Raw genomic sequence first — 288,358 nt, forward strand, 5'->3', positions numbered from 1 at the left:
TTTTTTTGGGGGGGGCGGGGGAGGAGCAGAAGTGTCTCTTATGGAGTTCTCGGCATGAGGTCCTGGCCCTCCATAGCCACGTCCCCTCCTCACACTGTGAATTTTCTGTTAAGTTGGTAGGTCTAAAACGTGATAATGCCCTTACCGATCCACCAAATGTTGATAAGGAAGAATTACATCCTCTCTTTCTCAACACAAAACAACAATAAGAGAATCATATTTCCTGAATTCAACTATTCTCCTTGAGAACAATCTTACAGGTCTTAGCACCTTTCAACCTATATCCAGCCAGCCGAGAAAACTTTATTTCGGCAATTATTGCCATAAAAGCACAATAAAATAGATTTTAAAATACAGCATCATAATATAGCTAGACTATTAAAAATTAAAAAGAAAACCTATATCACCCAAAATCATACTCCAACCACTGTTCTGGACACAGCCCTGACAATTATCTCCAAATGTATAGGAAATGCTGGGATTATTTTTGGAACATCATTAGAACCAAACCTCAGAACCACCATGTCATCAACGACCATTAAACAGGAAGTATTATACAGTAAAGTTCTTAATGATAAAAACTTTCCTGACGGAGTATCCAATGGCTCAAAATGATATGTCTGCAAAACAGCTAATACCACCTTAAAATTCCATGGTGGTCACATATTTTTGACTCAGTTTTCAAAAAATCTTCAAATCCCTTGAAGAGTATTGCCGCCCAATCCTTAACAATGGCTAGGAAACCCAAAGGAATCCTGAAGCTGCAGTGTATTGTAGTCTTTAGAGCTGAAACAAAGCAACAATTGTCAAAACTCTCCTAATCAAGTTGTAGATTATTCTTTCAGGAACAATGAAAAGTAGATAGAAGATTTCTTTGCTACCAATTTCTAAGAAAAAGAACCAATGATTGATTAAACGATCTCTGAAAAAATCTGAACTGACTTGGATACCGATTGGAGACCCCTTGGATTCTAACCGCATATATCGCAACTCTTTACCTACAATATTAAACTTTGAATCCATTCAAGGGATAAAATAAGCCACACCAGAGGACATGAATCTAGAGAAATAATCAATATAGTGGTTATTAAATTCTCATTCAGCCCTGGAAATTACTCTCTCTTCGGTCAAAAACCAAAGGACTAATCAGAATTAGCTCCACCTCTTTCTGTCTGGAGACTAGACAAGAATGGGGATGGGGTATGCAACAGTCTGGCCAGAGACTGGTTAGAGCATCCAGGGCATATAATAATAGATCATAGAAGTAAGAGAAGAACTGAGAAGAATTGGGACGGTTCATAACCAGATCCTCATCTGCGATGCCAAACTTCCTGCAAATCTCTGAATGACTGTTTTTGACTGATCTTAGGAAGAAGATGCATTAGCTGACCGACCAAGAATGTTTGAATTTAATTTTTGTTTCATGCATTATTGCTAATATAGGAGCCAGTACTTTAATGAGCTCTCTGGATTGAACTCGGGAAAAAATCATTTAAATAGAAATTACCAAATAAATTCTTCCACTACAAACCTTAGTAATTTCCGATCCTATTTCTGTATTGAAACGTATAAATAGACATTCAACAACTCTATTGGTGTGAGATAACTCCCTCGAAAACAATAATTTGGTGCAAATTGTTCATTCTGAAATGCACTGGTATGAGATATATAGTCAGATGCTTTAAGTCTGTATCTATCGTAGAAGACCAATTATGTTGGAACTGGAACAATTGCATTTTTGTTTTTCAAGATCAAAATATTTTCCTAATCACTCGTTTTCAGGAACTTGTATCGTAGGATTAGGTAAAAACCCTGAGGAGGCAATTGAAGTCTATTAAGTATCTTTGGGATACAACTTGAATTAGCCATTCCTTTTAAGTGACCTACCACCTCTTCCAGAGGGCGTTGTCTATCAATATAGACAAGATCATTGGCTTTGACTCACTTACATACCGTGTTCCTTCTGCATCACATCTTAACCTTTTTGGATTGCCCCAGAAAGAGACTGAAAATCCTTGGCCAATGATTGGGAAATTGAATTTTCATTCTCGTAGGCAAATTCAAACCTAAAACAATTCTCTTTCCACCTTTTCTGTCAGAGTAGCTGCCTGACCAGGCATGATCGCCAATAACAGGTCCCTACAAACTATTCTGATGATGGTAATAAATCGTTTGTTGCTTAAAAGGTACCTTTTTACTGGCCATTTCAAACCCTTTGAGTGTCATTCTTCACCCTCAGGTACCTGAAGACTCATCCAAAACTAAGATATCAATCCAAGTAAACGGTTTGAATATATTTCCCCCTTAACAACGAGAATCCTTCATAATCAGTCTCATTTGTTTGAATATCTTTATTAGTGTTTTTTCATTCTCTGCTGATACATTTATTATCAAACATCAACAGGCATCACTTACAGTATTACAACTTTTGTTCTATGACATTGTGCAGTAGAAGGGGCGTATGTCTTTCTCATGATGTTGATGTCACCGTTTTCTACAGTGCGTGGATGCCTATCCAGTTGCCAATTGTCTTGAGCCCTAACGGCCCACATATCCTGACACTTCCGATTCTATCACCAGGATTAATGTGTTCAGTATACCTATCCCCGGTAACAATCCATAGTGCGACAGAAGCAAGAGATTTACAATATAAATAAATAGGGTAATCAACACTTATGCGAGAATGGTATTCACTGTAGAGCTCAACTCTTTAGTGTTACCCTAGAACGTGCCTAAAGTATACAGATCCATATGTATGAATAAATGTCGCATCTGCGCATTAGATATCTTTTTTTTTTGTTGTAACATTTCAACCAAATTCGTGTGTTAACCAATATTAAACCTAAACAAACAAGAGATGTCTATGTGCGGGGAGAACATGTGTCCAGTACCTTAGTATGTCGTATTTGATGTTGCCATGTATAGAATAGTGACTCATTATTGTTCCATTACCCACTCAGGCGTGTGGTCACCAGGGTGCTTCTGCTTCCGTTCAACATCTTCTGGGAATAGAATGCGGGGCCTTGTCCAATCCAACCACTATGGTTGTGACAGGAGACAGGCGCGGCACATCGTCTGCTCTCTGGCAACGGCTCAGGCGCTAGGCCCCCATCTACTCTGCAGGTGGTGGCTGCGATGGGGCATCACATTGCATGAGCGTTCTGAGCATATCGTCCCAGGTCTGCGCAATGGGATGTTTCCGCAACCCTGCCGTTTCTTCCCTATGTAGGGTAGTGCTTTCTGCCTGCGCCCACACCTCCTTCATAATCAGTCTCATTATCATAATTTGGAGCCAAGTAGTGTGAGGTCATGAGGGATGTTAGAAAAGAGAATTTCTAAACCGATTTTAGACCTAATGGGAGAAACCCCTTCTCATGACAAATTTGTTAGAGACTTCAGAAAGGCGACCAACAAAACATTGCAACCATCTTGTAAGAACGGGTAAGAGGGAGATGCCCGTACTTCTGAAAATGCTTCCTTTTTTGACCAGAGTGAAACACCACTCTCTTCCCCCCTTATATAAGGACCGTCTGCTTCCTCAAATATCTTCAAACCGGTTACCTTCAATACATCCATTAGACATTACTTTACAAATATGTATCCAGGAAAGTACTCTGCAAAAATAAATAACCTTTCATACAGTATAGGCATATAAACAGAGTGGGGCTTTGTTCATTATCCATACATGTGGACTAGATCACTGCTTATGGAACCTGCCCTCTTAAATAGTAAACACAGGTCACAGCTGTGTTGCTTGGCACTCCAAAATAATAGAAAATACCGCACTCCCACACAGAGGCACACCCATGGCGAAGCAAAGAAAACACCTGGAAAGGGGTTTCACTCTCATAAAATGAGGCACATCAAAAAACAGTTTTCAGAATAAAGCGTGGGGTTTTATTTGTGCAACACTCTCTAACAGGAAGGCTTTCCCAGATGACAAATGAAACACTATGCAAATATATATATATGTATCTATATATATATATATATATATACACACACACACACACACACACAGATATATATGTGTGTGTGTGTGTGTGCAAGCACTAATAACACACTTACAAGTAAGCAAATGCAATCATTGCATTTCATAGCATAAAGGAAAGATAATAATGATAATAATACTGGACGTCGACTGCAAGAAATAAACACTGTTAAATACTAATTAAAGTAATCAGACACAAGTAATCAAAGGAAAGCATGAAAAGATATAAAGATATATACACAAAATACAGCAGATCATTATGGCCGCTGGAGACTTGAATGTGCACACAGACACACTCACACATCACAATGCCAATAATCAGAGAAAGTACATCGCCGGCAGCAATAACTTCATCTTCGCCCACATCGGACTGAGGGATTCACAGTCAAGAGACTCAGCAAGCCGGGAACAGCTACACTGACTAAGACGCGTCAGTCCCTTCAGGTCAAAACATAAATCTTGCTTTCCAAGTCAACAAACCCCAGTTTTCTAATCTCAATGCACTAAAACATTTCTGAGAAAACCTCCTCTTCGCCAAGGAAACTTATTGAAGTTGGCTAATCTCCCACAAACATTCCAAAGGAGTTCTCACATATTCTTATGCGCTCCCTCATGTCCCAGCCCCTTATCTTAGTGAACCTTGAAAACGCAGAAAACATCCCCAAAAGTACAGAAAACAATTTTGAACGTGGATAGCCTAAACACCGTGAGTGATATGGGGGCCTGCTTGTTTGTGCAAAGCTCAAGCTAGACAGAGTCAGAATTCAAGCTGGCATGAGGGCATGTCAAAGCCAATAGTAAAAACTTCATAAAACTTCCCAATGTACAACACAGTTCACATTTGTGCACCACTGCCTATAGCACTACACACTTCATTTCCTAAAGTACAACATAATGCACATTTGGGCACCCCGCCTATAAAAGTACTCTCCACTACAGAGAAGTACATTCAACACCTTTCTCTCTCTCTAATGCTTTCAAATGCGCATCCCACAAATTCTGATCTGGCAAGGCTGTTCTACACTGTGAAAACACTCCCACTCTGCCGCTTTAAGGAGACATGAAATGCAAGTGCAAAATGGAAATAAAACACATAAAATCAATTAAAACAATGGTAGGCAAAAGTCATCACGTGGTCCCAATTCTTGGGAGCGCCTCTGGCACTACAACAGCACTGCTCACTTAACCTTCATCCTTAAATAGTAAATGTGGGCCACAGAACCCCTCCTGTAACCCACCTTTTTAAATAGTTTATGCAGCCACAGCACCACTCATGTAATCAGCTTTGTCAGAGCACCATATGCTAACTCGTCTACATGAGCCAAATGCTGATTGCATACTCTCAGAAACGTGGAACCAAGCGCCGCTTGTGCAGCTAGAACACGGCCCTAGTACTGTGTCAATATATAACAAATGCAGGCCAATAAAAAATAGTAGTAGTTGAAACCTAGATGGGCACAAATAAAAAAGAGGAAGCATATACTTTCCCTTACACAGTAAGGCAGTGGATCCCAGGAAGGATTATTGAAACAGAAGAAAGATGCTTGAAGAGGGAAGACTGTTGGAAGGCAGGCCTTCTTTCTGCACAAACTAAGGAATGGGACGAAGAATGTTAGATGAACAGGTAATATTATTTTTGTTGCTGAAGCCCTTCATGGTAATGTTGGCCATGGCATCAGTGTCAGCCTTCTGTGCTGACAGCTTATTGGATGATGGCAGTGTGGATTTCGATGACCTCTGGTACTGTATCTAGCATATTTCTAGGTATGCAGTTTTTCGTTTATCCCTTGATTCATTGATTTATGGTGCTTCATCAACCTCTTTGTTTTCAGCATTGTTGTCAGAAAAGCAACATGCAAATATGTGTGTTTATTGGAGCTGGAATGAATGCCTCAGTGCACCCTTGGCCCCTTTCAGAAGTATGGTAAGCAAACTATTTGTCATTCTGTAATTTCCCATCATCCTTCTGCACAGGCAGTGACAACACTGGACTTCCCATCATCCATCTGCACATGAAGTGAAATCACTAGTTTCCTGCCTAAACCTTTTTTTAAGAAGCTGAGCAAAAGGACTCATTTCTCATCATTCATCTGCACAGTGATGTGCACAGGAAGTTACATCACTAAATTTCCCATCATCCATATGCACAGGAATTGATATCACTGGTTTCCAACCAAAACTGTCTTCGCTAAATGGTGGCCGCTGCACAGATAATCAGTGGACACATGCAGAGGCCACCCTGTCCCTAGAGTGTCGAAGGCAAGCCTATCTGCACCCTCAGCGTCAGGACCTTGTTCCTCTTTCCACCCATCTCCCCCATCACTACTTCACTGTGACTCTGCACCCTGAACCTCGGTCATATCTTCAAGCTTTGCCACTGCCTCTAGTCAGCCAACACTGCCATTTCACATGCACCCTCTAGCACCCATCTCCCTCCCCCTTGCAACTCACACACCCAACACACATACAAGACCGCCAAATTACGTACAAGACCACACAAACCTGACCCCACTACTCACAACCCTCACTATCCTACATACTCCTCGACATTCACTCTTGTACTAAACACGCCACTGAAATTTGCCAGACTTGCTCTTCCTGAATGAAACTTGGCTGACTTCCTTTTTGGTCCTCCACATCACCTCAGTAGTCCCCCCTGGATACAAGATTGTAAGACAGGATAGGACAAACAACCCTGGTGGAATCGCTATCATCTTCAAAGAATCCATTCAATGCTCCACCATCTCGGAAAGCACTACCAGCAACATTGAACACTTTTTTTTTGTAAACAGAGTTTTATTAACATTTAAGATGCAATAAACATTTCTCAGTTACATATTATATAACTTGTTCAGATACAAAGATGCATCTCCATAGATAACCAATAACACCCTCCCCTCCAACTTCCCATAAGTCCAACCCCCACCACACCATACATTTCAGTTTTACACACTTTTCATATTTCAAGATCTCCACAGATTCAGATTTTACTACTACCTATTTTCCATTATGTTTTATGCTACATACTTTCCTCTACAGATACATCCACCATATCAGGCTCTCTAAGACAATCCACTTCATGATCCGATGCACAAGCCATGTCAATTGACCCCCTTCCTTTCCTCCCTTCTCTATGTAAGAAAACACTGCCCACTGAATCAACTACTCCTTCCATCTTACAACCCTGGGAGCCCTAGCAGCTTTGCAGTGCATAGTAATCTTGCGCTTAACAGGTACCAGGCCCAAGTCAATAAATCTTGTAGTATTTTTGTATTTGGCTGGTCTAGGAAATCCCCAAAGAGACAACTCAAGGGAGTACAATCAATTGTTCTCTGCTTAGCCTCCTTTACACAGCTTACCACATTTCTACAGAAATCCACCAATTCTGGACATGATCATAACATGTGAAGCATTTACCCTCCGTGTTCACCACAGTGAGAACATGCCACATTATCGTTTGAAAAATCAGAGTTAATTTTAACGTAATTAGATATGTTCTACGTAATATAATAGAAATTAATTACCTTAAATCCATCATTCCTAGACACTGCGTATGAGCATGCAACTGTTTCCGCCTAATTCATTTCTGAAATAGAATGTCTAACATCCTCTTCCCATGTCTCACGCAGACCTGTCACAATGTCATTCTGTAATGCCTGGTAGAAGCATGTCACTGCCTTAAAAAGGTCATTTATAGTACATAATACCTGACAAGTACTATGCTGTTGTAGCTCCTCTACACCCATGCCCCAATGCAGATGCACTATAACTACTACCGTCCGATTTAATAAGAATTGCCCTCTCGGGTCTCAAAAGAGGCTGATAAATCCTCAAACAATAAAAGCTCCCCATCCCTATAAAGATCCCCAATTTTATGCACACCATGATTAAACCATTCCACCAGACATCTCAATATTTCATCCTGTAAAATTTGCTCCTTGCTTCTCAACAGGATGTCCTGGGCATAGGGCAATGGAGGATGAGTTCGCTAGAGAACACAACACCAACAATGCCGCACGACCCATAATGCAGTTTTTTTTTAAGTTCAATAAGATTTTATTAAGGAATGAAAAGAGAAGAATCAATACAAAATGTCAGCAATAAAGGAGGGGAGGGGAGGGAAGGGAGAGGGAGAGGGGGGGGTAAGGAATAACAAATGCAAAATGTAAGAGGCAAGAAAAATACAATGGAACAGTAATCATGGGCATTAGAAAAGGAATCATAAAAGGCATAACCGTTATAAGTTAAACAGCAAATCATTAAAGGAATAAAAACAAAACAATATGCTAGTGAATCTTGAATGTGAAAAGGGTATCACGGAGGTTTAGGAACTTCTTGTTGAACAGGTAATGGACGGAAAGAACGAGCAGTACAATTATTTAAATACAACGTAATGGGAAACCATAGGTCTGCGCGTTTAGCTGCTAATTGAACAGGAAAAACAAAGGCGGTATCAAGTCTGTGGTTGTGGCAAACATTGTACCACCATGCTTTGAGGGAAACATTAGATGTGTTTTTCCAATTAACAGTAATTTGTTGGAAAGCTACAGCTAATAATAAGTCAACAATGCGGACATTCATATCTACATTATCCCAGCTAGAAGATAAGCTTCCTAAGAAGAGGTGAGAGAGAGAAAACGGAATACAAGTGTGGAAAATAACATTAATTTGAGCCCACACCTGTAACCAAAAGTCATGCACATGTTTACAAAGGAATAGCATATGGAGTAAGGTAGCATTAGGGGTATCACATGACCAACATAAATCTGGGGTGTTTGGAAAACGCTTATTTAGTGTAGAAGGCGTGAGGAGTAATCTGTTATAAATAAAAAATAAGGATTGTGTCAGGGAGGCTGCTCTGGAGGTTTTACGGAGTTTTGCCCAAACCTTATCCCATGTAGATATCGGCCAATCTATTCCGAGATCTGATTCCCATTGATGTTCTATCTTGGATTTGGGTCTGGGCAGCTCATGCGTGTGAAGGTATTTATAAATAAGAGATGCCTTGGGGGTGGTACGAAGGAGAGAGTGAAGCTGAGAGCTAGGGGCGCGTGAAACAAGGGGAGGCGGGGAGTTCAATATCCGCTCATAGGTCTCGAGAATAGCAGCTTTAAGTAAAAGGTATTTGGGGAAAAAGGATGAGGGTAGACCCAAAAAAGAACAAATATCGGAAAAAGAGAGAAAGGTGAGACCGGAAAAGAGTTGCGAGATCCAAATCAAACCCCGGGCTCTCCAGGATTTCCAGTAAAAGGGCTTATTACGAATTAAAAGATATTTATTATGCCAGATGGTGGAGGAGAGGAAATCGTCAATGGTCAGAGGTGGATTAGGGGTAGCAGACAGTAAGAGCTTAAGAGTGTGCTTGTGAATAGGAGTGGGAAGCGAAGAGGGTTTGCGGGAGAAAGCAAGATATTCTGCAAAAGAAAACGGAGACAGGAGATTACGCTCAACCTTAACCCACAGAGGACAGGGAGAGATGGGATCTTGCAGCCAGAGGGAGGCTTGACGTAACAAAAAGGCCTTCTGATAAGCAGGAAAATCAGGGAAGTTGACACCTCCTTCAGAGGCAGGGCGAATAAGTCTGGCAAGAGACATTCTGGATTTTTTTGAGTTCCATAAAAATGAGGATAATAGTGAGTTAAATTTTTTAAAGAATCTCGATGGGATTGATACTGGAATGTTGGATAATGTATAAAGAATAATGGGGGAAATCATCATTTTAATAGTCTCCAGGCGACCCCACCAGGACAGGTATAAAGGATGCCACCTTGCAGTGAGGTCCGCAATCTTTTGTGCACATTTGGACATGCATAAAGAGACAGTGCCTGGAATGGAGGAAGTGATGTATAATCCCAGATATTTAATATGGGAGGGACACCAAGTAAATTGGGAGACAGTAAAATCTTGTTTGAAAGTAAATTTAGTCAAGGGTAGGATCTCACATTTATCATGATTGAGCTTATATCCAGAGATGGAGGAATAATTTCGAACTACATCCAGGAAAGCGGGGAGGGATTCTGCAGGATTAGAAAGAAAGAGTAAAATATCATCTGCGTAAGCAGCGAGTTTAATTTGAGAATCTGCAATCTGGAAGCCATGTATAGCGGGGTTCTGACGTAGTTTGGACAAAAAAGGTTCTAAAGCAAGGTTAAAAAGAAAGGGGGAAAGAGGGCAACCCTGACGGACGCCCCTACCTAAATCAAAATAAGAAGAGATTTGACCGTTTGCAAATACTGCAGCTCTAGGGTGTGAGTACAGCAGGGAGACCAAAGAAATGAATCTGGGTCCAAAACCAAACCAAGTGAGAGTGTGAAAAAGATAGCGCCACTCAACACGATCAAACGCTTTTTCAGCGTCAAGGGCAACTGCTGCAAGGGAGTGTTGACAGCGGGAGGATTTTGACAATATATTAAATAAGAGTCTTGTGTTGTCCGTGATGTGTCGGCCTTTGACAAATCCGGACTGCTCTTCACCCAGAAGATCAGGGAGAAGGTGATCTAGTAGAATCGCCAATGCCTTAGCAAAGAGCTTGTAGTCAATATTAACTAAGGATATAGGCCTGTAATTTTTGCAATACTTAGCATCCTTCCCAGGTTTGGGTATCAAGCAAATATGGGCATCTGAAAATGTCCCTGAGGAAGCACCTTGGGCAATAAAAGTATGAAGAAGGGAATGCAATCGTGGAATCAATAACTTAGAAAAATGAAGGTAAAATTCAACGGTAAAACCGTCTGGACCAGGGGCCTTGTTGAGTTTGAGAAATTGCAAAGCAGTGAGCAATTCTTTTTGTGTGACGTCAGATTCTAAGGAGGAGAGGTCAAGAGGGAAATTGGCGGGTATGCGGATAGAAGAAAAAAAGTGGACAAGGGAGCTGGGAGAGGGTTGAGTCCCCGGTGTGTACAAAGTCTCATAGAAACGTGAAAACTCAGCAAGAATGTCAGCATCCACATGTTTCAAATTATCATCAGGGTCATAAATAGATTCAATATTTAACTTGTTATGTTTAATCTTCAAGTAGTTAGCTAGGAGTTTCCCCGCTTTGTTCCTACCCCCATAAAATTTAGCAGTCGACTTCAGCAAATACAGGGAAGCATCTTCTGTAGATTTCTCATTAAATTTCATTTTTGCTGCAACAAGGGCCGTCAAGCTATCAGCAGAGTGGGATGTGAAATAAGTATGTTCCAATCTCTTAATATCTGAAAGGAGGTTTTTGGTGTGCCATCGAGCAGTTTTACGTTTGTTTGCGACATAATTAATGATAAAGTCACGTGCCGCTGCTTTAAAGGCGTCCCAAATAGTATGCTCTGGAAGGGTGGCGTCGTCATTAGTCAAAAAAAAATCTACAGAAAAGGAGGTGAATGCAGCTGTAAACTTGGAATCGGCAAGGAGGGAGTTATTGAAGCGCCACCTTCTGGGACCAGCAATCTTAGGGAATACATCAACACTTGTGAGAACAGGGGCATGATCTGAAAGCAAAATCGGACCAATCTCGGAATGTAAGAGCGATTGAGTGAGATTGTGGGAAACAAAAATGTAATCCAAGCGTGATTGGGAGCGATGACAAGGAGAATAGAAAGTGTATTCCCTCAATTTTGGATTACATAGGCGCCAAGAATCTACTAACTTATGTTGTGAAATAGCATGACTAAATAGCTTGTGGGGTTTGTTAGGAGTATAGGGGGTCTTGGATGATCTATCAATAAAGGGATCCAACGGTTGGTTACAGTCTCCCGCCAAAATAAAATTGTGGTCCATAAATTTAGTTAGGAGTAGGGAGAAATTGGACCAGAAAGAAGGTTCACCCGTGGTTGGGCCATACACGTTAAGGAGAGAGATTGGAACACCTCTGAGTGATAGCTTGGCATAAACCCACCTGCCTAAAGCGTCAGATTCTTGAGTAAGAACCTGAAAGGGGAGGGATTTACGACAAAGGACTGCCACACCATTCCGCATACCGTCACCCTGCGAGTAAAAGAGTTCACCCACCCAACCACGTTTAAGTTTGACAGATTCAATATCCGTTAAATGCGTTTCTTGGAGAAATGCGATATCAACGTTCAGTTTGGCTAGGTGTGACAAAATCCTTTGGCGCTTAATCGGAGAATTGATACCCTTCACATTCCATGACAATATATTTAATGACATAAAAGTAATATTTTAACAAAAAATGTGAAAAATATGAGTAATGAATAAAAAACCCATGAAAAGAAAAAAAGATATAAAGAGAGAAGAGAAAGTAGCGTGAAAGTATTGAAGAGAGGAAGGAAAAAAGGGCAAATAAGAGCATTTGTGTTGTCGAGAAAGGACAAGTGTGAGGAAGGAGTACAAAAATTTGAGCAGAAAGCCAGAAGTAAGAAGACAATTGAGAAACAAATGTATGTAAAGAGACAGAGGATGCATTGCTTACACATACTAAAAGTTCCAATCAGAAGCAGGAGAACAAAATGAATACAAATGAACAAAAATGGGAACAAGGGAAGAAAGAATAGGAAGGAATATAGGGGAAGAATAGCGGATGCACGGGGAAAACAATTAAGGGAGTAATGAAAAAACATACCTACAGAGGAAGGGAGCGAGAAAGGGTGGGGGAGGGAAGGAACCACATGGGTAAGGCAGCACATCCACGAGCAACGAAGCAGGGACCGGGAGACACCATTGAACACGAAAAGAATTCCTGTGAGACGAAAAAGAAGAGCAAAAAATTAAAGCATATTAGGGGATTATGACAAACTAAAACTAACAAATAGAACAAGAGACATCATCATGTATAAACAATAGAACAATAGAACAATAGAACATCGGCTTAGCAAATATTTAGATAATCAGAAAAACTAGGAGCAACTGCAACCCAATAAGGTCATGAAACAAGAATGAGATAGAGAGCGCCTTCAAATAATCATATAGGCACTAGTCAACCAGGAGCAGAGGATGATGGTCCGGAGACATCCATGGTAGATGATTTGTGCGCATTGATGAAGCTTTGTAAACGGACAGGGTCTTCATAGGTTGTAGTCTTATTATTGTATGTAACTTTGAATAAACATGGGTGATAAAGGCCATAACGTGCCCCCATTGCGCGCAGATCTTCTCTCAGGCTCAAAAAAACCTTGCGACGGTTGGCGGTGGCTTTGGCATAGTCCTGTGCAAAGAATAGGGATGAGCCAGACCAGGACAGATTCGGAGAGGATTTGGCCGCCGTCAAAACCATCAAGAGATCTAAATATTCCAAAAAGTAGATGATGACCCCTCTAGGTCTCTGTGAGGAGGAGGCAGAAGAAGGTGGCCGACCCAATCTGTGAGCGCGCTGAATATTGAGAACTTTGTCCTGTGGCAGATGGAGGAGCTTGGGAAGAAACGTCTTGAAGAAAGCAATTGGATCAGACCCTTCAAGTCCTTCAACTAGGCCATAGATACGAAGATTGATGCGTCTGTTTCTGTTTTCCAACTGCTCTACTTGTTGTTGAAGATCCGAGACTTGGGATTTCAGGTTTGAGACAACAGAGGAAGTTTCTTGGAATGACTGAACGGATTTCTCGATTGATGTGACCCTCGTCTCCATTTGCGACCAATTGTCCGTGAGGACTTGGAGCTTACTGTTTGTCTCTTCCATGAAAGGACGTAAGGATCTTATTTCTTCTAACAACAATTCCATGGACACTGAACCAGAGTGCTTTGGAGGTGAAAGGGAGTCCGATTTAAGCCTCTTCGTGTTAGATTTAGAGTTATCCGGTGAGTGCCTGGAAGGATGCATTGGCGTAGCAGAGTCAGACGAGTTAAGAGAATCTTCCAATTGTGAAAAAGCAGAAAAAACCTTGGAGTTCTTCAGAATCTGAGGTTTGGGCGGGCGAGATGAATGCGACATTGATTTGAGTCTGCCCATATGACAAAGCCGTATAAACGTTGACTTGTTATAGGTCACAAAGAGCTGGAACAAAGAGAGCTCAGGAGAAGGCGCATCAGGAGTACGCAGGTGCCAAGTACGTCAAGCAGAGAAAGCAACCAACTCCGCAATATTCAAACAGAAGAACCAACTGTGGTGATGCCTGGATGCTGCTAGTGAGGCACTGTATTACAGAATGTCGATAACATCACTTGCGCAGAATATTCTTAGGCAGATTGGCAGGATATGAAGCGAAATGACTTCTCACGCACATCAAAGAAGCCTGCAACAGCTAATAGTATTGGTGATATAAAAACAGCCAGGTGCGCACTCGTGGTGAAGGCATGAGGGGATCCTAATGGAGCGTTGAAAATATCATGCCTGGAAAATAAGCTCAGCGATAACCATGGGAGAGAAGGGCGCTTCATGAATGAACATTACTGAGATACAGTATGTGTGACTGGCGCTCCAAATTGAAGGTAGGCATTGCAGAAATCAATGTGAAGAGGAAAAATAATCAGGAAAGTGAAAAACGGGTCCCAAATAGTGTATAATATCGAGCGCTCGCAGCCCCGAGTTGACGAAGCAGTTACCTCAGGAAGGCACACATTGATCTGCAGAGCTAAGATGGCCGCCGCATCAGGAGAAGTCTGAGGGAGCTGTCAATCGGCAAATTCAGCGTCGCGGAGACGCGAAGAGGCTTCAGCCGACGTCCAGTTTGATCAGGGCATGTTCCGACGCTTTTTCATCCGCTCGTCCCCAGGGATGGAAAGCAGGAACCGGTTAGTCTCCCGGTGCCGCTCCGGAGCTTACACGGACGCCGCCATCACTCGCGGGCGCCAAGCCACGCCCCCCCATAATGCAGTTTGGCATTCTCGAATGGGCCTCCTTAGTGCCAAGAGGATTCTAAACAGACTACCTTTTTCCCATAACCCCACCCTTATATCGCCTCTGGAAATCTATGGGAAAGGATACATTGTGCAAAGCACTGCAACTGCACTGCTAAATAAAAAACTCAAAATTCTGTGCCGCTAATCCACACATAGTTGTTGGTCGTTGCAGCTTGGATAACACCACTCTGCACCACCCCGAACCCCATATTAGACTAGTTAACAACGAATCCAGGTCAGGTGGAAAACTTGACCTTCAAACTCCTCATCACTGCCAACTGTGCTCTAAGTTGCAACCTTGTCTACCTCCTCACTCCTGAACCATGGGCCAACTTCAGCAAAACTATTTCGCACTTCATCACCCTGATCCTCAACTCCAGCAACTTCATCCTCCTCGCTGACCTAAAATACTACCTGGAGGACCTATCTAATTTCAGACTCACACAGAGAGTAGAAGGCCTCACAAATAGAAAACCTACTAAACCACAGCTTCTCCAGTTTCAGCGACATCACAGTAGAGAAGCCCACACTAATCACATGGTCCGACCACGCCCTCATCAACTTCAGCATACTTGTCCCACACCACTGCAGAAACACTGTTGCCAAATCTTCAACAAGATCTCAAGCATCCTAGTCTTCCAAACTCCGACACCACAGTCCTCGACACATCAATCTCCCTGAATCCATCTCCAATTTCAACACCTGGATCAACGTCTGCGCACTCTGGCTCTGCTCAAAGTCAACTATTTCAAGAGAACCAGACCACAAGCAAGCTGGTACATGGAAAAGTTCAGGCTCACCAAACACCACTGCAAGCAACTTGAATGCAGATGGAGACAAGGTACCTACAAATCTGCCCTCATGCGCTACCATCAGCAAAACGAGCCACCTAACTTGATGCCTGTAAACATTCCACAATACTTTGCTCTTCAAGAAACCCTCAGCAGACCTGAAGACACTAACCAACTACTGGCCTATCCCCCTGCTAACCTACCCTGCAAAAGTCATGGAAAAGGTGTTAAACAAATACCTAATCATCCACCTCAATGACAATCACATCCTCAATACAACTCAATCCAAATTTAGGCCCAGTCACATTACAGAGACCTCCCTCATCACTGCCATGGATGACATCTAGATGATCATGGACAGAGGTGATATCGTGGCCAGTCTGTCATACCATCCTTATCTGACTGCACAAAGTTGTGCATCCAAGGATGCACACTTTGCTGGATTTGCTCCTTCCTGACAGGCTGCACCCAGTCGTTCATCCTGCTCCCCCTTGTGGAACCTCATCTGCAGAGTTCCATAAAGATCATCACTCAGCCCCACTCTATTCAAAGCCTACATGACCCCACTCGTCAGCTTCATCCGCGCACACGGGAACCAACATCATATCCTACAATGATGAGACCCACCCTCCTTCTATGACAAGACGCCAAACACCCGGACCAATTTCTCCTCCTGCATGACCGAAATCACCAGCTGGATGAAAAACAACTACCTCAAGCTCAACACCAACAAGACACAACTAGTAATCTTCTGCAAAGCTACCTTTAAGGGCTCTGGTACGCTACTTGGTGACCTGCTGAACTCGGACCCACACCCCTCCCGGCAAACCACACAAACAACCTCAGAATAGTAATCGACAACCAACTCATCATGACTGGCCATCTCGTGCTTCCACACACTCAAGATGCTCAAGACAATCTTCAAATGGCTCCCCACCAACACTCACAGATCCGTCACAAAGCCCTCATCACCAGCAAGCTGGACTATGCCAAAGCACTCTACGCCAGAGTCAATGCTCAATGGATCAGAAGACTTCAGACCATACAAAACTCAGCAGCCAGGCTCCAACCCTGCATTCACATCACCCACCACCTCAAAGAGCTCCACTGGCTTCCAATCCACAAACAACCATTCTTCAAACTCTTCACACACACATAAAAAGCCTTACACAACATTGGCGGCATGTACCTCAACAACCATATAAACTTCTACAAACTAACCAGACACCTCCGCTCAGCTGGGCTCCTACTCGCAACCCATTGCCCCCTGCATACGCAGAACAAGATGTAGTGGTCGTACCTTCTACCTCACACCTCAGCCTGAAATGACCTGCCCCTGAACATCTGAGCCTCCTCCTCATTTCTTGAATTTTGCAAGAAACTGAAGACCTGGTTCGTCATTTATCACCCTCCCTGGCTCAGCCCTGTAGTGATATGGGCCCTGGTCCCACATGCTACTAAAATAGGTCAGACACACAGTGATATGGATAGTTCACTCTGCACAAGCATGTGTGCCCGGACACTTTTTATTAGCAGGGTCACCTGACCGGTGATACCTGTGATGGGTGGGAGCGAAGTGGAGTATATCACACTCAGGAACACTAGAACGTGTCCAGAAGAACAATACATCCCTCCCAAACTTTATTGAAAAGTACCAAACAAACGTCCAACCTATGGGGAAAAAAACAAGAAAACACAGCACCACTGAGTCTCTTCAGGTCATCTGCCGGGCAGTGCTGAACATCTGGACCGTACGGCCAAGAGGTTTTTGGTCCACCTCAGAAATGTAGTTCGAACCCGTCTGGTCTCACGGTGTTGGAGACTATTTACATAGTTCAACGTGGGTGCATCCGGAGCAGTGGTAGAGTCTTCTTGACGGCACACAGGTTCCGGTGGACAGCAAACCTGTAAAGTCTGGGGATGACCTTGGGGGATGAGGTCCTTCTTTGAAGCCGAAGATGCTTCCCAGTGCCCACTAGCAGAGCGGCTTCAGACTTTCTTCTCCTGCCTAGATTCCCCTCTCTGTAACCACTATGTGGTAGTGGAGAGTACCCCACTATCCACATTAAGGGGTAAGAGAGGTAAAGGGTGAGGATACCTCCTCCCAAGTTCAAGCTATACTCACAATATGTGTATCCAAACTCTGAAACCAAATAGGTATACCTATTTGGTAACTCTGGTCCCCGGTGCTCGAGCACAGGCAAGCCGCTCCTGCAGCTGCAAAGGGTGGTGTCTCAGGGTCTGCATGCTCGGGCCGTCAGGCCTGAGGTGCACATGCCTTCATCAGAAGGTCTTTGAGTGACCAGTCTCAGTTCACGACCTCTGTGTTTCCTGGTGCCTGTCGTGGAGCTGCTGCAGACACAGCTCTCTTGTCAGGATTCCCCTTTCACTGGAATTCCCTTGAGGCCCTTTCCCCTGGATTGCCTTGTGCAACCCCAAGGATGGTGAGTCCAATGGTCGAGTATGCTCTCGTCCGCAGGCCTCAGGTTCACCAGGGAACACAGAAGGTTTCTGGGTGGCACTCTCCCACGGTGCCAAGAATGTCTTGTTGGTCTTCAGATGTTTCAGGCGTTTGGATCCACTATGGTGGTGTGATGCTCCTAGGTGTTTCTAATGATGCACCTGGGTAATGAGTACGATTACCTTCTTACACTTGGGCGATAGATGGCGATATCTTGCTTGAGGTGATATCTTGGAGAGAGGAGCAGTTATCTTTTGGTAGGTGCACTTGCTAGCCGTGATGCCATCGATGCCAAGCAGCCGGGGACAGGTGACTGGACGGTCGCACTGTGAAGTGTGGGGCCTGGATGCAGATCGCGCTTGCTGGCGACTTACAGTTGGTCCTCCCTGTGAAGCTGTCTCCAGTGATGTCTCTTCACCCCGGTGGCTAGCTTCTGCTGATGAACACCTTCGCTGCTGGCAAGAGTCCTCGGTCTTATCGATCTTCTCCCTTTTCCCTTGCACAACTGTGGTGGTGGTTCTCTGTGTGGCATCATGCCAATCTCTTCCCCACCTTCGCGATGTGGTGTCCAGACACTCTCTTCTCTTCATTCGCAATGTGGCGTCCTGCCACGCTCTTCCTTACTTCCGACCGGGTTCCTTACTCTGATGTGGCGTCATGCCACATGTCTCATGTTCACTCTACGTGGACATCTCGCTGGTCGTGTCAGGTTCTTAGGAAGGTGTCTTTCTTTTTGTCTTGATGCAGACTTATCAAAGGTCTGTACTGTCAGTAGGACAAGCTTCTACTCCTTGTGGACCTTTCGCATGCCATCCCCTCCTTAGGGATTTTCGCGGTGCTCCTCTAACTGGATGGAGGTCACCGTCATCCATCTTCTTTGCTCAAGGGCGTAGTGCTTGTGCCTCGGGCCTGAGCCATTGTGACGTTTGCTCCTGTCTCCGTCCAGGCATGCTTGTCAGGGTCAGTCACTTTGTGTGATGTGCTTGATGCTGGGCTGATAGTGGCTATTCTGTGTCGCAGGTGGCCGGCTGGCACAGCTTCTTTGTGTTCAGCATTGCTTTCTTCCTGCAGAGAGGTTTCTCTCTCCTGGACGCCTGCCCATGCTGACAAGATTCCACGTGCATGCTTTGGTGCACCTTTGACTTTGCGCTCTCAGTTCTCCATCATGTGCGCCCTCAGGAGGCGCTTTACGTGCCCATACTCCTGGCTGGTGGTAGTGGTGGCGTGCCACTTGGGATGTGCAACTCTCCTTCTGCCAGTAATGGGCTGATGTACGACGTAGTCTTAAGGCAGTGTTAGGGCACTCCCTTGACTGGCTCTGGCCCACTGCGGTGCTTCGCTGGTGCAGTGGAGATGTAGAGGCTCTCACTACTGCATTCGGACCACGCTAGGCCTCCCCCCTCTTTTCATCGGGAGTGCTGAGCATATGCTGTGTCTCTTTTGCGGGCAGCTAGCAAGCAACCAGGCACTAAGTGTAACTTGCTTTTTCTCTGTGAGGGTGTTCTTAGCTGGTTCCCTGTATGCTTGCTCTGCCCTCCTGGCGGAGGCAGCAGACAGCTTCTAGGGGGCATGCACGACACTCTTCTCACCCTTCTTACACCTTTTGCATGCTGCTGGGAAACTGCTTTCGACGCAGCAGGTATTAGGGTCTGGTGGAGGTTGGTGCAGCCTTTTGTGGGGGGAGAGGGGACTTCTCTTCTGCCTTGCTGGAGACAGTGCTCCTGTAGTGCAGCAGATAATCAATCAATCAGGGGGTTTTAAGTGCGGTACTCACCCAAGAGGGTCTCAAGGCGCTGGGGGAGGTACGGGGGTAGCAGTGCTGTTCAGCCAAAGAGCCAGGTCTTGAGAGTCTTCCTGAAGGTGTTTAGGGAAGGGGAGCGTCTGATGTCTGTTGGGAGCTCGTTTCAGGTCTTGGCTGCGATGTAGGAGATGGATCTTCCTCCTGCTTTGGCTCTGTGGATTTGGTGGGTTTCTGCGAGGACAAGATATGTGGATCTGATCACCTTTGTTGATGACCTGGCAGCATGTGGAGGACCACCAGGGTGTGGGCAGCCTGCCTTTTCTAGTGTTTTCCTTCCTCAGTGTTGCACTCTATGCACTGCCCGCATGTCACCTCTCTTGTACTGAGGAACTTTATCTATTCTGGACTCTGAGCAGCATTCTTAGGGCCCTTTACAGGGCATTGGAGATGGTGTTGCAGGGTAGGCATCATGCAATATCAACTTGTGCCTGGGATGAGTCTCTGCATACCTGGGAGCAGTCTTTGTTCAGGTGCAGTACTACTAATGATCGCTAGGTGGCATTGCAGTCTCTGCAATTCTCTGCTCTTCTCAGGTCTTCGACCTTTGCATACCGGCTGTTCCGTCACTTCTTGGAGAGGCCAATGCAAACCTCGCAGGAAGGGCAGACTGATGGAGACATACTACGCCTCATGGCTCTGGACACGGCCGTTCTAATGCAGGCAATTGCTGCGGCATTAGCTGTTTCCATTCTGCATTCAGCAGGTGAGTGGAAATGTGTCACGGGACATTGCACCTATTTTCTTTGGGGCGGCAGTGCTGGCTTCCAATTTCCAATGTGTTAATGCATGCCACGGCAGCTTGCTTGATTGACGCTGGGGTCTTGTAAATACAAGTGCCGGGCAAACACTGTATGTACTATGCAATTAACTGTGCTGAGGTGTGGTGTCATGTGTGTCCTCAAGGTGGCGCTGTGACCATTACTAGTTTCAAACTGATGCGGTCTCTCCGTTCCTGTGGGCGGGCTGCATGGAGCTAAGATGCTGATGCAAAGTTTCCTTTGGTGCTGGTGCGGCGGAACCGTCAGAACCCTGCAGCTATAATTTCTTGCAGGTCAAGAGCAGCTTCACTGACGCCGCTCACCTTCCAGCACATGGGGGCGGCCATGCAGAAAATTACTGGGTCAGGTGTGGAGGTTTGCAGACTGTAGGGGCAGTGTTGTAGCGGCGTGTGTGCATAGTTCAGGTTGCTTCCTCAGTCAAGGTGCACCAGACAATCGGTTGGAGGCACTGCAGCCACGTGTATGGGCCAGGAGAGCTTCAAGTAGGAGCACCTCTGGGAACGGTGCGGTTACGCGTCTCGGACTACCGACAGGAGTCTCACACACTAGGATGCCTCTTTCCGAGCGAAACACTTTTTGCTGATAGCTAGGCCCTTCTTCGGGACCAGGCGAGGGTCGACTGAGCAGAGAACTATTCACAGTGGCGGCACCGCTTAGCATTGTGTATGCCCTCCTGCTCAAACCAGCAGCATGGGTTGCAGGCGGACTCATCTGCTGGATCCGCGGCCTGGCTGTGGAGTGGACGCGTGGCTTATGGCCTTCCGTCGGGGCCCTCTGGCTTTGTCTCCTCACAAAACACGACTTGCAGGCACACTGGCCCCCACCTCTCACCTACCGCTCGCACAATAACTCACGAACCACAAATTCTTTGTATAGCAAAAAAGGCCACTTTATTAAGACTGGTGCCAAATAAAATTCTCTACAAACATTTGTCCATATATAATTAAATTAATTCCTCCAATTTATTTTCACCTATCTACAAAAAACATAAACCCCCAATGTTGACCCCAATCGGATCCCGAATGCTTGACCCCTGTATAGCATCCCCTCATTCTCATTTCCTGTCTCCTTAACTTCGTCCCCCCCACCTCCCCGATTGGAGGATGGGCAATCCCGCTCAAGGCTGCCCAACCCCCCAACACAAAAAACCCACCTACCAAAACAAACTACCCATCTACTGGACAAAACCTGTCTTAGCGTGGCAAAAAGAGAGAAAAAAACTACTCTGATGACAGCAAAACTAAAAATTAATCACCCAGTATAGGTGACGAACGGATAGAAAATTGAGAGGGAAGGGTGGATGGGACAAAAAGTTCAGGAAACCCCTCCTCCCAGCTACCGAGGGCACAGTGATTTTCCCGCCCCTCCTACCCTCTATATCAAACCTCCCCTCGCGCGCCTCCCGCCTCCCTGATCACCTCTCCCTCCCACCTGTGTGGCCGTTCCATTGCCCGAACAACCCAGGGGGTGACAGGCTCGCGCCACGCACCCCCTGGGTCCCCCCTCGCACAATAACTCACGAACCACAAATTCTTTGTATAGCAAAAAAGGCCACTTTATTAAGACAGGTGCCAAATAAAATTCTCTTCAAACATTTGTCCATATATAATTAAATTAATTCCTCCAATTTATTTCCACCTATCTACAAAAAACAAAAAACCCCAATGTTGACCCCAATCGGATCCCGAATGCCTGAACCCTGTATAGCATCCCCTCATTCTCATTTCCTGTCCCCTTAACTTCGTCCCCCCCACCTCCCCGATTGGAGGATGGACAATCCCGCTCAAGGCTGCCCACCCCCCCAACACAAAAAACCCGCCAACCAGGAAAACCCAAAGAGTTTTCCTGCCCCACCCTTGATCAATGTTTGCAAAAATAACCCTTCTCAGGCGCACCAAATACTTTCCTTCCAAATTTGCGCAATCAAGTCCCTTAATTCCAGTAAATAGTATGCTTACCCCATTTTGGACAAATGAACCCCATCGTCCCTAAAAAGATAACCTTCCGTGCTCCGTATGTTAGAATGCGCCAGAACCTTCACGCCATTGCCCTCACAAAACAGTCTCATGGCTCGTTTAACCTTCCGTCTCGCTTTCGCCATAGCCGCATGGTTATTTGCTCCTCTCCAATGCAGCCTCGTGATGAATTCTGTCCATACCACCTGGGTGCCCACTCAAGAAGCCGTGAGGACCTCCAGATCACGTTTCATCAATTTTATGAGAGTCAGACCAGATAAGCTAACGAGATCATTCTCCTCCAAATGGAGAATAAGCAGATTCGGTGGGCCCCCTCTTGAACACATCCTGTCCAACAGGGGGAACAATCCCCCCCATCGCATTCCCCCTTTTCCCTGCCATACCACCTCATGACTAGCACTGTGAAGTCCAAGCGATCTCCCACAAATCTGTTGCTCGGCATATACCGCGGCCCATTTTACGAAGGAATGTCCTATTACCCATGTTGTCTTTTTCCAACTTACACTCCCCGGAAGCTTACCTAGGTAGAAAAACAAACCATTAACCAGAAAACAGAAGAAAACGTGCATTATTTCCTAACATACTTTTCGCAACATTTGGACTTCCATCTCCCAATCCGCCTTATGTCTGCCCAGGACCACCCCAAACGAGCCGCCTCCGTGGCTGCCCCAATGCGGAAAGAATGCGTGCCAAAACATAACGGATTCTCCCCCAAACAAAGGAGCACCCTTCTCAGAACGGCCAACAACTGTGAAACTGTAATCGGGTGCCCCTGTGCATGGCAAAAAATCAGTCCCTGAGAAAAGAAACTAGAAGCTGTGAAAACCTCCCATTCCTTGACAGGACAGCACTGACCCACCCCACTTCTGTTTAAGAAAACCATTTTCCCCTCCCTAATTGATCGGTTTTGGAAATCCGCAGCCAAATGCGCAACCGTTGATCCTCAAGAAAAACCTATGTACTAAGAATCCCAGCCCTGTTAGTCAAACCCAGGAGCTCGGACGCCCTGAATGCCCCAAAAAACAACCAAAGAAAACATAACCTAAACAAACCACATTCGGCCTCAGTGTAACAGCACAGAGGGAGCTCCAAAAGCATCTTTTGCAACAGTTCAAACGTCACCGCCCGCCGCAACTGCCTTGCCCCAGCCTGAAACCTACCTAGACCTCTAAGGACCCTCGTTACCAAAACCCCCTGCACCGGATCCCTCCCCCACCTCAACTGTCCGTAAAAAGAAATCCCTGCCAATTTACCAGAAATGGTAGTGTGGGAAAAACCTTTGTCTATCAGGTGTAAAACAAAACCCAATAACATTTGTTCATCAGTCAAGCTCCTCCTATGCTCAGCACACAGTTTACCATAGCATAAGAACTCGCTCCAGGCTTGCTGATAGCTCCGTCTCGTAGAGGCCGCTACTGAATTTTCTACCAAGGCGACAATTCTCAGTCCTCCCACTCCCACACACACTGTGGGATTTGGGTCTTGTTGGGTGCTGCCCCAGGAGCCAGCCTGCGAAACTTTGCCCACTGTAAACGAGACAGAGAGTCTGCTATACCGTTATGTACTCCTGGAATGTGCCTTGCCTTAAAAACAATGTTAAACTGTAAACATTTGAGCATGAAGGCACGCAACAAACGCAAAACTCTCAAATCTCTGGCCTTCTGGTGATTAATCAATTCCACTACAGCTAAGTTGTCAACATTAAACAGCACTGAACGATTTTGAAACTCCTCCCCCAAAACATACAAAGCAACCAGGAGAGGGAATAACTCAAAAAAGGCGATGCTGCGCCCCTGCAACAGCCAATGACTGGGCCAACTTTCAGCACACCAACGCCCCTCCCAGAATATGCCAAAACCGTGTGCACCAGACGCATCCGAGTAAATCTGAACTTGCCAAATCATGTCTTCCTCCGCAAAAAACAAAGATACTCCATTAAAGTCTGCCAGAAAAGTCAACCATATGGACAAATCCGCCCTAGTCGCTGCAGAAATACGCACTCTATGGTGCGGGAGAGTTGCCCCAGACATAGACATCCCGAGCCTCCTACAGAATGTTCTCCCAGCCCGGACCACCCTGCACGCAAAGTTGAGGTATCCTAACAGCTTTTGCACCTGCCGTAGCTCCAATTTGCGCTCCTCCAACACAGAGGACAAGAATGCTGAAATCTCCTGTACCTTTGCCGCCGGCAGCCGAGCCACCATCTCCACCGTGTCAATCTCGACGCCCAAAAACACCAGCGACGTGCTAGGACCCTCCGTCTTATCCGCCAGCGGCACCCCCAACTCTTGAGTCATTAGCTGGAAAGAACGCAATGCCCCTTGACATTGACCAGTGCCCTTCGCACTAATGAACCAAAAATCATCCAAATAATGGCAAATGAGGTCTTGACCAGTAACATAAGTAAATCTCCACTGCAAAAACGTGCTGAAGGTTTCAAAAAGGGCACATGATATAGAGCACCCCATCGGAAGCATTTTGTCCACGTAAAAAGCCCCTTGCACATGCATTCCCAAGAGCTCAAAGTCAGACGGGTGAATTGGTAGCAATCGAAACGCCGATTGGATATCGCTTTTTGCCAATTGCGCGTCCTTCCCTGCCGATCGCACTAAACACAGAGCATCGTCTACAGAAGAGTATGATACGCAAGAGTCAACAGGCGATATAAAGTCATTAATGGAGGAACCCTCAGGCCATGACAAATGGTGTATCAAACGGAACTCCCCTGCTTTCTTTTAAGTGACTACCCCCAGTGGGGAGACAATCAAATTGGGCAGAGGACAGTGCATGAAAGGACCCGCAACTCTACCTGCCTCCAGCTCAGCCCTCAACTTCTGCTGAACCACCTGCGGGAACTCCTTCGCTGACTTCAAATTATCGGCCCATCTACACCGACGAGGACCCTGGTACCCAATCTTAAAGCCATCCCGGAAACCCTAAAAAAGTCTGTTGGCAGCCTCCTCATCCGGATAGACCTCCAGCCAGCGCCCCAAAACCGCTAACCTAACTGGGGGAGGAGCCCTTTGCCGCAAACTGCAAAAACTGCCCTCTTCCCCGCTGCCCTCTACCTTGGACCCCAAAACTCTGGCCTGCAAAGCATTGTGTGAGGGGATGCTTGCCTCCACATTGAGAGCAATCATGCTTGTATCAGCAAAACTGCCTACTGCAGATGCCCCTGTTAAAGTTCCAACAGGCCCCCAAATTGGACGGCTGACCCCTTCCTCCAAACCCCGCCCCAGGCTGGGCGGGATGAGCTTGAAAGGGCCGATAAGATACCGGCAACCCACTGGCAGTATGAGTAACAGCAGGTGGCTGAGAAGACGCCATCCATTGCAGCCACAGCTCGGAATCCACATCACCCCAAGGTCTGTCTGGTGCAACACTCAGCCGAGCTCTGAATTCCTCATCATATGACAACCAAGCATATCCCCCAAAATAACTCTGAGCCTTCCTTATAATATCCATATACTTAAACAAGGCGACTGCCCGATCCGGATACTTTTCACAATAAATGGAAGCGTATATAAGAAAGGCAGAAGACCAGTTCTCAATCGTTTTGGGGACCCTAGGACGCCTGGCCAACTCCCATTCCTCCTCCTTGGAGCCCTCTTTGGCCTCTATATCCCGATGTAATAACCTAAAAACGTCAACAAACTCATGACGCCAAATTCTACTTTTAGTCCTATCGGATAAATGGGAGCCCAATGGCATAGCAATCCCCATATCCGGCAATTTTTTGTGAATATTCTTGTCAACCTCCCCAGAGACCGAGACCTCCTGACATGTGTTTGTAAGGGCTGTACTACCACTAGCTGTGGTACCCCCCCTTGCCCTTCCACAACGCATAAACCTGGTTGTACTGCCCCAGCAGACGCCCTTTCCCCCAATGCCTCCCCCCTAACACCAATGGACCTGGTTAATTTCTGAGGGTGACCCCCTTGTTGCCACACCGACCACCAACCCGCCGTACCTGCAGGCAACAGAGCTGCACCTTGATGGCCGACTTGACGGACCTCCTGAGGGCGAATGACAGCTGCAGGCTGGCGCGCTTTTGCTGGTCCGCACTAGATGTCTGCAAAAGACTAAAAACACTGTGTTGCCCCAACAAACCCCTCTTACCCCTTCCAGATGTCATACAATGCTCCCTCCCAACCCCATCCCCATCCCGTAATTCACCTTCTTCCAAATCATCACTGTCAATGCCCAATAGCATAGCATCACCGCCTCCACCATGAGGCGCCCCACTGACCCCCAACATCTCCAAAGCGCCCCGTCCCCCAGAAGCCAACTGCAAATTCAACTGCGTCATAGCTGAGGGGTGGCTCGAGTGTGAAAGGAAATCCGCTCCAGATCGCCCTTCCTCTAATGGCCCCCCAAATGGAGCCGCAGCGCGCTCCATCCGCAATGGTTGATTACCGGCCGCACTCCGTGTGGAGAAAACCGGCAGAGTATCCCGCAAGCCGCTCAAACTGTCTTGATCCTCCCCCCCTGTTGTGCCCCCAGGGCCCCTGAAAATACCACCCTGGGGCCGGAAAGCTGCACCCTCAGTACCCACCCACACCCAGTGACCCACCTGTGACTCCTGCAATGCCAACGTGGCCGACTCACCCAAGGGCGCTCCTTGTCGTTCCAGCACTCCCGAGGGGCTGTTGCACTGCCTAGCCGCCTCCCCACTGCCTGTTGTGTGCACTAACAAAGGGGCCGCAGCGTGGACTGGCTGTAACCCAGGAGACAATATCACTGTCCCCACACCATCCTGCGCACTCGCATAAGACAAGCAATCCCCAACCACAGGGGCTGTACCGGGCATAAATAGACTGGGAGCCAAACTACCTCTCCCATGTGGCAAACCCCTTAACTGCTCCCCCAAAGGGGACTCCCTGGTCAAAGGATGGTGAACCAGCCCTGAGGGTGCCTGCGCTGGACTCAAAACATATTGCTGCCCATTGAAATTCACCAGCTGAGCACACGCCTGGGGCATTAATGCCGCCGGCTCCTGTGCAGGGAAATTAACGAGCTCCTAGACTTTGCCATAAAGAGCCTTGTCACCCACACTCACTGCCCTCCTCCCCCTCCTTGCCCCCACCTTCACAGACTTCGACCGGATACCAGCGCTCCTCCCCCGCAGTCCAGCCGAGCCTATGGACCTCCCCCTCCTGCCACCCACCATAGCGCGTCGCCCCCCCGCAGCCAAGCTAGTGGACGCACGTACCTGTTCCCCTCCTGGGGCCACCACGTGAGAGCCGGCCTGCCCCTCGCTGCCTGCAGCCTCGTCTAGCTGCAGCCTCACCGGGACATCCGCTACGACATCCCCACTGGCCCCAGGCTCCGGGGAAAGACAGGCCGCCACCGCTTTCAACACTCCACTCGCAGACTTGCGAGGAGCTCGGGCAAGGCCCACCCATGCCTGGCTTGGAACTCCGGGCTGCATAAGTCGCTCCGGCCGGCAGCACAGATCACCCGGACGGCCTCCCGCACCTCCGCTGCTGACGTCATCCCGCCGACAGAAACTACGGAAAACTGCCACGGACAAAAAGTTCAGGAAACCCCTCCTCCCAGCTCCCGAGGGCACAGTGATTTTCCCGCCCCTCCTACCCTCTATATCAAACCTCCCCTCCAGCGCCTCCCGCCTCCCTGATCACCTCTCCCTCCCACCTGTGTGGCCGTTCCATTGCGCGAACAACCCAGGGGGTGACAGGCTCGCGCCACGCACCCCCTGGGTCCCCCCTTATGCACAGGTTGTTATGTTGTGGGACCACCCATGATAAACCACTATTGAAGGGGTGTCCTCCACGCCCACCTCTACATGTGACTGTTTTGGTACAGCGCTGAGCGGAAGCCGGGGGTAGGAAATAAAGATAGGTGACGAAAGGACATCCGGGTCAGACCACGTTACCGACTAAGAAAGTGTGATTGTGTGATTCATTCTCCCCAGCCAATATATAGAACTCTCAGGAGGCTTTGCCGAACCAGGGTGCCCTCCCTGGGCACGCAACACAGGTCTTCGGGCAGCTCTGCTGTTTCCACCGCACGCCAGGCGGGCACCTCGTCACCAGCCGCGCTTCTATGCTTGCACTGCTCTCCCACCTTGCGGGGCCATGAGCAGCCGCGGTCGGTAGTAGGAGTACCTGCAAGGCGGTGACGTGGGGGGGGGGAGGGGCAGGGTGGGGGGTGGTAAACCATGGATTACGGAGGTTTACAGGTAAGTAAACATATAAATTAATAAAACGAATTTCGTTGCGCACACTGTATCGCATTTGGGGATGCAGTGCACGCAACAAAATTCGTTTTATTAATTTATATGTTTACTTACCTGTAAACCTCCGTAATCCATAGTTTACTACCCCCCACCCTGCCCCTCCCCCTCCCCACGTCACCGCCCTGCAGGTACTCCTACTACCGACCGCGGCTGGCCATGAGATGTGACTTACTTGCACTTCTCCTTCACAGCAGGCAGACGGTCGGTGTTACGGGGGGGTGTGAAGCATACGGTCTGTCTCTGTTTGTCCACCAGTGAAGAAAGGTTAGTAACTTGCGCCAGCACTGGCGTCGTCTTTCAAGGGCAGGCAGTGGCAGCGCAAAGTGGTACCATGTGGGGGTACCTTAAACGAGGGATTTACTCCCTTATGAGCCACAGCTGAGTGGCGACTGGCAAACACAAGGGGTTACACCCCAGGCCCGGTTCTAACGGGTGGGCTGGGTGGGCCAGGCCCACCCAAATATGAGCTTGGCCCACCTAAACATGAGCCTTGGCCCTCACAGTGAATCTCCCAATGATGCACAATGATAATAAAAAATTTACTGATAACTCAGGTTATTTATGATCCTGCTGGAGAGCACGACTAGAGATGAGTGACGGTCGCACACCATCCATTATGAGAATCAATGCATGATTTCTCTTCAACGTTTTTTGGTGCTGGGGGTATCACCTTCTGATCATAAGGTTTGGGTAAATCATTGTTTGTCAGGCGTTCTCCTACAAGGAAGGAACAAACCCACCCAGCACTCCTTTATAAAATGAATACAAGGTAATCTTGTTTGATGCAGTCAGTTCAAATAGATTTTATTCTTCTTTGTGTTAATTTTTCTTTTTTGAAACTTCATCAGTAACCGGTTGTATTCACATGATTAAACAATTGCATTCCTGTCTGGAGCAATTAAACATTCTTGCACACAGGTACCCCAATGCATTTCGGGCCCATGCCCTTCATCAGGGGGGTGTTTCCTAAAGGAAAAAGATACCTCCAATCAATCCAAAAGCTGGAAAGACTCCTGTGCGCATAACTGCTATGTACCACAAAGATTCGACGATATTGAAAGTGAGAGAAAAAAAACAAAAGAATAGCGATAAGCCAAGGTGTGTAAAGAAAATACACCCCCTGCGGAAAGTGAGAGAGAACCATGAATGACGATAAACCAAGGTCTGTAAAGGAAATATACTCTGTGACATTAAATTAAATAAAGACTGTAAAAAAAGAGCAATAGATGGCTAGTAACAAATCTGTGTAATTATGTTCAAAATAAAAGCATCCCGTCAGTAGAACCCAGTACTAATAGTGCACACAGTGAACCGCGGACGATAAAATGAAAGAAAGGTTTAGGTGATTAACGTCGTACTAGGTTGATGACGAATGTCGAAGGTGAAGCATGAATGTTCGTATAATTGTGCGCGTGTATTTAAACCCATGTCCCACCCTCCTTATCTCCTATTCGTACTAGTGTACCTGTGAAATCAAGTAGAACCGGGAATCCTGCTGTGATCTCCGTTCAAAGCGGTATCCATGTGTTTGGTGGAAAGTTAAGACCGGGAAATAAATACCCGGGACAACCGGAAGTGAACCATCAGTGGACAAATTAAACGAAGACAGACTACAGTGCAGAGATGGAAAGAAAGAAGAGTTTGACCCAGTATTCTGAATTACACGAAATTAAAAAATTATAAAAGTGGTCAAAGTAAACCCATATGTAAACAAACAGACCAGAAACGAGCTGTAATGTAATGTTAGGGAAAGACCAACATTACGAGTGCTTCGTGGTTAATAAACAAACGTAATAAATGTCTCATGTCTACAGTGAAACATTCGAATTGAAAACAACAGTGGCACAGAAAGCTGGATCTTAAATCACTGGAAAACTGTATACGTATGTGTATCACACTGCTCGGTAAACAACATATAAAGTCATGCATTATTTTCAACTTTGATGCTTAAGAGCCCCTAAAGTGAAACATAAATGACATAGAAAATCGTACGGTACGTCTATGACATGAACTATCTGTGTGTGCATTTGGAAACCCAATTGAAAACAAATATATAAAAAATTACAAAAAACAGCTAAGTTCAAGGCGTTCATTCAGTCCCTTCGGATGAATCAAATTCAAACGATTAATCCAAAAAATTGCATGCTGTAATAAGTACTTATTGTTATCTCTTCCATCTTTGGCTTGTATTTCTTCAAGTACCAAAAAGAGTAATTGGCTGATATTGTGGTTCATACTGGTAAAATGTACAGCCACAGTGGATTTGGCATTTTTGGTTCTTATGTTGCTTTTCTGCTCAATCAGCCGAGTCTTTATTTTACGCTCAGTCTTTCTGACATAAGGTAGGCCCCATGGGCACTTCAATAAGTAGATCACGTTATTGGTGCCACACGTTGCTGTGACTCTCAGTTTAATTAGAGTTCCTTGGGAGGGGCGCCTGATGATAGTACCTTTTATGATGTTATTACAGCTCTCATAATTATGGCACGGTAGAGTTCCTTTGTATATAGTCTCAGTTTCACTCGTTTGTTCATTGAGTAGTTGTTTCAGGTTGTGGGTATGTTGGTATGCAAAGATCGGCTGTGCTTGAAAAATACCCTTAAATTAGCTTTCAGTTTGAAGTAATGGCTAATATTTTTTGATAACTTGTTTGACCTTTGTGCTTTTTGTGTAAAATTTAGACACAAATACAATTCTTTCTCTTGAGTGTTGTTCTTATCTTTAGGTATTAAAAGCTCAAAGCGATCTTTCTGTTTAGCTCTGTCTGTAGCTTCTTGTAAGATGGAGGTTGGGTATGATCTTTGTTTGAATTTCCGCAACACTTTTTCACTCTGTTCATTATATATTTCTTCAGTGGAAGAAATTTTCTTTATCCTTAAAAGCTGTGAGTACGGAAGATGTTTTTTCAAGTCCATTTGGTGTAAACTAGAAAAATGTAAAAAGTTGTTCTGGTCAGTCATTTGGTAAATACTGATGTATTGAGTTTGTTGTTGATCATTATGATGTCTACATCCAAAAACGCTATACTTTCAGTACTTGTTTGGAAAGTAAATTCAATCCGTTCATCCACTGTATGGAGTTGGATTATAGTGTAAATTCAGATTGTGCCCTTTCCAAATAAGAAAAATATCGTCATTGTACCTATAAAAGGTCATCAAGTTGTCAATCCAAATTTGTTTGGTTAGAATATGATCCAATGCAAACCGGTGCATGAACAGGTTGGCATACGCTGGGGCAGCACAGTTTCCCATGGAAGTTCCTGAGAGTTGTGTATAGTATTCTGTGTTCCATGTAAAGTAGCTGTGGTAAAGGGTGAAATGGATTAATTCCAGTAAAAAGACTTTTAGCCCATCATTCATGTCAATGTTAATCAAGAAAGACTCAATAGCCTGTAGTCTCAGGTCATGAGGGCTAGAGGTTACAACGATTTTACGTTGATGGTACAGAGTATTGGTTGGATATGGTCTTCAATCACAATATCCTCGATTTTTGGTGGTGTCTCTTAAGTAGACATACTTTGGATGTAAGGTTATAGGTGTCTATCGATGTTTTTTCCAATAGGCTCGTGGATAGAATTCCTAGTGGAGACGATAGGTCTGAATGGTGGTCTTTCAATACATTTGTGGATTTTTGGAATCATATATAGATATGGTGTACTAGGGTTGTCCTTAATCAGAAATCTTTTGTCTTGGTCATTGATGATTCCTAGGCTTAGTGTGTTGTTGATGATCTCAGATAATACTCGGCTGAATTCTCTGGTAGGGTTGAAATCTAATTTCATGTAGGTCGTGGTGTCCATAACATGTGACTCCACACTTTGTTGGTAATCATCTTTATCCAGAATAACTAAAGCACCTTCTTTGTCTGCCTTACAGCAGATGATCTTGTTGTTGCAAGCAATTTGACGAATGGTGTTTTGATCTTTTCTGGTAAGGTTTGGTCTTTTCTGTTCCTTATCTTTGAATAGTTCGTGTAGTTCCCTTTGGGCCACAGCTTCAAAAGAGTCTAATACCTTATGACTAATAGGTGCTACAAAAGTGCTTTTGGGTTTCAATCCTAGTAAGGTTCCTTTGTCACTATTTTGATTGGGTTCCACAATGTTTTTGAAAAAATACTTCAATCGCAGTGTCCTCATAAATTTGTAAAAACAAATTTGAATCTCTAGTGCATTTGAGTGGTATGTGGGAACGAATGACATTCCTTTCTGTAAAGTTTTAACTTGAAATGGAGATAGTTTGCATTTTGAGATGTTCACCACTAGACTTTCTGGCTCCTGGTGGATTTTGCAATTGGTAAATCCCTTTCCCTTATGTTTCCCCCTCCTGGTTGGGCGAGTATCTCTTCGCCTCTCCCTAAAAAAGAAGTAGATGTTTCAATGTTAGAAGTGGATGGTTCACTCTCTTTGTCAAATTGGACATTGATATTCCTATGTGGTGGACCTCTTTGTTGCAAATCATCTGATGACGATGTTTCTCCGTCGGTAGATTTGTTTGTAAATGTTCTTTGTTGTCTACGAGTAGCATAAACCTCTGCCCAACTGTAGACCTCTCCTAATCTATAATCTGTGGTGTCTCTCTTAAATTTACCTATCTTTCTATTGTTGATTTCTTTGGTGTATCTATCTAATTGGTTGTTAATGTCTTCAAGGGTTTTTGTCCATTCGTTGAGTCACCTCTTTATTCAGGTCTTCCAATAGTTTTGACAGTTCCTCCACTATGAACAAGATCAAGTCTAAGGAACATTTGTTTAAAATCGCATACCAACGTTCGGTGAATCTTGTGTTATTTTTACACAATGTGGATTTCAAAGGTATTCAAAGTCCTCTTGGGATTCTTTGAACTTTGTGGTAGCGTATAAGGGTACTTGCGTGTAATCGTTGGTTTATTTCTCGCTTAGCTGTAAATAATAACTGATATATGATTGAGTTGATCCATTACTTGCAGTGGTGCATTCTGACTCTAGGATTAGTGAATAGACTCTTAGTGTTTCCTCAGGTGAAAAGCCGAAAACTTCAGCTCTATTTCCTGTAGAGTTTGCGATCTCTTCATATGACATTGTAAAACAATTGGGTGCAGGCCGATATTGATCAGTGAAGATAGACGACTAGTGGTTGAGATGAGTGACGGTCGCACACCATTGATTATAATCTGTGGTGTCTCTCTTAAATTTACCTATCTTTCTACTGTTGATTTCTTTGGTGTATCTATCTAATTGGTTGTTAATGTCTTCAAGGGTTTTTGTCCATTCGTTGAGTCACCTCTTTATTCAGGTCTTCCAATAGTTTTGACAGTTCCTCCACTATGAACAAGATCAAGTCTAAGGAACATTTGTTTAAAATCGCATACCAACGTTCGGTGAATCTTGTGTTATTTTTACACAATGTGGATTTCAAAGGTATTCAAAGTCCTCTTGGGATTCTTTGAACTTTGTGGTAGCGTACAAGGGTACTTGCGTGTAATCGTTGGTTTATTTCTCGCTTAGCTGTAAATAATAACTGATATATGATTGAGTTGATCCATTACTTGCAGTGGTGCATTCTGACTCCAGGATTAGTGAATAGACTCTTAGTGTTTCCTCAGGTGAAAAGCCGAAAACTTCAGCTCTATTTCCTGTAGAGTTTGCGATCTCTTCATATGACATTGTAAAACAATTGGGTGCAGGCCGATATTGATCAGTGAAGATAGACGACTAGTGGTTGAGATGAGTGACGGTCGCACACCATTGATTATGAGAGTCAATGAATGATTCCTCTTTTCTTCAATGTTTTTGGATGCTAGGGGGTATCACTTTCTGATCATAAGGTGTGGGTAAATCAATGTTTGTCAGGCGTTCTCATACAAGGAAGGAACGAACCCACCCATCACTCCTTTATAAAATGAATACAAGGTAATCTTGTTTGATGCAGTGCGCCTCGGACTACCGACAGCAGTTTCACACAGCGGGATGCCTCTTGCCAGAAACAACACTTTTATCTGGTAGACCCCGCTTCAGGACCAGGTGAGTGTTGACTGGGCAAGGAACTATTCACAGCAGCGGCCCGCTTAGCATTGTGTATGTCCTCCTGCTCAAACCGGCAGCATAGGTTGCAGGCGGAGGACTCATCTGCTGGATCCGTGGCCTGGCCGTGGGTTGGCCGGGTGGCTTATGGCCTTCCGTCGGGGCCCTCTGGCTTTGTCGCCTCACAAAACATGACTTGCAGGCACACTGGCCCCCACCTCTCACCTACCGCTTAGGCACAGGTTTTCAGGCAGCTCTGCTGTTTCCACCGCAGGCCAGGCGGGCTCCTCGTCACCAGCTGTGCTGCTATGCTTGCGCTGCTCTCCCATCTTGCGGGGCCATGAGAAGTGACTTGCTTGCACTTCTTCCTCACAGCAGGAAGACGGTAGGTGTTACAGGGGTGTGTGTGAAGCTTACGGTCTGTCTCTGTTTGTCTCCCAGTGAAGAAAGGTTCATTACTTGCGCCGGCACTGGCGTCGTCTTTCATGGGCAGGCAGTGGCAGCAGCAAAGCGGTACCATGTGAGGGTACCCTAAATTAGGGATTCACTCCCTCACGAGCCACAGCTGAGTGGCGGCCGGCGCAAACACAAGAAGTTAGACCCCAGGCTCGGTTCTAGCAGGTGGGCCAGGCCCCCCCAAACATGAGCCTGACCCACCCAAACATGAGCCTGGCTCACCCAAACATGAGCCTTGGCCCAACCAAACATGAGCCTTGGCCCACCCAAACATGAGCCTTGGCCCTCAAAGTGAATCTGCCAATGATGCACAACGATAATAAAAAATGTACTGTTAATTCTGGTGATTTCTGATCCTGCTGGAGATCAATCATTTTGTTTGTTGGTTGTTTTTAAATGCAGATAAACTCCATTTTATGTGGATAGCTCAGTGGGTTACTGCCTTTGTCACAGAGACTCTGCATGTTCCCCCTTCTTCCTACCTCCTTAACAATCAACACGAAGAGGCCGTTTACGTCGTAAATTGTGTTAAAAGTGGGGAGATTTGCATATCTAAAGAATGTCGAGGCTTGTGTGAAACCATACAACGCAGTGTACTTTAATAGGATACAAAGTGAGGCAGTATAGCCCATTGTGTCAATGCGCCTGCTGCTGCTATGTGCAACATTAAGCTTAGACGGACATTCTTACTGGACCAGCTTTGCCTTTGATGGAGCAGGGTTTCGCAGAAAACTAAACCTGCTCGAATTAAGTACCCCAATAATACGTACTAACAGTAAGTAGATATAGTAAAACTAACGTACACCCAACATAAACATGGGGGAACTGCTTTGTGCATGCCAGAACTAACACGTAAATAAATAATAATGTAATAACTTTGTGGTTTAAAAGAAGTTGCATGAATAGGCCGCATGTGCTCCAGTATTTTGCCTATCGCATCTTGCTTTAAAGTAATAATTAATGCCGCTTTTTGTACTACGCTCAAGCTAGATTACGTTAATAGGGAATAGTGCGAGGTGGGTTGTAAACAGTGAAGGTTTCATTTTCATATAATTAATAAATGTTCGTTTTCATCTAATATAGTGTGCTGAATGGAGCATCCATCTTCCTAACTTGTACAAAGTGGGTGGGGGGGGGGGAAGAGTCAATGAGGGAATCTGTTCTAACATGAGGCAAGCAAAATGTGCTGTGCACCGAAGATATGAAGGAGTGAAGACCAGAGTGTCAGACGACTGGCAACTACTCTACCCGAGCGTGGGCCCGGAGATGTACTCTGCAAAAACGTTAAACATATGAAAGAAAATTTTATAAAATTGTATCTTGTATGGGGAACGTGTGAATAAACTAAGATTCAGACCATGGGAATTCATTTTACAATGAAGTTTTTGAATAGAAGTTGAAATCATGGTGGCGCCACCACCCAAGCCCACCAATCACTGTATGAGTTCAATGTTAATTTGCAACATTAGTGGGATGGACATGTCAATTTTAGGGTATATCCAGGGTGCCTTTAGGGGTGTGGTTTAGAGCTTAGGCTGACAGGAAGAAAGAGTGGAGATGGCGTCGCTGTCCGTCGGTTTGAAGAGAGATCTAGCTGTTCCTGTCCTGTTCCTGTCCCTCTATACTTTGTTCCCTGATTCTGTTTCAGGGAACCCCCACCATTTCCTAGGCCGAGGTGGTGGTTTTCCTACAGACCAATAGGTTTGTATTTAGCCTAACTCATTCTCAGAATCTAAATATAAATGTATTTTGTCTCTGAAACTTTTGTCTCTCCACCTATCCACTTCGTCAACGATATAATGATATGTATTATTTAGATGAATCTATTGTCTCTTCATCTATCCCTCCGTTAGGTATATTATGTTAGCATAAATATTTTGCTAACACTTTTTTCTCTGAATCTATCCACTCCTTCATTGCATAAAGTCATTGTTTAATGAGTTTGAACAATTTTATATTATTGATTCTTTCGTGAGATTAAGTGTTTTTAATCTGTGACCAAATGCAACTGAGCATTAACCCTTTAATGTTGAGATAAAAAAATCTTTATTAACTCTATTGAGAGTCCGTGCTCAATTTATTGACTAATTGGTTGATAAAGTTAGTAGTTATCATTGCCATCAACTATTCAACTAATTGGTCCATCGACCAAATAGAAGGAAAGTTGATAATAAAAGGATTAGTTATTAAAATGTCTCATTTGAATCTATAAAGAAAAAGAACTGTTGGACCGTATAAATTGACCCCAGCGCATCAGGGATTTGGGTGATGTGTATGGGCTATTGTAGTGTAAATTTGTTGAGTATTGATCCCTGATCAATTATTGGTATTGGCGCTGGATCGCCTTTCATCCCTCTGAGTTTGAAATGGGCACCATGAATTCGGGGTGATATGCACCCAAGGATGACCTAGTCCTGTATGGTCGTCCCCTGAGAATGAGTTACAATAAAGAACCAACACTGAGTAGGTCCTGGGACAAAGTCAATTTAGCCACTTTTTCTCTTGATTTTATCACCCCTTCCATAGCCGAAACTGATAATCCCAACTCGGCAGCTGAGTCCTTCAAGGCAGCAATCAGCCGGACCTTAGATAGAATTGCACCCGAAAAAAAGTTAAACGCCACCACAAACTATCACCCTGGTTTACCTCCGACTTAAAATTTGTCAAACAAGCCACCAGGAAGGCAGAACGCAAGTGGAGGCACTCCAAAAGCTTTGCCGATAGACATAGCTACAAAGCCACCTACAGGCTCTATCTCGATCATATAGCTAAGGCCAAAAAAATCTACGTTGGGGACAGAATTAATCAGGCCTCCAACTACATAACGAATTGTATAAAATATTAGAAGAATTTACCAGCCCAAGTTCATGCCAGCCAACACAGCTCACATCGCAAGAGTGTATGGACACTTTGTCTGCTTTTTTTGTGGACAAAATCAACAACATCCATAGTCTTTTCCCCCACTCAGGCGATGATAAACAATACCAGCCTATCAGCAACAACCCCCCGATCTCAATCTCCCTCAATGAATTCACAGAATTCACACATGAGGATGTCAGAAACGCTCTTGTTAAGGTCAAATCCGGATCCTCTACTGACCCAGTTTCCTCCCATATTCTGTCAAAAATTGGGCCAGCTCTTCTTCCTGGCCTAACCAAGCTCCTCAACTTATCATTATTACACTCAACTGTTCCAACCAGATGGAAGGAGGCCATGGTTAGACCCATACTAAAGAAGCCCACGTTAGACCGCAAGCAGCCTAACAACTACCGGCCCATCTCCCTTCTCCCTCTTTTTGGGAAGGTCCTAGAATAATTAGTTAACCAACAACTCACCACCTACATCGAGAGTAATCACCTGCTGGACCCCCATCAATCTGGGTTCCGGGCTTCACATAGAACCGAAACCGCCCTGCTGGAAATAGTCTATAATATCCGATTTTCCCTCGACGCCAAACAATCTGCCATCTTGATCCTTCTTGACCTATCGGCTGCCTTCGACACCATCTCCCACAGCACTCTTTTGAATCGTCTGCGGGAGATGGGTTTCTGGGGGACCGCTCTGACCTGGCTCAGGAGCTATCTGACAGATCGAACTTCCAAAGTTCTAATGGGCTCATTTGCCTCCAGCAGCCAACCGATAAATAAGGGTGTCCCCCAGGGCTCCATTTTGAGCCCTACACTCTTCAACCTGTACGTGGCTCCCTTAGCCAGCGCGATAAAAACTCACAGCTTTGACACAGTATTTTATGCCGACGATACTCCCTTACTAATCACACTCAGTCCTGACCCCACTGACACTAAACTCCGTTTAAGGCAGTGTATGTCTGACATACACTGCTGGATGCTAAACAATCACTTACAACTCAATGCCAGTAAAACCGAAATTATCCTTTTCGGTAAAGCACAAACCCTGTGGGCAAGTGACTGGTGGCCTCCCAATTTGGCATCTGTCCCCCTCCCAAGTCGGCTGTTCATAACTTAGGAATGCTGATTGACAACCAACTCTCCATGTCCGACCACGTCAACCATGTGGCCAGCATTTGTTACGGACTAATGCGCAGCCTCCGTAAGATCTTGAAATGGGTTCCGCTGTCATCCCGTATGCCTCTCGCGCAAGGACTAATTATCAGCCGGCTGGATTATGGCGATGCCCTTCTGGCCTCCATCAACGAAAGAGCACCTAACAAAACTCCAGGTCCTTCAAAACACGGCGGCCAGACTATTACTAAATTTACCACCTCGATCTTCTTCGACTCCCAGTTTGAGAGCTCTCCACTGGCTACCTGTCAGAAAACATATAACAACCAAGATCAATTGTCTAGTTCACAAAACCCTCAATGGCCACAGCCCTCACTTCCTTGCAAATAAACGGAAAAGGTATCACCCTTCCAGAACTCTCTGATCCACCAATAAACATCTTCCCATCCCTCCCAAGATCCGCACCGGCAGGAACGGTGGAAGATCTTTCTCTTGTGTCGCCCCTACTCTGTGGAACGCTCTCCCTCTTCATCTCCGTACCGAGACCGACCATAGAAAGTTTCGCAAGTCTCTCAAAACCTGGCTGTTCTGAAGCGGTTTCCTCCTCAGACAGTCTCCCCTTTCCACGTTTCCTGTGACAGGCTAGCGCTATAAGACCTTTGGGTGAAATATGCGCTCAATAAAAACCCATACATACCATAACAATGTGAAACAATACCGTGGCGCTCGCCTAAATCATTCTAGACAGCACTCCCCATTCAAACCAACATCCTTCAAAAGGGGCATTTACATTTAAAATAAACACAAGATGTACTGCACCACTATCCCCTACAGGTACAAACAAATATACAAAAATATACATAAAACCAATAACTTTTGACTTTTTACAAAGTCATGTAATTGATAACACATATTAAAAACATCGATTTGTGTTTTTTACACAGGTACTTTCAGTCCAAGTCTATCTACTCGGTGCTTTTCATTGGCATGCTGCACCTATTACTTTACACCCAACAAGCCCTTCACAACCAATGGCAGGTCGGAACACTGATGTGGACATGTGGGGAAGACATACGTATGGGGCAGTCATGTTCTTTCATTGCATGGCCTATGTGCTGGAAGCCTGCACAGCGGGCGTGTCTTTTTAAGTGCTTGCTTGGAACGGGTGACGGACAGGGTCTGTCTGAAGGACAGCCAGAGGGTTCACACTGCAGAAATGCTTATTTTCTTTTATATGGTGCACATGTAGTCCAAGTTGACGTCGGAGCCCTTTAATAAAAGGCACAATAGACACTGTACATTATGTACATTCAGAGCCGAAACAACTAAATCATGATGCCTCATCAGAAGTAGTAAGTGCTATATAAATAAATTGCCATTCACATGTGTCCTCATTACAGAAGTGCTCTCTTGATGAAATAAGGAAGTGAATGAAGAATCTGAAGACCTGCAGGACGAGGGAGTGTCATGCTCAGAAGAGGCACGAGATTTAAAACAAGCATTTGCAATGCAATAGGTCCTGCATTTGCTAGAGTTTGAGCTATTGGAATTGTAAGTGACAGTGCCTTTTATTTATGTGTTGGTTTTTAAAATATAAATGTTAGAACTGGGGGTCTCTAGTTGTCTGAGGTAGGTACCTTAGTCCAAATAGAGACCCTTGCTTCCACGTCAAGGAAAGGAAGGACACCTCTCAGATAGACCCTGCTCACCCCCTCGGTAGCTTGGCACGAGCAGCCAGGCTTATCTTCAAGGCAAGTGTGTAAAGTATTTGCAACCACACTCTCAGTAACCCAATGCTGACACCACAAAGGGACTCCACACGAGTTTCATAAAAACAAGTATATGTTTATATAAAAAGATATACAATGAGACCACACAATATAAATCCAACATATGCGTATTTGTAATATTCCTCCTGACTGGTTATTAGGCCAGCCAGCCCTTGTAGGGTCTGGCGATATTAATGACCAATTCTAGATTATCCAATGCAGTCCTAATGCAATGCTATGCAGTTCGTAATGCAAGAATCAGGTAATTTGCAATGTAAAAATAATGCACTGCGTTATGCAACAGTCAAGCAGTTCGTAATGCTAAAATAATGGAATGCGTAACACAACAATCAGGCTGCTCGTAATGCAGAAATAATGCAATGCGTAATGCAACAATCAGGTAGTTCATAATGCAGAAATAATGCAATGCGTAATGCAACAATCAGGTAGTTCGTAATGCAGAAATAATGCACTGCGTAATACACTAATCAGGCAGTTCGTAATGCAGAAATAATGCAATGCATAATGCAACAATCAGGTAGTTCGTAATGCAGAAATAATGCAATGCATAATACACTCCAGCACCGTTCACGGTGCTCTAGACGGTCTCTCCGTCACTCGTACTGACTCGTGGTCAGCTTCCGCCAACATATGCCCCCAACACGGGTATGGTGTAAACCAAAATGCAGCTCTGCACTCTGGTACCGGTACTACTCCTCGGCAAGTACGGGCCGCGATACGAGCTGAAGCAGTGCTCGCGCTGCAAGAATGGGAGAGGCCGAGAGCGTCTCTCTCTGAGCCCGCACCCCGCCCCAGGCGGTGACACACGTTACCTAGGGGGTGCGACCTCGCTCTCCTCTCCTATTCTCGCGACTTGGGCCATCCGATGCGACTTGTGGATTCCAGGCAGTGGCCATAACGAAGATCTCAGGCTGCAACAGGGCACACGCACACAGCGTCGCTGAGACTCCCTTGAGCTTCGGGTGTGCACGTTCACAGGGCAATCCTCACGAAGGTCTCAGGCTGCACTGTTAAATGGTAGCGGCAGGTTCAGTCGATAACCTTTCAAGCATTGCCCGGCGGTAACCGCCTCTTGTACCATTCGATGATTAACCAATAAAAGAGGCAGGCGCCGGAGACTGGAAGGCAGGAAACAAAGTTTTATTCCGTCGGAGCAGAACACGTCAGACCGGACAGCAGGGTATCGTCTCGAGGTGCTCTAACCACATCTCTGAGGCCTGGCCTCTTATACACAGGTTTATTGCTTTATTACATGTGATACATTCTTGTTGAGACTTTGATGTATGGAAAGACATCCTTGGAATCCCCACTTCAAGCTTGTTCCCACACATATCTACAGTAGAAGTCCCCACCCCACTCATAGTAGGAGATGGCTATCACACAGCTGGACATTCCGCCAATTCCTGGGGGTGTGTGCGACTGGTCGGGTCTCAGGGAGTGGGGTGTTGATCTACTGTAATCCCTTTGATGTGGGGTGTTTCCCTTACAGTAGGGGCAATAAACTGCATCTGCAGGGCTAGGTGATGGCCTGGGATCGGTTCGGACAATCGGGCGCAGAGGAAGGGGGTTATCAAAAGGATGTATGGCCATGTATCGGATGAAAGGAGGTGTTGGTCAGGCGCGGGATGTGGTTCCATGGCAGGGTCACGCAGAAGGAGAGGGTTTATGGCCCATGTATGAGAGAGCGGGGGTGGCCGGGGCGCGGGGGGATGTTCGCAGCGCCAGAGGGACGCGCTGGCGATCGGCAATGAGCGGGGAGAGGGGCCATGGTGTCTAAGATGGCCGCCGTGTGTTTCTGCGTGCGGCGCTGGAGAGAGACAAGATGGCGCAGATAATGTTCAGTTACGAACTAAATTTCCACAGTCCTCCCTTTTAACATATCTCGCCAGCTTGTTTAGTTCGGATCTATCCCCATAATACCACGTACTTCTACCTCGTACAGAGCTTTCATATGTTCTGCTTCAAAGTTCAGAGCCTTAGGGCAGATGCATTTCGTGAAAAGTGAACATAGAGGTGGCAAGCATTGAATTCCCAGGCAACATCCACACAGTACCACAATCGGTATTAGGATGAACGTAAACAACCTCCACCCCCAACTTTTAATAGTGTCCCAAAACCAACTCCCAAGCGACCATCCTTCTTGCTCCTGATGAACCTCTGCGGAAAGTCTGTGGAGGTGTTCAATCGCCTTGTAGACTGAGGGTGAGTTATCCGGTACGTAGGTGCAACAGCTGGACCCAATGATGCGGCATGCTCCTCCACGATCAGCCAGAACCACGTCTAGGACGAGGCGGTTCTGAAGAGCTACCAGGCGGACGGCCTGAAGCTCAGCGGTGTTGTTGGTGAGGATGCCGGCTGTAATGTTCATTGTGGTTTCGACTGCCTGGGTTAGGTGCCGGATGGCACGGCTGTTTGCCATTGGACCCCATAGTGGAACAAGTCCCTTTACTGCATCCATGAACTGTGCTCCAGTGGAGTCGGCTTGTACAATGTCCTTTGCACGTTTCTGCCGGTGATGGTTTGCTGGAGCCACATATGTTGGAGGAAGGATAAAAGCGATGTAGCAGGTGCCTCCCCAACCCTTCGGAAGCCAGGTGTAGGCCTTAGTACCACAGACGAAGTACATATTTGGGGATGCAACAAAGGAGGGTGGGTCAACTGAGTTCAATGTTCGGGTGATGAGACAGGAACTGTGGCCTACCGGCTGTGTCCCTAGGCCTTCGAGGCAAACCAGACCTGTGATGTTGACGACGGATAGGGCCACTGTTAGGGTGGCGGCCGTTCGTTTCCGGAGGTAAGAGAAGGTGGGTCTGGCTGGGTTGTTGAACACCTCCATTTCAACTCGCTCCTTGGCAGGGATGTCCATATGGAAAGAGGTGTTTGATCTCAGCGGACAAAAGGGGGCAAAGGTTTTTCCAGTTTGGTTCAGCCAGAACCCATGATAGAAGTGCGACACAGTTTTGCCGGAAATGGCATTGTCCTTGTAACTTTCTTGCAGGAGGATTAGCCAAGCGAGGCAGGAGCCATGGACAGAGAAAGGCGAAGGGATGAAAGGGATAGAATGTCCAGTGGCATGTGGTAGCAATCCACAGATCCAGCAGTTAGTGGCATTGGCGGCAAGATTGTGTTGGTGGAGCAGTTGCACAAAAGAGTTATTCCAGAACTCCTTACGTCTTTCTCGGAGTTGGGGTGAGAGTGAAATCAGATGGTGTTCGTTCGTGGTGGTGGGTTGAGCAGTGGTCAGCAATGTCTTATGAGCGGGTGCGTTTTCTTCCATGATCCAGAAAGTGACCATGAGAAGGAGGCAAAGGAGAAGGGTAATAAAAAGTGCAATAGTCTTTGAGCTGTGCATTTTGTCAGTCTTTGGGTTTTTGTAGTGGATCTTCGGACGTCCGGTTGCTTCCATCATCTTCATGTCGGGCGCTTCCATCATCTTCAAGGGACTCGGTAGCGGGCAGGACCACAGACTTTGTTTAGTTTCTCTCCTGGAGGCCTTTGAGGTGACTAGGCTACCGCTCTGAGATTTCAACCTAGTTCGTGGTCTGCTTAGCCGAAGTTCCCTCCTTTCGTCGTAGGTTATACCCTTCTTTGGATGGCACAGTGGGATCGGGATATTCAGTCAATTCAAGTGTCTCTGTATTCGGGTAGCAGCTCAGGGATGGTCGGTCTTTGTCCGGAAGTTCCTCTTGGGCGGTGATGTTGTCGGTGGTCGATGATACCTTCTTGCAGTGGTGTGCATGCAGCAAATTACGTTTCCCCTCCACTCAAAGAGCTGTTCGGGTGGTGATCAGGACGTGCAGGGGGCCCGTCCACCGGGGCTCCAGACTCTTGGTGCGCTGGAAGTTGCGCACTAGGACAAAGTCACCGGGTTGGATGTCGTGTCCGGGGCCCCTGGAAGCATCGGGAATGGCTTGCAGCACCTGCTGATGGATAACAGACAACGTTTTAGTTAGATTGTACAGATAGTCAGACATGAGGACGTCAGGGACGTCATGAATGGATGCTGGTTTTGGCGCAGTCCAAAGGTTCATGGGTCGCCCGAAGACGACATCGTAGGGGGTTAAGTGGTGTTTGGTAGGAGTGGAACGCATTGATAGCAATGCTAGTGGGAGGGCGTCTGGCCATTTCAGTCCTGTGGTGGCAACTATTTTGGCTAGTTTGAGTTTCAATGTGGCATTATGTCGCTCAACCAAGCCTGCAGATTGGGGGTGGAAGACCGCATGAAACTTCTGTTTTACACCTAACCCTTTTAAGATGAGTTGGATAACTTCGGCTACGAAGTGGGGGCCGTTGTCGCTCCACAAAATTTCGACAAAGGCTGTAGCGGGGGAAGAATTCTTTCAGTAGTACTTTTGCGGTAGTCATAGCAGTGTTGTCGCGGGTTGGGTAGGCTTCCACCCATTTGCTGAAGGCGCACACAACGACAAGCACGTACTTCAGGGTTTGGCACCTTTCTAACTGAATGTAGTCCATCTGTAGGACTTCAAAGGGGTGACTAGGAACCCCAAACCCTCCCCGGGGTACAGCAGTTCCTTTACCAGGGTTGTGTTGGAGGCATATCAGACATTGTTGGACTAGGCGTTTAGCTGAGTCTGGGATTTTGTCAGTGTGCCAGACTTTGGAGATGAGTTCAATCATGGGGGCAGACCCTATGTGTGCGGGGGAGTGTGTCATGGTCAGCATGGGAATCAGGTATGAGTCAGGTAGCAACCATTTGTTCGTGTCTCTAGTTCGCCAGCAGCCTTCATCATATTTCAATCCCACCTGTGCCCATTCAGTCAATTCGTGTGGTGAGCTGGCCAATTGTATGTCTCTAATGGTTTCCCTAGCATCCTTCCATTTTTCAGTTTGTGACCTGGTCACGTACATGCGTGTTGTTGACCTATTCTCGGCTGTGGTTCGGGCAGTGATGTCAGCCAGCGCATTTCCCTGTCCTATAATGTCCGTCCCCTTTTTGTGTGCTTGGCATTTGATCACAGCTAGCCGAGTGGGGAGGAGGACTGCTTCGGTCAGAGCGGAGACTAGATCTCCATGTAGGATGGGTGTGCCATGGGAAGTCAGGAATCCCCTCTCCTTCCATAGGAGTCCAAAGTGGTGAACCACCCCGAAGGCGTACTGGCTGTCGGTGTAAATGTTTGCGGTTGTCCCCGCTGCTAGGATGCATGCTCGTGTGAGAGCAATCAGTTCAGCCGCCTGTGCGGATCGCTGTGTGATGTGGGCTGTCTCAACAACTGTTCGGGCCGTGGTGACTGCATAGGCGGCTGAAGTGGTGCCGTCGGGGAGCTTGATGCATGAGCCATCTACCCACAGCTCTCCGTCAGGATCTGGGAAGGCAGTATCTCGGAGGTCAACCCTACTCTTGGTCTGTTCGTCGGTGAGGGTCACACAGTCATGTATAGGGGACGCATTGGGGTCATTGTCAGGGAGAGGTACCAGAGTGGCTGGGTTCAGAGTGGTGCATCGTTTCAACGTGATGTGAGGTGCAAGCAGAGTCAGTTCATAACCAGTCAGTCGTGCGCTAGTCAGGTGTTGAGTCTTAGTCTGGTTCAGGAGGGTGTCAACTGCATGGGGTACTAGCACGGTGAGGGGGTTCGAAAGCACGATCCCCTCACTTTGTCGGATAGAGACAGCAGTGGCGGCTACCGCTCGAAGGCATGCGGGCAAAGCTCTGGCTACAGGGTCAAGAGTGGCAGAGAAGTAGGCACAAGGGCGTTGCTTGGGACCTATGGACTGGGTTAGAACAGACAACGCGCATCCCTCTCTTTCGTGGGTGAAGAGGGAGAAAGGTTTAGTGTAGTCTGGGGTTCCTAGGACTGGTGCTGAGCAAAGGGCATCTCGTAATTCTTTGAAGGAGGATTGGCATTCGGGTGTCCAGGGGAGGGGGAAGGGGACATCTTTAGCCAACAGGGAAAGCAGAGGTTTTATAATAAGACTGAAGTTTGGCAACCACTGTCGACAGAAGGAGGTGAGGCCTACCAGAGACCGCACTTGCTTCTGAGTTTTGGGAACAGGGGTTTCTAGGATGGTCTGAATTCGGTCAGGTGTAAGCTTCCTCCCATCTTTGGATAGGAGGTCGCCTAGGTATGTCACTTGGGGTTGGCAGAATTGCAACTTCTTCCTGGAGACCTTGTGACCGTTCTCCGCGAGGAAGTGGAGGAGGTGGATGGTGGCTGTGACTGCAAGTGGAGTGGTGTCGGCCGCCAAAAGAATATCATCGACGTACTGTATTAACACCACTCCGTCCGGTAGTTGAACTGCATCCAGCTGTCTTTTGAGGGCTTGGCTATATATGCTGGGACTCTCGGTGTAGCCTTGTGGTGCCCTACAAAATCTGTACGAACGGGCTTTTAAGGTGAAGCCGAAAAGGTAGCAGCTGTCTGGGTGGATGGGGATGGAAAAGAATGCGTTCTTGAGATCAATAACGGTAAAGGTAGTGGCAGTGGACGGAATCAGGGTGAGGATGGTGGTGATATCTGAGACTACGGGGTACTGAGGTATGACTACTTTGTTAACCTCTCGTAAGTCGATAATGAAGCGGTATGCTTTCTCATCTCCCTCGCCTTGCTTCTTAACAATGGGTAGGCTAGGGCTGTTGCAAACATTACTAAATACTTCTTCTACCACTCCTGCATCGACTAGGGACTGGATGATTTCCACCAATGCCTTCTCGCCTTCGGGTGATATCCGATACTGTGGAAGCTTTGGGAGCACTGCGTCCGGTCGGACAGTTATGTGTACAGGGTTGATCACCATGCGTCCTACGTCTGAGTCGGTTTTAGCCCATAGATGTGTGGGTAACGTGTCAAGTAGGGACAGGTCAGCATCGGTTATGGAGAACATACGTAGTGCGGGACAAGGCCTGAACAGATCTGGGTTATCGTGCAGTATGACTCGAACTCCGTCTGGGGAACATCTGATGGTAGCCCGGAAATGTTTTAGTAAATCAAGACCCATAATGGCGTCGGGGGTGTTGGAGGAGAGCAGAAATGTCGTGTCAGTGGTGTTATTTTCCAAGTCAAAGGAGATTGGTGCTGACAAGGGATTAGTGGAGGGCGTTCCATCAAAGCCTATTGAGGTTACATGTGAGCCAGACAAGGGTGCCCTTGGGATCAGCCGTTTAGATAGCGCACTACGTGTTGCCCCAGTATCTACCAAAAATGGAGACTTTGTGCCCAGGACCTTAGCAGTGACGTAAGGACCTTGCTGGTCAACACGGAGTTCGACTGGATCCCTCCCTTGCCCCTGGCGGCCCTATGCAAAGTCATGGGTGTTTTCGTAGTCGGACTGCTGGCACTGGTTCTGTCGGGGCGGTCGAAGGTGTTTGGTCTGTCTGGCTTGTCGTTGGTGGTGTCGTTCGTGTACCCTCGCCCCTGTCCTCTATTTCTGGGGCTGTTTGCTATGTCTCTTGTGTCCCTATTCTTGTTCATATCCAGAAGGACCGGGCACTGGGATTTCCAATGTCCGAACCTTTTACAGAACGCACACTGATTCTCGTCTAAGTCCCTGCGTCCAGCGTAGGGTGTGGGTGCATGGTCTCTAGGGGGTAGTCTTCTAGGAGCAGTCAGTTGGTAGTTTCCCTTGGGAGGTTCCCTTCCTATGGTCGCCCCTTGCAACTGTGCGATCATTACCCTTTTCATTCAGCTCCTTTTTCTTTCTCTCGGACGCCCTATCGTTCTCATTCTTTTGGTGTTCGTAGTACTGGGCCATCTGGAGGATAGCCGCGGGTTTGGAGGCTGCCCAACTACTCTCGCTGGTCTGTAACTTCTGGGAGACTTCCTGTGACAGACCCTTCACATAATTCTGGACAAAGAGGTGATGTCCGGTTGCAGTGGTCATGTCCTGGCCACTATAATCGGAAAACACTGTCTCGAATCGAGAGAAGTATTCGGATACGTCCTCCTGGGGTTTCTGGCGGCAAGCCGTCACTATCGACCAGTCTACCTTCCTTTCTGGGATTAGGGTCTTTAATTTCTGAACAATCTTGTCTGGGAGTTCCAATATGGCCTTTAGAGGTTTCTGTCCAGGTTCTCGCTGCTTGTCTATGGTATCGAGTTGTACCTAGGTATATCCGAACGGCTCAGCGTGGTCGACTTTCCGGATTTGCTTCCACACATCAGCCGACAGACATAACCCGAAGAACAAATCGATGTCCGCCAAGGTCATTATAGTTGAACCTAAGGCCGTACCTAGTTCTGTGTAAAAGGCAGTCGGGTTCTTTCTTAAGTCGGTTAGGGTTTTTCTAAAGGTCAGGATGTCTTGTCGGTCCCATGGCTGATAGACCCAGTTATATACAACCCTTCCCTTCGCGTCTTGGTGGTTGATGTCATCGTGTGTTCCCTGACCTCGTGGGGGGACCCAGTAAGGAGCGGCTTCCTTGATGGGCATCATGGTATCAGCTTTTCCTGCCTGGGGTTCAGTCGCTATGGGGGTTCCTGTCTTGGTCGTCTGCCTGTGTTCTTTAAGATGTCGGAAGACTTCGAGTGTACGTGTGAAGAGGTCCGTCACATCGCTCTCTCCCCCTTCCCCAATATCAACCTTTCTATACAAGGTTGCTAAGCCTTCGGGACCTTTATCCCGGTACCTATCCTCATAGGCATTCAGAGTGTGATAACAGAGTCGTACGACAAAGTGTCGTCTGTGGTTGTCGGCATACGAGTTATACGTATCTGTCACATATTCCTCACTTTCCTTCCGTTCTACTAGTGTTCGCGCTACCTTATCGATTTCGGCTCGTTCATCCTTTGTTAGCCGATTCATTCTGGCGGAATCTTTCTTTCTCGTCTCGGGGTCATCTAACGTTATTGCTAACGTTGTGTTTAGTACAAGAGGCTCGGCCGGCGCGGAGGCCGCGAGGACCGAGGCCCTGGTACTGCTTTTGTTTGCGTTCGGGAGTTGTGGGTGCTGCACTATAGGCTGGGAGGGAGCGTATGGAGGGGGCATGTAGATGATCGGAGGACCTAATAGCAATTCATCGTTCGCCCGTTGCTTGGAAGGCAACTCAGGGTAGAGCGTAGAGGGGGTCCTAACAGGGCACTGGCCTGACGTTTCAGATTCTTGTTTTTGTTTAGCTTCCTTTCTCTCCTTTATTTCTTCCTCTAACTTTCTGGCGGCAAGGTGAGCTGCCTTTCGTAGTTCTTTTTCTGCCTTTACTTCTTCTCTCTTTTTCCGTTGCGTTGTTTCTTTGCGCCAAATGCCGATACTGTCGAGCATAGTGGGCGTCGTTTTATTGCTACGTAGAGCTATTTCTACCGTTTCTATTTTATGGTCATCAAAGGATCCCATCAGTGGCCACTGACTTTCGGAGTCCTTCTTTGTATATTTATGCCATAGTTTGCTATAAGCTACAGCGACTAGTCCATATTTAGTAAACATGTCCTTATTAGTGGTGCCTTCCAGTGGAGCCGGATGGTTCATCTCTAATAAGCGGTCCGGGCAGAACCAACTACCAATCAGTGGGGAGAAGATAGGCATGACGGGTTACAACGGGGACAAAAGTCTGCACTACCTATCTTTTCACTGCTTGCAAAGACTAGACAGAATATCTCTATTCCACGTTATTTGTAAGCAGAGAATACCTCAAAAGAACCAATATCGAACAACCAATGTTCAGACAATCAATCAATGGGGAGAAAAATAGGCACGACAGATTACAAAGGGGGACAAAAGTCCGCGTTACCTACCCTTCACTATCTGCAAAGACTAGACAGAATATTTCTATTCTACGTTATTTGCAAACAGAGAATATCTCAAAGAGCACTATTCTTCAAAAACAATCAATGTTCGGACAATCAATCAGTGGGGAGAAAAATAGGCACGACAGATTACAAAGGGGGACAAAAGTCCGCGTTACCTACCCTTCACTATCTGCAAAGGGAGAGAGAGTATTTCTACTCTTCCCCGTTTGTAGGCAGTGAATATCTCAAAAAGAACAATCAAATAAGCAATACTAGTATTTTCAATCAATCAATCAATCGTTTCGCAATTTGTCGTGTTACACGACCTTACCCGGACCGCATGGACAGTTTCTCGTCTTCCGTCTCCAGCGCCCGATCGTCCTCTACTCTCCGTATTTGCCGCGGCACTCCTGATGGTTCCCAGTCAGGACCGTAGATCACTCGAGAGAGGTCTGCTCGGAACCAGTGAAGTTCGGATGATCGGCTGCCACACGAGGGTCTATCGGGCAGGAGCTCTTCCCGATCGTTGCAGTCGCTCACTCTGTCGTTGGGACCTCTCCCGTTGGATCCACGTGTCACTGATGGGCCCCACGCTTGGGACGCCAATTGTTAAATGGTAGCGGCAGGTTCAGTCGATAACCTTTCAAGCATTGCCCGGCGGTAACCGCCTCTTTTACCATTCGATGATTAACCAATAAAAGAGGCAGGCGCCGGAGACTGGAAGGCAGGAAACAAAGTTTTATTCCGTCGGAGCAGAACACGTCAGATCGGACAGCAGGGTATCGTCTCGAGGTGCTCTAACCACATCTCTGAGGCCTGGCCTCTTATACACAGGTTTATTGCTTTATTACATGTGATACATTCTTGTTGAGACTTTGATGTATGGAAAGACATCCTTGGAATCCCCACTTCAAGCTTGTTCCCACACATATCTACAGTAGAAGTCCCCACCCCACCCATAGTAGGAGATGGCTATCACACAGCTGGACATTCCGCCAATTCCTGGGGGTGTGTGCGACTGGTCGGGTCTCAGGGGGTGGGGTGTTGATCTACTGTAATCCCTTTGATGTGGGTTGTTTCCCTTACAGTAGGGGCAATAAACTGCATCCGCAGGGCTAGGTGATGGCCTGGGATCGGTTCGGACAATCGGGCGCAGAGGAAGGGGGTTATCAAAATGATGTATGGCCATGTATGGGATGAAAGGAGGTGTTGGTCAGGCGCGGGATGTGGTTCCATGGCAGGGTCACGCAGAAGGAGAGGGTTTATGGCCCATGTATGAGAGAGCGGGGGTGGCCAGCGCGCGGGGGGATGTTCGCAGCGCCAGAGGGACGCGCTGGCGATCGGCAATGAGCGGGGAGAGGGGCCATGGTGTCTAAGATGGCCGCCATGTGTTTCTGCGTGCGGCGCTGGAGAGAGACAAGATGGCGCAGATAATGTTCAGTTACGAACTAAATTTCCACAGCACAAAGCACACGCACACAGCGTTGCTGAGACTCACTTGGTCTCCAGGTACACACGATCATAGGACAATCCTCACGAAGGGCTCAGGCTGCACGAAGCACACACACACAACGTCGCTGAGACTCGCTTGGACTCCTGGTGGCCACGATCACTGGGAAATTCTTACGAGGGTCTCAGGCTGCAAAAGGCACACGCACAAAGTGTTGCTGAGACACACCTGGAAACTTTTGTGTTCCTGAGTTTCCAGAACTGGGAGCCATCTCTCCTCAGGCCCTGGGGACAAGTTACTTCAGGACACAGCACACAGCATAGTCCTTTCAAGCAGGGGGACACAGCAAAGTCCCTTAGCCTCTGCTTGGTTAAATCAGCAAACTGCAGGCCAGACCCAGAACACACAGCAAGGGTCAGTCCTTTCCGTCAGTCTCTTCAGCTGTTTCTTCCTTGGCAGATGTTCCTCTTGACCACAAAGTAGTTTCAATCCTTTTCAGTCTTTATCAATCCAACAATCCAATCCAACGTTCAGGGGTTTCAGCTCTCATAGTTATACCCCTCAAAGTCTTTGAAGTCTTTGTGTTCAGGAGGGCACTGACCCCTGTCCAAACCAATTTTGGGTGTCTCCCTGCCAGTGACACCTTCTTCCTTTGATAGTGGGGGTCTGGATCCTTAATCACTCAGCAGGAGATGGAGTAATTGTTTTATGGCAGCAACCCAGGCCTCTTCATCTCCAGGGGCTACTCCTCCCCCCTACACTCCAGATGCAGGTCAGCCTGTTGCTGTCTCACCTCCTCCCATGGGTCAAGACATTCCAGATCCTATCACTTACAGATCCAGACAGGCAATCCACAACCAGGCAGAGACACACAGAAATGTTAGAGCACAAAAACCCAGCCACTTCTAAAAGAGTGTTTTTTAAACACACAATGCAAAAACCTCCTTCACAAAAAGGTGTATTAAATTGTGAGTTCAGGCACACTAAACTTCACCCCTCCATCTTAAGCCTTTGGGAAGATAGGCTGGAAACATATTACACAGCCTCCCCATTCTGTCCTATGGGCAAGATGGCCTTTCAACAGTGAAAAACTAAATGGAGAGTATTTCACTGTCATGACATGGTACACACCTCAGTACATATCCTACCTTTCACATACACTGCACCCTGCCCAGGGGGGTACCTTGGACCTACCATAGGGTTGTCTGATGTGCATAGAAATGGAAGGGTAAGGCCTGGCAAGTGGGTGCACTTGTCAGGACAACATGGAAGTTTAACAAACTGCGCGCAGGCACTGCAGTGGCAGGCCTGAGTTCTCTCTTTAAGGCTACTTGTGTGGGTGGCACAATTAGTACTGCAGGCCCACTAGTAGCATGTGCATTACCAGCCCTGGCACACATAGTGCACTTTACTAGGGACTTTACTAGGAAGGCAAACATACCAATCATGGACAACCAATTACCATTACACTTAACACATGGAGCAATTGCACTTTGACACTGATCAGCAGTGGCAAAGTGCCCAAAGCATCGAAGTTGGCAACACCATGTGAGAAAAAAGGTCTAGGGGAAAGCAACAAATGTAGGGAACTTTAGCCAAAAAGGGCCAAGTCCAACAATAAATAAAAGGCATTGTCATTTACAATGCCATTAGCTTAAACTCTTGCAAATGTGAAACCTATTGCATTACAAATGAGTGTTTATTTAGTTAGCAGTCGTGTCATTAGGGCAATTGTGGAACATACTTTAAAGTGCGTGCTACTTACATTTACTGCTTTATTCAATCTTTCAATTTTGGAGGTGATTTTACTAATGTTTTTTACCAGGAATAATGAAAATGGAACCGGATAGTGGCTGGTATGGGGCTGGTGCCCAAGGTCAGCTGTGAGATAAGATGGACTGGAAAGGGGTGGTAGAAAAGTGGATAATCAAGCCTGGAAGGGAGTGCGTTGCAGATTCAGGGGTCTGGTGGAGGTAGTGATGAAGAGGGATTCTCCCTGAAGGCCCGCACAGAGGAAGCCCGAGTAGTGGCACTTGCATGATGCTCCCACCTCAGAAACCTCCTCTTCCCATCAAAGGGACATAACATGCAAAAAAAACACTTTTTGAGAATGATAACATTTAGAAAGAGACTTGGAAAAGAATGCGTTTTACTGGACCTTGTAAGACTAAGAAGAGATAAAGGACTGCCCAGAAGCAGGTCTTGCTAGACATATAAGCGACAAATCGGGCCTGCAGTGGCCCACCCGAATGCACCCTTGGCACACCCAAATAAAAATTCCTGGAGCCAGGCCTGTTAGACCCCCTCATCGCCATTGTAGTGATGTGGACCCTGGACCCACATGCTACTAAAACAGGTCACACTGACAGTGATATGGATGGTTAACTGGGCAGGAGCACGTGGCCCGAACCCTTTTTATTGGCAGGGTCAACTGACAAGTGACGCCTGTGATGGGTGGGTGTAAAGTGGAGTACATCACACTCAGGAACACTATAGGTGTCCAGCAAGACATTACAAGCCCATACAGCTCTTGCATCAGCTTCAGGATACCCTCCTGGGTGAGTCGTGCGTTACACAAATACAAAACATCACATAACACCACATGTAAATATCATTGTGTTGCTACAATTGTTTAAATGCAATATAAACATGTTAATTCAAAGGAGAGTTGGCAGAGATGTGGGCAGAGGGGTTGCATGTGTGCCCCCTGTCTTGGTGGACTGATCTAAAGTGGCGGGGGGAGCAGAGAGTGCGAAAGGATTTAAGGACAGACAAACCACACTTTCCCTCTGGCTCTTTCTCAGCGATGAATGGGGAAAAGGGCGGGTGCTGAAAAAGGGGCAGGGTACTGCAAAAACGCAACACTCTTCCTGACTGCACGGAGAGATGAAATGGAACAAATGCCCCGAGAGAGGGTGATTTTCTTTGTTGCATAGCAGGTCAGGGGTACATAATACTTCCCACCTCAGCTGGACGGTGCACCGTGACATTGACATCCGGGCATCTTTAAAAGAAAAACTAGATAAGGAGCGTTTTCTCCAGAAAAGTACGCCCTGTTGAGGCGGACATGGTGCTTCAGGCTGATGCCGCATTGTCAACAAATCATTAAAGCTCATAAACAAACAATTAGAGCTCTTTTCCTGTGAACCATATAAAATCTAGTGCAACTATGAAGTCCAGCCGGACCGACAAGCCTCAGTGAAGCCCCGGCACTCCTGCCCCTTTAAGAAGGGCCCGTGCACGGTCACGTGACACTGAGTGCGCGACAGCTGATTCTTGGACTTCTGCACAAACGTTCGCGATAAAAGTAGCAGTACCCCTCGTGTACCGTTGATTGAATAAAGTAAGTTTTACAGGACGGATGAGAAATTATTCGTCTTTTTTTAGTGCGCTGTAAAGTGATTGGGTTGTCTACGTATATTTTCTGCTGAGCGTATTGTTGCTTTGGCTGTTTTTCCGGTGCTTTTTCTTGCTTTCGGATTGAAACTGTAGTTGGACTTTGAGAAAGCCGAGGCTGCAGGGCACTTCAGATAAGAGTGAGAAGCGAGAATACTAACGGAGTGGCGCCTTTTCCATGGAGCTTTTGTAGAACAGAGCCGGCACTGTCTGCAAGAGACTTCTGACGTTTTCCGAGGAGGACAGTGCATCAGCATGAACTGAAACCATAGTACCCCCAGGGGCACCCCGCTTTCCCCCCTCCCCCAAATTAGGTTACCCAATGAAAACACAAGAAACAGTTGTAAGTGGGTAACAAATGCTGCAGGTTTATTACATAATTCCAGTATATGTAATAGGTGGGTTATCTTACGGGCGATCCAAGGGCAGGTGGCCATCTACTTCACCTGCACGCCTGATGAGCCGGGCAGCACGGGAACGACCCGCAAGTGCTGCCCCCCAAGTGATTCTTTTTTACGATCACGTGCCGTTGAAATTCTACTCACACCCCCCCTCTCGGGGCGGAGCGTCGCATAGCAAGCCCCCGGTTGTTCAGGCCCACAACCGCCCGCAGGCCTAGCGGGGCGCCGACCGGCTTCCGGGACCTCTCTGGAGGCTCCTCGTTTTGGCTCAGGCACCACGTGGTGCCGCGCAGAGGTACCCTTTGTACCGGCCTGCTTCCAGATCGCCCTGTAACTCCGCCTGCAACGAAAAGGAAAACATTACAACGCTCAGAAAAACCCCCCCAACCACGCCTACGCCGGGTAAGCGGTAGGGAGGGAAAAGGCGAGGTGGGCGACAAAAGAGGTCGCCAGTGAGGGTGGGGGAAGGCTAAATAGCCTCCCCCTCACACCTGGGCCCGGAAGTGACGCGCATTGCGCGTCACTTCCGGCCCTGACACGGAGGGGGGCACCAGTCTGTGTCCCTGCCCCCCCCCCCCGAAGGAGGGAGTGGGGAGGGGTGACCGGGGCCCCGGGGCCACTAAGGCGCCGACCGCCGAGTGGCCCCCTGCGGGGGCCGCGGTCAGCGGCATAGTACCCCCAGGAGCACCCCGCTTTCCCCCCTCCCCCAAATTAGGTTACCCAATGAAAACACAAGAAACAGTTGTAAGTGGGTAACAAATGCTGCAGGTTTATTACATAATTCCAGTATATGTAATAGGTGGGTTATCTTACGGGCGATCCAAGGGCAGGTGGCCATCTACTTCACCTGCCCGCCTGATGAGCCGGGCAGCACGGGAACCACCCGCAAGTGCTGCCCCCCAAGTGATTCTTTTTTACGATCACGTGCCGTTGAAATTCTACTCACACCCCCCCTCTCGGGGCGGAGCGTCGCATAGCAAGCCCCCGGTTGTTCAGGCCCACAACCGCCCGCAGGCCTAGCGGGGCGCCGACCGGCTTCCGGGACCTCTCTGGAGGCTCCTCGTTTTGGCTCAGGCACCACGTGGTGCCACGCAGAGGTACCCTTTGTACCGGCCTGCTTCCAGATCGCCCTGTAACTCCGCCACAGCCCTGGAGGCGGCTAACCGTCGCAGCCAGGGCCCCCCACCAACCCGCTATAGTCTTACCTGCACCTCTCCCATCTAGGGCTTCCTGCAACTAGCTGCAAGGGAACCATCCCTGCAGACAGAAGAGTTTGACATTCTGCCACCTCATGACAGTTTGACAGTGCTCGCGGGACTCGAACCCTTGTCCTGTGAGACCATTACAACCGTAGCACAAGACTTATTGAGCTATGGCTCCTGGTTAAAGAAGAGTTGGAAATTTTGCCAACACCTGACACTTTGACAGCGTTTGCGGGACTCGAACCCAAGACTTACCATTGAGTTATAGCTCCTGGTGTTGTAGATGGCCCCATCTAAGCCCCCAAGGCCCGAGACGCTATCCTAATCGGAATAGGGTCTGCTGAAATAAAGGACCCGTTGGGTCTGGGGAGATGTGCCAAGAACTATTCGCCCCCCATGCGGGCAGGTTACCCTCTTCACAATTCTGGGCCTGCCCTCTTAGGCTATGAAGGCGAGAGGGGGTTCACTTAACCTTTGGCCAGCCCCCTCTGATTGCTAAACCTGGAGCACAGGAGTGCTCCTAGCTGCCAGCGCGTGACCGTGGGCAAGGGGCGACTCCTGCCCCTGCCCACCATCCCCTATTCCTTATGGGAATTATGCCCCTACAGATCCCTCAGTGATGTAACCCCCTAGGTATACCAGCTTCGGGAATCTGTCTGGCTTAACATTGCGCGCCGTCAGTAAAGTTCAAGCATTGAGGATTGACTAAGTCCTACTACGCCCCTCCCATCATGCTCCTCAGAAGGACCCAGAGCATCCCCAGCAGTGCCAAATTCCTGCTCCGTTGAAGTGGAGATTTAGTGCACCCTGGGTGTGTCAAATGTACTATTGACATACTGTCCCCTTGCGATTGCCCCGCTGACACCCCAGTTACTGTGCCAGCAGCACCCTATGTTTGCTGGCAGCGCCCCTAGCGCGGTAACATGTCCGTACCCGGATCCCAGTCTCCCGCATCTGCGGTACGCAACCAGTGAAACCGGTGGGGGGTACCCCCAACCGCAATGCTCCTCTAGACATTAAGAAAAGCCCTATTTTCCCTGGGCCCAGCTGTGAGGCCCGAGGCCCGCCTATGGAGCCTAATTACTTGTTTTGCTACTCGGCCCCTTTATGGGTAGGCCTCAGAATTAGGGCAACGCGCGTGCTCCCAGGGCACGGTGCTCCCAGAAAGCAGATGTCCGATACCCACACGCTGATACTTTCATCTGTTGCTAACTGCCCACGGCTGGAAGCTTCCCAGGAACCGTAGACTTCGTGGGCCCACCTAAAATTATCCCATCGACTGGAGGGAACCCAGTGGTGGCAGGACCTGCATGGTACTCCATCCCCGCGTAGCTAACGCTTATTTGTGACGCCCGAGCAGGAGATGCCCCCTTAGTCTCAGGTTCTACCCCTAAAGGGTAACCTCGGGGGCGGACAAGCCGGTGGGAACCAACCGGAAACTTTGGTGCAAATACCGGCCCTATTCTGAATGTTGCGAATGCTGCATGGTCCATAATGCCCTGACGCCATGAGGCTCTACGTGGTGTTTACAAAACTTTTTGAACGACCGCACCCTTGCTATATAACAACTATATCACCCACAAGCCGCCCTGGCTAAAGCGCGGGTGGAAGGTCTTCACTGAAGCAACCCGAAATCTGTCTTTGGTTGCAGTGGAATGCCCCCCAAAGTACACCTGGACCTATTCCTATACGGTTCTTTCCGCTACTTCTCCTGCAGGCCTAACTCTTGGTTATGGTGCCCAGCTCAGTGTGCTGCAGGCTAATCGGCTTAACAATGAACTATCGGTGGATTTGAGACAGAGGTACACTCCAAGACACCGAATAACCACGGGTTAAAATCTGCTCGCGAGCGGCGCACCCGCAACCACCTGGTCATTCACGCCGGTAACCTATGTGGTGCTAAGTCAGTGCGTCCCCGTATTCAATGCGAATGGGGCACTGAGCTACACCCATATCTACACCCATCTAGTGGCTCAATCCAGACTTCCTTTAGCATTAGATAATAACTATCATTCCATCTCGGTTGCTTTGCCCTGCCCGACTAGGCACCTACCTGGGTGTCTAGGTTACAGTTAGTTATGTGAAGTTTCCCCCATGTCAGTGCCACTATGAGTGACAGTTGAAGGCGGCCCACATAAGCATGTTGGCGGGGCAGAGTTGCGGGCATAAGCATACCTCTTATAGACTGTCGGCAGCGACCCGTGTTTAACTGTTACTAATATGGCAATGGCCGTTCTACGTTAGGACTATCCCGACTCTGGTCCGACCTACCCAAGGACTGATGCACTTGGGAGCGCGAGGCCGTAGGCAATGGGGGTGGGTGTCGAGACAACAACAACAATGACAAACGACCCAAGCCCCCCTTCAGCAAAAGGTTGGAGACGAGCTACACGTGGACACGTGTGGTCAGGATCGTACTGCGCGACCCTCGCTGTAATTAGCACTCTCATATTGCGCGAACTCGACCCGAATGGTATGGCAGCGCTGTGCATGATCAACATATTTACACACATATTCGGGCACGGGAGTGAGATCATGAGCCGCCAGGTCCTCAACCCTCGGGAACCCAGGCATACCAGGTCCAGCAGCTCGCATACATAATCGGGCACGGCAATATTCATTGATTTACCCAGCGTCGCAAACCAGCGTGAACTCGATCCGAAGGTAATGGCGCGCCGTTCATGAGCACTGTATATACATGCATCATCGGGCACGTGGATATTAAATTATCTGCCCAGAGTCCCGGCGTGACCCGCCCGAAGGTATTAGAGTGCAGTACATGAGCCATAGGTATTAACATACCTATTCGGGCACGGTTGATTGGTGATTAGCTCAAACCGTAATGAGCGCGAAATTATTCGAGCGCCGGACACAAGCACCGACCGAATAACCCATTCGGGTGCATGGGGAGTCGTAATGCCCGTAATCCTCTAATGCGCGCGAATGTGGGCACAAGCAATTCTTGTGAATAATATGTGCACTTGTATCATGTGTCTGCCTTATAGCAAGCCAGCACATACATGTTGCATATTGTATAGCGCGAACTCGACGCCAAAGGTATTGCACCGCTTCACATGAGCACTGTATTTACGTTACACATACCGGCACGGGGAGCATGAGAGATTCGTACCATAGAACACGAACCCCATTCCAGGTCACGCGAGCACCGCACCATATTAACCCTTGAGGTGCGTGGGGGGATTAGTAATACCCGTAATCGCCTGATGTGAACAGTGCATGTACTGGTATCATGTATCTGCCTTATCGGAAGCCAAAAGCAGACGCCCGACCAGAGACATGAAACCCTGGACCCTCAGATTAAAAGTCTGATGCTCTACCGACTGAGCTATCCGGGCCCTTAGGAATTACATGATGCATATTTATATAGTGCGAACTCGACCGGAAGGCATTTGGAGCACCTTACATGAGCACCGTATTTACATTACATCTTCACGCAGGGGGTGCTTCAGAAATTCGTACCATATTACCCGCTCCCCAAACCGGATCACGCGAGCACCGCACCAGATTTTCCATTGAGGTGCGGGGGGTTTATTAATGCCCATAATCGCGTATGTGAACAATGCACGCACTTGTGTCATTTATCTGCCATATAGGAAGTCAGCAATACATGTTGCAGAATTATATAGCGCGAACTCGACCTGAAGGTGTTGGAGCGCTTTACCTGAGCACCCTATTTACATTACACATTCCAGCACGGGGAGCTTACAAGATTCGTACCATACTAAACGATCCCCGTGCCAGGTCCATTGCGCCTGCCGCACGCAGCCCACTGCATGCCCCCCCCTCCCTCAATGGCAGCATCGCCGACGGGAGGGGGGCGATACCCTTTACCAAGGAGCGCCACAGGTGTTGCACCGCCCGCGATCAGCGGGGACCCAGGCAGCTCCAAGCCTTGCAGTGCTGGTGCATTGGGGCTGTGAACCCACGCTAGTCTCCTACCGGCTCCCACGGCACAGGGTATGCGGCTTCAAGCCGGCCGCACCCCCCTCGGAAGGGAGGTGACTTAATGTCATGGGAACCTAATACGCCTAGCGCAACAATGCCTACATCAGAGAAGAGTTTGAAATTTGTCAGCGTATGACACTTTGGCAGCATACAAGTTTCGAGCCAAGCCTCCACCAGAAACCCCCAACTTGCAAGGAAGTGGCGACAATTTCATGGGCCCATACGATGAATGCAACGCGCATTCGTGGGCCCCGTTGTTTCCTTCACGCATCGCGCCAACGACTGGGGGAATTGGAGGGCTATTATGCATTCAACGAAGAATCTGTGTGTCGCATAGCATGCCGCCTGTTTTATTTATATAGCGCGAACTCGACCCGAAGTTATTGGAGCGCTTTACCCCGTATTTACATTACGCATTCAGGAACGGTGACGTTAAAACAGATACTTGCTTTATATTCTAATGCTCTGCCGGCTGAGCTACATCAAGCAGAAACTAAGCACCGTATTTACATACACATCCGGGCACGGGGGTTAGAAGATTTGCCCCGAGTCACAGCGCGAACCCCAGCCTAAAAGTCTTAGCCCCGGGTCATTGCTGCGTGGTGCGACCCGAAGGTAATCGGACCGCTGTGCGTGCCCCTGTTTTTAATACAACTCAAGCCGCAGGGAGATCCAATGCTTTACCCCAGGATCCCAGCGCGATCTCGTCCGAAAAGTGCCTGGGCACGGTTAGAGGGAGATTATTGCCTCGCCCAGCGGACCGTTTCCGGGCGCGGGGAAACTAAGTGCTTTGCACGGAAACCCAGTGCGAGCTCACCCGAACGTATTAGGCCGCTGTGCATGAGCCCCGTTTTTACCTATATGCTCAGGCACTGAGAGGAAATCGGGTATCATAGCGCTTTACGCAGCCCAGTTGCGGACGCCATTTCTTTTTGTTCGGCACAGGGAGATTAAGTGGTTTGCCCAGGATCACTGGGTTGTTCAGCGTTATTGCCGAGACTTGAAACCAGGTCCCCACATTCAATGATGACCGCCCGAGCCCTTAGGCCAACCCTCTCACTACATGAATCACCCAGTCACTGCGCGGGCTAGACCCAAAGGTCCTCGGAGCGCTGAGCCTGAGTACCATATTTAAAATACCTTTCGGGGCAAGGAAAGATTAATTGGTTTGCCCAGGATACTATAGCGCGCAACCGAACGAAGCTATTTTTAGAAAGAGTTTGAAGTCTGTAAAGCAAGACCTAGCTTTCCATTTTCGTTAATAAGTCAGCTAGTGCGCGTGAAGTGTGCTTCAAGTCAACATGGGTAGCGCTACCTAGAGGCACGCGGCAAACGTTTTTCATTTTCTGCAGCTTGTCCACTTTTCTGAGAGCAGCCAAGAAGTTGAACACACAGGAAAATACTTAGCGAGCAGAAGTACCATTAAGTTCAAAATTCGTTTGGAGGCTTAAAAGCTCTGCCGCCACAATTTTCAAACAATGTGGCTTACTGGGTAGCAAGTCTGAGAGCTGCTCAGATGCCACGCGCGGACACGGAGACCTCTGCAACGCCGATCAACCCATCGGCGTAAGCAAATATGGCCAACAACAAGCCATCCCCCATGGTTAGCGCGACCCCTGGCAATGCATCCTATGTGTCTTTCGTGACGATGGAACGTAACGCCCCCCGCACCTCACTCACAACCCGGTGGTGGCCTAAAGCCGCGTAACTCGGCAGAAGTCCGAGGAATCAAAAGCGGATCGACGGGCGGAAGGCAGCACGAACGCACTGCAATCACACCGCCCCCTAAGCCCAACACACCAGACTGAGCCAACATGCTAGCCATGGAAAGCTTCCCGTGCCGTTGCGCTCCCACCCTGGGTGCCGCAACATCAGGAGGTCGGACCACAGCACCCCACATGGGGACAAATAGGACCACAGCACCCCATATGCGGACAAATAGGAGGAGGCTGATTAAAACCGACAATGGCCCCTCCTGGAACGCACTCATGGCAGTCTACTTAAGCTGAAACCGGACGACGTCGATACCAGCGGTGCAGGACAGCGTGTCCCGCGAAGCACCCAGATAACCCCTACTTCTTTACCGCCAGCCGCATGGGCCGGGGCTGGTGTAGACCGCGAATTATTTCCGAGGCGAACATGAAGGTCCCTTCCGGGCATGCCACGGAAAAGAGGTATAATTAAAACCCGCGAATGCTCTTCTGCCCACGCCCGACTATTAAACTACCCATGCCCCTGTCTTGCGCCCCCTCCGCCCGTGGCCATCCTCGCCACCGGGCCCCGTCGACCTGGTACTGCCCAGGGACAGGGCCGGGGCGGAGCGGGTGCTGCAAGACTCACCGTAATCTAGTAGCGCAGTGCGAAGACAACAAACGTCGTGGGGGCCGGAACCGCAGCGAGGAAGGCGCAGACGACAGACCGATGTGCGAGGTGAGGCGAGGTGGGCGACAAAAGAGGTCGCCAGTGAGGGTGGGGGAAGGCTAAATAGCCTCCCCCTCACACCTGGGCCCGGAAGTGACGCGCATTGCGCCTCACTTCCGGCCCTGACACGGAGGGGGGCACCAGTCTGTGTCCCTTCCCCCCCCCCGAAGGAGGGAGTGGGGAGGGGTGACCGGGGCCCCGGGGCCACTAAGGCGCCGACCGCCGAGTGGCCCCCTGCGGGGGCCGCGGTCAGCGGCAAATGCAGGAGTTAACAATTTTTTTTAACTACATTGGAAACAATTATTGGGAAATCCTATAGACCTGGCCTTAATGTGCCATACGTTGTAAAGAATGCAAAAATAATGAATGCCCGGTATTGGCATATATATATATACCCCTACCCTAAGTGTGCCACCTGTATAGATATCTGGAACCCTGGTACTGATTTTTGGTCATGGGCGAACATGGGTCATGCGTGTGCCTGTCAGGTCAGTGCACATGAACAGACTCTGTCTGACTACCTACAGGGTCTGGACTCGGCTCAGGCTGCAGCAGCATGATTTGTTTTTGTTTCAATTTCCTGCCAATGGACCTGGGCGCCCAGGAATTACTGCAGATGGCCGGAGTTTGTCTTCCCTGACCTCAAAAGATGGACACTTCAGGTCAGCCTGAGGCAGCAGGACGCTGCAGCACAGAGTTGTGAGATTATGGGCCTGGCTTTCTGTGAAGGTTGCTGCCGGCGTTCCTCGAAGTGCAGGGTGTCTCATTTTCCTAATAGTTCTTATTTTGGTTTGACTTCTAAGTCAGGAATCGTTTTTAATTAATAATAGAGTATTGTTTGTTTTAGCTGTTGTGGTGCAGGGGCCCGCATGTTCCGTACACCAGGTTTCCCTCTCCTGACGGCGTTTTCAATTTGCGTTTACTTTACTTCATGCAGTGCAGAGGCACATGCATTCTGTGTACTTGTAAGCAGTTGCAGCCAGTGCTGACCCGCTTACTTTTGTTTTACTGGTTCCGCCTGCGAGTGAGAAGATATTGGAAATCGCTAGGGGTGGGCGGAATTTGCGAAATTCACTTTCGCAAATTATCGTGAAAATGTTAAAAATCTCCGCAAACACGCGTAAATATCGCGAAGATGCAGAATTTTTTTTCCCGCCCATACGCGGTATGTTCTGCGTGGTCGCGGCTCACCAACTTTTACCATGCGGTTGCTCGCGAGCGCGGCCATCTTGTTTTCACTTGTCTCGCTATGCATGATCGCGAGAAGAAAGACGTGATCGCGCGACGAATGATGTTACTGCGGGCGCGAACAGTCGCGAGACAGCGCAATTGGCTACCAACAATCCAACATCTCGTGGAGAACGCGACCGGATCGGGAAAACTTGTCGGCGAACGCGGGGATTTAGGTAAGGCGATCGCGCGCACGCAAGAATGTATTATGTTACAGCGCGAGCAAGCAAAACATTTCCGGTAAAATGCGGATTGCGGAAATTTTGACATTCTCGCGCTCTCTCCGCGGAACGCGAAAATGTCAAATTATCGCAATTTCCGCGAGCGGAACGGATTTTTAGCCCAAGCCTAGAAATCGCCCCTCTTTAACTACAGCGATGTGGGGACCGCCTCTCCCTTCAGGTGCTGTGACTTCACAAACAAAACCTCCTTCTGCCGAATTCCTTGTGTGTCCAGGAGTTTTCTGGCAACAATTAATATCATGCTAAGATAACTCTCATGAATTAAGTTCCTATTGGAGCAAGATCAGCATTTTGTCTAGTGGCAGTTTTCACCCAGCCTGAAGTAGCACAGAGGGTTAATATGCCTGCTGCAAAGAGCGTGTACATACAGATCCTTAAGTGTATTTTATGTGGATAGCTCAGTGGGTTACTGCTTTTGTCATAGATTCCGGTTTATAAGTTGCAATCCTAATATAACACAATTACTTATGAACTGCAATGAAGGGCCTGTATTTAACTACATGGTGTAAGGTTAGAACGTTATTTTTTCCCCAGACCTTCATTATCCTAATGTTGCTAAAAGATTTAGCTTGGGTAGAAATACATTGTTTTTGGTAACAACAATCACTGTGGTACGTTTTAAATCCTGAGTTTCTGCTTCTCCAGACCAAACACTCTTAAAATATACTGCTTACTAACTAATATGGCTGACGTGATTCTACAATTTGCAAGCCTCACTTGTTTTATGTAACATTTATGATTTACACACGTATGATTCATTGTCTCTCTATAATGTGTGTATGATGTAAAGTGCTCTGATACCCCACACTAGTGTGAGTAGACCTATAAAAGAATTTAAACACATGAAAGAGAGAGATTAGTGTCCTTCCATTTCAGCAGTTTCAAGATCCTTTTACAGTTTCTCTTCTGGTTTTTATCTGTTTCCATGGACTTTATTGCTTGATTAGGTCTCGCGAGCCAAAGGCTCGAAGAGACATTTTATATGTGGGATTTTCAAAGTGCTACCCACACTTTTGGCTGGCCTAAACCTTGAGTGCACGAGAACACATGCACGTGCACAGCTGCTCCTCTGCTAATTGCATTCCCCCCTCCCTTCTCACCCAGTCCTTTGATGCTCTGCTCAATTACTTTCACTTTCGCGCTTTGACCTTTGCATTTCCCCCTCCCTTCTCACCCAGCCCTTGAAACAAGCAGCAGGCACTTAAATGACCTATGGGGCCCCAATAATGCTAAACACTACGAAAATCAGATAGAAATCTGTACAAACCGAAAATCAGATAGAAATCTGTACAAACCAACACGAGTCACATGCCATGTGTGTAACATAATTCCACTCCTCCCTACATGACTCCACTCCACACAATGGCATTCCACATCACACAATTGCACTCCAAGTTACACATCTGCCCTTCATGCCACACAATTGCTCTCCCTGCTGCACAATTCCATGTCTCACAATTCGACTCCACATCACAGAATCCCACGCAACCAAGTTCCACGCTACGTAGTTCAACTCCACACCACATAATTTCATGCCATATATTACCCCTCCAAGTCACATAATTCCACTCCACCTCTTTTCAATCCACTCCATACCACATCATTTCACCCCATGCAACATAATTTCCATGCAACACAATTCCACATCTCAGAATACCGCTCAGGCCACAAATTTCCACTCACACAATTCCATGCCACATAATTCTACTCCATAACACATAATTCCACTTCAATGCACAACATATAAATCCACATCATGACACATACTATGCCACATAATTTCACTCCCTACAACATAATTCCACTCTGTGTCACTTAATGCATCTTCCCTTTCGTGCCACATGATTCAGATCAACATATTTCCCCTCAACTCAATTCCTTGCCATGCGACACAATTGCACGTCACGTACAGCCATGCCACATTATTCTACTATATGCCACACACTTTCAGTCCAAACCACATAATTCCACACCACGTCACATAATTCCACTCCACATCAGTTAATCCCACTCCACACAATTGCACACCATGTCACTCTGTGGCACTCATCACAATTCCATGTCTCAAAATTACACTCCATGGCACACAATTGCACGCCATACAATTTCAGACCACACAATTCCATGCCAAAGAAAACAGCACCACTTAAAGCCAATCCATGGCATGTAATGCCATGCCACACAATTCAAATCAACATAATTCGGCTCCATGCAACATAATTCCACGGCACGTAATTCCACTCAACACCACACAATTCATTACCATGTCACAGAATTCCACTCCATGCTATGATTACAACTCCACTCAGTGAAACTCGATGTCACCCAATTGCACTCCACATCACACAATTGCATTTCACGCCACACAATTCCACGTTGCACAATTCCACTCCATGCAACACAATTCTGCACCACACAATTCAACTCCATGCCACCTAAGTGCACTACACCCTCATATTTCCTATCCAAGCCACATAATTCCACTCCATGTCGCATAATTCCAATCCTCTCAATGCCGCACAATACCATGCCAAAAAATTCCATGCAACACAATTCTTCTCCACATTATTTCACACCACCTAATTCTACTCTGCACCACATAATTATGCAACAGAATTCCACTATATGCAACACACTTTCACTCAACACCACATAATTCCACACCACGTAACATAATTCCACTCCACAACACTTCATCCCACTCAACACAATTGCACTCCGTGTCACACAGTGGCACTCCTCACAATTCCATGTCTCAAAAATTCACTCCATGGCACACAATTGCACGCCATACAATTTCACACCACACAATTCCATGCAAAAAAAATTTGCGCCACTTAAAGCCAATCCATGGCATGTAATGCCATGCCACACAATTCAAATCGACATGATTTCGGTTCCATGCCACATAATTCCACGGCACGTAATTCCACTCAACACCACACAATTCATTACCATGTCACATAATTCCACTCCAGGCTATATGGTTTCCACTCCACTCAGTGACACTCCATGTCACCCTATTGCACTCCACATCACACAATTGCATTTCACGACACACAATTCCACGGTGCACAATTCCACTCCAGGACACACAATTTCACTCCATGCAACACAATTCGGCACCACACTATTCAACTCCATGCCACCGAAGGGCACTCCACCCTCATATTTCCAATCCAAGCCACATAATTCCACTCCATGTCGCATAATTCCAATCCTCTCAATGCCGCACAATACCATGCAACACAACTCTTCTCCACATACTTTCACGCCACCTAATTCTACTCTACACCACATAATTCCACTAGTCAACACCCCACAATTCCATGCCACACAATTCAACTCCAGCCCACACAATTTCACTCCATGCAACATCACGACTCCACATCATGCAACATAATTCCACTCCATGAGACATAATTCCACTCCATACCACGTAATTTCACATTGGACCACACTGTACCACCTAAATTTAAGATCCCCAAACCAAACTAATTTCAGACCACACAATTCCACACCAGACAATTCCATGCCACACCATTCCATGTCACATCTCATAATTCTACTCCACAGAGCATAATTCCACTCCTTGCCACCTAATTCTATGCCACACCACTTGATTTCACACCATGTCACATAAATCCACTTCACGGCACTTAATTCCTCTCCGCACAATTGCACACCACGTCACATACTTGTAGTTCACGCCACACAGTAACATGTCTATCTCAGTGAATGCAAACAAATTCCACTACACATAATTCCATGCAAAATAAAGTGCTCTCCACTTCTCATAAATCCACACCACATAATTCCATTACATGGCACAGAATTGCATGCCACATAATTGCATACCACACCCCATAATTCCACATCACATCACATAATTCAACTCCACCCCCATACTTCCTCTCCGCAGAATTGCACTCCATGTCACGCAATTGCATACCACGCCACACAATTCCATGTCTCACAATTTCCCTCAACACCCCACAATTGGAGGACACACCAAACAAATCCACACCAATTAATTCCATGCCACAACACATAATTAGACTCCATGGAACGTAATTCCATGCCGCATAATTCCACTCCACTATTAATGAATCCACTCAATTACATAATTCCACTTAGCGGGACATAATTAAAGTCCACCACATAATATCATTCAAGCCCACATATTTACACTCCATTCCATGACACATACTTCCATTCCTCTCAACACAATTCCATGACACACAATTCCATTCCACACAATTACACTCCACACCATATAATCCTACTCCACGCCATGCCAACTAAATCCACACCACATCCCTTAATTCCACACCATGCCACATAATTTAAATCCAGGGAACATAATTCATTTCCATACAATTGCAGTCTATGCCACACCACGCCAAACAATTCCACATCTCACAATTCAGCTCCATGCCACACAGTCCCAAGACACTCAACATACTTTAATGCCACATAATTTCACCCCACACGGCAAAATTTCACTCTGCATATTTCCACTCTACTTGACAACACGTATTTCTACTCTCCAGCTTTCTCTCTATCCCTCTCTTAAACCCTCTTTCTCTGCTCACAGTATACCTGTCTCTCTACCCATCGCTCTCTATACTCACACTCTATTCCTCTCTGTACCCCTAGCTCTAAACCTCTCTCTCCAGCTTTCTCTCTATCCCTCTCTTAAACCCTCTTTCTCTACACCTCTTAACCCTGTCATCATGCCAGCTGCAGTTATAGAAAACATCCTGTAAAACATAACACCTCCTCTAGGTCAGCCAAAAGGGTGTCTACATCTCTATGTATCAGCAGGAGTTAATCAATGGAAATACGTTAAAATATTTTATCTAGGGGACGTGTCTCAAAGATTGTTTATTATTTGCCAGGAGGGGTATGTCATGGGGAGAGTGGACACGCAAGAATGTACCCATGTTCTGCCGGGTAACTGGAAAGAGGCTCTTGCCAGGGGTGAGACGGAGAACACAGAGCCTGTTCCTCGGATTGACTCCCCCTCCCTTCTCTCCTGCCAGCTGCAGTTATATAAAACATCCTGTCAAACAGCACCCCTCCTCTAGGTCAGCCAAAAGGGTATCCACATCTATCTGTATTAGCTGGAGTTAATCAATGGAAATACGCTGAAATATTTTAGTTAGGGAACGTGTCTCAAATATTATTTATTATTTGCCAGGAGGGGTATGTCATGGGGTGAGTGGACACGCATGAATGTACCCATGTTCTGCAGGGTAACTGGAAAGAGGCTCTTGACAGGGGTGAAAGACGTGAGTGCTGCAGGGCACACTGGCCACAGCTGACGGACCCCTGTGCTGATAAGAGATCGCATTGAAGCAAGGCCGACATGCAGGCCCTGCTAAGAAACTTTAGCCGTGACCAGTGACATATACACAGCCATAAATAAGTGCCAAGGCAATCGGCAAGCTGACCTTTGCTAATTTTCGCCGCTGCCTCCCTTCCTCCACAACCACCCCCCACCCCCCAAACCCCATTGCTTCTTTATGAAGCCTCTGTCTGGATTGATCTCTCATGGAGTCTGCCATTTACAATAAAAAATTATTTAGTTACAAGAACATTTGGGTAAACTGTCCAAGGAACATAGAGGCGTTTCAAAAGACGCAGAGACAGCAGAGAGAGCCATCCTGCATGCTTAATGCTTTGGCAGGCATCAGTTTCCAACTTGATGCGAACTTCACTCAACTGCACACACACACACACACGCACTCACACATTCACACACACGCATTCATTTCTACTTTTATTTGTTCTGCAAAGAAAGTTTAGCCGTGAGTAGGTAGATATACACAGACATACATCAGTGCCAAGGCGATCGGCCAGCTGCCCCGTGATACTTTTCTCAGCTGCCTTCCCTCCTCCACAACCATCCCCCCCCACCACCCCCAAAACCCCATTGCTCTCTGCCTCAATGTAAACATGCACGCGCTCTATATATTTACAAAGAACAAGCATGGGAGGTTTTAGTCTGGACGAAACTCTGGGTAACCTGGAGACAAGGCAAACTTTTCAGAATAATTATTCCTCCTCCACAAGCGCATGAAGCCGGATTCTACAGCTCCTTCCTCTCTGCTGGGAACAGACAACAGGCGCCACTGTGCCACACGGCAGACAGAATTACTTTCACTTTCGCGCTTTGACCTTTGCATTCCCCCCTCCCTTCTCACCCAGCCCTTTGATGCTCTGCTCGCATCTCCCTCCTCCCTGGGCCTTAAGGGAGACAGAGACATCCTCCTTAATTGCTGTTTCCCCTCTGAGCCCGAGAACACATCGGGTCCTGTTGATCAACTCTGAACTCCGATACATTGCTCTCAAGTGACCGTATGTCAGAGGAAACATGCAGCAGGCACTTAAATGACCTATGGGGCCCCAATAATGCGAAACGCTACGAAAATCAGATAGAAATCTGTACAAACCAACACGAGTCACATGCCATGTGTGTCACATAATTCCACTCCTCCCTACATGACTCCACTCCACACAATGGCATTCCACATCACACAATTGCACTCCAAGTTACACATCTGCCCTTCATGCCACACAATTGCTCTCCATGCTGCACAATTCCATGTCTCACAATTCGACTCCACATCACAGAATCCCACGCAACCAAGTTCCACGCAACGTAATTCAACTCCACACCACATAATTTCATGCCATATATTACCCCTTCAAGTCACATAATTCCACTCCACCTCTTTTCAATCCACTCCATACCACATCATTTCACCCCATGCCACAAAATTTCCATGCAACACAATTCAACATCTCATCATTCCACTCGTGCCACAAATTGCCACTCACACAATTCCATGCCACATAATTCTAGTCCACACCACATAATTCCACTTCAGTGCACAACATATACATCCACATCATGCCACATACTATGCCACATTATTTCACTCCCTACAACATAATTCCACTCTGTGTCACATAATGCCTCTTCCCTTTCGTGCCGCATAATTCAGATCAACATATTTCCACTCACATCAATTCATTGCCATGCGGCACAATTGCACATCACGTAAATCCATGCCACATATTTGTACTCTATGCCACACACTTTCACTCCACACCACATAATTCCACACCACGTCACATAATTCCACTCCACATCACTTAATCCCACTCCACACAATTGCACTCCATGTCACACAGTGGAACTCCTCACAATTCAATGTCTCAAAAGTTCACTCCATGGCACAGAATTGCACGCCATACAATTTCACACCACACAATGGCATTCCACATCACACATTTGCACTCCAAGTTACACATCTGCCCTTCATGCAACACAATTGCTCTCCCTGCTGCACAATTCCATGTCTCACAATTCGACTCCACATCACAGAATCCCACGCAACCAAGTTCCACGCAACGTAGTTCAACTCCACAACACATAATTTCATGCCATATATTACCCCTCCAAGTCACATAATTCCACTCCACCTCTTTTCAATCCACTCCATACCACATCATTTCACCCCATGCAACATAATTTCCATGCAACACAATTACACATCTCAGAATTCCACTCAGGCCACAAATTTCCACTCACACAATTCCATGCCACATTTTTCTACTCCATACCACATAATTCCACTTCAGTGCACAACATATAAATCCACATCATGCCACATACTATGCCACATAATTTCAGCCCCTACAACATAATGGCTATCTGTGTCACATTATGCCTCTTCCCTTTCGTGCCACATAATTCTGATCAACATATTTCCCCTCAACTCAATTCCTTGCCATGCGAAACAATTGCACATCACGTACATCCATGCCACATTATTCTACTATATGCCACACACTTAGTCTAAACCACATAATGCCACACCACCACACATAATTCCACTCCACATCAGTTAATCCCACTTCACACAATTGCACTCCATGTCACACTGTGGCACTCATCACAATTCCATGTCTCAAAATTACACTCCATGGCACACAATTGCACGCCATACAATTTCACACCACACAATTCCATGCCAAAAAAAACAGCACCACTTAAAGCCAATCCATGGCATGTAATGCCATGCCACACAATTCAAATCAACATAATTCGGCTCCATGCCACATAATTCCACGGCACGTAATTCCACTCAACACCACACAATTCATTACCATGTCACATAATTCCACTCCATGCTATAATTAGCACTCCACTCAGTGACACTCCATGTCACCCAATTGCACTCCACATCACACAATTGCATTTCACGCCACACAATTCCACGTTGCACAATTCCACCCCATGCAACACAATTCTGCACCACACAATTCAACTCCATGCCACCTAAGTGCACTCCACCCTCATATTTCCAATCCAAGCAACATAATTCCACTCCATGTCGCATAATTCCAATCCTCTCAATGCCGCACAATACCATGTCAAACAATTCCATGCAACACAATTCTTCTCCACAATTTTTCACGCCACCTAATTCTACTCTACACCACATAATTATGCGACAGAATTCTACTATATGCCACACACTTTCACTCAACACCACATAATTCCACACCACGTCACATAATTCCACTCCACAACACTTAATCCCACTCAACACAATTGCACTCCATGTCACGCAGTGGCACTCCTCACAATACCATGTCTCAAAATTTCACTCCATGGCACACAATTGCACGCCATACAATTTCACACCACACAATTCCATGCAAAAAAAATTTGCACCACTTGAAGCCAATCCACTCTGGATTGACTTCATGCTTCCTGACAGCCAGGCCTTTTAAAACCTTTTATGGGGCTCATGTCGTCATTGTAATCCAGAAACCCTTCACAAGTTTATGAGGACACCCAGGGGCTTATTTACAAGCCCCTTGCACCACCCGTAAGTCACCTTTCCCCATTAAAAGTGATGCACCGGTGGTGTGAGGGGCTTGCAAATAAGCCCCCTAGTACCATCTAAGTTTCCCCAGTCTTACCGAACAAATATGCCAAAAGCAGGTTTTTTTTTCGACAAAGCAAAGTAATCTACCTCAGCTCCTTTCTGGAAACTTTTGGGGTGATCTTGATCTGTCAAGTAGGGCCCAAGAAAAAGGGATGGGGTTCCACTGTACTTACCCCCTCATACAATTTCCAGAGGGGAAAATTGGACCGCAACACAGCACAAGCATGTTAAATGCAATAGGTCTTGCCTTCCATTAAGTTAAAGCCATTTGCTTTGCTATATAATACCATTAGCAAAGCAAATGACTTTAACTTAATCAAAGGCAAAACCTATTGCATTTTCAATGCTTGTTTGTTTTTAGATTCATTTAGCGCGAACTCGGCCCTAAGGTATTGTAGCGCTTCTTATAATCACGAGTTACATTATTGCGTTATTACATAATGCGTACAATCATCGTTCACCGGAAAGTTCGGCAGAACAGATATTCTAGCTGCTACTAAATTGATACATTTTCCATAGCGCCAAAAAGCTGGGAAATAGTGAGTTCAATAAATATCCAATAATCAGAACCACTGGAATTATGTGATTCTGCGGCGGCAGTGTTGTATGCACAATAATACATTTGCCGCATAAACCACACAATCCATCATCTACTGCATAATCTCCAGATTTTAATACAAAAAAATGTGTTTTCTGAAAACGCAGCGACCCATGTTGCCACGCAGTGGAAGGCCCTATGCAAAGGTTGACTGGTCATGTTCCTATTACACTTTTTTGGTGTTAAACTGGTACTACTGAGGTGAAACCTTTGACCAGATTGTGTTAACATGAAAAAAATATGAAGCAATACTATCACAAAATGTTCCTCAATAGGTCACATAACTTGCCTTATCTTGCTGCATAATGAGGTCGACCCTGCCACATAATTTGGTCCTCCCCTGCGCACAATTCCATTGGCCCGGCCAATAACCTAACCTGGTACATTAACCTGGCCAGAACTGAAATAACCAAACAACCAAAGTATGCCCCAATGTGACCTAAAATAATCTATACTATTTTAACATTGTCCAATGCACACTGAACTTACTTAAAAATGGCATAAAATAAGAAAAACAAGCACTAGCAAAGCCAATAGGTCTCACTTTTGAACGGAGTTACAGACTTGTTGCAGATGCTAAATAGCATGAGAGAAAACAAATCTGATCAAAGCATGATGATGTACACATACAACACCAAAAATGCACATGCATATGTCATGACGTGGAGGCCATTCTGGCTTAGACTCCAGCATGATGACATATGTTTGTTCCTGCATCACTACACGAGTACGGTGTGCGTCATGAAGCGGCAGATAAACATAAAGTCAACAAATCACAAGTAATATGCTGACCCAAAGCCATCTTTACATATTGGTTTTGTGCACAACAGAACCTTCAAGAACAAGAATTTGCAATGCAACCGGTCTCGCATTTGCGAGAGTTTGAGCTATTAGCATTGTAAATGACAGTGCCATTTATTTATGTTTTACAAAAACCAAACTTAAATAAAAAGCATTGTCATTTACAATGCCAATAGCTCAAACTCGTATAAATGCGAGACCTATTGCATTGCAAATGCTTGTTTTTACTCGCCAGAAAGTGTCACTCTTAAGTGTCACGCATTGGTCGTTGAATGTCACTCATAAGTACACTGAAACTATGAGACTGTCACACATAAGCAGTGTTAAACCTTGGCAGCTATGCTCGCCTAACAGCGTGCATGTGCTGTTGCTGCGAGGGGTATTGTATGTAGGGGTGGGCGGAATTTGCGGAATTAACCTTCGCAAATTATCGCGAGAATGTTTAAAATTATCGCAAACAAGCAGAAATATCGCAAAGATGCGGAAGTTTTTTTCCGGCATGTTCGCGAGATTTTCTGCATGGTTGCGGGTCGCCAACTTACCCATGTGGTTGCTTGCGGGCGCGGCCATCTTGTTTTGAGTTGTTCTCGCGGTGCATGATCGCGAGAAGAAAGACGTGATCGCGCGACGCATGACGTCACTGCGGGCGCGAACTGTCGCGAGACAGCGCAAATGGCTAAAAACAATACAACATCTCATGGAGAACGCGACCGGATCAAGAAAACTTGTCGGCGAACGCAGGGATTCAGGTAAGGCGATCGCGCGCGCGCGCGAGAATGTATCATTTTACAGCGCGAGCAAGAAACAAATTATCGCCAAGCTGCGGAAACCGGAATTTTTGACATTTTCGCGCTCTCCGCGGAACGCAAAAATGTCAAATTATCGCAATTTCCGCGAACGGAACGAAATTTTTGCCCAGGCCTAATTGTATGTAATAGAGGGATTGGAGCCCTGCCATCTATTCCCATTTGTAGGTTTGATTGTCAGTCACTGTAGCTGCATCCTAATTAGCCACCATACGTCCGACCTCACTTCCTTTTACTGTTCTGCAGCACGGACAAAGTACGAACTTATTTGTGTCCCTCCAATACTAGCGCTGTACTTCTGCCTCTAGTAACACTTTAGTTTTATCGTTTGTGACCTATATTGAAGTCACTTTCTTTTTTTAATCGTTTCATATGGTCATTTTTTTATCAGCACGTATCAGCATTGCGTTATGCTGTGGCATTTTATCGCGATTGGTGTTGTAATTTTGCTTTAGAGAACTTTTTTTCTGCGATAACTTTCTTTAGGCACAGTTTGTTTTTAGCGGTTCAGATTGGCATATATTCATTTATTTCTTTTGCATCGACCTTGCGTTTTGCACCGTCATTGTATCGCAGCTGGCGCCATACTTGTGCTTCTGACATTTTTTCCGCCATTAACTTTTTTAGACAAAAAGTTTAATTTTAGCCTTTCTGACCTGCATTTATTTATTTTGCATCAGGGCTGCTTTTATCTTTATCATTGTATCGCAATTGTTGCTGTACTTTTTTGGGGCAATAACTTTTTTTTGGCAAACTTTCGTTTTAACGTTTCACATCTGCATTTATTTGATTCACATTAGCATTGTTTTTCTCCTCAGCATTGTATCGCTCGCTAAATGCTTATTGTAGGCACCACATTTATTCGTTTGCACGAAGTTCTTTTAACAACGCTGACCAGCGCCGCCTGGATATAAATGCTGTTGTGGTGTCTACAATTCAATCGTTGTTCATCTTCGAGCGCTTTCAGATGGACTCTGCCTCTCTAACAATGTAATCTGTGGAAAGCGCTTTAAAAGCACCATCCAGTTCCCAGCACTGTTGGATATATTGACTTTTGTAAAGAGGCTCCAGTGACACAGTTACTAGCTGTGCAGTTGCACTTTAATAAGGCAATAAACTACACTTATTATTTATTCCTACACTGTAGCCAATGGTTTATAGCGCACTCAGTAACTCTTGTACTGTACGGTGTTATTGTTCTCCGATTTTGAGCACATTTATTATTGCCTTACAGCTCTCACTACTCACAGCTCTCATCCATACTGAACAGCAGCCAGATTATTCAACAACATATCTAAAACGCGTTGCCAAAGCCAATAGCTCGCCAAAGGCGAGACCTATTGGCTTTGCTAGTGCCACTGGAGTGGCACCTACTGGCACACTTGTAAAGTTCCGCTGCTGCACTTAACTCACCCTTGATCTATATGGTGACTGTGTGAAGTGTCAGACAGCGTGTGATGCGTGTGTGTTCGCCTCTGCGTGGAACATAACATGAAGGCCTATGGGTTCCATGAAGCCCAGGGCCTAGCAAGGCTAGTTAGAGGTGAGGACTGCATCCACAGACAGGACAGGAGATATGTATTGTTGAGATTTCTGAGAGCTAAAGGATGGGAAAAAACACCGGAGTACGGGTAGCAGAGCATTATCTGTGCATATCCATGGTCTCTTTGATTCAAGGCAGAGTTACTGGTCAGTGGGGCCTTAGCTCATTGTATGAGAAGATGATGGGCCTCATAAGGTTGGCACTGTAGTATCAGGGAATCATAATAGATAGAAATGATTAGGCAATCCACGTATGCCAAGTGGGGGCCACCTTGAACTTTAGGGCTGTCGCCCTGAATCATGGTGGCAAGAGGATACCTGCTGAATGGTCAACCAAAAGAGATCTGCCTAGAGACCACCACCATTGGGAACAATTAAAGAACAGTAAGGAAGACATGGAGGAGAGTTTGACACCGCTGTAGCCGATCCGGAGACTCAGTAGGCCCGACGCATCATCCAGAGTATACCTTGATATGCCGCAACCCTCTCGAGTTGGGAGGACAGAGCTTGAGAAGCTTCCTGTTCCCAGAGAGCACTGGTACCAGCAGCACTTCGCCAACAGGGCCGGACTGTAGCAGACATCGGGCTTTTCCCCAGAAGGCTGGAAGGATGGGGGGCTGGTTTTGCAGTAGTAGGGTCCAGTTTGGTTACTGGGGGCCGGTTTTGCAGCGGAGCAATTTCAGCCCCCAGTAACAAATGCAGAAGTGCTTCACCCTCTGCTTATGCCCCCCCCTTTTGGGGGCTGGTCCAACAAAATTGCCAGGGCAGCTTTGGGTTCTCAGTCCGGAACTGTCCACCAAGCGATTTTGCACTCATGCTGTTAGGGACAGTGACTCCGAGAGTTCCAGGGGGAGGTTTGACAGGAATATTTGTTGGTTTTGCCAAAACCAACTCTCATCCCCCTCTTGTTCTGGGAGTTTGCCTGCTTGTCGGAATTGTCCAGTTGTGAAATGAAACAAAATACCTCAGGAAGCCTAAAAGTCTAACGTGTTTAATGCAAAAATAGTCAATATGCAAGCAAAAAGAAAATAGGCTACAAATGCAGTTCCACCCGACCAGATCAGCCACTCAAAATTCAGTTGAACATTTTCACGATGTTTTATACACTTTCCTCTGAAACAATTCAGTGGAAACATGGACATGTGATTTTTGCTGGTTTTGGTACTCTGGGCACTTTACCACTGCTAATCAATGCTGAAGTGCAAGTGCTCTCTGTGAAAAGTGTGATTTTGATTGGTTAACCATGATTTGCATATTTGATTTATTGACAAGTCCCTAGTTAAGTGCACTGTGTGTTCCCAGAGTCTGTAAATCAAATGCTACTAGTGGGCCTGCAGCACTGTTTGTGCCACCCACATGAGTAGCCTTGTAACCATGTCTCAGGCCTGCCACTGCAGTGTCTGCACGCAGTTTTAAACTGCCATGTTGACCTGGCAAGTGCACCCACTTGCCAGGCCCAAATCTTTCATTTTACTGAATGTAAGGCACCCCTAAGGTGGGCCCCATGTAACCCCATAGGCAGGGTGCAGTGTATGTGAAAGATAGGACATGTACTGGTGTGTTTTACATGTCCTGATAGTGAAATACTGCTAATAAAGTGTTTCACTATGGCAAGGGCTATATCCCCCATTGGTTATCATTGGAGCTGCCTTGTAACCTCTTACAAGTGTAACTTTCAATTGAGAAGAGATAGAGATTTGGAGTTTGAGCTTCCTGAACTCAGAATTGAAAAATGCATCTGTTGGTGAAGTTGTTTTTTAAATGGTGTGTATGAAAATGGCACTTTTAGAAAGTGGGCATTTTCTTGCTTTACCATTCTGTGCTTTTGCATACCTGTGGAATCAACATTTGGTTTAGACTGTCTGAGGCTGTTTGTGCATTCACTCTAGACCAGTGATACTCAAAGTACAGCCCGGGGGCCGCATGCGGCCCTCCTGACCTTAGGTGCGGCCCACTGATCAACAGCAGGCCTGGGATGCTGTTTACTTGACAGAGTACTAACATTAAAACAAGCAACCGGGGGGCGTGGCCAAGTAAGATGGCGGAGCGGTTGTGAACCGACTCAGCTCCGGTCCCCACCGATTGTAATATGCACTTTCCAGCAGCCTGGTGAACAAGCTACTCACCCACTGGGTGTCCGAGGTCTTCCATGAGCTGGGTGGACTGACGGAATCGAGAGGTTAGACGCAGGTCTACGGGATCGTACCTCTGAGGATGAGTCGATGAGGTCCCGGGCCTGCCGTGGAATGGTGTAAGGGGCCGAATCGGGAATCGGGCGGCCTGCCACGATCGCTGGAGGGGGCTGCAGATGGATCTCCCCTGCGCCGGAGCGGTGCCTTGACCCGCGGAGCTACGCTGCCGTGCCTGCCGATGCAACCAGCCCTCTAAACTCAGTGAGTGCCAGCGGTCCCGCATTGGCGCCATTTCGCGGGTCCCGCGGTGCCGGTGTAGAGGCGGGAGCGCTGTACTAAGTGGTGAGCGGCGGCAGGGGGCACTCAGAAGTGAAGTACTGGAGCGACCTGGGGCCCCCCCATCTGCAACAGGAGTGATTTGGCACATTTAAAGACCTGGGGGAAAAACGCTCCACGATGGCTGTGCCTGACCCCAAGATGGCGGCGTGACAGGGACAGGCACCAACGACGGCTAGGCCTTGATAACGAGCCATTCACCCAGCTACAGTGAGAGGACATGGAGGACCGCGCATTGGAGGGGAATCCCTTACAAGCCTTCAGCAGGGCGGGCCCCCCACTGCCTGACCCTCAAGAGTATACCGGAGAACAGTAGGCGGCAGGGGTCCGACCCCACCGTGAGGGGGAGCACACGTCATGATCTGGGGAGCACACGTCATGATCTGGCCTTTCATCGTGATTACTTCTGGCAAAGTCTGGTGAACCCTGGTGACTATGATCACGTGGGAGCGGGGTGGTGACCTTATGCCGCCCAAGAAAAACACCAACAAAGTCTCCCGGTACTTTAAGGCACCTGAGAAGGCTCTCACCTCAGCGGATACCGCACAAATGAAGAATATGGCGCTAACACAAGACGACCTGGTGGCCACCCTTTGTGACGTCAAAGCTGAGCTGTGTTTAGAGATCAAACAAGACCTACGGTCCTGGGTGGACCAATTAAAAGCTGACCTCACCGAGAAGCTCACCACCCTTCGGCAGGATGTAGACGCGGTGGGTACTCGCGTACTGGTGGTGGAGGAACAGACGCAGGACCTGGTGACGGCTACTTCCAAAGTACAAGATTCGCAGCAAGCGCTTCAAGCCCAGCTTCAGCAAGTCATACTTAAGGCGGAAGATCTGGAGAACAGAACTCGAAGGGAGAACATTTGGATCCGGGATTTGGAAGAGGGGGCCGAGGGGCCTGATCTGGAGGCATTTGTGACGGGCCTCTTTGTAGAAATCCTCTCCCCACAGCACCTGAAAATCAAGCTGGACAGGGCCCATCGTGTGGGCACATTACAGGTGGGGGGCCGTAAGCGTCCGAGAGATGTCTTGGTCAAACTCCACTCTTTCAAAGTGAAGGAAGTTATCTTGTCTGCTGCCAGGAAAAAGAAAGATGTGTCCTTTCAAGACCACAGATGCTCTCTCTACCAAGATCTGGCCCCTGCGACCTTGGCCCGCCGGCAAACACTGCGACCGATCACCACCAAACTGCAAGAGTATCACATTCGCTATCGCTGGACATTCCCCTTCGGCCTTACTTTTGATTATGGAAACAAGACACACCATGTCACTGAGCTCTCTGACGGCCTCCGCATCTTGGGGCTACCTTTAACGGAGGACTCCCCTACCTCCGGTGGCTCGGCTGAGGCGGGAACACCCAGGAGAAGCTCCGGATCTTGGCACACGGCCACAAAGAACTGCTGAAATGTGGTAATTTTCTCTTGGGGGACCCCGTCGCCATTTTGCTGCATGACCCCCAGATGTATAGATACTTGATTGCCTAGCCAGGGGGTGACGAAGCTGTCAGATGCTGTCATCCGGGAACTGAGGGGTGCCACACTGGCAGCGCTTGATTCCTGATCGGGACACTATAGACACTGAGGTTTTTATTTTCTCTCACTCTGTAAAGTACTGCTCACTAGTTTATATGACTTTGCAAACGGGGGTGCGGGCCTTGACCGTGCTACCCACTATTCCTCCTATGGCTTTTGGAGGAAGTGCGAGCCGAGGATCCGTTGGTCCTCGGGTCACCAGTCTTTGGGGAAGTTGGGGTGGTTTGTGGGGGGGGGGTCCCGGTGGTGATTCTGGGGGTGTGCTTTTTCATTTTTTTGGATACCTAGCTCGTCTCCGCATGGTCGGGGTGATGGAGGCTGGTGGTGCTTACTGGGGAGTGGTACCCTGTGCTATACTGAGAGTGGCCGGGAATGTGGGGACGGGTCATGTGGGCCCGCATGGGGGGTGGGGGGGAGTGTTCCTTGTCTGATGGTTAACGTAGCTTCTTGGAATGTTAAAGGATTGAACTCCTCGCAGAAACGTCAGAATATCTGGAAATATATCACGGACCGCAAATTTGAAGTAGTGGCACTGCAGGAGACACATTTCAAACAAGCTGAGGTACTAGGCTCCGCCACAGAGCATACCCGCTAATCTATACCTCGTCCACCACCACTAAACACAATGGGGTCGCCTTACATTTCCACAGCACAACGAAATTTCAACCTGACGCTGTCAAGACAGATCGTGAGGGGAGGATGTTAATGGTTAAGGGGAGGCTGAGGGCCATGCTTTGCACATTCATCTCACTATACGCACCTAACTCAGGTCAGTCTAAGTTTCTCTCCACCGCTCTTGACCAGATAGGGGGGTTCGTGGAAGGGCCCATTATACTTATGGGGGATTTCAACTTAGCTTGGCATGGAACCCTCAACAGTACCAGCGCTAACAGGGCAACTACCAACACCTTTTCTGAAGGGTTTGGCCAGAAATTATCTACCCTTGGCTTATGTGACGCCTGGCGTTTCCTTCACCATACCACAAAGGATTATACACACTTCTCCCACGTACATCAGTCATACTCGCGAATAGACTACTTCTTCGTCAGCCAATCCTTGTTGGGGGCTCTCCAGGCAGCACAGATACTACCGCTCTCCATTTCAGACCATAGCTTGATCACCTTGGGTCTTAGGTGGACTGGTCCTACTAAAGGACCTCCTAGGTGGTACTTCCCTTCAGCTCTTATTCGGGATGCGGTTTTCTGGGAGGAGCTAAGGGCTGCCATTGTAGACTTCTTTGCCCACAACACTCCCCAAGACACATCCCCGCAGAACAATTGGGATGCCTTTAAGGCAGTACTGAGAGGGAAGTACATACAACTCAACTCGATCCTCAATAAACAAAGGACGAAGGAGAGGGAGGCTCTTGAGGGGGAATTGGAGTTTGCGGAACGGGCACACAAAGTTACGCCAACACGCGCCCTACAGCGACAACTCACCGCCCTCCGGGGTAAACTCCGAATCATTTATGCAAATCGAGCGGAGTTCACATTGTTAAAACTACGCCAATCATCCTACGCACAGGGCGATAAGGTGGGCACTCACTTGGCACGTCAACTTAGAGTAAAGAGGGAACAGGACTTTATTGGGGGGATACGAGATCAATGGGGGCAACTCACACACTCCGACACCGCTTAGGCTAACATTTTCGAAGATTGTTATGGTCAGTTATATCAAGGCACTACTCCCGATACAGCATTACAACAACAATTTCTGGATGAGGTTACGCTCCCTCAGCTTTCCCGCTCGGCGGCCGACATTTTAGATTCCCCTATCTCTTCGGAAGAGGTACGGGACACTATCTCCAGGCTCAAACTACATAGAGCCCCTGGACCCGACGGTGTCCCGGCTCAATTTTTTAAATGTTTTGCCTCCGAGCTAGTCCCTCATCTCACAACTCTATTCCAGGCAATAGCGTCAGACGCACGTGTTTCGGATTCTATGGCTGAAGCTGTGATCACGGTGATCCCCAAACCCGGAAAGGACCCACATATAGGCCCATTGCGCTCCTAAACCGTGACGCCAAATTATATTCCGCAATCCTCGCAGCGAGACTTGAACACCTGATGCCAGAATTAATACACCCTGACCAATCCGGGTTTATAAAGGGCAGGCAAACGCACAACAACATCAGACGCACCATTCATTTGATCGAGAAGGCCACCAAGTTTAACATTCCTGTGATTTTGGTGGGCTTGGATGCAGAGAAGGCCTTTAACAGGGTGGATTGGGCTTTCTTCTTTTTAACTATGCAGAAGTTTGGGTTTGGAGCTCCCTTCCTCAATATGGTACAGGCCAACTACCACCTCCCAACTTCCGGAGTCCTGGTCAATGGTTGTCCCTCCTCCCCCTTTGCCCTGACCAGAGGCACCCGACAGGGGTGCCCTTTGTCTCGCCTTTTATTCGCCCTCAGTATTGAACCCCTAGCAGTCAGGCTTCGTTCCAATGACAGTATCCGAGGCATTCCCTTTAGCGGGTACGAGCACAAGGCATCTCTCTTTGCCGATGATATATTGCTTACACTTACGGAGCCGGCCTCCTCGCGACAGGCGGTGCAAGGAGAATTACGTCAGTTCGAGCGGGTGGCGGTTTTAAGGTAAACCTGTCTAAATCCTCAATATTTAACCTTACCCTCCCTTCTGCGGAAGCAAACAGATTGAGACTCCTGACGGCCTTTCAATGGGCAAAACGCTCTTTACTCTATTTGGGAGTTCACCTTACGGCCAAGTTGGGCGACCTCTACAAAGCTAATTACCCACCTTTGGTGACGCAGCTTCAGCAGGACCTTAAACAGTGGTCTCCCCTGTACATTTCGTGGCTCTGGAGGATCAACGCAGTTAAAATGTCAGTACTGCCTAAGTTTTTATACTTGTTCCAAGCCCTACCCATCGATCTTGAGCGATCTCTCATGCCGCGTCTCCGCTCGCTGATCACTAACTTTATCTGGCGGGGGGCGGGCGCGCCTGCCCCATCACGTGCTTAGGCGCCCGAGGGATAGGGGTGGACTGGCTTTACCCGATTTTAATTTATACTACCAAGCCGCTCAACTAAGGGTGGTAATGGAATGGTCGGCGAGGGAGTCAGAGAATCACTGGCTCCATATGGACCGTTCTGTGGTGGGACGATCCATCTGGGATATCCTCTGGAAGCCAAGGGCCGATCGGCCCCCCAATGCGTATATTAGCACCTCCACTCGCACAACCCTGACCATCTGGGACTGACTCACACGGAGGAAGGACTGGACCTCATTTCCATCCCCTTAAACTCCTATTCATTTCAATCCGGCATTCCCGCTGGCGCTCCGCGAGGGCCCTTTCAACGGCTGGAAGGAGGGAGGGTGTCTCAAATTGTCTGACTTGTTCCATAACGATGAGGTTTTAATGTTCAACAGTTGTAAGACGGAATTTGCACTCCCCTCGAGTGAATATTACCATTATCTTCAACTTATACACTGGGCTACGTCCTCGCGCGTTAGGGAGGCGGCCACTAGGGCTCTTACACCCATGGAGCAGTTGGTGATCTCCAAGGCACCATGAAAGGCACCATTTCCGCACTCTATAACATGCTCTTGAACACCCTACATTCTCCGCAGGCTCGATTCATGACATTCTGGGGGCGAGTATTGGGCAGAGACCTGTCTGAGGTAGAATGGAAACACGTCTGGAGAGACATTGCCAAACACAACAAATCTATGTCCCTAAGGGAAGCGCACTACAAGATACTACACGATTGGTATCTGTACCCTACCAAGATCCGACGGATCTTCCCTGGAGTCTCGGATCGCTGCTGGCGGGGCTGCAGGCTTCAGGGAGATTTTCGGCACATATGGTGGGATTGCCCGCAGATTAGGCCTTTTTGGGATGAGATCCTATCTCACATCAAGGATATGTTGGGGTACCCTGTTCCTACTACCATAGACTTCGCTCTTCTGGGTGTAAGGGATCCCACCTTAGAATATCAAACTAAGGCTGACAAGGCGATTATGTGGACGTGCCTCGGGGCTGCTAAGCTCACTGTAGCAGCTGCATGGAAGAAAACAGAAACCCCAGCAGTATCACTGTGGCAAGCTCGGTTGTGGAGGATTCTTTCCTTGGAGCGCTTGGCAGACATCTTCAGGGATAACTATAAAGGTTTCAAACTCAGCTGGGGGCCGTTGGTCGCTTTTCTGTCCTGGGGACTACCCTCTGCAGTCTGTCCTCCTTCGGTGCGGACTATGCATCTTTTCCAAATATAGGTGGTCCCTAGGTCTGTTTGGGGCAACGCGTCCCTTAGTAAACCACTGCGGGGGTCCTAGGCTACTCACGTCACGCTGAGACAATGATGCAATACTTCAAGTTTCTTTTTATATAAGCTTACCACCACCGGGACTGGAGTTATTTTGGGGGGAGGGTGTGAGGGTGTATGGAGGACGCGTTCTAGGTTGAAGAACCTCCTCAGGGTTATATTCTCTTAAAATCAGCCTCGCTCTTTTTGTTCGGGGGGTGTGGTATGACCTGGGGCTGTACGAAGCTGAACTCAACTTAGCTGACTGTTTTAGAACCTCGGAGCCGGCGCGCCCCTGGGAAGAGCTAATGTCCGTATTTCTGTTCTGCTTGATGCTTAATAAAAAGAAACTTTAAAAAAAAAAAAAAATCAACCGTTTTATTTAAATGTTAATTGCAACTAAAGAGAGTTATTAAGTAGGGTGGCCTGAACTACTTAACTTTAGGAACACCTTCATTTATAAAGACATCTTCAGAAAGCGTGAAAATAATATGATGAAGTCTCTCCAAAATTCAAAAAGTGTATTTCATTAACAGGCATAACGTTTCACTTTAGTAAAGCAGATTCTGTAAGTGCATTGAGAAGTATATTTTTTAAAAGGTGTTTGGGTCTTCAGTTTTCCACATTGTGCAATTCAATTCAGCCAGTAGATGTACATGCTTTACTTTCCCTCACACCCACCTTAACCCCCCCATCACCGACTACTCCCTGCTGGTATCTGTGTGGCTCTCGGTCCCACCAACGACCAAACCTTTTGGACTCCGGAAAAATGCTTGAGGACCCATGCTCTAGACAGTCACACAAAGGGAGCTGAGGTGTTCCCTGTATATCCTGATGGCCGATCCCCAGACTGATGTGCCTTCCTGAGCTAGAGTGGTGGGAGGAGTTGTCACTGACACCTGAATAGGGCTGTGGAAATCCTCTCACAATGCTGTCTCCACCCCCTGTAGTGTGTCTGGAGCCAAGGCAGGATCTTGTGGACAACAAAGACTTTCCTTTGAAGTATGCCTACTTTGAAGGCCAAAAAGGGGTATAAGTATTGGAACTGTAACCTCACATTTTTAGAACACTTCTGGACTGAGGACTCTGCCAAAAAGAGCAGGAGAAGCATTAGGAGTAGTGTACTACCCCTTTGCTGTGTTGCGTTACTGGGTTGGCCTGCAGCTGCTTCTTCTGTTTGTGGGCAGTGAAAGAACTGAACTTTGCTTTCTGGAATCCGGCTTTCCAAGTTCTCCAAGGGTTTGTGTGTGCTTGCCTCCTGTTCGGAAGACTCAGGGCCCTCAAATACTTCATCTGCAGCCCCCCTGAACTCCTCTGCTGGGAGTTCTGACCTGCCAAGTGCTGCCAACTCCAATTCCGGGCCCTTTGGGGTGGTTTTGCTGCTTCAAGAGCTGAAAATCCACCCATTGCCCTTCAGTGCTGTTTTTCTTGCCACAAACTTGCCGTGTGGTTGAAAATAATCGACTCAGCGACTGTTTGCGGCTGGAAGAACTGCTGCAGCCAGAGTCCAGAGCACCTTGTCTCCGATGGCCCAGACCATCGCTCTGACTTCCACACAAGCCCTGCTGTGCGGCTGAAGGAAAAGACGCATTACCTGCCCGCTGCTGTGGAAATCGACACAGTGCCTGTCACGCCCCCACTTTGACCTAGCATGCCTGGATTTTCTACGCATCGCACCTATGCGGCAAGTTTCCAGCATCTCGCCTGCAGTAAGGAACCACTTTTGGAATTCGACCTATCGCTTCTCCTCGCAGTAAGGAATCGACACAACACTTCTCCCACGTGCAGCAGAAGTCACGCCTCCATTCTCCTAGAACTCAAGAATCGACGCATTGCTTGTGTTGTTCAATGCATCCCTTCTTTGCAGCTGTTTTCCATCTTGGATTTTGACAAATCAAAAGTACTTTGTGCTAAAATCAACTCATCCATAGAATTCTATAGACCGAATTGCATAAACCTTTAAAAAGTCATATCTTTGCTTATGAATGTTGGAATTTTGTCGTTTTGGGCTTGTTTAGATAAAGATTGGTTATGTTTCTAAACTGGTGTGGTGTCCATATGTAGTGCTTTCAGTGTGTTACTGTGTTTCTTATGTACAAATGCTTTACACGTTGTCTGAGATAGGCCTGACTGCTAACGGCAAGCTACCGGGGGGGGTGAGCAAGGACTGTCTTCGGTGTGTAACTCCCTGACTAGAAGGAAGGGTCCGTACTTGGACAGGGTGCATACCACTGCCAACTAGAGACTCCCAATTCTAACATTAGGCTTCAGAAATACATAAGACTTTGAAGAAACATGCACCTCCAATTTATAAAATACCGATACTGAAATTAGGTATTATAACATATCAGGGCATATTAAGGCATACATGTGCAATCATGTCTTCATCATAAAGCACTTATATTAAAGCACAAAATATATGATCCTGTTTAATCAGCAGCTCAGTTGGGTTGATGGGCACAGCTCATATAGATCTATATACATTGATTTACCATTCCTACAGCCACCATCTTCTTCCACCTTTGAGATGCGTGCATTGAGTCAACACCTTCAAATAACCAGAACAAGTTCAGGAGTAATGTATATTTTATAACACGGTCTCATTTGATTTGCACATGTTGATCCTATACGGTTTTAAAGCAATGCCATGAACCCAGTACTGTTGATTTTGTGTAATTTTCTTATTAAATACCTGACATCTTTAACACTGACATACTCAAACATTGAATATCTTATTTTCTTTACAGCTCCTTTGGCGCCATGAAGTATGCCAGCACCCAGGGAGGAGTCAGCGGGGTGGACTTTGAGGGGGTCCTTTTTTCTGGATTTGCTCCAGATGGTGGTCTCTACATGCCTGAAGACATCCCTAAACTGGACATGCCCACTCTGCTGAAATGGAGCAGCCTTTCCTACACAGAACTGGTGAAGGAAGTGTGTGCAATCTTCATTCCACCTGAGATCATTCCTAGGCAAGAGCTGAACGGTACAGTCTGCGGCAGAAACCCTGATGGAGAGTATATGATGAGTACTTTAATGACTGCGCTGGTGCATTATGTTCTTCTCCTTATTCAAGTGATCGGGCCCTGTTCCCACCATAACTGGTGACAGAGCCTGTAATACTGATCAGGTCTAGTGTTGACTGTGGTTGGTAGAAGTTGTTACCTAGACCCCCATACATCAGATCCTGCGCTTCATCTCAATAATGCTAGGACCATATATGGGTCGATATGAGCAAAGGGAAGGAGAACTAGTCTCCCACACACTTGTGCTCAGTGTATTGATGCAAAAAAGATGTCAAAGAAGGAACAAGTGAAAAAAAACAAAGATTACTGTGCTGAGAATTGTCTGCTTTAACATATGGAGAGCATCCCAGGTGTCCTTGTTACTTAGCACTCGTGAGCACGTTCACCGCCCTCAGATTGTCTGAAAATGCTTTATAAAGCTGTCACAAAAGGAGCCTGGTTTTCACATGTGCCTAAACACAACCTCCTTGACCTTCACAGATAGTTGATGAAAGGACTTCCTCATATTATTCACTGCGGCCCAGAACAAGTCTGCAGGCCATCCCTCCCCATGCAGCTGTGTGTGTGACCCCCCCTGACTCTGGTGCTCATATGACTCTTCTTCATCTCTTTCTGCCAACAATGATCTGGGCCTTTTACCCAGTGACATTGCACATGACTCAAACAGGGCGCTTTTACCAAGACATTCCCCACGGTATGCAGAGCCTCGGCTTCCCATTTATTTCCAAATCTAGAGACCTTTGCCATTTTCCCTGGATCTCCCCTGCCTTGGTGCAGTTCTGAAACAGTGACTCCTGGATGAATCCCCTAGACACCTAAACCAGAGAAGTGCTCCACCATCTCTCTTCTGATGTTAGTCTCCACCTTCTTGGAATCACCAGGGCAAGTGCTGTCTCAGTGATTTTATCTCTTGAGATGGCTGTATTTTTGTTTTGACATCAGAAGGTGTTTCTGTGAAGCTGGTGAGGCATCTGAGCTCCTGCTCTCGGGGCATCTTTATATCCTCGCACAGCAACAAGAACAGGAGTAGTGTCTATAGAACACTGTTTGCAGCATCTATTCCATCAACATCCACGTCCACTTGAGAGTCTTTTCCATAGACACATCTGGCTGAAATATCCTTACCATATGCATCACCAGGGTAGGGGATATAATGGCGCTGCACGACTTCAGAATTCCACCCAGGAAACCAGGATCAGTCGGAGCATTGCTTCTCTAATGAGGATGCCAACAGCTTGTTAAAGGATTGAGTCATCAGCCTCATAATACGTCTGCATTGTAACAAACCAATGTTGTCAACCTGAAAATTAGAGCTTGTATTGCCCGAATTAAGGGAACCCGGTGCATTGACCCCTAAAAGTAATTTTTTAGATTTTGCTAAACAGTGGCCCAAACATTGATTCTCTTTCTCTGATTCAACTATGGCATGTATTTAAACGGTAGGTCAAGTGGATGAAAGTCATTAACATCAATGTGCCACGACCTGACCCAACCAGCAGATTTTTTTATTCAAGATGTGACCATGATCTTGAAAACTGTAGGTAGAAACAAGCAACTCAGTAGAAGGCTCATTTCTCTGTCCCAACTTCCCAGAGATGTTGAGTTAAAATAATGGGTTTTTTATAAAGCGCTTCATGGCACACATCTGCGTTTCTAACCACTATAAATAGCAGTGTAAGACAAAGGGACGGGAAGAGCCCATGTAACCCTCTGGAACCTGGGCTACAACATAAACATGTGTCGAAGGAGAAAATGGCTCCAGCGGGATAGATAACCAACAAGTATCTAGAAGAGCCAACTAATTAGTATATGGCCTCTGGTGGAGGTGCTGGCCTAATGTAGTCTGTTCATTTTAAACAATCATGTAGAATCTCTTGATTAAAGTTAACAAAAGTATTGCTGTGCAAGTGAAAAGGAAACATTGACTTGGTTAGTTAATACTTTAACCACACATAGCTAATACTAAATCACAGTACATATTTTATGTAACTTAAATGTTCGCAAAAAAATAAGTGAGAACAGTGTCCGCATATGACAGATGATGTACCCTCCTTTGGGCAAATAAAGAAACAGTCTGTAGGATCCAACACTAATTCTTTATAGACCAACTGTTACAATTCCCAAATTAATTGAGTCCACCATTAGATGTATGGTCTAATCCCCGATGGGTTCTTTTCTTTCTTTAAGATGCACAGTGTTGGTCCTGAATGGTGAAAAGTCGACGGGTTTCGACCTCCAAATTTGGCCTCCTCAGGACAATGCGGGACCGAAATCACCCAATACTAGAATGCAAAAAAAATAGGGAGCTTTCCAAAAATGAAGCTCACATGGTTACTTTGAGCTCCGAAGGCATGCGCCCCTCGGGGATGTCGATAATCGCTGATTGAACAGTCAAAACGTAAGGAGCTTTTTTGAAGTCGGTTGACGGTTTGTCTCGAAAGGAAGGCTGGTCGCGTCCACGATCCAGGCTCATTTCTGCAGTGCCTCCTCCGTTTTTAACCACTGTAAATAACAGGCCCGATTGTTGCTGTATCAAAGGGTACTCGATTTGCTGCTGTTGAAAGGATGGAAGCTTTAGATGGTGTTGCTTCAATTCCAAGTTGTGACCTGCAAATCCCCGCACAGCATGGCTGCAAGTGGTTTACTCACTTAGCCAATATAACAATATGCAGACTCACAAAACCCACTACAGGACCTGAGCTTCAAAAATTCGTTTAACACAGATTTTTTCCCCTAGTCAAAAAAACCTCCCACAGCTTCACTGGGCCCATTTACTGCCTTCCCTTTGATCTCAATATCACTTAAAAACATCCTTGGGGACGCATTTGTAGCTTCCTTGAGTTTTAATTGCTTTCCATTGTGAATATTTTACAACCTCGTAAACTAACGTGGAGTTACTTATTTCTATTTCCACCAAAAAACGAACAGGCCCTTCAATCATCAAGCCCACTTCCTGTGGCTTCATTCCACCTTACTATGTAGGTGTACCTTCACCGAGGGATTGTTCTGGCTACTACCAAATTCCAATATTTATGGACCAGCACCAAGTGTGCTAAAAAAATATACATGATGGCCTCACAGACCTCCCAGGTGTCAGGCTTCATCATCGGCCAGCCTATATTCGCCAAAGAATCTTCTAATGGCAAACGCGCCCGTATTGTGGGCTGTAGTACCAATATTAGTAGGGAACTAAGATGGAAAAAAAGGACAAGTGGGGGGTTTCAAGTAAAAATCCCTACCATCTGCCAGTTATTCCTACAATCTTCATTCATTTGTGAATTAAAAACATGAGATATAGGACAATTATAGCCCTGTTATGGTGCTAATTGTCCACTAAGTCGACATGTTTCAGCCCTATCGTGGCCCCAAACGGGGTCCTGGGCTTTCTTCAGGACCCTACTGAACCCAACTATGTCCCTATGGATTAGTCAAAGGAGGGATAGAGGAGGGAAGAAAGCGTTTTTAGGGAGAACATAGAAGTAAAATGATGTTTTGGGAAGAGTCTAGGAAGTGTTAAAAACAAGTAACTTACCTGTACACTGTGGTTCTCCAGTATGGATATCTCATAGATTCACATGCTTGTATCTACCCCGTTGTCATGGTGGAAGTCTTGTGGTAGTTAGAAAAGAAGTACATAGAAACCACCAAAAGGAGAGAAGCTTTAACATTCTTCAGCATCTTTATGTAGGTCCAAACTTTGACCAATCGGAGACCAGCCCTAGACCTCAACTCCCCAGCAGAGCCACCAGACCTTAGATTTCGCACACTAGTGTGCTAAGTTTAAGAAGTAACATGAGATCAGAAGTGGCAAGCCTAGAAGGGAGGAGGGAGGGCCGCATGTGAATCTATGCAAGATTGATGAGAACCACAGTGTACAGGTAAGTAACTCCAGTATTGAATCTTTCATACATTCACATGCTTGTATCAGAGTAGTTAGCAGTGTCATTCCTTAAATTTGTGACTAGGCGATATGCAATAAAAATAAACATATTTAAACATACCAATACATATGAATCATGAAATCTAAGTAAATTGCTAAATAGCAAATAAATCTGTGAATACACGAGGTAAATAGAAGTGATAGATATGAAAGACTGTACCTTAAGCAAACAGATGTCTCAGGACAGCTTGTCCCACTGAACCATCCACTTTCCATGCCAAATCTAGGCAGTAGTGCTTGGTAAATGTATGCACGTTGGACCATGTTCCCGCTCTACAAATGTCTGGAAGCGATGCCCCGGCAAAGAGGGCTGTAGAAGCTGTCATCTTCCTTGTGGAGTGTGCAGACACTTTTGCAGATAGAGGTTTTCCAGCTTTGTTATGGCAGAAAACAATTGCAGAGGAGATCCAACGTGCAATATTGCTCCTTGAAAGGGCTTGGCCCTTCCTTGGCGAAGTTAAGGAAACAAATCGCTGATCCGGTTTTCTGATAGTCTTTGTTCTATGAATGTAGGACTTGATGCATCGCTTTACGTCCAAAGAGTGCAATGCTCTTTCAGCAACAGTTGAAGGATTTCCTAAGTACGTAGTGAGCACAGCTGGTTCATTCAAGTGAAAAGAAGTTGGAACTTTAGGAATGAATTGAGGATTTGTTCTCAATAATACCTTGTCTTGTCTGAATTGAAGGAAAGGTGCAGCTACCGTGAAAGCCTGAATATCTCTGATTCTTCTAGGGTTAATAGGAGAGCAGTTTTCCATTAAACTTTTTAAATCAGCCTTGTGTATGGGCTCGAAAGGCGATTTCAACAATTGGGCTAGTACTGTGTTTTTTTCCCTCGGGACTGCAGGGCGCTTTAAGGGTGGAAAAATCCTGAAGAGGCCTTTCATAAATTCTTTAACAATTCTTGTTGACCACAAGTTCTCCTGGTTTCCTGCGAAACCTGGAAATTGCCGCCAAGTGTACTTTGGTTGATGAGCGAGCCAATTTTGACTTGGCTAAGTGAAGTAGGTAAGGCAAAACCTGTTCCGGGATTGAGAGCAAAGGATGTAAGTCTTTTTTCGCGCACCAATGGCAGAATCTCTTCCATTTTGCAGCATATGACCTATTAGTGGAAGAAGCTCTGGCCCATTGAAGGATGGACCTGCAATCTGGGGCGATGTCTAAATCTGTGAATTCATAGTCGTGAGGTTCCAAGCTGACAAAGTTAGAGATTTTATTTGAGGATGAACAATCTGACTGTTGTTAATTGAGAGCAGGTTTGGCAGTGGAGGAAAGAGAATGTTTCGGAGAAATCGAGCACAAGAGAAGCTCTGTGAACCAAAACTGCCTCGGTCCATGCCAGACATATGAGAATGAGATGACATGGTTCTTTCTTTATCTTGCTCAATACTCTTGGGATGAGGGGAAACGGCAGGAACTCATAGGCGAACGTCCCCGTCCACTGCATCTGCAGAGCATTCCCTAAAGAGTTTTTCTGAGGGAACCTGCTGGCGAACCTTTCGCACTTCCTGTTGCTTTATGTCGCGAAAAGATCCAGCTTTTGAGTGCCCCACTTTTTGAGGACTCATCACAGCTGGTCCCCGTCTAACTCCCATTCGTGACATTGGGAATTGTTTCAGCTTAGAAAATCTGCCCAATCGTTGTCCAAGCCCGGAACATGCTCTATTTGCAACGCTATGTTATGCTGAATTATCCACATCCAAATCTCCTGGGCCTGTTCTGATAGTGTGAGAGACCTGGTGCCCCCTTGTTTGGCAAGATAGAACATTGTTGTGGTATTGTCTGGTCTTACCAGAACAGAGGATCCCTGGATTCTTGGAAGAAAAGCTTGCAGTCCCAGAAAAACTGCCCTGAGTTCCAAAAGATTGATGTGTAAAAACGTTTCATGAAACAGATCATTTTCTATGGATTTGCAATTCCTGGAGATGTGCCCCCCAACCGTCCATCGAAGCGCCCGTTGTCATAAAGTAACAAGGCTGTGCTGGTTGAAACGAGAGGCCTGGAGAGATATTGCTTTCTTTTTCCCACCATGACAGAGCCTGCTTCATTGTCTTGAGAGAGAGAGAGATGATGTCCTCGAATGAGCCGTGCGCCTGAACCCACTGCATGTCTAACTGCTCCTGGAGAGGCCTCATGTGCAGCCGACAATTCAGAATCAACCGGATGCATGATGACAGCATCCCCGGTAAGGATTTGAATGCTCTCATAGAAGTGGACTGTCGTGCGCGTAGAAGGGTTGCTAGGCGCCTTATCTTGAGCTTCCGTTCTGAAGTGGGAAATGTCTTCATCAACTTGGTGTGCAGTAACGCCCCTAGAAAAATACGCTTCTGGCTTGGAATCAATTGCGACTTCTCTACGTTGAGTTGTAACCCCAGAGACTTAAAGAGCCGCTGACAAGCCCGCGTAGATTTTCTGGTAGAGTGAAATGTAGCTCCTTTCACTAGCCAGTCTTCCATGAAGGGGTAAACCTGGTGTCCCTTCCTTCGCAGAAAAGCCGCTACCGGAGCCATACATTTCGTGAAAACTCTGGGAGATGAGCGAAGGCCGAATGGCAAAACCTTGAACTGGAAGTGATCCCCAGCCACCTCGAACCTTAGGAATTGGCGATGCTTTGAATTAATGGGGATGTGAAAGTATGCGTCCAAGAGATCGAGGGACGCTATAAAATCTCCCTTGTTTATTAATAAGAGAATCTCTTGAAGGGACAACATTCGGAACGACAACTTCTTGATGTATTTGCTCAGCTGTCCGAGGTCCATGACCTGCCTCCATTTCCCGCATTTTTTCTTTATTAGGAAGAAATTGGAATAAAAGTCCTTCCCTCGTTGTCTGAAAGGCACCTTTTCTATTGCCCCTTTTTTAGTAGAGTCAACATTTCTTGCTTTAACAAGAGCAGATGATGATGATAATGCATTTTTCATGGGGGTGGAGTTCGAGGAAGCTTGTGGACAAATTCTAGGGTGTGGCTCTGTGGGATGATGTCCAGCACCCATTTGTCCTTCGTGATGGCTTGCCATTGATTTAGAAATGGAGAGAGCTGAAATGAGATGAGGTGGCTGGCGGAAGACAAACGTCACTGACGTCTTGAGGAATCCTGCGATTTTCCTCGTCTTGCAGGCTTGCATCGAGCTGATTCCTGAATTTATGACAGATTGGAAGCACGAAATTGCTGCTGTTGCTGTCCTCCATATTGTGGTCTGTAACTCTGCTGAGTATATGGTTGATATCTGTATGACTGGTAGGACGGTCTTTGCTGGAACTGACCTCTTCCTCTCTCTCCACGAAAGGACTGAAAACGCCTTTGCTGCCGCGTGCCTAAGGAACGTGCGGTCTCAGTATCCTTTTTGATGCCCTGTAGCTCTTCGTCTACGTGCTTTCCAAACAGATTTTCCCCATCGAAGGTCATATCCAGAACTTTCGATTGAACTTCAGGAAGGAAGGACAGACATTGCCATAAGCCAGCCCTGTCTACGAAGAACTGCGGCACCTGCTATTTGCCTGAAAGCAATCGAAGTCAAATCCATTGCAGAATCAATCACCTCCGAAGACGCTCTAGCACCCTCCTGCAGGAGGTCCTTGGCTTCTTTCTTTTCAATCCTCGGGAAGGTGTTCGAGAAGAGGAGCCAGATCTGACCATAACTGATGGTCGTACCTCCCCAAAATTGCTAAGGCGTTGGAGGCCTTGATAGCAGTAGCAGCCATAGTAGTGAAGTGTTTTCCGATGCTGTCAAGGCGTTTGCCCTCCCTGTCTGGAGGCACCGAGCAAGGAGATTGCGGATTCCTAGCACGCAGCTTGCATTATTACTGAATCTGGACGAGGATGACCAATTAAACACGCCAGAGCAGAATCAAGTGCCTTGTATTTTTTCTCTATCCTCAGAAACACAGCAGGAACAGAGGCTGGGTTTTTCATAATTATCAAACCTTCCCTCCAAATGTAATCCACAATCGGAATGGATTGAACCGATTTCTTTGTTGCACCCTTAAAATCATAAAGAAAACATTCGGTTTGTACCACAGGCAAAGGCAAATCGATTCTTCTAGAGGCTCTCTCGAGTACTTCATGGAAGCCCCCAATATCTCCCAGGGAAGGCAGCCGCTGGAGGGGGGAAAGGCAACGGCGAAGATAGAGCCACATAATCATCCCATTCTTGACCAAGTAGGTCCGGATCCTTAATGAGCTCACCCTCCTCTGGTTGACTGTCTGCCTCACTCTCCATGTAATCATCTTGGATTTTAATGCATCGAGGAGCCTGTCTCTCAACCTGCGCAACAGGCGGCGGAGTAACTACTGGTGGAGGCGGAGCAACCTGAATGTTCGGACCGCTGGGCGTCAATGGAACCGGAGCGTGAGAGTCCGTAAATCTTTTATGAGAGTCATTTAACATATGCCTAAGGTCTGTGACCAGGGAGATTGGCTCCAGCATGGAACCTCTCTGAACCTCTTAACGCTTTTAATAAACCTCATAAGGATAGTGCTCTTGGAAAGAGTCATATCTTTGGGCCTGAGAGCGACCTGTGAATGAGTAAACCCCTTCCATATTTTCTGAAGTGTCCTGTCCTTGCGCCTCCTCTCCTCATCAGTGTCCTGGCATTTAACTCTGAGCTGTGAAGGGCTGTAAGCGGGGCCAAAAAGACTTTCATCCCTGGACTCCTCCATATCAAGAAGGTGAGAGGGAAGCAACAGTGATATCTTGGGTAAAGGTGACAAGCCTGGAGATTTTGGAACCAAATGGAGACCTTTAATGTCCTGTTTTTGATCTGTCGACGACGCCGTCGACGATGGAAGATGCCTGATAGTGATCGTCGTCGATACTGGCCGAGAGGGTGATTTAGGCCCAGATCTCTGTACTGGGGTGAATGTATGACAGTGTTCTGCATTCTGTCCATCAACTGTTTTTTTGAAATTGTCACCCCGAGTGGGAAGGGTATGCCCAGACGTGGGTCCCTTGCTCTCCATGCCACTGGAATCAAGCTATCCTGGCTGAAGAGGGGTGAAACCCCGAAACCGGTCCTAGGATGCATGTTTCCTGTCCAGGGAGGACCTGGCTTGGCAGTTCGGGCTGGACTGTTCCCATGAGGCACAGGGTCAAGACTGATTTGCATATGGCTGGGTTCAAACTGGAACGGCATGGTGAGCAAAAAAACGATGGATTTAGGCCCGGATCTCTGTACTGGGGTGAATGTATGACATTGCTCTGCATTCTGTCCAACTGTTTTTTTTAAATCGAGAGGGTGATTTAAACACTGTCGTCAACGGAGCGCCCGTCGACGCCCTGGTCTATGGTGTTCCTGTCGATGAAGTTGGAGACGCAATTGTCGAACACAGTGTTCGTCCTCGTCGTCGCTGCCGAAGCCATCGATGATTCTGTCGACGAGGAAATTGTCTTCACCGTGTTCGTCGACCATGCCGTCACCACAGCCGGCGACGATGTAGTCCTCGCCATAGAAGTCGGGGATTTAGTGGAAGTCCTTGACGACGGACAGTCAAAAGTGCTTTATTGTCTACGAAGCCTGTTTGAGAGGTGTGACAGGCAGAGAGGCAGTAGAGGGATTTTTTCAGGCCTGATTTCTTAAGCTTAAGGGCTGTTTTATCAGCAGTGGAGGATTTCTCTGCCTTTAATCTCTTTGAATCAGCTTTTAATGAGGCAGAGCCATCATTTTTAAGCTTCCTCTCAGCTGAGGATGGCCCAGGGCTCTCTTCAACATCAGATTCAGTCTGATTTTGATTTCTTCTTCTGGAGCCATAACAATAATCTGGCCTCTCTATCCTTTAGAGTTTTGGCTGAAAAGGTTCTGCAGTGTTTACAGTTATTGGCTGTATGTTTAGGGTAAAGGCAATAAAGACAATCCTTGTGTGGATCTTCAGAAAAAAGTGTTGCCTCCCCACAGGATCTACAGGTCCTGAAAAGCCTTTTCTTAGAAACCTCAGACATCTTTGAAGCAAAGAAGGTAGAAAGACAATACAGGTGAATTCTAGCAGGGTCAAAAGTTCACTCACTGACAAACTGAGCAGATCTCCGGGAGACTCCCTTACACACGACGTGCGGTTAGAAATCTGAGGTCTGGTGGCTCTGCTGGGGAGTTGAGGTGTAGGGCTGGTCTCTGGTTGGTCAAAGTTTGGACCTACATAAAGATGCTGACAAATGTTAAAGTTTTTCTTTCCTTTTGGTGGTTTCTATGTACTTCTGTGGTACTTCTTTTCTAACTACTGCGAAACGCCCACCATGACGAAGGAGAAGATACAAGCATGTGAATCTATGAAAGATTCTATACTGGAGAATTTTGGAGATCATAGTAGTAAAATGAGGTTTGGGGCGCGTCAAGGAGGAATAGAAGAAGGAACAGTCTAGAAAGGGTTATATGGGTGATCATAGTAGTACAATGGTTTTGGGATGAGTAACCGAGTTGACGTACAAGATGTATTGAGCGAGGTAAATGATGAGACAGAGAGTAGTGCATTGGAGAGTTGAAGGCTTTTGTTATTTATTTTTTTTACATTAGGAATAAAGTAATACATATATAGATATATAACACACAGAAATGGTATACATGTAGAAGAAAAATAATAAAGAGATATCAATTGTATTCCATAAAGTTCCATATGTGCAAGTAGGGATAGATAGTTAGAAATTCAGACTTTCAGATGGTACTGTTCATAAAAGCTAATTTATTTGTGGATTTTTATATGTTTATCTTTTAATATATTTTTACAGTTTGTGTGAAAGGACCTGATAGCATGTGATCAACAACTCCCTATGGAGAGGGACTCAATCTTAGGAACTGAATTGACAAAGATGCACAGCCAGTCTACAAGTAATGGGAATAATATAAGCTTTCTGGATTTTCATGACTGTTGTCTGCACTCTGGATCGAGACACATTGTTGCAGTGGTCCACTGACACAGGAAAATGTTTCGGTTCCACTAGGAAATTGATAAGACTTCTGTTCCACAGACCTCTTCTAGCAAATATTGGCAGGAAAAGCATTCGTTTTAAGGTCCTCTCTCACATGAACAGGTTACAGTTTACCCCACTGGCCTTAATTATATAGGTCAGGCCTGTCTCCTGTAGCTTACTTTGCTCTGAGACAATTTGGCCTTAGGCTAAGGGTCAGCATCCTCAAACATCACCCGAGATGGGCCCTGTGCCACAGATCACACAACTCAACTGCAGGGAACTCCGTGCCTTGGATGCACTGTGTGGACAGATCTAGGCAAAAACCTACTCTTCTCTTTACTTCAGGGCCACCAACTTCATACTGTGACTCTAGAAAGAACCGCCTTGTTTCCAATCTCCTCAGGGGCTCTCTCCACCCTACAAGCGGCACTAGGAAGCACACCATCCGTGCCTGCCTTCTCAGGGTCACACTTTAATCTGTCCAGGGAAGTCGAACAACTTAGCTCCTCAGAGCCTCGACGCAATGACGCTTACCTGAGCAGCCAAGCTCGTGGCCATATTGTTACCAGGGGCCCTCCGGAGTCCGTGTTTTTGCCAAGTCTAATGGTCAGGGCTCTTACAGGCCCCAAACCTCCTCTTGGCCTTGTGAGTATGGATTCCTTTCCTCCAGTAGGTATGCCCTCTGACCTCTTTGATGTGCTCCGGGGCACCCTCCCATTAGAATTAGATGATGGCTGAGGGTAACTCGTTTTTGCCTCACTCCACATTATTGAGACAACAAATGCCTAGTTATAGAGGAATGGGGTTTCATTAAATGTTGTGCCGATGCTGCATTGACGTCACTGTTGCATCCTCTGTCACTTTAGGATCACATGACCTCTCAGATGTGTCAGAAGTGGCATTTTTTTCTCCGCTCCTGCTTCATACTCCGACGTGGATCCTTAGCGCATCTCTAACTTCAGCAAGAGTGATACTTGTGTAAGCGTATTCGTATTCCGCCTAGTGTACAGACTCAAGATATTGCGATGGAAATATAGCGACCACCTATATTCCTTTTCTGTGCGACGTATACTACAGGCAAGTCCAAAAACTGATTGCAATTACGCACACCCTGTCCAGTGATGTTGGCAATACCCATATTTTCAGGAACACAGGCTTCGAATCCCACGAGACTCGGAGTTGCTGTCACCGACTCTGTTACCTGTAGCCAGGTGGAGTCAGTGTGGTTCTTTCAGTTCAAGTTCCCTGGTTCATCAGCGGGGCCTGATGCTGACAATCGGGGTTCAGTCCCTCGCAGAGGTCTAAATTCAGAGGTCTAGATAGTAGAACACCCGTGGTGATTTTTAACTGTACAAAATGCGTTTCTCTCAAGACCCCTAGGGTGAAAATGGACTCTCTGGTTCAGGAATACGCATGATTCCAAATTTAGAGTCTGTGAATTTCATGTGCGTGCTCAAAGAGCTTTCTTCTTTATTTTTTCTACTTCAGACGCCCAAATAGAGTTTATCTTAAGCACTGCGGGCACCAATGTGTTGCGTTCCACATGAATACCTATTCATTTTATGTAGAGAAACATGCCACTCGAAGCAAATCAGCCATCAGATTTTTCCTCATATCTCAATGTACACAATCAAAAGTGTTGATTGGCTAAAAGTAAAATAATTTTTTTTATCGATTAATGCAAGAATTTGTTAAGTTGAAGCCTTCCATAATGGTATCATAGTATTGATTAACTTCGTTCCTTTGAAGTGTGCATCACAATCTCTCGTATTCAGCTACAAAGCTTTGCTTGTGCCTGTTTTCTTAGTTTAGCGTGTGGGAGCTGAACCCCAATAATCATCTGAGCCCCAATATTTGATCACCCCAAAATAATACCGCTCTGGAACCTCCTATTGATCTGGTGGTTAGAGACTGCACTCGTCCTCAGGGTAAACATAATTTAGCAGAGTTGAGTAAAATAAAAATCTTAGATGAATAAAGGATTTTTTAACAGGAAAAAATTATAGGTGGTACACGGGAGAAAAAAATACACGAAATGACATAAAGGCCCAGCAGAAGTGCAGAATAAATGCTATTTAATTAAACCCCAAGTCAGGCATTCTTTCTAAGAATATTCTAACTCAGACTCATAAAGAGAACAACCAACATGACAGGACATCTACAAGGAAAATGGCAGAGTATCGCTGTCAATGACAAGAAGGAAAGTAAGCCCACAAAACACCAAAACCCAGAGGTTTTATCGCAAAATCAAACAAGCTATTAACATATTCTGCAAATTCAGCATGGTATAATTATGGTTAGGCTTGCATTTGGCAAATCTAGAACAACAGCGTAATAATTAAAGAATACACAATTGTTTAAACACTAACCCATTTCATAAGATAAGATAAATCTTCCATTGCGTCCTCAGCAGCTGCACTCCAGAGATGCATAGCGCAAATGAAACATTGCTTGAACATTGGCTCATAGAACGCGCAGGTCTTCAGCAGGACTTCCAGCTGAAGTCCTTGAAAATGATACTTTGGGTACATCATGGAAGCTTCATTCACAATACACACTAACAAGATAGTACACGATACTAATGCATTGACATCATCTGCTTTATCTGGACGTCTAAATAACCTTAGATAACTCGTTCTAGGTGCAATTTCATCAGTTACGACTCTCAGCATCATCAAAACTAAAGCATTTCAAAAATGACTTTCACGCGTTTTTTGCGCATTTCGCTAACTTTGCTGTTCTTTTCTCATACCTGAATCTGTTTGTGGTCATCTGTGCTAGCTGTCTTCGCTCTAACCAGCTTACGCTTCCTAGCGAAGCTCTGACTTTCAACACAAGGGTCACAAATAAAATAATGACTGGTGCTCCTGACACTCCATCCAAAGTGCACTGAATATAGCGCCTCCATACCTCCCTTGTGTACTTGGAGGCCCCAGAGCATGGATTAATTGCATCCATTATCAAGTCTTTCCTGGTCTCACTACCGTCCATGCTGCTCGGCATTAAACTCTCAGTCCACCTCAGCATTTCATTTCCTGAACTTCACGCTGTGCTATTCCCTGTGCCCCTCAGTGTTTCTTCCCTAATCCTTCTAAATATTTAATGGAGGAGCATTTGGGGAGATGAGGTGGCCTAACGGCGAGGGCGGTCGACCTCAAATCTGGGGAACCGGGTTCGGGTTCGAGTCTTGGCAACGACGCTCAACATCCTATGATTCTGGGCAAATCACTTAATCTCCCTGTGCCTAACAAAAAAAAATGTGTCCTTGTGTAATGCAACTGGTGCTCATGTAAAGCGCTCTGATACCTGAAATCTTCGGGTCAAGTTCGCGCTTTATAAAACTCTGGAAAACAAAATGTGAAATATCTCTCAGCGTTTTACTCCCATTTTCACTCCGCATTGAATTTCTAGGGTTGCACATATCATTCCCACTACCCCTTGACATTTGATTCCCAGGGCCACACAACATTTGATTCCCAGTATCACTCGCCATTTAATTCCCAGGGCAGCACAGCATTTCATCCCCAGCAGCCATCATCATTTCATCCCCAGCAGCCATCAGCATTTCATCCCCAGCAGCCCTCAGCATTTCATTCCCAGGGCCGCACATATAATTCCCAGTATCCCTCAGCATTTCATTCCTAGGGGGCGCACAGTATCGCTGAACATTTCATTCCAGGGACGGCACAGTATTTCATTACCAATATTACTCAGCATTCATTCCCAGGGCCACACAGCATTTCATTCCCACTATCACTCAGCATTTTATTCCCAGTGTACCTCAGCATTTCCTCCACAGGCACCCTCGGCATTTCATTCCCGAGACCTGCCAACATTTGATTTCTATTTCCTTTCAGAATTTCATCCCCATTTGCTCTCGGCATTTTCTTCATAGCTCCTCCCAGTGGCGTCACTAGGGTTGGTGTCACCCGGTGCGGGTAACTCATGGTGAAACCCCCTCACGACTTACCGCATGGACCTCCTCCGCTCTGAGTCCGCCAGTGGACACAGTTGGCAAATAACGGGACCATACAGAATCCTTAGTAACGTTTGTAAATGTAGGTCCTATATTTACAAAATGTGCCTGTTAACAACAGTGTGATAATGACTCATTAATCAGGTTGTACAGTGGGCTACCTGCTAGTCAACAGTTTATTGGAATTTACAATATCATAGGTATGGTACTTTGTACTGGTGTGGTGTTTCCACTATCCAGCAACACGATATATCAGTGGTCGAAGTGGGGGAAAAAAGTAGGGGAACTGTGGGCGGAGAATCAGAGGGCGGGAATAAGCCAAGGATTGGATCAGTGGGCGGAGCCAGAGGTGTGGCCAGAATGCGCAAACATCCCAACTTTTTGTATTTGTTTGGTTTCACTGCCCAGTTTTATCAACCAATGGATACACATGATTATTTAAGGTTATAATGAGTTATTGACAGTAAAATGTATTCACAAAGTGGGATACACTTCTAATCACAGAATGTCCCCAAATACGATAAAAAGCACAAGCCATTTGTCTCCAAGCCATGGAGTTTCTGTCATCAGCACTTCTCCCTTTTCCACAACAGCAGTTCAAACATGAATGGCTAAAAATCCTAGTTTGCAAATGTTTTCTAAATAATAATGGCTCTGCCATATTTGCCTCTGTTGGAAAACGAGGCAGCATCTGTGAGGCCTGCACAAATAACATTACTACATTTGTCCTTCACTGGGAACCAAACACCCAATTGTAGCGCCTGACTCAGAGGGTAGCGTTGCAGAGCAGTCTGAGGCTTTCTCAAGGGAGGTGGTGTGGGCTAGTAATCGCCATTTGCAGGTTCACAAAAATAACACTCAATAATTGATTGTCCAGTCTGTACTTTGCTTTATAAAAGTAAGAGTACATTTATTAAACACACACACCACTCAATATTATGCACCAATTTACAAATATACATAAGCTGTTGGAATTACTTTGTGACATTGCATAACATCTCCACCCCTCCCGCAGGGGGGGTGGGGTCTAGTACCACCACTCCCATGTATGCACATCAACTTGCCCCCAATGCAGTTAGTTGAAAATAACCTGGAGCGAGGGCCCTGCGCACTGGCACCATCCCAGTGGCGACCCACCCCATTACCTCAACCAGCATTAAAAAGGGGTAAACCTGCCTTGGTGACACATGACCCTGACTGAGCATCTCCTACTGACCATAAAGTATGCACCTCTATATCTTAAGGGCTAGCAGTCTGGGGTCTTCACCTAAGCGCAGCAGCAAGAATCCATGTTTACGCACACTTTAGAATGACAGTACTCATCACCTTGGTTGATCATTTGAATGCATTGCAATTACAGCCCTTAAGGGCTTCACAGATGAAATCACAGGAATGCGCATATACAGCCAGACACCCTAGCAGGACTGTCTGGCAACATAGCCCCACTTGGCTTATGACCTCCCCTTACACATGTGACTTACAGTCCCTTCAAAAGAAGTACTCCTGGCAACTACACTTCTCCTGCAGTGCGCCTCTTCACTTTAAAAGGAATCACAGGTAAAAGCATGGGATTACGTAAATACAGCCAGACCCCCTAGCAGGAAGGTCCAGCAACATAACTCCATTTAGCTTAACATCACCTTACACATGTGACTTACAGTCCCTTCAAAAGAAGTACTCCTGGCAACTAAACTTCTCCTGCAGTGCACCTCTTCACTTTAAAAGGAATCACAGGTAAAAGCATGGGATTACGTAAATACAGCCAGACCCCCTAGCAGAAAGGTCCAGCAACATAACTCCATTTAGCTTAACATCACCTTACACAGGTACTTCACTTTACACATGTGACTTTCAGTCCACCTAAAAAGAAATAACCAATAGTAAATGCATTTCGGTGCAATTACACCACTTCACCTCCAGGGGATATGCCCTTCTCCAGACATCCCCAACTCAGCCCTTCACTCCATGATGCACTTCATAGTACACCCTCAGCTGTAGAACATAAGTTCCAGCCTAGAAGGTGTTAAAGGCTGGCTGAGCCCTTGAGGGGTTATTCTTTCAGATGCCCCGTGAAACTTATGGGTGGACTGTTCTTCTTTATGCTGGGGGAGACTGCTGTGCTCCTGCAGGCCCCCTGCACCCCTTTTCACACATGAGGGTAACCCCCTCCTCTGAGGGCCACAAAGCACCAAAACGGCAGATTTCCAAATGCCTGGCGAGGCATTATGGGGCGCTTCATGCTCCTCTTTACCAGCCCCAGCCACTGGGAACACTCTCCTCTGCCCTCCGGGTCTCTGAGAGGGTAGATTGAGCAGTGTGCTGCCTTCACTGGCTCCCTGTGCCAGCCTTTCGCCAGGCTCTCCTTCTGGGCCTCTCTCCCTGCGCAGAGGCCCCTGCTTCTGTGCACCAGTCCTGGGCTCTTCTTCTGGTGCTGCTAGGGTCTTGGGGGCAGTCAGGGGGTCTCTCCTTCCAACTGCCCATCGCGCCAGGCTCCAGCACCTTCACCCTCAGCAGACCACACCCCAGAGAGACCTTCTCTTCCTGTGCAAGCACTTTTTAAAAGTTGAGTAGGGGGATGGCAGGAAGTCTCTGTTGGTCCTATCAAACCGCGACACATCACGTCCCTGCCCCTGCTCCCTCCTTCTTGTCCAGCCTCTGAGCTTGTTCAAAATGGCGTCGTCCAGGGTTTCTGCCACATGTCTCAGAAGCACCTTCCCCCCAAGCTGCCTTCCCTCCTTGGTGCAGCCTGGTGCCTGGCACCCAGCGACAGCGGTTGATGGATTGGCCTGTAGCCCCACCCATCTTCTCTTCGCGGAGAGGAGGCCCTCGCTTGTGGAAGAAAGGTTATCAATCCATCCAGCTGAGGTCAGCCCTCAGCCTGGGTCTGGTCATGGCTGGCCCAGAGAAATATGACAGTTCTGGATGACCCAAAAGCAGTACAAATATGACTTTGGACTCTGCAGAATACTTATTTTCCCATTCGCTACATTGGACTCAAGTGTGTGTCTGGAATCTGTAGGCCTAACGGAAGTTAATCTAGCCATGGACCCCACATTCCCTTAGGGGAGTAATGAAGTGAAAACACAGTAAAACACACTGACTTTCCCTGGCATGTTTCTTTCCAGACTATAAAGCCTATTCCATGTACACACGTGTCTGCATGTAACCAGCCCGGTGTCCCTTACTCCAGCTGCTGCGCAGTGGCCTGGTCAAGCCAGGGTAACACCAGTAAAATCCCCATGCAGTCTCTTACATCCTGAGTTCACTGTGGGTGAGTCCCAACTTATGAGGCTCCCCCACAGTAAAAGCTCAAAAATTAGGTGCTCAAAGAGCGAAAAATCCGGGCAGCCCATAGTGTCAGAACCACCTTCTAACAGCCTCATAATGCAAGATCTGCAGCATGATCTGACCATTTCAACTAATAATTTGTTTGTAGCTCACACGTATCAAAAGTTAATAAAAAATGTGACTTGTGTTGCTGCGGAGTAGATGACAGTTATTAGCTCACTGTTCTATGTTAGGATTTTAACTTATAAACTGCAAGTAACAAAAGGATCTCTCTGATAAAAGCAGTAGCCCACTGGCCTATTTACATTATGTGCACTTTGTGATCTGCATGGTACATGTTCTTTGCAGCAGGTACATTAACCCTCTGAGATACCTTTCCATGAGTCAAATCTTCCATTAGACAAAATTCCGATCTCTCTCTAGGACGAACTTCAATCACCAGAGTCATCATGAAATTTTTATTGTTACCGAAAATTGCTGGAGGCCAGGAAGGAGGCAGCAAACACTTTTAAAACCAAAATAGACTTGCAAAAATGATGCCTCCACCTAAAGTCACACCGGTTGCACCGCCCTAGAGCTGGCCCTTCTCAAGGGTCCTGTGATCTCTTTGACAGGGTCACTGTTGTTCTAGGGTGTGCTGCTTCATAGGCCTGCCCGCAAGACTGGAGGTGAAATTCAGTATGAATAGTGGTGGACAAGCCTTGAAGGTTAACCTACACTTGTCATGCTAGGGTGCACCTGCTGGTGCTACGACACCAGGGATTCTAATGTCTTGCGAAGCCTTCTAAGGTCTAGCATGAGATAGTGCTCTCTCAGGAGAGTGGTCTGGTGGACTGGTTATTAAGGCTGAACCTGGTTGCCCAGTTCCAAATTCAGCAGCTCTGGCCATAGTGCCACATCCTCTCCCCCACTGAACACCATACTGCCCCACTGAGAAAAACTCAGACTGCCCTCAACTACAACCCAATTGTTGCCAGCTATAAACACCTGGATGCGGCTCAATTTAAATTACGCACTGGGCAAGAGCAATATGTGGCCTACAAGTAAAAAGTGACAGCATCCTGGAAAAAGCAAACGATCATAGGGAATGCAAAATTTTGCAAACCATGTGAAATGTAAGCAGGAACAACATGGTTACCTTAACGCTTTTACACTCACTGTTAAGAAATCGGTGAGTGCTTTTGCCTGAAAAGTTAAGGACATGACAACAGGGCCCTGAATGGACCCATTTCAATGACCATTGCTTATATCCTTACAAAACGTAAGCAGTATGGTCAAAAAAGACAACATCCCTAGATGCAGAGCAGCAGTACAAATTTTGTTTTTCAATCCTCACATTGCATTACCTTCAGGATTGGTGCACTAGTTCCAAGCCCTGGGAAAACAAGGCCAAGACAAAAAAAAATAGCGCTTCACTGGCAAACTCTGTAAAAGTGGCGCTAATGTGTTTGGGTTTGAATAAAATCAATCTGGCCAGTTTGCTACCACTCTGTCTTACTTTATTTAGTTATTTATTTTGCATATTTTTAAACTTTTATTCCCGATGCTGCACTTTGGAATTAAATGTCAGAAAAATACGACATTGATTTTCCAGCAAAAGTGATTTTCTTTTTTGGATCCATTTCACAGGGGAGCAAATAAAAGAAAGGAGAGGAAAGAGAGTGAGAACCCCGTCTTGCAGCCACTGTCTTCAGTAAGAGAAGAACTGCCGGGCTAGCAGGCGAGAGGCCTCAGCTTGTACACAGAGCTGCTGCGCCTGAAAGTCGTCTTCGCAGGCCTCCCGACAGCTCAAAAGATGGGCCCACAACTCGGTGATCAGAGGCAGGCAACCTCGCTCCGCACTGCCTTCGCCCTCCCCCTGCGCCCTGCTGGGTGTCACCCCATGTGAGGGTGTCACCCGGTGCGGTCTGCACCCCCCGCACCTCCATAGTGATGCCGCTGGCTCCTCCCCCTAACCCCCCAAACATTTCTTTCCGAAGACTCAGCCTTTCGTTCCTAGTGACCCCCGCCACTCCCAGTACACCTCAGTATTTCATTCATCCATTAGCATTTCATCAGATCTGCATCCAAACCCCCAGCATTTCACTCTGAGGGATTTGGGTGTTTCATTCTGAGGGGCGTCAGCATTTCTTTCCTGATGCTCTATGGTTTTACTGCAATGTCCATCATTAATAGTCATTAATTCACAGCCCGTTCTGAGTTCTCCTCCCATGCAGCTCAGCAGGTCATTATTAGTTCCATCTGCACTTCGCTCTGCGCCATTTTATATCACTGATCGAACAATTAATTTCAGTGCTCCAGCGTTCTATTGGTTGTGCACCAGCACCATCCTAGTGCCTTAGCGTAGGGTTTTCCAACCTCATTCCTGGAGGGCCAGATCCATGCCAGGTTTTTAAGATAAATGCATTTATCCAAATGGGGATATGCTAAAAATCTGGCGTGGACCCGGCCCTCCAGGACTGACTTTGGAGAACCTTGCCCTAACGGATAGAAATCCCAGTGTGCACAGCAATGCATGCCCAGTTCCCCATAGGGGTGGGAAAAGCAGCAAATTAATAAGGAGAGCCAAGCATAGGGTCTCCTTACCAAGAGCCACAGTAGGAGCCGAGGCATCAACATGTTTAACGAGCAAATAGTGCCACAAACGGCATTTAAACATATGGTAAAGATTTTTCAAAATTCAAACATTGTAGTTCTTTAACATTTGGAAGTGTTTAAAGTTGGTACTTTGGGTTATACCACTGCATTGGTTGAATGTATTAATAGTGATAGTTTCTAAACACGAAATTAGAAACATTCATGAACCGCTCCTCCCCCAAGACGATAATGCCATAAGTGGCCCCAAGGACAAGTCCGCTGTCATGGGCCCCCTTTAAATGGTCTATATTGTTATTATGGCTGTAGCAACATTACAATAAATTAAACAATATGCAACAGAGGTTTTTGTACAGTGCACATTCCGCACTGAATTGTTGCATTATCCAGGGATAACAGTAGGGGTGGGCGGAATTTGCGAAATCCACTTTCGCAAATTATCGCGAAAATGTTAAAAATTATCGCAAACACGCGGAAATATCGCGAAGATGCGGAAGTTTTTTTCCCGCATGTTCGCGAGATTTTCTGCATGGTTGCGGCTCGCCAACTTACCCATGCGGTTGCTCGCGGGCGCGGCCATCTTGTTTTCAGTTGTCTCGCGGTGCATGATCGCGAGAAGAAAGACGTGATCGCGCGACGCATGACGTCACTGCGGGCACGAACTGTCGCGAGACAGCGCAAATGGCTAAAAACAATACAACATCTCATGGAGAACGCGACTGGATCAGGAAAACTTGTCGGCGAACGCAGGGATTCAGGTAAGGCGATCGCGTGAGAATGTATTATTTTACAGCGCGAGCAAGAACCAAATTATCGCAAAGCTGCGGAATGCGGAAATTGACATTTTCGCGCTTTCCGCGGAACGCGAAAATGTCAAATTATCGCAATTTCCGCGAACGGAACGAAATTTTAGCCCAGGCCTAGATAACAGTTAAAGTAAAGTAACTGCCCAGGGACACACAATGTAGTCAAACAGTGAAGCTAGGATTAAATCCAGGTTTCCTGGTTACACTTTGTACGCTTCGACCACGGGATGGGTATTTTTGTGTCTCTTCCTTATAACGCCAAAGGACAGTGCTTGTTTTAAGGAGCCAAATGAGTTCACTGTGTTAGATAAATCCATGTATTGCATGTAAAATCAAGCTTGATATCTTTCAACAGAAAGGCACATCGTTAAATTAAGGCAATGCCCTTTGTTTTTAGGTTGATATCATTTTTTTCCTGATTGAACAAAGAAACAAACTTCAAGAGAGGTTCCAAGCAATCACATATTTTAGCAAAACACAGTTCTCCAAAATCCCACAGAGTTACAGGTTTTCACCTCCACACAAGAGAAGTGCAGAGCTCATCTGCACACACATAGGGGCTCAGTTGGGCTGAGGAAGCATTTTACATTTTTGATTTCCTGCTTGAATGAGAGGAGGTAGTTGCTGATCATGAAGAAGATGTGGAGGTCAGTAAAAGTGCTCAGAAATGGATGCAAAGCTTGTATTTACTCAGACCGTGCCATCACATAGCAGACTATTTGAAAAAGCACTAGCATAACAGCTCTGGCCAAGTCCTTTCACAGCACTCTGGGGCATTTACCCGATCAGCCCATCTGAATCTCCCCGGGAGGTACTGGAGAAGTGCAGACCTTTGGCTGAGCCCGTGCCAGGCATGTGGCTAGAGCCTTCTGTGACTTGCCCATCTTCAAATTTCCGACTACGCCTCCACATACCCCAAGAATGGTATTTTCAGTATCTCCACATATATATTGCTACTGTTTCTGATACAGATTTTCTTGTGTATTCCTTTCAATTCTTGATCCCTGCGCAATTTTGGGTGCCTCCAGAGACCCTATTACAGATAGGGTGCACTTTTGCTGTTTGCGCCATGGTACACCTTTAAATAGGTGTGTTGTGTACAAATAGGGATAGTGCACCCTAATATGAAGAATGAGCAGCCCACAGGGCAGTTGCAAACGTGTGCTGCCCTGGGGGCAGCGCATTCAAGTGTAACACAGTGAGACTGCTTCAGTGCCACTTCGTGTTTCACTTTGCAGGCGGCAACCTGCCTGCAGTTTTAAGAAGAATTAGTAACGTCTTTGCAGGTGGGTGCAATATGTGACTGCACACGCCTGCAAGGGAATGTCTGGGGGTGCATAAGGCCCCCATGCCCCCTTCCGAGGGCTGCATCAAGGGGCACACTGACAGTGCGCCACCTTTCAGTGCGCCTCCTGACAGCTTCTTTGCCTTTGTGACTGCGTCTATAAAGCAGTGCAGAAGCAACGAGATTCCCTCATTTGCCTGAGGCCATGCCTCCATGCAAATGAGGGAACTCCCGCTTGAGGTTGTGCTGGCGCTATATGTGCACCAGCTGTATCTGTATTACAGAAGGTGGCGCACAAGCATCTTCGGCCCCTTCTGTAATACTAAAGTGCCCCGGGGTGTACAAAGTGGGCGGACATGCACATTGCACCCCAGGGGCACTTTTTATAATACACCCCTGAAGTTTAATTTTCAGACTAGTGCTTTCAGTGGATTTCATTGTAGTGAGTGAATGTGTTGTGTTACAGTGCTTTCTTTATGCAGCTACTCATTTTCGGGCAGTCGGACTTATATTTAATCATCAGACTTTGACCCAGAGCAAGAGAGAGAGAGGCATATATAGGTGTGGAATTCCTATCTCCCTTCCACCATGACATACAGTTTAAGGTCAAGGACAAGTTCACCTGTTTATTTTGTCCACTGGACAAGTGGACTAAACTCCCTGCTGCACAACACTTTTGGCTGCCACCATATGACTCATTAAAATAGGGTTGTCTGCCAACAAGTTTTCTATCCATATGTTTGTTGTTCAAGCATATATATGTATATTTAATTAAAGAAAATCTTTAGAATATGGGGGAGAACTCTAGGTAAATGCAGTGATGCTATGAGATTAACTTGCATTACTGACAGTGATTCCAGTATTAAACTGTTTACATGTAGTTGCAAAATTTAACAATGTGGGCTAGTTTTAATGGTGCCTCAATGCCCCCTAATTATATGGAAATTCATGCAGAAGCCAGAAGGAAAGACTGGTGATTGTTTGTATTTCAAATAAAATGTGCGAGAAAAAAAATGGTCAACCTCAAAAAACATTTTTGCTAACATTGTGCAGTACTATTTTTATATATATGGTTCAGTAACGTGATCAATATGTGCCAATATTTAAAAAAAGATTGCTTCAAGTTGTTCCCAAATGGGATTCTCATGGAAAAAGATGCACAGTGTATTAGAGTAATTGTCTAGGATTACACAGTTAAGTCAAGTAGTGAAGCCGGGATTATATCTATGTTTCCAGGTTTCACATTGTGCAATCCAGCCCCTGGATGGGTATCTTCATCCCTCTCCCTTTTAACACCAAAATAAACGTCGTAGATTTTTCCGCAGTTGGAATTCCATACCTGAAAGTGATGTATATCTTAAGGCTGCCACCAGGTGGCAGCAAAATAACATTTATATGCTTTGGATATAAACATGGAACTCAAAGGCACGTGACATCTGGATGAGTTTCTCGTAATCCGTTCACTATAAACCTATATTGATTTATAATTTGAGCCAGGGCCGTAAAACATGAATATTAATGCCCTAGTTTTCACATATTTTTTGGCGCTTGAGCTCCAAAAATATACAGGAATACATCAATTTTTCCAAAAAGAGCCCGCTATGAATTCTTAGAATACATAATTTTAATAAAACATAATATATGAGATAATGGCGATGCGTAAGGCTCTTAAATAGTCTCCAAGACAATAAAAGTCAGGTTGATATATCGAATGCCTACTTTTGTATTATTAGATTCGTGAAGCAGATGTACTTCTTTGAGTTTACGATTTGCAGAGATTTAAAAGTGTAGCTCTGGGAGTTTTTTATTGCTCCACAAAAAATCACAGATCGACTCACATTGTAAGAGTAAACCTACCAGGAGTCGATCAATTTCTACAGTAAATGTTTCTTCGTCCACTTTTTCTAAAACCTCATACCAGATCTGCAGGAAGGCCACGACTTTATGCTATCGAGCTGTTCGAAGTGGCTGCAGGATAGGGGCGCGTTACATGGGCATCAGTTACATTACACAAGAACAAATGCATTTTTTGTATTTTTATGCCCGTGGCCTCTTATATTTTTTCAGCTTGAAACTTCACTATTTCTGTTTTTTCTTCACGCTTCGACTATTAACTTTTTAAAACTGATGTATTGTCATTGTTTAACTTGTTAAAGGAAACGTACGTCACTGAGACTTTGATGTAATAACAGCGAACATTGACACATAACGGTAGTATTTTATGACATATTCTAATTTATATGGCTTATTTTACCTGAAAAATTAATTTGAATTTGATTTGATATGGTTTACAAGAAGTAGACAAAAACGGTAACATACGAACCTTTATACCCTAAACCAGCTTCCCGTCCCGATAACCTTTTCCCTTTTCCGTGCCCCTCGATAGACTTTCTAGAAACACTAAAATACAGGGAGCTGAGAGCGCCGATTGTTGGCGATTAATTGATTAAGGCAAATGAAATGGCAAGGTTGCATGGATAATAAGACGTCATGATTAAGGTTCGCTTAAAGCAGAATGTAAGTGGAGCCAATATGTATTAAATATGACATTTTATTCCCTAAAACATTAAAATCCACGATTTGAAAATACTTATATTTTCGTTAAAACAGGTGGCACTTTGAACAACATTCCCTCTTCACCTCGAGCAGGCTTGAAGTCCGGTTCTGTGGACGCTGGACGTGCAAACTCCTGGAGCATCAATCTACCGTTATCGCTAATAATTCGCTCCGATCAATCAATCTTCCCTAATATTTATATACATTCGGGGGTTGACATCCTCATTAGAAGACCAGTTTTAACCCAAATGGTTATTTTCTGCTGCAAAAACTACCTACATCTTGTCCACTGTGTGATGTTCATTGTTTCTGTTCAGTTTATAGTTCGTAAACTGAGTTTTAAATAGTTTAACAAGTAATGTTCTTTTTTAAAAATGACAAACCTAATGGCAGCCCCGGATTCACTTGAAGTCTCAGCAGAATTTCACGGATGCACAAGTGTGCCCCTGCAAGGGCACGAAATGCACTGCAGAGTGCTATGGGGGGGGGGGGGGGGGTGGGGGGGGGAGGGTTAGACTGGGGGTAGGCCTGAGTGGAGAATCTCTTGTGGGGGTGTGGGGTTCAGTGGTGTGTGTGTCTCTCACATCTGTGGAACCCATACACAGGCTATAAGTGTGCTCTAGGACAAGGGTGTCTTAGTCGTGTCCTTGTTCTTCAAACAGATGCAGCCAAGATAATGTTGCACACAAGGGCTCCAAATCTAAACGAAAGGTGTGACATTGCACCTGCAGCTGTCAGCCTCGCACACAGTTGGACATGTCAGGAATTCACAAAGGTTTCCCAGGTTACACCTGCAACACGTCAACTGTTGCATATTTACAGGCATAGTCATGGAAAACTGTGTTGTTTTTTTTGTTGTGGCTATATAAATGTAATATCAATACACCACTATACATGATGCACAACTGCACACAGGGAAATACTTTCGTATTAGCAATGTTTTTTTTTTCTCTTTTTTTTTTTCTAAACAAGGATCATTTATTTCACCTGGAGGGAGAAACCCCTTTCATTCCTGCGAACACCAATTTTTGCCGTTTTCATATTGTGGACTGAGATTTACTCCTGCCCCTGACAGTAGTAAATCTTCCAACATTTCAAGGATGAGAATGAGTCCTAGAAAGTCTCTCCGGTTATAGGGGGTGCCCATTTTTCCTGGGCATCTCTATCAGGAACGCGCCGTCCCTGCTCCTTCATTGGGATTTACCTACACATAGTATTACACCATCACGATCCATCACCCTGTTCACGAGTAAAAAGATTTGCAGCCTCAGGGTCAGCTTTCGTGGATGCCCTGCAGTTGTAAACTGAGACATGTGTAGTTGTAAGTCAGGTTTAAACTTGCAAATGGCTTTGCCAATCATGCCTAACGAATGCAAAAGGCAATCATTACGTTGACTGGTGTTGTTCAGAAAATCTGCTAAGATTGCAGCACCTTTGAGGCCTGTGGATGAGCTGCAGCAACCTGGCATGTCAGTGCTGTACACGATGACCTTTCGCAAGTAGTAACATTTGTGATAATCAATAACTTATAATTAAACTGTTAGCTGCTTCGGCATGGAGTCATCCACCACACCCCAGTGCAGTGCCGAGGCGCAGTTGACCGAAAAGAGTAGCCTTTGGTATGTAATGATTTGATTGACATGTTCATGGACATGCTTGACCACCTGTATTCCTAAGGATGAATTCCTCGTGTTTCTAGGTCTCGTTGACAATGCTTTCAGAAGGTTCCGCCACAAAGACATTGTCCCCCTGTCACGGCTGAGGGATGGACTGAACGTGCTGGAGATGTGGCATGGCGCCACGCACGCCTTCAAGGATTTGGCGATGTCTTGCGTGGGGCAGCTCCTGCAGTACTTCCTAAAGAAAAGGAACAAGCATGTCACTATCGTGGTAGGTGAGTCACAGTCGCTTAGTCAGTGACCTCAAAAATAGCAAGAATACTTCCTAAATATATCTTTCTTTCAAAGCTTATTAGAACCTGTCGCAACCAAAGACTACAGCAGATAGGCCACACATTGCGCTGTGGAGAAAAGGTTCTAAGAACAATTTGTCCCATAAAACCTTTACATGTGTTTTTTGTACGATTTTCTCGCTTAAATTGTTCAAAGCTAATATATTGAATGCTTGTGTTTCACAACCTTTCTTTCAGTACGGTTTTTGGAGATGGTGATCTTGTCATCCTACAGCGTTTTGTAAATGATGAAAGGAATTTTTGGAAACTTTAGAGGGCTCTGGAAGAGCTCCCTGCTTTCACCACCGAAAGACTCCAGAGTGTGTCTTTCATTGCAGGGAAGGTGCTTGTGCAAACCAAAGGGTAACTTGAGATGACATGTTTCAAGTAAGATTAAGGGAAACTGGTGTTGGTAGATTAGGAGGCTTGCAAGTGTGTGAGGTCAACTAAAAGATAGGATTTTGTGAATTAAGCCAGTAAAGGTGCAGTCACTGTCAAGAAGACTATGGACAATGCACCATGGATGAGGAAAGATTTTACAGGAGTCAAAATATACGTGCACGCATCCCAGGCGGAAATCTTCCTACAGAAAGACGCACATTGCTAGGCAGACATTCTGTAGGCATAAATCGGTGATCGGGCAAGGAAAGGAGGTTCATAGTGTGGTTAAGATGGGAATTGTTGGGGACACACAAATTTAGAACTTTATGGCTAGAAACAGTGCATACTTTCTCTCTCTCTCTCTCTCTCTCTAGAAGTGCCCAGAGGGCGGATGGGTACGCTTGATAGAGGTGGTATTTCGTGCATATAATCTACCCTGATTGATAAGGTCCCTGATGTTTTTAGTTCCCTGAGGCAAAATGGGAGAGCTGGATCAGCCCCCTGGATGACCTGGATTTGCGACTCGCTCGTGTGGCCCCTCGTGAAATTGCATATCATCCCGCCTGAGACTAATCTAATTGAATTACACAGCTCCTGCCTTACTCCCCTGAAATCATGGCTTGTAGGGAAATTAACCAATCCAGGCTGCTTTCGCTGCTCTACTACAGACATAGACCTTTACCATATGTCTATCAATTGCTGATTACTGGAGACGGATACCTAATTCCCTGACTTTGGCCCTGGGCTACCCTCTTGAACTGCTACCCAGACATGCTCCCTTGGGGCTACTGGACGCAGAGGCGGCTCCCCCATTGGGGCGTGTGGGCGTTGCCCCACTGCTTTCTCGCAGTGCGAGAAGGCAGAAACACAAATGGTAATAACCACCATTTTATGTTTCTGCCTTCTCGCACGGCGAGAAGCAGAAGTGCCTGGTTGGGGGTGGCCGGTCCTGCTCGAGGGCCGGGGGGAGTGTCTTGCCCACTGTTGTGCTTACTGACTGTTTGGTCGGCCCTGGGGCCGACCAAACAGTCAGTAAGTACAACAGTGGGCAAGACACTCCCCCGGGCCCTCAAGCAGGACCGCCCACTCTCCCTTTTTCTCTATGTAGGCTGCTGCATGCAGCAGCCTATATAGAGAAAATGGCCCAGCTGGGGCGCTCTTCGATGCGCCTCACCAATCACAACGCTGCCATTGGAGGGAGGCTGCCATGACGATGCAAAAAAGATGGAAAAGGGCAAGGCAGGACGGCAGGAGTCGGACCGATCCAGAACTTCCTGAAGCTTAGGTGGCAGCGGCATAGGACGGTAAGTTACGTTTTATTTTATATTTTTTTAATTTAAAAAACGAACCCCTCCCGCCTCCACCCCCCCCACACCCCCCGCGACGAACCCATTTCCACCCCCACCTCCCCCCACCCGCCCGTCATGCCGGCCGTGCAAATTTAAAGAATCACAAGGTCAGACTGTCAGAATCTGGATGAAAAGCATATCTCCCTCATTGTTGCTGTACTTTATTTGATTATATTCTGAGGATCACAAGACATGATCTGGTTCTTAGGAGGGAGGGCTGATGAGGCTTGGTTGTTGTGAAGTATCTGACTTTCTTGTGAAGGCAAGTGCGTCATCGGCTTAATTGAGAGCCTTACATTCTCTGTTCCTGATCCATGCAGGGCTCGAGTCTCAGGGTAGCTAGCAAGAGTTCTAAAAGCTCTCATCAGGTTTGTGTGCACGGTGCCTTTCTACAGCTTGTGTCCCGGTTTTGTGGGCTGGGCATGTTTAGCGGGCAAGAAATGGCTGATTATAGAAGGGCCGCTTTGAATGAATTGATGAATAAACATTTTGATGTTTTATGTTGCAAGAGGTGGTCAGCTTACGTGCAGGCACTGGAGAGCAGTCACACGACAATTTGCCTGCCTCCGTTTCAGTTGCAGCGTGTTTGTTGGCTCGGCAGCAAGATGTTGGTTGGTTAATCACGGGAACCCTGAAGGGGTGTAGTATTAAATTTGAATTAAACCTGAGATAGGATGGGGCCTTCCCACGGCTGCATTTACCACAGGCCGGCTTCCAGGAAGAGGCGAGGTGGGTGGCACACGTCCGTCTCGCACCCGGGGAGATGCAGCTTTCCTTGGGTTGGTAAGCCTGCGGGGGCTCTCGTAAGTCAGGCTGCCCTAGGCTTTGACAGACAAAAGTGGGGGTGCCGCTTGTGGTCCTGACAGGCGGTACACTGGGAGGCAGAGCGGAGGCCTCTGAAGGCCAGCATGCCCGATGTGTCATCAGGGCCAGAGAAAGTGTGTGCTCCCCCCGCCCCCAGACGGGGGGCCTGAAGGAAGAGACAGCTGGAGTGGCGGGTTGTGTGCAGTCCTCCGATGCCCCTTGGCCAAGTTTGCGCTGTATAAAAACTGCAAAAAAGGCCGTTGACCTGCCTTTCAGGTTAGCACATTCTGTTGTCTTGGTCAAAAAGATCATAAGATCATTCTATGCGGAGGGCTGCTAAGCGTTTGAAAATGATACCAATTTGTCACCCTTACGTTTAATTTCACTTTGCATAGATCTTCATTAGTTTATTTATTTTGCATGTTTGTTGTCAGTTTTTGTCTCAGTCAAGATTTGCTAACTAACATACCTCAACACAAAAGTTGCCTGGATTTCCGCCTCACCACTTTCAAATGTCACCAACTGCCACTGACTGGACGATCTAGGAAACACCGGGGGATGAGAATATTTCATAGACAAGCCACGGTGATACCCAAAGGACATATTGCTAGTAATAAAAGTCTGCTGAGCGGCCCACACTGGCTGAATGGGAAGTAGGTATGGACTGGGGTGCGAAACTGGAGTCATCCATCTAGAAGGCGATGGGTTGCCCCGCAAGCATGAACTGATATGGTGGAAATGGGTCCGGGGTCGCATTTACTTGATTTTTGATTGTATGATCCTCCAAGATCATACAATCAAAAATTGTTTATTAAAAAGAAGTGCCCACCTTGTGTAATAGGGCTATGGGGAAAGAAAATTGTGTTTTCCATACGTGTGTTGGGGGGGAGGGGAGGGTAAAAATGCAAACCCTTCACACAAACGATGGATTGTCTCCAAATACAGTCTGCTTGCCATTAGTTAAGCGCTACAAGTCATACTACTGGAATGTTTTGCAAATTATAAGCCACCATCACCTAAGCAGTTTGTGGACGAGAGCAGGCAGTTGAAAATACCATCAGAAGAAGAAACAAACTTGCTCCTATTAGAGTCTCCGACTGCTTTATGAATCAGGCCTAATGTGTCTTTACTAATTTTCCTTGGGTGTGAAAACGCGCTCTCCCAATCAAAACAAGACAACAGCAGGAATAAGACAGACAGATCCCTGGATGATTGGGACTGTATTTATTGTCTATGTGTGAAGGTATGTATGAACTCTGAGCATGTGCCTGCCTGGTGATGTACAGGCACAGAGAGTTTTAAATATCATGCTACAAAAATATTGATGCCCAAAATATCGACAAGGAAAGTGTATGTATGTATGTATGTGTGTGTATATATATATATATATATATATATATACAGTCCTTCTCTGCTCTTCACTTTAGCAGAAACATGAAGGTACGGACCTCGTTCCTCCGGAAAAAATCAGCAAAGAATGGATGAAGCAGGTATTTATTACTCCCAAAGAATTAAATGTCAATAAATCATAGGACCAGTGTCCTCCATGACGCGTTTCACTCCACGCAGGGAGCTTGATCACTTGATGCAATGCAGTATGATGACGAAATAAGGAGCAACACCAAAATTCAATGAAAGTCGAAAACAGACTAAAAATATCAGTAAATGGGGTCTCAAAGCATGCGAAGAAAACACAGAATAGTGAATTTGCCAGATGTAAAAAAGAGTTAAATTGAGTAAAACGTGGTGGTGATGTGTATAAAAAAATAATAAATAATATCAGAAAATACAAATAGGTTACAAGAAAGCGGTAATCAAAATTAGTACATAGTGCATTTGGACCGCTTCAATGAGTACCTGAATGTGCAAGAATCTGATAAAACAAGGACTAGTGTCCATTGAAAAATGCCCACCACTAACTCATAACATGTATCTGACAAATCATATCAATTTATACACCTGATTACGGACACTAAAAGAATGAGACCAAAAATCAACTAAGGGGTAAAATACCATTAAGAGGTAGCTAGATATAACTAAACATAAGACACACCATGTAGATAAATGCGACCACCCCAAAGATATTTTAGGACAGGCAAGTATCCGACTAAAATGTATATATACAATAGACTAAGAAGCTAATATTGTCACCAATTAAAAATCATCAACAAAGTAAAAAAGACGATAGGTAAAGCAATTGGTGTCAAGGTAAAATCTAAACCAAAAAATTTCAACAATATCAGTGCAACAATAAAAACTGCCGGACTTCATAAATAGCTAAAATCTCATGATAAAAAGATGTCTAACATTTTTTTTTTCTTTTCTATACACTTTATAGTTAGTTAAATGACCTATATACATAAAAAATATAATACCCCTATAATAAATAGTCTGTAAAAAATCTAAAAACTAAGGTGCTAGTAAACAAACAGTGCAAAAATAGCGCTATAAATTTAGCAGATAAAAAGAGCAATAGCAGCAAGTCAAAATGAGAAAACATGTCAAGACTAGATTTGAAATGTAAAACAGAATATGGCAGACAATGACTCTAAAAAAGCGAAAAAATTGGTGTACAACAGCAATCATAAAAAGTTGTGCAGATCTTCATTCATGTTAAGGGCCATTGGGGACTCTAGTATCGAGAGCAAGAATAAAATGGGACTCCTGTTGCCTCAATAACTTATCACGATTACCACCCCGTCCGGGGTTGGCAACTGACCCAATGACCGTAAACTCCAAATCCTTTAATTTATTCTCATGAATGGATTTGAAGTGTCTAGCAACTGGGTAATTATGATCACTGTTGACGATAGCTCTTACATGTTGGAGAATACGCTTATGCACCGGAAGTTTGGTACTGCCTATATATTCTAAATTACAAGTGCACTTAAGTTTGTAAATAGCGTATTCTGTACGGCAAGTTAAATGCCCTTGGATAGCTATCTCCTTGTCACTAAAAGCTGTTTTGTAGTGCGTACTGTTAGTTGCGAAAGTGCAAGCTCGGCAAGAATTGCATTTAAAGAAGCCCGTCCTGGAAAGCCACGTGCCTTTGGTACTGGATGCAAGCATAGGTCTCACAAGGGCATCTCTCATTGAAGGAGCCTTTCTAAAGGTAATAGATGGGAGACTAGGAAGAATGGGGCCAAGAATGTTATCTGTTAGGACAATAGGCCATTCTGAATAGATAATCTTGCGGATGGCATTTTCTTGAGTACAACACGTGGTGATCAAACGTACTGGCTGTACCAAAAGTTCTGAAATCACAGTTACGTTTTTAGTACTGGGCTGCAATAAATTCTCCCTAGATTTACTATTGGCCTTGTTAAGGGCGAGGGTCAAGAGATGAGCTTTATAGCCCCTTTCCAAAAATCTAATGAATGCTGCCTTCTGACATTCAGTAGAGACCAATTCAGTACTGCAAATTCTTCGAATACGAATGAATTCGCCATAGGGTATACTGTTAATCAAATGCCGAGGATGTGCACTCGTAGCATGGAGAATAGAATTCCCCGCAGTTGTTTTTCTATGTAACTTAGTGCAGAGTCTGTCATTGTCTATATATACCAAGACATCTAGAAATTCTACAGAGGAGCTGTCAATGGACACAGTAAATTTAAGGTTCAACTCATTCACATTAATGTCTTCAACAAAAATCATAGCATCTTCCTTAGAACCTTTCCAAACCAAAAATACATCGTCGATGTACCGCCAATAATGGACTACATGCCTCTACCAACGCTCGTGAGTGACCATGAGGATATTGCTCTCCCACCAACCTACATGGAGACATGAGTAGCTGGGGGAGAAACAAGCCACCATGGCCACCCCGCGCACCTGATGGTAGTAGTCATTCTGAAAAAAGAAAAAAGTTTGTGGATAGACATATTTCAATAATTTCTAGGAGCATAGTGTTATGCTTCAACATGTTGATATCCCTATTTTCCAGTATTTAGTAGCATTTTTTGCCATGTTTATGGTCAATACTTGTATAAAGGGATTCAATATCCATCACTACCAGTAGGTAGTCTGAACACCATGTGATATCCTTAACTTTATTAAAAAAATCCGTAGTATCTTTGATAAAGGATGGCAGCGAAGTCATATGGGGCTGCAGAAAAAAATCAACATATTTTGATAAGTTCTCATTCATACTGCCCTGTGCAGAGATTATGGGGCGACCAGGGACAGGAGTCTTATTCTTATGGACCTTCGGTAAAAAGTACAACACAGGAGCGATTGGATGGTCAATATATATATATGTTTTTTAGCAGATGCGGTTTTACTGGCGTGCTGCCAGAAATAGCGCTACCGCTAGCGCTAGAAATGTAAGAAATATGTTTCCCAATCTACTATGATTAAGAAGCAGGCACTCGTCTTCGTGGGGATTCTCCCATTTATTGTCCTGATTCCATTAGACACATAAACAACAGAGGGACGCGTTTCGGCAGTCTTGCTGCCTTTCTCGACTTAAAAAGCTGGCCCTTTAACAATAAAAATAGACGATGCACTATGTAAATAAACATATTACCTACTGGCGGTCGCCAGTAGGTAGTTATAGTTAGGACCACGTTTCCATAGGAAATCCGCAACATTCTATTTTGAATAACTTTGGCGCCGGTCGACGAATCCTCGCGAATTTTTCAAAATAGGTGGGGCGCTACGCTCCTACCCTGAAAGTCTCGGGGGGATTCGTCAAGCGGGGGCTGAGATAAAAGGGGGGTCCCAAAACGCGTTTTTCCCATGCATTTTTCCATAGGACCTTTAGACACAGCTACAGCCCGAACGGCTGAACAGAGTTACTTGAAATTTGGCAGAGAGGTTGTCCTCAGGTCAAGGAAGTGCCTTTTGTAGGTCTGGTGTAAATCTGTTCAGTAGTTCCTGAGAAAATAGCATTTAAATCAATATATATATCTGTGGCAGCTTACGGTGCGCTTACCGTGCGCTTACGGTAAGCTTACCGTACGCGTACGGTGACGTGCGCGAGCGCGATTCTGATTGGCTGTTAGATCTTAGTAAACATTCGAATCGGTCGAAACCAGGAAGCGGCGGCCGCCATTTTGTGTGTTTCACACAGGAAAAAAAAAGGGTGATAACTTGAAAAGGGGGCAAGGAGGAGAGTTACAGACCCCCTAACATTTGAAAGGGGGTCAAAGAAGGACAGAAAAGTACAAAAAAAACATTTATTAATTTTTAAAAAAAATCGCGGGGTACGCGTACGGTAAGCTTACGGTAAGCTTACCGTACGCGTACGGTAGAAAAAAAAATAAAAAAAGAAATAAAATTCAGATTTAAGTGTTTAGATATTAGGGGGCTCTAAAAAGAGCCGTTGTGTTTATGAAGTGATTTTTTAAGTAAGTACCGATGCAGAGTCTAAGGTTCAAGAGGAAGACTCTGTTCCCTTCATCATTGAAGTGCACACCATCTCCTCTATAAATGTCTTGCATGTCGTAACGCAAGTTGTTGTGGTAAATGGAACCCATACCATAGTCACGGAGGAAAGCAGAAACAGATTTGTTGACGTGCTTTCTTGCTTTGTCAATCTGCGGACAAAAATGTTTGGACCAGTTCCATTTTTGCCTTTGGCATATGGTAGAAAACACAAAGGCAGTTTTAGGGAAAAGTGAAAACAGTTGTGCAAAGGTGTCCTTCATAAGCATTTCCAGACCTACCCCAGTCAAAGTGCCTAGGTCATTGCCACCACAGTGCACTATTATGAGGTCAGGGTGTTGGATTTGCATGAAGGATTTCACCAATGGCATCAATTGGTGCCACTTTACGCGTAACGTGCGCGTGTAGCGTACACGCCTACGCGCCCCAGGCACAGTACGCGCGGCTACGCAAATTGCGTAACTATACGCAAACAGAGTAGATAAATTACAAACATTGCGTAAACCGTACGCTTACCGTACGCTTACCGTACGCGCACTAAAAAAAAAAAAAAAAAAAAAAAAATATTTTCTATGTTATACTAATATATCTTACCTGTTTGGAAAAAAAAAAGAGAAAACTTGATATATTGCATATTTTTTTTAAAAAAAACATAGTGTTTTAAGAGAATAAAAAGTTAAAAAAAACTTGTTTTTTTTTTAAAAAAAACACACATTTAAGATAAGAATTTATAATAAAAAAATCATACAAAATCAATAAAAAAAATATGGGAATCACATATGTTATAGGTAAGAATTAGCATTTAAAAAACCATACAAATTCACTGAAAAAACCATGGGTTTCACACACGTTATAGATAGAAATTAGCATTTACAAAACCTTGCAAATTCACTGAAAAAACCATAGGTTTCACACATGTTATAGTTAGGGATTAGCATTTAAAAAACCTTGCAAATTCACTGAAAAAACCATAGGTTTCACACATGTTATAGTTACGAATTAGCATTTAAAAAACCTTGCAAATTCAGTGAAAAAACCATAGGTTTCACACACGTTATAGTTAGCTGGACATTTCACTCGTAAAAAACCAATGAAATTTTCCCGTTATAGTTAGTTATGCTAACTATAACTCGCGCGCCCGCAATGCACTGCTGATGACGTCACATATTACATCACTCATGACATGGTCAGTGACATCACTCATGACATCACTGATGACATCTCAAATGACATCACTGATGACATCACTGATGACATCATCCATGTGATGGAGTGGCAGATCTCCTCTCACCCTAATATAACCTTTGATACACACATTCAAAAATAGAGACTGAAATTTTCAAAAAAATGGACATACCAATACCAATTACAACAACCTCTTCAATAATTCTATGAACCACATAAACATCCACTCATTCACCAACAGTCCTGTACAGTCACTCATTCGTGTACTCACACATCATATGTACTCATACACCAATACATCCTGATACACAATGCCACTCATCCACAGAGTTACTGACACACATAGTCACTCATGAAAAAAGAAAGAAACATACATTTACTTGCATATACAGTTATACACACACCACCACACTTATTTCTACAGAAACTTACACATACTTAGTCTTTTAAACAATCACTTATAGAAACACATACTTATTCATACAGGAACTCTTTCAATCTCTCACTCTCACATATACTCACTTATATACACCAATAGTCACATATACTAGTTTAAAACATATGTAGTTACTCATAAAGACACTATTGAGACAGTCTATCACTCACTAACACACCCATGCACACACTCTTCCACCCATACAGTCCTGCACATATGCTGTCTTCAACACATACAAACAGAGAGTCACTCATTCATGCACCTATGCACTACGTAATACCCCCCACCGAACCATATAGACACTGATACTCAAAAAACCAACTAATAACCTATATAGACACTCATGTAGCTACTCACCAACCCATGCAGCCACTTATACAGAAAGTGAGAGACTGATACAGATATTTACATATTTAAACATTACTCACTAAGCCATGTATTCACTAAGATACACTTAATCAGTCAGTTACACAATCAATTTTTCAAAAACAAATCATCCATTTAGACACTTATATACCCATTTATTCTTCCATCGACCTTGAGATATACATATATAAAACATATTTAATTTTCAGAAAAACACACATTCACTGGATGATGTCATCAGTGATGTCATCAGTGATGTCATTTGAGATGTCATCAGTGATGTCATGAGTGATGTCACTGACCATGTCATGAGTGATGTAATATGTGACGTCATCAGCAGTGCATTGCGGGCGCGCGAGTTATAGTTAGCATAACTAACTATAACGGGAAAATTTCATTGGTTTTTTACGAGTGAAATGTCCAGCTAACTATAACGTGTGTGAAACCTATGGTTTTTTCACTGAATTTGCAAGGTTTTTTAAATGCTAATTCCTAACTATAACATGTGTGAAACCTATGGTTTTTTCAATGAATTTGCAAGGTTTTTTAAATGCTAATCCCTAACTATAACATGTGTGAAACCTATGGTTTTTTCAGTGATATATATATATATGTGTGTATATATATATATATATATATATATATATGTCATGCTTGTATCTGTTCAAGTGCTTCCAGACAGACATACATACATTGCTCTTTTAATATTCAAGAACAATCCCCTTGATTTCGAACTCCCTTTTGACGCATGCTTTCACTACTTACTTTTGTTGGCTCTGTGGTTGGTAAAGTCATAGCTTTCGGCGGACCTGGCAATCCTCGAGGCTTCGAAGGAGCTGGTAATCCGAAAGCGATCTGGAGACGCTCTGGCAACGGAAACATGGAGCCCCCTGCTGTATCGGAATACGTGCCTGGAGGAAGGTGGTTGGCGTGGAGCTGAGCTCGTCGAGTGGAGCTGACTCTGAGGAGTTGCGGTTAGCGAGGAGGCGGCATTGCAATGACTGCTGAAAAGAACAGGTAGGGAGATATTTGCGAGTTCAACAGCAGGTGGGCAGGTGTGCACCCGAGGAGTACGACGAAAGGCATAAAGCTGAGTTAGGTGGTCCAACGGGAACTTATAAGTTTCAACCATTTGCTCCACAAAATGTCCGCCGCAGCGTTACGGGATCGAGAGTCGGAAGCGGAGGAGATGTTCTCGAAGTCTCCAATAGTGCAGCGTGACGACAGCAGAGGTGCCAGTGAGGAGGCAAGTGGAGGGGCACAAAGTTTAAAAGAGAAATTTCGCATATTAGAAAAATTGATGCGTCAAGAGCAAGCTAAGTGGTGGGAGTCCAAATCATTGCAGCGATACTTGGATGAAGGCAGGATACCCAGAGGTCTAAGAATAATGATTGCCCCAAGTTATGATAAACCTAACCCCCAGATGATGGCTGAGCAGGCGGAAACAAACTTGGACTCCTCGCGATGACTAGGCCAGATACTAGTTAAATATGCAGAAAGCGACCGGGGTGAGCTACAGATAAAAATAGATGTTCTTGATACAGAAATAAAGACAATGGGTGATTCCCAACAGAAAACTAAGCTTCATGAAGAGATGGTGATGAGATTAAGCAAAGAGGAGGAAAAAATAAAACAGAGAAAGACCTTCAAATTTCGAAGGGATAAGGAGGATTACGCCAGCGGGCACATTTTCACCTTTGCCCGCAAATATGATGCGTATAGAAATGCGACCGTAATTAAACGAGTGCAAGGACAAAACCAAATGGATCGAAATCCACCACAAGAGGAGGTTCCTTCTGTGTCGGATTTGAGCTCTGCGGTGGAGAGTGAGTCAGAAACAGAAGGACGAGGAGAACGTGCTAAACAGAGCGCCATCAAACTCACTTTGGGGAGGAATTAGATTATTTAAGACGGAGTAAAAGGGAGACGTTAAGCCCTAGAAACTGACCGGCAAAAAACGACGAACAGAAGGCAAAGGAGAAAAGCAGACAGAAAATGCCAGCAACTGGCGACCTGTTTGCGCACGGAGGTGGGGGGGCTGGAAGAACATATAGTGGATGCATCACGGATCCCCATGGCATTATCAAATGAAAAAACGATCATCAATCTGGCAAAAGTAGACTTAAATGTGGCAGATATTTACAAATGTATACGTAAATTAAAATTAAAAAAGTTCCATCAACTTCAGACGCAACCGAAACAAGTGGGGAGCAGATTATCCACAAATAATAATTCAGATGCCTTCAATTTAATAGCGGCAGATTTGGGTACATTGAAAGACTTGCATGAATTGGAACAATGAACTGGGGTTACAGATTAATTTTCTAATCAAAGTGCAAATGAAAGGGGCAGCGGAAATTGGGTGCCTTTAGGAATAGAAGTCTGTTCTAAACCAGATACTCCATTTACAGTGAAATCTAAATGTACCCCCATCATGCCAAGGGATTCTTTGGACGTTTTTAATGAACAAGTGTTGGCGCAGGTGAAAAAGATCAACATCAATAAAAACAAAAGAAAATTGTCCAATCAGGAAAGAAAATATGGCCGACTTATAGCGAAACCGAAAAAGGAGAAAAATGTGGTAATCAGGAATTCAGATAAGGGACGGAGCATTGTACTATGGCCTTTACAGGAATATTTGGATGAGGCCTATTCCCAACTAAATAATACTGATTGCTATCGTAAAAGTTCTCTCTAAGTTTAAAGCCATTCAGGATCTCTTTTTCAACAAACTGCTGGCATGGAAGAGCATGGGCCTGTTGAATCTTGAAGAATATAAATATTTAAAGGAAGAGCACCCGACTATACCATGTATATATTTTATTCCTAAAGAGCACAAGAATATCAACAGGCCCCCAGGAAGACCCATCATTGCGGCATGTGATGGATTATTAGAGAACATGTCACGATACATTGATTTCTTTTTACAAGAGCATGTCCACAATCTTAAATCTTATGTACAGGACACAAGTGACTTTATCAGGAAAATCATGGGTATACATTGGCAAAAAGGGTGGAATTTAATAGCACTTGATGTATCCTCTTTGTATACGTGTATAAGAAATCATGATGGGCTAAAAACAGTTGAGCAGTTCTTGGTTAATAGACCCCTCAAATATGTACAGCACAACAAAATGCTAATTGATATGTTGACGTTCATGTTCAAAAGTCAAATGTTCCAACAGATGCAGCGTGTAGTGTTGGGGGCCAGCTTCTCCCCCAGCTATGCCTGTTTGTTTATGGGTTGGTGGGAGGAGCTGGGCCTCAAAAGATAATTTGAACATATTTACAAGGAAAAGATTATATCATGGTTCAGGTTCATTGACGATTTGTTCATTATATGGCACGGAACAGAAAATGAAGCTCGGGAATTTATTGAACTAATCAATGTCAATGATGTCAATTTGCACTTCACTTCCAGTATTAGCGATAAGAGTATCACATTTTTGGATGTACAAGTCAATATAGTCAATGATACTCTGACTACATCACTGTATCATAAAGACACAGCAGGTAATACTATGTTACATGCGTCTAGTGCGCATTCTCCACATTTAATACAAAGCATCCCATATGGGGAGATGCTTCGTATACGTCGAATATGCAGTGAGAAAAATGATTTGGAAATAAAGCAGATAGAAAGTAAAAAGCGATTTTTGGACAGGGGTTATAAAACATCAACTATTGAAACCGCTTTATTGAAATCAAGGACGCGTGCCAGGGAAGATCTCTTGCAGTATAATAATAATTCTGAGGGAGCATGTAGTAACGTGGTGGATGCATCTAAGGAACCTACTAGACTCATCCTGACTTATTCTAGACAGGAACAACAGCTACGAGCCATTATAAGAAGTAATTGGCCAATAGGTTTGGATGATCCAATAATTGGGGATTTACTCCCCAAACATCCAGCTATAACTTCTAGAAAAACAGCATCAATGGCCAATGCATTGGTAAAAAGAAGCCCAGAAGAGCAAGAACCAGGCTGGTAGCAAGAAAAGGTTTCTTTAAGTGCTCCAGTTGCAAGGCATGCCAATATGGCTCTAATAGAACCACATGTATTTGTGGGTGGTGAGCGCACACTAATGAGCAAATTAAAGTGAGAAGTTTTTTTTCTATGCGTGCAGCGTTGCAAATATGCCTGCATAGCATATGAATTAACCTAGTGAGTGGCCTAGTACTTAAAAGATTACTAGGACTGCAATCTGCACTGCAAGTGAAGTTTTTCTTTCATTCAATTCAGATTTTTAATCAAAACGATTTACAAGCGAAATATACATTATCATATACATATACTTTCATCCTTTTCAATTTTTGACATACACAAACTGAGATTGACAGAATTACATATTTTCTGTGTAAAACAAAATATAAATTGGCTTAAGACACCCAATGCATTTCGGGACTCTGAGCCCCTTCGTCAGGGGTAGCTGTAAGAAGAAAGGAGAAAATTTCAAGGTCTGCACTTTTGGGATCAGATATGATGTTGAGTATTGTGATTTGTGAGTGCACTGTGCTCCCCTCACCAAAGTGATTAATGCACATTCCGGATATTTTGTAGTACCTGATTGTTCACCGCCAGTACTCTGGACTTCACAAGATTCAACAACTATGACGAGAAACACAATGTTGAAGATATATATATAACTCTGCCACATCAAAACCAATCAGAAAATTGCTATGATCTACTCCTACATACCTGCCGTCTATATATGTAAAAATGAGCGGAGTTCTCCCAGTTATCCAGTTTAATATTCCTAAAAATCGAAAAAAACTCAATGGGTGTTACTGTCATTTGGAACTGACAAAGAACTCTATCATTCACTCTTGAAGTCATGGCTCACCTTAGTAAAGATGCAAGGTGCGCGAATATGATAAACTGAACAGGGCGGTTCAAAGCTGTCTTCAAGAATAAAACTTGCCATAAACAGTGATCTTAATCGGCGTGTGTGAACTGCCTGTGATAAAAATAGTTCCGAGTTACCTAATGTATGCAACGAATCCACAAATAATAACGATATTTGGAGTTACCATGAGATATATCAATACTACCTACGAAAACGGCATTCGTGTTAGTTTCTGCTACGGACAGCGCCGGCATTCGCGTGTAACGTTAAAATCGCGAGTAAGTTTCCTGGTTTAAACCGTCGCCGCGATGACGTTGTGCAACAAATAAGCAACAATAAAAACGGACTCTGCGCTCTGCATTTCAATGAGCAGTGTCTGAACTTCATGGTTTTACGTCAGTATAATGACGTTTTTAGAAGAAAAACTAAGAATAGACTCTGTACGCTACATTAGTGCGAAAAACATCGTGATCCCGTAATCCTACTAAATGATGTTAGAGTGATGCTTATGACTGAAAAAACTAACTCTGTTCCCAACATTTTTACAGAAAAATGTCATGATCCCGTGTTGTATTGAATAATGTTAGAGCATGCTCATCATTAATAGAAGCGGAACAAAATTATAATAACCAGTCATCAAGAATCAGTGAATGCACCCTTTGTGCTAGTGTGTGAAAAAGTGTGTTATCAAACTTCTCCATGAAAGAACATTATAATTCCAAATGAACAGTTACATATATCGCATTTTCATGATGCAGGTATATTAGTTGTGATGTAGTACAATTGTTAATTAAACATTCTAGTTGTGGTTATTCTTCTTCTCATGGTACACTGTTCTAGATCTAATGGAAATTAATGTTCTAGGTCTTGGTGTTGGATCCTAGTGTGAATCTTTTTTTTTTTTTTTTTTTAAATTTTATTGAAACAATAAATCAGTTACAAGCATGGGCCTACAACCACCAGGGCCGGCCGCTAGATTCAGAAAGGATCGCACATTAGTCAAGGCAGTAGGCGACACCTGGGGCCCAGCCCCATAAGTGGCTCAGGATAGCTCGAGAAAGGCAGGAGACATACATTTAACATAAATAACAACAAAAACAAAAGGCGAGGCATACGGGCAGAAAACGTGGGTCAGGCTACATCCGGGGGACTTTAACTCCAAGACTTCAATTAGCTATCAACAGGAGGGAGTACTGAAAGATCGGGGGGGGGGGTAACGGGAAAGGAACATCTATATTATCACAATCAGTTGCGAGGAACCATCAAGGGTCAGGGGGACAAAGCAATATCGGTGTCCACCAGGGGGGGCGTACAGATACCCCCACGATATACGTTCCATTGCCCCCAAATTCTACCCCATGCCCCGGGTTTACCGCGGGCCACATATACGGTCTTCTCCCTAAACATACACCAGTCCATGTTTTCCTTCCATACTGACACGGTGGGTGGCCGCTGGGAGCCCCAAAGCTGCGCTATATCCCTCTTGGCAATCATGTAGCCCAGGGCCGCCCACCGAGTCTGCGCCGCGTTATAATCATTGGGCTCCCACACATTCAAGACACAGCGACGCACCTCCGGCAGCAGCGCCACCCCGGTGACTTGTCCCATGACCCCATGAACCCGACGCCAGTATTCCGCCACCTCCCGGCACTCCCAAAGGATATGGAGAAAGGTGGCACTGAGCCCACACCCCCGCCTGCAGAGCCCATCCTCCGAGAACCCCATCGAGACCAGACAGGGGCCCGTAACATACACCCGGTGGAGAATCTTTAGCTGAACCAGGCGGAGGCGGGCTGGAATGGCAACTTCCTTGGGGGATGATAGTGCGGACTGCCAGTCCTCGTCGTCTAATTCCACCCCGTCCCCCGTCCACGTCTCCCGAAGGCGCACCAATAGGTCAGCCCGAGTATTAATGAGTTTTTTATAGATTAAGGAGATAGTACTGTCGGGAACATGACCATCAAGTATGCGGTCCTCGAGGGGCGAAGAGGCCGGGATCTTGGTCCCCTCCCCAAAGACAGAGAGCAGGGCGTGCCGAACCTGGGCGTATCGGAAGAACTCCTTTTCCGTGAGGTCGTATTCGCTCTGGAGCGCCGCGAAGGTCTTAACCGCGCCCTTCATCCATAAGTCTCCCACTCTACTGATGCCAATCGTGTCCCAACGGTCAAAACCCTTCGTTGTCCAGAGGCTTCCCAGTCGGTCGGAGGCAAATAAAGGAGTAGCGCATGTCAGTCGCTCACTCCAGCCCATGGCTACGTTGGCCGCCTTCCAAATCCGTACCGCGATCTTAGTGGGGCCCGTCAAGGTCCGTCCAGCCGAGCGGGAGTAAAGCGCCCTGTTATAGTTACCGCCGGGAAGCAGGAATTTATCCATCTCATACGCCGGGTTCAAGCCAGGCGCATACGTGGCGTGGTTAATGGCTGATAGCTGTGCGGCCCAGTAGTACCTGCGAATGTCGGGAAGCGCGATGCCCCCGTCGTACCAGGGGAGAGTGAGTTTGGCCAGGGCGATACGCGCCCGTCCGTCCCACACCAGTCTCCTCTGCAGGCTCTCTACTTCCCGAAAGTAGGCCACGGGAATGATGTCGAAGGAGTTCTGAAGTGCATAGAGGAACCTGGGAAGGGACATCATTTTAAACAATGCGGCCCGACCCAGTGGGGACAGGGGCAGCCTACACCACCGAGCCGTGTCTTCCCTCAAACGTCGAAGTGGAAGCAGGAGATTGTGCTCATAGCGAGCTACTGGGTCCAAGGAGATGTGTATCCCCAGGTATTTAAAGCCGGACAGAGATATTTGGATCGGAAGCCGAAGCGGCAGGAGAGGGGGGCCACCGGAGATAGGATAGACACAGGATTTAGACCAGTTAATCGTGAGACCCGAATTTCTCCCGTAGGAAGTCAGAACATCGAAGAGAACGTTAAGCGACTGCCGCGGCGAGGTAAGATACAGGAGGATATCGTCAGCATATAACGAGACCCGATCCTCAAAGCCCGGGGCCCACCGGATCCCCTTGATCGAGGGCTCCCAGCGGAGCCAAGCGGCGAGGGGCTCCAGGGCGAGAGCAAAGAGCAGAGGGGACAACGGGCACCCCTGCCTCGTACCCCGACCAAGAGCGAAGGGCCGAGAGACCCGCCCATTAACCACCACCTGAGCCATGGGTCCCGTGTAGAGAAGCTTCACCCAGCCAAGAAATCCCTCCCCAAAGCCGAATTTGGTCAAAACAGCCCAGAGGAATGGCCACTCGATAGTGTCAAAGGCCATCGTGGCATCTAAAGAAACCAGCACGGCCGGTTCGGAGAGGTACTCTGCCCTGGCGAGGGCGCCATGGAGACGCCGCAAGTTGAGGGCGGTGTTGCGATGTGGGATGAAGCCGCATTGATCAGGATGAATCAGATCGCAGATGACGCTCAACAAACGATTGGCAAGGACTTTAGCCAGGATTTTAGGCTCTGCATTTAGCAGTGAGATAGGCCTGTAAGAGGCACAGCTGTCCCGTGGCTTACCGTCCTTGGGGATCACGACTATCGTGGCCAGTCGCTGGTCGACCGGAAGGGAACCGGCCTCGAGGGACTCCTGAAACATACGACGGAGGAAGGGCGCTAGTTTATCCGGGCGCAACTTATATAATTCGATAGGTAGACCGTTGGGACCCATGGCCTTGCCCGAGCGAAGGGACCGAATCGCAGTCGCGATTTCATCTACCGACAAGGGAGCGTCCAGCTGCTCACGGTCCTCGGCAGAAAGGCCAGGCAAAGCAATGTCCCTAAGGAGAAGGCGTGAATCTTCCTCATCCCTATCAGTCACCGGGGAGTACACAGTCCGGAGGTGGTCGGCAAAACATTCCACAATCTCACCAGGCTCAGTCACACACACCCCATCCGAGACACGCAACTCCGGGACCACACGATTCACTCTCTCCTTCTTATCCAGCCACGCAATCAGCTTTCCCGCCTTGTCCCCGGCATCATACAACCGACCCTGCTGCTCCCTATACATAGTTTTGGCCGCGTCAGTGACAAGAGATCTGTATGCAAACTGTTTCAGGTTGAGGGCGTGGAGCCCGTCCGGAGTGACACCCGCCTCCAAGGCCGACTCCAGCCCCGAGATGTCAGTCTCCAGCTTCACCACCGCCTCACTCCTGAGCTTCTTAGCCACCACTATCCGGGAGAGGGCGTGTCCGCGGACTACGGTTTTAAAGGATTCCCACAGGGACATTGCAGACAACACAGACCCCTCGTTTTCAAGAAAGTATTGGTCCATAGCCTTAACCAGACTCTCGCGGGTAGTAGGGTCTCGCAGGTACCACGGGTTAATGGGAGCTATCCGCCCTGCGGACCGCGACTCGGTGTCAAAGAGAAGCCACAGCGGGGAATGATCGGAGATGCCCCTCGCCAGGTGCCTGACCTCTCGAATTCGACCCGTCTGCGCCGCGGGCATAAGGAAATAGTCTAACCTAGAGAGACTCCCATGTGCCCCAGAGTGAAAGGTGTATTGACATTGGGTCGGATGCATTAATCGCCAACTATCCACCAGGCCGAAGGTCTCCAACAGGCCACCTAGCCAAGCCTGGGCAGCGGGGAGGGCCCTGGGTGGGTGACGATCCAGGTCACCCGAGACCACCGAATTAAAATCCCCGCCCATAAGCAAAAGGCCATCCGGAAGTTCAAGCAGCATTCGACCCAAGTCCGCGAAGGTGGAGTTCTGGAGGCCCGGTGGGACGTAAATTGAGACCAGGGCAAGGGGATGCCCCTCCCACCTCCCAGTCAGACAAACATAACGCCCTCTGTCATCTGAGACCACCCTCGTGATCTCCAACGGAAGTGAGGATCGCAGGAGAATGCCCACCCCCCTGGAGCCAGTTGTGTAGCCAGAGTGAGCCACGAGGCGGTATCCCCCCCTGTTCATTGCATGGCAGACATTACCAACCAAATGCGTCTCTTGGAGAAACACCACATCAGGAGTCAGACGACGCAAATACTGCAGAACTACACCCCGTTTGATACGGTCCCCCAACCCATTGACGTTCCATGACATCAGCTTCAACCCGTCCCCCCCCATCCCCTCCAATAGATCAGAGGTCCCCCCGCAAGTAGCACAAGTCCCAAAAGTGGAAGAAAATCAATACCTCGCCCTGCAAACAAAAACCACACTACAAAACAACCCCTCCTTCCCCCCCACCCCCCCCAACACCCAACTCCCCCCACCCTGCACCCCTGCGGGCCAAAAAACCCCCCCAAATTGCAGTGTGCCTGTCGCCCAACTAACCCCAGTCTACAAAAAGACCCCGGAGGAGGAAAGGGACCCGTCCCCGCCCGCCCCCCATACAGGTACTAGCAAAACACACTGAACCAAAGAAGTACAACCCAGCTGAGCAGTGCAAATTGGCAAAATCAAGGACCGAAAGTCACTCCAAAGGGGATCCGTCACCGTTGGCACCCGCAGAGGGCCCGGGGCGGCCACCTCTGTCCGGCAGCGAGTCCAACCAGTCACTCACGGCCACAGAAGAGTCAAAGAAGGCAGTCCGATCCTCATGTTCCACTCGGAGTTTGGCAGGGTAGAGCATAGAGTACTTTAGGCCCAGCTCACGGAGACGACGTTTCACCCCCTGGAATCCCATCCGCTGCTTCTGGACAAGTTGAGTAAAGTCCGGATAAAAGTTAATGGATGAGTTCTCATGTCGAACCGGGCCGTGGACCCGCGAGGCCTGCAGAATCACATCCCGGTCTCTGTAGTAAAACAGTTTGGCCACGATAGGCCTCGGGGGGGCCCCCGGCCGTGGCCGCCCGCCCGGAACTCGATGAGCCCGTTCAACGGCAAAAAATTTACTCAAACCCGCAGGGGTCAGCTGTTGGAGGATGAGTTCCTCGACCAGGAGGTCAACCGGGCGGTCGTCGGAGGACTCCGGTACGCCGATGACACGGATGTTGTTGCGTCGGGCCCGTCCCTCGAAGTCCTCCAGCCGCCGGGCCATCTGCTCATTGACCACCTTGATGTCGCCAAGCGCGGCCTGCAGGTCCGACACATCCGCGCCCAGGGTGGAGGTCCGCGCATCGAGAGTTTGAACCCTCTCGTTTGTTTTGGAGAGGTCCGCCCGTATTAAGGTGACATCAATCGCCACCGTATCGATCTTGCGGGCCAGGGCCTCGTATTGCGTGGCGATGGTCTCCCTGATGCCATCAATGGCGCCCATGATGTCCTGTAGGGAAAGTTCCGAAGAGACGGATGTGCCACCACCGGCGACGTCTGAGGGGGGACCGGCCGTTCCAGGAGAGCCTCTACCCTGAGTGTAGCGGTCCATGTTGTTGGTCTGGACCGATCCTCCACGGAGGGAGGATTTAGTCTTACGCCCCTCAGGGCCCCCCTTGCCCCCCATGCGGCCACGGACTCCGAGGGGGACTGCCGATCAAAAGTAGTTGGGGTACCGGCCCTGGAAACCAGCGCCTCACCCGAGGCCACAATATGGCGGTGCAGGGGGACCCAAGGCGAGAGGCACTCTAGTGGCAGGTGGAGACAAAGCTTTGTGCAGAGCTTAGGGAAACACCCCGCCACCTCAATCGCTTCACCGGCCAGCCCCCTGAGGTCTGAAAGTGAAACCGAAAGTGGCCAAGCGGCCCCTGGCACCGCGCCACAGCCGTTGTTGTTCAACTGCGACACGGCCCCACGGCCCACCTTCGCCCCGGGCACCTCCGACGGGTGGGTCCCAAAAGTTCAAACAGCGATATTTCAGGATTCCCGGGTCCGATTAAATTCCTGAAAAGAGATACGTGCTCAGCCGGTCGTCATCTCCCAGATTCCATAAACCAAATCAGGATATTGTCAGGATAAATTCCGAGGAGCAGCGAGGGTCCGGGGAGCCCTGTGCTCACGCGACCATCTTGGATGCGCGCTAGGCTCCTCCTCCCTAGTGTGAATCTTAATAAATTCCTCTTCAATGTGTGATTGTGATACTGTGATTCCGCATGAGGGTCCTTAAGTGGTGATTCAGATTATATGTGTATGTTACTAAAGGAAACTAGACATTTCCATTTTATCATTGAGACCTTGGGGGGGGGTCATGGTTTGCAATTTTTTTATCCAAAACACCTCTCTCTGTAGCAGGTGTTTTGAATTGTCTCTGTCTGGAAGTTTAGGTACTTGTTCAATAATTTGGAATTTGAGTTGAGCGATTTGGTGGTGTGATTCTTCCCAATGTACTGCTAAACTTGAGGTGATGCTTTTGGTGCGTATTTTACGTTTATGCTCCGTCAATCTGATTTTCATCTTCCTTTCAGTTTTGCCAACATACAACAGTCCGCATGGGCATTTTATGGCGTAGATGACGTTTTCAGAATTGCACGTTGTGCTGCTTAAAATTTTAATTTTGTTGCCAGTTCGAGGATGTAATAAAATGTCTCCTGAGATTACATTGTTGCAGTGGATGCAATTCCAACATTTATGTGTGCCATTTTTCTTAGCTGAAGATTCCGTGATTATTGGTGATTTGTTTTTGTTTGATAACATCTCTTTTAAGTTATGTGCTCTTGTATATGCGAACAATGGTTTTGCGGAAAATAATCAGTTGAAATCGGTCTCAGACTCGAGTAGGTCCCATCATTTGTGAATGATCTTTTTTATGGTCAATGATGCAGTAGAGTATTTAGATACAAATAATGTACGAGTGTTGGGTTGTTTAAGAGTTTTGATTAATAGCTCTTCGCGAGATCGATTTTTAACTTTGTTTAGTTGTTGTTTCAGGAGATCTTCAGGATACCCTCTGTGAGTGTAGTTCTTAATTTGTTGTTGCCAGGTCTCTTCACAAGCCGTATCCGTGGATGAAATTCGGCAAGTTCTTAGAAATTGTGAAACTGGTAAATTCCGAATTAAGGAAGATGGATGGAAACTACTGAATAATAAAGCATTGTTTTTGTCTGTGGGTTTTTTAAACACACTGGTATGTATTTCACCCCGTTCAATGTTAATCCAGACATCCAAAAATGAAAGTGCCTTTTTACTGGTGGTATAGGTGAATTGTATTCTCGAATCTATGGAATTTAATGTTCGTATGTTATTAATCAAAGCTGGTTCTGATTTGTTCCAAATGAGGATAATGTCATCTATGAATCGTCGGAAGAATATCAAACCTTCTTGCCATGTGAGATCTGACAGAATGTAGTCATTTTCAAATTTGGCCATATATGTGTTGGCATAAACTGGTGCTCCAGGAAAACCCATGGAAGTTCCATTTAACTGTATATAAAACTTCTCATTCCAGTTGAAATAGCTGTTTTGTAAGCAGAATTCCATTAGTTGTAAAATAAAATATTTCGGTATGTTCAAATTTTCCTGTCTGAGTAAAGCCCATTCTACTGCTTCAAGTCCATTAGCGTGAGATATGGACGTATAAAGTGCTACCACATCAATGGTACACACAATCCAATTCTCCGTGGATTGATTTTTGATCGTTTGCAAACTTCGTAAGAAATCCGTGGTGTCTTCTATGTAAGTTTTCCAACTCTGTACAAATGGTTGGAGAAAAGCATTGATTTAACGTCCTGGTTTCTCGAATATAGAATCACATCCGGAAACAATTAGTCTAAACGGAGGGTTGACCAAGCTTTTGTGAATTTTAGGTAGTAAGTAAATTTTAGGTCTCCGTGGAAATTGAGGACTGAGGTATTTTTTGGTTGTTAAATCAATCCAATGTAATTCCTCTGCTTGTTCTAAAATCAAATTGAGAGTTTTTGAAATTTCCATAGTAGGATCCTCAGTTAAATTTCCGTAAATTTCCTTATTATTGATGTGTTCCAGAACTTTACTTTCGTAATACTCAGTGCCCATTAACTCAAGTCTGCCCCCTTTGTCTGCCTTTAGAAATGTGATGCTTGAATTTCTTGCTAGGTTTGTCGATGCACTATATTCAGCTCTGCTTAAGTTTTTCAGTTTTTTGGAGTATTGAATCTCTTTTAGATCTTGTTTGACAAGCAATTCAAAAGTATCCAGAGTTTTGTGTGATACTGGAGCCACGTATGTGCTTTTAGGTTTGAAAATAAATGACGATGTTTCTTCACTGGGTTCTTGAGCGCAAATGTTGGTGAAGAAATTCCGTAATCTTAATATTCTCATAAATTTATAGAATGCCACTTCAGTCTCTAATTCGGTGGTGTTATAGGTGCTTACAAATGATGTTCCTTTGTTTAACACTTTTTCTTCAAATGCTGTCAGTTTGACAGAAGAAATGTTAATTATGAGATTTGGGTTTGACTCCTCAATCCTTTCTAGTTTTGGATGATTCAATAATTGGGGATTTACTCCCCAAACATCCAGCTATAACTTCTAGAAAAACAGCATCAATGGCCAATGCATTGGTATAAAGAAGCCCAGAAGAGCAAGAACCAGGGGGATGGCTGGTAGCAAGAAAAGGTTTCTTTAAGTGCTCCAGTTGCAAGGCATGCCAATATGGCTCTAATAGAACCACATACCATACTGCCTTTAGTGATAGGGTACAATATATAAATCAACATCTTACATGCCAAACAGATTTTGCTATCTATGTCTTGGAATAAAGTTGTAATTTGGCATATATAGGTACCACTAAATGATCTGTTAATAAAATAATTTTACAACACATAAGGGCAATTAACAACTAGGACCCTAGTTACCCTGTGGCAAGGCATTTTAAGGAGCAACATGATAGCAGCCTGCAACACCTGAAATATTACATTATCGATGCTGTCCCGCCTCAAAAGAGAGGTAGTGACCATGAATTAAAATGAAGGCGCCTGGAGACTAGATATATTCTGGAACTCGACACAAAGTATCCTGGGGTCTTAACACAAGCGAGGACTTATATACTTACTTATAGCAGTGGGTTTAAAAGGTAAAAAGCTCGTCCCAGGCACTATGAAAATATTACTAAAAATGAATCATAATCTAAACTTTGAATTTGAATTAATTGTTTTCTGATACTATTACTGTTTTAGATAATCTATTTTGTTCGTAAAACCTAATATGTATTGCACTTCGTCTCAATTGAGTATTCAAAACATATATATATTTTAGAATGAATTTTTAATCTGATTTTTAGTAATTGAATTGTATTTATTGATATTTATATGTATTTATTTATATACATATTTATATTTTTATGAGTACAATAGTGGGAATCAATTATGTATGAATTAGAACTGTTAACTAGGAAATTAAGGGGCCGATTCCGATCCTGTAAAACCCGGGTACAAATGGTCGTACGGAGCGTTTTCTCCGTACAACTCGTACCCGGGAATTCCACCGTACAAACCAACAAGTACGATTCGTACAGAAATACCATTTCCGTACGAATAGTGAAAAACACCGTACGGCTAAAAAATACATACAATTCCGATCCTGGACAGCGCGTCCGCGACGTCCGCACGGAGTCAGGCAGCGTTTTACGGACCAGCAAGTATGATTCGTACCTACAGCACTCCGCACGGCTATATTTTTACGGGAGCCAAAAAGTGCCAGACAAGCCAAGTACGCTGCGATGCACGAGGAAAAGGGGGCCTGCTACGCGACGTACACGCCATCACCCACATCGTACGTGTCATCATGTACGGTGCGTACCCCAACATTGCATATGTACGGACCGTACCCCCCACCCCCGTATGTACGGACTGTACCCCCCTCCCCCGTATGTACGGACCATACCCCCCACCCGCGTATGTCCGCACCGTACCCCAGGCATACCCCAATCCTCGCGTATGTCCGCACCGTACCCCAGGGGTACTCCCCATCCACGTATGTCCTCACCGTACCCCAGGCGTACCCCAATCCTCGCGTATGTATGGTCCGTACATACGCGAGGATCGGGTACACCTGGGGTACGGTGCGGACATAGGCGGGTGGGGGGTACGCCTGGGGTACGGTGCGGACATACGTGGGTGGGGGGTACGCCTGGGGTACGGTGCGGACATACGCCGGTGGGGGGTACGGTCCGTACATACGGGGGTGGGGGGTACGGTGCGGACGTGCGCGGGAGGGGTGGGAGGCTGGGGGGGCCGTACGACCCGTACCCCGGGCACAAGTGTACTCGGGGTAGGGGTTGTACGAAGTTCGCTCCGTACGGGGCCTTTTCCATGCTCTTGTGTTTTCGGACGGGCGGTACGGATCGTACTTGCGCGCTCGGACTTCAGTTTTACGAGTTGTAAGTAAAACTGTCCGGGGACGTCTCGTAGACTTTTCCCGAGGCGATTCGTATGTATTTTCCACGTACGAATCGTACTTCGCCGTTTGTACGGGACTTGTACGATTCGTACGTAAAAAAATACGGATACGAGTCGTACGGGAAAAAAAAAATCCAGGATCGGAATCGACCCCTAAGTGTTGACAGTCAAAGTCTCTTGCCTCTATTTTGCACATGCCTTTCTTGCACTTTAATTTGTATTACCAGTACATCAGTGAATTAGATATTGAGTCATTAATAGGTGTTTCTGAGAATACAATATAAGATAAGTTTTAAAGTAGTTTTTTGCACTAGCATTTTATATGTCAGCACTTTACGGGTATCTTATGTAGCACTTTCAGTAGGGATAATTTCTAGGCACTCGTTAAATGGTTCAATTGTTAATGTGACATAGGGTTGAAATAAGGATCAATGTATCTGCATTTAATCAAATAATTTTTAAAGTTCATTGGATTTTGGAGTATTCAGCATTTATAATCAATATTGACAATATTGTACAGACATTGGTATAAAAGTGGAAAGGTGATACATTTTAAACCTTTTTTTAATCTTTTTATACTGAGCATTTATGCAAATACAGTTTTTGTACATTTCAAATTGTCAAATAGAAATTTCTACTATGTCTATACATTTATGATTGGACACTGTCACTTTAAAAGGTTAACTACAGCAGATAACGCTGTCATGTGATCAAGGCAGGGAACTGCCGAAACGCGTCATGGCGGAGCTGTTTTTGGAGCAATCAACAAAAAATAGCACTTATCTTGGGTCCACTCTCATTTGTTCATGCGGATGGGATCGTTTGAAGGGCGAGGTTTATATATATCTATCTATCTATAAATATATATATATATATATATAATATATATATATATACACAAAAAGATGCCCTGAGGCAAGGAAGCACAGGACTGCTGGATGCTTGCCAAAAGTCTTTATTTATTTCTGTTCGAGTACCTCCAGACAGACATACATTGCTCTTTTAATGTTCAAGAACAAACCCCTTGATTTTGAACTCCCTTTTGATGCATGCTTTCGCTACTGACTTTTGAAATCGTGATTTAACATTGTTGTTCTTTTTTATATTTTGCTCGTATATTTGTACTTTTTTTACTTATAAAAATATTGTAATGTAAAGATTACATTCTTTTTATTAAAACAAATAGTATTTAAGGCAAAATTTGGAGGCTTTCATTTGAGATTTGAAGTCCATGAAATCCGAAGTATAAGTTTCCTTAGTTTACTATAATGCTGCAGAAATTTGTGGCTCTTAGGGACATTGCATTTTTAAACATTATTCTCGGATGTATGATGATACAACGCATACCATCACAACGCGGTATGTTACATCACGGTTTTGACAACGCAAGTCGTTACATCGACTTGCATTGGAGGGCGCTGGATTTAGGAATAGTGTGAATTACTATTCCAACTCCAGTCTACGTACAGTAGGGAAGGTGTTGGAATAGTAATTCACACTATTCCTTAGTCTAGAGCGCCCTCCAGTGCAAGTCGGTGTAACGACTTTCGTTGTTAAAACCACGAGGTAACCATACCGCGTTGTAATGGTTTCGTGGTAAAGGATGTTTCCCACATATCAATCATGTCATTACCCTTTACTAAGAATTGTTCAAGGTTATGTTGGTGTGTTATTTCACAGGGACTTCAGGGGACACCGGGAGCTCTGCTATCGAGAGCGTCCGAGGGTTGACGGACATAGACATCATCGTTCTCCTCCCAAGAGGTCGCTGTACCCCAGTACAGGAACTACAGATGACGACGGTCATTGAAGACAACGTCCATGTCTTTACTGGTTTGTCCTTCTACTCATCAGTGCATGTCCATCTAGCTGGCTAATGATAGGAAATCATTGCACCAGAAAAAAAGATTGGTCAGTGTTTCTCGTAATACGGCGGACGGGATATCCATCACATTTGTGACAGAGTGACCCGTCCGCCAAACTCTAGATCAGACCCCGAGTCAGTCTTGCCCAGATTCAAATGTTAGACTACCATGTTGAAGATAGGACTTACTAGTAAGAAATATGGTCCACCGAGTGACATATGACTAACGCACCTTCTTTAAAATTGTGTTTTTTTCATGCGCTTCTAATCAATGTACACAGTTTTGATAATTTTAAAATATGAAAGCAAACTTTTGGGTCGGTTGTGCAAGCCCCAGCCCAATTACCCTGATAAACACTAAAGAAGTTAGTAGAGCTTGATAGTTAGTAGAACTTGATAGTAACCTGTTGATTAAGTAACTATGGTTTACCCATGGTTAATCATAGATGACAATCATTTAACCTTGTTAAAGACAGCGTGTTTGAACCGAGTGATCCAGGTTAGAAGGAATAGCGAAACTTGTCGAAAAGGCAGTTAATGAGCCAAACAAATGGCGCTAGAGCACAAAAGCCCATGTGTATTGTGGCTGGTGCCCGTGTTCTGCCCTCCAATGCCAATGATGTTGGTGCAAGCACTGTTTTCCATGCATCACATGATGCACTAAACAGTGTGCCCGACTGGCTGTAGGCGCCGCATTATGGCCGGCATTGGCTTCCTACTCTTTCGCAGAGCTGAAGCATGCCGCCACCAAGACTGCACCGCCCAAACACCCCCAGCCCTGCGGGAACATTGTAATGCAGCGGTTGGGATGCTGCCAGCTTATCGGCTGTTCTCGACCGCCACCGTGGCGGGCTGGCGGTGTGTCTGCCAAACTCGTACTCGGCCCCTAAGACTATATGTTACATGAATTCAGAGCCATGAATGCAGGGAGCAGCTATATCGCTGGCTGAGACCTGTTGGCCTGTATTGTTCTCTTGCAGGACCTCATCTAGCCTCGGAGATGAGGCCACAGAGGCCTCCTTCCCAGGAACGGTGGTGGGGCAACCACACTATACTTCAATTTTAGCTGAAATATTTGCACCCAGAGCTCCTGTAGAGAAATCTGATCTGAAAAGGATTATAAGTATGTTGGAATTCTATGCTTAGATCCTTGCCACGCAGAATTACCATTATTGGCCGTGTCCCACCTCTCGCTGCTTCGATGGGGATATTCTACCTTGTTGGACATGCCAGCACTTATCTGTTAACAGGTGACGTGCCCTAGCTTTGAGGCCTTGGACATTTTGTACAAGACAGTACCACTCTGCTCAACAAAAGATAAGATGCATTATACAATTGACAAGTGTCTTCTTTTTCTTTCTCCATACAGCGGACGGCACCTCGGATGACCTGGATGTCCCCATCAAAAAGCTGTTCGCAGACCATGACTTTGTAGTAAAACATAACTTAATGAGCTTGAATTCCGTTAACTGGTCTCGCATCCTGATACAGGTTTCCCACTTCTTCTATGCTTACTTCAAGTGCACTCCGTCCATGGGTCCGAGCCCGCTGCCTCTTGTGGAAATTGTTGTGCCCACAGGCGGAGCAGGAAATATTGCTGGTAGGAACAATTGTTACTTCACATAAACTTTTGGAAAACTAAGCAATAGGGAACAATAATAGTAGTACCCAAAAGTCAAGTTTTATTGTAAACTATTGTGCACAATTTGAAGACACATGCACGCACACCTCCTCCCCCTCCTTCCCCCCCCCCCCACACACTCCCCCTCTCTGCAAAGTGTACTTTGCATGGACGCTGTCATGGGTTATATTCTTTTAGTTAATTTCTGTATTGGTTTGTGACTGGTTGGCCACCATGTAGCATCAACTATGGCGAGGAGAGCAGTTGTGGGAAAGTAAACTCTCTTTCCTTGTTGACACACAGTCTGATATAGTAAAAGGACACCCTCCTAATAAACATCGAGGTGGAAACAGTCTGGGGCTACTTTCTCAGCTCCCCATGGCATAGACACCTCTCAATTTTCAGATCCGAAACATCGAATGCAAATGTAATGCAGAGAGCCAATTGCATTTGAAATGTAAATACTCGCCAGTAGATTAAGTTCCGTGTAATTCTGACATTTAGAATGAAAGGATGTCCTTAACTGTGCTCTTCCTTTCAGCTGGATGCGTTGCTCAGAAGATGGGGCTTCCAGTTCATATCGTCGTCGGAGTGAATAACAATGACATTGTCCACAGGACCGTTCAACGCGGCGACTTCTCACTGGCAGGCAGCGTTCGGTCGACCTTGGCGTCTGCAATGGATATCCAGGTAGGCACGCTTGAGAAGTAGCTGAAGGAAGTCCAAACCATTGAGCACGTTACAGATGTTATGTTACAGTATTTTGAATACCTGAGTCGGGCAGTGGTCATTTTCAGTGGTTGGTGTTCCAGAGGGATGCATACGGCATCCGTCTGGAAAATCTGGGGTGCATGTAACTATTGCAATTTTTGCAGACAGAAAAAAGGTGTCCTGTCATCTGACGCTGTTATGGGAGCATGTTTTAGGTAATCCCATCGCAGACCTCAGAAAAGGAACGTGTTTGTGGGAGGGTCATCTAATGTGTGTCTAGACTTATCTGTGAAAGAGGTGGTGTAGTGGTATTGCATAATTATGAATTAGTTATTATGATTATGTTAACATGCCTTTCAAAAGAGAATTAATTAGGCCAACTTGAAGTCCATTTTCCTTCCATGGCTAATAGCGGTATTACTTTTTATTTCCTGAGGTGGCTGGACCAGGGTAGAGGGTGGATGGGGCAGTGAAGGAGATCTTTATGGCATCGCAAGCATCTAGTGCTGAGGCTACCCTCGAAGGCCACCTGGCAGAATGCTTAGCTGCCCGACATTAAACAGGTCCTGGAGAATATCTGAGTCTTCCCCAGTTCCATGTTCATGAGCAGACAGTGTGCAAAGGAATCACACGCGTTCTCCAAGGCCCACTGGATTCTGGACACCATGGTGATCTTTAGTATTGCATCCCATGGGGTTTTGTCAGCACCTTCTGACCAGAGGAGAATCTCTTGCTAGTATTGTGTGCGTGTCATACCACTACAATAGACTCCACAATCAGGGGTATTAGAATTTATCCAGGTGGCTCAGGGAGTCCCCCTGGATTACCTGGTTGCGCTTGCACAAACATGGCTGCCATGGCTTTAATCTTAAATCCCAAATAAGGGAGCTCTCACCACCTTAGAACTAGTGCATACTACCACCACCCCACGCCCGGCTGCATACGTCTTCCCTACAAGGCCATGTTAAAATTGTGCAACTCGTGCCTCAACCTGATGATTTGATGACTGGTGTCTGTCCCCATGATAGAGCAGAAGCAGGGATCATGTCATCTAAGAGGTGGTATACCTACCTTCACCCTAACTTTGTAATTATTGTCTGGGGGGTGGGAGGTAAAATCTAGGATGAGAGTGGCGACTGCCTCCATTCATCAAGATTAAAAGAGGGGCATCGCTACTGATTTTACTTGAGTAAGACACAGAATATATCTGTGCAATTGGGCCCTCGGTGATTTATGAGGATGGGCACATTTTTCACTTCTTCTGCAAAGCTCTGCTGTTGCAGTTTTAATCCATTTTTTTCCAAAAATACCGTTTATTTTTTTTATTGTCTTTATTGAGTTTTAGAATTTAAACAGTAAAGCAGTTGACAGTTGCATAATAGCAGCCATTCACAACATTAATTCCCATGGGAAAAAAACAAAAATGAAAAGATTGTTAACATATACTATATGAGCCAGCTCTATAAAATATACAGTTAGACAGGTTAATGTGATGCCGTGGTATCTCACAGGAGATCCATTAAGAGATATGGCAGGAGTTCCCCTCGCGTAGTGTTTTGGGAGGGAGAGGACGGAGTAGAGGTATCTAGTGTTAAGGTTTGAAGATATGTGCGGAAGGGTGTCCTGATGTCCCTAGGGTGGGATGTAGGAGGTTGTAGATTGGCATAGCCTTCCCCCATGCCCTCGCAGCAGCTCATGCTTTCCAGCCAGTCTGGTACAGTAGGTGGCCTGGTGCAGCCCCAATGCAGGGCTATTTCCCTTTTCCCTAGTAGTAGCGCCATAGAAACTAGAAATCGTATTGTGTGTGGGATGTTCTGGGTGTACCCCAGTGGGCCATCAGAGGCTCTGGGGACATGGCATGGGCTGACATAACCAAAATGTGGGAGTATATAGCTTACTAGTAAATGGCCACTGCTGGACATTCCGCGAAATCCACACCAGGGGCGTCTAATTTTTTACATCGATTAGACTTGAGGAGGAAAATGTAACGATGTCGGCTGGGGAGAGGTAATACCTGTGTAAGTATCTGAAGTTCAGTAGCATGTGCCTCTGGTTGATGGAAACATTCTTGGTTTGTTTGCAGCAGTAACTCCATATTTGGTCCATGAACTGTGTCCCTAGTTCTCTTTCCCACTTGCCACACGTTCGTGCATTGGTGTCCTGTCTCAGTGCCATGCAGGAATGGTAGAGCTTAGAGGTCATGTGGCTTCCGTCTGTGGCCGTGATCAACATGTGCAGGGGTGGGAAGTCGTCCAGTGGTAGTGGGTAAGTGGGCATAAGGAAGCGTAAGGTGTTGGGCAGTCTCCTGAAGACAAACCGATCCATATAGGGAATATCTTGTGCTGGAATGGTGTCAGTTGATTGCAAGACCTGGCCATTTGGAAATAGGTCACCTATTATATGCAATGAGTAACGGTCTAGTGTACATTTGACCAGAGCCTCCTTGGTGAGGGGTAGCCATGGGTTGTAGGGAAGGGGAAGACCTTCCGAATATAAAAGGCCCCCACTCAGTAGTCGTCGGATTCTGCGCCATGCCCAGCATGTCGTGAAGACAGTATGGATATCTCGGGTCTCCAGTGGTATGCCCTAAGGTAGTATCTGTGAATGGAGTAGTTCTTCTAGTTGCGCGCGCTGGGGGCTAGTGTATGGCATGCGTGCATAGGGGTGGTACCACCAGTAACCGTAATGGCACTGGGCGGCAAGATAGTAGAAACGGAAATCCGGGACCCCAAATCCCCTTCGGTCAAAGGGAAGCATGAGGGTGTCCCAACTAATTTGTGGGTGACCCCCCGCCCATACCAAGCACTATAGAATGCTGTGCAGAGTATGGAAGAATGTCTGCAGGGGTGGGATGGGAATGGCCATGAATACGTATAGGAACTTGGGGAGTACCACCATTTTGATTATGGCTGTACGTCCTGCCATGGAGAAGGGTAATTTGATCCATCGATCCACTAGCGCCGTAAGAGAGGCCATGGCCGGGCCATAATTTTGTTGCAGAATCTGGTCCCTGTCCCTGTGTATGTGTACACCAAGGTATTTAGGGCCATCTGCAGCCCACTGGAGGGCAAGGTCCATAGGTGATGCATGGGCGCTTTCTGTCAATGGAAAGAGTTCTGATTTGTTCCAATTGATATGGAGTCGTAACAGGTCTCCGTATTGTGCTATTTCCTGCATTAATGGGGGAGATTTTCCTGCGGGTGTCTAACAAAAAGCAGTATATCATCTGCGTATAGGGAAATTAATAGGGGGCCATATGTTAATTGTACCCCACGATGCGCATGGTTATCCTGTAAAGTACAAACCAGTTGATCCATGGCGACTATGAAAAGGAGTGAGGATAAAGGGCATCCTTGCCTGGTGCCTCCGAAAAAGGGTAAAGGCATCTGTGAGCACGCCATTACCCATAGGGGGGTCGAAGGCCTGGTGTATAGTAGCTTAACCAAGGCCAGGAAGGGAGGGTGGATGCCCAGTTTACGTAAGACTGCATATCGAAAGGGCCATTTTAGTGAGTCGAATGCCTTTTCGGCATCCAACAGGGCAACTGCTGCAGTGGTATTTGGGGAGACTTTATTTAATAACGAGAAAATAGTGCGGAGGTTCAGTGAGGTCGACCGATGTAGCACGAATGCGGACTGAACTGAGATGATCTGTTCCATCAATAACGAAAGCTTAGTGGCAAGGATTTTAGCTAAGATTTTATTATCTATGTTTAGCAGCGAGAGGGGCCAATATGAAGTACAGTGGCTTGGTTCTTTGCCTGGCTTTAGTAATACTGTCAGCAACGCTTCCGAAAGTGGGGGTGGTAATTCACCTGTACTCAGTGCCTCATTGTATACTGTTAAGAGTTACTGAGCCAGCTGTTGTTTGAAACCTTTGTAACACAACAATTCCTAAAACTAATTCCTTACGTGCCTCGTGTTTGTTACATCCACTATCCTCAAACTGTTCACTGAACACACAATGCACATTACTACTTTTGCCACTTCTGCAAACTTTGAACACATTTCCCGCCTTACCACACTTTGTACATTGTTGACCATCTGCTGGACAGTACTCGTAAGTAGAAACATGATTAGGAGAGCCACGTGTATAACAACTAAGTTCCCGTTGTTGAAATACTGGTATGTTAGGTTTACTCACATCCCTGCTTTTCCTGTGATCAGGCATAGTCATCGGTTTGCCCACTACAGCCTCTAATACTGACACTTTGTTGAATGATTCTTCTAAACATTTCACATCTTCTCAAGAACTCTTTATGCTCTTAGCTATGTCTACAGACTTATCCAAAGCTAGATTCTTACATGTAAGTAACCGCTCCTGTATTTTCTTGTGACTACAACTTACTACTTGCTGATCTCTAATCAACTGAGAAGTGAAGTCATCAAATCCACACTTGGCCGCAAGCACTTTCAAAGCGGTCACATAACCATTTATACTGTCGGACTGCTTCTGTACTCTAGTAAAGAACTTGTACCTAACAACTACTACATTCTTTGTTTTTGAAAAATATTTATACAACTGAACCATAGCTGTATCAAACTTGTCAAGCTCCTCTTCATTAGTAGGCTCATATCCGGGTAGATGATCAAAAACATTCTGGCCTTCCACCCCTAAATAGCAATACATCAAATAAAAATTCTCTCTGGTTTAAATTTGTGTGCATCAAAAGTTTCTAAATAGGCCTTAAATGATTGTATCCACAACTTCCCCTCTAATTGTGGGGTCTCGCAGAAATAGTGCAGGTGGTGTTACTTGCATACTTTGTTTACAAAGAAAAACAGAAAACGTAATAAAAACTACAATGCTATAATAGCAAATGGAAGCTGTTCATAACATGCAAAAGCGTGCAAATCGCTGACATCTGTAGTCGATTTGCACCAACAGCCAGAATTGGATTTTACATCCCCAACAAAAAAAATCATTTGCAAATCGTGACGAGATATCAGTGATGGCGCAGTGGGTTTTATTTATATCTTTTTTCTCAGCGTGCAAATCACTGTTAACACCACAAAACAGTTGTCTATAGTGTGCCAATCACTGTTGACACTTCTGGTATGCAGAACCGCGTTGCCACTAGGGGTGCTGCCTGCACGGTGAGACACTAACTGGAGCAAGAAATAACCTCCTTCCGGTAGAGACTTTCCGGTCATCATACAGCTTAGGATGACACGTAGGACTTTGTCAGTAAGTGCGTGCCATTTGATTGCTAACATTCACAGCCACTCCGCTGCTTTGGATGCTAGCCGTTTCACACTGGCAGCTAAATGCGCTGTGCGGCGCTCACGCCTCCATAATACTAATGCGAGTCGAACCACACTCGCGCTGCCTCACGTGCTATACCTCAGGCTGTGCTCGAGCTTCTCGCACGTGGCTACATTCGAAGCGGCTCGATTGATTTGTCACTAAGCAATGCGCTGCGAAAGAACAATGGATGAACGTCCCGGCTCGATGCGTCTAGGCAAGTTGTTGTTGAAACTTGGGATCGCGGCCTGGTTAAAAATCATAAGCTTCATGATGCACCTTACAAATAAAAAGTCAGTCGATAGTCCAAACTCCAGGGTCAACACAAAACCCTTAAAATTAACATTGCTTCCCACCTCTGGTAACATTTCCAATTACAGTAAATCTCGCTCTATCACTCCACGTTGCTTTCCTTCTGATAATGGTCCCTCTGGCCCCTGCTGTTGTCTTTTTCTCACACTGTGTATCTGTCCCACTCATCTCCACTTCAGTAATAGGTGTCTCCACACAAAATGTAGTCGAGAAGTCGTAGTTTATTTAGTCGAAGCATAACACGTCCATGTCAACGGGGGCCCAAGAGTAACTGACCCTCCTGGAATTTGGCTGGATGACATTATCACATTCCACAATGTCAACACTCTACCCTTACACATCATTTCAGTTCCTTAAGAGAAAGACCATCATTTTTTCCTCCCTGCATATCGTACTATCTATCATGACACACTTTAACCATCTCCTGTATATCATGTCATATCTTGGACAGATTAAGGTCAAATGCTGAAGCATTTGCCATGCTTCAATTTTACAGATATATTTCTCATTTGCTGCTGCCATCCAGCTACTGCCTGTGGCCTTTACTGGCACATTTGTATTTCTTACTGCCACAAAGAGCCTCCCTTCTTCTATAAACTGCAGCGTAAACATGTTTTGTAGCCATTATCTATCAAGAGACAAAATATTTTTAGTTCTTAAATATTCACGTCATCTTTTTCTCGTTTGAGAACTTACAAATGCTTTTTTGCTAATGATAACCGTTGATACAGCGTGAAGCTAACTACATTTTTCTCTTTACATCAAACCAAACTTTGAATCATCGGGCCCATTTCATCCTATTTTATGAACACACAGAATTCTCAATTGTCTACCTGAATACCGGGAACCATGGTCCTTCAATGTTTTTTTGTTGTTGAGCTAACAGGGACCAGAATACTTGGAGAATGTGAAACAATTATTCTATGAGGACCTGGAATTAAATAATTGTTATCTCAAAAACCTATTTCGTAGCTTTTCCCAGACATTGATACAAACACCCTGAGACAAGAAATATGTCTAAAAAAATGAGATAGAATTCATAAAGGTAACTCATGAAAAACATTTATCTACAACCTCAGTTTGGATGGACAGATCAAAAATGTGCATTTCAAATCAGATTTAATGACAAAATCACTAGTAAATGTAGTCTCACAATGCAGTACAGAGCATTAAAAGACAGCTGGAACAAAATGAGTTTCGAGATTAAGTTACCAATCTTACAAACCAAAGCAAGGCTGGTCGATTCAGTTTGTCTTCAAATAGATCTGGCCAAGTCTGAACTGCAGCACCTCAAGCCACAACAGGAGTCAGCTAACCCTTCAGCTGAAAGGTTATTTCCTACTCAACTTTAACAGCTGGCAAAGTACATGTTCCAGGGTCGCAGTTAAGGACAGTTCAGTTCATTTAAGGACTTTGCCACCCAGTATAGATGGGAATAGCATAAGAGAGTCAATAGGAATCAGAAGTCAGTTTGATTGCATCCCAGGCAGGGAAAATGGAAAATGACAGCCAGCTCCGACTCCTCCTTCGATGGAGCAATTATACTTCAAAAAGGTCCTGGTTTACACCCCTTAATGTATCAATTTCTCATTGGCCACTCGCTGTGGGCCGTTTTTTGGGGTGATTAGTAAATCACAAAAATCCGTAAGAATCAAATAATCCCTTTGCAAATTTCATTAGATTCATTAAGTTCAATTGTATTACTCTTCTGTCACTTCCACTGAAGTAGGTGGAACTTTAGTTTGCTCACAGTCCATCCGTTCTCAAGCGCCTTTCCCTGGGTTTGCAATAATATTCGTACATTTCTATCGAGTATGTTTCTTAGAAAGAAGTGAGTCCTTTGTTAACCAATACGGAAAAGAAACTTCAAAGAAAGTTCTTATAGTGGCTGAAGTGACTGCTTTGTATGATTTTACATTTGCGCAGGACAGGAAAAGCTTTTGAGGCCTACATGAAAATTAGCTGAAATTCAAAATTATTATTAAGAACACATTTCATAAAGGCATTTCGATTTTGTGCATTATTTCAGTTATTAGTTTTCTTTAAGAACTATGCATCAGTATTAAGTCCTGTTAAAATATTTATTATAAGCATCTCTTGCATGTTTCCGTTTTCAAAACAAATCATTAATGTGTCACTCTGAGATGCATGTATTTTTGCACAACTGTTACAGAAACATTTTTGTACTATGTCAAGTATTTCCAAATAAGCAACTCTCGTCAACAATATTCTCGTAATGCAGTTATATATATTGTCATATTTTAATGTACATATAATGTTATCACAAAACTTTCTGGGGGATAGTCTCAAGAACGTGTGATAATTACCGCCAAATTAGCTTAACCCAACTCTTCACATCGCAGTCTATCGTGGGAAAATAACGCTGTGTTAACGTCGTATTCTCAACACAGCGGTACCATGTGATAGGCTCACGATAACGCGTCAAATGTCCGCGACAAAGTCAACACGACGCCGCAAAAAATTGAAACACGATCCCAAAAAAGTTGCGATGAGGCCAATCGCGATACAAAAACCTGAAATTCCCACGCGTCAAGCGGGAAAAGGCACCATAAAAGCAGAACAAAAACAAAGGGAAACAAAAATAAACTGCGTAGCACCATGGATGCACCCGGACCGAGTGCAGAGGCCAACGCGAACCCCACAAGCCCCACAGACCACCAGCAAGGAACCTCGGGGCCGGGGAAGGCGAAGGAGAACAGGAAGAGGAAAACGGGGTGCAGTCCACAGGAAAATCAGATCAGCGTCACGGAGGTGACAGAACACTACCATCAACTGAACTTCAATTTGACAAACGTGAATGCAGTTGGAGTGTCGAAGAGGTCAATGGAGGAGGCCAAGACGCGCTGGCATGATGTGAAAAGCCAAATCCGCTGCCAACAGGGAGGCAGCAATGGCGACAGGAGGTGGGAGTCCTGCGTCACAGGAAGAGCTGGAGGAAATGGAGGCCACAGTCATCAGTGTGGAGACGGTGCAAGGAGTTGTGAGTCCAGACACAGCTCGATAGAACTTGACACAACAGCAACAGGGTGAGTAACGACCAGGGACTGGGGGGATGGGGGGAGATGGGCACAATGTCACACATGCACAACGATGTGTAGCACACTGCACACCCACAATGACCCTGGATCATGTCCCTGATCCCCGTGGCACACTGCAGCACACACACAAAAACCAAGTAGGCCCCCGTCCACCATGTTCCCAAAGGGGTCACATCCCACACGTCAACAATCCCACAACCAACACATGCACACGTGCGAAACCCTGCACGGATGCGTATTTGTGAGCCACACTGACAATGCAAGTGACACTACATGACGATCAGCATGGCTGCACTACAATCATCATTTACATTATGCACGCAATGACACAGAGGTGGCTGAGTGTGGACCACATCCGGAAAGGAGCAGGTCTAACTCTGACACATCCACGTGCACAAAAAAGCCCTGACGTCAACAACACATCTGCAGACAAACCATGCACAAGAGTACAATAACCGTCCAAGAGCACAAATGACCCAAATCGCCAACATCTCAGCACAGTAAAAGCACAAACGTCAAAGGCACACCACCTCAGAGGGATAAGGGGCAGCAAAATCACAGCTGCAGGGGCGACCTTCCCACAATGCTGCACACACACATAGCAATAACAGCACATCCACATTGACGACAATGTGGTACAAAGTGCAAAACCTACACTGCAGAACAGAGGACACAACTGGGTCCACTCATGCGTAGAAACAGGCCAATCACATCTAACATAGTAGGAAACTGTGAGATGGAAATATACATGTACAAGCTCACATCCATCATATAGTCCAAATGTCCACTGTCCCGCATCAAATATTCAGCACCTCCCAAACAGTCACAATGTACATTGTCATACAGTCTGCCTGTAAACTAGAACAATGCGCAAACATATATGTCAACACAATGTCAAAATGCATCTCCCCTTCACATTGCAGAGGGGCAAGCAACACCTCCAGAAGAGCAGACCAGAAAACTCATCCGTGATGCTGGAGAGGATCACCACCACTTCGACACTGACGCCCTACAACAGCTCATGGACAACTTAGGCAACCCACCTCCAGGAGCAGGGCAGCCATGCTACATAGAGGAGACCCCAGCCCCTGCACAGACCACACAGCAGGAAGCACCTGCCACCACGGCTGGCTCCCAACACTTCACGAGGCACACATCGCATTCCAATGCCATGTGTTAGATTGCCAAAAGGAGGTGGCCGAACAGGTGCAGGTGGGGTCCGGCCTCATGGAAGCCGAACTAGATCATATACGTGGGTGTCTAAGTTCCATCAGAGACCACCTACACCCCACAAAGGAGACCCACACTGCGACAGACACATGCATGCGCACATTTCCTGTACTGAACCACGCCCAGAACCCCGGAATTATTATTCACACGCCCACACTGGACCTGCGTACGATGGCCCAGTCCACTCCTCTTACGTATTGAGTGGGTGACGACAAAGCTACATGTCCAAGGTCTTACCCGCTGCCTGCGGTGACATGGTTGCGTCCGCTGTACACAGCACAATGTAATGTTGTAGGGCCTGGGGTCCTCATGCATACAGCATGACCACACGGACACACGCAGATAGTTTGCGGAACTGGCTATGGGCACGTGTGCCCGGCACCTTTATTGGCAGGGTCCCATGTACAGTGACGCCTGTGCTGGATGTGTGTGGGGTGAGTGTGAGCCAGCCCTCACGGAGTGGTTGGTGCTGGCAACAACTTGAACAGTGATCACTATTAAAACGGAAACAGAAAACACCAGCATTACAGAAACTACTGCGAAGCATCATGGTGGTAGCCGAAGCAAGTACAGAGGTCACCCAATATGCTAACAGAAGTGTCCGTGAGTTGCAGTGCATTGAGGCTGGGGCACTAGAGCCGAGCGTGCTCATGTGAATAAATTGTCTAGGATTGTGTCCCTTTGGGATATTCCTGATGCAGCTGCAGTGGGGTGTGTTATACCTGCATCCTCTTCCTCATCATCGTCCCAGGTCTCCCACACAGCCTGTGGTGACATTGCTGCCTGAGCTCTCCACAGCACACAACTCAATCAGACATGGACCATGAGTTAGTGGCACCTGAAGAGTTGAGCAGGTTATCAGGCCGATGATGGCATCCACGACAGGTGTGAGCAACTCTGTTAGTCTGCCTGTATGACTGTTTCGACTCTGGCAGTTGTCGTTTGAAGGTGGTCCTGGCGGTGGTGGCATGTGCCCCCTGCGGTGATGCGACATCCGGGCCGGTCAGGACTCGATTTGATGTGTGAGCACTGGTGGACTGCATTTGAGGCCGGAGGCAGCGGACAGCATAGGGCCACAGACACATGGCGTTGATGACCCCAAGGCCATCGACCCAGAGGCCATCCAATATCCTATCAGACAGGGTCCCTAACTTGAGCTGCACGGAGTTAGTGGCCCCGGATGCACTGCGGTCGGCACAGGCGCACTGCAACGGGACGGTGACTTGCGCTGCACTGAGGTAGGGCCACGTGGACTGAGCGGGTCCTCGTCAATGTCGAAGGTGAATGTAGCAGAGTGTTGTGGGGGACAGTGGAAGGTGTCCTCCAGGGCATGATGCAGAGGGCAGAATCCGTCCGAAAACTACAAATTGAGGAGTGGAATGCTACAGCCTCGTTTTTACCACCAAGTCAGTATCAGCTACATGAGGATGAAGACAACCCCCAGTCCATAGACTCAGACGCCACCAAAGTTCAACCAGAGAGTGTCTATGAATGTCGGGAAACAGACTTAGTGGCACCGGGGCTGAGAGGGGATGCAGTCTGCGATGAGGCCGGTACAATGATATGAACTCTGCCATGAATAAATTAAGACTCCTTCACAAATGTGTGACCTACTCGACTGCAGTGTAGACCGGAGGCAACGGTCAGCTTGGGCCCACAACCACGTGGCGTTGGCTCGCGATGCACAGAGTTAGTGACACCAGGGCAGTTGTTGGTAGCGTTCGATCACCTCCGTAACGATGATCCTTTTTTCCTCCTGACTGAAACGCGTCTTCCTCTTACACCTCTCCTTGCGTGCAATTATATGAACCCTGCCATTGTGTAATCAAGACACAGTTCCAAATGTGTGACCTACTTGTCCGCTGCGTATGCCGGTGGAGTACGTCAACGAGAAAGGAGAACTGCAGGCCTTGTGTCAGAACAGAGATATAGGTTAACACTAACCTGGTCAGCCGGATACAGCGAGAGCGATGTAAGATGCTAGGTTTCCTTTCCTCGCTATATGAAACCACCTGCGAGCACTAGAAACACTCACCGGATACGACCACAATCGGGGAAATGGAAAAAAGGGACAAACGAAACAACAAAGTAGCAGCAGTCAATATACTTAAACGAGCACTAACGTGGAGTAGTTCAGATCTCACTCCTATGGTAGCCCCGTGTTTCCCGTATAAGAGACACAACATAGCCTACGTTTCCACACAATTCCTTCATACTCTATCAATGTAAACAATGTGCTGAAGTACACTTACTATTAAAAGCTGCTGCACGCATTTCATAACAGAAAAGGCAAAAAGGCAAAAAGAAAGAAAAAGGAAAGAAGTAGTGTTCATATCACTTCTATCTTCAGTGATAGTTATTTCCTAATGCAAAGGCATAGAAACGGTTCTGCAACCAGATAATGCAAGTACTTATCTGTTACCAGTCAGACCTCTGGTAATCTCGTGTCTGTGTCTTTAATTCTTAAAAGGAAAGATTCTTTGCTTCTACGCCACAAAAAAAAAGGGTGAGTAGAATTGTTCCGATACTGGAAGCTAATCCGAGCCTCTCAACAGCTCATGGGACTAAAAGGATATTTTCCCGGAATCCAGATTCTTTGAAGCGCAACCAAACGCCTTGATAAAAGTTATGCGCCCCAGCGCGAAGATGTGAAGACTCAGAGTGCAATCCTGCACTTCCACAGTAAGGCGAGAGCTCCTCCTGCAGCCTCAAGAAATGCTGCATGCGCTTTCCATATTCCGTTCCGCATATGAAGCTGGCAGGAAAGATTAACGATTGAAAGCGCTGCGCGCGCCTTCCTGAATGACAATTATGCGCCCCAAGCGCAAATTAACTGGCAGGTGAAAGCGCTGCCGTGCGCTTTCCATATGAATCTGATTGTTCCCTTATGGCGTGGCAGGAGTGAAGACCGCGCTCCGAAGGGAACGAGGAGCGCTTCCTTTTTCCGGCGATTCAATGGTTTTACCGGTAGCTGCTACAAACGCTGGTCAAGATGTCGGGTGAGGCTAGCTTGGATATCAGGTGACAAGCACCAGTAGCAAGGCAGGAGGGGCTTATATAGAAAATGGAAGACAGACATGGAAAAAGGACTACGGCCTCCCTAGGCATTCTGGGAGACGTAGGGCACACATTCATACATACAAGAACTTTCCTGGACTTACTCCTAACGTAACCATGTTTGAACGTGACCCCTTGCTCAAGAAGGCTGTGGTGGTGTGAGCAGGCTGCCAAGGTCGCGGGCCACTGGTTTGGAGATTGCACCGGCACGTAGTGGGCCCTCTTTGACACACGCCGGTGTCGGCAGGTGAGCAGTGAGGCCTGGGTGCGCAGGGGCAGGCAAGACCGGCTCGGGGTACAGCAGGCGCACAGGATTGCAGGCAACTCCGCTCACGGCGTCGGTCTCATGGCGGAGTGAGAGGTGCCGCCCTGGCAGAGACGTTGGGCATTCTGGAAGAGAACCACACCCAGAGCTACGTGCTTTTTATTCACACCCCTACATGGCCTGGCGTACGCCGGACCAGCCCACTCCGCTCACGCTTACAGGGGGGGACGTAACAAGCTACATTTCCGCGATCTTCCCCACTGGCTGGGGTGACCTGGTTGCATCCACTGTCCCCTACACTCCATACACCAGCGGTGTATGTTGACATGGATATGTGTGTGGTCTGCATACTGCAGTCTGGCCATCACATCCACGCCACACTTGGAATTGTGTACATTCTCATTTATGGGTCACTTTCCTCCTTCGCACATGCCTGGTTCCCACCTCTCCCCACAATCTGCTATTGTGTGGCTGATGTGCCATGCCATTGATGGCTTATGTACATGGCTGGCCAAGGTTCCCACAGTAAGTGCTGTCGTGTCTGGTGGGTGGGCATGTTGTTTGGCATGTTGTATGTGAGTTTGTAACGTGTGCATTCCCAGTGTTGGGAGTTGCACGATTGTGGAGTTGAGGTGTGTGGTGTGTTCATTTGGTACTTACCAACGAGCAGTGCATTTCCGTGGGTGCCATCCTGGTAGCGCTGGTTGATGATGGACTGTCGGTAGATGTAGGAATCATGCACACTGCCTGGGTAATTGGTGATGACGTTGGTGGTGATTCCCCGGTGGTCCACTGTTGCCTGCACATTGTCGGAATGCGTGTGCTTTCTGTTGAGGTAATTGTGTGCAGTGTCACCAGGGGGCACAAGTAGGACATGTGTGCAGTCAATTACCCCTTAACACGTGCGGGAAGCCAGCTATGGTGTAGACATCTTGCTTGGTCCCCAGCTGTTCCTGCGCAGTATGGGGGGAGTATAGGTACTGGGGTACCAAGCTGATGATGGCATCCAAGACAGTTGTGAGGAACTTGGATTGGGCTGGCTGTGAGACTCCTCCGACTCTGGCGGTTGTTGGTTGGAAGGTACCAGAGGCCAACAGATACAGCACAGCCAGCAGCTTTGTCTGAGGTGGGATGTTGGTTGTCCGCTGTGTGTGTACCGTCGGCCTGTGGGCAACGATGGTCAGGATGCAGAGGATGGTTGTCCTTTTGAGCCTGTAGTGGGCAATGACATTCTCTGGTGTTGGGTCTGTTTTCTGAAGGTCCGCTGTCTTTGTCTGCGCTGCCTCTATGGTGGTCCGGGCAGGGGATCGGGAGGGGGGGTTGGCGGACCTGAGGGTGGTGAAGGTGGGTGTTGTGGCCCCGTTGGGGCTCCAAGCTGAATCATCAGTGGCTCCATGGCATCTGTTGTTCTTCATGTGTGGCTCTGAGCTGGGCTTCCTTTTCTGGTGCAGGTTGTCGTCCGACTTTACACCAGGTCAGAGCAGGTGTTCAATTCCTGCTGCTAACGCACCTTATCGCCTGTTTTGGGATCTTATCGCCGAACTGGCTGGTCATTGAGAATGCTGCGGAGTGGTGTTGTCGCGGCTTTTTGCATGGGAACGCCTACTCTGCATCTCATTAGCGTTAGTTGCCGGGGTCATCTGTGGCAATGTTTTTTGCAGCTGCTATCACAGGTAAGCTGGTGATATCGGCTGTTAGCATCAGCTTGTGAATGCGGCGATACATTTATCACCACTTTGGCTGCAATAAAGTGCCATTAACTCGGCGATAGATCCTTGAGAATATGCCCCTCTATGTTAATATATATTTTATTTTCTCTCAACACGTATCTGCGGTTGTGTGTAGTTGTCATTGTTTATATTTTCGCATCATCGTGTATAGAACACTGCATGCTTTTATTGCGCATCATGTACTTTTCACTTTTTTCAACTTAACCTGTCTTCATCAAGAATTTATTATCGCAATGATCTTTTACTAGTCAGAACTGATAAAAGTAGCCGTCAGATAACACTTAGGCTCCATCAACGTCAACAGTGATCCAAATTGGACAGCGCAGATGATTGCCTGAATTTTCAAGTTATTCACTATCTTATCAAGCTCTCTCCTCTATTGGGAATCTGCAGAAACATCCATGTGTTCCAGTCAGCATCTAACCACCAGACTATTCTTTTGTGAATTATGCCTGATTAGAAAGTAATAGGGCCTAAATATACCCGTACCCGTATAGAGGCATAAGTTAGATAGCCCTGTAATGTTACTGTAGGAGTACCTATGGTAACCAGTAATAGTTCTTTCCACAGCCTTCTTTTAAATATCCCCATTCTGTCAGAAGTTATTTCTGAAAGTTCAGACCTGTATGCGATGAATCCTCCTATCATGGCATCAGAAGCTTTGTTTTGCTTAGGACCTTCTCAAGATGTGGTGTCATGAGGCTCTAGAAGGAGCTCTAGATATGGGAATGCTCAGGCTACTTCCAAAACTTTGTTGTTTGACTGATTCCTGCAGTCCCTACAGCTTTATTAAACCCTATTTTCAAACTATTTCCCTGGTTTTGCATCTGGATTTTAGATTCATGTCGATCATTGGCGATAATCCAAGAAGCACCAGAGGCCACACTTCCATAGATCATAATACTACCAGTTGAATTTCACTGCTGTATCTAGCAGAAAATATAAGTAAGAACACCAACAGAACTTCAATAATATCTTACTCTGTAAAGAACACTCATCATCAAAATATGCGTCTCAACAGAGCCCTTCGTGGAAAAAACAAAATCTTTATAATGCGCTTAAATCACTCAAATCTTCTTTTTCAAGAGAAATGTCCCCTGATGCCCATCATGCCACAGGACCATCGTCCATCTCACTGTTTAGGCCAACGCGAAACACCCCATTGTTAACCACCAAACTAAAATTCATCCCGAGTATGGATAGACCTAAACTTCCAAGAAAAGCCTGTTGCAGATTCTATCTGCGGAGACAGAAATGCTGTTCTTTCTGTTCCAGCCATCACTACACTCTTCCTCTGATTCACCTCTCAGAATATAGCCCTTCAAGTCCACAATATTTTGCCGCTATCATCACTGCACCATCCACTCATACACTTTTGTTTAGAGAGTGTATGTACATCTTTTTCACTGAGCCATGCATCCTGTTTGGTGGTAGTCCAGCCTCCTGTTCTTCCACAGGGCCAGTGTCTCCTCATTCGCTCCCAGACACTCACTCAAGGAATCTGCCATGCGATGGAGGTGCCACTGTCGACTGCATCTCCTTTGACGCCTCAGTTCACCTCAGCAGTCTGGCTGGTCATGCCTAGGGACCCACAGACGCAGCGTTTCCAGCTCCACAGCGTCTCCTGCACCACAGGGTCTCATGCACCACAGGGTCTCCTGCACCACAGTGTCTCCTGCACCACAGCATCTTCAGACCCACAGGGTCTCCTGTACCACCGCATCTCCTGCACAACAGCGTCTCCTGCACGACAGCGTCTCCTGACCCACAGCTCTAGTTAAACCACTTAAACCGGCTCATTAGTCTATATTCATACACTGGTACCTTCACTGCAGCGATCTCAGAGCGCCCGGGGTACCAGGCACCTGAGAAGAAACGGGGGTCGCATCTGGTGCAGCATTGTACCACGGCGACTGCCTTCCTGCAACGGACTTCAGCATTTTGTATGTAGATTAGAAGAGTGAATGCTGAATCTCCTCCCTGTGTGATGTGGAGAAATCGGGGAGAGAATGTGGCCTAACGGCTAGGGCGGTCGACCTTGGAGCTGGGGAACCGGGTTCGAGTCTGGGCAGGGACGCGCAACATTCTGTGATTCAGGGCAAATTACTTAATCTCCCCGTGCCCAACAAAAATGAATGTGTCTGTCTGTAACGTAACTGGTGCTCATGTAAAGCGCTCTGATGCCTCCACGTCTAGTACGCACTATATAAAACGCCACAAAAAAAAGAAAATCAACAGAGCTACGGTACACATACTATAGATTCAAAGGATTTCAAATGTGCCATTACGTGTGATTGTCATAGACTGATATCTGCATAAGGGAACACTGCATAAGCATTCATCTCCAGTTTTAACAAACATGAAAATCATAAGTTGGTTCCCTAAGGAGAATTTTGTAGCGCCTCCCCTCTGACGGATACAGCACCTGTCCTGGAAGAGGTTGCGATGTGCCTGGGATGACAGTCTACCTTAAAGTGACATCACTAGGCTTACATCCAAAATCGTATTCGGGAGGTATAGCCCTTAATGTGTGAAGCCCTATGGATGGTTTAGTATTAGCTATGATGTGAGTGGGAGCCGGAGCCTGAGGCTACATGCATATCAGATCTTGACATAATTATAGCATACAAGACTAACCCCACCGGTGTGTGCATGGGCAATGGCTGCCTCTAGTGTGACCCTGAGGTGCCGTTACCTCTCCATGTGCCGCATAGAGGTGCACACAGGTATGGACGAGAAGAATGCTGGTATTTATAGCCTAGGTGCATGTCAGAGGGCATCGTTTTTGTGCTTAAAGGAGAAATGTTCCAATCATGTGGATGAAGATATGTTCATGCATATGGAGGAGACTGGGCTCTGGGGGTGTTAGACAGGCAGTATAAGCTCAGTGGTTTATAGGTCCCTTGCCTCTTCATACAGGGACTGGGGAGAAGAAATTCCATATATAGATAACTTGTATGAGGGCTAGAGATGTGCTCTGATGGTGGCGCAGTGGGCAGGTTGTACATATTTTGGGTTGGAGTTGTTTTTATATTTTCTGCACATGCATGCAGTGGTGGGGAAGAGGCAAGTACTTAATGTGTGTAAAAATTAAAATGAAAAAAAAGCGTCAGGGCCCTAGTGAGGAGGACACTTCCGCTTGCACCACCCATTGCGACTGTCAGCGCTGCCAGTTACATTAACAACACAACTAATAACCGTCAAACCCCTAAGTGTATGACAGTACTGACAATTCTAGGCTCCCAAAGCTAAAAGAATGGCTTTGACAGCAAGTATTAGTCATTTATAGTGTATATTTAATTAGTGCTATGAAAAAGACCCTACGCAAGAAGGGAATAAATGTCACCTGCCTACGGTATAGACTGAGCGTGAGGCGTCTCTCTATAAACCAGCAGATATCTCAAGCGTGGAGCTGAACCGTTAATAACACAAACACCAGAAGATGTAAAAAAATATGTAAAGATATCAAAAATGCATTGTACAAAAATATTTTATTCAAAACAGAAAAATTCGTATTTTCAAGAATTTTTATGTTTTTACATATATAATAGAATAAATCGATTAACGTAAACATACATGTTTTTGTTCAAAATGCAACCGCAAAAACAGTAATATATCTCATAACGGGTCACCAAGTCCAAGTGGATCACAGCAAAATAATTGCTTAAAACTTCATCATCTCAATTACACGAAAACACTCTCTCATAAAATCAGTTATACGACAATCCCATCCATACATCTGTTATACTATCAAAGCCAACCAATAAAAAATGCATATATAGACAGGAGCCACAGATCAAGCTGGTAGTGGTATCATGAGCAACCCGTTATCTAGGTGGAGTAGTACACTGCTATATAATGTTGAACAGCCGGGTTTTGGCTGGAATACAGACAGTATTTATATCTGTTGCACTAATAGCCAAGAATTGCCATATAGAAGTTCTTCAATTAAATAACATTGGTTTCATATGCTTGTGGAGAGAGGGAATGCTAAGTTGGAGATATTTGGACAATTCATCTCTTTCTTTCCATGTACCACTGCATGGTTCCTGCCATGCAAAGTGCCGACTCGCTTTTCGGGGAAGGGCTTCAATGCAGATACCACCTTCTTCAGGACACAAACAAGATCGAAACCAGAAGGTGTGCCACGTGGATAATTGGGGGGAAGGCGGGTGCCAAACAACAAGCAAAAATCAGGTCTCCGTTAGCGGCAAATAATGACCCCTGGTGGTGTTAATACACAGTCAATACCAATGTCTGATGCCAACGTCTGATGCAACTTCAAGCCAAGGAAAAGAATACCTTAGAAAAGGAAGAATACAGTCTTCGAATTGTAAGATGAGGAGGACTCCGTCTGGGCGGGAATGGCAGATACCCAGCTGTTGTGCTTGTCTCTAAATGAAACAAACAGTGCCACCACATGGCAGATTGTCATAAGTGCCTGTGCTGACAATTAAGTGCGGGTGCCCAGAACCACAAACCACCGGTTCAAATTAAGTACTGATTAGGGACCATGTGTATATTTAGGGGCTGTCTCTGAGAGCCTGAGATATGTTGTTTTTGAGTAGTTGCAGTCACTGGATGCAGCTAAGATAAGGGAGAGAACAATTTCATTCAGATCCATTGATTAACCAAAATATCTAGTATCAGGTCTTAGACATTTGTGCTGGTTGCGTTTGCTCTTCAGAGGTCTTGCCGTACCAGGTGATGCAGGTGTATGGGAACCTTTTATACAGGTTGTGCTTCTCCACAGCTTGTCAGATAAATGATGTATATGACATTCAGGTGTATACATTACTACCATTAATAGAGCTGCCACATTCAGAAAGCGAGCCAAAAACAGGATGACTCGCTCATTTAAAATATCAGTTTGCTATTTGCCAAGACTAAATCTATCCAGATTTATCCTGAGGATGGACTAGATTAAGCCCCACCATGTCCTCTTTTGTGTGGGAAGAAAATTCGAGGGGGCGCTATTGTCTAGCTCTAGAGATATACTGTGTCTCGTACACAACACAGAGACATGATGGAGGTGGTTAAATTGTCAAAGTTGAGCACTGTTTAATAATGGTCTCCTGTGGTGGTTCAGAGGGGTAAAACATCCTACCGAATGAAAATGAATCCACCATTCGAGATGTGGTTGTGTTGACTATCTCTCTGTGGGCGTAGGGTAGGTGCTGGTATACAAATGTACTTCTCACCATCTTGGACATATTCTTTTGCTTGTATAATATTTTAATTATATTATCTTATATTATCTGTAGTATCTATCTATTGAATATATAAATCGTTGTGTTATAAAGTGAATAATAATTAGGGTGTGTCACAAAAATAGAATTTAATGTTATGCTATGTTATTGGGATTTGTATGGCATGCTATCATCCGGGAAGGTATCCATGCGATGTAGACGAAGAAAGCGCACTGAGGGAGTTGGCAGTTCTGATGGGGAGGGGAAGCTCTTTCCGGGTCTTGGGGGCGATGTGGAGAAGACTCAATCTCCCATTTTAGTGCACCATATGTGGTGGATGTGGGTGAAGAGAGTCATCCAGTCAATCTGAGGTGCATTTTAGAGGTGTGGAAGTGCATAGAGTGTTTTGCAGGTGAGGTAGAGGAGCTTGAAGGTGGTGTGTTTCTGTATGAGGCGACAGTAGAGGTCACTGAGGTTGTTTGGAGATGTGTGCTCATGGGGGAAGGTTGAGTGTGAATCTAGCAGCTGTGATTTGAACCACTTGAAGTTTGTTGGTGAGCTTGGTGGTGATGCCTACGTAGAGTGTGTTGCATCAGTCTAGTCTGCTGGTGTTGGATGCTTGTGTGACTGTCCTGTAGGTGAAAGGGGGCGGGCCTGACAGATGGAGAGCATCCGGTGATGGAGTGGATCCATTCTAGGGTGGAGACCTGGTATCCAGCCTCGTGGAGCCTATGGATGAGGATAGGGGTGGGAGTGGGAGATGGGGGTGAAGGCTGCCGAGAGCTCCAGGAGGATGAAGACAGCTATACCTTCCTTGTCGGTGATCAGGTTTATGTCATCCGTGGCTGCAATAAGGCTATCTTGGTGCTATGGTTAACTCTGAGTCATGACTCAGAGGGGTCAAGAACGAGGTAGAGGTCAAGGCGAGTGTTGACCAGTTGTTCTAGGACTTTGGTGGGGTCTGATAAAAGGGAGATTGGCCTGTAGTTAGACATGGTCTTCGGGTCGGCTGAAGTTTTCTTGATGAAGGTAGTATGTTTGCATGTTTCTGGGTGTCTAGGAAGGTGGTGGTTGAAATCAAGAGGTTGATCATTGAGGTGTGTGCCTAGCAGTTGGGGGTACAATCCTTTTACGTAGTGCAGTCCGGGCATAGATCTGAGAAAGCTTTGGATGTGATGAATCTCATGGTGTTGGCTGTTTCTGTGGTGGAGATTTCTGTCCAGCATGATAGCTTGGGGTCTTGTGTGGTGCTGGTATATGAGTTAAGGGGGTTGAAGGATGCAGAATTCGGTTGGGGTTTGAAGTTGCCATAGATGGTCCTCATTTTCCTAGAGAAGTGGATGGAGAGTTTATTGCACAGGTCCTAAGGGAGATGAATGCCAAGGAGCTGGTGTGGGGCATGTGAATTCCCTGACAATGTCAAGGATCTTTTTGGCAGAGTTCACATAGGTTTGGATGTGGGATGAGTGGTCAGAGCTCACATTGTTCTGAATGTGGGATGAGAGAGCTGGGCATTTAACAATTTTAGGTTTAAATCTTTTTATTTTAAAATGACAAAGTGCAATAAACAATACAGTGCCCTCTGCGGAGAGCCAAGCGGATGTGCAAGACAATAGGGCGTAAGACATAAAAGAAAAAATCCCCATTCCCCCCCCTCCTCCCACGCCCAGCACCCATTTTCATGCCCCTCCCCACCACCCCAGAGAGCAACAAAGGGAAAGACCAAGGGTATCGCGGGGAGTCTCACGTTGGGGAGGGTCGAGCTGGATCCTGTATCAGCACGGGGAGACGCAGTAAACGCAAATATCTGGGGCTGGTAAGTTCCCGAAAGTCAGAGCTCAGCAGTGTTATGAAAGGGTGCCACAATTCCACAAAGGTAGCCCCATCCCCCTGAAGTGAAAGGGAAATGTGTTCCATGCCCAACACATGCCACAACCTGCGTAACCACCCCTGGAGCGTGGGAGTCCTATCTGTGCGCCAGTGGGACAGTATGTTCTGCAGGGCCGCACCAAAGGCAATTCCCATCTGCCTACCTCAGTGCGATTAAAGGGGAAAGGTAAGCGTATTGGGCAGGCCCAGGAGAACAAACGCCAGGAAACATGGTATTTGTGTATTAAAGTGTTTATTAACCTCATTGAGGAGCTGTTCCCAGTATGACGTAAGCGTTGAGCATTCCCACAGCAGGTGTGTCATCGTGCCCTCAGACCTGCAACCCCTCCAGCAACCTGAGGAGCGCCCGGGATTAGCCTTGTGTAGTCTGTGGGGCGTGAGATACCAATATGTCGCTCTCTTGGTAGCAGTTTCTATGGTGGAGACATTGTGTGCCGAGTGTCTAGCCCGGTAAAAAATGTCCCCCCCATTCCTTCTGTGATAGTGTACGCCCCAATTCTGCCTCCCAACGCCTCTGCCCTGCGGATTTAGCCAACTGTCCCGCAGGCCCCAAGAGGTGGTAAAACACCGTGATGAGACGCTTGCTTGACTGTTTGGTATGTGACCACTTTTCATATGGGGTGAGCAGTCTCTCTGCCCCCTAGCACATCCAGGGCGGCATAATCCAGTGGCGTATCTCCTGATAGTGGTATCTCTGGGTTTCCGGCAATGAAAAGTCGAAGTGGAAATCCTCAATGGTCAAGGGATCCCCCACATCAAATAAGTGGCCGATCGATCTGTGCTCCTCTCAATTCCAGTGATGAAGGCTCCTAAATCGAGGCCAAGAGTGAAATCGGGATTGTTAGTTATGGGCATGAGCGGTGACGGGAAGGTGGTAAGGCCACAACGCACAGCGGTCGCATCCCAGGGCTTTAGGGTTGCCCATGTAACTGGTGACCTGTAGAGCCCTGAGGGGCGATGGGTTGTATGGATAAAAGGGATCTTCCACAAGAACTGACCCGCCAAGGTGAGTCTGAAAAGCCAGTGCTTTTCATACTCACCTTGGGACCATTCCAACCCGCAACTGAGTGGCCCTTTAATAGCGATCTATATTAGAAATCCTAATGCCACCCTCCCCCGGGGGTCTAGTTCAAGTCCCTATTCATCCTGGGTTCTGCCCAGACGAAGGAGAGAACCTCTTTTTGAAGTGATTTCAAAATTCAGGGGGGGGCTCCACAGGCAATGTATGGAAGAGTTATAATATTTTCGGAAGCACGCTCATTTTGAGTGCCGCAACTCGGCCCAGCCAAGAAAGGCCAAATGGTCACTAGCGATGGAGGTCCTGCCGAGTCTGTGTCAAGAGATGGGTGTAATTTTGAGTGACTGTATCCTGAATTGAGGACGCCAGCTTTATACCCAAGTGCAGTATGGACTTCTGGTCCCACTGAATTGGACATATCTGCTTAAGAGCGTTGTTAGTGGACAGCAGTAAAGAGAACCCCAGAGCTTGTGACTTGTACACATTGACCCGAAAGCCAGAGGCTGCGGCAAATGTCTCTAGTTCTGTGAGGAAGGCTGGTATTGGTGTAATAGGGTCTCAAGTGTAGCAATGACATCGTCCGCATATCAACTTATGGTATGGTGCTCTCCCCCAAAGTGAACCCCGATGATGTGAGGGTTCTCATGCACCTTCTGAGCCAATGGGTCCATATACTGGGCAAATAACAACGGGGAGAGCAGGTAACCCTGTCTTGTTCCCCGTGCTATCGGAAAGGGCTCTGAGATGAATCCATTTACCCGGACTGTGGTCGAGGGGTAGCTATAGCTGCTATACACCCATTTGCAGAATCGATTCTCTACCCAAACCGCTCCAGAGTGGCCTCCAGAAACATCCTGTGCACCCTGTTGAACGCTTTTTCAGCGTTGACAGACAGCATCACCCGTTCCTCTGATTGGTGGTGAGCCTTGTCTAGGAGGTGGAGTAGTCTCCATGTGTTGTCGCCACATTATCTAGTCCCCACAAACCTGGCTTGATCCGGGTCCGCTAGGCCAAGCATCATCGGTCCCAACCTAGCAGCCAGAATTCCTTTAAAGAGCTTTAGATCGATGTTCAACAAGGATATTGGCCGGTAGGAAGCGCAATGCCGGCTATCCTTAGGGAGGACAACAACTGAAGCAAGGAGCATCTTGGGCGGGATATCAGAGGTGTTCCCAATTGCGTTAACGAGTTGGGTTAGTATCGTGGCTACAGTGGTGCAAAAGGTTTTGTAGAAAATAGCAGTGAACCCATCAGGACCCGGAGATTTAAGATGTTTGAGTCAGGCAATGGCTGAAATCACCTCCTCAATGCAGATTGGGCTATCTAAGGTGGAGGCCTGGTCAGGGGTCAGCTGGGAATTAGTTACTCTCTGGAGATAATTTAGGTAATCCCGCTCGGACAGTTGCTGTGGGGTGTACAACTCAGCATAAAAATTCTGAAACGTGGGAGAGATGTCAGCATCACGGGTATGCACAGAGCCATGCACGTCACAAACCTTTTGGACCGTAGCTGCCTGACGCTGAGCGCGCAGTTTGTGGGCCAGCAGGCGTCCACATCTATCTCCTTCCGTGTAGAACCAGTGCTTCAGTCGAAGAGCAGAGTATTCTGCCCTATCCAGGTCAAGACTAGCTAGCTGGGAACGCACTGCCTCCAGCTGCTGCCACACCCAAGGCGCCCCGGTCCGCTTGTGTATTCCTTCTAATTCTGGCATTTGTTTGGAGAGCTCTACTTTTTTTTCTCTGTGGATCTTATTGTCCACCGAGGACGTGGCAATAAAGCTGCCTCTCGCCACTAGATTGAGCGTTTCCCATAGGGACACTACTGAGGTATCCGGAGTATCATTGCAAGATAAGACATCCTCCAATGTCTTGGTCAAGCGCTGTACCACCTCGGGCGTGGTGAAGAGTATCCCGCAACCGCCAGGTGTATGGTGGTCTGTCTGCGGGGAGAACCGCCAACGCCAGGGTCAGTGCTGCGTGATCCGAGAATGTGTAGTCCGTTGTGTGGGGATGAAAGGTGCGCCAGATGTCCAGTAACCCCAGATCCACCAGCCATTCTTTCTCGCTTTCAGACAGAGCCCCAGTTTGTCCCTATCTTTGGGCTGAGCGGTCGAGTTGGCTGTTAAACACTGTATTTAAGTTGCCTCCTATAAGTAGCTGCCGGTCCGAGGAGGCCGCAAGGTCTGTAACTGCTCTGCGAAGAAACGCCTCCTGGCCGTCTTTGGGTGCGTAAATAGTGGCAAGTGTGAACGTGTGTGTGCCTATAGATATAGAGAAGGCCAGGAGCCGTCACTTAATTTTAGATATCCTTGCTTCCACCACCCCTTTGAAATTACCAGAGATGAGGATGGCTACTCCAGCCTTTTTGGTAGGGAGTGAGGAAAAATATTGCTGTGGAAAAGCCTTAGACCGGAGTCTGTGAGTGTCGCTGGAGAGTAGATGCGTCTCGTGAAGTAGATAAAGATGTACGCCCGAGTTCTCGAGATATGACAAGATAACCCTTCTCTTAATTGGGTTATTAAGCCCCTTTACATTCAGGGCTAGAATTGTAATGCTTGCTAACATGTGGGCCAGGATCGGGATATACAGCTAAAATAAGGCATTGGTATGTGCCAAGAACCTCTTCTCGTAGATAAGCGCATGGGATTGAGGAGCGAGCCGTCATGGGGGCAGGCACAATTGCGCGGAGCCGGGAGTGCAAAGGGATGAGGTCCACCAAAAGAAAAAGAAAAACCCTTAAAGAACAACTATACGAATATAGAAAATGTCATTTAGCAATCAAGTGTCCGGAGCTTACAACTCCTTGAGAGTAGGTTGGGGGTACCAGTGGCCGATATCTCGCCCGCCCCCACCCTCTTTTCTCTGACTGTCAAGAACTACTCCGAAGAAGCTCCGGTCAAGGACGCCAGGACCGATTGCTGTTCCTTGGCCATAGTGTTTAAGTCGCATCGTGATGATGGGCACGGCGGCTTGATGGTGGTCCATCCGTGGCCACTGAGGCGTCAGCTGCTTGAATGGCTCTGTTGCGACTTCTCGGCGGTAGGTTCCTCAATATTCAGGAGCTTGTAGGCTGCCGAGAGACAGCGTATTTGCCTGAGCTCCCCTTTGAAGGTGAAAATCAGCCGAAAGGGGTGCTTTCAGGAGTACGTGATGCCAGCTGCCCTGAGGTGCGCGGTTATAAGCTGGAATGCCATACGCTTGACTAAGGTAGATGCTGCTAAGTCTTGGTACAATGTGGGTTTCTGGCCTTTGTATTGGAAAGCGGAGTTGCCCCTGACTGCTCTAAGTATGCCCTCCTATAGCTGGTAATTGTGCACGCATGTCAGATTATCTGCAGCGGGAGCCAGGGCAGCCCTCCGAGGGCCTCCTCTGTGAGTGCGGTCCAGCTTAATCGGAAAGTCCTGAGTTTCATCCAGAAGTGAGTGGAAAAGGTCCACCACTAGCGATTCGATGTTAGCGTCCTCTTCTCCGTATGTCATGCCTCGGATGCGAATGTTGTACCACCAGGACCTGTTTTCCTAGTCCTCTGTGTGGGCTTGGTGGTCGAGGTTCTGTTGCTGTAGCCGAAGGACTTGAAGACTCTCTAGTTCCTCATTGCGCCCAGCCTCGCATTCCTCCAGGGTGTTGACCCTTTTCCCCAGAGAGTCCACATCTCGGCGCACCTCCCACAAGTTGGCCGAGAGGTCTCGTTTCCCTCAGTCTCTTCTGTGGACTTCATTGTGATCTGGCCCTCAGGCTGCGAGTTGGTCGTTTTAAGCAACTTCTCCTTCACTGATCTGTTCTTTTGACCCTTGGAGGCCGCCATTGCGAATCGTTGCCGCCCCCGTGCCTATGTGAATGTTACAGGCTTTTGTTTAAAGTCCCGGGGGCAGGCGAGTACTACTCAGATGGCCCGCAGATCACTCCACACCCCCTCTGCTGTGAGCTGTGTTCCCCTCTAGTGCGTCCGCCGGGCCCCGCTGGGCGCTCTGTTCTGGTCGGGCCTTTTGCTGGCAGAGTCGCTTTGTGCCCCCCCAGAGTGCGTCCAGGGGCGAGCAGATGACCCCAGGCCCTGAGCCCCAGTCCGTGCACCCAGGCTCGCTCTGCTGCTGTAGTACATCGAGTCAACCACCGGCCTTAAGAGGTTCCGCTAGGAGAAATTGGTGTTTGGGCCCCTGTTGCTGGGTGGAAATGTCACTTTGGGGTCGCCTGGCCTCCAGCCTCTAAGACATCGCTGATCCCCTGAAGGGCAAGTCTCCCGTTGTGTTGATGCAGATGGAGTAGTTAGTCTCTCCCAGCCCACTTACAGCCCTCTGCCTTGTGTAGACTTAACCAATAAATTAGGGCTCAAGTCCAGACAGCCGACCATGCGGGAAGGGGACGCCGCGGCTTGCGCACCCCGCCGCTCCTCTCTCAACCTGGCGCTTGTGTAGGCCGCCTGGTACGCCTTCGCAACCACCAGCCGGACAATAAGTCACACTGCGGCTTCTAGCCTCCTGAATGCTGTGAGCTTCGCCACTTCCGCTGCTCTCCTCAATGCCGGCTCCGGGCCCCCTCACAGCAACCTCCTCTCAATGTGATGACGGTCAGCGGAAGACACGGGCTCGGCGGGCCTACGTGATCACCTGAGGCCCAGGCCCTGAGCAGGCTGCCCAGGCCAGCTGCCTCAGCACTGCCCCTCTTATCTGAGTATGCAGATGGGCGAGGGTGCAGCATCAGCCAGTAAGGCAGGTGGGGGGTGAAGCAGTGCTTAATTTGTGCCGGGCTACACGCATTTAGTGCACGTCAGTAATTGATTTATAATCAGTGGCACAGAGTGTGTGCTGTGCTGCTCTCCCGTAAGAAGTGCTGCTGCTGTGTAACGTGCTGGTTGTGTTGTTGATCAGAGACTGGTGATGTTGGAGAACTTGTTTTTTCTCTTCTACTTTGTGACTCCGATTCTGTCTTCACAACCTTCAAGTTAGTTTAAAGTTCTTCTCACTCACTGTTCTTCAAGAGTTAACTTCTTCTCAATCAGGCACTGGCGCCACAGCGGCCGCGCCGCGGATCAGTGGACGGGACACTGAGTTGGGCAGGGCGCCTGGTCTTCTGTGGGGGTTGGGGCTGTGCGCGGCAGCAGGCGCAGATTTTTTTCAGATTGCATGCAATGCGCGCGCATTCTCTGCTTTTGCCATGCCCCAGCATACCTGCATACCCGCACTACCGCACCTCCCCACCGCACCTGCACGTATCGTGGTTCAACGGACGCCTCCGCTGTTCAAAGTAGCCAGTAGCGTGACCTGGACGACGTTGGCGGCGTTGAGGTGGACTCGGAGACTAGAGTTTAGCACCAGTTGAGGGCGGCAGGCCTAATCATCTCTTGAGAAAAATATGTTTTATGTTGATGATGTCTAATGATGATGGTGGCGAGGCTGGCCGGCGGCCATGGACCAGCGGTCCTTAGTTTTATGTTGCGTTGCGCGGGCCGGCCCGGGATGCCTGGATTCAGTTTTACTTTTTGTTCAACAAATCTGCAGGGGTTGGGGCTGTGCGTGGCAAGCAGCGTGTGTGTAGTGTCCATGCATGGACACGTTCTAGTGCTCCGACCTGCTGTATTACACTGTACACCCACCCACCACAGACGTCACTGTGTCAGGTGACGCTGTCAATAAAAGGGGCCGAGCGCACGTGCTCGTGGCCATTCCCACTATCCCCAACTATGTGTGCAGTGTCCTTCTTCACCTAGCATGTGGGCCTAGGGCCCATCATCACACTGGCGACGAGGCGGGTACGTTACCCCGCGAGTGAAGCCACGATCGGCGCACCATCGATAACAATGAGGGAGAGGACTGCCCGGTGAGCGCACCCCCCCGTGTGACGACGCGAGAAGCCGGCGGGGCACAGCATAGCCCGCAGCGTGACTGGTGGCGACCGGGAGCCCACCCCGCGCCTCAGACACCGGCCGCAATCACCCTGGTGGAGGGGGAAGAGCCCCGAACACAAGCGGACCGATCGGAGCCCACCCGCATCGGCCGCGACGCCGGAAGTCTGCAGGCGGGGCCGGGTGCCCACCCCGACCCTGCCGCTGTGCCTGGAGGTGCCCGGAAGTAATGGCAAGCCGAGCGGTGCCCACCCGCATCGGCTGCGGCCCCCGCAAGAGGTGTGGCCCACGCGGTGCCCACCCGCGTCACAAGGAAGCCCAGCCGGGCAGAAGGTGAGCCCGAGAAGTACAGAAAGTGAAAGCGGGTGCCCACCCCGTTCCTCTGTCCTGGAAGAAGAAGCGCTACATGCCCGTGGGTACATCGAGGCGGAGGTAGCGGAATCGAAGGCGGAGCCCACCCGCGACTGGCCGTGGCCGTGTGCCACCTGCACCCCCTTCCCGCGCGGCCCGTAAGGTGAGGAGACCGGCTGCGGGAAGGGGCGGACTGAACTTTAAAAGTAAAAGCGGAGCCCACCCGCGACGAACAGTAGAAGCTGCACCGGCGTAAAAGAGGAGCCCACCCTCAAACGCCGCATCGTGATCCCGTCTCCCCGCCCGCTCCCCGCGTGGCATGCTGGCCGAGTGAGGCTGCGGGAGGGACAGAATCGGCGTGCGGCCCGAGGCCGTTGTTTGAAAGTACAAGCGGAGCCCACCCGCAGCACGGAGCAGGGACCTGTCTCCCCTCTTTAAACTTTAGACGCACCGCCCGGCAGAGCAGCAGCACCCCTCCCCCGCCCCGGCCAGCGAGCGAATGAAGGAGCTGCCGAGGGCGGGGAGGGCAAAATGCACACAAGCAGGGGGCATGGGCGAAGAGCAGCCTCCGGTGTCTGTGTCTCCCGCGGGAAGCGTACATGAGGACAAAGAAGCACCCCGGGGAGGCCTGCAGCGCGAGTAGAGCGGTAGGCAGAATAATTAAGTGGCAGCAGAGAAGTGCCGATCACGTGTGCACAAAGCGACTGTCATCCCCATGAGGAATACCCTGCCCCAGCTCACGAGTGATGCCTCATCCTCCAGACTGCCTACTGACACTGCCTGAGAATAAAATGAATGAAGAGACTTACCTGCTGCCCAGCTCCGGTCCTGCCCTTCACTGGTCTGCCTGGCTCCAGCCCCACTCCAGCCCTCTGCACTCTACCGGAGCCTGGGGAAATTGAGAAAAGGAAAACAAGGGATAGAGTTCTGGCAGTACAGAAGGTTGCTGCTGAAGCCAAACAAAAGCAACACTGCCACCCAGTGGCCACTGGTGGTACTGCAGCACACAGAAACCAACAAGCCTACAGCAAGCCAAGGAAGTCCAGCAGCTACAGGAGACCGACGGAAAGGGAGAAGAGGCAGCAAGGCAAGTACCGCAAGGTCTGACGGAGGCGCGAAGGTGAGCACACGGGAATGCGACGGTGAGCGACGGAGGCGCACAGGAATGTGCGAGAAGCGCAGGAACGCGACAGAAGCACAGGAAGAAGAGACGGTGTGCCACAGGGATGCAGCGCCATCCCGCAGCAACAAGGAGGAAGAAAGAAGAACGGTGTCGAGCCACATCCACCCCAGCGAGGACTGCGCTGTCGCCGCATCACGTGGAGCGAACCCTCAAGAGAACAAACGGACTCAGCGCAGAGGTACCCCGGACGCGGACAGTACACTGCAGCGCCTACACAAGAGGAACCCACTGAAGAGGATGGGCGCAGCAAGGATCCAACACTGGCGGGCAAGGATGCCGAGCCCCACCCAGTGGCGCCAAGAAGCCACCACATCAAGTGATCGTGATACTAGGAGCAACGCTACACTGAAGATGTACCACGACGGTACGAAGAGTAGCACGCACCAGCGCCTGACAAGGCAGCGGACAAAGGTAGTCACACGACGCGACACACCTCGTCAAGCCGACCAGCCAAATGGTCGCACCACAAAGGCCCAGCCGACCTGCCAAACGGTCGCAACGCAAAGGTCAAGCCGACCAGCCAAATGGTCGCACCACAAAGGCCAAGCCGACCTGCCAAACGGTCGCCCCACAAAGGTCAAGCCGACCAGCCGAACGGTCGCACCACAAAGGCCCAGCCGACCTGCCACATGGTCGCACCAGAGAAGCCGACTCGCCAGGAGTTGCACAAAGAGGTCTGACGCAAGACCGAAGATGTCCTGCCAGTGATCGGCAGCGCGGACCGTCAAGTGGTCCAAGAAGCTCAAGAAGAACCAAAGTAACTGGTGAAAAGGGAGAAGAACGAAGCGGACCGTGAGCATGGCCCCACGAACTTCAACCAAAGTAATTGGTGAAAGGAGAAGATGAAGAGAAGGTCACGACCCTAACTCGGAATGCTGAGGAAGATGAAGAGAGTGTTCTCGGACGAGGACAAGACCAGGGGGAACACGTGCAGAGTGCGCGCGCTGCATGGAGAAGCCTGGCCAGATAAGAGGAGAACAGGAACGGTCCAGAGTAGGGCGTGAAGCGAAGAGATGAAGAGACCAGAGTGGCACGTCCGCCACTAAGAAAAAAAAAGAAGATGTCTGAGTGGCACGTTCGCCACTACAAGAAAAGAAGATGTCTGAGTGGCACGTTTGCCACTACAAGAAGGAAGAAGATATCGGAGTGGCACGTTTGCCACCAAAAGAAAGGGGAAAGGAAGAGATCTGAGTGGCACGGTTGCCACTGCAACAAAAGAAGAAGTCAGAGTGACATGACAGCCTCACGGAGAAAGAAATAGAGGACAAGGAGAAGAGTGTGGCAAGACTACTCACACCTCAAAGACAAGGAAGGTGACAAGCGTCAGAACACGGTGCGCAAGTCCTGAAGAACACCCGTGGCACGGAGAAAGACCATCTGTTTGATGATGCTTTCAGCGCACCTGGGATCTGCAGAGGTGAGCAGGCCGGACCATTCGAAACACCCACCTTTGGGGTCACACGGACACTGGACAACGCCAGCCGTGGTGACCCAGGGGCAGAGGCCTCAGGGATGCCAGTGAGAGAGCGTCCCCGCGACGAGAGATGGTCATCAGCCGCCCTCCAGCAAAGGTCCCAGGAGGATGAAGACATTGTGTGCGAAGACAGGAGCCAACAGCTACCCTCCAGGCACGACTGCAGAACCCGAGGTGAGACTTGTCGTCTCCTCTGCACCCACACGGATCGGCGTGCGAGTAACACGACACAGTACACCCAGCTCAGGACGAGCCAGAGGGCCTCAGGGATATCCCGTGGCAGGGGAACACCTGCGAGAGAGGCATCATGGTGAGAGGGGTGTCTTGCAACCAATCCGTCTTTTGCAAAACAGAACACACGCCACAGATAAAGAAAAGGACTGGACCAAAAGACGAACGGCAACATCTAGCGGTAAACCACAAGAACTCAACTGCGTTTGTCGCCAAGAAAGTAAAGCGAAGAAAAGACTGAGAACAACTTCAAGGCGGAGCCGTCAAACAGACTAGATCCATCGAGCACCCATGACTGGTGCCACAGTGAACTGGTGATCGTCTGTGACAGGAAGAGCATCGTCCGCGACAGGAAGAGCATCTTCTGCGACTCCAAGCAGCTGAAGCGTGAGCGATTCTGCAGAAGTTTGGTCACTGTATTACAACTGTGTATATCTTTCTTTCTCCCCCAGGTTGAACATTGACTTTGGGTTTTGTTATTAAAAATTGGGAGGGATGTAGTGTCCATGCATGGACACGTTCTAGTGCTCCGACCTGCTGTATTACACTGTACACCCACCCACCACAGACGTCACTGTGTCAGGTGACGCTGTCAATAAAAGGGGCCGAGCGCACGTGCTCGTGGCCATTCCCACTATCCCCAACTATGTGTGCAGTGTCCTTCTTCACCTAGCATGTGGGCCTAGGGCCCATCATCACAGTGTGCAGATTTTTTCACAGTGTAATGCGCGCTCATTCGCTGCTTTGCCACACTCCAGCATACCCGCACTGCCTCAGGCTCACCACCACTGTCCGAGTCATCGTGGTCATTCACGTTTTCAGGGGTGAACCAACGACCGTTCAGAAGCGTCGGTTGGGTTCACTAAAAAAGGTCTAATAGAATAGTGAAAGTAAGTTAGTCAGTCTAAGTGAAATTCAGCTAGCACCAGTAGCAAGCGCGAACGGCCGCCAGGCCGGACTACGTTGTTGCGGTGCGACGTACTCCTGCATTGGTAACTTGTTGGTGTTGAGGAGCAGCCCGGGCCCGGCGTAGCTGCTGCCAGCAGTGAGTACTACATACTACAGTACTCACTGAATCTGATTCTGGCCAATGAGTGCCGCCAGTAACAGCTCGTCACCAGGAGGCAGGGCCTGGCAGCAGGCCCAAGGTACAGTAAAAACAACAGATGTTACTGTTGCACAATTCTATCATAGTCGTTTAACAAAAAATGGAAGGAAAAGTTGTCTGCAACAAGGAGTTTAGAAATTATATGCTCCACGCTCACACCCATGTTTTTTGCCTGAAGTACCATAACCGACTGAACCAGCTAATGTATAGTTATGGAGAGTACCATAAGGTAGGGGGCGTCAGCTAAGAGAAGGTGCTTTGATCTGTTAGGGTGCTTGCTTACGTTCTTCTCTTTAAATTACGCCCTGCAGCATTCCTTTCATGATGACCAGTGCACATATTTAACTGAACATAGCAAAGTAACACCCTTGAGGTCAATAGAAAGCCTCTTTCTTCTGCTGTACATGAGCGCCCTGCACTAGTACAGAGAGGTACTGAGTTCAGCCCACCCACCCCAGACAGTAGCTGCTCCAAGTGTCTTTTATCTTCATCATCCTGTGGTGGGTTGCAAGATTCAGTTAAAATAAAGCTGCGCAGCAGCCTAAGTAAGGCTGCAGGCTGTGCACTGGCACTGACTGAGTCAGTCAGTGTGTGTGCCCCGGCCCGGGCCGCCTGGCCCGAACCGACCGGTAACTTAAGTTTTAATTGACACACTGTGACTGCACTGTTAGAACAGTAAGGTAGCGGCACGCCAATATTCTCAGTCATATACCAAGTATGAATCTGTACAATCTAGCACCTGCACCTCGCTCTGTGTCTGACCCTTTGCAGTGATTGCCGGATTACTTGTTCTGTCCATGAATGAGACATTGATGCCTTGGAAATATGTTCACGTTGCTCAATGATGTATTTATAAATAACTAAAAACAATGCTTATTCACTCTCAGAATAATTTGCATTTCCAAGAAGCTGTGCATTCTGTAAATCAAACAATTTAGTCTGATGTGGATTCCCTAATCTTAGGCGTGAGGGGTGATGGCCCAATTCATGGAATAATGTGGTGAAATACACCTTGAAACTGTGAGCTGCCATTTCCTAAGATCACTGACTATATCATGATGAGTTACGACAGCAAAACGCTGAATCCGGCAACTAGTTTCTTGTGTTTGAAATGTCTAAAGTTCACTTCATACACATGTAACTCGAGGCGATATTTGCTCACTTGTTTGCAGCTTGAGCAGAGTTAGCAGAGTGTGGCAGTAATGTGGTGACCAGATACTTGATGTCTGTGGTGCTGTGGGACTGGGGGGGGGGGGGGGGGCACAAGAGTTGTCAATGTGCACTTTGTGCAGCAAGGCATGCAATATCAATACCCTAAAAGGACATAAAGCCTGTAACTAGTTTGGTAACGTGGTAAATGGATATCTTACCATTTTTATTAAGGCTCAAGCCCACACCTCCAGATATTTGTTTTTCACATGTTTTAATAATTATTTTATCCACGTGAAGGTGGGTCTCTTTGGAAATCACCCAGTGGCACAATCTGGGAAGTTGTAGGCATAGTTAGGCAGGGAACTGGATGTGATGCCAGGAAGGTGGGGCAATGGCTGAGCCTTCTGGGACCATGCTTTCATAAAAGATTACAGTGACTGTGACCAGGGCATGGACCAGCGGCTGCAGATCCAAAGTAATGAAGGAGGAAGAAGGATAGGGGTTGCAGATTTTCCAATTAATTTGGCTGAGAATCCATGCAGCGCTATCAGAACAGATCAATAGTTTTACCTCTAAATTACTGTACAGTTATCAGACGGCGTAGGCTATTACATCTGACTTTTAGCAGTGCCAGTTGAGGATGTGGGTGGAGTCAATAAAGTGGGTGGATCTGGTGGAGGAAGTGGGTGGAGTCAGGGGAAAGTAGGTGTGGCCTCCAACAAACATTTGAGCACCTGGACTTCATATTTTACAAATTAAGCACTGGGGTGAAGTCCTCGCGCCCCTGTCTCTCCTCCACAGCTCTGGGCCCCATGTGGTCGCTGGGGGTGCCCCCCCACTCACCGGTGTAGCAGCATAGGGGACCGCAGCCGCCGATCCTCCTGCCAATGCGGCCCAGCCTCTCTCTTTGCGCTCTTCGAACATGGCCCCTGATCTCCATAGGGCAGCGTCTCCTCTGCGCAGTGCCAGGCAGTGAAGATTGTGTGCTCGTGGGCCCTATGCGTCTTCCTGCAGCCGGGGCCTTGCGTAATCTCCCGAGAATGGCTCCTCCCACTTCGGAGCACGGTCAGCGAAGCCACGCTTTGGGATGCCGTCGTCCGTCGCTCGGTGCCCTCTGGCCAACCCGCACCCCAGACTCAGAGAGGGGGTGCAGCCGCAACACCTCCATCTGCTCTGCGCCAGCTCCTTTAGGATGTCTGCAGACCGGCTGTTCTCTCTGTCGCAGGGCGGCTCCAGGCAGCCGCCTCGCCGCGGTACCGGACCCAAAACTCACGCTCCGAGGACACCCCTGTCAGCAGTGTGTCCCCCAGGGAGGGGTCTCTCACCTCAGGGACCCCCCTCCGTCGAAAGGTGGGAGCGGAGACACACGAGGAAACGTCCTACCAGGTCGCCATCTTGGCCACGCCCCGGCATTTGGCAATTTTGAGGTATTGATTATAGATCGTGGCATGTGTCTATGAAAACTGGCTTCTGCAGTACTGTTGTGAGGCCGCTAGCGTGGCGCCAACATGTTAATGACAATTTTGAAGCAAGTGTTTAGTACAAATATGATGCTGTGGGATTTAGAGGCTTTGCATTCAAGTTACGTTTAAGATAAAATAAATGATATTAAATTATCCTAAAGGTCCTGACACGAATACTTGTGTTTTTGTTTTGTGTATCACAGTTGGTGTATATGTTTTATGGTTTTCCTTCTCTCTCTCTCTTCTGAACAGGAACCTTACAACATGGAGAGGATCTTCTGGTTACTTATGGACTCGGACAGCAGTTTCATTAGAAAATTAATGGAAGAGTTCCAAAGGACCAAAAAACTTAAACTTCCAGAAATTCTTCACAAGAAGGTCTGGCAAATTATTTATTATAATTGAAGTTCACAGCATACACCAGATTAACACAAATGTGAGACCTGGTGCAAGTGGCATCAGGCCATTCAGAGCTTACTGGGTTGATCCAGAGCTTACTAAAGGAGCTGATGAGGATTATAAACTGAAAACCCAGTCAAACACAACAATCTTACATGCATGGAAGTGAAAGACCTTCTAAAGGGAGTCTCGCGCAACCTTTTATATGAGGTAGGCCTCCCACAAAGCCCTTCACTATTTCCATTACTACGCACATGCAGAATCCAAAATGGACAATGTACAGGTTTATGAACCAGTACATTGTCCTTGCACTCAACCCACATCACACATAAGGTATACACACAATATCCACACATCTTCCATATGCATGGAAATGAAAGACTCTCTTAAGGGAGAGTCGGAGAACATTCTATATGGGGAGGGTCAGTCAGGAGGACCAATAAAAAGACCTGTCCCTTCACTAGAGTTTACGCTTTCACCACTGCCAGTCCCGCCAAGCCCAGGTTCTTCCTCTTCCTCAGAGCACAACTCACTGGGGAAAAAAAGAGAATGTAGATGAAAAGCCACATACAGCAGGGCAGAGAGCACACACTCTGGAGCCATGCAAGGGACCTTTCATCCCTGCTAAACGAAAACGGTTGTCAGCCTCCAGTGTGTCGATCAGGGAACCACTCAATGGGTAATGATCTGTTGTAGGTAAATTTATCACATACTGTTATGCTGAAAGGGATCTGACTCGAACACCCTGCCATACCTTGTGTGCTAAAGCAGTGATTTACAACGTTTTCTGGGTCTTTCATGGTCTGAGTCACACCAAAGGAAATATGTAATTTTCATACATTTTATAGCGTAATGGAGTTCAGTTGATCAGTATGCCTTTAAACCGTTTGCACTGATGAAAATTGGCAGGCATATTTTCAGTGTGCATGTAAATATTGGGTTTTTTGTTTTCTTCACTTTGAAAATATTTTGATCATGTGAAGCCTTCTTTTCTATCACATGCTTTAAGAAATAGGGGTATTCCAAGGCCCTTCCCTTATTTTCATCTCTGTGCATGCCTGGGTCTTTTCAAGGTGTAATATAAAGGTGCATGGAAGTGTGAGAAATCCATTGCAAAGGTTTGTTAATGAGTCCCAGATATGCAGTTCTAGGTGCTTACAACCTCTGCACTGCTCGCTCCATTGGGAAGGGTTCTGAACTCCATTCATGACAGTAGAAAAAATCTGCAGTGAGCACTTCCGAGCAAACAAAATGGGGCCCATCGATATTTCAGTTATGCATTCGTGTTTTTTTTTTTTTTGTGGAGTTTTATATAGCGCAAACGAGACCCGAAGGTATCCGAGCGCTTTACATGAGCACCAGTTACGTTACAGACCGACACATTCATGTTTTGTTAGGCACAGGGAGATTAAGTGATTTGCCCAGAATCACAGAATGTTGAGCGTCCCTGCCAAGACTCGAACCCGGTTCCCCAGCTCTGAGGTCGACCGCCCTAGCCCTTAGGCCACATTTTCACATTCTGGTTAATGAAAATGGATCTTAACTTGCTTATAGAATGGCAGAATCCATTGCTTGTTTTAAGGGTATGCAGAGACTTTTATCTTAGGGCTACTGTCTAGATTATTTAACAGGAATCCATGTGAGATCACACTACGGATTTAATAGTTTGATGCAGTGGTTCATCTGTAGGAACAGTAAGATCCTTTTCAAAACTACGAACTGAGGGTTTGTGTTATTTACAACTATAGTGAGCTACAAAAATCTTAAACTGGAAATAGTCAAATATTTTCTTTGGCTAGGGCAGGAGTAAATAATGTCAGAGGGGGCAGTGGGAAGAGAACATTCTCAAAAACTTGGGGTAAAGTATTTCCTCGTAGGCAATGCGAAACACAATGTAACAATCCAATTGCACGCAGTTATTGCACTAATGCAAAGACATTTTTGCATTCACAGTTGTGAAATATGTTTAGTTAAGTAAGCACACCTGCTTTTACATAGACCTAATGGGTAACTCACAAACTTTTTACAGGAGTACTTGGGGAAACCTGCAACTTTCGCTGGTTTCCCAAGCACTCTTGAAAACGTTTGTGAATTCAAAAACGTTGTAACTCTGCACTGAAACTGAGGAGTAAACCTATGGATGCAGATATATACATTTCTGTCAATGAGGCCTCTGTTTTCAGCTTTTTGAGAAAGAGGGGGAATTAATGCTGCAATTACACAGAAAATAGGAGGGAAATCCACACCTTGAACTTCAAATCCAGAACCAAGCAATGCGTTTTCCAGTTTTGCCCTTATGTTGGTGTGCTGCTGACCAAAGGAGGCTATTCTTTTCTGTGTGGTTATTTGGGAGAAATCACACAATCCTTCACTGTGTTTAATATTCTCTTCAATTGCAGATCACCGAAGGGATGAGTTCGTTTTCTGCCTCTGATGAGGACATTATTCAAACAATGTCCCGCTGCTGGGAGGAAAATCACTATCTTCTGTGTCCTCATTCTGCGGTGGCTGTGCATTATCACTACAAGCAGGTTGACAATCAGCAACACAGGTACTAAACACTTGGGCTCATTTAAGTTTCATTTGTGTCCAGAGTGAAAAATGTCCTCGCCTGTTCTTCTCTCTTGAACATCAAATGCAACTACAAGTCTATCAGACTGCATGTTCCATCCAGGTAAGACCAGTGTTTTTATGTCTAGGGGAATAAAAAAAACTGGTAAATTCAGCAAAGTCTGTTATTTCTCTCCTTTACCATATACTCTGAAAACAGAAATTACATAAAAATAAATTGCTTGACAGTAATTTAGGGCTTTCTAAATAATTTCTAAATGTTTATTAAAGCAAACAGAAGCAGAATTGTCATGTTGCAAAAGAATACCACACACCACCAAGTGCAACCATAGTGCTTTCTTTGTGAGCATCACAATCCAGGTCAGCGTCTTTTGATGCAGTGTTGTACACGTGAGAGATTGGTATGTTTATCCTAGTTTCTCCTGTGTGATTCCAGTGTGTATTTCGTTGTGTTTGACAGTACTGCTGATTTGTGTTAGACCTGTCAGCCTTAGAGTGGTCTTCCGCAAACATTTTGCCTTCCTCCTCCACTTTTTGCTGATCTAATTTTTGCTAGCCAGTGCTAAAGTGCATGTGCTCACTCCTTTAACCTTGGTGACATTGATTTATCCCGAACTGGCATATTTAATTTGCTTTTAAGTTCCTTGTAAAGTGGCACTACATGTACCCAGGGCCTGTAAATTAAATACTACTAGTGGGCCTGCAGCACTTATTGTGTTTCTCACTTAAGTAGTCCTTTAAACATGTTTCAGGCCTGACCTCGTAACCTGTGTATGCCGTCTTAAACTGCCATTCGATCTGGCAAAATAAATTTTGCTAGGCCCATACCTTCCTTTTTAATGCATATAAGTCGCCGCAAGGGTAGGCCCTGGACTGCCCAGCGGGCAGTGTATCTAAAAAGTGTGACATGTAAGTTTTACATGTCCTGGTAGTGAAAAACATTTAAATCTGTTTTCCAGAAGAACACTCTGGTGCTGACCCAGAGGTCGGCCTCTTCCGCAAGCTTCCAGGGGTCAGTCAGTATGCTGTCCACTAGGTGCTGTTGCAGCTATGTAAAGCACGTATTGCAGCCCATTACAATCATTAACTTTGCTGCCCCTCACCCAGCCATTCAGTGCCTTATTAGTGTAGTCCAGTAAGTCCACCCAAGACTGGTTGGGGAGTTTGTGGATCCCCCTGAACCTATAGCGATACTTTTCAGGGGTCAGCTCCAATTTGACTAGAAGGATGGCTTGCATGGGGGTATACCTGGTTTGGTCCTCTACTTCTAGTGTAAGAAGTATGTCCCTCCCCTCTGGAGGCATATGCTTCCATAGACCATCACCCTCCAGTGCTCCTTTGGGGTCTCATCTCCCACCACATAACTGGGTACCAGCTATCTCCTTCAGACACTGAGGAAAGGCTGCCACTGTTGCTGGAATCTGCTTGTTTTGCCCTCAGTTCCAGCTCGTTAAGGCTCCTTTCATGAGGCAAACACTCCAAAGCAAGTTTCTTCTCCATGCTGATCTTTGCCATCTGTAGTTGAAACTCCCTCTCTGCCTTCCTGCCCGCCAGCTCCTCTGGGGACAGGCCATGCGATTATGCACTGCTTCCTGCTCTGGCAGGGAGGTCCAATTCAGGGAACAAGTTTCCCCCCCCCCCCCCCTCCCCTGGAGACTACATGTCCAGGCAGATGTCCAGATCCTGATTATCTATATCCTCTTCATCATCCTGCTCCTCTGTGGCAGTCATCAGCTGGTCATCAGCCTCAGAGCTTTCTAGTGCCATTCTTCATCTGTTGTCCCCTTTTCTTACAGAACTGTTTATGTTTTAGACCCCAAAGGGCCACTTCAAATTTAGAGTGATGCCCTTTGGCTTAAATAATGCTCCTGCCACCTTTCAGATGTTGTTCAACAGGGTCAGCACAGAAAGGTGATATGGACAGAGGCCTGTGAGAAAACCTTTGATACCCTCAAGGAAGCCATGTATACAGCACTCGTACTCAAGGCTCCTGACTTCTCATAGTGCAGACAGATGCTTCGGAGCATGGCATAGAGGCCGTCTTAGCACAGTTAAATGAGGAGGGCCTAGACCAACCTGTAGCCTTAATTAGCTTGAGGTAACTTTCCAGAGAGCAGAGGTGGAGTGCGATTCAAAGGGAGGCCTTTGCTGTGGTCTGAGCACTGAGAAAGCTGAGACCTTACCTGTTTGGGACTTACTTCTGGATTCAGACAGACCAAATGTCCCTCAGATGGCTCAAACAAATGAGGGGTGAAAATCACAAACTGCTGAGGTGGTCCATCTCGCGAAAAAGTGAATGGATTTTACGGTGGAACACCGCCCTGGGTCAGACCACACCAAGGTTGATGATCTAGCCAGGTTCCAGTTGTCCAATGTCTGGATAACTGACATTTACTACCTGATAAGGAGATGAGAAATTTGTGGCCTGCAGCTGCCGGGCCTTGTGCTGGCTCTCAATGTGTGGCCGGTCATGGCAGACAGGCTTCTTTCACACAGTTTCATATGTGCAGTAGAAGGTTTAATCATTACTGTCATGGGCTGCTCATGTTCTTTGAGTGTCACATGCCTGTGTTGTATTTGGCTTCAGTGCTGCTGGTAACAGTAACACCTGGCGTGGCTGGCCAAGGGTGTAACCGTGGCATGTATGAGTAAGTCTCCCAGCGTCTGCCAGCTTGCCACCTTGGCCAGTCTGTTTACATATGTAGGTAACGGGATCATGCATACCTGGATCTCTGATTTCAGTGTGTTAAAAGCTGCTGTAGAGTTTTAGACCTGGCCACAAGGTGGAAACATTGCACCAGTAGATAGTGTTAAATAGCTTGGGAGATCGGCAGGTGTCCAGGGGTGTAACTATTCTTTATTTGCTATTTGAGGGCATTTGCTGACTGATTCTGTTTCCTTCTCTCCCAGTCCCAGGTGCTGCCTAGCACCGGCCTCATCAGCCAAATTCCAGAATGTGGTGAGGCGGGCCAAGCTGACCCCTGAAGTCCCCCCAGAGATCAAAGCACTGGAAAACATGGAGACAAGATCCATCCCACTGGAGAGAGAGGATGACTGGGAGCAAACGCTAAGAGATAAAATAGAAGCTATTTACCAGAAAAGAAAAGCATAATCGGAGCTCATATTGGTCTAGAAGACGAAAATTGATCAACAGCTTGACCTAAAATAGAACCAGTTTAGATAAAGGCTTGCACTCTAAACACTGAAGATCATAATGATTTTAAATGATGAATAATAATAACTTTTTAAAGAGCGTTTCATGCTACACTTCATTTATAGGAGCTACAAATAATATGTAATTTTTACTAAATTTATGGTACTTAGTCTACCAAACTTAGAAGGATGGATGTCCAAGTATAGCATGGGGATTCATGACGAAGGGACTTGGTACATTAACATTTATAATCTTCTATATTTACAATGCTTTCATGTGACTAAGTTTTGCATCTAAGGGACTAAACTCAGGGGGGGCCTTCAGGACATCCCATACATCCCAAGTGCAAGTATAAGCTGTAGATATTATTGAATTGGGACTTTTGAGCGCTGCAGTTGACATGATCTGATCCCCCAGCACATTTTCCGATTCCAAAATGAATGGGACAATTTGTATAAAAAATGCCCTATGGAAACACAGGTTGGTCTGCCAGGTGTTTGGCATGTACATTTTCCTCTTCTTTTTTTCACATTATAAAACTGCACAGAGAAGTACTCATTAAAAGTTATAGTATTTAAACATGAACCATTAATGAGCTAAGAGACAAGATAGTTGTCATGTAAATCATGTACTTGGCCCAGATTATTTTCGAGCAATAATCTATTAAATCAAATTCATTAAGCTTTTGTACAACTTCTATACTGAGCTCACAGTTGGAAAGTGCTTTCATATGCGATAATGAAGAAAAAAGTGTTTTGATTAAATAAAATACTTGCTTAAGATCACACAATTTAAGCGAGGAAGCGGTGATTTATCCAGGTTTTCTGGTTTCACTTTGTACTAATCAGCCAGTAAATGTGTATCTATTTGTCTTTCCTTGTGTTAAGGCTTTGTTTTCAGGTTTGTGCATTTTTCTGCAGTTTTTATTTGGCGCAAACTTGAATCGTGTTACACAAGCACTGGTTACATTAGCTCACACTCATTGTTCTTAAGCATGGGGAGATTAAGTGTTTTGCCTGAAATCAAACGGTGTTGAGACGATGCTGAGACTCAAACCTGGTTTCCCAGTTCCAAAGTTGGCAGCTCTGGCCGTAACGCCACAAACTGAGTAGAGATAGGGAGGCAAGCAGAAGCCACATGAAAGCTCGGCTTGTTTTGGGCTCGAGGTTCTAAAAGGGCCAGAGTTAGGCTTCAGGCTGAAGTCTGGCTTGAGCTTTCAGTGGCCCTCCCACCTCTAATCCTACCAACGGACTTATCGGGAATTACAATACTTAACCTCTTGAGTGCCCATGACGAGACTATCTCGTCATGAGCCCCGCCCGCTAATGAAACGCCCGGCACAGGGCGTGGAAAGGGCGGGGCACTCAAGGGGTTAAGGTATTACAGAACAACAGAAGGATATGTTTACCAATAATTCTGGACCCTTAATAGAAACAAATGCACAAACTCTTTAAAATATGGAACTCTCTTTCACTGTGAATAGTTGGTCAGATCACTTTGATCAGCTTGAGAAATCAAGAAATCTTTTAGTGTGTATAACCTGGAATCTTTAGATAAACACCATCAGTATTAGATTTTTACATCCGTAGCAATTGCACGTTCTTTACTTACCTTGTACTGGAAATTTCATCTTAGCCCAAAAGCAACAAAATGGAAGGTAAAAATGAAGAAAGTTAGTAAACCCACATTTTGGTTTATGCTAGAAGGAATTGCCAAACATGTTATTGAAAAATATGGAGAAACTTGCCACACAACGAATAAATAATACAGAAGAAGATTTCCTTTGAAATAGCTTTATAGGAATATTTGATGTATGATATTATTGGTACAGATCCTGAAGAGATTTGAATATTACAAAATCAAGAACTTTGTATAGAATGAAGACGATTCATAACTGCATTTCCCAACCCCCTTTTTCTATATTGTTGAACGGTTTCCTTAGTGAAAAAATGGTAAAGAAGGACTAAGTTGCACTATTGTATTAAATCTGTATTTCTGCTTTGAAATTTCAATGTAAGCACTGTTCAATGGATTAAAGTAATGAAGTGATATATTATTTTAACATTCTATGACATTAATTTATGAATTGATTGTTAATAAGTACATATGTGATATCTGTAAACAAGATAGATCTATCAATAAAAAAAAAAAAAAAACATAACATACGTCGCCCAGCTTCAATTTACCAATCAAGTCCCAGACTGGGTGGATCCCACTACGTATCGATTCACGAAGTCATTGAGGGACCCTCTGATTATACATCTGTAGCGAACGGAAAGATGAATCGATCAACAGACGAATTAGTTGATTCTTTGTAAAGAGTTATGGTTGGAATTTCCCCATTAGGAAGATCTTAGCCTCCTTCTTGAATTTTGAATGGAATGGTATTCTTCTAATGTTTGGTGGTAGTGAGTTCCAGATTCTGGGTGCGGCGCCTGAGAAAGCTGGCTTGTATGTTTTCTTCTTCTGGAAGAGCGGTGGTTTCAGCACGCGATCTTTTGTGCCTCGAGAGTACCTGCCTCCCCCAGATATTATCACTTTCTGGGCAAGGTATGCCGTTGTTTTAGAGTGTGGCATCTTATGTGTGATACAGGACAGTTTGAGTTGCACACTGGCTTCGTATGGTAGCCAGTTCAGAGCTTTTAAGTGCGGAGAGATGTGATCAATTCTTCTATATTCAGTTATGAGTCTTGCGGCTGTGTTGAGACAGGTTTTTAGCGGAGCTGTTGAGATCTTGTGCAGGCCAGATAGAGTTGAACATCCGTATTCGATCCTCGCGATGACCAACGCCTGAACCGCCATTTTGAGGTCTGACGTTTCTAGGAATGGTTTCAGTTTTCTAAGACCACTCGGGTGGGACCGGGCGTTTTTAGCTAACTAGTTGATGCATTTTTGCCTGTTCAGGTTCTTGTCTAACGTGATTCCTAGTGATGTGGCCGAGTCCACTAAGATCGAGGTGCAGTTAGGCACGGTGATCAGTGTTGTCCATTCCTTTATTTCAGTAGAATTTTTTTTGCGGGGGAAGGAATTAATAAGAATTCAGTATTTTGCTTGCTTAGTTTTAGTTGATTACTTGTTAGCCATTGAATGGTCATCTTTTGTGCTTCATTCATTGACTTGATCTCCTGCACTGACGAGACTTTAATGTAAATCTGTGTGTCGTAAGCATACATATGAAACAAGATGTTGGCGTGTTGCAGTCTCTCAGCCAGAGGTTCCATGTAGAGGTTAAAGAGAGTTGGGGAAAGAGTTGATCCTTGCGGTACACCAATCGTAATAGGAGACGGCTATGATAGCTTTCGATTAACTAAAAAATGTTGTGATCTATTCTCCAAGAAAGATTTAAACCATTCGAGGATAGTTTCCGACAGTCTCATCCTGCTTCCAAGTTGATCTAGCAATTTATCATAGTTTACCGTGTCGAACGCAGATGAAAGCTCCAGAAGTAATAAAAGACGAGCTTTGTCTCGGTCTAGGGCTTGCAAGGCGTCATCCACTATATGAAGTATTATAGTTTCCGTACTATGGCCTGGTCTGAAACCTGATTGGCAGCCGTCCAGAAGATTACATTTAGAGATGTTTTGGAGTAGTTGTTGATACTCACATTTTTCTAGCACTATCGCTAATAAGGGAATATTGGATACTGGCCTGAAATTATTTGGGTCAGCAGCGTTCGATGTCGGTTTTTGTATGATGGGGATGACTTGTCCAGTTTTTAGACTGGTATAGAGCCTTGAGACAGAGAGGCGTTGATTATCGCTGTCCAGATGGGGATGACAAATTGGTTGGTTGTCTTCGAGAATTTCGAAGGAAGAGGATAGTTGAAGTGGTTATTTGTCTTTGTACACAAGAGGATTTTGGAGATGTCGTTGTTGTCATATAACCTGTAAGAAGACCATTGAGCTTCATTTTTGGGCATTGCTTTGAGGGAGTGTGAAGGTTCATTGAGTTGTGAAGCCGACATGGATGGTAGGTTAAAAGCGGCTGCTCTAAGCTCACTTCCCAATAAATTGATTTCGTATGTGAAGAAGGATGAGAATTCCTCACAGTTTATTAGGGGTTTTATTGCTTCTTAAGAGGATTTGGCCAATTTATTCGCCTGCAGCTTTAACATTTCAAAGCGTTTACGTGGTCTATTTTGAGCGTTTTCCAGTTCCAATCTAAAGAAAACTACTAAACCAAGGATTTTTGTCTCTAGCTGTGATTCTTCTCCGTTTTACAGGAGCAACTGAATCGATTATGTCTGACATCATTGCGTTTTAGTAGTCCATAAGTTCACAGACATTTGTAATGTAAGGGGATGGGGAAGATCCAACTCGCAACGGGCAGTCAGTATCTCATAGTCTAGGCCTTTTATATCTCTAATCCATCTCTTTGGTTTGACAAATTGTGTAGTTCTTTCCTTTATAACTCCTGGAATTTGGAAGGTAATAGAATGGTGCTCCGGCAGGGGTTGCGGAGTGTCCTTCCAGGTTATCCCAAGGAACCGGATTCCTTGATACCGCTCCATCGGCTGCTATCTGCCGATAGCCCTGGGCATATGGTTTCTATGCTATACCATACGATCCGTACTATTCAGCCGGAGCCTAGGCATGCAGCGGTGCTTCACTGGTCTACTGATTTGGGATTTGACTTGTCTCTGGAGCAATGGGGATACTGCTGTAGGCAGGTTGCGCGCATTTCAGCTAGTTGTAGACTGCGGATTATCCATTTCCGGTACATTCATCGTATCTACTGTACGCCCGTAAGGTTATATCGCCTCAGGTTATGTGACAGCGCTAACTGTGACCGCTGTGGTAGCCCAGAGGCTGGTTTTATACACCTTGCATGGGACTGCCCCGGAGTTTCGGACTATTGGGAACAAATTTTTAAAGCTTTAGCGCAGATGACGTCTGGGGCCGTGTCCTGTAGTCCACTTGTAGCTCTGCTGGGATACACTGAACAGGTGCCGCAGGCATATCGTCAATATGTGGCGCTTGCGCTTTTGTTGGCAAAGCGGAGGGTGGCGTGCAGATGGAGTAGGGGACGCGCCCCCAAATTTAAGGAATGGCTATCGGATATGATATACAGCCAAGATCAGAGTTCCATATACGCTGAAACGTTACCGCATAGCTCCAGACCCAGGGATATATGAGGAACACTGAAACAATATCTCCTATTACACGGCTCTGGGGCCTCTACATAAAATGCAGGGCTGTGCATGGCGGGATGGTGTTTGAGCGTTCGACGCAAGGTCAGTTGATCTCTGCCGTGGGCTGGGGGTATGATATGGGGCTATGGCTGCGATCCTCTTGGGTTAACGATGTGTTGTGTACCCTGTTTGGATAAAAATAGGGAATGCTGGGATAATGTGGTGCTCCATATTCTTTCTCTTTTCTGCATTAAACTGTTATATGCGCTGGTGTATAGCTACGTACGACTTGTATATGTGATGCACTCTAACGGCCTTTGGACTTTTACGTGAACTCTGGGCAAAGGGGGAACGAACTAGAATTCTGAGTACTTTGCTTCATGCCTCGTCCCTGACTGCTGCCATGCTGTGTATCACTGTGGACTATGCTACACTGGTTTCCTGAAGTTTTTGTACTGGTTACATTGGTTATTTGTACGGAAAAAAAAAAAGTCAAAAATAAAGTGTTAAAAAAAAGATACATATACAAACCATTTTTCCCAAATAAAATGTTTTACAAAAAAAAAAAAAAAAGGTAATAGAATGGTGGTCTAACGAATCGCATGGAGAGATCGAGATTATATTGGCTGCCTTTTCCCTTGAGATGATCTAGTCTAGTGTAGATCCTTTGCAGTGAGCTGGGAGAGTGCAGGCTTAGGTGAGATTTTGGTCAGCTAGGAATTCTTTAAAGACATTAACCTGGCTATCGTTAAGATCCTCCCAATGCAGATTGAAGTCCCCCAGGAATAAATCATTGGATTGGGGGGAGGCGTTTGCAGTGATGATTTCCATTAAGTTGTCTATGAAGGTGTTGTTCTTACCTGGAGGGTGGTATAAGGTGTGTAAAATGACTGGAAGATTCTCTTTGTTTCTTATGGAAAGAGAGAGCTATTCGCAGGAGTCAAATGTATCGGAGTTTAATTGCGTGATGGTGAGATTGGAGTGGTGAATGCGGGCGATACCTCACCCTTTTTTTATTTGGCTGTCTAGTATTTTGGGGCAACAAGTATATCAATGCAAGGCGATGACGTTTCGGTGAGCCAAGATTCCGTTAGTAGCATTACGTCGATTTCTTGGTTTAAAATGAGATCAGCGATGTCAGAGGCATGCTTCACTGCCTATTGACAGTTAAGCAGAAGACCTAGGAGCGGTTTCAAGGAATTCTGAGGATTTGAATCATGATTGGAGGAGGTGACAAGAACTCTCTTCAGGTTATTGATGTTTAACTTTCTATTTTTTAGAATGGAAGATCTATTCACGTTGATTTTGAACGTTCCAATTTAGTTTTTGCATCCCTAGCCCGGGAGACTAGAGGCCTCGGGTGTTGATTCGTAGGATAGTAGTAAGGCTAAGGTTTCTTCTTCTGATAGATACTTAAGTTGTTGACGCGGGCAATACTGCCTCTTTGACAGCGGCACGGCTGTATGGTTAGGGTGGCTTTGTAGATTGCATACGGAATTCTGAATGAGCTTGATTTTTGATAGAGATACATCGCAGTAGTTGTTACTCTATTCGCAGGAGTGACCGAGGGAACGACTCTATCCGGGGAGTGGCCATAGGTGGAGTTCAGTGATACACTCTGGGTTATCTGGGTAACTGGTTTCTGAGGAGGGTAGTAGATGTAGAATTTATGGTTGTTGCGGTTAGAGGCACAGGTTTGCTATATTGTTTAGACGATGGGTTGACCATAGACCTGTTAGCTTTTAGGTGGTTGCAACCCTGAGTTATGTGTCGACTGGGCACCACGATTGGGGTTATAGGGACGAACCTATCTTTAAGCATGGTAGATTGACCTCTGAATGCTGCTGTTTGCTGTCCTGAGGCTCTAATCTCGTTGAAATGAGCTCAGATAGCTGGGCTTCTTGTTCCCTCTTTGTGTCTGTTCTGGTGGGAAGATTGCTTGGCGGTGAGTTGGATTGGGTGCCCGGGTGCTGAGTAAGTCTTGTGGGAGTGTTACTAAGTACCTGCTCTTTCAGGTTGGTGAAGTTGTCATCAAAATTCTTTAGATCCTTGTTAGCTGCTTGAATAAGTACTGTGCCGTTTTTATAGATTGTTATGTTTAGATCTGCTCTTAGGTCATGTGAGGGGGCAATCCTTAGGTTGGTGCCATAAGGAGTATTTCTGGTTTCTTGTGTGATTAATAATTTTATTAAGGTTGCCCACCAAATTGATATTTTTCTAGTGAAGAATATCAAGTCATTTACAATGATGCCTTTTTTATGTTGAATGAATGATGAGAAATCTGTGTGTTTGGGTGTTTTCTCAAAACATTCTTGTTTAAAGGTTTCAGCTGCAGCCCTGGAGAGGTTGGGGGGATATAAGATGGTGAAGGAGTTTCTGCCTGCTGTTTTTAGGCATGATCCTGCCATGTTGGTGGACTGCGCTTTCGCCAGTTTATAAGAGAGTTACTTTCCCCTTCCCATTCCAATTCCAGACTGTGAAAAAGGACTAAAATGCCTGAAAAATTGGAGGCTTTTCTCAAAGTTTCTGAAAACAAATCTGTATTGGCAGAGGCTTCAAGATGGCCGCCTCTTCGCCTGCAGCAGAACACTCTAGGCTGGCAGTCCTCTTTCCAGTCTATACTCTCATTCTTCTTTCCTTTTCCTTATTTCCTATCGCTTAGATTTAGCCACAGTGAGCAGAGTTCGGCCATTTTGGTCCTGGATAAGACCGAAAAAAATAAAAAGAAGAATAAAGATATATACAAGTAAAATACCATAAAATAAAAATAAAAATGGGCAAGGAGAGTGGTGCAACGAGCCTGAACAGCAACCATGCTGGCTGTTCCTGCAGACTCAGTGCTGCCACGCCCCGTGCACTATCCATGTATAGGAGGAGAGGGACCTCTCCAGTTGTTGCCCAAAACTGTGGAAAACTGTTGAAAACTGTTGCTCTCTGTGCTCCATAACGGCGGTTTCCGCAACCGGCTCAGACCAACCCCCTCCGCTCCTGGCAGTCGCCGCACTCCGCCGCTCCTCCTGCCAGGCTGCTGTGCCTGGCAGCCTCTCTTGGACTCGTGGGGTCGGAAAAATTCTGCAGAGTCAGTGGGTGTTCAGACCCGAAAAAGCACTACAGGAGAGCGCCGCCTGCATTGCACTCACTCCAGCGCTGCCCTCACCTTCTGATCACTCCTCGGGCACAACGTAGGAGGGCTCCCTAGGCAGTTCACTCCCTGGGCGGCATAGCAGGAACCAGGACACCTCCCCAGGCGGCAACCTCACCGGACATGAAGCCTGCCATCGCAAGTCTCCGTGGATCTGCCTCCTCTGGCCCCGCAGACTCCTCTGGCACTGTCAACATCCGCAGACGCTCCCTCCGCAGACGCTCACCCCCACCATGCCCTTCTTATGACCTCACATATTACATCACTCATGACATCATTTATGACAACACTGATGACATCTCAAATGACATCACTGATGACATCATCCAAGCTTCTTTTGTACACATTACACTGTAAACGAGTATTGCATTAGAGGTCTGAAAGCAAGTACAAAATAGCTCAGAATAATATGAAGCATCGGTAAAACCATCATACATACAAATTCCTTTGGAGAAGCAAGCTTGTGTTATGTGCAACGTTGACCCAATACCATACTCTTCATGGGTAGCCGAATTCACATTATCATTCAACCACAGATAGATGGGTAACTCCTACTTGCACACAGTGTTCAATATGTATACAACTGTTCAGAGAAAAACAAGTTCCTCCAGATACTTAACGTCTGTTACATAACTAATTTGCTATTTCGGGCAGCCTTTACCTGTATCAAACCCCTTAGTCGCCTAATACTACAGTGAGAAATAAAATGTATATGAGTAGAAAAGTGGTTATTGTAAACAGTGTTTACTCTATGGAGAGAGTTTACTCTGTACCATACTGTTTGCAAACAGTGAAACTCATGAGAAATACACTACAGAGTATTACAAAGTATCTACTAGGAACAGTGTTCACTCGTTGCCAACCTCTTCCAAAGAGACGCTATTATTTAAAAAACCGAAGGTCTGTCTGTGCTAAAGGTCATACTACCTGCAGCCTTTATACTGTGGTGAAAACTTCACAGATAGCCCATCTTCAGATGTAATCAAGCACATGGACATAGGCTAGTACCTGGTCCATACAGTCCTCTAATGTAGAAATTGCCATGCTGAGAAAAGTCTGTCTAAATACTAAATATGCAAGGCTGCTTACAATACTTAGTATCTACTATGTAGAATATTTTCTATGTTGGAAACGTTTTCTGCAGAACCAAAAAACTTGTGTGGAACATACTGGGCGCAAGTAGTGAACTGGTATTTGCACACCGAGCTACTCTCAAATACAAAGATTTATAAAGTGTTCAATACCCTAAAACACCTATGATGCATTAGGAGCCCATATGTGTTGTAAACACTTACACCAATTAGCTGGAGACAGGCTGTACAAAATTAGTTAGCGAAGTAATATAGTCGTTACCCACCAATATGTAAACTATAAAGCGGTGCATAGCGGAGGCTCAACTTATAATGGCTATGCTAACTATAACTGGTGAATTTCTGTGTTTTTTTTAAGTTCAAATCTTTATGTTGGCAGTGTCAAATGTACCTAATTATAACGTCACTTTAACCTTTGTTTTGTTACCATACGTAAAGCCATCCCCAAGCTGTGCACTGCCCTTACTTTTACGTGGCATGGGTAGCCAAACCAAAGGCCGTGTGCAGCAGGGGGTTGGGCACAGGGCATGTGGCCAATCCCCCATGTGCAGCATGGGTTGTGCGCAGGGTCTGTGGTCAACTCCCTTGCAGGCAGCCAACCCCATGTTGCTCATGACCTTTGGCTAGGCGCTGTGGGAAGTTGGCCCCTGGGACTGGCCCTTTGGCCAACCCCCTGCATACTGGGGCGGCATAAGGTTGGCCTATGGGCTGAGGGAACCCCATTCCCCGAGGCATTTGTTTTGTTTAAAAGGGGCGGGGTCGCTCTTCTCCATCATTACGGCAGACAGGGAAGGTATGTTTGCGCCCGTTTGATAGAAGATTTTAAAATGCTCCTTCTAGGTGGGAGCAAACACGTTTATCTGCCCACGCTTGTGTAGGCAGGGATACTAGTGAGTCACTGGGTGGGCTCCCCAGACACATTTACTGAGCCAGCCCCAGGGGTTGGGGTGGAGTGTTTTAAGGCTTGACTTAGTTTCCGTCCCAGGGAATGGGGTCCCCGGGACCTACAATGGCTTGGTTCGGGGGATCACGAGGCCCCCTCCCTGTTTTCTTAACAAATCAGCCCCATGGAATGGGGTCCCCAACCTAGAAAAAGGCTCAGTAGGTGGGCCACGCCGCCCCCTCCATCTTTTACAACATTCCAATCTCTGGGGGAGAGTTCCTTAACTGAACGGATTTACACCAAATCACAGAAAGCACAATCTGCGGACCAAGATCTAGCTTCCTGCCAAATTTGGTGTAGTTCCGTTCAGCAGCTTTTGCAAAAATGCTTCTGACAAGTCTATGGAAAATGCATTGGCATTTTATGTTTTGTGACACCCCCCTTTTTTCTCGGCCCCTGCTTGACGGATCACCTTGCAATGTTCCATGCATAAACTAGGTAAACAAGAGCACCTTTTTGGGAGGCAACTGGACAATTCGTCAATAGATGCCAAAGTTATAAGCAAAATAAAAAAAAGTATTTTTTACAGAAACACTCTAATATGGCTCCATAATATCCTTTAGGGGTTCTGGTGCCATCTTAAACCACAATGTCAAAAGCCTAGGGATTTATAAATGTTACCTGAACCCCAGGCAATATGACTATATTACACATTATGTTTTTTATACTACATTATTATTAATTTGTTTTAGTACTCTTCAGAAAGATTTGGAGCTTTTGAGCATCACTGCTCAGTAGACATTATTTGCCTGAGACTGTAGGTATATCTGTCAATGTTTTAAGAATTGTGTGTTATTGTTGGGGATAATGTGCTAGTGTTTAAAATGTGTTTTCATGCTGCCATTTTAAATAACTCAATTTAGTTGAAGTGTATTTCCTACGGGGTTTTATTTTAAGTCCCTACCGCCATTACGTTTTATTGGAGGGTGTTGCAGTACCAGTGGTCGGCCATATGCAGTGCTGGACTTGCTACATTTTTTTTGGTAGTTACTCACACTCTGAGTTTTCGAATTCCGAAAAGTTGTAAGCATATTTAAAATTGTAAAATTACTCAAAAGTGTAAATTACCTTTGTGAATCAGGTTCATAAGGACTAGAGCGTAATATGGTCTTTGGATGCCATCTCTGGGTTGAGGTGGCATTTATAAAACATTCTTCCTTGTGGTTTGTAACTGTCACCAGAACCATATTACAAAATTACAAACACCCTTTTTTGACTTTCCTATACATTTTGACCCCATGAACGAGACTGCATCATATTGATGCTAATGATAAAAGCCATGTTTTCTCATTTTACTTATAAGACATTTTGCTCAGACTCACAGCTAAAACCGTTGAATGAATTACACCAAACTTGCAATGAAAAAAGAACCTTACTCAAAGTTTGCTTTTGTTGATTTGGTGTAAATCTGTTTAGTAGTTTTAGAGAGAGAAGCATTTACAAAAACTGCCAAATGGGCTTTAAAGGATTAACACGTATGTACAATATATATTGTGGCTGTTTTAATTGTAGAGGAGTTGCTGGTCTGATCATTAGATATTCAAAAATCCCCAATTAAAAATAATAAAGGAAGGGGCGTGGTCAAACTGCCGACCAAGATGGCTGTGCAGCATTAGCGCTCTGCTGTAACCCCTGAGATCCGAGCCGCCCAGGTGGCATCCCCCCTCCGAAAACACACCGTTGCAAAATGCAGGAGAGCGGTGCTGCGTGCGGACCTGAATGAGCCAAGCAGCGTAGGACTGCTAGTGCAGGAACCACCGCATATGCCGAAGATGTCATCCGGCTCCCAGGCCTGTGGGAAGCCAGGGAACTGCGTGAATCCATGACTGGCCACAGGCCCTCACCTCGTGGCTGACTCCTGACTCCGACTCCAGGCCTGCCGGTAAGATCAGAGTGCGTGAGGCAGAGGGGGTGCGACTGCTGCATGCATCCCTGAAACTGCAATAACAGCTATGGGCGGGAAAGCGGAGGATCGGGAGTGCCATGCTAAACGAACGTTAAACCCCAGGTAAGCTTAGGCTGCAACCCCCTGAGGCCCGGTGGAGACAGGGTCCACGGGTGATCCTGGGGGCCGGCCATCGGGCCGTGCTGATGCAGCCTCACGCAGCGCTCCTCCCTCTGTTGTGTATCCTGGAGCTATACACAAGATGATCACAGCGCCCAACTGGTCCCCCCCCCCCTCCTCATCGCATTAAAGTATCCATCAGCGCACCGGCGGTGTGCAGAGAGGCCCTGTCTTCCCCCTCCCCTTTATAAAGCCAGAAATCTGCGTGGGAGAGAAGTGCATAGACACTGAGCTGCAATCATTAGGGGGGAGACTCCAGGACACGACCACGCCGACAGTCTCCTTGGCGCGATGGACCGGGAGCTGTGATGGCCCCCCATTGTGGATTGGTGTTGCCTCCCCCCTTTTGCGGTCCTTTAGGCGATTACAAAGCCGCGTGGGACAGGCAGGAACTCCCTCCCTCTCACTAACTGTGGCATAGTGGACAACATATTGCACAGGGAACCACTGCTCTCTCCCCTACCTGGACATGGTCCGTAGTGACACCAAGCAGCATAAATTAACATTTGGCAAAGCCAGCCAAGGAGCTGAAACTTCAGGACGGAGTATGGCGGAGGGAAGCATTCCAGTGGGCCCTACAGAGACGACACAATTCACAGATGCCCTCATGCTGGAACTTAGAGCTAGTTTTAAAGCACTGTACACCCCTTTGATGCGCTAGATAACCCATGGGACACAATGGGGGGAGACTGGACAGCCATGAGAGTAGGCTAGACACCGCGAGGGCAGGATCTCCAATCTGGAAGATGGCTCAGCACAAACCACCAGGAGGATGAAACGTATGGAGAAATTGCTTAAGTCCATAGCTATTAAGAATGAGGACTTGAAAGCCAGGGGGAGACTAAACAATGTGCGTATAGTGGGGATACCAAAGTCTACCAATATGGGCTGCCTTGACGGCTTCATTGAGCAACTCTTGAAAAACCTATTCAGCCGTGAATCCTTCACTACCACATTCGTGGTTGAGAGGGCTCATCACACACTTGGGCCACGTCCCAACCCGGGATTCCCCCCGCGGCTAATCATTGCCCGGCTTCTCAATTTCAAAGATAGGGACACGGCTCTGAGACTGGTCCAGGAAAAAGGCTCATTGGTATGGCAGGGCTCATCCATATCGCTCTACTCAGACTTCACGGTGTCAAGACCACCCTGTGCACAATGGGGCTGAAGTACGGGATGTTATACACTGCGCGACTGAAAGCAGACGTGGATGGACGTTCACGGATCTTTGAATCACCAATAGCAGTCCAAGACTTTGGTCACTCCCACTCAAACTCAAGGGGGCACCGGCGTTCACCTACACCGGTCCGATCCCCTCTGATCTCTGACTCTGGAGCAAGCACAGAACTGTTCTCGGCCAGTTAAGAATATGCCACCCACAACATTATACTGCAATATCTTACTACTGAACAACACTTGGAATGCTTTACCGGCACATATTGTGCTGCCACCCTGGGTATCGGCATGGACAACCACACTGGTAACATTGCTTTAAGATTCAGGGACACAGCATGGCGTTACCACCCCCCAAGTGCGTTTGCACACCATTGTTTGTAATTTGTACGACCGCAATCTTCTTCTAAATGATAAATATCCTTTTGGGTTTTGGGTGTTTCCCCTGTGTAATGTAACTGGGGATGGGAGGAGGATGGGGGTTCTTAGGGTTATTAGAACATTTCTTAGGGTTACAATTTCATGCTTAATATTTCAACAGTGCAAGTGTTATCACACAGGTCCATTGCACTTATTCACAAACTGCAATGACTATGGAGAATAAGAATTACCCATTTGCAAACATCACCTCGATGACGTGGAATATTTGGGGGTTAAATAACACTCATAAATGCAAACAGGTGGTCCATTATATCGGGCGCCACCAGGTTGACGTAGCATTCCTCCAAGTAACACCTACCTCCTAATGCCCCCTCCAACTTTGCCGCTGGCTGGGGCCTGCATAAATATTAAGCTGGTTACAGCACTTACGCCAGGGGTAATACTGGTCCACAAGCAGGTGCCGTTTCGTGCAGAAGCGGTGCGCACAGACCTAGCTGGCAATATCTGTTGGTTAAGGGATGCCTGTTGGAATACACTGTACTCTTTGCGAATGTCTATGCCCCGAATGTCATCGACCCCACCTTTATGATGACCTCCTAGCACAAATAGACAACATGGATGTGGACCGGGTATGCTTGGGGGGGATCTCAATATTCTACTTGACCCCCAAATATATAGTACTGCCACTACTCCTGATGTGAATCCAAGAGCCAGGCGTAAACGGACGGAACTCAGGGACGCGTATTGACTGACCGATGTGTGGTGTAATTGCTACCCCACACGGACAGCATATACCCACTACTCTGCTCCTCACAATACATGGACCCGACTGGACTACTGGCTCATTCCCCCCCAACATGACTCCATGGCTTCATCCGCTACAACACTTGCCACACACACTGTCCGACCATGCCGCACTCTTGCTTCAGCTGCGGATCCTACGGGCCAGGGGGGTGGAAAGACATTGGAGATTCCTGGATATGGCTCTGCGGGATGCACTGTTCAATTCCGAACTACGTTCGGCAATAGTAGAGTTCTTTGATCTTGATGAGAACACAGTGAAAACCAAGGCCACACTGTGGGAGGCCTTCAAAGCATAGCAAACACAAGGAGATGATGGCCGGAGCACTGAAACTTTTCAGACACTCACACCCAGTCACAGATCTGGGTTGAATCCATCATCGTTCTTTAGCTCACTTTGCCACCCCAGTTCAGACACAGCTATATGCAAATCAGTCTTGACCCTGTGCCTCATGAGTACAGTCCAGCCCGAACTGCCAAGCCATGTCTTCCCTGGACCAGAAAAAGCATCCTGGGACCTGATTCGGGCTAACAGCTCTCGTCAGCCAGGCTAGCTTGAATCCAGTGGAAAAGTGAGCAAGGGACCCATGTCTGGGCATACCCTGCCAACTTAGGACGAACAAAGCAAACACAAAGAAATGATAGATGGAGTGCTGAAACTTTTCAGACACTAACCCCCAGTCACAGATCTGGGTTGAATCCATCATCGTTCTTTAGCTCACTTCGGCCCACCAGTTCAGACACAGCTATATGCAAATCAGTCTTGACCCTGTGCCTCAAGCGAAAATGGTCGTATTGCCCCAATTTGTATATTTGTTCCAAAACATACCAATACCACTACATAATTTTTTTTTTATTACACTTCACTCACATTTAATATGGCTTGTCTGGGGTGGTAGACAGCCCCGGATTAGCTGGGATACGCTAACATTACTGCTTGAACTGCTTGAACGTGGCAGGTTCGGAGTCCCAAATTTCCATATATACTATCTGGTGGCACAGTGCAGCTTCTCGAGGCACTAGTATCATACAGATGCCTGAGTTCCTTATCTCAGACCCGAAGAAGACCTCATATATTGGCAGCTTTATTACCGGTGGGCCTGCCACGTGACCCACATGACATACAGACACTGTCTACTATGAGCTGCGCCTGGTGGCGCCTTGCCAGGACGACCGGAAATCATTCTCTCTACTCTCCGGCCATACTACTGGCTCACAACCTCTGGCTGCCTATACGTCAGGAGGCCTTACTACGACGTACAATATCCAAATACAAATACAATTTGGCGACACTGGGGGACTTTACGCGCACGGAAGATAATCCAATTTAGGGAGGCAAAACTTATGGACCGGTTCATATGTTATGGCAATTTCTAAAGCGCGGCAATTACCCAAGGGTGTCCTGGCGCTGACCACTAATTCTCTGAGAAATTGATATAGGAGACAGGGTTAGAGCGTAAAGAGCCAGGTTTTCAATCCTCTCTGAAAAGTGAGGAGGTCCGGGGCCTTTCTCAGATTCGGGGGGTGATCATTCCAGGCCTTGGCTGCGCACACCGTTATGCTTCTCCATCCCCATGAAGATTTTTTGGTGGGTGGCTCCTCCAGAGTGCAGGGTTCTTCTGGGGATGTACCACTGCAATTGTCGTTTCAAGAAATCTGGGCCTATACCATGTAGTGCCTTGTACACGGTACAAAGTGCTTTAAAGAGCACCCATTTCCTGACCGGCAACCAGTGCAGTTTTTTAATTTCATTAGAAATGGAGGCGATTTTGGGAGTACCCGTAAGCAGCCTTGCTGCCGCGTTTTGCAGCAGTTGCAACTTATTCAAAAAACATTCCTGTATATTTAAATACAGGCTGTTGCAATAATCAAGTCTGGACATGATAAGTGCAGTGACTACAGTCCGCTGGCTATTTGTCGGCAAAAAGGGAAGAACTTTCTTAATTATTCTGATTAAAAAGTAGACGGATGATGCCACTGCGTTGACTTGGTCACCAAAATTGAGTTTCTCGCCGATTTTGACTCCTAGGTTTTTCACCTTCCTGACGGGAATTGGAAGAGTCCCCATATCTTCTGGCCACCATCTTGGGGTCCAGAAGTTGGGATCATTTCCAAATAGGATGACCTCGGTCTTTCCTGAATTCAGTTTCAGGCAGTTTTGTGACATCCAGTTCCCGATTCCTGCCATGCAATCGTGGAACCTGTTTTCAATTCCTGTTGCCTGGCCGCAGAGCCGCCTCAATTTGTGTGTCGTCTGCATACGATGTCAGGCTGAACCAAAATGAACTAATCAGAGTAACCAGGGAGGAATCAAATACGTTAAAGAGAGTGGGGCTAAGAGAGGACCCCTGAGGCACCCTGCATGGCAGCGATAAAGGTTTGGAATGAAATTCACCCACTGCCACAGTTTGAGATCTGTCCGTCAAAAAAGATCTTAGGAAATCATATGCTTTACCATGGACGCCGCATGCCAACAAACAGTCCATCAGCACGTCATGATGGACCGTATCAAAGGCTGCAGACAGGTCCAGCATAATTCGATTTGTAAAGAACTTTTTCTTTGCTTCGAATAAGAGTTGCTTATAAGTGGCAAGAATTTGTCTATAACTCTTTTTCTCCTCTTCCATATATTCTTTCCTCCAGCTCCGCTCAAGGAACTTGCAGGAGAGTTTTTGTCTCCTCAATTCTTCTGAGTACCAGGGGGCTGTAGGATGAGACCTTCTAGAGCATTGCGTTTTGACCGGGCTAGTGTATTGCAGGCTGACTCCAGCCATGATGTGTAGTGATTGACCGCCTCCTCTAGTCCTGATGGTATCTGACCAACCAATGTCATAAGTACAGCTTACAGGTCCATACTTTCAATTTTGTTCTAGGCTCTGCTTTCAATCTGAGTCTTAGGGCCTTTCTCTGTCCTGTTTTGGGTGGCCAGGGGTATCTCAAATTGAACCCCCGCGTGATCTGTCCATGTCAGAGGCAGTGAGCACATAAAACGGAATTGAGGGTGATTTGAGAAGATTCCATCAAGAGTGTGACCTGCCATGTGCGTGGGGCCCGTCTGTTGCTGACTTAGGTCAGCACTCTTCATCAGATCTGTGAGGGTGACCGTGTCAGAGTTCTTTGATAATTCCAAATGGTAATTCAAATCTCAGAGGATTGTGGCGATTACAGGGCGCACTCAGAGCCCGAACTCCTAGTTATCCTCTTGAACCTCCCGAGTTCCCCCCACTAACACTACTTGTCAAAGACACCAATGGGGACCATTTGATGTACAAGATGTTTAAATCCACAATGCCTTGTTACCTAATAGGGAAGCTGGGGCACGCGCCACGTGGGAGGGGGATCTGGGTCACCCACTCTCGGACTCTCAGTGGCATCACTGCTGCCAACAAACACACAGGGTATCCCTGAGCCACAAGCACGAACTGTTACACTTTTATTTTCTCTGGCGTGCCTATTTAACACCCCTCAAGATACATCGTATGGACCCTACATGCCCCCACACATGCCCTTAGTGTGACTTCCAGCTGGCGGATTTTGCACACAACATGGACTTGCGACAGGATTGCTGTATACTGGATTGCAATCTTCCAGGAGTTGTCCCGCATGACGGGACTGGAACTCACGCCTTCTCCGTTATTAGCCTTTTTGGGGTATGTACACGACATTCTCAGATCAGCCCGCCGCTTTGTTGCAATTGCTTTATTACTGTCTAAAAGGGAGGTGGCAGTACACTGGGGAAGTAAACACTCGCCAACATTAAAAGCTTGGTTATACAGCATGACATACTGCAACACGAACAGTGATCTTTATGCGCAATTACAACCCCCAGCATCCAGGCCCTTGATATTTGGCAACCGCTACGTTCATACCTGCTTGAGCTACAAGACCCGGCAGACTCTCAAATTGGACATAGTGGCATTCACAACCCGCCATGACAGACATTATCCCCACACTCACAGCAAGGTATTACTGCTAGGCACACGGGCAGGTATATAAATTCCCCAGACAAACCAGGAACAACCCTGTTATAGAAACTCTGGCGTATGTAATTCATGATATGGACCAAACTTGAATGTTTCGTGATGACTGATTTGCACTAGTACTGTATGTTTTTGTTATTGATATGAAAACCATAAATAAAGTCTAAAAAAAATAATAATAAAGGAATCCAATTAGACAAGAAAGGGAGCCTTTTCTCCTGTCATCAATTTTGGATCCACTGTTTTAAATTTGAAACCGTAGATCTGAGTGCTCTAATTGGCTGGCCGTAAGAGACACCTTTTCAAGATGCAGGATACAGACCCATTGGCCTGCAACAAAAGTGGCAAAGGTCACATAAAGGGCCAGGGTAAGTGGAGCCCATCCCTGCCCCCCCCCATTCCACACACACCCCTTTCCAGGCCTTAGTGGGGGATCCTCAAAGATGCCCCTCATGAGTTACATGATAAAAATGAAAATGATTTGCAGAATCTGCGGATCCTTTACAGCAGTGATTCTTAATCTTTAGACTTCTATGGACCTCCACTTTACCATTTCTGGAATCTGGGTACCGCTACTTAATCATTATTGGAATTTGGAGACCCCCACTGAGTCATTACTGGAAGCCTAAGACCCCTGAGTAAGCATTTTCAAGGAGTTGAACCACAATAGAATACATAAAAAATACAGAAACAAGCATTCCTCAAACAAATACACAAATGATTAAATATTTTATTTAATTCATAAACTGATACAAAAAAATCAAAATGTTAATTTGAAGGTTAGTGCTTTTCTAAATTCAATTGAGGACATGCAATGTCCATACTATATTTGGTTTGATGCTCCTGCACTGCTCCCATATATCAATCTGAGGATACTAGTTTAATTTTTAGCCTCCAGTTTCAAATTCCTTCACATGTACAGAATATTTTAACATTTTCAACTGTATAAGTTGCTTCTTTAATTACATACACTTTATCAATCTGTTAAAATTATTTTAATTTTCTAAGAAGTCGCGGAACCACTGAGTAGGCTTTGTGAACCCCCAGAGATGACCGGACCACAAGTTAAGAACCACTGCTTTTACGGGATTCATGGAACCTTGACACCTAAAGTGGCTCTTGGGTCTGAGGTACCTGTATCGGTAGGCCATTAATATGCTACAACTAGGGAGGTGATGGTACTTGTGAAAATCGAGTTGAACAGTTGCTGGAATCCAGACTGAGAGCAAGATGGCGGCTGAGTGAGGAGTGAGGAGCGTCAGCCGTTTGTGCTCTCCCGAAACGATGTAGCCGTACGATGAGAAATGCTGATACCTTTGACTCTAGGATGTGGAATCCCTCCGAATCCTATCGGATAAACAACGGCTGTGCGATAGCAGAATTCAGCAGCGATACATGCAACTTACGTAATTGGGCTTCAGCGTTAGCTCGATATACGGAACAGCTGTTTTTCCGCTTGGAGCGCGTTGAGAGGCTCTGTGCTTCTCTCTTGCCGGCCGCTGCTCGAACCTCTGCCTCTGCCTGTGCCATGGGGCCAAAATCCACTGCAAAAAACAGAAGTACATCGGAACGTTCTGGCCCACCAGTACCACCCCCGGAGACTGACATCGCCCCCTCGGCTCGCGGGCGCAGGCTGAAGCCCAGCGCTCACACGGAGACCTCGGCTGACAGGAAGGGGAGGGGCGGGGGCGCTCAGCCCCAGCCACACCGGTCCTCAGTGTCGGTTATTGAATTACTCAGAGGCCAGGCTACTGGCGCTCCCGGCGCCCTGGTGGGACCTTCTAACGGAAAGAGCAACGGTTTAGACGGAGGTGATGGTGCCCCTGAAATGCCGGGTAAGGAGCCGAGTGGGGGAAAAGAGGGGCGGAATGAGCCAGCGTCCAATATGTTGCTGCATACGGCATTAGGTACGGATGGTCAGGTTAATGAAGTACCTTTGCCCTCTGTTGGAGAGAACAGTTTACAGGAAGGAACTTCACCTTTAGACTCTCGGAGCAGGGTAATCCCCTCTGGGGACAGCTTAGAACATGAACATGTTTCAGTGACTGGTAAACAGAATCTCTGTCCTGACCAGGATCAGGAAGCCAGCCGGAGGTATCTGGTGGATTCATTGGAAGCTGGGGAAGATCCAAATTTGATACCCTCTGATCGGAAAACAGGGCTTCAGGGGGGCCAAACCGTAATAATTTTGGATAAGGCTCAGAGTACTCCCCCTCAGATGTCTGACCCTGGGTTAAAATATAAAGGGAGCTCTAGGGGTCGTCGGACCCCACGTCGGGATTGGGATAAAGATTTAGACTCCGAGGCAAATGACTTTTTTTCATTATCTGATACAACTTGGTCAGAACTTGGTTCAGACTCAGGCGGGGAAACCTTGTCCAGCGACGAGCAGGCTTCACAGCATAAGGTTAAGCCAGCCTCCGTCTCGGGCTCTGCGGCAACGGTTCGATCTCTGAATCTCTGTACTAAGAGACTTGAGGGCCAAAAACAGGCGAACCTGAAATGGGATTATGCACTCGGGGACCAACTGATGGGTGCTACTAAACCTAATTCCAATAATGGGTCTGAAGCTGGGCTTAATCAGGCTCCTCCAACTTTAGAGTCAATTATGCAGTGCGTGGTTGCACACCGCGAGGAATCCCGGATGGAAAGCAAGAGGTCTCAGAACGCCTATCGTAAACTTCAAGGGGCAATCAGGAAGGTCGCAAGGACTTGTAAGGATATAAGTGATCGTATGACCGATATTGAGTCTCGGACAGAAGTCTTGGAAATAGAGGTCGCAGGCTCTAAAGGCCAAGTGGACGCTCATGCGGCACGAATTGTGGACATTCAGTGGAAGCTGGAGGAGGGGGAGAATTACCAGCGAAGGAATAACCTGAGATTTTTGGGTATCCCGGAGGGAAGGGAAGGGTCTGATCCACGTACCTATATGGCTCAATTATTACAGGCCTCCCTGCCGGATTTGGTCGGCTGGGACTGGCATAAGGAGGTACAAAGGGCACACCGGGTCCCTTTTTCTATTCGTCAACCTGCTCGACCCGATCCCAAGCCTAGGGCGCTACTGGTCTATTTCGGAAATTTTCTGTTGAGACAGAGTGTATTTGAAAGAGCAAGACCAGAGGCCCAATTAAAAGCTGAGGGGTTTTCTTTTTTTGCTAGACCTGACTTTTGTCATGTCACTGTAGAGCGCCGGTGGCGTCTACGTCAGATGATCAAGCCCTTTCAAGAAAAGGGAGCTCAGGCCTTCCTCTTAAACTCCGCTCGATTAAAAGTAATTTGGAAGGAAACTACAAGTTTTTTTACGTCCGAGATAAAGGCAAAGAAGTTTCTGGATGCGGGAGGGAAGGTTAAATCTTAGGTGTAATTAAGCTAATGTTATACTTGGTTTTTCCCTTCTCCTCCCTTTTTTAGGTCTCGTGAGCCAAAGGCTCGAAGAGACATTTTATATGTGGGATTTTCAAAGTGCTACCCACACTTTTGGCTGGCCTAAACCTTGAGTGCACGAGATCACATGCACGTGCACAGCTGCTCCTCTGCTAATTGCATTCCCCCCTCCCTTCTCACCCAGTCCTTTGATGGTCTGCTCGATTACTTTCACTTTCGCCGCTTTGACCCTTGCATTCCCCCCTCCCTTCTCACCCAGCCCTTTGATGCTCTGCTCACATCTCCCTCCTCCCTGGGCGTGAAGGGAGACAGAGACATCCTCCTTAATTGCTGTTTCCCCTCTGAGCCGAGAACACATCGGGTCCTGTGGACACGTTATTGATCAGCTCCAAACTCCGATACATTGCTCTCAAGTGACCATCTGTCAGAGGAAACAAGCAGCAGGCACTTAAATGACCTCTATACATAATTATGCTTTATTATATGCCACATAATTTTACACCACTCAATGCAACACAATTCCACGCCATGCTACACAATTCTATGTCACATAATTCTACTCCACATCACATAATGCCACTCCACATCATGCCACATAATTTGACAGAACACCACATAATTCAACAAAGTGTAACATAATTCCACTCCTCCCTACATGACTCCACTCCACACAATGGCATTCCACATCACACAATTGCACTCCAAGTTACACATCTGCCCTTCATGCCACACAATTGCTCTCCATGCTGCACAATTCCATGTCTCACAATTCGACTCCACACCACAGAATCCCACGCAACCAAGTTCCACGCAACGTAATTCAACTCCACACCACATAATTTCATGCCATATATTACCCCTCCAAGTCACATAATTCCACTCCACCTATTTTCAATCCACTCCATACCACATAATTTCACCCCATGCCACATAATTCCACACCACTCAAGGCCTCGCAGTTCCATGCAACACAATTCCACATCTCATAATTCCACTCATGCCACAAATTTCCACTCACACAATTCCATGCCACATAATTCTACTCCATACCACATAATTCCACTTCAGTGCACAACATATAATTCCACATCATGCCACATACTATGCCACATAATTTCACTCCCTACAACATAATTCCACTCTGTGTCACATAATGCCTCTTCCCTTTCGTGCCACATAATTCAGATCAACATATTTCCACTCAACTCAATTCCTTGCCATGCGACACAATTGCACATCACATAAATCCATGCCACATAATTCTACTATATGCCACACACTTTCACTCCACACCACATAATTCCACACCACTTCACATAATTCCACTCCACATCACTTAATCCCACTCCACACAATTGCACTCCATGTCACACAGTGGCCCTCCTCACAATTCCATGTCTCAAAATTTCACTCCATGGCACACAATTGCACGCCATACAATTTCACACCACACAATTCCATGCCAAAAAATTCTGCGCCACTTAAAGCCGATCCATGGTATGTAATGCCATGCCACACAATTCAAATCAACATAATTCGGCTCCATGCCACATAATTCCAAGGCACGTAATTCCACTCAACACCACACAATTCATTACCATGTCACATAATTCCACTCCATGCTATATGATTTCCACTCCACTCAGTGACACTCCATGTCACCCAATTGCACTCCACATCACACAATTGCATTTCACGCCACACAATTCCACGTTGCACAATTCCACTCCAGTCAACACAATTACACTCCATGCAACACAATTCTGAACCACACAATTCAACTCCATGCCACCTAAGTGCAATCCACCCTCATATTTCCAATCCAAGCCACTTAATTCCACTCCATGTCGCATAATTCCAATCCTCTCAATGCCGCACAATACCATGCCAAACAATTCCATGCAACACAATTCTTCTCCACATAATTTCACGCCACCTAATTCTACTCTACACCACATAATTCCACTAGTCAACACCCCACAATTCCATGCCACACAATTCAACTCCATCCCACATAATTTCACTCCATGCAACATCACGACTCCACATCATGCTACATAATTCCACTCCATGAGACATAATTCCACTTCATACCACATAATTCCACATTGTACCACACTGTACCACCTAAATTTAATCTCCCCAAACCAACATAATTTCACACCACACAATTCCACACCAGACAATTCCATGCCAGACCATTCCATGTCACATCTCATAATTCTACTCCACGGACCATAATTCCACTCCTTGCCACCTAATTCTATGCCACACCACTTGATTTCACACCATGTCACATAATTCCACTTCACGGCACTGAATTCCTCTCCACACAATTGCACACTACGTCTCATAATTGTAGTTCACGCCACACAGTAACATGTCTATCTCAGTGAATGCAAAATAATTCCACTCCACATAATTCCATGCCACATAAAGTGCTCTCCACTTCTCATAAATCCACACCACATAATTCCATTCCATGGCACACAATTGCATGCCACATAATTCCATACCACACCCCATAATTCCACACCACATCACATAATTCCACTCCACCCCCATACTTCCTCTCTGCAGAATTGCACTCCATGTCACACAATTGCATACCACGCCACACAATTCCATGTCTCACAATTTCCCTCAACACCCCACAATTCTAGGCCACACCACACAAATCCACACCAATTAATTCCATGCCATACCACATAATTCCACTCCATGGAACGTAATTCCATGCCACATAATTCCACTCCACTATTAATGAATCCACTCAATAACATAATTCCACTTAGCGGCACATAATTCAAGTCCACCACATAATTTCATTACATGCCACATATTTCCACTCCATGACATATACTTCCATTCCTCTCAACACAATTCCATGCCACACAATTCCATGCCACACAATTCCACTCCACACAATTCCACACCACACCATATAATCCTACTCCACGCCATGCCAACTAATTCCACACCACATCCCTTAATTCCACACCATGCCACATAATTTAACTCCAGGTAACATAATTTATTTCCAAACAATTGCAGTCTATGCCACACCACGCCAAAGAATTCCACATCTCACAATTCAGCTCCATGCCACACAGTTCCAAGCCACTCAACATACTTTCATGCCACATAATTTCACCCCACACATCATAATTTCACTCTGCATATTTCCACTCTACTTGACAACACGTAATTCTACTCCCCTCTACATTTGCAGAACAAGCATTTGCAATGCAATAGGTCTCGCATTTACGCAAGTTTGAGCTACTCACATTACAAATAACAATGCCTTTTATTTTTGTTTTCTTTTTTAAAACTTAAATAAAAGGCAGTGTCATTTACAATGCCAATAGCTTAAACTCGCGTGAATGCGAGACCTATTGCATTGCAAATGCTTGTCTTCCTTCTCTCAGGGCGGTTAGAATGCAGACAGGTTGGGCCATTTGGCCATCGGAGGCGTTATTTTGGATAAATAGGGGGTATTAGTTAAGTTTAGCTTATGTTCATTTTCGGGAGAGCACAATATTCATCCACTACAGACCTGCCAGGTCTGTTGCTTTCACTTACAGGGTGGGGGGAATGGGGGGGTCTCTGGGGAGGCGATGGGAAGGGAGCGGGGTGGGTAGGGTAGGGTGGGGAGCAAAAAGTTCAGGGAAATCAGAAGAGAGGCAAAATCTGCTTGACATTGAGATGTTGGAATGTTTTAAGTCACTGCATTGGAATAAAAATTATTGTGATGGGTAGGTTGAGAATTTGTTTGTTGAATATAGGGGGGTTGAACGATGCTGGCAAACGATATAGATCTGCAGAAGCTATTCGATCATGGGGGGCGGACGTTATCTGCCAACAAGAGACCCATATACCTTTCCAGAAGAGAGGGATAAATATTATTCCCGGGTATATGCAGGCGATCTGCTCACGGCAGACTACCACCACAAGAGGCGTGGCTATTCACACTTCCATTCGGATCCCTGTGGTGGAGCGAACCCTCGCGGATAAATGGGGGAGATGGGCAATAGCCTTATTACCCTGTAGGATAACCTTATGCACAATTTATGGCTCCAATCTGAATGACTCTGATTTATGGGCCAAGTTAGAGCTTGAGTTAGCAGCCTGGCCTTCTCCACTTATAATTTGTGGAGATTTCAATATCCACCTAGGTACATCGGATATCTCTGTGGGAAAGTATGAGGGGAGGAAGCCACGTGTATTTAAGGCCCTTAAAGCTTTAGTAGGGAGCCATGGATTAGTCGATGTGTGGACTCGAAAAGAAGTTGGTGATGCTGGTTATACTTACTTTTCTTGTCCCCATCGGAAATATGTTAGGCTTGATTATTTCTTTATATCTACTTCCCTTATAGAGCGAGCCAACATACGGAAACTCCCCAAGTTGTTATCAGATCATAACCCTTTGATACTGGAGAAAGAGTTTCAGGAACATCTGAACCGCCCCTTAAAATGGTCCGTTGATAGGAAACTTTTGGTAACTGAAGGATTTATCGACCATCTTAGGAGTTGGACCAAGCAATTTTTTGAGGCAAATCGGTATAGTACATCTAGGGAAATTGTTTGGGATACATTTAAAGCTTGCCTAAGGGGGGAGATTATTAGTTTTGCTGGGCATCTTAGGAAAGAGCAGAGGATGGCTTTGCAACAACTTATGGCTGAACTCTCTACGAATGAGGAACGACATTTGCGAACTATTGAAAGTAAACAGACGGATGCATCGAGTCTAATTGAATTAGAAGTGATAAGTGTTAAAGCTAAAATAAACGGAATATATAACAACAGGAATGCTAAATTATATCAAACACGGGCTAGGGATAATTATGAATATGGGGAGATGACCGGGAGACATCTCGCATTAAAATTGAAACAGAGGACGGCAGCAAATAATATCTCGAAGGTTAAGCGGCGGGATGGGAATATGGTAACTAATCCTCAGGACATCCTTCAAGTTTTTGCTGAATTTTATGGAGATGTTTATAAATCTGAGACTGATCCTCAAACAGTAGCGGGGCTGGGCTCAATCACTCCTCCTGCCATTATACAGGAATTGGAAAAAGATATCACACTAGCTGAAGTTATCGAGGCACTACAGATCATGGCATCCGGCAAGGCATCTGGCCCAGATGCAATTCCGATGGAAATCTATAAGGCCTTGCAGCCTGAGTTAGCTCCTATGTTATTGGATTTGTTTTTAGCAGTACAGTATCATGGCAGCCCACCTCAGTCTTGGAAGGACACTAATATAATTATCTTTTTGAAAAAAGGGAAATCACCCGAAGACCCCGCTTCGTATAGACCAATCTCCCTGATAAATACGGACGAGAAACTATATTCTAAAATTATAGCCCGTAGACTTGCTAAAATAATAGCTTCCCTGGTTAGTCCATGGCAGCATGGATTTATCCCTGCTCGCGGAACAACTGATCATGTTCGCCGGGTGATCTCTTTATTTGATATCATCGAACAGACGGGGGGGTCAAATGTCCTTGATCTTATTAGATGCTCAGAAAGCTTTTGATCAGGTTGAGTGGGCTTTTTTATGGCAGATCTTAAGTACTAATGGTTTTGGTCCCCGTATTCAGACAGCTATAAAGGCCATGTATATTCAACCCTACGCAAAAATACAACTGATGGGGATGGAATCCGGGAGAATTAAGATAGCACGTGGTACTAGACAGGGATGCCCATGCTCCCCGATTCTTTTTGCTCTGTATATAGATCTTTTAATTAGAGCGATGCTCAACGATCAGGCTATTAAACCCATAGTGGTTAGGGGATATAATACCAAAGTGTTAGCTTATGCGGATGACATCGCCATAGTTACCCCTGACCCTCAGGCAGCTTTGGACCGAATTGAGGTTTTGGCATCAGAATTCGGTAGCCAATCTGGCTATAGGCTGAATACAGGAAAAACCAAGATTGTCTGCTCTAATAATACCCAGTTCTATGATGTTCAGAGGTTCTCGGAGGCTATTTACTTAGGGATAAATATAAACGCGGCGGTAGGAACTATTTGGGACATTAATTTGGCACAGTTGATAAATAAGATTAGCATTGACTTAAAGCGAATGGACAAATTATACATTTCTATTATAGGACGTGCTAATGTCATCAAAATGACTATGTTCCCTAAAATTTTCCCGATTGAACCCTCCAAAGAGTTTTTTATAAAAATTGAAGGGATATTCTCACAGTTTATTTGGGGCTATAAAAAGACCAGAAGATCAATAAAGTTGATGACTTTGCCACAAAATCGTGGGGGTTTGGCAATCCCCCATATGCAATATTATTTTTGGGCTGTATCTTTGCAGCAAATGATTAGTCTTTTTCGGCCTAAAACTGGAATAGGAACTATATCGGCAATTCATAGTAGGGAGTCTCCTCCCTCTATTTATGAGCTGGCTCTAGGGGATCTCGCTTCAGGTGTCTTATTAAGGCAACTTGAGGGGAGTTATTATAAAAAAACGTGGTTCAAAATTGTTAGAACCGCTTGGAATGTTTGGAATAAAACAAGTAAACTTCTGAGAATCCCAAAGGTGCACATGTATAATTTTATTTGGCGCTCGTCCATGTTCCCATCTTTATTTTACGATAAACTAGGGAAAACTTGGGAGCAGGCTGGAATAAATGTAATTGGGGATTTATTTGAGCAATCTGAGCTAAAATCTTTTGAAGAGCTTCAAACCCAATTTGGTGTAGAAACCAAGACCTTTTTTAAATATTTACAACTCAGGGAGATTATTAAATTAGCAATGGCCCAAATAACTGAACTGGATGATATTCCGATACTTGATTGGCTGGGGCATAGGCAGCCACGGGTAAAAGATATATATTTAATCATGTTGAATGCCAACCAAGATGATATTGCCAGCTCAGAAAGTGTTTGGGCAGGGATGCTGGGGGATCCAGACGTGGACATTTGTAGGTCCCTTTATTTGTCAATTTTTTTTTTTCTTGCAGCTAACCTTAAAGCTCAACACTTTCAAACTCTGTTTAGGCTTTATTATACCCCTGCTAAACTGTTTAGATGGGGGAAAAGGAAAACCGATCGGTGTCCTAGATGTAATCAGGGCCCCGCAGATATGATTCACATGTTTAGTGGGTGCAATCAGCTTGATAGTTTGAAACTAAAAATAGAGAATTTTTTCAATCAAGTCACAGGTTGCTCAGTACGACTAACTCCTACTTTGATTTTAATTGGGATTGATGATAGCTTACATATGCATTCCTCCCAAATATATTTTAGTTTTATGGCTTCTGCCATTTTTCGATTAATTATTGCAACTCACTGGAAGGATGCTGAACCACCCTCCTTTCAGGAATGGTATGCAAGATTTCACCATGTTTTTAACTTAGAGAAGGCACTCTATAATTGTAAAGGGAAAAGAGCTAAAAAAAAGAGGTCTTCGGGTTTGGGGTCCGATTTGGGGAACTGATGAGATTTAAAGTAGAAGCTGTAATTCTCCTTGTATTCTACCCTGTTCTATGGGATATATAGTGGTCTTTTGTAATTTGTGGAATTTGCAGTGATTATTTGATGTTTTTTTTTCTTTTCTTTATTCTCTTTCTCTTTGGAATAATGTATGTGTTGGTTTTCCTGATCGAAACAATAAAAAATATTTAAAAGGAAAGAACAGTTGCTGCACCTATTACACAGTCTCTTCTTGGTACATTACCTTGGCTGTGTGCACAATTGGTACACATGTATGTTAGTGATTGATGTTGAGGGGTTCACTGCTTTGACTGAAGAGAAATAGAAGGAATTGCTATTTGTATATAACTGATTGTTCGTTCTAGATCAAATTGCTTATTTTTAATATCTAGTGCAATAGGACAGGCTAACCACCCTGTCATCCTCGAGGTGTGAGGATGAGTTTTCAGAGGAAAGAGTTTAATGATGTGCTACTTCCGAGGGGCTCCCATAGGTTCCATTAGAATACCTTCCTTTTGAGTGGGGCACTCCCCTCTCTACGCCCCATATGCCTGCACCACTAGTACAGGTTTCTTAGTTTCCACCTGCAATTAAGGAACCCATAGTTTGACATTTAGCTGCACTCTGGGCCTGCACAAGTCAGAGTACTGTTCTCCTTCTGCCACTCACCGCGGCTTCACTTCCCCAAGCAAGGTAAGTCCTTGAAGAGTCCATTGGAGAATGACAGCCATTCTTCCAGTTCAGCTGAAGGAATGGCTCCAGCTGCACTGGATGTAGCCAGTTTCCTAGTCATCCATTAGGATAGCTGCCATGGTGCATCCCCAGGGTGAGGCCCAATCTGACAAAGGCCCAGGTTTAAGGGTTAAGGTTAAGGCTTGCCACACGAGCTCAATGACACAGATAAAGGGCAGTCAGACTGAACTGCTTCTCATGTCAGTTGAATGCCCTTCAAAACCACGATTGAGAACATTGACCAAGAAAGGATATGCTTAGTGGGTGCATACTCCCTTTATTTGTCAAGAAAGGTGGCATTTCCTGGGAAGAAGCTACCAGAGTATAAACGTTGCTGAAGCCAGCTAAGAGATCCGTTCGAAGGAGAAATACTGTACAGTCTTGCTTCTCTGTAGGCCCCAAAACGTACTACCCGTCGAGAAACCCAAAGGTTACCTTGTGAGGAATAGAAATCTCAGGGGCTGATTTGGGAGGGCTACCATTGCACTAGGAAGCCAGGTTCACCTGTTTTCCCCCACTCGGTATGTGCTACAAGGCATGCTGGACTCCCCAGTCTGGTCTTCATCCATTGAAAATATCTGTGGCTATAAGAGGTTACAGATTTCTTTTTGATTTTAGAGGTCCTGAAGGGAACCTCTTACTTTTTTCCTCACAGCAGGAAATGTGCATCATCCAGCTCCTTGGTACTGGCAAATTGTTATTTTGACTGCAAATGTTATTTGGACATTTGGTAAGTTTTCAGTCTGTGGTGCTGAATTGTTGTTCTTGGAATCTCACATGCTATTCTGCAGCTCTCTTGTTGCATAAACTAAGTCTGTGGCTCAGATCTACAAGGTTTGTTTTCACACCCACAGGCGACACGAGTGAACTTAGTCAAATGCACCAATGTACAGTGGGAGTCTGGGAGTGTCTAATACGATTTTTCTGGTTTCTGCATATAGGAACACCGAACTTTTCTTGACACGTCAGCAACGTTGAATAATAAAACTTTCTCTAACGGTTTTATGTTTGGTGTGTAACGCCTTACAGTGTTCCTATTGTGCTTAGTGTGTATAATTGTGCATTTCTCAGGATTCAATGCTTTTGTGAATTTCATAATAACCACAATTATGAAAACAGTACATTTCTTTGTAAATAAGAACATGTAAATATGATTTCTCAAAGGTAGCATAAACATACAAATCCATTAGTAATTTGCTTAATCAGCATCAAAGTCTCATAGATCTGAAAAGGAATCAGAAATAATCACATAATTCAGTAAAATTTTAAACACATATGACAATTGGAATGTCGTAGTGGATCCCATAACTTAATAAGGAACCCTTTCCAAAACTGTGCCTTCGGGCACAGGATAAGCTGTAATGTTGGCAGCGTAGAGATCTTGTCGAGCTCTATGGGATGAGAAATGCAGTTGAAGTTCTTGAACCAGGGATTGTGGAACAGTTCTTTCAGGGATGTAAAGTCCGTTCAGTAGCAGTAGAACAACAGTGAGTGTTGTCAGCCACATGATGAAAAAGAAACACTGTTGTAGTGATCAAAACATAAGACCATAGTGATATCAGATACCTATCACGAAACCAATGTTATGCTGGAAGGAATCATGGTGTAGAGTGACTGGATAATGTTGAAAAGTCCTCTGTGTAGAGTTGAGATTCATTTTCACAAAGCCTTGTTTCTTAAAAAGGAATCTTCGATGTCTCGGTGCATAGTAATCCAGAGCAGTAGTTGAAGAGTGTAGAATTGCTGAAATTGCAGCAGCAGGTTCCTCTGTGGAATCTGGAACTTGGTGTAAAGCTCAAGACACATTAGGCTCTGCAATCCCTGCATTGGGACTTAGAATACCAGCATCACTGTACTCTTCCTGGGATAGTTCCTCCAGAGTATAGAGAGACTGAGAGGTTGTACTCTAAAGGCACTATGGTGTCAAAAGGGATCTATTGAACAGAATCAGACACTTGATGCTTTTAACGTGAGTGATGGACACTATATTTTTTTTCTTTGAATCAGGCACTGGAAGCAGGATTACTGTCCATGTGCCTTTTACCACATAAACTGGAACAGGTAGTCTGTAAAATAACTCAAATACTTGTTTATGAGGAATCTTTTCTTTAAGTTTGATTAGACACCCATCAGCAGCTTTAGAAACCTTAACTTCACAGATGGCAGAGTTGAGATGCCTCACATTGGATAGTTTAGTTCTGACTTCTTTAATGTTTTTGCATGAGCTTTTGTTCAGTTTCTGTATCAGACAGTTTTGCTTCTGCCATCTTCCCAGGGAGATCCAGAACAGGTTTATACTCCAGAGAGCATATACTATAAAATGCAACCACCTATTACTCCGCCGGGCAAATTAGTTAATTCTCTCTGGATTTACTACAGATTATGCAACTAACTCAGCCCTGCATTCAATACCCCAGCGGTCAGGACTTGTTGACATAGCAAAGCTCCCTCACCTAACCAATTGCTTACTAATCGAAATAGATTGGTGAAATGCAGATAAACACCCAAAGCAGACATAACATCCCTGTAAGCCTTTAAGGCAAATGCAGGAACACTGTCTGAATGAGAAAGATAAAAACCTGCTCCAGTGGCTTTGATGCAACAAGTCTTTTCGACCCTAAGCATATCGGCATTTCTTTGTGGCCCAAACCCAGAAGAATCTGGAGCTTGAATCAACAATTGACCACCAAACCATGAACTTGATGTCTCAAAGAGACGTCTAGGTCTCAGTAGAGTACCTATTTAACTGCAAACTGTGTAGGTCTGTAAGTTAAAAGCTCCCAGTGTTGGGGCATGTATCATCAAACTCCCAAACTCCACCCACAGGTGAATATATTTGCAAGAGAAATGCAGCAAATGCATTTCCAAATATCTTAAAGAGTTATGCAGTGTGTGCATTCACCCTCGCTTCCAGTTAGGAGCCCATCTAACAAAGAGACATGTCTTTGTGCCTTGAAATAACTCCTATCGCAACAGAAGCTACTTGGGCCATGTTAGCAAACAGATTCAATAAACATGAGATTCATACTCCGAAGTCAAATGGGGAATAAACTTTTATCAGTGAAGCGCTACACACCCCAATGTTAAATGGTAATATGGTATGGCATGGTATAATGTTATTTAACAAGTAGGAGGTAACACCAATATTACATCCATTCTTAAGAAGCGTAAAATTGGTCTTTTGAGTGTGCAATCGGAAATTACTAAAAAGTCCAGAAAATCCGAACGCCGAATGTTAAAGTGCCAACTGTTGCGAAAATGAATCTCTAGCTAAGCTCTACAATGTTTTTTTTACACTCACGGGTGACACAAATTAATTTAGTAATTCACCAGCGCTGAATGTGAAAGACAGGTTATTGTAGCCCAGCAGAACCCCACCCAATCTATAAATAATAATTGATTAATGATTTACACTCTCAAGATCACTAGAAACTGAATATATATTTCAATATATTTATTTTAAAATAGTTATTTTAAAATGTCGAGATCTAGTCAACATAATATTAGTAACATCACAGAAGATAACAAAAAGCAGCTAACCTTTTCAAAAACAGTGAAAACAGGGAAAAATCTTTACATCACAATTTATAACACTTACACCATCACTGTGCTATCTCTAAACGCTATGCTAGTTCTAGCAGATGAATAAATAATAAGCCTGGGTTTTGGAGATGGTGCGCATACCTGGACAACAGGGTTTGTTGTCTGTTTGGAATAGCTTGTTAGCTATTTCATGCACAAGGCCAAGAGCTAAGAGATTGTGACTACAAGAGAACACAATCCTTGCACGAGTTTGTGAAAGCAGAATGGAATGCGTCAAGTGCCTTTTGGGTCCAGTGTCACTGTTTAAGAGTTGAGCAGCCACTCAAACTTAACATCTGCCCTGAGTGACAATAGTCAATAAAAACAGTCTATGTGGACTTGGACATGAATTATATTAAATTGGAGCAAAATTGGTGTTGTAGTGTTGAGAATAAGTAATACAAGTAAAAATGTTTATTAAAATTTTAATAAAATGGTAAAAATATTTTAAGTTAAATATTAAAGTGAAGTTCAGATATTTAAATGTAGAACAAAATAAAACATGCTACACCACTATTAACTTAATTTAAAACATAATTATTTTGTATATATTACATTTAATTGAAATTATTTTTCTGAAGTTTAAATTGCAAAAAACATTCCCACCTAAATTAAAATATATATTTTTTATGAGCTAATAATTATCAAAGTGGTGTATAGAAATAATTAAAAGTTATTTCATATTTTAATACAGATTAATGATACATATTTTTTTTAATTAAAAAAGGATTACAATAATTTCAAATAATCTAATAAAGATATTTTATTTTAAGACCTTTTTTATCATTACATCAAATGTATTTATATCTTTAACTAGGTTAAATAATGTAGTTTATTTACCAATATTTCATAATAGGATTGTATTTTTCTATGGGAGTGTGTTGCTGTACCAATGCTTAGCCATGTGTGGTGCTGAACTTACTCCAGCTGTGAGCTGGAGTACATTTACTATTAGTTTAGGTCCTTTTTGGCTGTGGTAACTTTAGAAGTACAGTTTGCGAATAGAAATGGGCTTACTCTTTTTTGGGTTGTCAGCACATCCCTCCCTAAAAGCTTTCCTAACTGTCCCTAATCCCCTTCTTCTTTCTCTCTAAACATTTCCCATTTAGGAGTAACTATGCCCCTTTTCCAGCCAATCATCCTGGTCCATCCCAGATTTACTAATATGGGGTCTATTATGATGTCGGAAAGCATTCCAACTGAATCGGTCTCGGAATGGTTTCCGACCTAAACGGATTCCGGGAGTCCGACCGACCGATTACGATGGTTCCGGATACCATTCAGTCGGGCTCCCATTGACTTCAATGGGAGCCTGTGTTCTGATAGAATACACAGGCTCCTATTGAAGAATGGGGGTTAGGTGGGGAAATGTGTGCACTCTTTGGCGGGCACCCCTTGGTGCCTGCCACACTGTGCATGGCCTGAAAGGGGGGTCCCTTGGGTACCCGCATGGGCCACATTTGAAAGGCTCCGGGTGAAGAGGGGCCTGCTACCGGTCCACAAAGTCAGATTCCGACAGCCAATCAGTGTCAGACAAACCGAATCGGAAAGGCTGTCCGAATCCGATATCGTAATCGCTCGGTCAGAAACGCGGTCTGTAGACCTGTGCGAGTCGGCTCCAAACGACTCTGTTTTTACGAATGCCATCAGGAACTGACTCGGAAAGTACGAAGGCTTTCCGAACATAGTAATTGGCCATTCGGAAAGCTTTCCGAATCGGCCGGAAAGACGGGTTCCGAATCAAATTTGGCAGACCTGAATCTGATTCGGAGCCTTTCCGAACACATCGTAATCAACCCCTATTTAGTAAACTTACATGTATGCAAAGGTCATAGTGGATGGAATCTGTGTGGAATGACTTGCCCATACTTTTTTTAATTTAACAAAAACACATCCCGTACTTTTTGTTAAACGACAACCATGCTGGGTCAGTCTATTCCGACAGTTGAGATGCCTCGTTCAAACTGTAAGTGAGGGAACCTCGTGTGCTGTGAAGCAGAGGAAGGAACAGACAGCAAATTGAGAAATCAGCCTTCTTGACAGGTTGCCTGCTGCCCGAAAGAAATGAAAATGTGTGCAATTGGTTAAGCTGCAAAAGTAAAGGCTGTTTGGAATCGGACTTTAATTGATGGAGTTCACTCGAAGCTTTGTGATGAGAAAGTTTATTCTTTTTGAGGGGTATTGTAACGGGGAGTGTGTACTTTTAATGGAGATTCATAAAAATGTTTGTATTAGGTACAATCTGTATATTATTATAATCTGTTTTCGAAGCACTTGTTTTTTTATCTTAAACCTAAATCTTTTTGTGCATTTTGTGGCAACCTATCTTATATATTTAAAATCATGACTTGCATATCCACAGAGATTCCTGTCACAGACTGGGACTTTGTAGCACTACAAATCCGCAAGTCACTAGTACCCACAGCACCAACAAAGATTAATTTCTGTGGATCTTTGATTAGACACTCCTACATCTGCAGTGATCGCATTAACTAACAGAAGTTTATAAGGTAAAATAGTGCATTTACACTTGTAGGTTTATGATTGTGAGTTGCACTCTGTAATAAGTAGGACTACTGTAGTACTACGGTACATACTACAAAATGCAGTTTGTCAATCAGGCAATGTAAGTATAAATTATGAGCTTCATAAAAATATAAATATGGACGTTCAAATTTACGTATGAATCTATATCGATATGTGAAGTGTCACAAAAGTGTTTTGTAAATGTAAAAGTGGGCTGCCATTTGAAAAACGAGCAAGAGCAAAACATTTTTCCCTTGAACGTGATGTATTACAATCTCTAGGCCGACTTCGAGTGCAAGATTTGTTTCACCCATTTTTAGGCATCTATTAGCCAAATATCCGCTAGATGGCAGCGCATCCCACAGTTTTAACCTACTGTACTCAGGCGCTTATGAAGTACCAATTAGTTGACAAATGGTGTGCGAAAAGTAAACAATGGACTTTTTTGGCTAGTTAATATTCTGGATATAACATGTGAGAAAGCTCAACAATAAATAGTTGTATTTCTTTATCCATAAGCATTTGTAACATGCTCGAGGCCACTTTGGCGTTTTATTTAAGTGTGGTTCAACAGAAACCACTCGAGATTGTAAAATAGATGACAGGCAAGGGGTCGAATACTATTTTGTCAACCTTTGTATTTTTTTCAACATAATATAAAACTCTGTTTTACAAAAAAGAATGTGCATTGACTCTATCACTGTATATGGCCCACACAGACCTTTGCATGTGAACGTCTTGCATACTTCATTATTATCTAATACAATTTACTAGTCATCTTTTGTATTCCTTAAACAAATACATGCTTTGTACATTTTTTAGATAAAAAATATTTTTCAAATGCTGACAGAGAGGACACTGTAGAATCAATTATGTTGTGTAAGCAATGTCAAAGAGTAAGTGCGGGCATTCGTATTGGCATATCTGGTTGTGTGTGTGTCTATAGGTAAATCTCTGAGTGCATGTGGGCATATGTATTTGTGTGTGTGTGTGTGTATTTTTGTATGTGAATGCATGTGTGTGTATATATCTGCTTAGGTGGCCATGTGCATGTTCTGTTTTCGTCAGATTAGTAATGCAAGACTGTACATCTATATAAGACTTTTGGGAAACTGGATCAACAGCCATGTTCATGTGTATATGTATGTGCGTATTTAGCATGGGTTTGTGTGGATGTGAGCAGTTGTGTGTGTATGCCTATGTCTGCATGTGTCCATGCACATATATATAAATATACATATATATATGTGCACATGCATGTGGCGTTTTTATGTGCATACGTGCACATTTTGTACATGTGCAAGAGAGTGCATGTACATTTTTAATGTGCCTCTATATATTCATGTACATATATATATATATATATATATATATATATATATATATATATATATTCACTTAAAAAACCATAGGTTTCACACATGTTATAGTTAGCTGGGCATTTCCCTCGGAAAAAACCAATGAAATTCCCCCGTTATAGTTAGTGCAGGCAACTATAACTCACGCGACCGCAATCCGCTGCTGATGACGTCAGATGTTACATCACTGTATCTAGACACTTATTTACCCATGTCTTCTTCCATTTATCTTTAGCTATACATATATTAAATTTTTTTTTTTTCAGAAAGACACATATGTCATCAGTGATGTAATATCTGACGTCATCAGCAGCGGATTGTGGTCGCGTGAGTTATAGTTGCCTGCACTAACTATAACGGGGGAATTTCATAGGTTTTTTACGAGGGAAATGCCCAGCTAACTATAACATGTGTGAAACCTATGGTTTTTTAAGTGAATTTGCAAGGTTTTTTAAATGCTAATTCCTAACTATAACGTGTGTGAAACCTATGGTTTTTTCAGTGAATTTGTACGGTTTTTTAAATGCTAAGTTATGTATTTTTTAATATATTTTTTTAAACAAAACTTCGCGCACCGCGTGCCCACTTTACGCAGTTCGTGCCGTGCACATATGGTGCGCTTCACGCACCGTGCACGCACAGTCGGCACGCAGTGCGCTTTGCGCACCTCGCGCACACTTTATGCACTTCGTGCCGTGCGCGCACGGATCGCTTCGCGCAGCGTGCGCGCGCGTGGGCACGGAGCGCTTCGCCCCCAAGGGCCAAATAAAATTTTTTTTTTTCGAAAAATCGCGGAGTGCCCCAATATATATATTATCTACTGGCGGTCGCCAGTAGATAGTTAGTTAGGACCGTGTTTCCATAGGAAATCCGCAACATTCTATTTGGAATAACTTTGGCGCCGGTTGACGAATCCTCGTGAAATTTTCAAAATAGATGGGGCGCTCCGCTCCTACCCTGAAAGTCTCGGGGGGATTCGTCAAGCGGGGGCTGAGAAAAAAGGGGGGTCCCAAAACTCGTTTTCCCCATGCAATTTTCCATAGGGACCTTTAGTCCAAGGTACAGCCCGAACGGCTGAACAGAATTACTTGAAATTTGGCAGAGAAGTAGTCCTCAGGGATGTGCCTTTTGCATATATGGAGTCAATCTGTTCAGTAGTTCCTGAGAAAATTGCAGTTAAAAGCACATACATATCTATAGCCGCGCACCGTGCGCGCACGGTGCGAGCACCCTAACGTGCGCGAGCGTAATTCTGATTGGTGGTTACATGTTAGTCAACGTTCGAATCGGTCGAAATCAGGAAGTGTCGGCCGCCATTTTGTTTGTTTTCAGTGCGAGAGTGAAAAAGGAAGGTGGCGAACGTGAAAAGGGGGCAGGGTAGAGAGTTCCTGATCCCCTAGCCTTTGTCAGGGGGTCCCTGAAGGACCCCGAAGGCAGAAAAAAACATTTACATTTTTTTTTTTTTTAAATCACGGGGGTGCGCGCACCGTGCGCGCACGGTGAAAAAAAAAAAATTAACATTTTTTTTTATACGTAGTTTATTGTAAAATAAATATATAAAAAAATAATAATACATACATAACTTAGCATTTAAAAAAACGTACAAATTCACTGAAAAAAACCATAGGTTTCACACACGTTATAGTTAGGAATTAGCATTTAAAAAACCTTGCAAATTCACTTAAAAAACCATAGGTTTCACACATGTTATAGTTAGGTGGATATTTCACTCGTAAATAACCAATGAAATTCCCCCGTTATAGTTAGTTCAGATAACTATAACTCGCGCGGCCGCCACTCTATCACAAGGATGATGTCATCAGTGATGTCATGAGTGATGCCACTGACCATGTTATGAGTGATGTAATATGTGACGTCATCAGCAGTGGATTGCGGGCGCGCGAGTTATAGTTATCTGAACTAACTATAACGGGGGAATTTCATTGGTTTTTTACGAGTGAAATATCCACCTAACTATAACATGTGTGAAACCTATGTTTTTTTTAAGTGAATTTGCAAGGTTTTTTAAATGCTAATTCCTAACTATAACGTGTGTGAAACCTATGGTTTTTTCAGTGAATATATATATATATAAAACTTTCAGGACAGGAGCTGACCGGAGCGCCCCACCAGTTTTGAAATTTCGCGAAGATTCATCATCCAGCACCAAAGTTATTGGGAAAAGATTGTTACGAATCTCCTATGGATAATAGGTCCTAACTATAACTAACTACTGGCGACCGCCAGTAGGTAACATATATATATATATACACATGAAAGCTCAAGGTTGCCCATCGATTTTAAGGACGCACTCGCACTGCAGCAAGCTGAAAGCCATTTGTTAGGTACAAACGTGCACCACATGCTGATGTAATTCGCAGCTTGACATGTCGATGAGCCTGACGCGTTTCAGAGATTATTACTCCTTCCTCAGAGGTTCGACAGTTCAAAGATGTGCGTACTTTGACACGTCCCCATTTATCCTCTAATGAGGTGCTTGCGGTGATACCTGGGCGTTGTAGTCCGTGTCAACAATTCAAGCCCGGATGGGTGCACTCAGTATTGCTGCTTAGATGTTCAAACCCTCAATGCTTGCTGCAGTGCGAGTGCGTCCTTAAAATCGATGGGCAACCTTGAGCTTTCATTTATGTACGGCCGTCCTGCCGTAGAGGACGCACCACCCCTAATTCATGGGGGCCATGCGGCTGGGATTCACCCGACCGCATTTATGGGACTGCAACAAAGAATTGAAATCGTGCCCACATGCTGAGACTCATTGAGGGTTTGAACATCTAAGCAGCAATACTGAGTGCACCCATCCAGGCTTGAATTGTTGACACGGACTACAACGCCCAGGTATCACCGCGAGCACCTCATTAGAGGATAAATGGGGGCGTGTCAAAGTAAGCTCATCTTTGAACTGTCGAGCGTCTGAGGAAGGAGTAATAATCTCTGAAACGCGTCAGGCTCATCGACATGTCAAGCTGCGAATTACATCGGCGTGTGGTGCACGTTTGTACCTAATAAATGGCTTTCAGCTTGCGGCAGTGCGAGTGCGTCCTTAAAATCGATGGGCAACCTTGAGCTTTCATTTATGTACGGCCGTCCTGCCGTAGAGGACGCACCACCCCTAATTCATGGGGGCCATGCGGCTGGGATTCACCCGACCGCATTTATGGGACTGCAACAAAGGATTGAAATCGTGCCCACATGCTGAGACTCATTGAGGGTTTGAACATCTAAGCAGCAATACTGAGTGCACCCATCTGGGCTTGAATTGTTGACACGGACTACAACACCCAGGTATCACCGCGAGCACCTCATTAGAGGATAAATGGGGGCGTGTCAAAGTACGCACATCTTTGAACTGTCGAGCCTCTGAGGAAGGAGTAATAATCTTTGAAACGCGTCAGGCTCATCGACATGTCAAGCTGCGAATTACATCGGCGTGTGGTGCACGTTTGTACCTAATAAATGGCTTTCAGCTTGCTGCAGTGCGGGTGCGTCCTTAAAATCGATGGGCAACCTTGAGCTTTCATATATATATATATATATATATATATTCCCTGAAAAAACCATAGGTTTCAGGGGTGTTATAGTTAGCTGGACTTTTCACTTGTACAAAACCATTGAAATTCCCCCGTTATAGTTAGTTCAGCTAACTATAACTCGCGCCCCCGCAATGCACTGCTGATGACGTCACATATTACATCACTCATGACATGGTCAGTGACATCACTCATGACATCACTGATGACATCTCAAATGACATCACTGATGACATCACTGATGACATCATCCAGTGAATGTGTGTTTTTCTGAAAATTAAATATGTTTTATATATGTATATCTCAAGGTCGATGGAAGAATAAATGGGTATATAAGTGTCTAAATGGATGATTTGTTTTTGTAAAATTGATTGTGTAACTGACTGATTAAGTGTAGCATAGTGAATACATGGCTTAGTGAGTAATGTTTAAATATGTAAATATCTGTATCAGTCTCTCACTTTGTGTATAAGTGGCTGCATGGGTTGGTGAGTAGCTACATGGGTGTCTATATAGGTTATTAGTTGGTTTTTTGAGTATCAGTCTGAGTGTCTGCATGGTTCGGTGGGGGGTATTACGTAGTGCATAGTTGCATGAATGAGTGACTCACTGTTTGTATGTGTTGAAGACAGCATGTGTGCAGGACTGTATGGGTGGATGAGTGTGTGTATGGGTGTGTTAGTGAGTGAATGACTGTCTCAATAGTGTCTTTATGAGTAACCACATATGTTTTAAACTAGTATATGTGACTATTGGTGTATATAAGTGAGTATATGTGAGAGTGAGAGATTGAAAGAGTTCCTGTATGAATAAGTATGTGTTTCTATAAGTGATTGTTTAAAAGACTAAGTATGTGTAAGTTTCCGTAGAAGTAAGTGTGGTGGTGTATGTATAACTGTATATGCAAGTAAATGTATGTTTGATTCTTTATTAGCATGAGTGACTATGTGTGTGAGTAACTATGGATAAGTGGCATTGTGTAACAGGATGTATAGGTGTATGAGTACATATGATGAGTGAGTACATGTATGAGTGACTGTATAGGACTGTTGGTGAATGAGTGGATGTGTATGCGGATCTTAGAATTACTGAAGAGGTTGTTGTAACTGGTATTGGTATGTCCATTGTTTTGAAAATTGTAGTCTCTATTTTTGAATGTGTGTATCAAAGGTTATGTGAGGGTGAGAGGAGGTCTGCCACTCTATCACAAGGATGATGTCATCAGTGATGTCATTTGAGATGTCATCAGTGATGTCATGAGTGATGTCACTGACCATGTCATGAGTGATGTAATATGTGACGTCATCAGCAGTGCATTGCGGGCGCGCGAGTTATAGTTAGCTGAACTAACTATAACGGGGGAATTTCAATGGCTTTGTACAAGTGAAAAGTCCAGCTAACTATAACACCCCTGAAACCTATGGTTTTTTCAGTGAATTTCTGAGTTTTTTTAACTGCTAATTCCTAACTATAACGTGCCTGAAACCTATGGTTTTTTCTGTGAATTTCAAAGGTTTTTTAAATGCTAATTTCTAACTATGCCGACAGAGATAGGACATGTGAAGAAAGAAGAAAAAATGCACAGAAAGAAAAAAAAGAAGTGCAGAAAGAAGCAACAGAAGTCCTCAAAGACGAAGAAAAGTGCAGGAAGAAGGATAACGTGCAGAAAGAACAAAAAGAAGAGCAGAAAGAAGCCTTGTTGCAAAATCATCCTGTACCCTCAACTTTTTCAGATGGATACTGGTGGTAACTGAGTCTGACTAACCAGTCCTAGAGCCAGTGCTATGTTAAAAGACACTTAGAATACAGTGAAAACACCTACATACACTAGGGAACATTATGCGTTGGGGTCCCCCTGTGATAAGCAAGACCTCCTCTGTAAGCCCCTAGTATATAATAGGGCAGGGGGATTAAAACTACCTCTTAAAACAGGCCACAGGGCGTTTTTGCACACGTTAACTCAGGACCCGTCCACTCCCTTCACCACTGTGTAAACACGCCCTGTGTCCGTTTTTAGTTGGGAGATTAAGTTCATTTGAATCCTGAGGGTCCCTAGGGTCCAACTAGCCCACTAGGTACCTCCAGTAAGTGCCACAGAGCTGCGTTGCAGAGAGGTGTAAAAAGTGGCACGGCCTGGACCACCTCTCTGCAATGCAGATCAGTGGCGCTTACTGGAAGCACTTGGTGGGCTAGTTAGCCCCCAGGGGCCCTCAGTATTGAAGGGAAATTATATCCCCAATTTAAAACGTGCCATAGTGCGTGTTTGCACACGTCACCTCAGGCCCCGTCCCCTCCCTTCACCACTGTGTAAACGCGCCCTGTGGCTGGTCTAAGTTGAGAGATTAAGTCCCCTTGAATCCTAAGGGTCCCTAGGGTCAAACTAGACCACTAGGTACCTCCAGTAAGCGCCACAGAGCTGCGTTGCACAGAGGTGTAAAAAGGGGCTTGGCCTCAGAACACCTGTCTGCAGCGCAGCTCCCTGGCGCATACTGGAGATGCCTGTTGGGCTAGTTGGCCCTCAGGGACCCTCAGTATTGAAGAGGAATTAATTCCCCAACTTACAACTCGCCAGGGGGCGCGTTTGCAGAGTGCTGCAAGGAGGGGGCGTCGCCTCCGGCACGATGCCAGTCTTTTATTTATTTTAATTTTTTAAGAAGAGGGGCTGTGTGGTTCCCCTTCTTATTCTAATTTATTGGCCCTGATGACCCCATCCCCCAAGGGCCTGTCTCCTAATTATATTTTTTTGACCCCAATCCCCAGGGCCGGCCACTGTTTTCTATTATTTAAAAAATATATATATTTATAGACACACCTAGGACATGCTGGACAAACCGTATGTACCTATCACCATGACGATTTGCGTGATATTCATTAAAAGGCGACTATGCATACAATGAATCCACGTGGAATGTATTTACACCACTAGTGAAGCTCTGACATGTCTGATGCCCTACCGTGCCTAATCCCGGTAGACACCCTTGTCGTTTATTTATACAAACATGGGTAGCTATTGACGGGCACATTTAATACACATGCACACCAAGCCATTCAAAGGGGATTTGACAAAAATTCGACCAAAACTATGCAAGAAACCCCCCTCACGATTAATAAAACACACATCCACTGCCGGATGTGTAATACTTTTTATTTTACTCTCTGGAAAGGGGACGAACATCACTTGAGAGTCACAGCGCGCTCCTGGCAGAGCCCAATGCTGTGTTACACCCATCATTGCCTGCTGAGTGCCACACACCTGTGTTGTATTCCACTAGCTAGTGCATATGCTATGACACTCTCTAGCCCATGTGCACTGTAACACCACCCCGTGAATATGTCATGCCACACTTGTCTTCGCACGGGTTATATTGCCCCATCTAACGTGCCTTCCTCGATGCCTATGTTATAACGCACAGTGCTATGCCATACATATTACAATCTGGGATCCATATCTTTGTCACAGTGCATATGCAACGTTACACTCCCCAGCACATATTTTATATTACAACTTTAGAGACTAGTTAGGTTACACAACACTGCCCTGTGCATATTACACTCCAAGGCGCATATCGCATAGCACGCGCTAGTGCCTGTGCTATCTTGCGCTCTCCAATGAATCTGTCATTGCGCACAATGTATTGCATATTATATTTCACGCCCGGTTCATCTTATATCACACTTTTTGGTGCATAGTTTATACCATACACTATATCTAGGTTTCATTTTCGTGCTCTCAGGACTATGTTCTATATAACACTGTGTTCACCTACCCTTTTCACGGGCATTACATTTTGCGATAGGGGGTGGAGGGTCAGGGGGTGTTTCTGCCAAGTGAGCCCGGAGTCACAGTCACAAACGTCCTCTTCTTCCTAAATAAAAGTGAGATTATGCTGCATACTTGTTCATATTTTAAGTAGTTCGCACAGACACACGTTTTAAAAACAATAAAGTTCCTAATACCAGCCTTCTCTGAACAGTTAGCTTGCTGCCCCATCCCCCTCCTCCCTATCCTCTGTTGTGTGAATCCATGGACTAGCCTCCTCCCTCCTGCCATGCATGGTCTGATGTGCTGCCACTGCCCTCAATTTAGTATGATGTACCAGTCCACTCCTCCTGCCCTCCATTGCCCAATTCTATGTCCCATCATTGACCTCCTGCTTAAACTCTGTGCTTAGCTTGCTGCCCCTATTCTCCTTCCCCCTGCCCTCCGATGTCTTTGTGCATGCCCCTGCTCCATCCTTTTTGCCCACCATGTTCCATGGACCTGCCACTCCTATCTACTCTGTTCTGTTGAGCTGCCACTCCCCTCCCACCTGCCTAGCATTGTCAGATGACTGTAACCTGTCCCTGCCACCTCCACCCTGCCTGTCCACATGCCATGCCCCTATCCTCTTCCTCCTGTCCACATGGTCCATTGTACTGCCACACCCTTCTGCCCTCCCTGGTCTGTTGTGCTGCAACTGCTCCTCCTGCCTGCCCCATGCGGTCTGTTGTGAGGCCCCTTCCCCTGAACTTTCTTGTCTGTGCACAGGTCCTGACCCTCCCTTCTATCCTCCATCGTCCTTTGTGCATGCCCCTGCACCCTCCTTCTTGCCCATCATAGCCATTGTGCTGCCACTAACCCTCCCACTTGCCATGCATGGTCTTCTGTGCTGCCATGGCCCCTCCCACCTGCCCTGTGTGGTCAGTTAGCTGCCCCTGACCCCCTCCCACCTTCCCTCCATGGTCTGTGTGTATGCCATCACAGTCTCACTGTTGCTCTTCATGGTGTGTCTTGCATCTAGTGCCCATCCTGCCTGACCTCCATGGCTATCTTGCTGCTCCTGCCCTGCCCCCGTGCCCCCAGCCCTCTGTTTACATATGCAGACCCCTACTCCCCCCCCCTCCTGGCTTGCCTGTTCCATTGTAATGCCCCTGATCCGTCCCTCCTGCCCTTTATGGTCTGTTATGCTGCAGCTTTCTCTCCTGTCTGTCCATTATGGTCAGCTAGCTACCATTGCCTCTTGCCTCTCTGTTCTCTGTTGTCCATGTACATGGTCCTGTCCCCTCCCTCTTGCTTTCTATGGATTGTTGTGCTGCACTCCCGTCCCGCATGCCCTGTGTGGTGTATTGTGCTGCTGCAAACCCTGATGCCTGCCCTGCAGGGTCAGTTTGGTGCACCTCTCCATGTCCCTCCTGTCCTCTGTTATCTAAGTCCATGTCCCTACCCCATTTCCTTCCATGATCCAATGTACCATACTTGCGAACATTTTGAACTTGGTAAGAGGGAGATTTTGAAAACAAAACTGGGGTATTGATTTTCCCCTTTGAGTTACATTGAAAAAGAGGAGATTGTAGACAGGAGACAGATCAAATAAAGCCCATTTGAGCTTAAAAACATTGGACGTTTCCTGGCTGAATCGGGTCTGTTGGCATGTATGGTTGTACTACCATTGCCTCTTCCTTCTGTTCACAATGGTCTATTACATTGCCACAGCCTCTCTTGCAAGTCCTGTATTGTTGGTTTGTTGCCCCTGCCCCCCTTTCCACTGCCCTCCATAGACTGTTGTGTGCCACGGCCCTTCCTGCCTGCTCAGTGTGGTTAAATTGTTGCCTTTGCACCCTCCTACCTGCCTTCAATTTTCAGAGTCCGTGCCCCTGGCCTCTGCCTCTCAACAGTATCCTAATGAACAACTAGATTGCTAACATTCTATATTTATTACAAAAGTGTGGAACGCCTGACGTAATCTTGATGTAATCAAAACTGTAATACCTAGAGTATTCCCTTTAGAAATTACATATATGAGAGGGTCTTATTGGCATCAAAATTATGGTTAGTGCTCTAAAAGACTAAAATAAGGACATATTTTCTGAGTTTTCAAATAGCGACAAAGCACTTTTAAATTATTTGTTATCTTTATGTTTTATTTATCCAGTTGACCACTTGATTAAATGTTGCACTTAGGGGAGAGGATGTGGTGTTACTTCCAGAACTGCAGACTTTGCAACTGGGGACCAGGTTGGAGTTTCTGCTTCAGCTCGACATTCTGTGATTCTGGTCAAATCACTTAGTCTCCCGATGTCTACAACCAAAATGAATTTGTTCTTGTGTGATGTAACCAATGCTCATGTAAAGCACTCCAATACCTGACAAGTCTGCACTATATAACACTGCAAAAACACAAAATAATAAGTGTTTTGCACACTTCTGTCATTGGGCTATATTTGGGCTACATCTGGGTGATTTTGGGCTACATTTGGGCTCTTTTGTCTTCGGTGGCCATTTTGGGAGATTTATTTGTTATGAAGTTTCCTAATTTCCTCATGTACTGCAGCCTCCTCAGTAGGAAATGCTTTCAGTTTTTTACTTTGATTCCATCATGAAGGTATTCAGATATGTCACACATTTGCCATAAATTCTGAATGTTAGCACTCTAGTTGCTCATTAGATCACTGTAGTAAAACTACTGTTCACCATGGAAGTCTGCTCCTGGTATTAAAAGTGCATGTTTCAGTCTGCATGTCAGAATATTTTTATGAAATAGAAGAGGATTTGAGAAGTCACTCAAAATGTGCCCTCATTTTCTTTCTTCAGCACTAATCATAATTTCTATGGCAAAATGAACCCCCTCATTGTGTTCCTTTTTAAATTAAATGTTTTAAGTGTTACCAGTTTATTCCAATCAAGATGGCTTCAGGTGTGCCATACTTTTGTCATAATGAAGACAGTAAGCGCTCTAGTTGTTTTTAAGAACACTCTGGGACATTCTGTCATTGGGCTATACTTGGGCTACATTTGGGTGATATTTGGGCTACATTTGGGCTCTTTTGTCTCTGGTGGCCATCTTGGGAGACTTATTTGTTATGAAGTTTCCTAATTTACTCATTTACTGCAGTCTCCTCAGTAGGAAATACTTTCAGTTTTTTACTTTGATTCCATCAAGAAGGCATTCAGATGTGTCACACATTTGCCATAAATTCAGAATGTTAGCACTCTTTTTGCTCATTAGATCACTGTAGTAAAGCTACTGCTCACCAGGGAAAACTGCTGCTGGTATTGAAAGTGCATGTTTCAGTCTGCATGTCAGAATTGTTTAATGAAATAGAAGAGGATTTGAGAAGTCACTCAAAATGTGCCCTAATTTCTTTCTGCAGCACTAATCATACTTTTTATGGAAAAATGAACCCCCTCATTTTGTTCCTTTTTAAATTAAATGTTTTAAGAGTTACCACTTTAATCCAAGCAAGATGGCTTCAGGTGTGCCATACGTTTATCATAAGTAGGACTGTTAGCGCTCTAGTTGTTCTTTGGAACACTCTGGGAAGCTTCAGTAGAACACAAAGGAATCAACTGACAGTCTCTGCCCTCGTTGGATGTACATGTTTTACTGAGAATGTCAGACTTCATTCTCACATGACTGAGAAAGATAATGTGAATTTACAGAAAATATGCTCTCAGTTTAGCTTATAGATCACCTTCCAAACCTCTGTGGGAAAAGCATGAGAAAATATTTTTCTCTCAATCATGATATCCCAGCAGAAGGCTTTTTCACAAGGTGAAATCACCTTAGAACATACCACAATTCCTAAAATGAGTATGGTACCATCAACAAATGATTTATAATGTAACTAAAGTCTTAAAACCTTCTATTAACTGCAATGCTTTTTATTGAGGTGCTATCATGTATATTGGTCCCAAGATGAGTGCCAACACTTCTTGGATGAAGTGCTGACAGCCAATCAGATCTCAGGATGAGATGTGTGGTTAGGCTCCGCCCACATATATATATGATTTTACTTTTGATTTTCTCAGGAACTACTGAACAGATTGACACCAGACCTGCAAAAGGCACTTCCCTGACCTGAGGACTACCTCTCTGCCAAATTTCAAGTAATTCTGTTCAGCCGTTCGGGCTGTACCTTGGACTAAAGGTCCCTATGGAAAAATGCATGGGGAAAACGTGTTTTGGGACCCCCCTTTTTTCTCGGCCCCCGCTTGACGAATCACCCCGAGACTTTCAGGGTAGGAGCGGAGCGGAGCGCCCCACCTATTTTGAAAATTTTGCGAGGATTCGTCAACCGGCGCCAAAGTTATTCCAAATAGAATGTTGCGGATTTCCTATGGAAACACAGTCCTAACTATAACTATCTACTGGCGACCGCCAGTAGATAATATATATATATATATATTCACTGAAAAAAACATAGGTTTCAGGCACGTTATAGTTAGGAATTAGAATTTAAAAAACCTTAGAAATTAACTGAAAAAAACAGGGGCGTTATAGTTAGTTGGACATTTCACTCGTACAAGAATGTTGAAATTCCCCTGTTATAGTTAGTTCAGCTAACTATAACTCGCGCACCCGCAATGCACTGCTGATGACGTCACATATTACATCACTCATGACATGGTCAGTGACATGCCCCTGGGGACCCTCAGGATTCAAGGGGACTTAATCTCCCAACTTAAAACGGCCACAGGGCGTGTTTACACAGTGGGGAAGGGAGGGGACGGGGCCTGAGGTGACGTGTGCAAACCACCTCTCTGCAACGCAGCGGCGCTTACTGGAAGCACCTGGTGGACTAGTTGGCCCCCATGGGCCCTCAGGATTGAAGGGGAATTATTTCCCCAACTTAAAACGCGCCATAGGGCGTGTTTGCACATGTCACCTCAGGCCCGTCCCCTCCCTTCCCCCTCTGTGTAAACACGCCCTGGGGCCGTTTTAAGTTGGGAGATTAAGTCCCCTTGAATCCTGAGGGTCCCCAGGGGCAAATTAGCCCACTAGGTACCTCCAGTAAGCGTCATTGTAGAGAGGTGTAAAAAGGGGCATGGCCTACCTCTCTGCAACGCAGCGCAGTGGCGCTTACTGAAAGCACCTGGTGGGCTAGTTGGCCCCCAGGGTCCCTCAGGATTGAAGGGGAATTATTTCCCCAAATTAAAACGCACCACAGGGCGTGTTTGCACACGTCACCTCAGGCCCCGTCCCCTCTCCTCACCACTGTGTAAACGCACCCGTTCTAAGTTGAGAGATTAAGTCCCCTTGAATCCTAAGGGTCCCTAGGCTCAAACTAGCCCACTAGGTACCTCTAGTAAGTGCCACAGAGCTTGAGGAGAATTAATTCCTCCTCAATCCTGATGGTCCCTGGGGGCCAACTAGCCCACCAGGTACCTCCAGTATGCGCCAGAGAGCTGCGTTGCAGAGAGGTGTGCAGAGGCCATGCCCCTTTTTACAACACTCTGCAACGCAGTTCCGTGGTGCTTACTGGAGGTACCTGGTGGACTAGTTGGCCCCCAGGGGCCCTCAGGATTGAAGAGGTATTAATTCCTCAACTAAAAATGCGCCACAGGGCGTGTTTGCATACATGTCACCTCAGGCCCCGCCCCCTCCCTTCTCCATTGTGCAAACTCGCCCTGTGGTGCGTGTTAAGTTTGGGGATTAACTCCCCTTGAATCCTGAGGGTCCCTGGGGTGCAACGAGCCCACCAGCTACCTCCATTAGGCGCCACAGAGCTGCGTTGCAGAGAGGTGTAAAAAGGGGCGTGGCCTGAGAACACCTCACTGCAACGCAGCCCCCTGGCGCATACTGGAGGTTCCTGGTGTGCTAGTTGGCCCCCAGGGCCCCCAGTACAAGACGGCTGTCAACACTTCCTGGTTTGGAGTGTTGACAGCCAATTAGCATAAAGCTCGTGATCAGGCGGGTTCGCTGATCCTACGCGGCCATAGATATATGTGTTTTTACTTTTGATTTTCTGATTTACTGAACGAATTTACACCATTTAACAAAAAGGGTTCTTTCTGAACCAAGAACTACCTCTTTGCCAAATTTTGTGTAATTCCGTTCAGCAATTCGGGCTGTAGCCGCGGCTAAAGTTTCCTATGGGAAATTGCATAGGGAAAACACGTTTTGGGAAGCCCCTTTTTTATCGGCCCCCGCTTGACGAATCACCCCAAAACTATAGTAGCGGACCGGAGCGCCCCACGAGTTTTGAAAATTTCGTGAAGATTCGTCAACCGGCGCCAAAGTTATTAGAAATAGAATGTTGTGAATTTCCCTTGGAAAATAGGTCCTAACTATAACTATCTACTGGCGACCGCCTGTAGATAATACACATATATATATATATATATACACAAAAAGAGAACCGCTGCACATGTTTGAATGTTAAGCATGAAATTGAAATAGCATCTATATATCACAATACGTCATGTCTTGTATTTATCGTGGTCATTTATTCTGGTTTGTTTGTAAGTGCAGTTGTTTCTGTACTTCACTTGGTTCGTTTCTTAGCCAACACGTGTTTTGTCGCTGTTACATGGGATTACCCCGTGACTTCTTCAGGGCTAATGTCCGTGTCTACTTCAGGTCCGGCGTGCTTTTAGATCAGAACAAAGACGGACAGCGTACACGCCGGACCTGTAGTATCAAACTTCCACAATGTTGCCGGATTGGGCAGCTGGTTGTTATTTGCAACCTCAAGCACTATACTAGAAACGAAGACATAAAAGAAAAGAAAAAGTTTACCACGGAGACGACTTCTCCATTTTGGTACTCCACTAACAGACACCCTTTTTCGGGTTGGAAGTATCCCCGAAAATAAGAGAACTCAAGTCACGGACATTAGCCCTGAAGAAGTCGCAGGGTAATCCCAAGTAAGAGCAGCGAAACACGCGTTTACTAAGAAACGAACTGAGTGAAGTACAGAAACTACTCCACTTACAGATGAACCAGAATAAATGACTACGATAAATACAAGACATGCGTATTGTGATATATTGCGTGCTGTGTGTGGATGAGTTTCTGTACATAATCATGCTGGCGTTCAGAAAGTGAATGAGCAATAAATATGTCTTAAATTTCTCTTTTTTTCTTGTCAAATTTGCTGTGTGTTCAAGACTTCTGACACATGCCAGCTTATTTTTCTCAAGCAGCGACTGAAGATTACTTTACTTTCTCTGACCACAATTTTTTTAACTGAACTATGAACTATGCGACAGTGTTGCCTGGCTTACATGGGAGTGTGAAAGGAAACGCTATAGGATGCTTATTTTTCACAACAAAATTGAAATACCTGTAAATGAATTGCAGATTACAATTCCTCATCTTGAGAAATAGTTTAGGGGGTTATGCGCTGGCTGGAAAGTGAAAACATGTGGATGAGATCTAGTTGGCATAAATTTAAATCCTTGCAGGGCTCGTCAACCTTCCATTGATAGGAGGATGTTGATGAAATGAATTACAATGAATTGGGTGGTGATCTTAAAAAGCACCAAAAACGATTTGTTTTGGTACTACGTGCTATAAAAATGGTCGGCAGTATAACTGCACACGCATACCTGCAAATATGCTAGTATGATGAGTTGATGCCTATCATCACGCACAAATTATCCATGTTTTACTTCTAAATCCTTTTTGTCTTATTTTATGGGGCTGAAATAGAACTTTCACGCCTAGGCTGGGCAACTTGTGAAGTGACATTGCAGAGTTCAACAGTGAGTCTGCTGAATCCCTGCTGAGTCTCCTGGTGTGTACTGGTGTCCAGCGGGGCGCCTTTGGTTTCTTACCTCTTACCACAGCACACAACTCTGCTAAAGGGCAGACATTACATTGACTTCACTCTTCTAGTCTCATGACTCACCCTCCATATTGTAACACGATTCTGCAAGGGAGTGGACTCAGTGGTCAACAAAAATAAATTTTGCGGGCACTTTTTAAAAAAGCTCTGCTGATTTTGTGATTGTTTTAAAAACTGCGAAATCCTGTAGGGTGTGTTAAATGTAGCCACACATATTAGCCCTCTGAATGCCACTAACACTTGGCCCTCACAACAACAATGCCATTTCCTTTAAGCACATAGGAATGAACTACATCTCCCCAGTGCTTAATTTGCAAAACAATAAGTACCAGGGCTCTCGTCAGGAGGCCACTGCAATCTGTACCACACATTGCCCCCGCCATGCTGTCACTGATAGTAACAACACAACCACTAACCATCACACTTCTACAAATGTGACAATTTAGACTATTTTATACCCCCAAAGCTATATGAATGGCTTGGGTGGCAGATAATAGTCATATTTATGTATATCATTTTAATAATTACCTATTGTTTTGGTCATCTCTAAATTAGCAAGACAGCGCCACCATGTGGTGGACTCTCGCTAGAGCCGGTGTTGACAATTATGTGCCGGTGCTGAGCACCGGAAACCACCGGCTCAAATTAAGCACTGCATCTCCCGTAATGCAGCACATGCTAAACGTCAAGACCTGGAACTGGAAAGAAGTGGTTATCCTATGAAACATATTGGAATATGTAATCACATATAAAAAGAAAACAAAAAAATTCCAAATAAAATAATAATAAAAAAAACTAAAAGGGGCATCACAAACCTTTTTCCTCATGGTACTAAAAAGTATTTTTTTAATGAATTGCAATAAAAGTCAAAGAGTGGGGTAGAAAAGAATTAGTGCCCTATTGGTTTTTAATGCTTTTGCCTCCAGGCATCGGGCTTGCCTCCCAATATATGCAGCAATATCCTCCTGAGGTGGCTCGTAATCTTCTTGTAGCTGATGGTTTTCGGGGCAGCTACTTCTTGGGATGCATAAGGTTTTCAGGGTTTTGTTTATGTGGGGCAGGGCCAGGTGTTTCTGGGGAGAGATGGTGATGGGAATGGTGACATTTAGGGGTATGGTAGCGTGAGGAGGTGTGCATATTTTTATGAGCTTTTGGTTGTGGTTTGGCATATAGTTCCTTCAAATCTATATAGGATCTGCGTGTTTAGACAACATAAACTAAGGGATTGGTGTCCAGGCTGATTCCAGACACCCACACAGGACATGTTCGCCTGTAGACCAGCTAGCTCACTGTGCCACTACAAACCCCACAGCCTTACCAAGGAGCGAATAGTTTCTAGCAGCTATCGAACATGGTAACCCTGTCCCATCATGGAAACAGTACAGTACTTTTCGGGCAGTCACTCATGCTCACTTTGTCTCACAGAGATACAGAGAATAAACGGTGGGGACGTTTTCAATAAGCATTTTAAAGAAAAAAAATCTTTTTTATTAAACATGCTCAATAATCAACATTTCAATCACATATTTTAGACGACTTCACATGTTACATATTTTCCAGCTTAATATCCCAGTTAGGAATTTTACAATCTAGGTTATCCAGTACCCCCCTACCTATCTCTGCCCTCTTTGCCTATCCACTACATGCCTCTATAGACTCTCCACTTCCCCCAGATTTTACCCTATTTCTTCAGGCACCCTCTGCTTAAATAGATTGTGTGCTACGCTTGTTGACACCGAATATACCTCTTGTTAACGCATTCTTTTTCCCTGCAGGGAATTACAACGTGGTTGTTACAACAACCGCGTTGTAACCATGCATACCATTACCCCGCAAGTCGTAACAACTACTTGCAGAGGAGGGGTATAATTTACTATTCCAACTCCAGTCTGTGCGGACAGTAGGGAAGGTGTTGGATTTTAAATCCAACACCTTCTGCCCCCTCAGCAAGTCGTTGTTCTGACTTGCGGAGTAATGGTATGTGTGGTTACAACGCGGTCACTGTAACGACCGCCTTGTACTTCACTGCAGGGAAAACTTTTCATGGTAAACATGTTTACCGCTGACACCAATCCAGGTAGGAGGCCCAGTCTGCCTCTAGGAGGGGCTACCGCTCCCCACTGCTTAGCGATGTTGCGTTTGGCAACCGCTGCTGCCTCTTTGGGCCATTGTGTTGTGTATTTAGGCGAAGACTGCTAACTCGGAATCAGCAATTGGAAACACTTCGGGCCTGTTGGGACTTCCATCCCCAATTCCTTGCCAATAAGCCTGTATCTCTGGGTATTCCCAAAGTAAGTGAAAGAAGGTCCCCTCCTGCCCACATCGTCTGTGGCACTGTCCGGTTTCACAGTGGCCCATCCTGTGAAGTGTGGTTTGGGGATAATAGACCCTGGGTAGGATCTTTCATTGAATTAGTCAAAATCTGGCTCAGATTGCAACCTCCCTTGGTCCCTGGATTGCTTCCACCCATTCATCGTCCTCTAGTTTATCCAGGTCCTGTTCCCAGTGGGCTCTCAGACCTCTTAGTGAGTCCGGTGAATTATTAAGGATCTTTTTGTATATTATTGAGATGGATTTGGAGGTCAGTGGTTTTGTCAACAGTCTGTTCTTTAGGGGGGATGCTTCTGGAAAGGAGGTCCCCTCTTGAATGTAGCTCTTGAGAGCGTGGCCCAGTTGGAGGTACCTCAGCCATTCTCCAGGTCCCAGTTCGTACTCCGGCTGCAGAGTTGCAAACGTTATATGGGCTTTGCCTCTCCATACATCTCCCAGTTTCTCCAGCCCCTGTAGCCCCAACTTGTTTAGACTGTGTAGTGAGCCCACTCTATGAAGTTGTTTACTGTCCCACAGTGGGGTCATCTCCGTTATCCTCCCTTCCCAGCCCAGGTGCTTTGTGGCAGCATACCATACCCCCGCCACTGCTTGAGTATGTGTTGGGAGGTTTTTGACCCTTTCTTTATCATATAGGATGGACGGGTATCTTCTAGGCCCCATGGCTTCTCTGTCCACCCTATAGGCCGGTTCCTCCGTTACCATAGACCCAGTCGTTAACGCATACTAATTGTGTGGCCCAGTAATAAATTTTGACATCTGGAACGGCTAATCCCCCTTCGTAAAATCCTCTCTGTAGCTTTCGAAGGGGTATCCGTGGGGGACCCCAGCACCAGATTAGGCCTCTCAATTCAGTTTCTAGTCTTCGGAAGAATGCGTCTGGAAGTTCGTTAGCGGTGTTTTGCCTGACATAAAGTAATCTGGGAAGGTTCAGTATTATGAATAGGGCCACTCAGCCCATTTGTGTAAGTGTAAGTGTTTTCCATCGTGCGACGTCTGATACAAATCAGGCTAATTGTTTTCCGGCGTTTCTGTTGTAAAAAGCTAGTGGGTTCCTGGTGATATCGATTCCTAAGTGTTTAAGGCCTTAAAGTTCCATTGGTATCTCACATTGCTTTGTGAGTTCCGGGGCCACTCCCGCTAGTGGGAATAGTAACGATTTATCCCGATTTATACGATACCCTGTGTGGAAATCGAAAATAATTGCTGTTAGCATGAGCTGAAGCCATCTTGTTTACAGCATCCATTTTGTTCGCCTTGTGATTCTGCCGTCTTCACTGTTGCCTGCTTTTCTATTCTGCTTGAGTCATCAACCTTAGTTAACTCTTTCTGTACTGTGCCAGAGCAATGTATGAGCTCAGAAAGGCCTGTGGCTTCTAGAATGCACATGTTTGAGAATGTAACTGTCTATCATATCCTACTGATGTAAGCAGTTCTGTTTCCCCTCCCACTTTGCTGACTAAGTGATATTCATCTGCCCATGTTTGTCAGTATCTATTCCTGTGTAGACCTGTACCTTCAAACTGTGCATAAAAGGCCCATGGTTTCTATAATCCATGTACTACCTCCTACAGCACCTGGGGGTGTTGTATTGATGTATTCCCACTCATGAGTGATTAATAAACTTGTTATTTTGAATTCCAGCTTCAGTGCCAATCTCTTCTTTGTTCGTCTAAGGACCCATGGACAAACTTAAAGCCCCTGAAAAGGCACATTTCCACAGTTTGACGCCCAACGTGGGGCTCATCGGAGACGCGGCCGTACGAAGGAGTGGTTTGACGGAGGAATGGAATCTTACCGAGGAGACGTCCTGCACAAGGAGACCTTTTGTCTTTGCAGACCAAAGTGCTTTTCAGGTTTTCCCGAGTTGACCCTCCAGGTGGTGGCCGGTCCCGACTGAGATCTCCTTTGGCGCAAGTTTTTCAGTGACCATTAGGTCGACCAAGAGATTGGCAGTTGGAGGTTGGAGACTTTTGTTTGGTAAGGTCGCTGAAGCGACACCCTTGATATTGGATTTGCTTGGCTATGATTCTGGTTTTGTTTGTTTATTGCAATAAATAAAGGCAGGTAATGTGGAGATTTTTCTCTACTTTGATATATCTGGGATAAGTAATATTTTACGACAATTTGGTAGCATGCCTGCTCCTAGCACACTTCGTAGGTTGTGTTGCTGTCTTGGTGGTACCAAAATGGATTTAGAAAGTAGTCAGCCGGCTCCCCTAGAGGGGACACCTAATAGGTACATGTATATTAAATACGGTTTTTCTTCCATAATGTATAGTACACTGTGGAACAAATATACGAAAAAGGATCCTGATCCACGATGGCCAGTAAATGGGTCATTTGATTTTAAAAAGATTCAGTATGTTGAGCAGTGTCTGTTTAAACGAAAGAGTCGACAAGATATGTTTGATTGTGTACGAATGTGGGAGAAAGAAGTGCATGAGAGAGTGAGGAAAGAAGAAGCTATAGCAGAAAAAGAACAGCGAAAAACAATATATAAAAAAGCATTGAAATTGAAAAATAAGGAGATGAAGGAAATAAAAGAAAAAGAAGATAGGGAGCGTCGTTTAGAGGTAACTTGCGAGTACCCTATTAGGCGTCCCATTTATCCCATACTTAATAGACCTCATGATGATTCTATTTTGTTAGATCGACCTCCATCCCCGTAAAAATTCCCTAGTGCCCCTGAGAATGAAGGTTCTGATGAAGAGCATTTGTCTTTAGAAGAAAAAGATAAAGATAAGCAGGACGGGCGGAAGACTCGCTCTACTTTGACTACTGAATGCAAGACCATTCTTAGATCCGCTGCTCGTAAAGCAGCTCGTGGGAGTGCCTCCGCCCCAGAACTCATAGAAATGGTTCAACAGTGGATAGATTTAGAGCAGTTATATTTTGTAGAGACGTTTACTTGGAAAGTAATACTCAGTTTTAGAAAACATTCTGATGATTTAGAGCCCTCCGATATAAATTCGAATTATAAACAATTAAGTGATGGCACCTTGCTTCCTTCACAGGTGCCTGATCTAATTAGGCGAGTGGTTAAATTGCCCACTTACACATTCCGTCTGCGGGAGGAGAAAAAAGCAGCTGGTAAAACTACAACTGAACAAACACTTCGGACCCCGGAGCGACAAGAGGGAGCTACGGGGACAGATAAGGATACTAGTGATATTGAAGTTACTATGAAACCCATGCGTGAAGCAGCACCTCTGTATGTTCCCCCAAAGGGAGCGGGAACGAATGATGATAAAGATTCAGATGATGCAAAGGGATATTTTGTTTATAATTGGGTCTACACTCCTTGGAGTAGAGCAGACGTTATGGCTCTTAAGGCTGCTTTGCCCGACCCACGGAAAAACCCGGCCACTTTTTATGAAGAAGTGGAAGGAGCTATTAGCTCCTGTACTATGTCACTGCCAGATATTGACATGTTTTTGAGACTTATTTTGCCCCCTGATATGTAGAGATCAATTCGGAAGGTAGATGATAATGTAGCCTTTGGTGATACTTGGGTGCATTTAGAGCAAATAGATGCGGCTAGAGAGCCTGCGCAGAAACCACAACAGGAGATATTAGATCTTCCCAAAGCTATTGTGCTTGAATTGAAAACTCTTATACTCCCTAAGAAAATAGATTGGACTACATTAGCGTCTTGTAAACAGAAAGCGGATGAGTCCGTTTCTGATTTCTTTACACGATTTGAAGAGACATTCCATGAATTTAGTGGGCAGTCATTGACAGATGACACGGGTAAGCATCTGTTCGTCGACAAATTTGTCGCTAACATGTTGACAGAAATAGCTAGTCGCCTAAAGGCCAGCGAGAGTTCATGGACTACGTCTTCCCCAATCTCCCTTTTGACTATGGCTCAGTATTATGAGCGACAGGAATTGGAAGCAAAAGCAAGGAGGATAAAAAGGTTAAGGATCTAAAAACGAAAGTTATGTTGGCTCAAGTCTATGATCCCTCATTTAGAGGCGGTGGTAGAGGTGGACGTGGGATGTATCGCCCTGGTGTACCCCCTTTCCTTATAGCAACTTTGTCTTCTGATCAGTGTGTTTATTATAAAGAAATTGGACATTGGCGTGCTGCGTGCCCCCTTTTGCAAGGTCAGCAGTATCAGAGGAGTAGCGGAAGTATGAGAATCCGCCCAGGGAACACAGGAAATAGGGGAGGCATGGATAATCGTACCAGAATTGAGGCAGTTGAACACAATCCAAATTCTTTTAATACCTTTGATAGACGAAACCAATACCAAATGTCTAATTATTCGGCTGATGGTCCTAAGGATTCTGATTATACATAGGAATGCCTAGGATGGGGTAAAGAACCGGTTGAGGTCCTAGTAGATCATCTTGGGTTCTACTGATCAGTTTCTAGCTGATACAGGAGCTACTCGTAGTGCTCTGTCTAAACAATTGGTTCCTATGGCTCCCCTGTCTGGCACAATGATAATATCAATAGGGTTTGCTGGGACACCTACACTTAGCCCACTGTCACAGCCACTTGCATTTAGTCTTGATAAATTCACTACAACATGTCCATTTCTCCTTTCCTCTAACACGCCGGATAACATTGTGGGTATCGATAAGCTTAAACATTTTCGTGCTACAATACGTTGTTTCCTACATGGTGTGCGTGTTATTTTAAACGATAACTATCCAATGGTTGAGAGGTCTTGTCTTATTAAAGAGGATATTGCATTGGCAGCGTTACCTAGTACTTTGTGGGCTACGTCAGATACCGATGTGGGACAAATGGTTATCCCACCAGCACATATTCAAGTGAAAGACGGTGCTTCTTTGCCTCGACCGCCCCAATATAAAATATCTCGGGAAGGCGAAGAAGCATTGATACACATTTTTCAGGATTTTATTAAGGTGGGGGTTGTGGAAGAAGTCCCTTACAATACCTGTAATAGCCCTATTCTTCGTAGTTTGAAAAAAGACACTGATTCTAAAATTTATAGATTCATCATTGACTTGCGAGAGGTTAACAAGATCGTAGTGCCCCAATATCCGGTAGTCTCTAAAATGACGACACTTCTTACTATGGTTCCTCCTACTGTAACTACATTCAGTGTGATCGATTTGAAGAATGCATTCTTCTCGATACCTATTCATCCTGACAGCCGTTATTTGTTCGGCTTCACTTTGAATAATCGATCATTCAGATTTTGTAGAACTCTACAAGGGTATATAGAGAGTGGTGACTCTTATTCAATATGTCGACGACATCTTGTTGGCTGCTGATACCCCTGAACAGTTTGAAGAAGGAACACTGTTATTGCTATCATTCCTTGCCTCTCATCATCACAAAGTCTCTCGGAAGAAATTGCAATATTGTAGATAGCAGGTTATCTATTTAGGTCACCTCCTGTCTAAGGAGGGACGTGCACTTACACTAGATCGCATTCAAGCTATTTTAGACACGCCTGTGCCCCGTACTCAGAAGGATGTTCGTGCACTGATTGGCCTTACTTATTTTTGTAGGCAGTGGATCCCTAGCTTTTCTCACATTGTTAAACCCTTGTTGGCCCTTTTGACTAAAGACACTCCGATGCCCCTCCCATGGACTACTGAATGCCAGCATGCTTTCCAACAGTTGCGTCAAGCTCTTTGTTCTGCACCAGTATTAGGAACTCCAGACTACACTAAGGCTTTCACACTCTATGTACACAAGAGGGACGGTTGTGCTCTCTCAGTTTTAGCACAGACATACGGTGATAAGCAGCATCCTTGTGCATATTTCTCTATTTCTCAGCTGTCCTTGATCCAGTCGCCCGTGCGCAGCCTGGGTGTTTTTGAGCGGTGGCGGCGACAGCTGTGTCCATACATCAGAGTGAGGGAATAGTCTTGTCACATAGATTGCTTGTGCTAGTACCCCTTTCAGTTGATGCTCTTTTAAATCAAACGAAAACACATTTGACTAGTGCCCACTTGATGGGATTTGAATTGACACTTTTGGCTCCTCATATCACACTGAAAAAAAGCTCATTATTGCCATTTCCAGCCACTCAGTCTCAGTCACAGGAGTTACATGATTGTATATCCCTTACTGAAGAACAAACAAAGGGTTGTGTTGAACTACAAGATACGCCCCTTTCTAGTGTTGATGGGGAACTGTGGGTTGATGGGTCCTTCTTGAAGTTGCCTGATGGCACGACATCCGCTGGCTATGCAATCGCTACACTTCAGACAGTAGTTGAGACAGCTCGCATGTGGAAAACTAGCTGCAATCGCTGTTAGCATCAGCTGAAGCCATTTTGTTTTGTGGCAGCCATTTTAGTTAGCCATGTGCTCACCATGTGTTTTCTCCCTGTTCACTGTTCCCTGCCTTTGTATTCTGCCTGTGTCATAAACTTTAGTTAACTCTTTCAGCACTGAGCCAGAGCCTTGCACATGCTCAGAAAGACCTGTAGCTGCCAATACCCCTGTCCTAGTATGTAATTGTCAGGCTATTCTTACTGATGTAAGCAGTTTAGTCTCTCCTTCCACTCTGTTGACTAAGCGATTCCTATGTATCCTTATATGTATTTGTGTGCACACTTGTACTGTCTCATTTTGAGTCTTCATGCTAACTCAGCAATAAACTGGCCATAAAAGGCCCCTGTTCTCTGTACTCCTTAGACTGTCTCCTACAGTGGCCTGAGGGTACTGTATGACGCAGTCTCCCTCATGTGAGGTTAATAAATACTTCTTTTGATATTACAGCTTCCGTGCCAATCTCTCTTTATTGGTCTGAGGACTAGTGCGCAAAGAATTGCGAACCCCTAGCACTGGTAGGCCCTGGTGAGGTCTACTTCTGCACGCATTCCACAGAAGTCAGCTCAAGCAGCCGAGTTGATAGCACTGACAAGAGCATGTGAGCTTAGTACAGATCTACTTGTTAACACCGATAGCCGATATGCTTTTGGAGTGGCTCATGATTTTGGGCAACTCTGGAAGGAAAGAGGCTTTCTAACTTAACATGGGACGTAAATAGTGCATGGGGAATTGGTACACAATCTCCTTACTGCCTTGACATATCCTAAGAAAGTGGCAATTGCACACAAGAAAGTGACTGATAAAATAGGAAAAGGCAATGCCTTTGCGGATCACACAGCTCATGAGAGTGCAAGGCAGCAAAGTACTACACCCATGTATGTAGTTAAGTCACAGGCTGAGAGTTGGCATGATGCCAAGCACGAGGTACTGGATATGGAACGATCTGCTTCTGTTGAGGAATTAGACCAATGGTCTAAGGAGGGAACATTGGATGATGAGGGCTGTTGGAGGAATAAAGAAATGACAAAATGGAAGTTACCCACAGCCTATTTACATCCTACGATTCACATGGCACATGGGCCGGCACATGTTGGAGCGTCCTCAATGGCAAAGCAACTTATGCAAGTTTAGGATCATCCAGATATTGCCGGCACAGCTATAAAGATAGTCGTCTTGTCTGATTTGTCTCCAATATAATCCTGGAAAGGGAACACAAACTCCAGCAGGAGGGTTTGCCATACCTACTGCACCTTTTGAGGTCCTGCAAATGGATTACATATAGTTTGAGCATTGTAAAAACCTAAAGTATGTCTTGGTAGTGGTTTGTGCCTTCAGTAAATGGGTGGAGGCATACGCTACGAAAGATAATACAGCTCTTAATACAGCAAAGGTGCTCCTAAAGGAGTTTTTCCCCAGATTCGGCATTTGTCGAGTTTTGTGGAGTGACCCCATTTCATTGGGCAAGTTGTTGATTACCTCATGAAAGGGTTAGGAATTAAACAGAAGGTTCATGCTGCTTTTCACCCACAATCAGCAGGGCTAGTGGAACATTACAATTCTACCCTCAAGCTAAAATCGGCCAAAATACAAGCTTCCCCAGCCTTGAAATGGCCTGATGCACTGTCATTAGCGTTGCTATCCATTAGATCGATATTACATACACGATCTGGCCTCACACCGTATGATGTGGTTTTTGGAAGGCCAATTAATATTTGGGGGATTCCTAAGCCACGGCCTATACATGATGTACCCTATGTATTGATGAACGACTATTTGTCTCAGTTGACTGACAGTTTGTCTTCTATTTATCAACAGGTTCGGGAGACTCTTCCAGACGGGTCGCAGGGTGAGGGCCATAATCTACGGCCTGGGGACTTTGTCCTAACAAAGTCCTTTCAGCGGACCAGCTCCTTAGAGCATCATTGGCGTGGCCCTGAGCAGGTGCTCTTGGCTACCAGGACCGCATTTCTAGTGACCAACCGGAAGAACTGGGTCCACGCAACCCATTGTTGGAAGGTGTTGCAGGACCTAGTGAGCCCGGCTGTTGGCAGATCATTGCGACATCCTGGTCACACAGAAAGGACAAGCCACGTCACCTGAAGGACCCGAGGTAGTCTTCCCGGAACACACGATCTCTGGTTCATCTCAATATCAGCTACGACCCAGGAAGAGAGAGACTTTGTTGCTGAAAAAGACTGTTTGATCCACTGTCCTGGGTAGTGAAATACTGAGTTACAAAGGGGGGTACTCTTTTAGTGGCTACTCGTCTCAACCTCAGCGAAGAAACCAACATCTGCCCAGGACCTTAGGGCACCATCTGTTCTGCTGTTTAACGGCAAGATGAACATGCCTGTGGAGAAAAAGTCAACTGATGCAAAAGTTTGTGATAGAAAGAGTATGTTCATTATTGGGCTCACTTTGATTTTTGTCATCATTGCTACAATAACATGGGTTGTAGAGGGAGTAGCTCCTGCTCGACAACTACTGACTGCTTCTACTCCTGTCCCCATTGGGCACCGATATATTACTCTTCCCTATCATGAATAGAAACACCGAATGTCATATCTCAATAACACTTTCATACAAATGTTGCATCACACCCATAATGCTACGAACATTACCAACTGTTGGGTGTGTGGCATGATGCCAGCTCATCAGAAAAAGGGAGGAACTCCTTTCATTCCTTTGCCATTTGTACACAGTGGCTCCTGCAGAGCCTAGTTTGCACTATTGTGGGATTCTCATATTGGTAATATTACCAACTTTGATGAAGGAAGACTTAACGCTCAGTTAAATAGAGTCAGTTACCCTGATGAGGAAGGAGATCCACAAGCTAAAGGAACTGTATGCGAAATGGAGGGGTATCGCCGAGGAAATTCCTCCACGCACTATGTTTTCCCTAACACTCGAACTGTCAAGGGTAATGGGCCTCCTGTTATAGCTGTTACTAGTGCTCGAGCAGACCTTTGTGTGAGCAGTATTGGCAGTATCCCTGTGGGAAAAAGTGACTGTACTACAGTGCTGAACATTACTGGAATAAACAATAGTAGTTTTTTGTCATCACATAACACCTATTTCATTTGTGGAAATAAAGGCTATTGCCACCTACCTATTGGGTGATCAGGTAGCTGTTTTCTGTCCTTTTTGCTACCACCTGTGTTTTTGGCACCTGCATCCTACCACAAAGACTATAAACTGTTTAATGACATTTCTAAGAGCCGATTTAAGAGGACAATAAATCAGGATTAGGTGTATCAAACTGATACTGCATTGCAGCAGTATATTGACTTTAATTTGGGACTATTCATCTTTGTTGCGGCCTTAAACAGCAGAAAAATAAGGCGCTTAACACGTGTTATAGAGTCTGTAACCAATCAGACAGCCATGGCACTTGGAAACATCACGAAAGAACTACAAATTGCGAGAATTGTGGCACTCCAAAACAGGATGGTTTTAGATGTGATCCTGGCAGACCATGGTGGAGCATGCCGCATTATTGGGAGCAGCTGCTGTGTCTACATCCCCGACCACGCCCCTTCAGTTTTTAAAGCAATTTCTAAGCTGCACAAGATAGCCACTGAAATCCATCAGGATTCAGGAACGTAGACTGGATGGCTATGGACTATGTTTACTGCATGGGGCTGGAAACTATTGTCAGCTCTATGTATATTTGTTGCGATCCTTTTTATGGTTTAAATCTTTTATTGATTTTCATGTCAACAGAGAAAAAAGAAACCAGACCCCGACTCCTGAATACAATGTATAACAGACACAAGTGTCGCGACTAATAGCATTACCAAGGTAAGAAGCATGGACCGAGGCTACTAGAGAGAGCAGAATAAGAGGAAGAACATAGAAAGAAAATAACAGAGGGAGACCCTCCAAATGCATAAACTCAAAAGTTCCCCAAACCTGTCCGCCCTCCGCCCGTCCCCGCCCCCCCCCCCTCTCGTCCATCAACTAAAAACCCCACGGGATAGGGAAGGAGGACCAAAGACCCACAGCGGATCATCTCAGTTTAGTAGATCAGCGCGGGGGGGCCATCTGTGGGATCTGCGTATCTGCCAGACCCTGTAATCTAAGATAGCGGGGGCACGTTAGTTCCCTGAAGTCAGTTATGAGGAGGGTGAGGAAGGGGCGCCAGAGCTCCGGGAATTCAGACCCTCTGCCTGCCAGAGTGAGAGTGAGCTTCTCCATCCCCAACACCGACCACAGTCTCTGCAACCATCCCGAGTGAGGTGGGGGCGAGGGGGAGCACCAGTGCGCCAGTATGTTCTGTGTGTGCAATGGCGATCAGGCGCCCCCTTCGGGATTTTAGAGTGTACATCAATGGGTTTGGCAGGCCCAAAAGTATGTAGGCAGGGAAGCGCGGGAGCTGTGTGTCCAGGTGAGTATCTATTTCGTCCAGTATTTGGGACCAATAAGGCTGAATGTGCTCACAACTCCACAGTAGATGTTCTAGGGTGCCCGCCTCCCCACAGCCCCTCCAACAGAGAGCACTCTGGCGGGGATCAAAGTGGTGGAGACGCTCTGGCGTATAGTACCAGTAGGTAACCACCTTAGTCATTGTCTCAGTAAGGCCTGCGTGGTGTGCTGAGTGTTGGGCCCTGTAGTAGATGTTATCCCATTCCTTGTGAGTGAGGGGTCTCCCAATCTCCCGTTCCCAGCGTGTCCGGCCCGCATTGTACGTATGTGCGTTAGTGGCAAGGAGGTGCTTGTTAAGATTGGAAATAAGCTTTTTATCTGAAGATCTAGTAATAAGCCATTTCTCAAAGGTAGTGAGGGGACGTTGGGCACCAGGTTTCAATTGGGGTTGCATGACCCAGTGTCTGAGCTGTATGTATGGGAGCCTCTCGGTCTCTGGAAGGCCATATTCTGTACGAAGCTGTGGAAAGGGAAGAATGCCATCTGTGTCAAATAGATGCCCGAGGCATCTACACGGCCGCCAGAGTGCAAAGGCCTTAGTCGCCATGCCTGGTTGGAATTCTGGATTGTTAAAGAGTGGCGTTAAGGGAGAGGGAAAGGAAGTCAGAGCATGTGTGACGGCGGTACGGTCCCACGCCTCCAAAATCGTACCCGTGATATAGGAAGCATAGTGATTTGGTGGCCTGTGGGCCTTACGCCGAAAGGGGACACCCTGCAGGGTCGTTGCCGCTACCGCTTGGTCTTGGAATAACCAATGCTTCTCGGACTCCAACCGGCTCCACTCCACAAGGTAGCGGATTTGTGAAGCGTAGAAATAAAGCTGCAGGTCGGGAACCCCCACTCCTCCCCGCTCGGGCGGTAAGATTGATATTGCATGCTTAAATCTGGGCTTGCGGCCCTGCCAAATAAACTGCGCCAGATCCGTTTGAGTTTGCTGAATCCAGCCCGTAGGAGGACGGAGAGGGAGCTTCTGAAAAAGATACAGGATTTGAGGAAGGATGGTCATTTTGGTGGCTGCGATTCTACCTAGCCAAGAGAGGGTGTGATGTTTCCATTGACCCAGTTCACTGCGAATGTGGTTGCGGAGCCGACCGTAGTTAGCGGTGACTGTAGCTTGAATGGTGGGGCCTAATTGCACTCCCAAGTAGGGGACCGTGGAAGCCGCTCACTGTATCGAGTGTTCCTCTTGAAGACTAGCCAACGTGTGCTGGGTAAGGGAGATATTAAGTGCCGCCGACTTTTCCATGTTAATTTGAAAACTGGAGGCCTGCCCAAAACTATGAAGTTCGATGAAAAGCACTCTGAGCGACTGGATTGGGTCAGTGAGAGACAATAGAACATCATCCGCATATAGGCTAATGGCGTGGACATCTTTGCCAAATTTGATGCCAGTTATGAGGGGATGACGCCTGATCCGAAATGCTAGCGGTTCCATATATAGTGCAAAGAGGAGGGGGGAGAAGGGGCACCCCTGCCTCGTACCTCGGCTAATGGGGAACCGGGAAGAGGTCTGTCCATTCACCCGGACTGTGGCCGTGGGCAGATGGTAACAATTCAGGATCCGTGTACGAAGCTTCTCCCCCCAAGCCAAACCGCCGCAGTACTTGCTCTAGATATGGCCAATCCACCCTGTCAAAGGCCTTCTCCGCGTCTACGGCCAATAACATATATTCCCCGGCGGTACGCGATGCTTTTTCAATGAGGTGGAGGACTCTCTTGGTGTTATCACTCGTCTGCCTCTGTGATATGAATCCCGCCTGGTCCGGCTCCACGAGTTGGGGCTTGTAGGGCCCAAGTCGGGTTGCGAGGATGCTCGCGTACAGTTTAAGATCGACATTGAGTAGGGAGAGATGCCTGTACGCGCTACAACGTGTCGCGTCCTTCCCAGGTTTGGGAATGACCACGACTGATACCTCTAGCATTTCTGCAGGGATGGTACCATCCTGAAGGAAGGTATTAAACAGGTCTCTCAGTAAGGGAGCCAACTGCGCACAAAAGGTTTTGTAAAAGGCTGCCGAGTAACCATCTAACCATCCGGCCCCGGAGATTTGCCCAACTTTAAGCGCAAGATTGCTGCAATGACCTCCTCCGTCCCTATATCCCTACCGAGATAGTCAGCTTGCGCTGGGGTAAGAGACGGTATCTGAGCGGTCTCTAGATAGGCGGAGCAGTGGAGTGGGTCCAGGGAGTCGCATAAAAATCACGAAAGGCTTCCGCGATCGCCTCATCGTCCGACGTGAGGTCACCGCTGGGGCCCCGGTGAATAGATTGCACCCCTTGGCGTTGCCGGGTCTCCCGCAGCTTATGGGCCAGCAGACGGCCGCATTTATCGCCCCCATCATAAAAGGACTGGCGCAACCGGAGAGCCGCATACTCGGCTCTATCTTGGTCCAGTGCCGCAAGCTGCTTCCGCTCCACGCACAACCGTCACCATGCTCTGGCTGCTCCTGTGCGCTGGTGCATTTGCTCCAGTTCAGCCACCCTCTGGGTGAGGTCAGCCCGTTTGCGGCTGCGCTCCAAGTTACTGGCCGTCGAGATGGCTATAACGTTCCCTCGCAGGACAGCTTTAAGGGCTGTCCATTGTGTCGCTAGAGACGTGTCGGAGTTCGCGTTAAGGGTGAGGTAGTTGGCAATTGCTACCTTGATTTGATCGACCGTACATGCAGAGTGCAATAGCGTGTCGCGCAGTCGCCAATGCCGCAGTGGCTGCTGGACTCTGGGGAAGTGGAAAGTGGCAACAACTGGGGAATGATCTGAGAGAGATGCAGTAAGGATCTCGGAGCCCGTTGCGAGCACCTGCAGTGGGAGGGAGCTAATGAAATAGTCAAGCCTGGCGTACGTTTTGTGTGCCCCTGAGAAGTGCGTGTAAGTGCGGCTACGGGGATGAAAGTGGCGCCACAGATCAACGAGCCCAAGATCACCAAGGCGAGCCAACCTCGCCTGAGAGAGAGCTCCCACCTGAGTCATCCGCTGGGCCGAGCGGTCACACAGATTGTCGAAGACTAAGTTCAAATCCCCTCCCAGCAACAGGCGGCGCTCCGTGTTAGCTGTGGCTTCAGTAAGGACGGTGTGGAAAAATTTATCCTGACCCTCGTTCGGGGCGTAAACAGAGCCCACTATGAGAGAGACCCCAGCCACTAGGAACTGATAAGTAAGTAAGCGGCCCCTTATCTCAGCCTCCTTCTGAAGGACCCTGCCCTGAAAGGAGCGAGAGACCAGGATAGCAACCCCGGCGGATTTGGTGGAATCAGAAGAGAAGACTTGCGTGGGGAAGGCGCGCAATTTCATCCTATGGTGGTCCTTGGGGGTGAGATGCGTTTCCTGTAAGAGGCATATGTCTGCGGCTGAGTGGCAGAAAGTAAAGGACTGCCTTACGCTTGACCGGGTTGTTGAGTCCCCGAACGTTAAGGGTCAGAATCTTAAGTGGCTTATGGGGCATCTAGTGTGTGGAGGAGAGACATGCCAAGGCGTAGCGCGCAGCGCCTATGCTGAGATACAACACAGAGACATTCGGGACATAGTGCACTACCAGAAAACCACCTGTCTGTGGAGGGAGGAAGGATGGACGAGAGGAGCAAACCCCAAAGCAACCCAAAAACCCCAACAACAAGAGAGGACTTCACCCCCCCTAACCCAGGCAACATACCAACCATAAACAACAATGAGCATAGTCCGTCGTCCCGGGACAACTGGTCAGTCAAAATATGGGGGTCCATACCGTGGCCACCAGGAGAGCAGCCCTCCCCGCCACCCACCCAGAGCCAGCAAAGATGCTGAGAGAGAGTACATGAGTACACGAGTAAGAGGCGCACTCCAGTTTCACTTGGCCGTGTCGTCTCTCCCTGCAAGCGCCTCTGTTGCTGCGGTCAGTGCCGCCTGCTGACGCCGGGCGATCTCCGACTGGGGCGGCCTACGAGAGCGCCGCCGTCTAGCCTGTTTCTGCCATCCAGACGAAGGTGTCTCTGAGCCCGATGCGGCCCCCCTATGATCGTCTTCATCGCCTGGCGCCGCCAAGCCCAGCAGCTGGCAAGCGTCCATCAAAGAACGCAGTTGGTGGAGCCTGCCCTCGTGGCGAAATATGAGGCGAAACGGATGCCCCCACGAATAGGTGATCCCCTGCTGCCGGAGGTGCTCCGTCACGGGGCGGAACTGCCGCCGCCGCTGTAGGGTGATCAGAGCCAAGTCTTGGTATAGGACAGGAGTGTGACCCTGGAATGAAATAGGATGGAGGGCTCGTGGCTTGGTGAGGATGGATTCCTTGCTTTTCAAGTCTTGCACACACACCAGGATGTCCGCCGGCGGGGCATGAGAGCCCTGGGCGGGCCCACTCTATGGGCTCTGTCCAAGACAACGCCAGTGTCAGGAGTGCCCCCCAAGATGTGCCGGAAGAGGGCCGTGGTGAAAGCAAACAGGTCCCTAGTGTCCTCGGTCAGCTTGACCCCACGGATCCGGATATTGTGTCTTCTGGACCGGTTTTCCAGGTCCTGCAGATGTGTTTAGATGTCCATGTTCTGGTCCCGCAGGCGGATTACCTCTTGTTGAAGCATTGCTGTATTATTTACCGCCGTATCGCTTTTCTCCTCGAGGGTAGCTACCCGTTCTCCGACACCATCAACATCCCTATGCAAGTCCTTGATTTCTGCAGCAAATTCGGTTTTCACCGATTGGATGTCTTCACGTAGAGTAAGGAACAGAGACTCCAAGAAAGCCTTCGTGATGGGCTCCTCCCCAGTGGTCGGAGGAAGTTTGGGGGGTGCAGTGTCAGGCGCCACGCTAGCCATGGAGGCAGGCGACTGGGGACGGCCGAAAATATCCTTCAGGGGTTTCACCTTGGTGTGCCTGGTCTTGGACATGCTCTCCCTCTCCTGCCGGTCGCCCCTCGGCGCGCGACCAGAGAGGGCAAAGCCCCTCCGGGGGCTGGCGCCGTCATCGGGAAGAGTCCGTGAGAGCGCAAGTGGAGGCCCCTGAGATGGGCGTGGGTCCCCTGCTACCACCACTGAGCCGCCGCGGCCCCGATAGCTTCAAGCCCCGGGGACCCTCGTCCGATGTCCCAGCGTCAGGGCACCGGACAGCTGAGTCCAGAGTGCGGCCTAGGACGCTGCCAACCGAATCCCCGCTACTCCAGGAACCCCAGAGGCCAGGCCAGAACCCCTAACGACCACAGGAAGGAGGTCCCAGCCGTCCCCGCCAGAGGGGCCACACCATCCAGCCGCGTGACTCCCACGGCCGATCCTCCAAGCTGCAATCCCTGGAAGAGCGCCAACAACCACAGTTCGATGAAGAGCTGGGGCGCAATACACCCACACAACCCGCTGCCAGTCGCTCCTGCTGCCCAAAGTCCGGGACCGGTAGGGCCACTCCACAACTTGCCACTGCAGCGTCACAAAGCTAGGCTGGCGCCACGCTCACCTGGAGCCCCGGGGCCCCCGTCCGAGCTGTCCGCTCCACCTGCGCCCTGAGGCCTCCAATCGGGGGAGCGCTACTTCGTGCCTGCTCGGCCCCACTCTCGGGGGTGCATCTACGGGGGGCCAAGCATCTGAGGAGGGGAGGGAGGGGGGCCGCCGAGACACCAAGGCAGCCCCACACAGCTTGAATCGCCTCCTAGTCTCTGCCCCCAGCTCCCGGTCCCATCAGCGCCTCCGCACCTGCCGCCACTGTTGCGTTGGTACCGCCACTCTCAAAAGCCGGGGATCCGCACTGTCCAGCTCCGGCACCGCTGCCACCGCTACGCTTCAGGGCTGCCGTCTCTGCTGCTCGAGCCCCGTCACTGCCGCCTAGGCCTCACATGCCGCGCCGGAGCACCGCAACTCGCGGGGAGGTGCAGGCCGGCGTGTCCGATGAAGTCTCTGCCCAGGCAGCCCGCCCCAGGCACGTGTGCAGCCCAGGCTCCTGGAAGGTGCTGTCTGTTGGGGCGTTACGCTGGAGCCCCTGGAGAACAACGAAGCCAGCCTCGATGGACCCCTCCGTGGCCCACCGCAGTGTCGAGGCCTCACCGCACTGGGGAGGCCGGCGCTGGCTCTCCTCGGCTCCACCGGCGCTCCGGCCCTCGGCTCATCCGCCGCGGCCGAAGGCCCACCACGAGACCGGGACACCCCAGGCAGGGATCCCAGGTCCCAGCAAGCTGTTATCGCCCCGCACGGGCCGCGCTGTGCTGCTCCGGGCGGGCGGCAAGCAGGAGCCGACGAAAACGCGTCTTACTGCTCCGCCATCTTGGCCATGCCCCCGCGATCATTTTGATCTGTTGCCTATGTATCCAATGTGGCCCGATGCTCTGTTCCCTTTGTGCTACCACCTGTACCTCATGTATATCAGCTAAATAGAATGTCAAGAATGTAAATACCCGACTAGTAACAGACCAAGAAATTTGTGAGTTAATGATGATTGATGTCCATGATATCTTCCATGCTCCTTCTAAATCATAGAGATGTCTTCAGCTAATGCTAAAAGGGCTGTCTGTGGACATCGAAGAGAATCGCTGTTAGCATGAGCTGAAGCCATCTTGTTTGCAGCATCCATTTTGTTAGCCTTGTGATTCTGCCGTCTTCACTGTTGCCTGCTTTTCTATTCTGCTTGAGTCATCAACCTTAGTTAACTCCTTCTGTACTGAGCCAGAGCAATGTATGAGCTCAGAAAGGCCTGTAGCTGCTAGAATGCACCTGTTTGAGAATGTAACTGTCTATCATTTCCCACTGATGTATGCAGTTCTATTTCCCCTCCCACTTTGCTGACTAAGTGATATTCATCTGCCCATGTTTGTCAGTATCTATTCCTGTGTAGGCCTGTACCTTCTATTTGTAACTATATGCTTACTCTGCAACAAACAGTGTATAAAAGTCCTATGGTTTCTGTATTCCATGTACTACCTCCTACAGTGCCTGAGGGTGTTGTATTGATGTAGTCCCACTCATGAGTGATTATTAAACTTGTTATTTTGAATTCCAGCTTCAGTGCCAATCTCTTCTTTGTTAGTCTAAGGACCCGTGGACAAACTTAAGGATGAGCCCTGCACCAGTGTGCCCCTGAAAAGGCACATTTCCACACCTGAATAATCCCCATACATGCGAAAAAGTTGGAGTATCCTGTCCACTGACTGTCTCGGCCTCCTAAAGTAGAGCAGGATCTCGTCTGCATATAAAGAGATGCGCTCTTCCCATTCAGCCCCTGTTAGTATCCCCAGATCAGGGGGTCCCGCCACACCCATGCTGCAAGGGGTTCTAGAGCCAAGGCAAAGAGTAGAGGTAACAGTGGGCATCCCTGTCTGGTTCCCTTTTGTAGCGCAAATGCACGTGATGTTGAGTTGAATCTTACCCTTGCCAGGGGTTGGTTATATAGGAGTTTCACTCATCCAATAAAGTTGGGCCCAAAGCCCTGATGGCCCAGTACTGCAAATAAGTAGTTCCATTCTACACTATTGAACACCATTCTGACATCTAGGGATTCAGGGCTGTCAAATCCATCCCCCCGGCTGATGTGTGTAGGACGCCAAACAGTCGGCATAGATTAAGTCTTGTGCTTCTATGAGGCAAAAATCCGGATTGATCGGAGTGCACGAGTGATGTAATGACTACCGCTAGACGTATGGACAGGGCTTTCGCTAGTTCTTTTGCCTCATAGTTCATCAGAGATAAGGGCCTATAGGACCAACATTTTTCAGGGATTACTACTGCCACTGCTACCCTCTGATCGGGCGGGAGGGCCCCATCCGCTTTGGCCTCTGAAACATTGCGAGTAGGTGGTCAGCTGACTTATCCAGAATGAGTTTTAAAAGTTCAACCGGCAGGCCATTCGGTCCTGCCGCCGTCCCGGATTGCAATGCGCATTTTTAAGTTCCTCTACCTTTAAGTCACCTTCCAGCATTTCTCTATCTGTCTCCGACAGTGACGGCATCCTTATGTCTCTGAGAAAATGTTTGCATTCCTCCTCCGTATTTGCTAAAGGGGAGGAGTATAATGATTCATAGTACTTAGCAAAGGCTTTCACAATTTCTCTACCCGTCACGTGTTTTTGGCCCACTTCATCTATTATTCCAGGGACCCATTTACCTTCCATTCTTTTTTTTTTTCATGCCATACTAATAGTTTGTTTGCCTTGTCTCCCACGTCATTCAGTATATGCTGCGTTGCCTAGGCCAGAGTTCTGGCACTATCCTCCATTATGTCTCTCAACTCCTTGTGCTTCACCTGCAGTTTATGTTTCGTTTCTGAGTCGTCTACCCCACCCTCCCCCTGTTGGGTTTCCAGGGTTATTTCCTCCTCTAGGGACAGGCACTTCAGGTTTTGGTCTTTTCTTGTTGCTCTTATTTGAGCCTGAGCCTGGCTGCAGATCACAGTTTTGAACGCTTCCCAGTGTGTTACCTTCGATTCTACAGATCTTATATTTTCAGCAAAAAATTGTTCCGCCCCTTTCCTAAGAGCAGTCTTTATCTTACTATCTTTAAGATCCCATGGATCAATTTTGGGGGTTGGGGGTGCAATCTTTTGGGGGCCCTTCCAAAACCACCTCCACCAGAGAGTGTGGTCTGACACTCCTCATGATATATGTGCTGCCCTTCGGATATCTCTTAGGTTACTGGCCTGGGTGAAAATGTTCTAGAGAGGCTCTCAGTTGTCGCTCCCCTCAGGGTGTCTAGTTCTTTCGTGACAATGTCATTCATATCTCCTTCCAAAATGTATTCTACCCTCAGGGAGTGTTAGTAACAGAGGACCCAGTATGTCAAGGGTCGCTATTTGTAGGCCCGGTGGGGCATACACTGAGCACAGGTTTAAGGTCCTCCCCTCCCATTGGCCACTCACTGCTATGTTTCTACCTAATCGGTCAGACCACTGCTGTGTTTGTGTGTATGGAAAAGATGCTCTGCACAGTATTCCAACCCCCCCAGGACCTGAGGTATATCCTGGTGTGAATGCAGCTGGTAACCATATCGATGCAGTGCCCTACACTGGTTACCCAAGAGGGGGTTTCCTGAATCAGGACTATATCTGGAGTATAATTCTTGATGAACTGTGGTACCATTGTTCGTTTTATCCTGCTAAGGAGGCCATTAACGTTCCAGGACCATATTTTATTAGATCCAGGTGGGGGTGTCAAGGGGTGCCATTAGGAAAGCCTTTTCTTTTCTCTCTTCTGGAGAGTACCTGAAATGGGTTGGTGGCACTGCTTGTCATGTAACTTCTCTCCATCTGTCCCTGAGCACTAATCAGAACAACATTAACTCTACAACTGTTTTTTTCTAACTCTCTTCTATCTCCCTCCTCCACCCTCCCTGCTACCCTGCTAAATAGGTTGCCCATGCCCAACTCGTCAACCTGCAGAGCGCCTGTCGTCCAAAACCCTAAACTTTGTCAACACACTGTGTGGGGGTGTCTCTGCCGTGTGAGCGCGTTGCTTAGTGTACTAGTTAGATGTAACCCTTCATGTTTCTCATTTTATAGTCACAAACTCACTCTCTAAATCTCTTAATGTATTTCAATTATCACTAAATGAATGTGTCTTTATACTGCCATGGTGCCATCTGCCCCCCTCCTACTCTTCAAGGATATAAGTCGAATATAGCCGTTTACATCGCATGCATTTACAACACATACGTTTACAACGTGGTTGTTACAATGACCGCGTTGTTACATCGCAGTACCATTACAACACAAGTCGCTACAACGACTTGCTCTAGGGGGCGCGCTGGACTTAGGAAAAGTATAATTTACTATTCCAAATCCAGTGTGTGCAACAGTAGGGAAGGTGTTGAAATAGTAATTTATACTCTTCCTTAGTTTAGAGCGCCCCCTGGAGCAAGCAGTTGAAACGACTTGCGTTGTAATGGTACTGCGAAGTATTAATGCTGTTGTTGTAACAACAGTGTTGTAATCGCATGTGTTGTAGCGCAGGCGATGTGATGGATGTTTCCCATATAAGACCCACAACGTTCAGCTTGCTGTGTCACTTCTGGCCCCCAGGGCTCCGTTCCCCCCCCTCCTCCTGTATGTTTGTTCTTTCTCTATGCTTTTGTCCTCGGCCCATATTGTTCCGACTCTGTTTTGTCCCTCCTCCTCTGTTGTTGGATCCGGGATTGCGCCCCTCTAGCCACTTCTATACTTCATCTGGGTCGACAAAATGCCAAGACTTACCATCGGCTATAATCCTTAGCTTGGCTGGCAATAGCATCATGTACTTAAGACACCTCTCACAAAGTTCTCTCTTTGCTACTTCGAACCTCCTTCGTGCCGCTGCACCAGCAGCGTGAAGTCCAGAAAAACCTAACTTGGGTGTTTCCAAATTGGATATCTCCTGTGGCTCTGGTCGCCTGAAGAACGGCATCATGATCTCGAAAGTTGAAAATTTGTGCAATTATTGTCCTGGTGGCCCCCCGGCTTTGGAAGGAGGATCGGGGCCCGGTGTGCCCTCTCTACCGTAAAGAACTTAGATAGTCTCTTGGGTTTCAGCTTGTTTATTACAAAGTACTCCAAGAAGAGCTCAACGCTGGGGCCCTCCGCCCCCTCCGGGACCCCCGCCACTCTAACATTGTCCCTCCTAGCCTTGCCCTCCTGATCTTCTAGCTTAATCTCCAGCCTAGTGGCTTGATGGGTAAGCTTCTGCACCTGGTTCTCCAGGCTTTGTCGCAGATTGGAGCTGAGTGATTTGCGTTTCAGCAGTTGAAACTTTCTCACAGAGGTACAATAAGTCTGTACGGATTAGGTTCACGTCCCCCGTTACTGTGTCTATGGCACTTAGGGAGGGTTCGGCTGCTCTCCCCGTTCCTTCTGCTTGAGAGGGCTTCGGGAATGTGTTGTTGTCCATTTTGTTTGATTGCAGCACAGTATATCCTTTAGGCTTCGCCATTTCTCCTTTATTTGCGTGAGAACTTCTGGGTTCTCCGTCTGCTGTGTCCCCCAGAATGGTGGTTAGTAAGTCAGAGCCTTCGTGCAGGTAGTTGTCCCCCCTCCGCTGTTTCTCCAGCAACTGCCAGGCCCCCAGTCACCCCATGCCTTCTTGGACTGGAATCCCACTCCTGCACCTATTCGGTGGGGTAATTCCCTCGGCAGGTGCACCTCCCGGCTCTCCCACTCCTTTCGCAGCTTAGTCCACCTCAAACCAGCCAGAGGGCCTGACTATCGTTGTTTTAGTCCCAGCCTCGTTTGAACCCACTGAGGCCGTAGTTTATGCCAGTCAGACCGTGGAGGGCTATAGGGGAAGGATGCCCCTCCGGTCAAACTGCCTCGTGGATCCTAGGTGGCGGTTAGTTATTTGCACCCGGGTGTCTAAAGGCCATCGCACTCTTTAAGGCCTGGGACGTGGACCCAGGGGAGTAACACATAACCCAGCCGCATGTCACCTCAGAGTACCGGCCCGGAGCCCCATGAAACCGGCCTCTTAAACGTTGTCCCGGTCTGCATAAAAGGTAAGCCCCAGCTCCGGATGCTGCCCCCGGCGCTTGGCTCAACTCTATTGGTGTGGTGGTGGGGGTGTCCCTCCTCTTCTTCGCAGGGCACCTTGCTCAGACCACCCCCGGCTCCGCTGACTATCAAGGAGGGTGTCTGGGAACTCTACCGAGGCCCTCACTGACACAGTCTGACTTGCGACTGCTTTGAATTGACTTCTCCCTCCAGGGTAAGCGGGAGCTCCGGGCCCCAGCGCTCTGGTCCCAACGCACTCTCACAGCGTTCCGATTACTCTCCCCACTTGAGCCGCATCTGCTCTTTTCTTCATGTAGACCACCAGCCCTGCACCGCTCACAATCCCACCGCCTACCATGACGGTCCGCCTCAGCTTGCTTAGGGCCCTCCGCGGGCGGGTTCTTTTCTGGCTGGCCTCGCCGCAGGGCAGCAAGGAGTCCCGACTCTTCCTCCGGTGTTTCCCCCGATTTTTGGGGGCCTGCAGCTTGCCTGCTGTCAGAGGTTTTCTTTGCTGGTCATCGATGGCAATGAGTTGGCCGGATTTAGTACGGATGAAAGGGTTATTTGCTTTTAGCGTACCGAGCTCAACTAAGAGCCGCCATTTTCGCTAGGGGCTAAGCCACGCCCTTCAATCAGCATTTATTGATCCAGCGTCATTCTAGTGTAAAATACGTGTGCTGCAACAACCATTAGACAGAAACAGATATATGCGGTCATAAGCACTAACACAGTAAATAAAAGGTATAAGTCTATAATAGTGCTAAAACAGTGAATATATGCAGGCATATAAGTACATGACAGTAAAAATGTGTACTCCTACGATGCAATCCTAACTAGATGTACCTAAGTGTACCTGGCATGTATGTAGGTGTATAGCCAAGAATCCCGCTAGGAAAGAGCCAACCCCATTACCTGATGTGAGAGAGTGTAGGACCCCGTCTTGGTCTCGAGGTGAACACCCGGCGAGAGATGTCAGACCACTGCGCGCTGGAGTATCTGCTGAGGATTTTGCCAGATTATTTGGTCAAACACCGGGGGAGATCGACCCTTTACTCTATCGAAAGGCATGGATGAGGAATGGATAAAACTACTTAACCTACAAACGAAATAGAAAAGAACGGAATCTCATGCTAACTTCATGTTAGAATACCTAAAGGCAGGTACCATTCCGATCACCCTAAGGGTGAGAAACATACCCGGCTTATCTATTGAAATCAGACAGTTCTTGGAGAAGAGGGCACTCATCTCTAATAGATGCTCTAGGGACTGGATGACCCTTATCATTGAAACAGCTAGAGAAGTGGTCTCCATTCTCAATAAGGAAATCCAGGACCTAGAGGACAAACTAAAACAGAACAACGGTATTGACGAGAGCAAGAAGAAATTAGAGAAAAGGAATATGTAGTTGGACTTGTTCAGCAAATATCTTTTGAAAAGAAAAACTGAGAAACTAAGAAAGTATATAAGCTTGTTTTCTCAGGAACTAACCTACCCATATCTTGCAGAGAATTATTACACAACCAACAGTGACCGCTCATTAGGTCAGGGACAACCAGCTGGGGTAACAGACGAGTAACACTTTTTCGGACACCACCGACTCGGATAGTGAAGGCCCCTCACACCAACAGAATAAATATCAGTCGAGGCAAGATCAATACAAACGACCTCCCCATAATAACCGTTTTTTAGGGAACAGACGGGGCAATTACCGCCCAAGATACCGGAACCAGCAACAGAGAGGATATTATCAAGACCAGGAACAACTACAGAAATATCTTCTAACCAGGAGCCAAGAGTATTGGAGAACTCAAACACTAACCCAGTATTTAATTTATCATCAGAAAGCATAGATACTAATACTGAGGCACTCCTTACTAGAGGCCTGTCGCTTGTTCCCACTACTACCATTAATAAATTCGAACTCACCAAAGATCTGTTTTCTTTTTTTCAGAGAATTAGATTAAAAAAATTCTTTCAAACAAGACAAACCACCAGTGATGAAAACTCCTCTGGACTGCAACCTCTGTCGGATTTCATCCCTAGTTTATACCTACTTGGTCTAGACTGGAGATCTTTGAAAAATCTGTCATGTGTAAAGTCCAAAAGGCCATCAGATTTGTTCCTAAACCTCTTTTTAACATGTCGAAAGAAGAAAACATGGCCCTTAAATCACTTAAAGACAACAATAGGGTCACTATTAAGCCTTGCGACAAGGGGGAGGCATTGTGATCTTTGACACGACGCAATACAATGAGAAATGCAAGAACTATTGGGGTCACAGAGGCATTATAAGGGGATCACCAATAATACGGAACCTATTCTTAAACGAAGGATTGCTAACATTGTGGAAAATGCAGGCGCTAGAGATACAATCTGTGAGAAAGAAGCAGAATTTCTTACTCCGATGCACACGCGGAAACCCACTATATATGATGTCCCTATGACACATAAGGATGAGACAAATCCTCCACTAAGACCTATTGTTTTCGCTATTCGGGCAGCCACCGAACTGCTATCCAAATATGTGTATATATTCCTTAAGCCCATCATTCACAAAGTTCCATCATACCTGAAAGACACCGGACATTTCATCTCAAGAATAGAGGACCTCCCCTTCAACGTTCAGGGGGAATTCTTGTTTACTATGAACCTGGAGGCCCTCTATACTCTATACTAACATCCCGCAAAAACGGGGCTATGAGGGTCATACAAGAAGTCTTGAAAACGGAGCAGGATTGCACCAACTCGACATTCATACTGGAGTGCCTGGATTTGGTTCTCAGTGAAAATGTTTTTGAATTCAATGGGGACCTTTGCTAACAGATACAGGGGGTGAGCATGGGAGCCGCATGTGCCCCCAGTGTAGCCTGCCTGTATATGGGCCATTTTGAATTACATCACATATATAATGAAGTGGCACCGTTTTTCGAAAACGTCCTTCATTGGTCACGTTTTATTGATGACATTTTTTTCGTTTGGAGGGGAGCTTAAGAAACTCTGGCAGAATTCATATTATGGATAAATGCGTGTGACTCTAATCTCAAATTCACCACACATATCAGCAATGTGAAAGTAGAATTCCTGGATGTGTGGCTGGAACATCACAATTCCCATCTTGCGGTGTCACTGTACACTAAACCCACAGCCAGGAATACGTTACTACATTTAGCAGCTTTCACCCCCGATGCCAGAAGGACGGAATACCATTCAGTAAATTTCTTCGACTGAGAAGAAATTGTACTACCATCACAGACTTCACGATCCAAGAAGAGATCCTCAAGCACAAAATTATCGCCAGAGGATATCCAACTAAATTAATAAAAGACTCTTTAAAAAGAGCAAGATACTATGATCGTGAGAGCATGTTCAGATCCAATAACAAGCCACAGCAAGACAAACTGGTCTGTGTTACTAAACACTCTAACATCGATGGCAACATTTGTCAAATCATCAATACATAATGGCATTTACTCAACATCTTTGACAATGATCTCAAATTGCCCAGACCTCTCTTTGCCCTCAAGAGAAATAAGAATTTACGTAATCTCTTGGTCAGAGCAAAGAGAATGGAAAAGGAGAACTTCTGCCAAAAATCCATCACGGGGGTGAACCCATTAAAGGTAACCACAAATGTGGTTCCTATCAAACCTGCCCAAATGCCATCGCGGCTGACATCAGGATAAAGAATAGAACTGTGTTCCTCAAGGACATGACCAGCTGTCGTTCATCCAACAGCATTTACCTTATCCTATGCCCGTGTGGATTGACCTATGTCGGCGAAACTGCCCGTGAATGCAGGAAAAGAATTGACAACATAAATCTAACATCCCTATCACCAAACATTCCGCTCCATTAGTCCATCACTGGAAGGAACTTAACCACACAGAGGGCGAACTGAGGTAGATTATCTTGGAGAAGATAACACCTCAGCAAGGTAGGGACACTACCGCCATATGTAGGAAAAGGGAAGTCTTCTGGATTTTCACACTTCAAACTAAAGAAAAGGGAATGAATGAACAAATCCCATGGGAAAACACAATTCTATAGTGGTCCACCCCCCGCTTCTTTGGGCCATTACCCCATGTTTTTTCGTGCCCTGTGGAATAAATTCTACCATCAGGCAGTCTCGGCAGATTGAGTTTTGTCTGTTATGTATCATATGGAAGGCATGTCTTTTAAATTGTGGATATTCCGTTTCCCACTTGATCTATCAACTACTCTAACCGAGGTTGGGGCGTTGGCTTTCTCTTCCCACAATACTTTTACTGTTCACTGGTCACCATTCTAAAATGGCGCTGTACATATAGTGATCTTTGACAGTGGATGTTCCAAAATCCCGGCATGCCTGGCGCTATTTAGGGCCGCATGTGCGATCCGGCGTCCGTACACACAGGGGTAAGTTCCTGCGGACCCCCGGTCGACTCTTCCCATGTATTCATACAGGAACCTCTGTATCTCCTTATCAATCTCTCTTGGAGGTAACTGCGGGCCATGCTATTTTGCTATCTGCCGACTGCTTAAGCCCGGGAAAGAGATTCGTGTACCTGCTGCCTGAGCATTTGCCTCCCACTCGTTAGGCCCCTGGGACTCCCCTCTTTGATCTATCTGGACTTCTTTTTCCGTTTCGGTTAAGTTGTTATATTTTCTGATAGAGACGGTTACCAGCAGGAACAGCTGCGCTTTCGGGCCCGTGCTGTTTTTGTTTACCATATGCCTCTTAGAACCGTCCTCCCTGCTTGTGCTGGGGTTATATTTATTCTTTCCCCCAAAAATATATTTTTGTTTCATATGGCAGGCGGCATACAGATAGGAAGGGCCTCTGTTAATGTTTGGTCTATCACCTATTATTGTCTTAATATTATATCTTGTCGGTTCTTTCACTTACCTATGTAGACCATATTCCCTTTGATCACGTGGAAGCATGGATATCGGTCTATATTTGATTGGGATCACCAAAAGAAAAGTGCAGTGAAGGTTAAAACTAGTTCAGTGGTGTCCGCTCTCAACAATTTATTCCTGAGCCCACCGAAAAGGTCTAAAAACGTGAAGAATGGTGGTGATAGGAGAAGAAAAAGAGTTCTTTCACCCCTCCTTACTGCCAAAGTGTTGACATGTTTCTGCAGTTTTTTAAGTGCCCACAGACTTGGGTCACACTGGCGTTCCTGAGGACCCCCTGGATCCCAAAAATGTGTTGTCCTCTACACCTGAGTTAGGTATCCTTGGAATCTGTTAGTTCCAAGCAGAGTGTACCCCTATGTAACTCATACTCGATAATCGAGTTCCATATACTACAATGCTAAAACTGGCGAGATATTGGGAGAGCCCCCCTGTAGTCACACTTTCATCAAGGTGGATGCTCTGCCCGGAAAGTGTCTAGCTCTCGCCGTGTAGGTATGGAGCTTGCCTGACTCTCTGCTGGCCAATATACCTGGCTGTTGTTGGCCAGGGTCCCCTCTTCAAAAACATCCGGTTCCCCAGATACTGCAGGGGCCAATCTCTAAAGGGAGGTATGAGGCCTCATCCTCTCTACACTGTACTTCAGTAGAGTCGGGCCATAATCAGAGATCAGTCTTGCCAGATACTGCACTTCGCCCGCCCTGTGCACAATTTTCTCTGTAAACGGTCCAGTCTGCTGTAGGTGTCATGGACCGGGATTAAGCAGGAGAATACCCTGCTATCCGGATGAGCTATCCTCCACATATCCACACAGTTAAGTTCTGCCATCACTTCCCCAAGTGGCGCAGTCATGTTGGGCTTTGTTCGCTGTTTGGGGGAATGTCTGTCAGCACGACCGTCCAAAATAAAATCCCCTGCCCATTTGAGTGGTACATCAATATAAGGGACCAACTCCTTGATTATTAAGTTGAAATCCCTATCATCCATGTTGGGTGTGTAGATGTTTTGTAGACAATATTCAGTGCCATCCAGAGTGCCCTACTGTAGCACCAATCTACCCTCTATATTAGCTTTGAGGAAGCATATCTGGAAGGGTATACAAGGAGAGATCCAAATCGAAACCCTTCTGGGGTAACTAGAGAAGGTGGAAAGCAAGACTGTGCACACATTAAATTTTCAGTGTATGAGGCATATTAGCATTTGTATCCAAACATAACCATACAACAAAACAGTTGGGTAATGAGGGACCACAGGAAGACCAGGTAAATTCAGTTTTCCGTTTTTATGATGAGTTTCAGAATATTCCAGCCAGCCAACACGTGTTTCGTCATGGGGCACACACACCCCCGACTTCTTCAGGGCTGGTAAAAAAACATATATGGAGTACGTATCACAGAAAAGTACCCATCTGTTATATCTCATAACAATACAGTTTTCAAATCCAAACTGAAAAAGTGGGAAGGAACGTCAATCAAAGTGCACATAAGTCCAAAAAAAGGGGTACTCAGGAGTGTAGGGTAAGTTAACCCATGATTAGGTAGAAGTGCAATTATGAAATGATTTTGAAGAATCTTGACAAAAACAAAGAAAAAAAGAGAGAAAGAAAGAGAAAAAAAAAAAAAAAAAGCATTCGTCATCGAGCATGCGTGAAGTTTCAATACTGTCCCCTTCAAAGCAAGTGCAACGTGAATATATATACCATATATATTATACAAACAATCACGTGAAAAACTTGTGTGTTGGGGCACCATAGTTTTAATTGCCTAAACGGAGATGACGAGGTAAGTGGGTTAAGAGCTGCTGTAAGCCCCACGGAAAAAGAAAGAGTAAAACGTGCGAGCGGTTTAACGAAAACCCCTACCTTCTCTTAGTATGGCGAATATATCGGACCTATAAACAAATAGGATAACCAACAAACCATCAAATTGCGTTTCTGACTGTATGATAACCGACAACATTGAAAATTAAGTGTCCTATGCCATAAGAGTATAAATACATGCAACGGAGTATATACTCAAACTCCAGGCTTACCTTAAACCTGGTGATAATTCCGACCCAGTAGGTCCTATGACTATGACGGAACCAATGTGATTCAACGTTATAAGTATGTGATCGCAGTAAAATCCAAAGCAGTCCGTTAGTTCAAGACACCGATTCCAAACACTCAGGCTCTGTAAAAATTATATACGAAATCGGTAAACTCGCTCGCTTAAAATTTTAAATGTGCCAGTAAATATAAAAGTGTGAAAGCTATTGACTATCTCCTACCAGAAGACGAGTACATCCATCCGTTACCGCCCGGTGCTCTCCGCGTGTGATTGCGAGTGTGCTTCGTGCGCATACCCGGAAGTACTTATAATTGGGAAGCCAATGAGAACACTAGAACGAGTGCGTTCGAACTTGTTAATGGTGCGCATGCGTGAGGTGTAGTGTATTATATCTCGATGTTTGTCAAGAAACATCAACTCGAGAGTAAATAAAGTTTCAAAAATTTACAACAATCCTAAAAGAAGAATACATAACAGGAAAAGAAGGAAGATCATTGATTCAGTTGATAAAAGATACAAAGTAATAGAATCAAGTCCATTGCTTGAAATAGAAAAACGGCACAATTAAGGCAACGTATTACAATTGAAATTTGCAGCGTGAGCAGAAGTGTGTTGGAAAATCATGTAAGTTTGTAAATCGACAGGATAGCAATGATGTTCAGACAAGCAAAGTACAAAATGGAGAAGATATGCAAGCCAAACGAACATAGGAATTAGTAGAGAGAGAATATACATACAAAAGTCTACATTATACTAAAATGTCAACATTTCATCGTTCTGAGTCCTTCATCACTTAATGATTAGGGTGTCACTGATTCTTTCAATGCAAATATAATGATATGTAGATGTAAACACACAATGTTTTTTCAGTGTCTTAAAAGGTGTATGATTCAATTACAAACATTACAGTTTGTACATATTGTTGGAGTAGTAAAACAATATAGAAAAAAACATGCAAGTTCAAAATCATACATGACTCCAAAGTAGAAACAGAAATTAGTCCCCTAGGAAATAGTGCATCTCATTGTCACTATTGAAACCTAGGTCATGGGTACGTAAGCGCATGATCCAAAAAGCTTCAAGTCTCCTCAGATTAAGCTCTCTATTACCTCCTCTGGGGTTCTGTTTGCAGAAGTCTATACCATAGAATTTGAACCTCTTGCTTTGGCCTTGTGTAGGACACTCCCAAATGTGTAATGCCATGGGGTATCTTGAGTCTTTCTGTTTTAAGGCTCGAACATGTTCTCCAATCCTTTCCTTCAGGCTTCTTATAGTACTACCTACATATTTGCCTCCACAAGTGCATTCTAGTACATAGACTACAAATTTAGTATTGCAATTGATATTCACCCTGATATCATATTTTCTGTTTGGGCCGTGAAATGTCTTTTTTTTGTCGTCAGCCCATCTACATATTCCACAAGAGCCGCATTTGAAAAAGCCATTAGACCGTACATTTAGCCATGTGTCTGAAGTTACGTTGTGTGTGTAACTGGGACTGAGGCGTGTACGTAATGTTTTGCCCCTACGGTAAGTAATCTGCGGTTTATTACTAATTAATTTCGATAGAGAGGAGTCATTAGTGAGAATATGCCAGTGTTTATGTAAGCTCTTAGACAGGGCCCTACTGTAAACATCGTAGTTTGTGATCAGCCTAACCGATGTGTCCGTGGGTTTCTTCTCCTTGTCAACAATAGTTTTGATTCTGTCTGTGTTTCTGATTTTGTTCCCTGCTCTCTGGATTATAGATTTGCTATAGCCTCTTTGAGTGAATCTAGTTTCCATATCACGTAGACAAAATTGAAAATCTGTGTCTACACTGCAGTTACGTCTGGCCCTGGTGTATTCGCCTAGGGGGATAGCATTGATTTGGTGCGGTGGATGTGCACTGTTTGCGTGAAGAATCGCGTTACATGCAGTATCTTTCCTGTATAGTTTGGTATGTAGTTTGTTATCTTTAATAAAGATTTCAATGTCCAAAAATGTGATACTCGTGCTGCTTGACTCTTGCGTGAACTGCATACATGAGGTATTCGAATTGAGGTATGAGCAAAATTCCGTCAGACTATCTGGGGTGCCCGTCCATATCATTAGACAATCATCAATATAGCGCCCCCAGTATAGAATAGAGTCATGAAATCTGCCTCCTCCTGGTCCCCATATCCAATCCTCTTCCAATTTACACATGAACAAATTGGCGAAACTGGGAGAAAATTTGGATCCCATCGCAACTCCCTTCTTCTGTCTAAACCATTGAGAATTAAATAAAAATACATTGTTGTTGAGAATAATGCGCATCATGTCAATCAGCATCTCTGTGTGCTTCCATTGAGAAGCAGCTCTTCTAAACAAAATGTTTTCTATGGCTTTAATGCCCAACTCCAGTTCAATACTAGTGTACAAGGACACCACGTCCATCGTAACCAAGATCATACCCTCCTCCCATCTTAGATCTGACAGGATGTTTAATATGTGTTTCGTGTCCCTGACGTATGATGGTAGATTTTTCACTAATGGTGACAGAAAAAGATCAACGTATTCCGCTAGTCTCTCCGTGGGACCCCCAATTCCTGCTACTATTGGTCTACCCGGAGGGAAGGTGAGGTGTTTGTGTACCTTAGGAAGTGTGTAAATGCATGGGTAGTTAGGTCTAAACACTTTTAGATATGTCATTTCTTCCAAGGTAAGCAGACTGTCATTATACCAATCAGTACGTTTCTTGTTAACTAGTTGCGTTAATGGACCTATTGGATTCTGGTGTATCAGTTCATAGCATGTAGTATCATTAAGTAGTGTTAGTATTTCTGCATTATAATCCTGCTTATTCATCACTACTACGTTGCCTCCTTTGTCCGCTTCTCTAATTATAACATCCTTGTTACTTGCGAGTTCTTTTAGGGCCACCCGTTCCCCTTTAGACAAATTATCTGAGTATCTCAATTCCTTTTGATCTCTTCTATCTTCGAATCTGTTGAGGTCAGCCAGTACTAATTTGTGAAACGTGTCGATTGAATTGCCACTGGTTAGTGTAGGTGTCCACTTAGATTTTGGTCGGAGCCCACTGGTCAATGAGTAATCTGTTTGAATATCAAGCTCTTGTAATAATGATTCTATTCGTTGGGGCGTTTCCTCTGTGTCCGCTAGAGATAAAAGTAGCTGTGTATTTAACGCGTCTTGAGTACTGTAATATTCACAGAATCAGTAGGAATATGCATAGAAACTTTATTAGGTACAGGGTTCATTTAAAAAAAAAAATTCAATTTTAAATTTCTAGTAAATTTGTATAGATCCACCTTGGTATTACACACATCACCCTCGTTAGTTGGGTTGAAACTTAAACCTTTTTTTAGCAAATTAACCATTTCATCATTTAAAGGTGTAGAAGAAAGGTTCATAACCCCAATAACATCTGTAGACCCTACTTTTACTTCTTGTTCTGTCCTGACCTCAGTTTGGTATGGTAATCCTCTTTGTCTCCCTGCCCTTTGACCTCTACGGGTTTTGCGTTTGTGGGATCGCGGATAGATGGAAGTTTGTTCCCTTTCCTGATTCTCAGTACCTCTCGTAAAAAAGAAGAAGAGGAAGATGTTCCTACATTCTCTAATTCGCTATCACTAGTGATTGGTGCATTCAAAGATGAGGTACTGGAAGAGATTGAACTAGTCTCTTGTCTTTGATTTTTCTCTGATTCTTTCCCCGTCTGAAAAAGATAATCATACTTTCTCGCATAAGTATATACTCGTCCTTCTCTGTAATCTATTTCATCCCGTTTTAACTTTCTCGCTTTCCTTTCTTTAATTTCATTTTGATGTTTCATTAGAATATCATTAAGTATCACATAATTCTTTTCGGTAGCTTCTTTGAGGTCTAGGGCTAGTATCTCTTGTTCCAGTACTTCAATATCTTTTTGAAGTTTAATCAATTTCCTGTCCGTATTATCAATTAGAATTGTCATTAGTGTTTGGGATTTGTCAGTTAGGGTATCTTCCCATTTCTTTAGGAGGTCCTCCTCCAGGTCATCGTATGTTGGAAAGATTTGCGATCTTAGACCCCTGGGGACCCTATTGAGACGCATGTACTGCTTTAATGTAGCGCCGTCCCACCATTTAGAGTTTTCGGCTTTTTTCAGTTTTTCTAACCTCACGAATTTATCCCGAAGACCCTCATTGCGTGTGGGTATATTAAGCCCAGCACTTGCTGCTACTGATTGCCCTTTGGCAAGGTTGTCAAAAAGTTCTTCTGCAATTTTATCTCTATCACTAGTCATGATGAGTCAAAACGTGGATGCTGCTCAAACCTGCACTCAATTCTGAGAATTAACACACTGAGGGTATTATTTAAAAATGTCAGGTTATTTACGAGCGCTCTCTTTTAAACGTTCTTGTAATAATCCGAATATATCTGAAACGGTGCCACAGAAGAGGGAGAAACAACCCCTAAACCCTCTAGTAGTGGGCCGTGGCCCACTGTATGAACAGAAAGCAAGACTGTGCACACGTTAAATTTTCAGTGTATGAGGCATATTAGCATTTGTATCCAAACATAACCATACAACAAAACAGTTGGGTAATGAGGAACCACAGGAAGACCAGGTAAATTCAGTTTTCCGTTTTTATGATGAGTTTCAGAATATTCCAGCCAGCCAACACGTGTTTCGTCATGGGGCACACACACCCCCGACTTCTTCAGGGCTGGTAAAAAAACATATATGGAGTACGTATCACAGAAAAGTACCCATCTGTTATATCTCATAACAATACAGTTTTCAAATCCAAACTGAAAAAGTGGGAAGGAACGTCAATCAAAGTGCACATAAGTCCAAAAAAAGGGGTACTCAGGAGTGTAGGGTAAGTTAACCCATGATTAGGTAGAAGTGCAATTATGAAATGATTTTGAAGAATCTTGACAAAAACAAAGAAAAAAAGAGAGAAAGAAAGAGAAAAAAAAAAAAAAAAAAGCATTCGTCATCAAGCATGCGTGAAGTTTCAATACTGTCCCCTTCAAAGCAAGTGCAACGTGAATATATATACCATATATATTATACAAACAATCGCGTGAAAAACTTGTGTGTTGGGGCACCATAGTTTTAATTGCCTAAACGGAGATGACGAGGTAAGTGGGTTAAGAGCTGCTGTAAGCCCCACGGAAAAAGAAAGAGTAAAACGTGCGAGCGGTTTAACGAAAACCCCTACCTTCTCTTAGTATGGCGAATATATCGGACCTATAAACAAATAGGATAACCAACAAACCATCAAATTGCGTTTCTGACTGTATGATAACCGACAACATTGAAAATTAAGTGTCCTATGCCATAAGAGTATAAATACATGCAACGGAGTATATACTCAAACTCCAGGCTTACCTTAAACCTGGTGATAATTCCGACCCAGTAGGTCCTATGACTATGACGGAACCAATGTGATTCAACGTTATAAGTATGTGATCGCAGTAAAATCCAAAGCAGTCCGTTAGTTCAAGACACCGATTCCAAACACTCAGGCTCTGTAAAAATTATATACGAAATCAGTAAACTCGCTCGCTTAAAATTTTAAATGTGCCAGTAAATATAAAAGTGTGAAAGCTATTGACTATCTCCTACCAGAAGACGAGTACATCCATCCGTTACCGCCCGGTGCTCTCCGCGTGTGATTGCGAGTGTGCTTCGTGCGCATACCCGGAAGTACTTATAATTGGGAAGCCAATGAGAACACTAGAACGAGTGCGTTCGAACTTGTTAATGGTGCGCATGCGTGAGGTGTAGTGTATTATATCTCGATGTTTGTCAAGAAACATCAACTCGAGAGTAAATAAAGTTTCAAAAATTTACAACAATCCTAAAAGAAGAATACATAACAGGAAAAGAAGGAAGATCATTGATTCAGTTGATAAAAGATACAAAGTAATAGAATCAAGTCCATTGCTTGAAATAGAAAAACGGCACAATTAAGGCAACGTATTACAATTGAAATTTGCAGCGTGAGCAGAAGTGTGTTGGAAAATCATGTAAGTTTGTAAATCGACAGGATAGCAATGATGTTCAGACAAGCAAAGTACAAAATGGAGAAGATATGCAAGCCAAACGAACACAGGAATTAGTAGAGAGAGAATATACATACAAAAGTCTACATTACACTAAAATGTCAACATTTCATCGTTCTGAGTCCTTCATCACTTAATGATTAGGGTGTCACTGATTCTTTCAATGCAAATATAATGATATGTAGATGTAAACACACAATGTTTTTTCAGTGTCTTAAAAGGTGTATGATTCAATTACAAACATTACAGTTTGTACATATTGTTGGAGTAGTAAAACAATATAGAAAAAACATGCAAGTTCAAAATCATACATGACTCCAAAGTAGAAACAGAAATTAGTCCCCTAGGAAATAGTGCATCTCATTGTCACTATTGAAACCTAGGTCATGGGTACGTAAGCGCATGATCCAAAAAGCTTCAAGTCTCCTCAGATTAAGCTCTCTATTACCTCCTCTGGGGTTCTGTTTGCAGAAGTCTATACCATAGAATTTGAACCTCTTGCTTTGGCCTTGTGTAGGACACTCCCAAATGTGTAATGCCATGGGGTATCTTGAGTCTTTCTGTTTTAAGGCTCGAACATGTTCTCCAATCTAGAGAAGGTTCAGGAGTGTAAATGCCCCCTCCATTTTTACCACTACATCCCACCTCAAAATGTATAGTACACTGTGGCACTTGCAGCTCTTCTAGCTGCTTAGAACAATAGCTTGGGGGTCACGTCCATCCGGCCCCGGTGGCAGAGGCCCACTAGGGTCAGCAGTACACTTAAATCTTCAACATGAATAAAGATTTAATAACACAGTACTAATACAAATCAAATTATGGGTGTGTAGGTCACAGGTAGTTGGATTGCTCCCACGGGTTACCGCACTGACTCTATCCAGCTGGGATAGTACCGGCTCCAAAAGACAGGGGAGACGGGGGGAGGGGAAGACTTGAAGAATCTGCCATCGACGCCCATTGTCTACTGACCGCAGACATGGATCTTTCCTCATTGTTTCAGGTCCCACCACGGGGGAGGGTGGGTGTGCATTGTTTGACCCTCCCCTCATCTCACATAGAAGTTCATTGCATTTTTTCCCCATCCTGAGAGGGCCCGACGATCCTTTCAGGAGCCACTCACAGCAGGTGAGTTAGGGGTGTCGGCCACTAGGTTCTCCATTCTGTCTGTCGTATCTGTCACCATGACTGCCTCCACCAGGGCTACAGCTTACTCCCTTTTGGTCTCTTGACCTTCAATGCTCAGGTCTGTACGGACCACCACATGGGATTCCGACAGTGTGCACCCCCGGGTTCCCAGCAAGTGTCAACCAGATGGCCGAGCTCATCGTCTCCTCTGGGTCCATGATCTGGATTTCCCACTCAATAAGAGCAGGGGGCAGCCCATCGCCCCGTGCATCTATCCGGTTCCGTGCCTCCTCAGGTAATGAGAAAAAGTCAACTTTACCTCTGTGGGTGACCTTCAGCTTTGCAAGGAGCATATACCGCATGTCCATAGTTTTCAATTTCTATTTGACCGCGCTGTAGGACTGTTGGAGGCGCTGAACACTTGGTGGATGATATGACTATCAAAGGTCTGATCACCCGGTTCTCATACCGCATGTAGAATCGCATCCCGGTACCAGTAGTGGAGAATTTTCGCAATCAGTGTTCATAGTGGTGCGCCCGGTGGGGGCTTGGGGACCAGTGACCTGTCGGCCCTTTCAACTACAAAACATCAAGACTGCGTAGCTGGCATAATCGTTTTAATCCAGTGCTCCAGAAATAGTTCTGGGGTCGCTCCCTCGACTCGCTTGGGGAAACCTACGAAGCAGACGTTGCAGCACCACAAACGTCCTTCAGTATCATCAATCCTATCTTTTAATTTTCTAGTGAGCTCTATGAGCACCCCAACCACCACTATAAGTGTCTGGACCTCTTCTTGCAACACCATCACATCCTACTCAGTGGCCAGGGATCGTTCGGCCACTTTGCTTAAGTCCACTTACAGTAGATTAGCATCTTCCAAGATAGTGTCTATTTTTGTTTCAAGGGCTGAGCATGAAGTTTCATTTGCTGCCAGAATTAGGACTCCTGTGGGGCCTGCCAGTTCATCGGTGGCCAGTTCCCACTCAGTCTCTGCCAGGCCTCCCTCCACACTGCCCGCCCTGAAGTCTGCAAATTGCATCATATTGCCGTGTGCACGGGCAGGCGAGTTGCTCAGGATCCCACTTCCTGGGAGCAGGCAGTCCCCACAGTCAATGCTCTGCAAGCCCAGGGCCCCAGCACAGCTCAAAAAACTCACCTTCCAGGTGCTGTCCCAGAAGTGAGATGGGGGGCCCGTAAAAAACAGCTACCCCAACCTGTCATCAGCAGCCTGACTTCATCCTCTACCTCCTTCTGCGAGTTAAGCTCCATTGGGGCTCTTCCACTCATCCAGAAACAGTGGAAGGAAGCCCAAGACTATACAGGTGCAGTCTTGCGGAGGATGGGGGTCTAGCAAAAACAGCCAGCATTCAACCCACAGGCTCCCTATCTTCTCATCAGCTGCCAGACTTCATCCTCTACCTCCTCTGAGAGTTAAGCCCCATTGGGGCGTGTCTGCTCATCCATCAGCAGTGGTAGGGGGCACAGGACTATCAATTGCCTCCCAATGGTCCAGCTGAGTCTTCTCTTTACCAGTATTCTCAGGTTGCACAGCTCTCCCAGAGCTATCAGAGTCAGGTGCCGCTGCTTTCTCGGCCTCCTTCAGGATCTGCACTTGATGCAGACCCAAGGCACCGCTCCCCGGACCACTCGCCTCTGCGCATTTGGATAAGTGAGGCCACCATCTTGGGCCACTTAGACAACGAGGTTGGATCCTCGGCAGCACCACCGCTCGCGCCTGGATGGTTCGCAGCGCCCTGCTACTGTTGAGCAGGGTCTGCGCTCAGTCTGGTCCCAGCGCACCACTCCTTGGGTCATTCACCTCCACCTCACTGCACGTTTCTAATTGCGGGCACCATCTTGGGCCCGCCTTGCTGGCCTTCGGCTCCACAAGCCTCGCCTCCACCTCAGGGCCACTCGCCCAGTAATTGTTGGATGCTGCCACCACACTGCTGCTCTCCCAGTCTCCTGTGTGGCAGGGCCAGCATCCAGAATGTTTTTGGTGTACCACTCCGTGCCACTGCACTTGGCTAATTGTGGCCGCCATCTTTGGCCTGCCTCGTGTGTGCCCAGTCTCAAGCTGCATCTCAGGATCCCACAGGGCAGCCGCTGAGCCAGTTAGTTTTCTCTCCCCATCGGTGGGGGCCTCATTATGTCAGTCAGCCCCTTGTGGAACCCAGTATGCCGTAGGATCCCAATGGGGGATCCAGGAGCTCAATACTTTAGCTGCCGTCTTGTTTGCCACGCTCCCCATGGACAACTCTAATTATTGTCAAGCAAATGCCATACAAATGTTGACGGATTTGTAACTGTTCATGGTGGACAGAGAGACCGACAATGGAGGACTGAGGTTGGTGGACTGGGAGTCCGACAAAAAGAGGACTGAGGTTCCTCCAGTGGATCGTCCTCCAGCGTGATAGATGACAATCCATCAGGCCAAATCCTAAATACGGTGCATGGATATTTTTCAGCCTGATGGACCGATCAGTCCCTCCCTGACGGAACAATGGTGGTCCATCCACCAAACTCAAAATCAGGATCTAAGTTTCTATCAGACCATTAAACTAGATTTTGCTTCCTCCATCCATGTCTACTTCTTTCAACGTCAAGACAGATGATCCTCAAGGATCAATTATTATGTAACTCCTCTTCAACATCTGCCTCAGTCCACTAGCAGAATTCATCAACTCTTGCAACTTGTTAAGCTACAGCTATGAAAGTGACATTTGGATCAGACTGAAATTGGAAAATCCAAGAAATATGGATCCTTCAAGACTAAACCACTGTCTCCATGCCATTGACCATCAGATGCTAAATAATCATAGGAAATGCAATGCATCCAAGATAGCGATTGTCACATGCATAGATTAGAAGAACTACTAACCTCTGGCAAATTTACCCCAGGAACCAAGAGCATCCCCAGTGAAAGAAATTAGAAACCTGCAAGGTGACCAACCCTCTCGTCCTACCAAGTTTTAAATATGAAAAACAGACACAGTATGAGTACTAATTGATGTAGGGTTTTTAAAGAGGAAGTTTGGCGCTCTAGCTGATATGCACTGTGTGTGTGGTGTTGCGAGTGAGAACGGTGCCACCAGGTCAGGGGAAATACCCTGTAACCCCCGTAATTATGTAGGTCGTGAAACTCACACTAGAAATGTGAACAGAGTGCCGGGCACACGTTATGAGGATGTCTCACTGGTAGAAATGTCTCGTATAGTCCCAATTCTAGTGGTCGACACCAGAGTAATCATTCAAAAGTATTTTATTCGAGCAACATAAAGTAACAACCAGCCGACACGTGTTTCGTCACACGAGGGAGGCATCCCGTGACTCTTCAGGGCTGTGGCTCAGTGTCTGAAAAAGACATAAAATCACATGGCCACCACGGGGATGAGAAACCGGCCGAAGTGATTCAGTGGAAGGTGCGGGTGCCTCTTGTTTGGAGGCTTAAAGGCGAGTAAAGCCTCGATGAAAATCGCTGAGCGTAGAGCTCACTGTGGCGAGGCAACTGCTACACGTACATCTACATAACAAAATCTCACCAGTCATGGAAGCTTTCCATTGCTAGATGATCAGGTTTTGAGATAATTTCATAACGCATTGGACCATCAACAGCAAAAGAGCAACCTTCTTGTAACCAAAGTTAAAGAGATATTTACAGAACAGAACTCTCCAACCCAAACTAGCACCCTAATTGACCATCCTGGTTTACAAGTAGGAGCACATAGAGGGAAGGAGCAGCTCAGCTACGAAATTCACCTTGAGCAATAAAAACCATCAACAACCATAAAAAATTCAGACCTTGATGTTTCCAAGAAGAGCCTGTAGGACTAGACTAGACCTGGTCAACTCTCACGAGAATAAAGAATGACAGTCTGATGTTGAACTGGCTAGACTCTGCAGTGCATATGCTATGGCTGTGCTAGTGCATATGCTTTGGGTTCACAAAAATTGGAAGCTGGTGCTCTTTCTCCCATAGGCTGAGCCACATGTCAACTAGATCCATAGCAGACATAGTCTGAGCACGCAGCACCAATTTTCGTTGAAAGGTATTCTGACATTTCTGTGTTTGCATAACCGAGACATCGGAAATGGTATGATAAACGATGAGTCTCTGCGAACATCAATAGGGAATTTGTAATTGATTGCACTGATTAAAGTACTTTTATGAATCAGGCCACTGGAAAATCACTAACAGTACTGTACCATATACTGTACTATGTTTAATCTACATAGCCATAGTAGAAATGTAATGCAATCATACTGCCCAATCCGTGTCTGAACCGTCCATGCTCTCTTGTAATTTACTGTACTCCTCTTACTGTGTCTGCTCTGCTAGGCCACACTAAAAACTAAACATTGGGGAAATTCTTGCATTAGCCAGGCCACTGGGACATGTTTAACTTGCTATCCTACTCTTACTATGTGTTAACTGCTAAGCAGTTTTTGTTTATTTATTTTGCAATTTAATCTCCCACAAACCAGTTGCGATGAGTGTTAGCGCACCTTATATAAGGACAGCTGTGTACATGAGAACATTTATGTTTCATTACACAGGATAGTTTCCTATACACATAATAAGTTGAATATAGGAATGTCTCATTTCCATTTGAGCAAGAAGAACCAGTAGACCAGGTTAATAAATTACCTATTCTGTTGTTAGGTGATTTCCTAGGAATGCGATCATCTAGACATATACAGAAAATGTGAACACATCGCATGACACGACAGCAAAATCCATCGTTCTAGCAAAGCTGTTGCCCATGTTGTGGGTCGCCATGGAACCTCAGTACACCTTGCTGTGGGTGCGCCAATGCTCATATCCCATGGCCCTGGATATGTATGTGAGATCGCTTGCAAGCAGATGAGTGGAGGGAGCTATGTGATGAGTCTGACTGAAAAACTGACACTTGACTCAAGTGTGGCTGTGCACCAGCTTGCGCCAGCACATATGTCAAGAACTCGATCATCATTCATAGCAGAGGCGAGGCCCTGTCAGCCTCTTAGGAGGCGCCTGTGATTAGGGTTGCCAAGGTACATTCTATTGGCTGGACGCTTCCACCCCATCTACTAAGCCCCATTAGTATTGTAATGTAATTAAATTCTCATCTCTTGATTGATTTGCCCTCATTACCTGCTGGGCAGCAGGGATGTACCACTCTTCTTGCTCATGGTAGAGCATAACCGCGTTTCTCATGCTCAAGCGTCCCATGCCTCGCTCATTTATGCTTCAAGCTCATGCATAAGTGCACTGAAACAACAACATAGGAACAAAACTGTGGTCCTCACACATGGCATCTTCACTACCACTATAGGCCTATGATAGACATAGTCTTCGATCCACGGCACTCCTAAGGAGTAGCATGCTTCCAGTCTGCCAGCACGCTCAGGGCCTTGGGGGTGTAAGAAGCACTATATTAATGAATCACAATACAATAAAATGTATGTAAATGTACGTTCTTCCATCATTCGATTAGGGGTACATGAATGCAAAGAAATTACCTATAACAGTGTATGTATAGTATTTTTGCTGCCCCCGTGCAATACAGAAATGCAAATTAAGAAATTTAAAAAAACGTAAATGTAAGGCTTCGATAACCATGTGCACTTGAATACTTACGTGTTTTCTTATTTTGAAGCAACAATTTAACAATATTAATCGCGAAGGAAGACAACTCTGGGTGACCTCTCAAACGTGACCCCTCGACCAGCCCTCTCCAGGCTATTTGCAAAGCTGTTGAGTTGAAGTGACCGGCAGAAGCAGCCGATGAGTGCCCTGTCCCCTGTCACTCTGCAATGGTGCGGTCCACGCCGCTCGCTGCCTTTGTCCGGCGGTGTCATTGAGCGATCACCAGGCCTGGCCTTGTCTTCTGCTCTGAGACCGGCCGCTCGCGTACAGGCCTCTTCCGGTGCACGCTGCGTCCACAGAGCTGCTGTCCTCACCTCTCCACCGTGCCATGGGCTGGGCACACCCTGCCAGCTGATTGCAATCAGGGGCTGAGGTGAGGGGGCCTGGGCCGCGAAGGTCAGGGTGCTGAAGGACAGAGGAGGAGCAGGGCAGGGCTTTTCGGTGTAAATGCGTCTCGTTATTCAGTGTAAGCGGCACTCGAATATAGAATCTATTATAATAATTCATTTGGTGACAACGTCCGCAAAACATGAACAAGCAACAATATAAAATAGCTAATCAATGCAAACTACAAGGACCATTATAATATACTCGGTAATATACTCGGTAAAAACGAATCAAAGGTCAATTGGGAAGTACAATTTTCAGACATTTTGTGTATTTCCAGGTTTCCGAGCGTGCACATTCTGCACATAAGTGCACAACAACACATTATAATGTAAATACGGCTTAGAAATGATATACAATAAGGCAATAATACATCCCTATGAAACCGCATAAACATACACATTTATAAAAGAGAAATGAAACATATTCAAAGTTTGCAACCCAAAATCAACGGAACCAATATTTTCTTGTCATAAACAAATCTGTTATGATTACAATTCGTTGCAAGAAGACAATTATAATATATGCACATTTTTTATATTTTATTTTAAGTGTTTCTGGGGCACGGCGGAAGGGGGGAGTCGGGGGTGGTGCTGGAGTGTGTTATAAAACATTTTCATGGTAGTATATTTCGAACATGAGGCGCTGCATGCAGAACACAATGACGCATATTTATCATGTGAAGCAGAGCAGCAACCACCTAGTTGCACTGGGTGACAGGGAAAGGGCAGCAGGAATGCCTCGTATTCAACATAATACAGTGCATTCCTGCCTTTTCCCAGCACTGGCACACAATGTGCGGCTGGGGTACCCTTGTGAGTCCCTAGTATATGGTACCCATGTACCCAGGGCATTGGTACCCCAGAGGCCTCCCATGGGCTGAAGCATGTATTATGCCAAGGGATCCACCCGCATGTATAACATATCAAGAGATTCCCATTCATACCATGTGTGTCCCACGGTCGTGGAGAATACACATCTGTTGTTAAAATACCCCTCACACACCAAAAGGGCCCTTGGTGTCATGCTTCATCATAGGGGTCTTCCCGCCCCTCTACGGGACGGGGCGTGCTACGACCAGCGTGTACGTGGGAGCACTGTTCTTGGTAGGACTACTATGTGTAGTGCACGGGTGTGCAAGGAAGGGTCAGGAGCTTTTTTTTATCGACGGAGCCGACCGGGGTGGTTTTTTCAGCAGGACATTGATCCTAGGAGGCGTAGCCTATTTTGGCACTTCAACCACCCGGTAAATGAGCTCATGAGGAAATTATCCTTTTTGCAGCAAGTTACAAGGAGCACGTAAGACCCAGTGGGGCGGTACCAACTTTTGGAGGCTATTTACCTCCTATGTTTATTTATTTATTTTTTCACCCACTATTTCTCACCACATCACAGTGCATTGTTGGAAGGGATCTTCTTAGGTCCTGACGAAGAAGCTTGGGGTAAGCTTCGAAACATGTCGACACCAGGAGGTCAAGCTCATTGAGGCATACACCCTCCATCCCCACATTTTTATTAATACCAGCTTAGATGGCAGAATAAAAATTTTTTCCTAGTCCAGTAAGCCAGGTATTTTTTAACATCACTCTCCACTCACTCCTGACCCTTCCTTGCACACCCGTGCACTACACATAGTAGTCCTACCAAGAACAGTGCTCCCACGTACACGCTGGTCGTAGCACGCCCCGTCCCGTAGAGGGGCGGGAAGACCCCTATGATGAAGCATGACACCAAGGGCCCTTTTGGTGTGTGAGGGGTATTTTAACAACAGATGTGTATTCTCCACGACCGTGGGACACACATGGTATGAATGGGAATCTCTTGATATGTTATACATGCGGGTGGATCCCTTTGTTTAAGCACGCTTTGTTGGGAGGAAGTATCCACCTCCACCACTCGTTGAGTGGAACCTCTCTACTCCCCCCCCTTGTTTCTCTTTGCATGTATTATGCCACCACTGAGAGGCCATGCAAAATGGAATATACAGGACTGCCATTGCAGCAAGTGTACGTTGGTGCATGCACCACTTACTTAAGATATAGGTTTACTATATCTTAAGTGTCACTGCACTTAAAACCTATCAGTCAACCCTCTAGCAGGCCTTTGCAATCCTGAGGGCAGGGTGCTTGGTTCTAAGTGAGAGGGCACTCCGCAGCCTACGGAGTCCATTTTCCCGGGTTGTCAGTGTAGCAGCCATACATATATGTAGAGGTGCATTATGCAACTGCGTGATGACCATCTTGACAACGACTGCAAGTAACCCAATCGTGTTTGGTATCAAACATGTTGGATTCACACCCCCACACAGGTAATCGGGCTGTGAGGTATGATTCCACCCCTCAGAAGCGAGCTTCGTAGGGTCCCAGTTGTTCTTGGTACCAGCCTTCTAGTCCCGGACAGCACAAAATGGTTGCTGCTGACCATAGGCACATTTCTGCCCTGCTGCTACTGAGCCAAGCTCGAGCAGGGGAAGGCAGAACAATAGGCATCCTGTCACAGGGAGGTGTGACCACCTCCCAGACACTATTTAGTGTATTAGGGCTGGGTGGGTTCGCTTGCCAGTGACTGAAAGTCGGCATGAGGGGCATTTTTGGTGTC

At 46.1% G+C, this 288,358-nt stretch overlaps 1 protein-coding gene across 1 annotated transcript; it reads left to right on the forward strand.

The window, feature by feature from the left end:
- Positions 1–55,400: 55,400 nt before the first annotated feature.
- Positions 55,401–190,438, forward strand: THNSL2 (threonine synthase like 2). Its single transcript, XM_085642646.1, has 10 exons — positions 55,401–55,518; positions 88,763–88,998; positions 116,083–116,277; positions 143,951–144,103; positions 145,504–145,734; positions 146,297–146,445; positions 182,513–182,638; positions 185,059–185,210; positions 188,141–189,667; positions 189,762–190,438. The coding sequence occupies exons 2-9, from the start codon at positions 88,776–88,778 to the stop codon at positions 188,340–188,342; spliced, it is 1,431 nt and encodes a 476-aa protein (XP_085498772.1). The 5' UTR covers positions 55,401–55,518; positions 88,763–88,775; the 3' UTR covers positions 188,343–189,667; positions 189,762–190,438.
- Positions 190,439–288,358: the final 97,920 nt, after the last annotated feature.

This window comes from Triturus cristatus, chromosome 2_2 (genome assembly GCF_964204655.1).
Source record: "Triturus cristatus chromosome 2_2, aTriCri1.1, whole genome shotgun sequence".
NCBI classification, from domain to species: Eukaryota; Metazoa; Chordata; class Amphibia; order Caudata; family Salamandridae; genus Triturus; species Triturus cristatus.

Bases quoted from the DNA above. Each gene is read 5' to 3' on its own strand.
- THNSL2 (XM_085642646.1), top strand. From the start codon at position 88,776: ATGAAGTATGCCAGCACCCAGGGAGGAGTCAGCGGGGTGGACTTTGAG. The intron at 88,999-116,082 runs GTACAGTCTGCG...TCGTGTTTCTAG, and splicing joins TCCTAGGCAAGAGCTGAACG to GTCTCGTTGACAATGCTTTC. The intron at 146,446-182,512 runs GTAGGCACGCTT...TCTTCTGAACAG, and splicing joins CGTCTGCAATGGATATCCAG to GAACCTTACAACATGGAGAG.